At 38.9% G+C, this 288,358-nt stretch overlaps 1 protein-coding gene across 1 annotated transcript; it reads left to right on the top strand.

Moving 5' to 3' along the window:
- The first annotated feature begins 91,967 nt into the window (after positions 1-91,967).
- SUCLG2 (succinate-CoA ligase GDP-forming subunit beta) lies at positions 91,968-230,704 on the top strand. Its single transcript, XM_074836051.1, has 11 exons — positions 91,968-92,078; positions 117,872-118,013; positions 154,727-154,826; positions 154,955-155,045; positions 161,234-161,386; positions 162,369-162,458; positions 164,843-164,939; positions 170,647-170,808; positions 172,309-172,451; positions 218,985-219,105; positions 228,729-230,704. Exons 1-11 carry the CDS (start codon positions 91,995-91,997, stop codon positions 228,842-228,844), a joined length of 1,299 nt encoding a protein of 432 aa, XP_074692152.1. The 5' UTR covers positions 91,968-91,994; the 3' UTR covers positions 228,845-230,704.
- Positions 230,705-288,358: the final 57,654 nt, after the last annotated feature.

The raw sequence follows: 288,358 nt of genomic DNA, 5'->3' as shown, positions 1-288,358 counted from the left end.
CTCCAACTTAACTCGTAGAAATGACATCCTTGTAACACTGGCTACTTCTACCACTAAACATTAATTTTATTGTAAATCACATGACATTTTAGTCAGATCCTGATAAACTCAGTGTGGTGGGTTGACCTTGGCTGGACGCCAGGTGCCCACCAAAGCCGCTCCATCACTCCCCCTCCTCAACTGGACAGGGGAGAGGCAATGAAAGGTTCATGGGTGGAGATAAGGACAGGGAGATCACTCACCAGTTACTGTCATGGGCAAAAAAGAATTGACTTGGAGAAATTAGTTTAATTTATTACCAATCAAATCAGAGTTGGGTAATGAGAAATAAAACCAAATCTTAAAAACGCCTTCCCCCCACCCCTCCCTTCTTTCCAAGCTTAACTTCACTCCCGATTTTCTCTACCTCCTCCCTGCCCAGCAGTGCAGGGGGACAAGGAATGGAAGTTGCAGTCAGTTCATCACCCGTTGTCTCTGCCACTCCTTCCTCCTCAGAGGAGGACTCCTCACACTCTTCCCCTGTTCCAGGGTGGGGTTCCTCCCATGGGATACAGTCCTCCATGAACTTCTCCAACGTGAGTCCTTCCCACGGGCTGCAGTTCTTCCTGAACTGCTCCAGTGTGGGTCCCCCCCGGGGTCACAAGTCCTGCCAGTAAACCTGCTCCAGAGTGGGCTCCTCTCTCCAGGAGGCCACAGGTTCTGCCAGGAGCCTGCTCCAGCGAGGGCTTCCCACGGGGTCACAGCCTCCTTCGGGCACCCCCCTGCTCTGGCGTGGGGTCCTCTCTGGGCTGCAGGTGGACTCTGCTCCTCCATGACCCTCCCTGGGTGCAGGGCACGGCTGCCTCACCATGGGCTGCACTGAGGGCTGCAGGGGAACCTCTGCTCTGATGCTGGAGCACCTCCTGCCCCTCCTTCTGCACTGACCTGGGTGTCTGTAGAGTTGTTGCTCCCACATATTCTTGCTCCTCTCTTCAGCTGCTGCTGCCCATGGTTTTTTTTCCCCTTCTTACATATGTTATCACAGAGACGCTGCCACCATCATTGATGGGCTCAGCCTTGACCAGTGGTGGGTCCATCTTGGAGCCGGCTGGTATTGGCTTTGTCGGACATGGGGGAAGCTTCTGGCAGCTTCTCATAGAAGCTGCCCCTGTAGCCCCCCCGCTACCAAAACCTTACCACAGAAACCCAGTACACTCAGTAAGGACTGGTTGCAGCAGTGTAAGATCCTGCATTTAACAATGAAGTTAGTTGGGATTACTCATAGGAAATAAAGCTGAGTAGAAGAGTACAAGAGTAGGCTTGTATTAGGGGGTGTATTATTTTCAGAAGATAAGGTGTACTATACATGCTCCTAATATAGTCTTCCATCAATGCCCAGTCTGCTAAAACAGTGAATGGAAGTGACTGATCTACAATTTGCATTCTCTTTTCAGTCCATCAACAGAACATTATTAAAACCGTTGAGCCAAACCCCATTAGAACAGCACTCACCTATGAAACAATGCACAGGTCTGCTTGTTCCCATTTTTATGCACTGCTATAGGACTATAAATATTCATCGTAATGTAACTGAAAATTATTGAAGTGAGAAAAAAGAGAAACAGGGAAGCCATTTGCTTCAATTCATAAACAGCATCTGTTGGGAAGTTATTCATAGATTGCTTCAGGGCCTGCTGAGCAGTAAGCCCATGGAAAAGGATGCCATTGCAAGCAAATTGGCCAAAACTGCAATGGAGATGCTATTAAACATGATTCACTGACAGCCAGGGAGAATGATCAGGCACTGGGTTGTTTTATGTCTTCTTTTATCACTGGGACACAGAAGTAGCCTCCAGCCAAAGTCTCACACAGTTCAAATTAGAAGAGCAACCTTGTAAGTATATTAAGGCCTAACTAGTGGCAAGAGAAAGTTGCATGAAGTGATATTATAGCGAATACAGTTGTTTATTTGTCCCTACCTGAGGCGCATGCAAAATCCCCTTGTGAATCAGGGTGGCTGTAACCTTTCCTACTGTATATTTTTGGCCAAAAGGTGTTTAAATATCTTCTTGTAAAAAGGTGAAAATGCAGTCTAATGGATAAGTGAAAAGTAATTAATAACTTAATAAGCATCCTTTAGCTTCTCATTAAATTTCGAAATACATTTTGGCTGAAAAGTGACATGATGCCAAAAAAAGTGTATCTGTGCAAATCCACAGAAGAGAGTAAGTACAAACATTTTCAAGTATAGTTTATTATTGAGAATAAAATACTGAGCTGCCATATTTTGTTTGCTGATTTACAGAGCAGAGCTACAGTAAGGCAAAACTGTTCAGCACTTCTGAATTCAATGCAAATGGTGCTGAGTTTTCAGCAAATGATCTGGCCCAAATTTTTTTACCACCTGTGGGATTTATCATATCGTGAGGAATTTGAAAAATGCACTTGCAATCAATATGTGGGCAAATACTTTTCCCAGCCCCATTCGTCCTCTTTTTGCAAATCATTTATACTTTTAATTAAACTTGGCAATTCACTGACTCTAAAAAACTGAAAGTGCAGTGCCCTTCATAACCAACATGGGCCCACAGTTCATGAGGTGAAGTGTTTTCTTATGTGTTTGTTCTATTTTCCTGCGTTGGAACTGAGACAAACAGCATGAGATATGAAGCTATTTGAATGATCTTTATTTTGCTTGTCTGTACCTGTTACTTTTGAGTTTTTTTCTCTTTTCACAAAAATCTGGGGAAAGAGGTATTTCTTCAGCTGCCTGACCTGCATGAGGTGGGAGACTTTCAGGTTAGTGATAGGCTTTAAATCAAGCCATAAAATTGCCTGAATTTGCAAGCAAACAATGATATTTTCTCCTAAGCAAACATTAATCATTTGTCATTTGGTATTTACTTTTTGTTGTTGAAGTACAAACTTGCCTGTGACTCAAGTGAGGAAGGCCTTTTGCACATAACAAATATTATTTTGTTTGCATGCATTTTTTGAAGGATATTTGTGACTAGCAAATGCATTTCCACCAATTAGGAATGTTTCATGCTAGGGGGAAAGAAAGATAATTTAATCACCAAGTACCCTGGAATGTGATAACTAGTGGGTATCAGTTACATCTATTCATTAGACTGCTTCTCAGGAAAGTTAAGTTAGTTTTAAATTATTCATTTACAGGTTGACACACTCTCCAGGAACAGTGGGAGATGTGGTAGGTGTGATACATTTAAGGGATAACAAATGCTCAAGCACAGAGAAACCTCCACTCAACATTTAAATGAAAGAAAAAACATTTCAAGAAGTTTCATCCAAATTTTCTTTATATTACCTTTTGCCATAATATTCCTCTTTGGTATTCATTTGCATTAAACTATTTGCTAGAACAACTGAGATCTTACCAATTAGAAATATTACTGAGAAAATATTTGCTGCCAATAAATTACATATCTGAACACCTACAAGATGTGATGCACAGCTTCAGCACTGTCCTATTCAACAGGAAGAACTATGCCACATGATTAATGACACATAATTGAACAACATACCTGAAAGTTACAGATCAGGCAAAACTATTCAAATACGTGTGATATTATCAAATCCTAGTAAGGCTAAATGAGAAAATCAATGTCTGACAAGCAAAACCAGATCTTAACTTCATAGATTAATTATTCATTGCATATAATTTGCTTGCCCTTTCATCTCTCCACACCCAAATTGTGTAATCCTGTTAATTCCTTGGACACTTTGATTTTAAACATGTGAGGATGTGGTCTGGCAGCTCCATGTGGAATCTAAGTGTGGATTTTCTAACTCAGGGGCATTCTAGCCTGGGAGCCACTTTGGGATTCACAGGTAGGCTACCAGAACAGCCTTCAGCCCGGTTCTGCCACACTGAGTAAATCCTGTTACTGTCCCTTGTCTGTTAACTCAAGTAATAAAATTAAGCACTCAAGTTCTTACACATTTATGTTCCATATTCTCCAAGGAATGGCATTTTTGGGTGTATTTATGCCTGTCCTCTTACACTTCAACACAAAACAGCAGAAAGCATTTGAACAAAACACTTGTACAGATCTCTGTATTCATAACTTTCCTACTCCCCAAGTGAAGCTTCAGGGACAGTTCAACTGGAATTGGCATAAATTTAGACAAATTGAAGTCATTTTAAGCATGATCAGAAAAAAACATTCTTGTTTATGGAGGAAGATAATTAATTTTTCAAAAATGCTACTGCATGTATTAGAGCTGTTAGGAACAGCTGTAATTTGTGCTGAGACCATTTATGGAGATTTCCATTCCTTTATTTATTCCTTTATTAAATAAGGGAGATACCATAGCAACCCCTGTCACACGCTTCCGTTCATGTATTGATTCTGCATTATTCAATCTATGTAGGTTTTATTGTGGCCATTGTCTCACATTATGCTGTAGACTCTCCAAATCAAAACCATTCATTGTAATCCACCTGTATTTTGGGGCTTCAGATAACTTGGGACAGAAAATCAACCACCCTCAGGAGCTGGCTTGGGTCTAAGAAAACTTTACCTATGAAGACTTTCCCCAAATCTTTTCCTCTCAACTTCCATTTTATATCATGTCCACCTAAACCACCAACCAGCCCAAATCCCAGTCATTCATCTGAATGCACTGAATTTATAGTGAGAGGGAAACCAAACCAATGTCAGTCATCTTCGAAACTGTCTTGCTTTGGGTCATTTCCAGCAAAATTCTATGCCTCTCATAGGAGGCTAGTCTTCTAAACACAAATTATTTTAGAAAAGCTATGTTTCTCAGTGTAATTACAATATTTTACCATTGTAAACATTTTCAGCCATTCACCAAAATGGGTTCAGTCCCTTATGTGATACAGTTCATACCCTAAAATGATAAAAACTGGATCATCTCAGCTTTCTTGTTAAGGCCACAAGTGACTAGTGGTATGACAAAAATTTTTCCTCACGAATATCAAAAAGAACCTGTACAACAGTCCATCAAACCACTTTAAGCCACACAATGCCACAGCATCACTCATAGGTCCATAACCAAGCGTGAGCCTAAAACACAGGAGTGGTTCAGTACCTCTATACTCATGGAGCATGGCCTGGAAGTGTCCAACCTAACCTAGATATCTAACCAGCACATAAATTATGTGTATAGCTCTTCTTCAGCCATCGTGCAACTTTCTACTCCTTCCTGTAATGAAGCTGGAGTTCAGCTATACATCCAAGCTTATTTCTACAAGCCCTGCCTCTGTTCTGTGGAGATGGGAGCTTGTTCCCCATGTACACCAAGTCATTCCAGATGCCCTGTGACCACGTCAGCCTGGCTTCAAGCCTGCCTTAGGAAAAGCAAAGTAAATTAGGTCAGCCTTCGACACGTGTTAGTGTAATCCCAGGACTGTGAGTCCGAGAAGATACCTCCCACAGCTGGGAATATGGGCACAGCAAACTCTCAGGTAGAGAGACCCTTGAAAGGCACACAACTGTTCAGCACTGAGAAACTCTGGAAAACGCCTGGGAAATCCTTTGAATTACTTACCTCCCCTAGGAACTAACACTTTTTTTTGCCTGTTGAGGCTTTGATGCAAAAGAGAAGAGCTGTTCACCCACAATGTGAGAGGAAGTTGGATAACCAGTTTTAATGGCATATGGCATGTCCATCTGTTAAGGATATGGCACATCACACATCTGTTTTCTGGCACTGGCCTGGGAGCAAAGCTGCTCCGAGCTGCTATCAACAGTATCAACTCCTTTCCTAAATAACAAACGATGGCTTTCCCAGGAAGGGAGCATCGAGCAGTAAGCTCAGATCAGCATCCTGAGCCACACCAGTATGAATGATACAAGTGCTTGTTGCCTTGTGCACACAAATTTGATGGGGTGTCAGCAAACCGCAAAGAGAGCAGATTTTGCCCACACAGACACCCGGTCCCTATACATGTAGGAAACAGAATAAAAGAGAATGAAAGAAAAAGAGAACAATTCTGTTGTAAAAGCTTTGCTCACATCAAACTTTCTTGACAAGCCTGACCCAAACTCTTCTCCCCAAACAAGTTGTAAGTGAAAGCAGTGGTGACATCGTCCATACCACTTTGGTTTTCTGGTCATGCTCTGAATCTTAACAGATCTGAATCTCAAAATCCCAGACCTGTGTCTGCATCATGAGGTGCCTCAGCAGGCAGCTGCATCCATAGTTTTACTGAAGACTCAAAAAACCTAAAGGTTCCTTTCCTTAATATTGATTATCCTTCCAGGAGGGAGACTTGAAAGGCACAGGACCAGGCAGTGATTAATTCTTAGGAAAATCCAATGAGGCCACACCCAAATTTAACTAATCTCATTAGTTTTCTCCTTTGGGGGCAACTCTTTCTCATGTGTGATGTCAGCTGAGAAAAACTATGAAACCAGAAGTCTTCCCACCAAGAATTATTTACCAGGTTTAAAGGCTCTTTAAGATAATAATTCTACTCATTTAATTATATTTCTAGTCCAAACAATTACATAAATAGGAACAAAAGTGAGAGTTTCATGTAGGCTGTTTGAAATACTGTTCACTCACAAAAAAATATAATCAATATCTCTGAGGTAGTTCAGAGATTGAACATATAATCATAAAATACAGGAACAGAGTGTGTTAGCAGGGACAGAAAAAAATCAGAACAAATGATACGGCTTCAGCATGTAACCCAGGAAACAAAAATATCTCATTCAGCTGGCATTTTTCAAAGTGATATATGTCAATACTGTTGTTCCCTTGTAGGCTAACTAAATCTATCAAAAATGGATACAGACTAAGACTTAGTAAAACAGTCTCTTTTTACAGCTTTCTTTCTTGAGAAAGTTCAATTTCTATTATAGGAGGCCAGCAGTTAAAGAGAGTCACATATCTCTAGCCTGCTATTCTCTGTCTGCGTTTGATTTTTATAAATTTGTGCCATAGTATAATCAGAGCTTTCAGCACTGAAAACATACAGTCCCTTTTGTTAACACTTTAAAATTTGAAAACTCAGCAGCAGGAGGTTAAATCAAAAATTGCTTGCTCTTATTCTCTCATTCAATGGAGGAAAAAATAATAATAAAAAGAAGCGTTTTGTTAGTCAGAGAGAGCAAGCTCTTTAGGCACCCCGAACAGAACCAGTACAAGGGATTTTTAAACAATGGGCTGACAATTGCTGATCCTGAAAGGTGAAAAAAGGCATGAGTCCGAACAAAAAGGATTCAACTGGTTCTTCACTTCTGCTTGCAAAGAATACAGAGCATCATGCAGCTTTCTAGCACTGTTATTATACATAAAGATGAAACAGATCATCATATGCCTTTCTATTACTATTATTATGCATAGTTAAAGCTGGACATACAGCACAAGTTAGTGACTGTACAGAAGGCATGAGTGGAGGGTTTCCCAAGGCATATGGATGACAGTGTTTCCACTCCTACATGTGGAAATCTCTGTGTTTGCAGAAAGATTATTCATGCAGTCTAAAAGACTGTATGAAAGACTATTCATACAGTTCATCCATGTGGTAGGCGAAGATGAGTACACTGCACATTAATAGTGCTTATATTCTGCAGCTCTCTGAGCCCTCATGATCTAAGTGAGAAAAGGATATTTTGAATATTAAATAATAGTCACAATACAATGTACTCAAGAGAACACTGTACCTGTCTCAATAAATTTCCTCTTTCACTTAGCTACAACTCAAGGATACTCAACTTTTTCATGGAGGTATAAACTACCTCATAGACTGCTTGGACTCTTTCCCTATTTGATGTTGTGCCAATTCACTGCCATCCCTTTGTCCTCTAAGAACATTAAGTGCAATCGGTAGTTCAATGAGCTGTCTGTATAACTAAAGTAACTTTTTAAAAAAAAAACAAAACACCAAACAGCAGAGGGAAGAGATTGTGAAGGACAGAGCAGTACTGGCCTTTACAGCTGAGAGCAGTTGCAGCTGCCAGCTCTGTAGCACTCGCAAACTCTCTGTTGGCTCCAACACCCAGCAAGCTGGGTAAGACTCCAGGCGAAAAGCCACCACTAAGCTTTGTGCTGTCAGGCTAACAAATCCAAGGCTTGTTAGTTTAATGCTGCCTTTGGTGTGTCTCCACTCTATAACATTCACAGCAGCAACTGCAGCGTAGACTTACCCAGGGAGAGGCCAACAGATGTGGTGAGTTGTGCTCACAGCTAGAAGTGCAAAGTGTTTGATCAGCTGCATGTAGATAATTAGTTCTATAATTTAAAAAGTTTCTGTTATTCCTTAACATCTATGCTAAGCTGCAACTAGAGAAATGCTTCTCTAAGCACCAACAGTCAGAGGAAATTTCCATTTACAGGAACTTTATTTTTAATTCAAGGAAGAACTGAAAACAGAAGAAATTTATAAAAATGCTCAGAAAACTCATAGGTCAACCTTACCCTATTTCTGTAAACTTTAATTTAAAAAAAACAATAGGTTGATTCCCAAATGTTGTTCAGCTGATCCGGTAAGAAATAAATAGACAAATGTTAAGCTAGGTAATCTTCCAAAACAAGTATCTACATCTTTTTGTTGGAAAATTATTTAGACTACTATTTAGATTCTGAACTTTGACAGTAGTGAGCATGTCTATATGCAATATTGTTTGGTCAAAGGGATGGAAATCACACTTACCTAATTCTTGCATACCAGAGTGCATTTTAAGGATGAATACTAGCCAGACCTTTCACTGGTCAGCTGCTGGCAGACTACAGCTACTTCCTATTCTTCTAGGTGCAACCAGACATTAATATCCAGAGGTAACTTGATCACAGCTCCCTTATACCACGTCAGTGAGAATTTTCTGTATGGGAAAAAAAGGGTATCCACTACAAGTCAAACTGTGGTTCCAGTTGGAAAAGAACATGTAAGAACACCATCTTTTCTGTGCCCTATGTCCTTTACATACACTCATCACCTTATCCTGATGATTATTATAACAGAAATTATTTTCGTCATTCTCAGCTCCTGAGAACCAGATCAGAGGTAAGAGTGGAATAGAAGTTACCTCCTTTGCACCATCATATGAACTGTTTAATAAGTTTTAGTCTTGTGCAGAGGCATTAAAGAAACTGAAGTTATTGAGGCATTAATTTGGGTCTAATTTGGCTTAGAGCCTTCATCTTTATTGTCAATGCCCATGATAGAAAGTTTGCACCTTGACTTCCAGAGTACAGGCTGGAATTTGGAAAAGGGAACAGAATATATTTCTAATTATAAACTTAATAGGTTTTATATTGGATCCTTGTGTGACAAACACAAAGCTTTATAAATATCGTATTTATGGCCATTCACTGGAGCAGAACAACAATGTTAAAAGCTTACATTTCTGATATTATGTTTTTCTAAGCCCTGCATTGCTTTGCCATACAAAAGCTTGAATATGTTTGAATGAGACTTCTGGTATTTCTCTACATCCTACTGATGAGAGCACTACTTTCTTTTTTTTTTTTTTTTCCCCCCGAGCTTTTAATTCAAAGTATGCATCTCTTTTTGGAATATATAGAAACAACTGATTAAAGCACTGCCCAGTGTAGTGTATCTGACATTTAATCAACATTTACCCATTGTACTGGATCTCAATGCCAGCAGGAAGATAAGGACTTCTGCTATTTCCAATTCATGCATATCTATGCATGGCTTTAAAAAAGAGGCACTACTGAATTTCTTCTGAATTGCACCATTTCGTGTCCAGCATAAAGCATGGTGATACAAATCTGCTACTTTTGTGCATTTATGTGGAAGAGAACTTAAAAAAGTCAGCTTATCAACCCATTTATGCAAATGAGAATTTTGTTATTCAAGACAACAGCAATCAAGTGTTATATAGCAGAGTTCAGACTACAGATGAGAAGCGGCAAGGAAGGACTCCTGGGTTATATGCTTACACTCCCTCCCTCTCTCTAATTTTATGAATGTACCTGGTCATTGCCAAAAGTATGACAAATCTCAGTCATGTAAAATGAGGTCCAGGAAGGTTTGCTCAAATATAAAGGGGTGAGATTTGATCAATCATCATTGCTGCTGTTCTTTCATTCATTATTCTTACTTCAGATAAAAGGATCCTGAGGCCAAAGGAACTATAACACCTCCTAGATGTCAGTGAAACTCCTTATTACAGGAACATCAGTAGGTTTTGGGCCAATTTAAGGTATGAACAGGACTATGAACACCAGTGGAACAGTAGCAGTATCTTTCCGTTTTGGAGAGAGTGGTGGCTGCAGGTATGTAAAGACTTTCAGTCTCTTGTAAAAATTATTTTGGAAATCAAGGGGAGAAAAAAATTACGGGATGATTTCCTCTCAATCAGGGAAATGATGCTCCATGGAGCATGTGATTGCCTTATGCTGCTAAGTAACCTACAGATACACTTAAGAAGCAGGAGGATTAAGCATGCTGTTTGTTTTGCAGTTCTTGATATATTAACTATGATAAAGACCTTGAGATTCAGATTTGGAATGCTTACTTTAAAAGTTTCCTTTGTATATACAGTGTCCTATGTGTATAAAGCAAAAAATACATTCAACCTCTATACCCTTGTTTAATAATGTAGAATGTTCCTGTTAGTTCTGTATCAGTTTCTCGTAATTAAGACATTAGATGTCTTTGTTACAGAAATATAATAAATGAACTTCTGCCTTCAAACTACCCTTATACAGTGCAGCTTTTTGCTGTAAGGGAGATGCATTGAAGTGGCTGCTGTGTCAGCGACACTCCTTCATCATACTGTGCTGTGCCCACTACAGAGATTTCTTTCCCATTCTTCCATAAGGTACTATTACAATCTATGAGGGGAGGGAGAGTCCAAAAGAGCACAAAGAAAATGACTTCTAGAGCAAATGCACAAATTTTTTTTCTGAATATTGAGTAGAAAAATTAGAAATAGCAAATCCTTTTCTTATCAGCATTCTTGAATTGCATTCTGGCAAGTTTTTCTCTACAACACTTGGCAGTAGGGACCAGTCTGCAGCAATTGGTATGCAGTTAAATTGTCTTCTTTGCATCTGTATAACACATATGAAAGTTTAATAAACATATCAGATGATGGAGTTTTTAAGGCCTTAACCTGGCTGCCAAGTAATAGTAGTTCTCTTATGTAATGGTCACGAGTGCTTAGAAAGACTATTGTTTTTAAAACATTAATGACATCCCAAGGCTACTGCAGCAGCCACCCTATATATTAATATAAATGTTTCAAGGAACCTAAGCACAGTCAAGCCCTCTTAAAACCAAGTAGATTGACTTCATTTGAACTTAAATATATGCTTAGAGCTATGCATACATTTAAGTGTTCTGCTGAATGGCATTTTTCTTCAAAGAACAGCCCTGTTAACTTCAGTAAGACTATTTATATGATCATGTTCTTCTAGTCTTAAAGTATAAATTTACAATCCATTAATCGCAAGCCCAAACCTATGAAATACAATTATAATGAACTTATTTAATAAAGTTCACCTTTACTCAGTTCTAAGCCTGATCATATATCTGTAAGGAATCTCAAGAATATAGGACTGCAATACTTAAAGGGCACTGACTATGGAATTTTAGAATCCTCACCCATAAATTGGATTTTTTCTCCTTTTATTTTCCAGGGTATTTAAAGGAGGTCTTGATGCCATTTCAAATATGGCTTTACATCCAAACAAAGGTACTTGGGAACAACACATCACTGTTCACTGCTACTAAAACAATAGAAGGAAACAGTCTAGAAATGCAGAAGCACTTTTCAGCCTTTTTATAAAACACATAAGGCAAGTTGTGCATCAAAGCTCTCTCTGAATCATGCTTAAAAATCAATTTTATTAATATTAAATAGGCCATACAACACCTTTTGATTAAGCAAAGGCTTTCAGTTTTTCTGTGAGTGATAGCATCTCTTTATTCTCAGTCTGCGCAGTAAGGTCCTTCGAAAGGGCATTGCCCTTGTCAGGTGGCCGTTTTGGGAAGGGAAACATTGTTCCTGATAGAGGGAGCAACTAAACCTGACCAGAAAGAGGTTTCAGGGAATGTGATGAGCAGGAAGGAACTCTGCACAGCAGGGCACTGGGAGTCTGCAGCTCACACAGAGACCAAGATCACTGGGAGCACCCAGCCAGACCTTGGGAATTACAGCAGGGGCTTATGAGGGACCAGAAGGGAAGAGGCAGCATCTGCTGCAGCTCAGAAAGTCGCTTAGCTGGTTTGCCTGGATGCAAAGACTCACCAAAGATATGGTAGAAGTGGGAAAGAGGAGTTTTTGTTAATATTTTGTCTGGTGTAGTCACCTTCAGATTTATTTATATACCAAGCTAACACGTCTCCTGAAATGAAACAGCAAAAAAATATGTACATCAAGTTTCAGCTCAGAACTTATATGACGTATATTGTACCAAAGGCTAAGGGATACATGCTGGAGTGGGGGAGAGAGGGGAAGGTGTAGAGACTCTCATCCCTGGGGATCCTGTGTGTCCACTGGAGAAGGGGTGGGTTCCCCTGCAGAGCAGATCTGAAATGAGACATACATTCATCATGATGTTTTTTCTGTTGCATAAAAAATAAAGGAAATGACAAGGTGAAGCCAATGAGAAATCCACCTTTCATGTTAGATTTCAGTCTGAAAAAAATACATCTCATCTTTTCCACTTACTTCCCTTGATTAGAAAGGGAAAATATTGTTTGTCCCTTTCAGTGAAAGAATTCCTCATTTGTGACCCAGCCTTCAGTGGCTATTACTAATAGCAGCGAGATTTGGACAGGCAGCTGGAAGATTTGGAGGATACCAGCTGACTCACGCAAACTAAAGAGGGAGCAAGAGGAAGAAGAGACAGATGGATGTGGGATGGGGGCATAACCTCTTTAAGCAGCACAGATGCTCCAGAAGAGAATGTGTGTCTGCAGCCTTACACCCAGTTGTGGGGAGTCAGATAATATTTGTAGCAGGAGTGGAAGGAGTAATCATGGATACAGGCATCTGAGTCTCTTAAGCTCTTTCAGCAGTCCTTTGATAAATTCTGCTCTCACTGCCGTGGGTTACTTTACAGTGTAATTCCGGATTTACAATGAGGTAACAGACCCAAAACCATCTGTATGTTGAGATGACATTGCCTGTGAGTGATTTTGAGATTTTCAAAGGGATTTGGGCACTTAATTTGTTTGAAAATCTAGGTATTGGAACTCTAGGAAGTTCTGCCATTGATTTCCAAGGCGCTAAAATTTTATCTATGGCTTCACAACTATTGTAACGCAGAATCGCTTTTATGTGTCTGGGAAAACGAAACTGTTTTCTTGGTCTATAACTAAATAATAGCAACACCTGTTAAATTCATTGTTAAGAATGTTAACTGTTAAGGTATTAATCCTTTTAGAATAATACATTATTTACTCTAGAATTTAACCTCTAGTGAGATTAAAATAAATAAAGACATACTGGTTAAGTAGCTAGAACATTGGCAGTTTGTCATATACTTTTCTCCTACTAAAAGCAATTTTGCTACTCATCCTCTCAAGTTTTAGGAAGTTAAAAGGTAGAATGGAGAAAAGAGAGGAAGTTGTTAGGTCAAAATATTACACAAAGTAGCTAAGCACATAAAAGAAGAGAAAAAGTGGTCTCCTAAGAAAAGTCAGAACACGGAACAAAAGTCTAATAATTTACAAGCCTGCTTCTAAAGACAGACAGTGCAAAGTGTTTTCATTGTACTTTAGGCAACATTCCCTACTTTTCATTGAAAAACTAGGAGAAGAAAAGAATACTTTGCCATTGCATCTATCAGCAATGTGTGCAATATTTATCTATGTGACCTGGCACTGGGAGGGAGAGAAATGAATTAAAGTACTGGTGGAAAAGGAGGGGTTGGAATATCTGAGTGGGTATTGCACTTTGCTAGAAGCGGTGAGCTGTTCATATTGCATTTTGGTTTTGTAGATTGAAATAATTGGCAGGGTGCTCAGAGCAGGTGGATGGTTATTTCTAGTCTAGTCTATTCTGGTCTAGATCAAAACTAATAAATAAAGTAGAAAATGCGCTCAGCCTCTGGGTCCTTAGATTGGCTTTGGTTTTATTACTTATGTACTACCTGCAGCCTCAACTATTTGCTTAGTTTTGGTGTGTAATGAATTGCTATTTTCATTTATGGCTGTAAGCATGACAGAAATCATTACATCATGCCTTATATGAAGAAACCTTTTTTAATTTCACCCTACTTCAGTGACTATATTCAGGCTATTGTGCAGCATAATCGTCTCTTATTACCACACATTGCACTTAAGAACTGGCAAAGCAGAAGTGCCCTTTAAATTGAAATCAAGTTCTTCCCCAACTGTTTTCAACATCTGAGGCAAGTCTGCTTTTCATCTGATTTTCTTTCTCAAGACCTGTCCCCCTTGCTATGAGTATCGCTCAGTTGAACAGCTTTATCATTAGACTTTACAGAAAGGCGTGCAAGAGCATCTGGGCAGGACTTAGCACCGGGTGCCTCTGAGACAAGGAGTGAAAAATGTCACCGGCTGGATCCCAGACTGCTGACAAAGCAGGCAGTGGCTGGGGGAGGCAAACAGAAGCAATTCAGTAAATGATACACAGTCCCTGAAGTGATGCATTCTGAAGTTAGAAAGAAAGGAAAAGGCAATCAGGAAATGCATTTGCCATGGCTGCTAACACTATTCCAACTCATCATGAAAAAGGGAAAAAACTCTCATTTAATATATAGCAGTGAAAAGTGTCATCCCCATTCGGCTGTCAGAAGAAGTCTATTAATAATACTTTCTACTAAATAGCTTATCTAAATTGCTCTAGCTGCTTTTTAAAGCTGATATTATTGGCCCTATTAAAAGGACTGCTGAAGTGAGGTCCAGAGATGCAGCCTTTCTAAGACTGCAGTCCCTGGTTCCTGAACAATCAGCTTCAGGTAATTCTATTGTGTCTGTGCTGCAAGATGAATTCTGGATTTGGGAATGGATTTGAGCAAACTCATGCATGGGATTGTTATGCCTTCCGGCACAGGTAAGTTGAATATGTCTGTATTCATCTCAGGAAGATATGGGTTTGAAACCTGAAGGGGACTGGACTTGACTTCACTGGTGCTTCTTCCAGGCAGACCATGGGAATGAACAAATGCTTAGATCCCCTCCAGATCTGTCCCTCTCTATAGAGCTCCACACTTAGCATGGCCATCGATGATAGAGAGGTCTTGAGAGTGGGGTTGAACCTAGTGTAGACAGATAATATAAGACCTCAAAAAATATTGCATTAGGAGGAAAAAAAAAGCCCTTGTCATTAGATTTATCTTATATAAAACACACCTGCCCTTCAAAGGCACAGAATTTCTTGGACAGAAGGAAGAGTGACCAAGGAAGTTGACATTTCCATTAGATGGAGAAATAGCACATTATGATGCTTTTGTCTAGTTTACAGGTCCTGAATTTTCTCTCTTTAAATGGTCATATAAATCTAGTGGCAAAAGCAGGCAGTTTGTCAATGAATGAATAACCACCAGAGCAGTGCACCATCTCACCATCCTTCGGCAGCTATTACACATGAGAAGTATTTTTTGGAAGGGACTGGCAAATATATGTAGGCTGAAGCTTCCAAAATAAACTAAGGGAAGCTTTACCCCGTCATTTCTAAATTAACAAACTAATGTTCCAACACAGCTTTTCCAAAGGTTAAAGATTTCCCATAAAAAATTCTCTATATTGTAACTCTGTGTTAAATCATGCAGGCCAAAAAAAGTTGCTCTGAATTCCTAGCACACATTGTTGCTCCTCACTCACCGAGAACCTCTGAAAGTATCATATGTACATGCCCAGCCAAAACAGCACAATATTGTACTCTACTTACATGATCCAAAAGTCATCACTATGTGACTACCTTGAAGTAAGTCTTCTTGCCATTTAAAATGCTAAAACCTAAAAAAGGAAAAAAGAAACACATTGAGCTTTCATTTTATACACTTCACACCTTCACAGACCACATGAGGAAGACAACCTCTCCCATCACAGAAGGTCGTGATCTCCTCTCTGGAAACCAAACCAAACCAAACCAAACCAAACCAAACCAGAAAGTCCAGAAATCATTTTTATTTCTAAATAAGCTTAAATCACAAACATATCTTTCAAGCCACAGCTCTGGTTTACTCAAGTTGGAAATCCAGGTAACCTAGTGAGAAGAAAAGAAAATCTACTTTTCTTTAAGCCTGGCCTTCTGGGTCACGGCAAGTTTAAATTATGCTTCAGAGATTGAGCACTAAAAAGCATTTTTGATGGCTGAAAGATTTGGCAGGAGCTGAACATGAAATGTGTGCATGTGGAAGATTTAGAGAGTTAAGAGGTTTTTAACCCACTCAATGTCAGGTATCTAACTTCGGTGTCATGAACTAGAAGCCCTTAACTTTTTTTCACTAACTGTAGAGGAAGGTTGGGCTTCCAAATCTGGGGGTCCTAAGTAGAGTTTTGCTGAGATGCCCAAGGCAGCCTCAGGTGAGGGGGGTGTGAACGACCCTTTGCTACAAAGCCCAGAAGTAGCATTTCGTAATAGAACTGGAGGGAATCTTGGCACAAATTGCTTTGCACCCGTTGTCCTGAGTTTTCAAAGAATTCTGACACCAGCAGGTTGATTCTCAGCAGCACAGACATCAGTGCCACACTGCCCAGGGTAAATGACACAAGCTGTACTTGCAAGCACTTTGAGGAGCCACAGTTTTACCTGTGCTCACCCCAGTGGCAATCTGTGTGGTCAGTCATACATCGCATGTGAACGCAACAGAATGGTGAGACAGCCACCAGTCTCAGTCCTGATGGAGACATATACAGATGCAGACCCTGCCTACCTATATATACAAACCTACCTATATATACAAACCTACCTATATATACAAACATGACCTGGCACTGTTGTTAAACATAATTTAAATATGCCAATTCATGCCAGGCAAGCTGGGCATTGAATAGAGTACTCTTTAAAGACTTGGCACTTTAGCAAAATGACAGACATCTGAAAACAATATCAGCTTAATTTCCCTTTCTGCCCCATGCAAAAAAGCTGTAAAGTGTTAGGTTTTTTTCCAGTAAATTGCTTAATTGCTTAATTTGATTGATATAGATGACTGAACAAAGGGTAAGGCAATGAAAAACAGGCAATTATCTTTATTTGTTAGCATATTTTTATTTTGTGTAAATATTTGGTTTTGATTTTATTCAGGTTCTTACATTAGAGAACATTTTTCAAAAGCAAACAATTTTTACTAACAAAAGACTTGTCATCAGAAATTTCACTCCCCAAAGGTAAAGAGGAACTGATTTAACCAGCTAAATATTACAGGAATCTAAGTGAAATCACAAGTAGGAGACTGACTGTGAAATGAGCAATGTGTTGGAGAGTGCTACTCCTCCTGGTCCCAGCAGCTGAGAAGCCACTGCTCTCATTTTGGTTTGACACTTTTTCCAGCATGTCAAATAGCAAATTAATGCTTTATTTGCTGAGCTGATCCTCAGTGGCTAAATTTTACTGAACTACAAGATTCACTTTGTCAAGCAGTTGTTCTTTTGGTAATTGTGCTGTGCTTCATTTAGGAAAAATATAGAGCACAGTGAATTATGCCTATGGTGATAACAGGCATTTGGCTTTCAGATTTTGATTGTGCCATTAAAAAAATGAGGAAAGACTGTTACTCAGAAAGAAGGTCTTGATAAACATTATGCTGGAAAAGTTAGAAGCAGTGTGGGTAAAAGGACATTCATACAAATTGGCTTAATTATTGATTAACGAAAAATGCTTTTGTCCTAGGAATATCAGTATCGTAGGATGATGGTTCTAAAGTAAATGCATGTTCTTTCCTGTTCACTGTGGCATTGTTTTAATTTCACAACTCAGTAGCCCAGGCATCACCTGAGTTCCTAAAGAATTGAATAATTGATCCATAATTAATGGATGCACAAAGGAGGAAAACAATAGCAGGATACTAGTTAATACAACAGTCAACTATATGGAATGAGGCTGTGTGCCTGTCTAACTTTGTGAAATTGTTTTATTAACTTCTATTAGATCTACATGATCATCTGCTGAAAGGCACTTTTAAGAGCAAAAGTAATTTGAAAAAAATGTTGTATACATATGCCAAATTACTTTCTATGAAGCATAACCTAAGAAGTTCAGTAAATGTACATGGAGTTGTGTGCATGATGATTCAAATTCAGTCCATGGCCACAGTAATCATGAGCTTTTCTTTGTACAGGTGGAATCAACTGAACAGGTGACACTTTCACATTGAAGCACACACAAGATATATCAAAGTTTACATGAAAAAGAAAATTCTACCCTCATCCTTTCCCCAAAGTTTGATTTACACTGTCAAAAGAGCAGAGCCCTTGTTACCTGGCCTGTGAGCATGTCATGGTATTGTGGTGTTACAAGTAACCTTCCTTCCTTCCTGGACTTGTGGAGGAGGGGACCTCGCTTCCAACCAGACCACTGTGGCAGGCAAGATCCATTCAAAGGCTTCCCATATTCTGGATTTTCCCTGTTACCATCCTCATGCCAGCATTATGCACCCACATGCATATGTGCTCCATGAGTATGGGCATGTACTCTGCAATTAGCGCAAGTTTAAAAGACTCAGGTTACCATAACACCCAGCTCTCAGATATGAACAGATGGCATTTATAAATGCAGAGAAACTAGAAGGTAATCCTCTAAAGTAAGTTTATTTCTGTAAGCCTTTCAGAGTCATATGAAAGTGATAGAGAGTATTAATCCATTGATCTGCTGAACAAGAGAAACAGAGCAATCTGGCTTGTCCGAGTATTTTTGGCTCTTAATGTGACTTCTAGCAAATGAAAACGTGTATAGAAACCCATATAGTTAGGTTATCAGTTAAGTCTGCAGTACTTGTTTTGCAACACTGGTTACTCACCTGATGGATATCATTCAGCCTCAAGCTGGTCTTCTCTCTTATTTCTTTGAGCATGATTGAAATGTTCCCAAGAAGAGGGTCCTCAGAGAACTGCATGGGGATCTCCCCATCCTGCAAGGCACCAAACATCTCCTGCATGATTGCTATATACTTTGGAAATCAGACAGCAGTTTGCAATTGGAGAACACAAATGAAATGAGGCATGCACTTTAGAGAACAGACTGAAAACAAGGGTCCCATCCAGCTTTAAGCACTGTGAATCTCTGAAAGCCTCAAGCTGACAGCAGTTTGCAGAACTGGATTCTAAAATAAAGACTCCATTTCCCATGTACGGCAGATGGAACTAAATGACAGAATGTGGATAAATATAGAGGACTAAAAAATATAATATCTATTTGAAGAAAATAAATCACCATGCTCATAACCATCCAAGGAAAGGTACCCACCAGAAGAGGCTGACAGGCAGTAGCAAATTCCTTCTGAGTCCATGCTGTGTCCCCTCAGAAAAACAGGCAAGTTGTTAGGCACTTGCCAAGCACCTGTGTAAGGAATACTCCTAAGACACCTGGTCTGTGGCCATGAGTGTTAGGATGACATACATGAAAAGTAGAGAACTTGAGACAGGCAGCTCTTCTGTTCGTTGACTGCTGATGGATCACACATCTGTGTAACATGAGAGCTATTCTGAAATGGGTTGGTGAGCATGTCAGCTAGAACACGTTAGGACTAGCGTTAGTGCACTTGTCCAGGATTTACAGTGGTGCGGTTCCTAACAGATCTGTGAGGAAAAGTACCCCCACAACAGGGGCACTCTGCCTTTTCTTAGTCTAAAACCCTACATCACATTTCATCTCCAGGCTTCTTGGAAACTGGTGGGTTAAGATTGGATTTTTTTTGCTTCATGCTTTTTGTTGATGCTAAAATTCAACAGTAGATAGAATCTAAATGCAGTCTGAATTCAGAATGAATCCTCCTTATTTAAAAGAATGTGCCAGCACTTGTCCATTCAACTGAAGCATAAAGATGCAAAGTAATTAACATAAACACAAGTATCATCTACGTTATGGAGATGGATTCCTGTCAGGTGGGTGTACACTGTTTCAGTGTGGATAGCCAGATGCTCTAGTCATTCTTTTAAAGGACCTAGTACATTTATAATGATTAATCACATTTCTAAAGCAGTAATGTATGCTACCATCTGTTTAATTAAATCTCATACTTCCAGACATACGCCAGTCAGCTCACAGGGGTCAGACAATAATTCCCCAGTTTTTACATCAGGGAACAATTGGCTTACACCATTATATTTTTTATTCAGTCCTTCTGGTTTTAGGTACCAACCACTAATAGAGATATGACTGACAGCATGACAGGAGACAAAACTATTTTAAAATGTAGAGATCTGACCTCAGATCTTTTCTTCTTTATAATTATTCTACAGTTTTTAAGTACCCATTACTTTGTACTTGAGACAGCTGTAGGTATCCTACCCTAAAGTGAACTACAAGAACAAACTCAACAGGTTATGAAAAAACTAAACTGCTCTAAAAACATTTGCTCACTTCTTCACATGCTTGAGTTCACACGCCCAAAGGCTTCTGTTTCATTCGGTGTAAAAAAGGATTTTGACAGGGTTATATGTATCATCCAATCCTGTCCATTGCATGAGATTTGTCACTATGAGTTTTGGGTTGTCTTATATATGCCTAAATCCTTTTTCACCCATTTCCTTGTACTGATTAAGCTCTTGGTTAAAAATGCTCAAAAAAAAAGTAGCCTTAGTGATTTGAAAGATTGTCATCTCCTACTCTCATTTTGTAGAGATACTAAAGTATCTGTATTTGAAGTATTCCATTTAATGTAAACTACTGAAGCATGCTTTATATTTCAGATTGAACTTTAAATACCACATCTCATACAGATTTGCACTTTAGTAACATTGCTACCATGGCGTTTTTTTCTTTGTTTGTTTTAATAGAGGAGTTGCTGAACTGACAAAATCTTCCATGATGCAGTATCTCAGGAGCATTCCTGCCCTCCAAACCGTACAAGCTGGTTGAATCCCACCTGCTGCCTTTCACAAGGAATGTGGTAACCCTATTGTCCAGCTGGAAAGAATGATCCTTTCAGTTGCACGGATTCTTCTCCAAAGTGAGACAGATTGTTCTAAAACATAACTATTTCTTAAAATAATGTCTGATCCTAGAGTACCTGTCAGGTTTCTTACACAGAGTAGCTGCTGAATCTGCTATGTACACAAAAAGAGGAACTATTTCAATACTGTGTACTTGCTGTCAAGGTATATCCATTTCTTACCAAGATAGCATTCTCACAAATTGGCCTGGTTGCCTGAAGGAAAATTACTGCATTTACTTGCATTTATGAACTTGATGGCTGGTTTATGTTATAGTGAAATTAAGTAAATTTAATACCTAGCTATTTTAGTCAAATCTTCATACAATTCAGTGCTTGGCCATTTTGTTAAACCTTTCCTGAATTTAAACCTTAAATTCAAATTCTTTGTTGAAGGAGAATAACAACATATAACAACTTCTAGTGAGGTGCTTATGGGTAAATATTTTGCTTATCTTCATTAGATGTGGGAGCCTATTTCTTTTCTGTGTCTTTTCAATTTCTGTTTGGTTATGTCAGTATTTAGGAGAACAGCCTTTCCTATAGTAGGTCTGATTCTTCTGTCCAACAATGGCTAGATTCAGTAGACAAGATAAGAAAACACTTCTGGGGAAGAGTCTTGGAATAATCTGAACACTAACCTTTTCACTGGCTGTCATCATTAGGTACTCAGTACAGGCATTGCTTATAACTTCTGCAACATTAGTCTTGAGAAATATTCCTCTGCACACAGAAGTGAACTATTATGTAAATCTCCTTAAAAGTATTTCTAAAAGTCACACTAAGTGAGATGTTCAGCCATCTAAAAATATCTGCAAGGCTGAACAGTTCCTCAGTCAGACCTTCACGCCCTGTTCTGATGTCTACAATTACTTCTGAACTTGCAGTATCTGCAGTAGCTCCATGCTGGCAGGAGAATGTATTTAACATCACAGTGTGCAGGCTGAAACTCTATTTGGGGCAGAATAGGAAAGATCCTAATAAGGTTTTGAAGCCAGAGGTCCTTGAGAACCTCCCAAGAAGCACAGAGATGACAGCACTCTTTATTGATGCAAGTATCACCATTACCACAGTTTCATTCTTTTACGTCGTTTGAAATTTAACATTGTGACAAACTCTGGAGCCTTGGCAAAGAAATGCATTCAGCTAATCCTCACTGTCAGAGGAGAGGATTCTTCACAGCAGAAGAAATCTCATATGTGCTTTGGACACTGAATGAGAAGAAGAGTTTAGAAACTATCAGATTATATAGATTAATGGATCTGAATGCCAGAAGAGGATCCTGTCAAAATGTAGTTGGATTTGATCCCCCCCATAGGTTCCAGTTTTGTTTGATTGTTTCCAAAGGGGACATCCAGTCCTGTTGGATATTTTTACAGAAACAAGCAGCTTGCATATAGATCTTGTAATCATTGCTTCCTGTGCAATCTGTTTGGCAAATATCCCTTTACATAAAGGGACCTCTTTAAATAATTCCCCTTATAAATATTTTAATAATGGAAACAGTTATTGCAGAAAAAAATTGTCTATGACTAATTTCTCAAAGAGGTCAGCCCCCACCCGAAAGTTACTAGATAAAACAAGTATGCACAATTAATTGTTTAGTAACAAAACCTGGGCTTGAGAATGGCATGTGCCAAGGTGTAAGACCTCACATCTAGTATAATCCCATCTCTGACAGAGATAAATAGAAGCATCGCTCTTACTGAAGCATCAAAGGTTGATGATTACTGCAGCTGAAATGCAGGACTAGACCGAACACAACTTGATCTGCTAAGGCAATGTCTGTTCTGAACTGAAGTGTTTTATTAAGCAGGCCAAAGATAAACAGGTAATTTTTAGAGCTAACTTCAGAAACATTGCAAACTGAAGTCAGAAAAAAACCCACTCTCAACTTCTCTGGAGCCAAGATTTCACCCCAAGTATCCAGTCAGTCTTGAGCTTCTCACATATTACTCTTACAGTTGGGCATTCTGACTATAAACAATAACCGGTATAGACATATATTAAAAGAAACCAAATAGATTCATCTTAATATGAAATTTTGGAACATTACAGGGCTTTAATCTCTCTGACACATCTGAGCTGGCACCTTATTTTGTTTCTTCTTGAACAGATGGTGACATTACAGTCACCACAAACACTGAAGAAAAATTGCAAGAAAAAATAAATACTTCTACACACAAAATTTAGAGTTTGTGTGATGGAAAACATTGTTGATGTAGTCTAACGCTCCATTTTGAAGCCTGTCCATATTTAGAACCTAAATCCCAGGCAGAGTACACAGCTTCAAGTACCAATGAGTTATTGAAAGCAGGTGAAAGTAAAATTCCCTAAAAAGTTATGCTAACAGAATTAAGTTTTCATCATTTCCTTTCCTAACATTTAGTGATTTTTAGAGTCCTCCTATAAGGAGAGATTAAAATAGCATCTGGATGAAACTAGAGCCAGATCATCTTATTGTCCTGAAGTTTCTGCCACAAAAGGCACCGGAGCAAGAAAACCTCTCCACAATCTCATGTAGATCCACAGAGATAAAATCCTTTAGAAGGAAGCCAATCATAACTCATGATCTGAAAAAGATCCCTTATGGATTATAAATTTGGAAGTTTGTCTACATGGATGATCAAGCCCCTAAACTGTCAATGTAAACCATGGGACTGTGCCCCACACAACAGGATGGGTTGTGTTCTGCCTGACCAAGAGGTCACTGTCCCCACTTGTTCACTTGTCACACTGATGGTAGATGTCACCATTGTGGGGATAACTGGATAGCTTGTGAGGAACTACCAGACTCAGCCATTTTCTGGTTGGTCTATTAGATAACCTGAGATGGGTTCACTTCCTGCACTGACTTGGAAGTTGAATAGCTTTAGGAGTCTTTCATAAAATGTTCTGATGTCCCTGCAAATAGAACGAAAAAACATGTCAACCAGGATCAGGCAGAGAGCTGGACGGTCTGGGTGCACTTGCAATCCAATTTTAATCCCCCAGATGACTGTTGAAGCTGACTGTTTTGGACTTACACACATACAAAGCTGCAACTGCCTAGGTTGCCCCATCCAGTGAGAAAAACCTCAGATTGGTAGCTACAGCTTAGCTGAGCTCTGAAGCTGAACAGATATTTGCTCTTGGAATTCCCAACAGATAGCCCAATTGGATTTAGCTGTCAGAGTTGATATTACTATCCCCAGCTATGCCTTGGCTGGGCAGGTGGACTTGTTTAGTTGTTACAACTAGTCAGTTATGTTCCCACAGCCAAATATTTTTACAGCTATTTGTATTGATTGCTCTATGGTACAGGTCAAAGGGAAGGATTTAATATATAAAGCCTACTATTACACAAAATAGCAATCTGCTCTGTACCCCATCAAGGCTGAAACTCATGTAGGCAAAATAATTGCAGTATCTTTCAGATCAAGAACCATTCAAAACAATAGTGATCCTCATAATAGGAAATACATAATAGGGAAGTATTAGGGAGTATAAGTAAATGAAATAAACCACCTCTGGGCTGAAAAGTAGTAAGAGAAAAACTGAGGTAAACTATTACATCATTGGATTAAAATACACAGTTGATCAAGTGATGGACATAATAAAATTTTTTAAAGAGTGCTGTGTACAAAAAAGCCCCATTTATTACTGTTCAACAGCTAAAGCAGTGTTTTCATCCCCCAATAACAGTTTAAAACAATTCCTAGCAGCGTTCTCTGCAGCTGGAAGGGTTATCTGACTCTTAAACAATTCCTGTTACTCAGGTTCATTTCTGAGAGATGTGGTTCATAAACTCACAGTGATCGGTAGTATTTTTGGGATTGCTTTAATGCAAAATTCACTGCTAACATGATTACATTCTGATCATCTGCTAAAGGAAAGTCTGAGTTACCCAACAAAAGTACAGTGTGCTTATGGTTCGAGGCTCCAAGGGAGGTTGTAGTAGCTATTGGACCTGGAGGGAATTAGATGCATTTACCAGCTTTGGAAAGTTTCCAGTCTTTATCACTGAAGGCTGTTGGAAACACTCCTAAGAGCATCTGGAACTTATAACAATATTTTCCAGACGTTTGTTGTAGTTCATGATCCTTGGGCAATTTCCAAAGAACCTGGGCAATTTTACAGTTATTAGAAAGCAATGCAAAAGCCAGTGGCTGAAATTCATTTCCCTTAAATTGCAGGATTAAAAATCTCAATAAAGAGTCAAAGGAGTATGAACTTGGCATGCAACAAAATTGAGAGGTTCACCTGTGAACTGCTATGGCTGTGTTTCACACAAACCTGGTTCCATTAGAATAAAGTGGACAACATCACTGTTATAGTGACTCAAGTCATACTCATGTTCCTTCTTACCTGTCCTTCCACTGCAACTTTCTGTGGGGTGTTTCACATTCTACTTATAACAAATAATAGGAGAAAATCCTATTTAATAACACGTTTTAAGAACTTGTATGCAATATCTTGAAATCAATAGAACTGCAGTGGCTCAGTAGCCCTCAGGACACACTATGAAGCTATTATCACAAACTGTGGGATCTTATTTCAGTTCCAGTTGGCCAGATAGCAATCATTCCTATTTCATGGTATAAAAATATACTGTTTAACAGTGATCTTTAAGTCAGGGATGATTTAGATTGGGGGGGGGGAGGATAATTTGTCATAAATAACATGGTAGCTCATCTGACAGAAAAACTAGCCAGTAACCTCTGCTTAACACCTCTTTTGAATGTAGAAGAGGTTGAAGAGTAAAATGAAAAAACCTGAATATCAGACAGACTTTCCTCTTACCAAATACCCTGGATGAACAGTGATGGAAACTGAGATGGCAGGTAGCACTGTACTTAAGAGTCAGTTTTTCAAATACTCACATGCTTTGAGACTATATCCCTGAATTCCTCATATCTGACATAATCTAGTAGTAGAGTCTCACCTATATCTTAGTATCTATACAGTACACATTCATTGCTACACTGCAGAGTATTGATGCAAAGTGCTGCCCTAAATAACTATCCTCTTGGCAGCACTTGTAGGTAAGAGTTGTACAAGGGTTAATCAGATGGGTAGATGCAAAGTTACCTACAAAGCACCCAGAAAATTTTGTAGATATAAAATTAAATACCAGGAAATGCACCTAAGCTAGATACATGCTTCCTCCCTCAAATCCATGGTTCTGATATTTCCCTATGTGGGCAAGACTGAGAATTTCTGTTTTATCCAATCTGAAGCGTGTCTACATGTGATAAAAATCCTCCTCCAGATTAACATCTTAGATATTTCATTCATACTGCCCCTTTCTTTCTTAAAAAAGTAAGCTTAGAACTGAAAGAAACACTGCCCTCTTCCTACAATTAGGAAAGCAGGCTCTCTGATCCTTTGTAAGCTGCAGGGACTGCATTATAACATCTATTACTTACCTAGGAGAATGGACTACACAAGGACATAAGGTCTTTGAAGCATGATTAATTTACAGAGGGCTTCCCACTACAATATAAGATGCTATCCAGAAACATAAGCATGAATTTTGATTTATTTTTCATACAAGAACAACTGCAGCAGTAGGAACAGTGCTTATTTGAGCTACTATATCTGTATCAGTCTTTCCAAGTAGAAACATCATAACACTGTACCTCTTCAAACCATTTGGCAGTAATAGGGCACGTTTTTGCAGTACCAGATGATTTTGACCATGTAAGTTCCTTTGTGCAGAGAGACTGGGAGGTGACACTTTTGCAGTGCAGTTGCCTGGACTCTGTTCAAATTCAGCTCACATGATGTCCTCCCTTTCTGTATTCAGTCCTAACACCCCAACCTGTCATAGTCTTGTCTTCCATTTTTCTTCACTGTCCCTGTGAGCTACAGTTGACAACTTGCTTATTCAAGCTTTGAGTAATATGGGAAAGCAATGAATTCACTAGAAATTGTAACCTTTTTTGCTCTACAATGTCTGGCTCAGATACCTGGTTGGTAGGTCTGAAAAAAATCTGCTTAACAATTCCCCTCCCTGCTCTCCAGTTCCAGAAAGATTTTAGAAATGTTCATCATGAAATCATAGAATACCAGGTTGGAAAGGACCTCAAGGATCACCTGGTCCAACCTTTCTTGGCAAAAGCATGGTTAGACAAGATGGCTCAGCCCCCTGTCCAGCTGAGTCTTAAAAATGCCCAATGTTGGGGAATCCACCACTTCCCTGGGGAGATTATTCCAGTGGCTGATTGTTCTCATTGTGAAAAATTTTCCTCTTGTGTCCAATCAGAATCTCCCCAGGAGTAACTTGCACCCATTACCCTTGTCTTTTCCCTGTGACTCATTGTAAAAAGGGAGTCTCCCTCTTCTTTGTAGCCACCCTTTAAATACTGGAAGATGGGGATAAGGTCTCCCCTAAGCCTTCTCTTCTGAAGGCTGAACAAACGCAATTCTCTCAGCCTTTCCTCACATGGCAGGCTTCCCAGGCCCTTGATCATCTTTGTGGCCCTTCTCCGGACCCTCTCCAGCCTAGCCTCATCTTTTTTGTATACATCTTTTTTTTTATGTTGTACCAAATAATCTAATTTCTACTCTGTTTTACCTGACACATCTCCACTCTACACAAAACACTGAAGATGTTGCTGCTATAGAACTTCACTTTACTTTTCAGAGGCATCTCTCTGCTAGATTTCTGATAGCTGTCAGAATGTATTGCTTTCTTGCCTGACATTTGCATGGGTCTTCCATCAAATATTGCTTTCTACAGCAATCCAGCTGTCCAGATAAGTGAAATTCTCCTTTTTTCAGCTCTTTTCCTACAAACATTACTCTCCCATCTTTCTATATTCCTCCCACCTTCATCAGCTTTGATTTGGAACTACATACACACAGACTGTATACACAAATACAAAGATGCTATAGAAACAACTGAAGAAATCTAGGTGCCTCCTGAAGCATAATCACTCAGAGTTAGACTAGGAAATGTAATGTCTACTTTATCACTGCTGTTTTATGCGTCATCATTGTTAAAGTCACTACTGGATGTGCCTCTTCTAGAAGATGGAAATGCTGAGTTGCTTGCATGCAGGATTGTCCCAGAAATGCCATCACTTAAGCTTCACAAGTAATACAAGACTGCAGCAAACTGGTGAACATGCAAAAACATTCAGTAGTTTTCTTTTTAAGGATGAGTGACATTTTAACACAACTTTAACGGAAGATAGTGCATCTGGCTCTATTCTCTACCAAATTAATTGAATGGTCTCTGTAAGGCTGGATAATAAATACAGTGATATCAGTATAAATTGATGAACTGTAAGCGATAGCCTCGATTCCCGTTTATTTAGGAAAATTTGCCTTGTAGTTATAAACATCCAGTAATAAATTAAGGACTTCAGAGATACTCATCCTAGCCTTCTCCCACCTTTAACTCTATGTTAGTTTAACTGTTTATGATATCAGTTCATATGTAAAGTTTCACAAGAATGAAGAATTTGAGAATTCAGATATTTGTCCAGATACAGAGAGTCTCCACTTCCCTGGATGAAATAATATTGCCATGTCCAAACTTTATAAGCCATTCTCAAGGACAGATAACCAGACTAATTAAACAGAAACATCAAAACATTCAGCGGAATATCAGAAAAAGTATTTCCCATCGATCACAAAAAGGACAATTCTTTCATACAGAATAGACCTGATTTCATTTTTGGTTTTGATATTAGATTCTGTTAAACCTGTTGATGAATACCTGAACTTTCCTTCCCTCTCCATTCCCTGTGGAATCCAAACTATGAAAGACCTTAGGGATGCCAGCTGAGTCAGGAAAGATCAGTCAGAGCAGTACCAGGCTCCTTCCATTGGGTCACTGAAGAGGAAACACCTACTTTGCAGACAGAGGTGTGAAACAAGATAGGCTTGCTGCCTTTTAGACACTTCCTGACTGCTTTTCTCTTCTACTCAAGTGACCATGAAAAATAACTTCACCGGAAATTTTAAGGTTCTCTATGTTACAGTGAGCATCATGACTTTGTTGTTGGTTATATTTTGTGTGAGAGTTCGTCTTCTAGTTTGTATTTTTCATAACACCTAGGAATCCAAAGAACTCACTGAGTGTTAAGTGTAAAATGAAAGTTCACATCTATACCTTTCCTCTAGTGGCTTTGATGATATGATTTCTGTGATGCTAAGGGCTTTCATATATACTTTTATGCTTTCTCTTTTCAGGCAGTCAACTCCCCAATTCTGGTTTCTCTCCCCTTTCCTAAACATACTGTGGATGCCTTTGCAGCTTCTGTGTGCTCTCCTGAGAGCTAACTGCTCCTCTAGCCCTTTTGACAGCTAAATACTTGCAGACTTTAGCCTACAGAACTAAATAATTAAAGAAATCCTTGGGGTTCAGAGTGTCCATAGATTAATAACCAAGGATAGGCCCTTTAGATGGAGAGAGGAATGTAGGAAGTTGGTAACACCAGATGAATTATTCTAGAGTAGCTCATCAGTATTTAGAAAGATGTACAACAGCAAAATATGCCACTGTGGCCTTGTAAGTGTCACAAAGTATTGTGTGTGCCCACAGTATCAATGTCAGACATACTATTGGAGTCAGCTGGTAAAGCATTAGACCTGAGTAATTGGACGGAAATGACCCGTAGCCTAGTTCAGCTCCTAAACTAGGATGCTATTTCCAAGGCTTTAGTTAAAGCTGAAATATTTTTGCATTTAACTTTGCATCTGAGCCTGGAATATTTTATTACTGCTGAGTCATTCCAATTTATTTTTCTGAAATGCCTCAGGATAGTCTTTGAATGGCTGATAAGAAGTTAATTCCTATGCATTCAGTGGCAGAAAAAAAAAAAATGGCATGGAACAAGTTGATCTTATTTGTCATGTAGTGAAAGGACAACCTCCAAAGACATAGGCTTTACATTCCTTACTTAAATACCTATGTCCTGTTAGAGCTAAAGGAGAAGAACCACCTAAGCAAGATACACTTTTGAAGATCATATGTTCATAGGCTGTTGGTTACTAATTCCATGTAGAATAACTGGAGGAGGCTGGAGTTGAGAAGGTGAGAGCAGTACAAAGAGCTAGAAAGCATCAGAAAGGGGAAAGAAGGAAAAATGTATTAGAAATGCTATAAACTGTTTTCAAAATAGGAAAAAAAAAGGGAAATAGCAAATTCTGAGCGAGGCTTAGAACAAAGCTAAATGGTATTTTCTGCAACAGACATGTGGTCTGTGAAACCTTTTGTCAAAGAGTATTGTGGATGCTACTGTAGGGTGGTTTGAGGGAAGACAGGAAAGTTCATGGAATCAAGCTCCATTGAAGTTTACTAAAAACTTAGTACGCATACTGAGAACAGCTGGAGTCTGGCAAGACTTTAGAGAGGACAATCATATATATGCCCCTACTTCTACTCCTCCCCAGGTATCAGTTTTTGAAAACTGTCAGAGACAACATAGTAGCCTCGATGGACCTTTAGTTTGATTCACAATTCATTCTTATGGCAAGAGGTAGGGGATAGAACTCTGAAGCAAAGTGGTAAACGTCAACAAGAAATACCTGGACAGGAAAAAGTCATTCTTCTGCTTTCCTTCTGTTTAAAGAGGGTATAGGCAGGTAGGTTAGAGTGAGTGCACATATATGGTAAATGCATGTAGGAAATGGGTGTCAGCAATTCACACACCTACCTTACTCAACAGAACTTGCAGTGGAGACTGAGGCCGCTGCTCCTGAGAGAAGTGATATTTTAGAAGCTGCAAAGTGTTTCCACTAACAAATGGCAAGCTGTCTCAGTGAAACACATCTGTGGCTTACTCCTGGTGAAATTTCACTGTGCTCATATAGAAAAATTGTCTTTGCTCGCAATAGGAGCAGAGATTTCTTGTAGAATAAATTCATGGATTCTTTGCAAATATCTCTAGCTTTGCATGAAAATACTAACAAAAGCAAAAGTGGGTCATTTTGCTTAATTCAAATCCAATAAGAGAGGGAGCAATGTTAGAAACCAGCAAGACAGAAACTGAGGACTGAAAAAACAAAAGGAGAATTTTTGCAAACAGCATAAGAAACCCTGTTTGAAAATATCCATAGAGCGTAGAGCATAACAAACTAAATATGAGCTATAAATACATAATAATATAAATACATAAATACAAGCATATTTGATTTTGAGATGTTCAGATACAAATCTTGAACTTCCTCTCCTTAGTCTATTGCAGTTTGTTTGTTTTGCATAATGAAATTATTTTTGTTTGTCCCTTAAAACATACTGCAATTTCTTTCCTCAAAAAAGCCCACATTTCAGTGCAATGACTTTAGCTCTGTAAGACACATGGCTTATTTCAGCTGAGAAGTGTTCTGATCTACAGGAACTAATTAGAGCATTTTCTTGACCGCGTTCCTTTCTTCTCATTACTGGTGACCAAAGACAACTGCTGAGACATGATTATTGCAGAACTGTCTGCTAGTGCATGCATTATCTTTACAGAAATAAATCAGCAAATACTACCAGAGAAAGGGGTAGGAAACGCTTAGGAAAACAGCCACTGGCAGAAAACAGCACCCACAAGAGTCATCCTAAGGCCACACAAACTGCTCTCTGCCAGAAACAGCTTCAGAAAGAAATGCTGATGGGGAAAAAGAACATAGAAGAAATTAAGTCTGTGCAGGGTGGTGTGAGTGTTTATTCATGAAGGCATTCATAAAATGATCAGAGAGATGGAACACCTCTCCTGTCAGGAAAGGCTGAGAGAATTGGGCTTGTTTAGCCTGGAGAAGGCTCCCAGGAAGACCTTATTGCAGCCATCCAGGATTTAAAGGAAGCTTATAAGAAAGATGGGGACAGACTTTTTAATAGGCCCTGTTGCAATAGGACAAGGGGTAATTGTTTTAAACTAAAAGAGGGTAGATTCAGACTAGGTATAAGGAACAATTTATTTATGATGAGGGTGGCGAAACACTGGAACAGATTTGCCAGAGAGGTTAGAGGCCCTATCCCTGGTAACATTCAAGGCCAGACTGGACAGGGCTCTGAGCATCATGATCTAGCTGAAGATGTCCCTGTTCATTGCAGGGGGTTGGACCAGTTGATCTTTAAAGGTCCCTTCCACCCCAATCTGTTCTGTGATTCTATGATTTCTCAGTGTGGTCTGCAGGCTGTTGCAACTGTTGGGTATTTCAACCAGTGGTTTGGGGCATGTGCTACCTTTTGGAAGGCTGAACAGCTTCGTATAGAGAGTTCCTGAGTTCAATAAACTGATGTTATTTACAAAATTAATTAATTTGTTTAGGGCCATTCCTTAGCACCATACTCCACGAGCAATATATTTGACCTCAAAGTGACAGCTTGCTTCATCTGCAAGTCCTTAATTGCCATGCAAAGAACCAGCAATAATTACATAAGAAGCAAGGAAAAGGAAGGCATGAGCTGTTCACCCTGTTTCAATGTTGCCATCCACAGTAATGGTATAGCATTTCTGCATTTGTGGTGCTTTTTTACATTTCTTCATGTTATGCCTTTTTTAATTGGCTGCATGAACTTCTAGAAACCTGAATTAAGGTGTCATAACATCATGCTCTTACGGGACTGAATGTCCCATAGAGTCAGCTGGTATGTCAGCACATTATAAAGACAGAATAACATTAATGTGAGGGAAGTGCAGAGAACTGCTCACAATATTGGCACCATTATGCCCCTAAGAAGTGCAAAGGTTGCTCCAGCTGTTCAAACAGTCTTTCCTGACTATATGTTTCAGACAAAGAGTGGGTTGCTTTGCTGAAGAGTGTTAATAAGACATGCCAGATCTTAACAGAGTCAGACAATATGACAAATTCTGTAGTCTGAAAAAAATGGTCAGGGCAGAATTTAGCTTCAAAGATCAACCCCACCACCAGGAACAGGCTCAAGTAATTATAAAATCTATTGTGCTGCACAAACACCTTCAACAAAGAGTATTTTAACTTCCCCAGTCCTTCAAAACCCCACTTGTTTCTACTTCCATAGAGCAGTGGGGCTTAAAAAGCATAAGTTTTCAAAAGTGACAGATTTAAATCCAAACCAAAATAATAACAACAGGTAAAAAGGAAAACATCACACCGGGTTTATGAGGGAGAAAATCAGATGGCATTTTTACATGCAAATGATGAATATCTGTGGGAAAGAATTCAATATGATGAATGTGCTCTGTTTCCTCTCAGGTATTAAATGAGCTCCTGTGATGCATTTGCCTACCCTAGCCTTACATTTCCATAGGAAATTGCACAAGCTTTCCCATGCAAATTTGCAGCAGCTGTATAGGGGACACAGCACAAGGCCATGACTTGTTGACCTATCAATTGCAAGTAACTGATGGATCTTTCTCCTATCAAGGAAGGCAGCTGAAAAGAAGAAAGACTCTTCTAGGGTTTTTTGTGGGTTTCATTTGTTTGTTTGGTTGGTTTTTTTTTTTTCACTTTTAACTTAATATTTCATTACTGTTACCAGTACTTTTTATTTTTTAGGAAGAACAGAGTCTATCACAGTCACAGACTGAGTTCATGACTCAGCAGTAGTTTGCCACCAGCCAAGACTACACTGAAAAGTTTAGCTTGGTCCCACTGTCTCTTTCAGGCACGAAAAAAATTCACATACTTCAAGAATCCCCCCCAAAGAGTTGAGTTTATATCATCAGTAGCTCTGCCAGCAGGGAAAACTATTTTCAGCAGTATACACTATCCCTTCACCAGGGGTTTCCACAACAGTTCTATAGCACAGACACCTTCGTAGCTGCACCTTGTGACCTGTCCTTGTTTAAATATCTTATTTAAAAGATTGAATAAAGATGGAAAACCAACTAATTTTCTCACTTTCACATGCAACTGATTACTTTCTGTTTTTTAACACTTGGAAGCTAACATCTACAGTCATTGTCTTGCAGTCCACAAACACGGAATTTTCACTACAGCCAATGAAGATTTTACCAGGATTTACCAGGAACTGTAATAGTAAACCAAACACATTGAACCTTAGCTTCAGGACACACAAAATTAAAATAAAATGAGTTAATCATAAATAATTCTTCTTGAAAGGACACTAAAACTTTAAGACAATGCTAGAAACAAAGGATTAGATTTCTGATGGAGAGATGTTACAGTTGTGGTGTGTCTGTATGACTTAATTTGAAGACAAGGAAAACTTTTCCCACCACTGTGGTAGCCTTCTTGATTAGGAAAAAAAAAAAAAAGGAAGAAACAAATAACGACAGCCAATTTCCAGTGCTTTTAGGCTATTCCATATCAAACAGTGTGATGAATGTAGCAATATCACTTTTGGCTATAGCACAAAAAATATTATTCTCTATAGACGCTGCAGCATAAAACAAAAATGCTTTTATTACCAGTAGCAATGATGTGACATGCCTGATAAATGCCACTTTAAGACTCCTTTGGGTCCCAGCATCCCCTCACACTTATTATCAAGTTACTAATAGATTCTGTAGGTTTGACTGGCCATCATTTAGGAGTGTCATTTACTCTAAAATGACAGAAAAGTAAAATGTTCTAAAACGTTCAATTTTTCTCTTTTCCCTGACTGAGTGACTAATGAGTAAGAATAATAACTTTTATTCATGTTGTCTAGGTGATGAAATGGCCATTGTAGAATGATGAATATCAAGTAAAGATGTTTTCATTTAACATAGGCAGGGGAAAAAAACCCATGAACCTTTAAGTCTTAAAAATACGAAAGAGCAGGCAGCTATTTAAGTATTCACATCTCTTGTATGACAACTGAGTGTTTCCCTTTGTTATTAGTTTTTCCTTGGATGCATAGAAGCATTGAGAACAACAGGGTCAGACATGTTACAGATTAAATTCTTATTTGCAAGATGATACTGTCCAAAGCCCCCCCCCGAGATTAACACCCCTTTATTCTAGGTACTGTATAGACATACCCTAAAGGTTAATTCTTGCAGCAGAGTGTAGAAATTACATAAACCAGACAGGCAGAAGATCAGAGCAGAGAGAGATGCACAAAAAGAGAAAACATTTGTACAGCAGATCCATGGCAGACCTCACAATATATTATATTTAGTGATGATACTTAGGCTGCAAACACCTTAGAAGGGTCCCTGCCATTGAAAATCATAACCATAATACCACCCAGCAGAAGACAATCTTCACTCACAGATGGTTTCTACAGTATACTACACTACCAACAGAAATAAGAATATAAACCACATCTTTCTGCAAATGTAATTAATCGGAGCTAAAGGCTCAATTCTTTTAAGCTATTTTAAAAAATAGCATAAAGTCGTGTCTGTATTGGAAGATTTGATCTCACCATGAGAAAGATAAAATAAGTAATTCTATATTAACTAACTCAATGTAAATGAGCATGTTGATCATGCTCAGGCCTTGTGGTTCAGTCTGGTCAGCAATGGGGGCTACTGGGAGTTGATCTCTTCTGGAAAGAACAAAACAATAAATAGTAATCTTTCCTTTCAAGGGAATAGAATTTGACTTTCTTCTTATCTGGGAAAAACCAAAAACATCATTTCAATCTAACTGTGTGTTGATCAAGTACAGTTTTTTTAAGATTTTTCTTAAAAATTTATCTTTACCTAAGATAGCTTGGCTTGTCCAGTCCGGTGAGTTCATTTGTGGATCAAAGGCACAAAGCAACATGTGATTAATATTGTGTCTGTATAAACGTGGTAGCAAGTAAGCATATTCTAATGTTATTTAAAGTAAAGGGTTACTTTAGATTTGACATGGCATCAATTCCAATAACTTCAGAGGAGATACTACTGATTTGCACAAATTATGTCCTGATTCACTTTCATTGACTTCACTACTGATTTTCATCTGAATGAGTCCAGACACCCCAGATCTTTAGCTTTTCAATTCTGCAGGGAGATTGAAATGTCACTGGAGAGCCTAGTTCTGCCAAAAAGGGATTAAGTGAGCTAGATCTGAGCAAGCATCTTTAGTTGCTCTCCTTGAGATGAAGAAATTTCATCACAAAAAGGTCCTGAAGGACAAAGGGCTTTATGGTGTAGGGGATGAATGGCCACCACCCCGATTGACTCACCAGGCAGAGCAAACTAGAGAGGGTGGGAGATGAAAGCATCCGCTGCCACAGCCTGAGTAAAGGAGTCAACTCTGCAGCTTCTTCAGTAATAGTGCCACAGCCTCTGATCCACTCTGAGAGCACTCCCATTGCTACTGTGCTTCTTATTCATTAGACAGACTTTGAAACATCAGCTCTGGTCACTCAATGGTCATTTTTGATCATAACAAGTCCCTTAGCAAAGAGGAGAAAAAAATGAACTATATGATCAGAAAGATCACAAAATGCTGCTCTGGCTGTATTGCAGGCTGTGTAATGTAAACTCTATCAAACAAACACTCCCAGATATTTTCCTACTCTCTGATTACCACACTAGAGATGCTCAATAATGTTCAACAAATGTACAAAAACAGCATATGTCAATCCAGCATTTACTTCAAAGTGATCTATTTTCAGTTCCTATTTTGTTCAATTAACACTGCTATAACTGACTCACTCTCATTACATCTGATCTGCTTGGGAAGAACAGAAGGAGTTTTCGTTAGCACTGAAAATCTATAGTTAAGCAACTTTATAGCAGTGACACACAGGTGAAAGTCAGAAAGATCTAAGGTCTGATGCTCAAATGTCCTGCTCAGAATGGTGGCAAAAGGTATGTCCCTAGGACTAGTATTAAGGCTAAGCAAAGTCTGTGATTCTCTTCCTCCAGCCAGAAAAGAACAGAGGCAAAAAGCACCTTTGTATCAGATGTCATTAGTGATCACTGTTGCCTGTTAACACTGGTAAGAGCAAAAAAGTAATCCTTTTTTCCTTTTTTCTTAAGTTTTTTTGTGGGCGATTCTTCCAACATGCTTTCTTTTTCCTTTGTGTATTAACAGGAATTTAACTGTTTAACAGAAGAGGACAGCAGAACATACTTTTGGCTTAGCCAAAAAATCAGACTAAAGCACAGCATGGAATGTTTAGGGAGAAAGGGCTTTACTGTAGCTAGGAGAGGTCATCCCACACAGGCAAACATCTATATAATTTACCTCTTTCAAAACCCCAAATCTCTTCACACCAAATAAGCCACTAGTGATTACAATTAGTGTTATTCTACTGTGATGGTGATCATGCTAAGTACCACCCTGCACAGCTGTGGGCCCTGTGTAGAGGACTGTCTGATCTAATTTCACACACAGCACTCTGAAATAAAAAAACTAGGTGGGAAGGAGAAAGGAGCACTTCCAGCACTCCCATGGTTATTGAGCAAAGCTGACTCTTTGAGCACTGGCAGGAAAAAAGCTAATGGTGGTGACTGGTAAAAACGCTGAAGCAGAATGTGAGAGGGTCAGGGCCCAGCATGTGGGTGTTTGCCATCTGGTGGGCAGCAGAGAAGACAGAAGTGTTGCCAGAAGGATGCTCCGGAGGGACTGTGGATGTCCCTTGTATGCAAGAGGTTGGGTGGTCCTGGACTGCCACTTCTCAGCTGGAGCTGCGGCTTGTGAGCCAGCTGGGAGAGAATGCGTGCGGGCTGAGAGATGAAGAATAAATGGTAGGAAATAGGTCAGGGATGGAAAAATGAGTGATGTGAGCCAGCCAGTCAGAGCAGGTAGCTAAAGCCACATGGGGGATGAGATTTGAAGGCCATGCACTGGCATAACTATTTTCCTACTGGAATCTAAAGAAAAGTTAAAGGTCCAGGACTCTGATGTCTTCAGCGAGAACAGGACCCAGTGGTACACTTATTTAAAAACTTATTTAAGCATCTAATTGTGGTTTCTATCTTAAATGAAAATACTTATGAGCTTGGCTGAATCAGAATCCAACAAAGTGGGAGAAATGCAACCAGACTTCAAATACAGTTCAGATAAACTCTGAGAATCAACAAACAGCACATTCATCCCAGACTCCCTGGTGAACTGTGCGTTAGAAATCATTTGGAAAATTATTTTTTTAGTCCTAAAGACAAATTCATTTTACACAAGCCTAGAAGACTCTGTTGCTATTAAATCATCATCAAAAACATCAACAAAAGGTCATTTTGTCAGTGTTCTCATTTTATATTGCGAGACCCAAATTTCCCTGTGCCTGCCTGGATCTCTCTGCCTGAGGCGCTCTCTTCCCTTGTTGCTCAGGTGAAGGCAGCTGCTATGTGGATACACTTTACAATGTGTTTTGAAATTATTCTCTAAATAAAAATTGGGTTCTGTAGGCTGCAATAGGCAAGTATAAATAAGGAATGTGTCTCTGGTTTAAATACAGTATGTAAAACACACATCCCTAACGGGGAGTAAGAAACATTTCTGGATAGAGGCAGAAAGGTAAGACATTATGTTTTAAATAAAAGCTAACACTGATGAGCATTTCTAAGATGGATTTGTATTAAAATTACCTTGAAAAGATTTTAGAAACAGGTGTATTAAAATGTTCATTTGAAATTGTTATGAATTTTTGTCTGAGGAGCAAGTTGTCTTAAAGGTTCCATTTTCTAACACAGAACTGTTTTCACTTTATGAAATATTTTGCATTATATTTTAATTAAAGTTATAATTACAGAACTAAATATAATTAGCTTCTTTCTTCAAAAGAAATTGGAAGTGAACTTACTTTATTAAATTTTCAATTTGTTTCCTGCAGTGTTACATAGTTTATTCTAATTAATTGAATGAGATCTCATAAATATTTTATCAACATAGGGATGTGATTAACAGCTCGCGTTTTTTGTGGTTTTCTTTTTTCTTTCCAGCTTTCTTCTTGTTCTCTGCATTACCATTCCCCCAGTTTTCATGTGTACTCTCCTGCCTTCAGTGACAACTTAAATACGGGAGCCCTACCAGTGCCCCCCTCTTCCACAGAAAAATGTTGTATTTTAGCAGTCTTGGCCATAGGAAACCATTTTTAACTTTTCTTTGGGAATGTTTGCTATCTAAGGGAGCCCTTATATAACACAAACCATGGAAGTGACACTCATTTCTTGTGTGATTTATGACTTCCACACTGAATACCTTCCTGCAGAATCTTTTCTGCTTTCAGTGTGTGTGTGTGCAGCATATTTGTTTATTCTCAGAGCAGATAAAGCAGAAAGGAGTAAAAAAGGACTGTAACCCCCCCATTAGCACGCTCTACCCTAGAGATTACAAAGTGGAGCAGAAGTTACATGTCACACAGCTCCCTAGTCCCCACTGGGTTGCAAAGGGCTCAATTTTTATGTGGCATCAGTGAGATTAACTTGTGGGTGCTGAATGGAGCCATTGTGGTCTGAGCCTCTGGCTTGACCTGTTCAGCCTCCCATTTGCCATGTGGACATTCAGCACAGCAGAAACATCAGCACAGTGCCCTCAGGTCCCTCTTACAAGATCAAGAGCTAGCATCAGGGGGAAAACACACCAGGGGCTTCACAGACTCACAGGGAAAGAGGCAAATCCTGCTTCAAAGCATTTCAAAGCCAATAAAAAAGGAAGGAGAACATGGAGGTGAAGTGACCTGCCTGTAGTTACACACTGTATCAGGACAAACAGGAGAATTTGCTCTCCTAATCCCCAGTCCAATGTTGCCTCTCTCCCCACTGCTACTGAAATAGGATGATTACAGTTTATGTTGGAAAAGCTGCTCGGCAGCCACAGCACCTAGTAGATACACTTATCAGTATGGATAGATAAGCAAATAAACAGCATGTTGATCGTATCAAACAGAAAAAAATGTAAGTACAACTGTATGTAAACGGAATAGTCAGAAAGTAAGAAGATAATCATTATGGCTCTGTATCAGATTGAATCTCTGTCAGTCCCTCGTTTCAAGGGGAAGGGATGGGTGTCAGAGAGTAACATTGTGTTCTTTTAATATATATTTCAGATTAATTTAATTAAGCACTGCTTTAATAATATCAAAGGAAAGATTCAGCCTTCACCATGACTTTTACCATCCAACAATATCAAAGGTATTGGATGAATTGAACAAAAATTAAATCTGTATATATTTTATCTATCCATTTAGCTCAGGCAGGCATTGTGTCACTGGCCCATCTTGTATTGTTGACAGCAACAGGCTGAGTATGTTTTAATATCAAGAGAACAAATTGTTTTCTTGCAAGCATACTTCAAAAGTCCCAGTGATGCTATCTGGAAGTGTACACATTTCTCCCCGGGAAAAAATTTCCCCTAATTATTTTTCCTGTCCATACATTCCTTTACTACTTATTCTTTAATTTAGGGCAAATTGTGGAAGTAGAAAAGTGAATCAGATTTGTTTCACATTCTATCTGTTATACAAAATTGGGTAGGCTCCATCTGCATGCACAGTAATGCTTCTTTCGAGTTGTGAAATAAATCAGTGGAAATCATGTTGACAAGAACCTTGCACTGATGATTCAGTGATCTTGTTGAACTGTTAATGTTTTCCGAAGTCTAAAACTATTTTCTGATCACTCCAAATTTTGATTGATAGATGAAGTTAACCCTGATATTTAACGGGTATTGCTTGTAGAGGCTGGAGCTGTGACTATTGATGCCAGACCTGGATTTGACCTAAGAGTTGCTCTGTATTTATGTCTTGTAATGACTCCAAAGCAGCTTTATTGTGCTTGGGTCTTCATCCTCTCTTAATTTACTTTACTTGTCTGAAATCAAGTAGACTGTTACTTGCACAGCTGCAAAGGCAATAATAACAGTAAATGCAATTTTTATGTGGAGAAGGTCCACATTTCTCAGCTCCTAATACACCAAAAAAGATGAAAAGGCCAGAAAATTTGTTCTGCTGTTAAAATGACAAGATTATGGATATTTTCTAAAATTATTACAAGAGAGGCCTGGGATTCACATGTAATATTTAAAGCACATCCAACATACTTTAGGCACTGCATTATTAATGCCAAATGAAGTATATTCTCCAAGTATTTATTTACAACTCTCCAGTGTTAAAGCTCCAAGTGGGGATTCCTTCCCGTGGCTGTATATCCCACTGTGGCACACATCTTGCTCCTTCTCAGGGTAATGCAATCTCTCATTTTCCTAATTCAGACTTTCTGACCTTTGATTCTCTGGGTTGTCCCCTGGTCAGAGCTACATTTTATATGGCTAGTCGAGAGGGAACTTTGTGTAATATCAGCATCAGCAAAGTCATCTGGGCCAGCTCCCAAATGCTTAAAATTTCTTCACCACCATGCTTCAACAAACTATGGCATCACGTTACTACCACTTTATCTAGTAAAGGGTATTTATCTCCTTCTCTTGTTTTAGCTTGTTTTCACAGCCACAGTCTTGTCTTTTACCTTGCAACATAACTTTAGATACTTTTCCTGTTACCAGAGTCTTTACTGCCTGCTGCAGATTTTTTCTCAACATATGGGAAAACAGTCTTCACACTTTTCTTTCCATTCCACATCTTTGACATAACGGGTGGTTTAAACAGTTTGCATATGTATACACAATGGAAAGGGGAATCTGTGCTGACAGAGAGAAGGATGCTCTAAGCATTTTGTTGAAACAAATTTTAGAGAAGGTTCTATGTGGTTTTTTGAAAGTTTGGAGCTGGTTTGAAACCCAGATAGTATTAACTTATTTGTAAAGTTAACTCACAATCACTAGCAACACTACAATTGTTCTGTTCCCGCACTTCATCTACTAATGAGGGAAAAAACAACTGAGATCACTGTGCTAGGCGTGGGACAGCCAGATGCTCAGATCCCTCCATGGCAGAGGCTCACAGCTTTCTGGGCTCAGACGATCCTTTTACACAGTCATGGCAGAGGGACACAGAAGCTCTACGGACTTACAGAGCCATACTGAAAAGAGAAGTACTGGTGCACATGTTCAGGGAGCTGGCACAGAGCACACTACATCAACTCTGCTGAGTCCTAAAAAGATGTTGAATTATGAGATGGAGAATAACTCATGTCATACTTCTTGTTACCCATTTGTCCAGAATAGTTTCTATTTCATATCACCTTTTCCTTCACAGCAAATTCCTTGATGATAGAAATATTATGAGCTGGGTTATGCCAAGTTGGCATATTCTAATAACCAAGAGTCCTTGGAACAACTGCAAGGGCTTTGAAGAAAGATGTACTAAAACCAGCTCTGAATGTCTTCAGTTTGTGACCACTTCTGTAAGGGAGGACAGGTGAATAGATATTTTGATGCTGGAACTTAAATCAATATCATTTTTTTACCCTAGCTGTAACAAAACCACAATCTGGATTATTCAGCCTCTGTGGTTTTGTCACAGCATTCATGTGGCATATGTACCACAGTATCCTGATCAGCAGGTAGCATCTGTCTTGAGTTTTGTTCTATTTAATTTGATAAAAGTGGAGCTCATGCAAAGACAACTAATTGGGGAGCTGAATACACAACCTACCACCCACCATGTGTCATTACTGGAAATATCTCCACAAAGAAACCACATTTGGAGCTGAAAACCTAAGACAGCTTTAATTTCTATTAGTATTCTCTGTTTCATTATCTCAGTGACTTGGGATGCTTTTTATGACACACACACACACACACACACCTGCTGTGGAGAAGAAATTGGACCTAAAGGTATTCTGAGCAAGGGAACTTTGAAATACCATAGCTGCCATAGTGTGGGCTTTAGACTGACTTCAGGAGTGGGACAGCTTGGCAGGAAGACCTGGCCAGAGCATAGATACTCTCCGTCTGTATCATTTGGTGCTATGACACCAAGATGATTATTGGACCAAAAATTTAGTAAAACAGTTGCCACGTGGCCTGATAATACACAAGGCACAAACCTTGTTTAATGTGCACAGCAATTCCCTTGCTAGGAGTTCACTTCATGGGACAAAAGAGAGACATGACACTGGGACAGGGGCAGATAAATAAAGACATAAAGGACCTGGTGGCTACAGTGTCACCTCTCTTTAGCTTCCTGGAGAATGATAGAGGAAGAGCCTTATGGTTATCAGGAAAACTCACTATCCCAAGCCAACTTTCTTTGAATGTGTTGGGGAAAGTGTTGGCCGCCCTTGTTCTCTCTCCTTGGCAATGACAGACACTCGTCTCAGACATCTGCAGGCACTGCATAACCAGGTGGGTTTCACTACAAAAAAACCCCAGGTCTTTACAGCACTTCCGGGAGAAGCAAAGGAAAACAGAATTTCATACCTGGATTTTCCAAAAATCCTCTGCACAGGAGCATATCTACATACATCCTCATCGCCTTCAATGTGATGCTCATCACGCTCGTTCAGGGCACAGCAGTTCAGATGGACAGAGTATCAGGGGCATTCATCCTACCACAGTCAGCGTGTCAATACACCTGTGGCTTTCAACTAGCTGCCAGCACCAGCCACTGCTCTGTGCATCCATCCCGACTTTGAGAGCATCACTCACCCAGGCACCCCTGAAGTTCCCCTTACTTTGTAGCTGTAATTCAGGTCACATTCCAGTTCATTCTCTTTTGCCCAGATCAACTCATCTCAACAGTTCTGTCTCCACAAAGAAACTCTCAATGTGGTATTTCCCTTTGCTTGTGTTTTTAAATGGGATCGGTGTGGCAGTTTCAGATAGTTGATTTTTTTTCTTGTCACCTAGAGAATGCGACAGCACTTGTCCCCCTCCTGATTTACATATGACAATATGGGATAAGTGGAAACATGACGTTTTTATTTTAGAGGCACCATCACTAAAATTCTTTAAAAGCCTACAGAAGAATAAGATGTCACCTCTTCTTTTGCCCTTACCATTTCACAATTACAGAGCTACATGTTATGGCTGAAGCCACTGCAAAAGGATATTCTTTTCTCTGCAGAGACTTGGTTCACTGAGGACCAACCCCCACGGTCTTCCAACCTTGAATCACCATTGGTATATTGCTGAAGGTCTGGACCCCAAAAAATAACTCGAGTCACTCAAAAAAGGGCATTCAATCTTTAGTGAATTATGTCCTTGACTTTATTGCCCACTGAAAACCTTTAATTTTGTGTTTAGACACTACTTAGAGGTCATATCAACTTTAATAAAGAACTTCTTAAAAATTCAAAAGGTCTACTTCTTTTTCCACTGTTACCAGTGAAATCCTTGAATGACCTGCTATCAAAAGAAGCTAGTTAAGGAGGACTTTCTATTCTTCACATTACTTAGATACTTGCTCCCATTATTTTGTCTCTCAGTAGTTTCCATAACTCTTAACATATCTTGCTCATTTAATGCAATTAGAATTCAACATGAATCTTATAAATCAAGACAATAAAATCACATCTCACTGCAACTTTTAAGCTGTCACATAAGTTCAAATTCTTTCCCCAAATCTTTCTTTTTCTCCAATTAACTATGATATATTTAGTGCTTATTTTCAAACATTAAATGCTTCAGTTCAAAAGTGCACTAAGCAAATAAGTAATGTGCAAGGCTTTTTAACATCACTCAAAGGAAATCCTAAGAACCTGTGACACGCTGTTTTTCAGTAGGAAGAAAAACAGACAATTGTGGATAATTTAAATCAAACTACTTTGTAGATTTTGAACACCACAATTCTAATTTTGTAGCCATAATTTTCACTTTAATGTACTTTCCAGAAGCCAAAATGAAAATTTTAAGAGTTTTGAATACATGTGGGCGTGAAAATGTTATCAAGGGAAACATGATTTTTTTACTGATTTCTAGATGATATACTCACATTTCAAAGAGCTGGATTTTTCCATCACCTTGCTTTCACCAAGCAGCTGAAAGCATGAAATAAAAAGAAATGGGACAGTGTAGCTCTGTGATGAAGTAAATGATGTGGAAATATGCAAGTTCATAAATGAACATGGTTATTTTGCAATTAGTTGGAGTTAGGCACAGAGTAAAACAGGCATTCATCACGTTGACCATTGTGAAAATCCAGTGTGACCAATGGCCTTTAATGTTGTGTGGGAAAGTGTTTGCAGTAGCTTCTAATGCCTTTTCTTTTGGTTATGTTCAGAAACTTTCTGATGTAACATTTTTTTATTGGCAAATGTCAGTTATGCAACCTGAAACAGTTCACAAGAAGGGGTTAGTTTCAATATATTTCCCTCCACACATTTCTGACTCACACAAAATACCAAAATTAGCAAACATCTTGTTTGCCAAGAAGTTTCATTTCCTGGTCTAATAGACTGTCAGTATTTTCAAAATGATTGAAACGAGGTTCTTAAGTGATACAGCATGAGATGCTCAGTCACTTTGGATTTTTCCTTTTCCAATTTCATCCTACTTCAAAATTATTATTTCTAAAATTTTACAAACCACCGCAGACTAGGAAAACCTTTTCCCACCCAGGTGCAGTATCAGGTACACCTGCTTCCAGCCAGGTGTTCCTGCAGAGAGAGATGTGTCTGCTTCTGCAATGTGCTCTTATTCAGAACTGATTACAAATTACTTGATCCTTTTTTTCTCCCACATTGGAACATGATGTTATTTAGCACTGGACATTCAGGTTCTTCTGTGCAATTCTTACCTATGTAGTACCTATATAGTTCAGGGCTCAGGCATCACAGAAGAGACTAGATGAGAAATGTTATATTCTGCCCAGGGTTTAATGGAGATGACTATGATGGACCTGGATATAACTTTGATGTGAAAAAGGGAAGGGATGAATAGCAAGTGACTGTACAAACTTTAGGCAAAGTTTATAGCCACTTTAACATCCCTGATAAATCTGTGCCTGTGCTATACTTGCTCACTTGCATCTCTCTTGGCAGTGTTAACTCTGACCTCCTAGAAACAGTCTTGTATGTATTGTGTACCTGTGAGCCAAAAGCATTTTACAACAGCACAAAGTGAATGTTTGTAGCAGTAACATGGTAGCAGTATTTTTGTTGAGAGGACTAGAGGCAGAACAAGAGATACCACATATCTACAAACACCGTGAAGGGACCTCTCACACTGGTATCATTTCATAATCCCTTAAGCTGCTCTCGGTGAAAAAGGGATAACTTCTAGCAAATTCCAGAGACTCTGATGACCATTAGCATCTCTATAAAAGGGGAATAAGTTCAGCTAGCAGCTTTTTACCAAAACTAAACAACAGATATTGTAAGTGATCTGAAATTCCATCTTGGCTTTATGAGGACAAAGCCACAGAACCATGCCTATCCTTTCTTCTGCCCACCTACAACCTCTCCTGGGACTTTGAAATCAAAGGAAGCAGGGATGGACTTTCCCCTACTACGAGCAAAATTGGAAAAGGTTGCACTTCACAGAGCATATTTTCTGTTCAGTTTGTTCCTTACATGCAGGCTGGACTCCTCTTTGGTGATGACTGAGAGTGGCATCTCACTAGATATGCTCACCAGAACAGATGTTGGTTTTGGGCTGGAGGAGAGAGCAGGGAGTTGGAGACTCCTGCTAACAGATGTTAAAGCAACCCCAAGCCTGCTCTAACCTATGCCCAGGAAATGGTACCCATGCTCTCAGCCCCATATTGACTTTAGGGGGGGGCTTTACATGGCAGTAAAGAAGCACATGGCTTAGGAGCTTGCACAGGGGAAATTGGAGGACACAGCTTGGCTGAGTCCAAATGGAGCACTCTGGTAGCATTATTCAAATATTAATAACAGCTGCTGGAAATTTGAAAGAGCCAGCCAAGCTGAAAAATGCCCTGTGCATCTGCCCTTTTGTAACCACGTGCCCAACACATATTCTGTCTATGTGTGGAGCAATATTCCCTCTCTGCAAGGCATTACAGTTGGCACGAATGCCTACCTGGATCACTGCCGGTACCTGGCAAGCATGCTGCAGAGAGCAGTTGTTCTCCAGTCCCTAACCTCACCACAGTCACTGAAACCCCTCCAACATGGCCAGCGCACAGGCAGCGCCTCGGGGAAGAGGCAAAGTGGTTTATTATTCCCTCTTCTCTGCACTGAATAACACAAGGAACTGAGGATTTCTTACCAATTTGATAGCACTCGGGCTATAGATGGGAATATACAAGTATAAGTAAAATGTTTCTGAGAAATAGCCCCTCATTGGCTACTGCATTTCTCTCCTGCAGCTTGTTGCCATGATAAAGTTAGCTAAGTAGTGGCCATCAGCTCTTTGGATGGATTAGCCCACGGCTGCCACACCAAAGGCATATGTACATGTGCTCCTTTCAGTTCAGTCAATACATTCAAACTACTGTCAAACTAGCTGTCCCAGGGAGCAAAAATGTGGTAGTCACAAAGTTATGCATCTCACCTCATGCTAGGCGCCTCAGCAGATCTGCTGCTGGCCTTGTCAAATGAATCCTATTGTTACAGGCTGCAATAATCTCAACACTCAGGCTCGGTGGTTTAAAGCTTCCTTAGATATGTTTATAAGCTCTGTATTCATGGCAGTGTAGACATACTCTGAAATTACACACAGATTACTGCCAGAAGGAGAGAGAGAAGCATACCATAGCAATAGAAACATACCATCATCTAGTGTGTTTTGCCTATCTACCATCCATTATCATTGTATTAACCTATTTTATTGCAGTCATGTCAACAGTTCTGAAGGGATTTCTCAATTTCAGCTCCACCCTAACCGGCATCCTACAGTCACAGAAGAGGAGACCTCCACTGCCTCAGAAAGTTTGTAAGTGGGGCATGTCAGACAGACAAAAAGAGGGCAGCAGGAACTGTTGGACATTGACAACTGGTGGTGGAGGACAGAAAGTGCCAAAGAAGTAGGAATTAATGTAGACCTTCTGAATCTTAGCCATAAAATCATTCTTCCTATCAGCACCTTATCTGTGAACACTGCACATTGCGTTAATGACCCTACATATTAGACTACAGCAGCAGACTCAGAACTGAAAGCTCCTGGATTATCTTCTTTCACTGATATTTCTTTTCTTGATGCATAATTATAAGTACGTCCATATGCATTTATCACGTGTACCACAACTTCTGTTAAATGACGAGGTTTTTTTCAAAGAGAAAGCAGTACAGCAAGGAACTTTTCCACTTAGAAGTATTCTGCTCCAATGAATCATGGCTGTCATTTCAAAGCTATTTATCGTGTTAACAATATTTTTCCAGAAGACTCATTTAGTGATTTGGAATGTAAGGACAATTGCGGGAAATAAATAACCATGCAAGCCATAAGATAGAAAATCCACAAAGATTTCAAAAACATATGAAAATAAATGTATTTTTAAAAAACCCAGACATGCAAAATAAAAGATTCAGATTAAATTCTCATAGCTGTAGGGCTTTTGCTTGCTATTCATGAGAGCTATGGAATTCGCATCTACTTGACATCAGAAATGCAGATTCAGTGAATTCATTTAAGACAAAATTGAAATCTTATCTTTTTAGGCTGGCTTTTCCAGCCTTAAATACAGCTCAGTTTTAAAGCTCCTAGATACTATTTTATTTAAAGCTATTTGAGATCCTTTGTATTTTCTGCACTATATGCATTTAGTTTTATTGTATTTAGTTCATGTGCATTACAAAATACAAAGAAAAATAGTTGGAAGATGACAAACTGGATAATGGGAAAGGCAAACTAGTCATTTGCAAAAGCAAAAATATAAATACAACAGAAATGGAAGGAGACCTCTAAACCATGTTCTTAAATATGAAGAAATATTTAGTGAATGAAAATACCATGGGGATTTCTACATCCTATTTCTTTAGCTGCCACACATAGCTGTGTGAGTATGGGGACCAATTACGAATTGTTCTGCTCAACCATACCATCATTTCTAACCACCCACACCACAGCACTTCCCAAGGTTCCTCTTTCTTCTTCCTTAAATGTGAAATCTCCATCTATTCTGTCTTCATATTCAGTCCATACCACCTGCTTATGGAATACTGCACAAGTAGCCTGCCAACTGGGCAGAACAAGTGGGCCTGCTCCAGAATCACAGAATCATCAAGGTTGGAAAAGACCTTGAAGATCATCTAGTCCAACCATTAACCTAACACTGACAGTTCTCAACTACACCAGATCCCTCAGCGCTATGTCAACCTGACTCTTAAACACCTCTAGGGATGGGGACTCCACCACTGCCCTGGGCAGCCCATTCCAATGCCTAACAACCCCTTCTGTAAAGAAATAGTTCCTAACATCCAGCCTAAACCTTTCCTGGTGCAACTTGAGGCCATTCCCTCTTGTCCTATCGCTTGTTACTTGGTTAAAGAGACTCATCCCCATCTCTCTGCAACCTCTTTTCAGGGAGTTGTAGAGGGCGATGAGGTCTCCCCTCAACCTCCTCTTCTCTAGACTAGAGACCTAGTAAGGCAGGGAATATATGTGTGTCCCCTTAGCCAGCAAGTCAGGAGGATGGAATAGCAAATGTCTTTTCTTCGTTGCCAAAAGGCTAAAGAATCACTGAACCCTGATGTATAGCTTTGTCATACTGAACCAAAATCAACTTATTGTCAACAGAGGCAAATTTTAACCTAGCAACCTTTTCTGAAGTTTCAGTAACTCCTTCATAAACCCATAGGCAACCAGTCCCCTTTTGCTTCTTTTAAAGGTGAATTTTGTTGACTCACAAACTGCTGCTTTAAATGTTATGATCAAGTATTGACTTCCCTAATGTTTAGCATTGCACATACACATGACCCTGACAAGATTTATTATGTCATCTCTTGGGAAAAGTCTGGGAGTGAATAAGGACAAAATAGGGAGAAATCTTTTTCTAATTTGACTCAGGTGATCACATATTTTTAAGTATCAAAGGTGCTTTCAGTGAAATCTGTTACAAGAACTCAAATGTTCTTGCTTACTCCAAACACCAAGGCCTTCTGTCATTGCTTCTTACAGTTACCCTCTCACCCATTCAGGAGATACAGCTAAGTATTTCTGCATTCCTAAGTGACAAAAGGTTTAGTTCAATTCCTGCCTTTAGTTCACTAACGAGAGTGGCTGCTGCTGCCCAAAGTCTATGGTCACTCACTTGCTGTTTATCCCTTGCTCCAGCCCTAGGTACACCATCATGCTGTAGTGCAAATCCAGCTATGGAGCTCAGTTCAGAGTGCCCCTTTGGTGTATTAGGAGCAGAGAGCAAACAGCAAACTAAAGGACTGACATATGTACCTGCCTCCGTAAGAAGGATTTGTGCTGTCAAGCTTTGTGTTCTGACTGGTTGAATGAGCAGAACTCACTTTCTAAGGAAAACTTGGATTTCAACTAAGTATTTTTCAGCTTTCTGGGAGAAATTTTCCTTACTAAAAATAGTTTTGCCCCAATCTTACAGATGCAGGCTGAAACAAGTGTGTCATTTGTCCTGCCTTCACCATTCTTCTCCACAGGCAAAAGGACTGAGGCTGTGTTTCCCAGGAGGCATACATGCATCACTGACTGCTGTGGTGCACAGAAAAGGACCAGGTTCACCCTTCTTCTATCCATTATGTTTCCAGGATCAGCTATCTATATCATGTCTTTACCATCAAGGAGTAAGCAGACATGCACCATGCAGCGTAGCCAGAAAAACCTACTGGAGGCCCATCTGCCCTCATTGCCCATTTCTCCCCCTCCTAATTTCAGGGAAAACTTCTGCAGAAGAAACAAAATTCAGATGAGCTGTTTTCGTGATGCTACACCCCGTAATTAAAGATTTCTGAACTATAAATGGCACCTACACTTCCGTGCAACGTACAGGGTGGTCGAGGTGCACGCTTTCATGTCAGCTATACGTATAGGTAGCATGCTGTGTGACATTGGATGGATCATTACCCTTTCACTAAAATAAAAAGTGATAATAGCTTCTGACAAATTATTTACATTACACTCCATGTTTTCTCTTTTGTAAAAACATTTCCTCTGTGTCTGCATTTGCAACAGTCCATCAGTTCCTATCAGTTCCCTTTAAGGGTTCAGGACTACTCAACAGGCTGCTCTGCCACTAAGAAATAAAAGCACTGGGAGTCTTAAATTGTAAAAAAAGGCATGTTTTCTACATGAAGACTTTGAAATTGTGGAAATGAAGTCTGAAGATGATAGTGACGCTAGTAATAATCAGGAAACTGAAGTCTTTGCTAGGATAAGTAGACGTTGTTCTAGTTACTTATTTTAATCAGTCTATTCTAGCAAGGAATTTGGCTTATAATTTGTATTTTAAAAACCCAACATCTTCTGATATTTATAACTGATTTGGGTACAGAATCATCAAAGGAAAGCAGAAGAAAAATGGAACAACTTCCTTAAAAAACATTAGCAGAGATAAATTATATCGTGAATATGAAAAAAAGCACAGCACACAGGCAGCAGAAAATGAAAGGCAGCTGGGTACAGTAAGAAGAGAGATCAAGGTGCAAAAATATCAATTCAAATATTCTAAACATGACTTAAATATTCATCAACTTGTTCTTCTGTATTTTACAGTTCATTCATCTGTGACTTAAGGGTCACATGATAGCAGGCATGGATAGAATTAGGAAACCCATCTTTTCCAGCTTTAGACTCAGCTTTGCATGTGAATAGGTAAACAGTAGTTCCTCTTTCCCTGGGTTTCCCAAGCTATGCAATAGAAATAACAATAATTATCTTCCTTTTTAAGATTCTTTCAGATCTGTGATGAAAAAGTGCTCTGTCAGAGATTAGATAAGGTGATGTTGCAGGCAACTTTCTTCTTGTTTGAGTCCATTTTTCTTTTTACAGACACGGTGTCAATCTACGTTAGGTGCCCTTTTAAAACTCATGTTTCTTTTAAATGACCCCAGGTCTCTTTAGGGTCTGTGTCCTTTCGTTCAGCCCCTCTGTGAGCAGCCCTTCCACTAGAAACCCCTGGGCATGTTCCCATGCACTCACATTATCCCTGGCTGCCACTGAACCGATCAGGCTCTTTATGATGTGCCTCTTCACACACTTGCTTGAGGGCAAGCCTTACATTTAGATCTGTGCTAATGACCTGAGTTGTGCCATCAGACTGGGAAATGTATTTGATTTGTGATTCAGATTTAGTTTTGGAGTAGCTGAAAGAAAGACTCTGCCAGGGCTGAAACCAGACTGTTTTTAGAGAAATCCAGTTCTGACAATATATTCTTTTTAAGCTGGGTAAACATCCTTCAGATTTGCTGGACTCTGTGTACAGCCTTCTCACATTTGCCTGGGTCTGAAACATAGTAAAACTCATTCCCACTAGCATGCACCAGTCTAGACCACCTTCTGTTCTTGGCACACATAATAACTATTTTCACTGCATCCATATCAGCTTGTTCTTTCAGGAAATGCATTCTATTTTCCATTAAGTCCTTTTTGCATAAAGTAATTCTTACAGCAAGTAGTCTGCCAGGCTTTCTTTATCCTTGACTGACCTTTGCTAGGTTAGCTTGGCTAATGACTTGCCCATCAGTTCCATTACTCACAGACTTGTGCTATTCTTACTGAGAGCCGTGTTTTCCAGGAAGTACACATACAGAACTACAAGCAGCCACTTCACTCAGCTAATATCGTGATGAGATCTATGCAGTGCCAAAAATCTTTGGGTTTGATCTTAATAAGAAACAGCTTGCATATTTCTGTCCAGGTGCAACACTTCAGTTTTTAAGTCAGATTCTCAGCCCTGACGGTGGATGGGAATGGTAGGATCCAGTGCTCGGGCACGGGTCTGTGGCAGAGTGAGGACCTGCACACCTCACTATACCAAAATGCCTTCATTCACAGAGGGCTGTGAAGGTTCTAGGGTACTATTCAGTACAAGAAAAGTCACCTGAATCCAGCCCTTAGGAAGGCATGCCAAATTTAAAAGCTCTGTTGCTTTGATGAATTAACTGGAACCCTGGCTGCTCCAAATGAAGATCACACAGACTTTTTCTTTCTGCCAGGAAGCAGCAGTAAGTTCATAGCACTGTAGGATCTAAAAGATCTTTTTGTCTAGCACTTTGTGTCATGTAGCCTTGTGAATTTTATCCAGCTATTCATGTACTGAGCCCATTACTATAACTATGACGAAGGGTTAATGTCTCAAGCTAGCAATAGGCACTTCCAGGGTGTGTGTATTGTTTTGAAATAAAAACAATGGAGACATCTAAAAGAATGTAAATGATATCACTGCTGAGAATCCAAAAGGCAAAGTGATGATTCCTTGTCTTTGATCCACCTTGTTGTGTATTATTATATTTCTGAACTGACAGAAAAGATGTTCATTTTAAGGCACCAAAATGTCTGAACTATTTAGGAATTGTCGCCTTGAATCAATTCTGGTTTCATATACTGCGTCTTCGCAGGCATTATTTCTTCCAAATCAATTCCATCTCTAAACTAATTGTTTAAAAGCCATGACTTCACTCCCATGTTAAAGGAATATCTGTGGCACTACCAATTAAAACAAAAATATTTACAGTAGGGTACACAATTTACACAGTGGTATTGACAACAGTAAAAGTTTCCAGATGCAGATCCTTCACCTTTGCACATACACAAAGCAGCTTTTTAAAGGTTGAAGAGCCTATGTTAGAAAAACAAACAGTACCTACTTCAACAAGAGAATCAGACATCATTTATAATTCATGTAAGTATATTGAAGTTTTCCACTGCCATCCGAGAAAGATGGTTTCAAATCTATGGAGTGCAATAAGCCAATATTCAGTGTAGCAACTTCTATATATCTCACATAGATTTTACTCAGGAGATCACTCCTGTACTGAGGTCTCCACATCTACAATGTGATACATTCAAAACCATCTCTTTCTCTGCATATCTATCAGCGTTAATTTGTCAGTTTGTACCCCACGTTATTTTCATAAATACTTTAGAGACACGGATTTGTTGAACAGATAGAAGATAGAGTTAAATGTAACTTGAGAGTAATCAGAAGCAAGAGGAATACTTATCGCAATATTACAACTTTTTTTTTTTCACATCCAATATAAAAACCAAAGAGAAATGAATGATAGTTCTGGTCAGTTCCTGCATTGATGGGCTGATGCAAAACTGCTGCATATAATTCAGCTATTTCCTACAACCACACAATTTAAAAGCCCAACAAGTGAGCTGCTGAGCTAAGGGAAGTTCATTACAGTTCAACCACAAACAGTTCAGTTCTACTTAAAGACGGACTTAGATTCTATTTGCCAGTATGAGAAATTTGCACTATGACTGCCTGCAAGGCATCTAACCTATCCAAGACATCTTTGGATCACAAGAGCAATTCCATTTTCAGCTCTTTCTCTGAATTCTCCAAAGCATGTAGTCTCTTAAATAATCCTCTGAAATGTTAGGATTTATAGTAAATTATCATGTCTAATGTATAAAATCCAGTTTTACACTTTCATAAAAACTCCCAGAGAACTTGATTTCTAATAAAATTTTCCTCCATCTCTGCAGCTGGCGATAGTATTTAGCACAGAGCAGGAAAGGCTAGAGACTGTATAATGCATCACAACCGACTTTATTGGCTGTCATATACTTAAACCGGCTTTGTTCTGCACTTGATTAATTTGTGAAGCAGTTTATTTCAGATATTGAAGCTGCTCGTGGTGCATGATTATTAAAACTAAACAGAAGCAAGCATCCATTCCATTATTACCTAAAAATGATGAATGCAGAAGAGGCAGACACTTGGGACCCAAGGAGGTGACATTAATGTTCAACATCTCGAAAACAGCAGCATATCAAATTATTGATGCAAAGCATTTGACGACTGTCTTTAAGAGGCAGGGACATAGGCTGTCTAGACGTGATCAGATATCAAAGTCTACGAGTTTTGCAATCTGATCATTTTGTTTCCCTTTTACTAAGGTAAAGAGGCGCCTGTCAGTATTTGACAGGCTGCAGACACAATGATTATAACAACAATAAGAAGAACTGCTCTCTGTAGTACTATTATCCTCTGAATAACTTTATTGGAGAAACTCTGTTGCAGTTTGTTTATTTGTTTGTTTGGTGGTTTGGTTTTTATCTCTGATGGAGAGTAATGTCTGTATATTCTGTGACCCTTTGTTACAGCTCCCATTAGACAGGGATTTAGATAGAGATCCCAAATTGATCTCGAACCACAGTGGAGAGACTAAGTGGCAACATCTGTAGAAGCTGAATTGGAATATATTCCAGATCAGGCAAGCTGTTCTTTTTTGAATTGGACTTAGTGGGTAAAATCTGACTTATCCCTTCTCATGCACTAGAAAATTTCTGCAAGCTTCTCATCACATGATTGTTTAACAGGCTGCAAGCACAATGACTATAACAATAATTACTCTTTTTAGCAGCAGCCTATGATAATAGATTTTCAAAAAGTACACTATATATTCAACATATGCCAACTACAACTTTAGGAATTCCTGTGTGCTTGTTTTATAATTCTAAATCAATATATCTGTCAGTGTTGCCTTTTTCCCACCAGACTTCATGATTGTGCTTTTGTCAAAAGAAAATGGCAATATTTTCCTCCAAAGGAAAATTCAGGGTCAAATGAAAGTTGAGATAGCTAGAAAGCATGTGGTAGCAGAAACTATGATTAGGGCATTTGGTTTAGTCTTTTCTTTGTACCAGATTGTGTGGGCAGCCTCTGCTACAGAATATGTAAGAACAAATTCCCAACTCAGTATTAGGGTTTGATTTGATTTAAACAATGATGCTGATGTCATTTGGGTGAATACCTATGAGAAAAATAGGATAAGACAGCTACTTAATGGGAGATTAAGTGATTCGATGTGAAACGTCACAATTGTAGTTCAAAGAGTTAGAACATGTTCTGATTCCTGAAACTGAAACTGTCAAAACTGTACTCTATAATTTTATTTTATGTTGTCGTCTCCAAGCTTTCAAATGTTTCTTAAGTAATAACATCATATGATACTGCATTATGACATTTAAGCTTCTGGGTTAAAATACCAAGTCTGAATCAAGTCATGCTGTCTCATACCCTGATGTTAAGTCACATGCAGAGATTTTCAAAGGCTTTAAAACCAGACTGTGCTATTTATCAGCACTACAAACCGGATTTCTAACTTGCACTTGTATGAAGGCTGATCATCATACTAGTGAATCAGTTTCCACATTGCAAAAATAATACTGTTGCCTGTTATCAAGAGTACTTTAGACAACTGGTCAGTAACAATTTTTCATAGCAGCCGCTGCAAACTTCTAGTAGAAAATCATAAAACTAACAGGAATAGTCTTGTCATAGCTGACCTATAAAAAGTGTTTCCCATTTCTTGGCTTCGGAATACTTTGGGGGTTAACAAGACAGTTTGTTCTTTGGTTTGTAAAATCACTACCCTGTTGTGTTGAGCATTAGATGCACACACAGTAGGAAAATGTTCTTGTCCTTACAAAGTTAACTACATAGATCACAAAACATCTTATTGTCCCATTTCAGAGCAAGAAAATCAAGGCTATTGTCTGAAAACTGCAGCACAAGCAGGAAGTAAATCTACTTGTCCTAAATGTGCACAAATCATCTTTCTTCTGCATGAAGCCAGTGAAGGAAAGACAGGGAAAAGCTGTGAAGACTGCAATTATTTATGTAACTGGGGTAGCATTGAGGATAAGGAGCAGGTGCCCCATAAGTAATTTTAGCATTCAGGCCAAAGGCCGGCTGCTCCAAGGGCTGCATCCCCTAAACCCCATGGATGGTTCCTTGGGTCAGAGCTGAAGCTTGTTGCTTACAGTCTGAAATACGATGTGGTCAGCACTCCTGTGCTGCCGGTGAACAAATTCTTAAAACTTCATGTTTGTCAATTCTCCTATACAGAGAATTCATACAGATATTTAGGTGCCCCACAGCTCGACTCCCACTGTGCCAAATAACCCCCTCTAATGTAGACATGATTATAGACACCCACACAGCCTGTCAAAATGTTTAAACCAGTGAGGGATGAAAGGCAAACTCTTGTGAATCTTGGTGTGTTTGTACACTTTATTAAGCTTTTGTCTGCACATCTAAACTCTCAAATGCTTTTGAATTCTGCCCCTCAAAGTGCAGTGCTGTTTGACCAGCCTTAGGGTAGCTTGGATGCCTGCTTAACCAAAGGTCAGACATGTCAGTGCCCGATCTACTTCTCCCCTTCTCACACCAGTCTCAATTCACTTTCTGATATCTCCTGAACTCTTGATCTGTATTATGAATAACGACAGATAAGCAGATAATATTACCAGGCTGCCCTACATCCATCTCCAGAATCTGGTGAACTTTTGCTTTTGTCAGTAGCAACACTTAATGGAAAAAGGGCCTTTGTCCCTGCAGAAGTCTTCATCTATTAACGCATTTTTACTAAAAAATGCATGTCTAACCCCAAATGGGAGAGTTTATCATAGAATCATAGAATGGTTTGGGTTGGAAGCAACCTTAAACATCATCCAGTTCCAAGCCCCCCGCCATGGGCAAGGACACCTTCCACTAGACCAGGTTGCTCAAAGCCCCGTCCAACTTGGCCTTAAACACTTCCAGGAATGGGGCATCCACAACTTCTCTGGGCAACCTGTGCCAGTGTCCCATCACGCTCAAAGTGAAGAATTTCTTCCTTATATCTAATCTAAATCTCCCCTCTTTCAGTTTAAAACTATTACCCCTTGTTCTATCCCTACACTCCTGATAAAGAGTCCCTTCCCAGCTTTCCTGTAGCCCCTTTAAGTACTGTAATGTCTCCCTGGAGCCTCCTCTTCTCCAGGCTGAACACCCCCAACTCTCTCAGCCTGTCCTCACAGGGGAGGTGCTCCAGATCCCTGGTCATCTTTGTGGCCTCCTCTGGACCCGCTCAAGCAGGTCTGTGTCCTTCTGATGTTGGTGCCTCCAGAGCTGGACACAGCACTGCAGGGGGGTCTCACAAGAGCAGAGTAGAGGGGGAAAATCCCCTCCCTCGACCTGCTGGCCACACTTCTCTTGATGCAGCCCAGAACACAGGTGGCTTTCTGGGCTGCGAGCGCACACTGCTGGCTCATGGTCAGTTTTCTATCCACTGATACCCCCAGTCCTTCTCCTTGGGGCTGCTCTCAATCCACTCATGGCCCAGCCTGTGTTTGTGCTTGGGATTGCCCCGACCCATGTGCAGGACCTTGCCCTTGTTGAACCTCATGAGGTTTGCATGTCCCACCTCCCCAGCCTGTCCAGGTCCCTCTAGATGGCATATCCCCTCCCTCCAGCGTGTCGACCACACCACACAGCTTGGTGTCATCGGGGAACTTGCTGAGCGTGCACTCAATCCTACTGTCCATCATACAAAGTTTACAAGACAGAGGAGTCATTACTTAAAAAGTTAGTTAATAACATTGCACACAACTGACCAGAAATGTCAGTTACTAGGGAGAAGGGGCACAGGATACTTTATGTAATCGCAACCATTGCTCAGGGGCACTTATGGTTGAGCCTTTCTGACAACATCTACAACACTCTAATTGAACTGCCTGGGCATAGAGGAATTGCTCCTTGCTACTGCAAAATAGCTAGCAGAATTACAAAAATGGCGTATCAGAAAAATGTAGCGTATTTTCAAGCTTTTGAAATGTCACACTCCTGGGCACCAATTTATCTGAGTTACATTGCAACATTACAAATAGCCAGCAAGTGTTACAGGGCCATTTTTCACAATAAAAATACTTTCCTAACTGCTATTTTAGTTCAGTAATGATTGTATAGATCTGTTTATTATGCATTTATATTTTTCCCTAAATAATACCTTACTGTTGGCAACGTACTGAAACAGAGGAAAGTGTGTAATATTAATGAGGCCAACCACTTGCTTCAGTGCAAAAATATTTTTGACTTCAGGGAAAAAAAAGAGAGAGAAAAAAGAAAAAACTCATAAGAATCCATAAAGAAAACAAAGAAATCCTTCAGCTATTTTTCTAATTTAATATCGCTTCCACTTCTATCTGTTGTCTTCAGGATAATGGCCGTTATGATCATAGTGAAAAGATTACATTGATTGCAGAGTGCCAGGGAAGCTATATTAAAGGTCAATAAGGAAAAGTGGTATATCTCTCTGCTGGAGCTATGATTCAGCCTCTTGAGACCACTTCTTAAGATATTTCCATTGTTTTCTGTTGTATGTAGAAGCAGAGATAAGTTGCCACTTTCAGAAAAGCACAGCCAAAAACACAGGGAATTCAGCTTCTAAATGCTTTAATGCACCTGTGTTGTACAAGTTATACAGCATCAAAGAAACTATTAAGCATGGAAGTCCCCATTCTTGTAGGCTTCCGTTATTAGCCCTAAGATAGCTGTTCTCGTTGATATATGTCCTGCACCTGGCTAGGTTAGCTGGCTGTAAGGGCTGAACTTGGGGCTCCTAGCCCAAATGCATATGCTATAGTGCTAGAGGAAAAAATATGTTGCTATATATCTGGCCAGTCCTCAGCTCTCTGTGGCTTATGCATCTCTTGGCATGCAGCAGCATGTCTCATGAAATGCACACATCTGAATTTGACCCTGCGGTACCAGAGATTGCAGCAGTGAGTTAAATCCAGTCAAGAATGATATTGAATCATTTACACCCATGCATCTAGAGCACCATTTCTTCTTGCGTTTGTCCTGGAGGTATTGAATAACAATTATTAACAGTAAATTAGCATGCATTTGGCAATAACTAGCTAATTAATTGTCTTAACAAACTGTCTGCATGCCCCTCTTACCACTGAGAAAACTGCAATTCTGGAAGGTCAGTATTTTATTTCAATGGAACCTCTACTGTTCCAACTTCATCCTTTAATATATGTGCACATCTCACCCAGGTACTTTCCTGATGCCAGGACTTAGAGATGGATTTAACTGATTCTAATACACTTGAAGCAGCACATCTATCTACAAATGGGTTTAAAGTTATATTTTCCTTGGTACTCACTGACACAAGAAGGCAATTCCTATTCCTTGCTTAGAGTAGTTCCAACCCAATCAAGGAATGGGATAAATTTAGTCTATTACTTTCCTCAGACACACAATGGAGCCTGCTTTTGTCCCAGCTCAGCTCAGCATAAGCATCTACCTGAGGTGCCTGTGGTATAAGTACAGTAATCCTATGTACCTTCTACAGTCCCTATAAAAAATTCTGTATCTCCAGATGGTGGCTTAGTCTATTTCTGATCTGAATCCTATGTGAAGAAGTTAGCATCTCTTCATCAGCTACAGAAGGAATCTAAAGGGAAGCAACAGGTTAAACTCCACTTAAAATTAGAGGGTATGAATACCCACCCACTATGTCTACAAGCCAAATTTCTCTTACAAAGGGAGGTTTGGGAAATCTCTCCATTATAGTTCTAAGTGCCAGTAACTTTCTAACAGAAGGAGTTGTTAAAGGAACAGCTCTGTTTCTTGAAAAAAATGGTTGTTTTTCAAAGAATTAATTGCCACCAGCTTGCTTGGCAGTGAGAGCAATGGAAAATAGTTGGTGTGTTTCATATAACAGCAAATGGAAATGTTTTAGGACTCCTCAGCCTCCCCCTCTGATGTCATGCAGAGGTGAGCAGAGACTAAAGATAAGTATTTTTTACACTGTAATAAAAAAAGTTTAAGTACTAATAACTATTGTTCATTGTGTTGGCAGGATTTTAGTACGGAACCCTTTGTCTTTGATTTTTAGAAGCATGATACTACAACCTGGAGAAAACAACATTTATACTTTATATAGACATAAAGCAATTCCATGCATATATTCTAAACATATGCCTTAGCACAGACTCGTCCGCTGGGTGCGCATGTCTATAAACTGGACTCTTTAAAATAAACTCTGGGAAGCTTCTAGATTAATTAGCAAATAAAACACATGAAAGTAGTTCAGCCCGCAGTTTCGTATGTGAATAACGTTCTCATAATAGTTTAATTTTATTTGTGCTTTTAAACTATATTTTAAGAATGGTTTGAGGAATTAGAGTTGTTGCTACAGTGAAACAGTGGGCACAAGAGGAATGTTGGGATGAGCAAAAGGAGGCTAGAAACCACAAAAACAGAATACTGCTTATTTTGAAGGGAAATACATATGCCTGTGGCTTCTACCACATATGGAGAGGTTACCAGCAGTTATTAGTTTTCTAACATATCTTTCTAAACTAACTTCTCTGTATTTGTGACTTCCCCCTCCTGTTTTGCAAAGGGGGAATTTCTCTGGGTAGCACAAGGGAAGCAGCTGAAGTCAGGATTAGGCAAGGAACATGCAGAGAAGCACTGATCTGCAAGATTGTCTCATGGCTTTGAGTTTCAGAGCAGAAAGCTTAGATTATTCAGAGGGATGCTGAGGCTGGCATTCAGCAGACACCAGCCTATTCCCACTTGGGAAGCTGACACTTGGGGACAGTCATCAGGTCTTGGTTTTTTTTTGCTCATCTCTAGGGACGAAGGCTCTCCCTGCACGGCAGTACCATGACTTTGATTAAGTAATTATCTGACCCACAGGATAAGCTGTTCAAACAACTATGTGCTACTGAAAAAGCCCAAAAGGAATTGCTTACACTTTCTTGCTCTTTTACCTACCAGCACTGAGGGTTAGTATATGTCTATGAGCACCAGCATGCTAATCCAACCAGGAGAACTGATGCTTAACACCCAGTGATTTTTATCATTTTGATCACAGAAGACAGGTAAAAAGATCCTATCCTAAACCAAAATCTCAGCCTACAAAAGTAGATTCCTAAAGAACGATATGCAGCATAATGACACCTTGAAAAAAATCTTTGTGATAAACAGACCAAGTTTAAACAGTCCAATTGCCTGTGCCAGTTAAATCAGTGCCAACCAAACATCCAACTCACCTTCTACAAAGCATTCTTCCAAGTAAGAATGTTACAGGTTAGAGGCTTCCTTTGGTTCTTTTTTCTTTTCACCACAAATTTGAACTTCTGCATTTTCATTCAACTCACAAAATCTAGAGGATGAGCTAAGAAAATAAGTCATGATAGAGACTGCATACTTTACCTATCATTTGATGGGAAAGACATTGTTATTTGTTTTATTAAACAGTGCATAATTAAAAGTCAATATGCAAGAACGTAACTGAATCTGTGTAGTCAATTTTTTGTCAATGACAATATCTAATTTATAGGAAATCAGTAATGAAATGTTTGTTTTCAGCATTATCTGCAAAATGATTTGTATATTATGAAAATAAATCCATATGGCTTTGGGTCAGCAGATAAACATCCACAGGCAAAGTTCATGGGAAGGTGATCCAACTTAGGCGCTGAACTGAGAAGTGCTATTCAGGGAAGACAAATTATAGTTTACTTCTTCAGGTCTCTAGCACATTGTGCAGAAATGAGTTTAGTTCCTTTGAGAATATCTGTCATATCCAAGCAGGGAAGAATACCTTAATAGGCTGTGCCCATTTCATAATGCATACAAGATAGATGTCTCCAGAGGAGGGAGAGGAGGATTCTTATGTTTAAAAGTTTCTGAGCACAAACTTGTTATGAAAGTTGGCAGTCAATTATAGAAACTAATCCACTCAATGAATTACTAGTGTTTGTTAGTAAAGCACCACTGGTGTGAAATAATTTCATTAATTCTAACAATGTATATGCTATACCACGCCCTAGTCTTCATTTGCTCTAGCAAGTATAGCAGCCGTTTTTTTTAAAGTCTGACATGAATCAATGAGTGGCAACTACCCAAATCAAAGGAAGTAAAACCAGCAAACCTAAGGATTTTACTTCCAAAGGGATTTAAAAGGAAATGGTACCTGTTAGTGGTAGTGCTTGACAGGAGCATGTATGAGAATAACAAAGGGAATCTGTAGATTGAAATGGGATGCTTCCAAACAGTTCTCTGAAATGCCTGAAAACATTTCCAAAAGGATTCGTTTACACCAAGAAAAGCAGGTTCTTTTCCATTGTTGCTCAAGGTGCCAGGCATGGTACAAGCTCACAGAGACAGGGCATGAAGCCAGACCCAACCAGCTCCTGTGTGGATTAGAAACAAGCTAAAAAGCCAAGTTTGATTTACAGAGCTCAGGCTGAGATCTTGATCTGTACCTTTTGCACTGCCTGGGTCAGTCTGAAATCAGACTCCTTTCTCTGGACCTCTCCTGAGCTTGTCTTGGCTGAATGAAATTATTTTTTTTGTTGTTCTTCCAAGCAGAAATGAGGGGGTGGTTTGACATGCAAACAGCACAGCTCTGCAGCAGCAAGAATATGAGAGATAAGAGACATACTGCTGTAAAGCAAGCACTAGAATTTGTTTGCATGTTGAGCAAGGACATAGCTACTGAGTGTGCAGTGTTACAGCACTGGGCTAACGGACCATGTCCATGGCAGGGAACTAGGTGATATTTAAGGTCCTTTCCAACCCAAACCATTCTATGACCAGATCTCCTGTGAAGGGGCTACAGTGATGGGAGAAACCATAGGGACTGAGTAGGCAGACAGCCCCCCTCTGATTCTGTGATTCCTTCCACATTCCTATTTACTAGGCTGTGGGGCTGATGTCTGATACTACAGCAGTGTTAACCTGCCATAACAATACTTTCCAGACCTGCCCCAGTTGTCCCCAAGTGACACAGTGAAATGTAAGTGTGCCAGTGCATTCAGGACAGGCAGCGTTTAAATCACAAACATCCTGAACCTACTCTAGAACAACAGTTTCCCTCTGTGACCATAGGCGGCCAGAATTCATTTCAGAGACATGTTGAATCCACACGTATCTGAACTTTGAAAACTTGCCGCCTGGGGCTGAGGCATGAGGCAGTGGGGATGCGTCATTGCCTACGTGTAGAAAAACACTGGCTTCAACATTTGTCCTCCCTTTTTAGCCTTCTGTATACCCTACAGAAGTTTACACTGAGCTGAAGCAAATTGCTCAGATCCTCCCCTTTCCCACCTCCCCCCGCCCCTCACTGGCTGCAATTACACCATCCCTTGCAAAGACTTTGAAAATCTTCCAGTCATAATAAGAGAGGAAGCAGATTATTACTTCCCCAGCACATGAGCAGAGGAAGCACGCTGGTTTGCTCTGTGGGCCATGCATATCTGTGCTCTCATTAAAGTTACAGTAGAAGTTTCACCCTGCTGAAGTCATCAGGAGTTTGGCATTGGATTTCATCCTCTGCAAATGACTGTGCTACACTCTTTGAAAGCACTGGCTAATATCTCAGCATCCCCAAACTAGTAGAACCAGGAATTTCTAGTTTGGAAGAGATTATCTCACAGATGGATTAAGAGATTTTAGTACACCACCCCCCCCCCCCCACACACACACACACACCCAGTTACTTCAGCTAGGATGGCTTAGCAAAGTAGGTTCCACGTTATATGAACAAGAGCCCCTCTCCACACGCACAGTGACTGCCTGTAGCCTATCGCCCACAAAGCGTCTTCACAAGACCTGCAAAAGCCCAGAGACAAAACGCTTCACCCCCTCTGCATCAGCAGGTAGTCTGCTGCTGCGTTTGGCACATCCCCTGCTCACACAGCACGTCTGCCCATGCACGCTGGCTTTGGGCACACGTCCCAGGAAAGGCCGCACAACCTTGCACCAGCCTCTGCCTGCAAGGTCTCTCAGCTGCACTGCGGACTGCGCAGCCCCACCATGTGTGTGATAGCCCTGAGAGAAGGTGTGTCTGAACACCATGATCTATAGAGACTGTTATTATTTTCCCATTGTATACAGCTGTGCGTACAGCTGTATGGAGAAAAATTCTTTCAAATAATTCTTTCAAAATTTCTTTCAAATAAATTTTACTCTCTGAGCTTCTTTCAAAGTTGAATTTCTGTCTTACAGGTCCCTAGTCCTGTAAGCTGACCATTTTCTTACCCCATGTGTTTTGGAGACACATTTTAAAACACTGGGAAACATGGTAAATTTTTATGGAACATTTTTCTTATCTGCAAGCACTCAACTACTTAAAAGAAAATGTATTTTTCAAATGTGTGCAGCAGTGATTTGGCATCTTTATGTTAAAATTAACTAATTTTATGGTGGTACCTTCTGGCTGCTGCTCATGACAATTTAGAGTTTGCAGTTACAGCCCATTATAAAAGGGAAGGGCTGCAAGAGGGTGTTAACAGCCTATTTAGGATATAAAGCATAGTGTAGTACACAGATTTAAATTCAGGTGCAGTATAAGGTCAGCCTTGAATTGTATGTATAATATGTTTGTCAGGCACCCCATGTGTAAAACTGACAGCTCTAACCTAGTTGCCACAGGCTGTTTTATACAGTTGGGTATATTATGTCTCTTTGACTTTGGTGATGTACACTTGAAAAGAAAACTGCTTAATTTTGAGGAAACTTGGAAACCCAGAGACTATTGCAGTAATGAAATACAACATAAACTCTCTAGTTAAAAAGGCTATTTGGAATTAATTAACATCAGCTTATGCCACAATTACATGCAATACATACCCATTAATAATAATAATAAAAGAATAATGAAGCTCACATAAACTAGTTTTCTTTTTGTATAAATTTGACACATTTTAAGTCTTGCTTTGCTGTGTTACATTGGAAATGTGAGCTGACTGCTTTGAGCGCTCCAGATTCCAGTGGGCACTTGTGCATGGTTGTGAGAGCAGTGCACAGTGCCAGCAGCGCCCACAGCTCTGGGCCTCCTGCAGGACTTGAAGCTCGTGTTTTCTGCATGATCCTGAAGCGCACAGTGCACCAGGATACAGGGGCTAAGCTCCCACTGGTAACTTTAAGATACAAGTTGTTCCTCCCCACACACCATCTCATGGAGCTGCAAAGCTGTGGCCCTGCATACTCCCAGCTGATTTGGTAGTAAGTAAGTCTTGTTGTCCCAGTTTTACATTTAGTCTGCTCTAACGTGGACAGAATAATTCAGTCATTGAGTGAAACATGAGCAGTCCATGGCAAAGGCAATGCTTCAGTACAAATCATTAAAACACCAGATCACTTCTCACCTATAGCAATCCTGCCTTTCATAAAGAAAAGGATAGTGGAAAGAGAAAGGGTGGCTTAGAAGGAGCATGTTGATGAAGAAATTGAGGCGCACAGTAGCACTGTAGCTTGCCAAGTCATATAATGGATCTGGGACAGAACTGTTTCTCAATCTACCACCTCAGCAGAAAGACCACTCTCTTACACCACATGCAACTACCAGACTGAAATGGAGGAGGGAACATTTTACAACAATTGCAGAAATGACAAAGGTGTAGGCTCTGAAAAGATGTGAACTGACCAGTATTAGGATACCGTCTCTTCATTATGCCCTGCAGCTTTCTTCCAGAGAATAACAGTGCTGTTTCCAATCATTTCTCCCTCACTCTCAGAAGAAATGGACGATGATTTATCAGGCCATTGCACACTGATGTAAAAAGTCCAGCTCTTTGCAGAGTGGTTTGAAGATACCAAAGTTTTTTATGAGCACTCTTGGGAGTTAGATTCTCAACTGGTGTAAAACAACACTCAGTAATGTCAAATGGAAATATGCCAATTTACATCTCCTGTGGATTTTGCAGCTTTATTTCTTATATAAGTGTTCTCAATATCTCTCAGTCACCTCCCTAAAAGGTACAATTCAGATCGAATATTTATCATCCTTCTATATTTCTTATCTTCACTTTAGATTGGAAAAGAAAATAACAACCTGTCTGCAGAGTAATCAATTGATATAGTAAACATTACTTTAGCATACAATGCAGTACTTATCTCTGTTCTCTTTAATTAAACCTGTGGTGTACACTGTCATTTGTCTACTCAGAGTAAGTGTTCTCACCAACCAGAAACTTAACTCCACTAATTAACTCTTTGGTTTTAGAACAAATTAGGATAGAGGTTAAATTAGCCTGATTTTCCTCAGGCAGTTTTCTTGCTTCCCATGTTACTGCAGACCAGTCGTTTTTGTCCCTCAGCACCTCTGATGTGCTGAATCTGCATTGCTGCTCTGAACCAGCAAACTTCAGCACCCAATTGTAATGATGGGAAAATACTTATACTATGTAAGAAAAGCCACTTTTACAGGCCTTATTTATCTTCTACTGATAATGAGTATTCCAAATCTAATGTTTAACTGAATATATGAATTTTTAAGTTGGGAGGATCACATGCAGGCACTATGTACCACTAGTGAAGGGCAAAAGTACGAAGAAGATGCTTGTGAAATAGATGTGAGACTGATGATTTCAGACATTTAGATGAACGAATATTTGGATCTGAATTGCTAATGTATACAGATATATAAAACAGCTATTGGTGTTAAAGTTATAGGTCATTTGTTCAGCTGCTCCAAATCACTGAAAGATCCTTCTACATCAGAGAAAATGGTCAGGCTTATGTCAGCAAAGTGTCTTGTCCTACAGTCTGAAGAGAAAGGCAGTATGCTGTCTTGGGAATGTCTCCAGGAAAATGTACTCAAAGGCAAGTTTTCCTACCATTGAGAAAGCAGCCAGAAAGGAATTTTAACTGAAGGCTCCAGCTATTAAACCCAAGCATTGCTCAGAAGTGAGAAGCCCAGACAGCAGTACATAACTCTCTTCAGTGAAGTCTTTCTGCTCCAGTTCAGAGAAGCAGCCCAAATAGTGCAACTCTGTGCTCAGCTACACAGCCCAGAAGCTGCACTGAAATCCGTGTAAATGAAAGATGCCTCCTGCTATTATTCATATAGGTTTAGGACCCCACTCTGCCCCCAGATATGTGCAGACCTTGGCTTAATATTATACTTGAAGCACAGTTCGTTTCTGAGCTCATGGCTTCCAATGCTGTGCTAGACCCTGAATAATCCAAAAGTGGACTATTAAAAGCAGTAACAACACAGCACTAGTTGTAAAATATTGCCTGAATTTTTGTCAATGCACTTTGCAGATATGATGTTTTCCTCCTGTGTAACGCTTATAACAGTTCAGTCACTCTACAGAGTTAGAGTATATTCTTGGTACAGAGACATGGAAAACATTGTGCTGTTTCACAGTTCTGTGGTAGGGCCCATGGGCACTGATCTAATTTCACAGCATCACAACAAGGCATCTGTAATATTACAGCACAACCTACAACTGAGCTGGAGTTAGCACAGCTACCACACTACTAGTACAACCCTGTCATTTCAATTCTTTACGCTTTTTTCACCAGCAAAGCCTCATCTCCCTAGTCTAATAGTGTCAGCTAATAACCATCTCAACAATGGAAAATCTATGGAAAGTGAAAGGAACAAACTGGAATGATGAAACAGAAGCTCATATTCACAACCCTAAGTTGAGGGAGTGGGACAAGAAGAGTATAAAAGGGTCTTTTGATTTGTAATATAAAGGAAAATGAGGAAGTCATATGGTTCAGTCTTCATAGTGATGTTGCTTAAAAATTACATCAGTGTGACACAAAGTTTTAAGATGATACTGAAATGAACCAAAGACTGAAAATCTCTTTGGTTCAAAAGGACACAGCTCAAGTGAATTGACATTTGGATGTGCATTTTTTGGTTTCCATGAAAATAGTGTTTTTCATAAAGAACAGTAAATTTCAAGAAAAAAAACCACAACCAGCGAATCATCAGAAATACAAGTTTTGACAGGAAATTTTCAATTTACTTAAACATAAATGGATTATAATGTGCTTAAGAATTAGCTCAAATGGGTTTGCTGGGATATTACAGAAAAGCAAAGCCACCCAGCACACCAGGCGTCTCTGCACATCTATTTTCCATATCAAATTCTACTGGTACCTTTATTTGTTCAAACCCATCATCTATTCCTGGAGTAGTGCCCATTAGAAAAAAGATACCATAAGTGATCAGCACAATGGACAATACAGTGGAATCTCCTTGGACGGGTTTCATGTATTGAAGATCTCTTTCATTAAGCATCTCTCTGACCTGCCTTCTCCTTTTCTCCCCTTACTCAGAAGTTTTAAAGGAGAAAGGAGGAGATCAACTCCGTGGAAACCACACAGATGAAGGAGCTTGCAGAAGGTTGTGCCACCTGTGTGCACCAAATCGCATTTCCAAGCAATCTGCTTAGCCAGTAATAGAATGAAGCAGGGAATACAAGCCTGTACTATCTTTTCTTCAAGGACCTCAATGTGCTATAAATTAAGCATAAATTAATTAAACCTCATAACACCTGGAGGAGGCAGGTAAAAGATCTGGGACTACTTTACCTGTCCTAGAGCAGGAGCCAGTGCAGCTGTTTAACAGTAGATTGCAACAGAACACATCTGTGAAGGGAAGAGGAGGGAAAGAACTAATATGCTCAACAAAATATTGAAGGGAATTTAATTCAGTCCCATCCTCTATTCTTACAAAAATGGCCCCAAAGCCTCTATTATTCACAGGTACTCAGGGCCTCTATTTTATCTCTCATCAGCTCCTCCAGAAGGCAATGCTGACTGCACTACTGAGGCATAGCTTCTGCACCAGCTCACAGGCAGGAACTGCTGATTCTAAAATCATTTAGGCCTTCACTTGGAAGTGTGTACTGCACCTGGTTACTTTTTTAGCTATCTTACTCTGTAAATTACAAAACAGATTCTCATCTCAGCTACAACACTTCTTTTTCAGTGCAAAAACACTAGCTTTGCACAGAGGAAACGGTGGTTGGTATCTGCCTGTTCAGACTATCACTTGATTATTGTCCAAATAACCCTTACACAGAGTTTACAATAATCTGGAAAAAATGTAAACAAAATGAGGCTTCTTTATGAAGTTTTAGACTATCTTCACACTATTCATTTTTTGCTACATAAGGTGAAAAACTATAGGATCTCTTTCATAAAAACATATTTAATTGTAAACGGTATCGCATACATAAAAACCTGTTCTCCGGATGCCAAAATTATTCTCCAATGATGCTAAATAATATTCCTTGTCATTTTTACTTAGACAGTATATTAAACTAATAAATTTGTTGATGAAATATTGCATAATGGAAAAGGAAATATGTTTATTTTTCTAATAACTTCCATGGTTTTTAATCAGTTCAATGTGAATTCAATACAGCCAATCTTCTCTTGGTACTGCTTTCCTTATTAAAATCCATTCTTCAAAAGGGAAGGCAATAAAAAAAAAAAGAGAATGTAAATGTCTGAGTTACAATCAATGGAAATAATTCCATAGTCCACTTCCATTTCTGGGAAACAAACTGAGTGGGGGCTCTGCCTTCACACTCGTGTAAAGGTAGAAGTTCTCTCCCAAACAAGGAATTCAGAAGTGACACATCTTTGGTGCCCAAGTGTGCAATTCAGAGTCTGGCCAGTTATCAAATCTGTGTCTTCTGCTTTCAGCATAATGAACTTCCACAACTTTCCTCTGGGTGTGACAACTGGTACACAGTGGCTGCCTAAAGCAATTCTGATGATTTCTTTGTCCCTCATGGTAGTCTCATAAATAAATGTAAAATTCTTACCTAAGCAATCAAAAGACTCCGAATTCTAGGACTTCTGTCTGTGATTTAATAAGAAACTATATAAAACAGTGTCACACAATATACAGAAGAACAGCTTTCGCAGTTCCCTATTGTCAAAAAAAACCAGTCAGTTGTTGGTAATTTGGTATGATGATGATGATGCACTACAATTTTCAATCACCAAATAGTAACAGATCCACTCAGCTAAATACAGGACTCAGTGTAATGACTGTTGAATCACAAGTGATGAGAGAAGGTGTGCTGCCAAACTTCATGCTTGTCCAGTTACATCCCCTTTATTTTTACGGAATGACTTACACAGAGCCACAACTATTATAAGGATAACACCATACCATGGCAAAGAAATTAAAATGTCAATTCTCTGTGGGATGGTACCAAACACTGTGACTGACACTTTAAACATGCAATGGCAAGAAATTTTCTGGGACATAGGACTAATTCTGGGAGCTTTTGACATCGTCCATGTAGATAGCCTGTTTCATACCGTACCACTTAATTCAAGACCTGAGAACAGTAGAGAGAATTTGTATTCAATCTATGGGCCAAATAATTCATGCAATTTCAGTAAATTGGGATATTACAATAAATTAACACAATTTCAGACTCAGGATCTTGTCCTTTTAATTCAGATTTTTGTGTTTTGGAAATATTCTGTTTGATGGTTTATTTTTAAACTGTCCTCAAAACGAAAATAATTGCACGTGTAGCAATTTAAAAAGCAAGGGTTATCTAAAGAAAGTGTCTTACCTCGTGATTAACTATTCTGTCAACACTTTAGCTGAACTTCATAATTCTTCATTCCTGTGAAGAATATAATATTCTGGATCTCTCTCAGACAGGATTTTTTTCTCTTTTATTTTATGAGCAGAGCAGAGTTAGCATTTGCTTTTCTACAGAAGAAATCTGCCTCCTCATCCTCTCTCAGTGCCTGGATCTCAAACAGCATTTGGTAGTTTATATCATCAGTTTGCCCTATGCCATTTCTACCAGGAAAAGGACATTAGCTCTTCCTTGCACTGAAGAAAATGTGTCTGTTCTTTACAATAATTAAGAAAAACAGAAGTATCAAATGGACTAGATGTATCACGACATTCATGGTTCAGATACAGTCATCAGAAAAGTAATGTGAGTAGGATCTGCATGGGTCTGGAGCTGTAGGATACTAAGTGTAAACCAATGTGCTTTTGTCTGCTTATTTTGCTAATTGAGGATGGAGCATAGCAGAATAGTATTGATTCTCCTTGGACTCTTCCTTCATCCCGTATTGTCTGAGCCATTCCAAATCATTCAGAAAATGTAGCTCCAGCAGCAGCAGCTTCACAGATGTCAGGTCCAAAGCAAGAGATAACAGAATTAGCTGCATCAACTTTACATAGATGAAGATTCCCTCTAGCACAAGGTATATTCTCCAGGTGTCAATCTGGCCAGTTAAGTTAATTTTGTACTGACTGAATTTAATGGACTGTAAAATCTATTTCACTATAAGCAATTCTTACTCAAACCTAGAAGGCAAAAATAATTTCTTCTCCCTTTTTGAAGCCAACACCAAAAGTTCCATGAGTTTCTTTGCAAACTGGCCACACTCTTTTCTTTCCAAGTGTGATGCCACCTTCTCCACTTGAGAGAATGATATATAGACAATTTCTGAAAAATAGTGTAAAAGTATTACAAACAAACCCATCCTGCTTCTTCTCCAGTATACCAATACAGTTGGGAAAGGGCATTTATGAACTTTCTTCTCCTTCCTTCAGGAAGTCCTGCATCTCTTCTCTTCTTGTTTTATTCAAATCCAAGAGTCAGACATGATGGTATGTTCATCTATGATTTCCTACTTGAAAGCATACGAAGCCCAGAATAAAAGCCCTGGATCAAAGATGCTTGTCTGAAGTAATTTGGCTACAGACCAAGCCATCTTCCTTGGGAAAGATTTTCCATCGTAATGGGAAAGATAAAGTGAACAAAAACTTGATATCTAGCAGCAGTCACTATCAGGAAAGAATGAAAACCACCATGAAGATAGGAAAAAACTTCCATGCACTGAATGTACTGGCCCAGAAACATTCAGCTGCTGCAATGTTTAGCTGCTGTTTTCAACACCCTTTGGCAGGCGGGCTGCAGTAAGCAGTGCAAAACAGTTGCCAGGGGTGGGGATACAAAAAAATCCACGCAGAAACACAAGTACCTGTGCTGTACTGGGTTCATGGGATTAGCACTGATACTTGCCTGAAATGCTGAAATACCACCTTTAATAAAGATAGTATCCAGGAAAGAGTTTGACTTCAGAATCCTTGCTTACTGATTAACATTCTTTTTTTTTTTTTATGCGTTGCAGGCATTTTTGACATTTGTACCATCTGAAAGTTACAGCTGCACTCACAATCTTGACTTGAAGGCATCCTCACCACTGAGAGTTTTTCTGAGAAATGGCAACCTTTCCCCTCAGCTGGAAGTGTGGCTTTTGAATGGAGTGCAGTTAGATGATTTCAGCTGAACGGGTGTCTTTTAGAGGTAGACTGTTACGTCTTTTGCACTGAGTTCTTAATTTCTTTTTGTGATAGCAAAAGCCTGAGTCTATTTATTCAATTACCATGTGTTTGAGCCTACAGGCTTTGGATGCTTCTGCCTAGCTAAAATAACTCGCTCCATTGCTGAAATCTAATTGAAAGAGTTCTGTGCAGTCCCATTATGAATTACTCTGTGTTATGCTAGGAAGGCTAGAGGTTGTGAAACTAGTTATATCAGCAAAGCTGGCATCTGATTTCATTAGCTTACACTGTAATTGCTTTACATATGATGGGCCTGATACTACCACTCCTGCTCAGAGAAAATTTCCGCTGTCTTTGTTTCAGAGCTGTCAGTTCCACTTTGGGAGCTTATGGCTCTGTGATCCTGCACTTCATACTACTATGAGTATCTGGCTGCCAAAAATATCTGACCAGTCAGGGTGGGATAAGGAACATGGAGATGCCATATGTATGTCTTATAGGAAAACATTTCTACTAGTCTAAGCAACTCTAGAATTAGTCCAGTCCATTTTAGACCACTCTTAACTGTTAGTCCTTTCATTATTATTAGTCCATCATACAGTCCTTTCATTTCTTTAGAAGGGCTCCCATGAAGAGAAGTTAGGTATTCAATGCAGCCATGGTTAGAACGAGGAGAGGCCAGTTTGCCCAGTAGAAACAATGTCATTACAAGACCCAGCTGCATTGTGTATCAGTTTCTCTTCTAGAAACCTTGACCAATGTGGAGTTTTCCAGTAGGATTTTGAGAAGCGATAAGGCCAGTATTAGCATTTTTTTGAGTATTGATATTAATCACTGTAGTACCCCAATAGTTGATCAACATGTTTTGTCTCTCCTCCAGTGGGAAAGCAGAGTGGAAATGGGATCCTCTGTCTCTGCCATTCACAGGAAGAAGGATGCCAGATACCAGTTATTAAGCTTCACCTAGATTTATGGCATGTGTTTTCCATGCAAAATGAAGACATTATCCACAAAGATTCTATGATTTATTACCTGGAGAGGTGATGCATCATTGAAGAAAAGGAAACTGTGAAAGAATAATAAAAGAGATAAGCACAGGCAGCAGCAAGGTGGCCAAGGTGTTCTTCCTCTGCCTACCAGAATTATGCTTCCTAATCCATGCACCTCTGTTAGCTCGAGGAAAGGAATGGGAATTCACAAGGATTTCTACAGCCAACCTCAAATTGCAGCTGAAAGGCACATTCTTCTATCAGTTTCTTATCAATGCTCTCCAGTTCAGTGCAATATTTGCAACTGTCTTTTTCTCCTTTTAAATTCCCTGAGCCTCTGTAGCAACTATATAATGAAAAATAATATATCCACCATTTCCGGAAAAGTTGTGAACTTTAGTCCACCATTTTTTTCCACAGTTATGGAGATCACAGCATTCCTTCTTCCGGAGCTTCAGAAGATGTGCACTTGGGCTCTTCATGTGCCATTGACTGAGCTGAAGCAGGCAGAGCTCCTGGGGATCTAGACCACTAGACCGTAGCACCACTACTAAGAATCACAGTGAGAATCACTATCAAACATCTCCCAACAAATCAAATTCAATCCTCTCAAACTTCTGAGTTAAGAATAGTACAATTGTCCAAAATACATCACATCCTGTATGAGCTCTCCAGCTCCTTTTAATTTTTTCTTTGAAAGTATACATGAAAGTATAAAGTTACTGGCACCTTTGGTAGAATGTCACTCAGTTTCCTCTGTCTGCTATTGAATGCTTATGAACTATTTTGATGTAGTAAAAATACAATGGTTTCAGTTAAAAAAAAAAAAATAATTGTAAATCATGAATGGTTTTTAGACAAAAGCTGTAAACCAGTTTGTCATAAGCCAGCTACCTTGCTGCAGAACACAGGCTGCTTACAATATGTGCTCTACAAAAAGGTTAAATGGATGAAACATCAGAATAGTTTAATACAGTATTTGAGAATTTTTCTATTGTAGGGGTAGAAGATACCAATATAACTAGGGTACATTTTACTTGATGATATGTACTGTTGGAATACTACTTTAATTTATATAAAGTCTCCAGCTATCCTTGGATTATTCAGCTTTTTTTTAGTGCTTTACTACGCAGTTTTATGATAGCAAATTCTTCTGGAACACATAGTATAATTGAGCTGGTCAAGCAACCATGATTTCCTATAGAAACACATTCTAATGGGGTATAAATTATTGAGTGATCTTGAGGAAGAAGGTGTAATTACATACACAATGCAATATTTCCAATGAAATCTCAGACGAGGCTTGAGAAAATGAATTTTCAAGGCATTTGACCATGAAGTCCAGAATGTGGAAGAATGAACCTGAAAAAAATAAATCAAAACAGCTTCACAGCAAAAAAAAAAAAAAAAAAAAATTCAGCATTCACTTCTGTACAGATGGAACATCACAAAAAAATAAGTGCATGTTCTCAGGTCAGGTGGAAAACAGCTGAAAATAAACAGGCTGGGGTACAGCTCAGAAGTACAGCCACTCAGCTCAGTCACAACTGGAAGGCTGACAAAAGTACTTCTTTAAGACAATAAGATATGTCTTTACTACAGAGTCCCTTGCAAGGAAAATGGATCAGAAACATTCTCCCCACACTGTGTGGACAAGGGAGTGAGAAACGATGCTGAGCAATCTATTAAAGAGTCTGTGATGGAGCTGTAAGTCACATCATAAGGTGAAAGGAAACTGAAGCAGGGTCTGTGACAAACCTAAGTAACTGGCAACATTTGTTAGATAAATGGAAGCAAGCGACAATAGACAACAAGCCAGGCTGCCTGGGCAAAGACTTTGTAGCTCTGAACTTTCAGGTGACAGAAAAAACCACCAATATTTTTAAAGGCTTTTTTCCCAGGACCATTGACATGGCACTAGGGAATGTCAGCAAATATAAAGAGATAATAAAATTTTTATTGTAAAAAGATATATTATGCAAAAGAGGGTTGCTATGAATATTCAGTCATTGTTTTAACTAACTTTTCTGAGGCATTTGCAATTGACCATTTCTATATTGTTTTAGTACACAAAATGCATTTTGGGCACAGAACTGTGGGAGGCAGATTTTCCGAAGAATTATTATGAATGCCAGAAAGACTGTTGGTCTGAGACAACTTCTTGTGACTTTGCTTGAGCAGTGACACTGCGGTAACATGTTTAAGATGTAGAGTACTTCTCACAATTTCATTGAATCTGGAAATGCTGAAAAGCTATTCTTGAATAACAACTATGAGGAAGGAAATGATGGAAGTTCACAGGCATCTCCTGAGCAGAAAATACCAATTAAATACTGTGTTTATTTAGTGCTCACCAGAAGTTATCTGCTTGGCTCCAATCAAATCAGATATATGCTCTATATTGGTTGTAAGCTATATTTAACTAAAAGGGTCTAACAGAGGTGGAAGGGGTGTACTTTTCTTCATATTTTTGTGGACTTCACAAGTATCATCTATGGCTATTTACTCTAGCTAGGGTAGATCTAGCCTGTTGCTTCTGACATGAAACTCTATACCTTTCCCTCCTCCAGGGAAGAAAAAAAAAACCTCTGTGAAATTCAAATCTTGATCCTAGATCATAAAATCAGACCCAGTGAGACAAGTACCAGCAATGCCCTATCAACTGATGTCAATGGCTGGAAAAGAACTTGAATGTACTCTGAGTAAGGACCACACGCTTGAATCCAGAGACTTCTTGCTCTATAGCAAGGCATTGATGGCAGTACCATCAGCTACACTAAAATCAGAATCTGGCAGAATATTGATCTTAATAAAGATTACTCACTCTTAAGAAAGTTGGCCATCTAAATATCAAGCAGTAATAAACTACAAAATATATTAATGGCTTCTTAGTACACCTTGCTATCAAATTTTTCTACATCCCAGAAAACTTTTAGTGAGCTTATGTAGCTTATTGTGCGAGTAATAGAATGAGTGAATAAAATAAAAGTACTCTATCTTCTGTGCCATTCAAATGCAATCAGATTTGCTCAAAGAAAGAGTACTGTACCAGTCTCCATCCCCAGTGTTCGCATTCAGGACTTCCTCCCAGGTTTGCTTATCTGATAAAAAGCCTCTCCATCTGGATTCTGATATTAATGCATAAACCCCAGAAATGTGTCTAGAGAAGTTCACACTATTCAACTAAAAAACATTAAACAGAACATGAAGGAAGGATAAAACCCTTGTGGGATAAAATATGATTTTTATGTTTCCTTTGGAAAGAGTAACAACAGACAACGATCTCAAGGGAAATTGTAAATTCTCCAAAGAACAAACAAAATAGCTGAAAACTTTAGAGATTAACTATATTTGAATAAAAAGTTTTTAACAAATTAAATATTCACAACAACTCTGCTGTTTATTTAGGCCTCAATATTGTAACGATGTTAGACTGCAGCACAGAGATAAACAAGCAATGAACTGGAGACCTCTGGACCTAAATATATCAGCTATTTCTACTTGAGTTTAATGACCAACCCTGGAGCTAAAAGCGGTAACAGCATATCATATGTGGATTGGGACCTGAGAGGATAAGGAAAAGGTACTAACTGCTGGCCAATAAACACTTAATCATGTCTATCCATCTCTCTTAGGGTTTTATACTGCCGTCCATCACTGTACCATCTGAGTGCCTTCATGTAAAATCAATAGCAATAGTGAAGTCCCTGGAGGATGTCACAGAATCTCTAGCATACCTCCTCTTCTGGGTCAAACTCTGTGTTTGCATAGCTGTATAGTCATGCTCTTTGATTTTAATGAGACTATTCATGAGTACTATGTTAAGGAAACTTCCCATAATGATACAAACATTAAATTATTCCTCCAAATATTGTTGCTAACAAGAAGGACCAGGTTCAGATACTATGATATTTTCTTCAAATTTTCAAATACTAGCTCAAGGAAGCATACCAGGAAGTATGTATTCTTTCTGAATAGTTTTGTCTGATTTTGAAACTAGCAAATGAAGATTTCAGCACTGATTTGCACCAACTGCTTAGCAGTGTTTCCACAAAATGTTGATATTTAAAGTATTTTTATTGCACCTATGAAGAAAGACACACATCTTTGCATACACTCTATAACTCAGTTTGAACATTTGATGAAGAAATGATTTTGTAGTTTACCCATCAGCTGCATCCTGTTCATCATTTACTGTCAAAAAAGGGAATATACAAATCCACAAATACTCTCAAGAAGGGCTGCCTCATTTCCTAGTGGAAGCAACTTACTGTCTCCCCCATTTACACCCTTTGTCAGTGCTAATCCTGTATCATTGACCTAAATGATGCTACCATCATCTACTGTCATGCTGGTGTCTTCACTCCATTTTTCAGCACACTCAACACATCAGATCAGTTAGGAATAGATGTCCTTCTGCACTGGGGTTCCACCTTCTACAATGGTTGGTGCATAAAGGAAGAGCAACTAATGTCATCTACCTGGACTTGTGCAAAGCACTTGATGCTGTCCTGCACAACATCCTTGTCTCTAAATTGGAGAGACATGGATTTGATGGATGGACCACTCAGTGGATAAGGAGTTGTCTGGATGGTCACACTCAAAGAGTTGCAGTCAACAGCTCGATGTCCAAGTGGAGAGCAGTGACGAGCGGCGTTCCTCAGGGGTCGGTGTTGGGACTGGAGCTGTTTAACATCTTTTTTGGTGACATGGACAGTGGGATTGAGTGCACCCACAGCAAGTTTGTTGACAACACCGAGCTGTGTGGTGCGGTCAACATGCTGGAGGGAAGGGATGTGCCATCCAGAGGGACCTGGACAGGCTGGAGAGGTGGGATCATGTGAACCTCATGAAGTTCAACAAGGCCAAGGGCAAGGTCCTGCACATGGGTCGGGGCAATCCCAAGCACAAACACAGGCTGGGCCATGAGTGGATTGAGAGCAGCCCTGCGGAGAAGGACTTGGGGGTATCAGTGGATGGAAAACTGACCATGAGCCAGCAATGTGCGCTCGCAGCCCAGAAAGCCAACTGTGTCCTGGGCTGCATCAAGAGAAGTGTGGCCAGCAGGTCGAGGGAGGGGATTCTCCCCCTCTGCTCTGCTCTAGTGAGACCCCCCCTGCAGTGCTGTGTCCAGCTCTGGGGGCACCAACATCAGAAGGACACGGACCTGCTTGAGCGGGTCCAGAGGAGGCCACAAAGATGACCAGGGGTCTGGAGCACCTCCCCTGTGAGGACAGGCTGAGAGAGTTGGGGGTGTTCAGCCTGGAGAACAGAAGGCTCCAAGGAGACCTTAGAGCAGCCTTCTAGTACTTAAAGGGGCTACAGAAAAGGTGTGGAGGGACTCTTTATCAGGGGTGTAGGGATAGGAGAAGTGTAACAGTTTTAAACTGAAAGAGGACAGATATAAGGAAGAAATTCTTCCCTGTGAGGGTGGTGAGACACTGGCACAGGTTGCTCAGAGAAGTTGTGGCTGCCCCCTCCCTGGAAGGGTTCAAGGCCAAGTTGGATGGAGCTTTGAGCAACCTGGTCCAGTGGAAGGTGTCCCTGACCACAGCAGGAGGGATGGAACTAGACAATCTTTAAGGTCCCTTCCAACCCAAACCATTCTATGATTCATTCTACTTACATATTCATATGGACTCAGCTTCATTTCCTACCCTGTGCAACACTGAAGGTCAGTTATCATAACTCCTAAACAGAATATATATCTGATTTTTTTCACCATATAACAAGTATAACATTATTTCATTTCTCTTATTTACCAAATGTTAATGATTCCTTAGAAATCAGTAAAATTCCCCCTCAGGAAGAGAATGGGCAAATAAATATGCCAAGTTTGTACATACATCTCCCTTTCTTCTCACTTCACTGAGAGATGGCAGCAAAGAGCTCCTTTCCTAAATTTCAGAGCTGCCAGTTTCATACAAGTATTTTGTGAATACCTGAGCTAGATATCTTTTCAGATGGATGACTGAAAGCTTCATTAACAACTGAGAGTTTTCTTCAAGAGACAGGGTTTGTCTCTTGCTGTTGCTACATTCAAGCAGCAGATAAATATGATCATTGATATATCAGAAAACCCCACCATGAGCTGCCTAAGCCTATGTGGCCTGTTGGAGTGGTGTGCTGAGGGCAGGCCAGTGTCAGAGGTAATGGTACCCGAAGGAGAATTGTGGTAGCATCACAGGGAGCTGCCTTTGACACTCAAAGTATAATGTACGGGTGCGTCAGCGAAATGAGTCACCCCAGATCTTAGAAGAACAGTCACAAACCCAACATTACACTGAATATTCTCTATACCAAACACTGGATATTTATATAGGAGAACTCCAGTTTCAGAGATAACAAACAAAAAGGCTGAGACAAGAAATTGGCAAGAGTATAAGAAATCCAAGCTTCCTACTGCCCACTTTGAAAACATGCCAGCCCAGAAGGTTGAACAAAATTAATTTCTCCAATTCCACCTGATTGTACAGTTCAGAATTGAAGTAACAGTTGCTTGAGTACAGAAGTGTTTTCTTAATATGTTCCTTTTTTATTTTCTTTTTTGTAATATAGACTATTTGATTGCTGTTTTCTTGCCATTGAATGTCCAGACTAAAAATAAACTGGACTTAATTGCCAATTACATCAGGAAGAAAAAAAGTAATGGAATCTCAGTGTATTGCCATGAATCTTAGATTTTCATTAACAATACAGTTAGAATGTAATATGTATGTCACTAAGGCAGTAGAAAGCTCATAGCTGGAAGAACCAGGAGTGTATACTGTGAACAGCTACAGTTATATACGTTATTTCAAGAACAATTTAATAAAGCCTATAAGTTGAATAGTGTTAGAAGATTGAACAGAAACTACTTTAAACTCATTGTCTCCAAGCATAAAGTCCATGTTCTTAATAAAGCTGAGAACAAAAGCTCCCAGATACGGCTTTGGAGCTGCCAGGCTATTGCATCAAACCTGCCCAATAGCAACGACCTCCCTCCTTCATACATCAGCTATTAGCAGAGAGCTAGTCCTATTATGCTCTCTGTTACCCTGCTGAAGTCATAGGGTACTGGGAAAAAAAAAAAAAAGAAGAAACCTTGAGGTTACTCCCATGGCAGTGTCTGCAAAGGCCAATGGGACTTACACACAGGCTGAGTTTAGACAGCCTACAAAGATGTAGGTATGGATGTAAAGTATCTTATCTGAGCATCTGTCATTCCTGGGGCCAGTCAGTTAAGTTACCCAGCAGATATGAACAATATTCTTGCATTGCTGCGCTGAAGCAGAGAGAAGCTTTTCCTTAGCATTCATTTCATTCATTAAAATAAATCCTGCTAGTAAGTTATTGGATGGGAATTGAGTTCTTAAATCACACGGACTTAGTTTTGCTAGTTTTATGTATGTACAATTGTTTGGGTATTGTTTCTCTAATCACATATTTTATAGGTTTGTATTACAGGTATTTTTTGGATGCTTGCAAGGGAAACTGGCATGTTACATTTTAATTTCCTAGGCATACAGGAATGCTGGATATGGATGGAGGAATCTTTACTGGGTTTGTCTCTTAAAACTGCCACTAACATATAGCAGTATTTTCTCACCCTCCTCTTCCCTCCCTTTGGGGAAAATGGTACCTTAAAAGCTCCTCCTTTTATGCAGTGCTCTCGAAGCCACGTCTCCCCCAACTCCACACTCCCAAAATAGAGCATTATGTCTGCCCCTGTTTTTGTCTCTGCTAACCACCAAATTTCTTCCTAAAAAGTTTTTAGCAAATTTGTCTTTACAGTATGTTTCAAAACAGCAGAAGGAATGATAGAAAACAATAAAAACATTACAGCATATCCCCTTCTCCCCCACCCCCCACTCTATAACCTCTGTAATTAGAAAGCGATTGTATTGCTTTTTGTTTTTCTCAGACTTTCCAGAATAATTGAACTTTCAGCAAAGAACATATCTGGAAATATATTTATGTTCTAAACATAGAAATAAAAACGTTCTAATGAAAGTTAAGTTGCACTCTTACCTACAGCATTCCCTACTGTAAAGGTTACTGTTCAAAAAGTCTGTTTATAATGCACCATCTGTTTGGCTTCTTTACACTTGCTTTATTCTTTATTGTGTGCTCTAATTAATGAGGCTTTCTGTATTATTACCATAATAGCTGATGTTTTTCTTTATAAATGAGAAGAATAGCTCCCTGATGAAAATTTCAGCTTACTTCAACAAATGAGGGAAATTGTCTTATGATTGGACTGTTGTTTAGATGTCATTGGTGTATCTGAGCAGAAGTCTTAGCAATACTACAGACCACTCGCCTTGAGACACTATCAGCATTAAGTTATAGATGAGCAGGATGAAGTTAGGATGGCAACCTTGTCTGCAAAGGAGAGTTGTTATATGTGACTACTGTACTCTTTAGCAGATAACAAAAAGAATGAGACAAATTTAAGTTAACACCAAATCTCTCTGCAAGCTTTTGCTTCATCTTTGTTTGGTGGCTCCGAAATACATCACAAAGATAAGGACATGCCGCTAATGCCTTTTTGACTAGGAGGACAGTTTCTGTATGCTCTTGCTGCCTCCTTTTTTTCTTGGTTTTTTTTAAGTTGCAGATCATCTTAGCTTCCTAGGGAACAACTGAGTATTTTAGATATAAAAACCCAGCACTCTTTGCAAAAAGAGCAGAAATTGCATAACAAACACTCTGGTTTGGCTTCACAGAGAAGAGGGAGAAAAAGTGTCACACACCCTGAAACTGGCTTTCAGTTCACCGATAAGCGTGCTGTCCTAAAAGGAAGGTCTCCCCTTTTTCTGGACTTTGACTTTATCTCTTTTCTTTAACTTTTGTCTATGATAAACACCCTGCATTCTGCAGACCACAGCTGTACATACGAGACTTTTTCAGTCTTAGCTAAAGCCCAAGAGATAATCAACCGAGGCTGAAATAGCCTCTGATAGTTGCCTTTCAAAAACTTAACAGCTTACCTTCAAAAACACATTTCTCCATCTGCCCATCAAGAAAAATGATTTCTAATGGTCTGTACTCACTGTTCATCAAGGACTGATTTTCTCATTTGGGTGGAGTTCTGTGGAGCTGATTCTCACTCAGCCTGTTGGGTTATTAAGACAGACCTGTTCAGTCTGACAGCACAGATGCAACAGGGCAGGACTGGGCTACATTACAATTCTATGCAATTTGATCTGTTATATGCAGTTAATCTGTACATGCTTGCTAGCAGTCTTTGGAATATCAGGTGTATGGAAACTTTCTCACAATTTTGAATAAGCAGGAAGAAACTGGAAGAATTAGGAAGGATAATACTGCAGATTTCCTAATGTCACAAAAAACAGTAGGAGAAATATCTTATATAATATTTTAGCATATATTTTAATATTAATCTTCTATCAGTAAAGGTGTCCATTATATATATATGTATCCCCACACACACATATATATACACATATCTTCTGTGCTTTATATGGTGCCAGCATTCTTTGACTTATTACTCCCACTGTCCTGAAAAGAATGAGAGACTTCTGCAGGATACACTGGTGACAAGTTTGTATAAGGCACAATGCCACTGTTTAAGTCTGTGCTTCTGATCTAAGACAGCATGAACCTAACTGCTCCTTACATTGAGAGGTGAGGGTTAAATAAAGACTCATTGCTATTCTCCAGGAACTCTGGACAAAAGATGAATCTCCTCTCAAGCCTGTTCATTGTCTGATTATTGACTGGAGATCATATTTATATGCTGTATCACAAGATCATACTTAGCATTAAAGCTGAGTAATTAATTCATAACAGTTATTGTCTAACAAATTCTCTTCTTCACAGAACACTGATGTATTTTGCAAATTACTCAGTTATTTTTTGTTCTGAAGTAATGAATTAATTGTAATAATTTTCAGTTTTATAGGGTGGTAATAGTTGTGTTTTCAGTTGAAATACATCAGGTATTTGCATGTGTCATACAAGTCATACAGTATTGTTTTTCCTTCCTGGCTGGCAATATTATATGCAATTATTGAAGGAAACACTCATAAACTCTTACATACATATAAATTCCATTAGAATTTGGGGAAGTATTCATTGGAAATACTAAAATTCTTTAAAATTCTTTTAATTATAAATAACACTTAATGACTTGGGTATTCCTACATTATGCACTTGAATTAATATCTGCAGGTTGATTAGTATTAGTAAGTTCAGTATTTTGTATAGAACTGAACCATGGGCCATAGACACTGTAATAACTATGTTGCCAGAAACCAGCAGATATAAGAAAGTTTACTCCTGGCATTTATCCCTTCAAACTCTGTTATTTGTTGGGAATACTACTCTGAATGCCATCAAGTAAGCCACATGTAGCCTTGAGTAACAAACTGATTCATTTCACTATATAGCTCAACGCTCATTAAAAATACGTTAAAAGTCTAAAGAAGCTAAATCTAGAGTGAATAAAAGAGTGATTTTCTCAGAATACTACACGTTAGATGCATATTACCTTAATTTTAAACATAAAATCACCCCAGCCTTTAAATGAGTTGTCCGTGTAGATTTTCTATTGTTTCCCTGAATTTTTATTACAGTACGCATTTTGAGTTTAAATGACTCTCAAAACAAATCACATACCTCCTATGGCAGTTGCTTTTAATGAATTGGTCTTCATTGGTTTTCTACTTAAGATAAAATTCAGCATTTTCTGAAGCACAGACTGATAGTACAAAAATACCCACTGGGGTAGAATTTTGATTGTTGACTTGCTTGTATGCACTAAAACATTCCCAACTTTCCTAGAGAAACAAAACCATCAAAACAATTTGTTAAGGACAAACAATATACATAGCAGAAGCTATACCTGTTAGTGTTAAATTTAACAGCTAAGCTTGCAAATGCTACTTTACTAAATCAGATGGATACTAGAACTACCAGTTGCTTGGAGAAATTTTATTCCAATTTCCTTTTTGACGCAGAATGCAAAAGAGGAATTTTTTAGGCTCTGCTACAGCCAAGCTGATGGCTAAAGCATTCCCATTTTGATCTGTTTAACAAATGCATATTAATTAAAAATATGGTAATTGCTACATATTTTTGTAGACGCTATTAAAAAGATAGGCCATGGGGAAGTTCTTTTTGATTCCTCCTAGCTCTACTAGTAGAAAGCTTGCTATTATTATTTCCTGAAGCATGAAAGACCTCTAGTGTATATGTGTACATGCATCTGAGATTTGAAGGTGTGATTGTGTATGTCCATATCCATGCGTTTATAAAATTAGTTGAATGCATATTTTTTATTACAGATTGTAACAATCTTCATAAGCAAAACATTTTGGAGTTATTCTGCTTACAGGCTAAAAAAAGTTTTACCAAAATGAAGTTGTTCCTTAGTCTGTAAATGATAGGGCTTCTTTTACTGAAGAAAACACACCTATGTAGAAAGCAACCATGAGTCTGTACCCTCCATACCGATCTGTTCACATAAATACTGTCCCATGAGAATACAGCCTTTGCTTTCTGCCAGGCTTCCCATTTTCTCTTTGAATTTCCACAGAATTTGCAAACACCATTCAAACAGCAAATACTAAAGCAGCTTATTTACAATCCTCATCTTCTCTGTGTAGGGGAGGTGACGCTTGTAAATGTAGTAGGAACTCTAGTCAACTATTTAGGCTATATGGTCAGGAAAATATTTACAGTCCACCATGGGCATGGTCAGTTCTTATTCAATTATATTTTATGTTCTCATCAGGCTCCTAAAGGCTTCCTGCATGTAATTTGAAGGGACATCCAGAAACATTTACAGGCTGCTTTTTCCACTCCAGAAACCTACATTTTCACTACACTTTTGTTTTTGAACAATTGATACATTAGCTGGTAATTGATACATTAGCTAGCAAAAGAGACACCTGGAAGTGCCCCTTACCAGTACTATGTGTAGAAAGATTGCTATTCACTGGCAGTTTCTATTTCAAAGGGACCAGATTAAAAAATAAATCACCACAACCTTGTCTGTATGGCTGCATTTGTAGGTATTCTCCTCCACACAGCTGGTCTCAAAGCTAAGCCCAGACAACATATCAAAAGTGAAAAAAAAAAATTTAAAATTTTGCCCTTTTTATATAGAAGCATTTTGGGAGAATTCACATTTGACATTTACATTCTCTCACTGCAAGCCATTCAGGGCTTGATGATGACACTGTCCACCAATTAATGACATGAGGTCAGTGCAGGAAAAAGTAAAAATCAAATGACTTAATGTCTAAAATACAAAGAGTAAGAAATACTGAAATACTGTCTGAAGAAAAGGAAGGAGGTGTAAACTGGAAGGGAATAAACAGTACAGAGAGACAGCGAGATGGTAAATTGTTGAACGGCAAATTGACGCAGGACACTCAGTAACCCAGAATAGTCTACTGGGTCTGACACCAGCATATCTAATGTCCCCTATATAGTACAGTACAGCATACAGTACATACCAGATCTCTGCCTGGTATGAGGTACAAGCCCAAGAATTATGTTTTGTAAACAAGTGCTATTCCAAGATCTCATTAAGGCACTGAGATAATTTCAAACCACCAGTGATGCAGTCTACCTCCAGTTGTGACTGCAGACAGCACCGCGCCATTAAATGGAACTACTCTTGTCACCAGCTAAGGTGAAAAATCCTTCTTTATGTTACATACTTGTAAGTGTCCAAATATGCAGTCTAGACAACAAAACAGTGAGCATATGCACCAAATACCATAGTAACTGTTGTTACCCTGCTTTATGTTTAGGCAGTTCAGTTTTCTCTAGTGGTGCATTCAGGGTTTGCTATAAGATTTGTTACACAGTGCTGCACTTCTTTGTCAGGCTGTTCAGAAAGGTTATGGTTTTCATGAACTTCCGTGATCACTGAACCACTTGCTGGTGTCCAACCAATTGTAATGAAAGTGAAAACTGCATCCATGCCAAAAGATTTTATTGAAAAAGGAAAACACAGCAAGCAATCTACAAAATCCACTGAAATAGTACCCCATGACCCCAAACTAGGTAGCATAAAAAGCTACTTTTAAATCAATACTTAATTCGGCAGAAAAATCAATTTCCCTCCCTCTACAATCCATAAAATTCATCAGGAAAAGATTACTCCTCACATATTAGTAGCCCTTTCACCCTACAGGTTTAGAAATTAATTACAATAGACAATTTCAAGCCCTGTAACAGGTTGGGATGACATGCTATAAAGTATTTTGCAACCTGTGAATTAAACCATGGATTACATGTGATGTGAACAACTATAGCTTTCCTAATTTGCCTAGCCTCCCTCTGGTAAAGGCAAACACTGCTTTTTTAGCTACAGCTGTCTACAGTCTCAAGCAGTATCCAGGTTTCATTCCTGGAAATCTCTCACCTCTTTGCAGATACTGTGCAGGACACAAACAATCCTACATAACAAAGCTTGTTCTGTCAGCATCCCAATAATTTCTCTTAAGGCAGCGACATCTTGCCTTTATTCTTCCATGTGGGTATTCCAGCCCTGTTGTGAGATAGTTAAAGAGCTTCACTGCATGGCACACACAAAGTTCACAGATTCCTATCAGTAAGCATGTGCCCTTGGGTATGGATGTTCCACATTTGACTGTCTGGGCAATCTCTTCATCTGTGAACTTTCCTTTACACTCTAGATAGCTTGCTGTTAAATATGTTTTTTAATATAATGGCTTGCTGTTAAGTATGTTTTTAAATACAATGTACAGAATATTATTGATCTAGCCAAGATTCAGCTTCATATCTGATAGATCACTGTTTCTTTTTGGAATGTTTTCCTGCATAATAGACTGAATTGCTTAGCACACACAAGACAGAACCTGCCTTTTCATTACATCACTATTTTGCTGCTATTCTAACCTCCATTTCTTTCCCTAAAGTAACTATTTACTTTTTTTTTTTTTCAGTGTTAGACATTTATTTCCTGATTTTAGATTGTCTATACTTTTTAAAGGCTTCAAAGTCTTTGTGGGGATATAGTCACATCTTATCAAAGAGGTCCAGCCTCTAAGAGGTTGTTTTCTTCCACTGTATCCCACAGCTCAGATCTTTACACTTTTTGTAGTCACAGTCCTATATTGTCTCTGACAGAAGTTCAATAAAATTGTCTTTCTACCCACAATATCAGGGTTCTCAGTGTTGTTGGAACTGAGTATTATAGACCTACAGTCTATCTCTGCTGAGAAACCTGAAGTACCCTGTCTGCTGGATTATACAGTAGGCCGCTGGCAAAAGGCAGCAGTGCATCTCTTGTAAATTGATACATCACTTCTACTGCTTTCAGCCAATTAATTTATGTCATAATTCCTGAATGTTTCCTTTTTACACAGAGTCAAATGGTTAGACATCAAAAACGTGGTAACTATTGCTCCCCTTGGTATTGACTCTCTTGCTATAAACCTTTTTAAAGTAGGTTGCTTCGTTACTTTTTCTCTTTATTTCTATATGTTATTATTTAAAGTCTTCTCTGTTTTAGGCACTTCTTTTCAGTTTTTAGCTTTAACAATATGTCAAAGAGGTTAAATGTTAAAATGCGGCACCCCGACTTCCCACAGCATCAAGCAGAAGATGCAAAGACTGTTTTAAAGCTTCACTTTATTCCTTTGCTCCTAGCCACATACAAGTTGCACTACATACAGCAGAGGTGCATAAAATTTGAAAATGAAAGGGACAAATTGATATTTACATACATAGTTTGATGATGCAGCAGTAGTTAGAGCCATGTATTTGCTGAAGACAGTGCAACGAGAACATTTGATCCTACCTAGCCAAAAAACACCCCATCCTGCTTGCTTCCAGGATCCCTCCCATTACACTCAAATAATTTTTTGGTGAATGGAAATTTTGTGGCTGTATGCAATGACTGAACTCAGTGGCCTAGGAGGTTATTTACAATTCTAATATGCTATTTTTCATGCTTTATTTTCATCCTTCTTTTGTCTTCTAAATGTGAACATTGTTATTTTAATCTTCTGTTACCCTTCCTCCACTTATATTTACCCTTCCTCCTCTGCTATATTTACCACTTACAATAATTTCTTCTTTTTGGTTTCACATTTGGAGACAAGCAGACATGACCAGAGAAAAGGAATGAGGAACAGTGAAGGACTAGGACAGCATTATAGACTAAGAGGGACTGGCGCATCAGGACTCATACTCTGTAGTGACACTGTAAGACAGTCTATGATCTTGTGTCCTGTTCTTCAGTCACCTACAGTGGGACTATTTCAGTGAATATGTTGCAATTTTACTACCCACTTGCATTATTCTTGGGGGTACTCTGTGTGGTGTATTTTTCACATACAAAGTTATTCTCTAGGAAATTTATGTGGATATGAAGCTCAAGTTCTATAGTTAACACAAGAATTATTAAAAAATAATATGCATGATGAAATGTCTTTCAGTCCACTGTTTACAGTTTTCTGAAAAAGAGGCTATGACCCACCAAAACCAGACTAGAGCAACCATATTATCAGTGAGCAAAAGTGAGAGTGTTCACCTGACTCACAGGTACTCTACTGAAGTTGTAAGACTAATTGTGTCAATTAGAAAAGAGGTATTTGGCCCAATTCTATTTCAGTCTAAGTTAGAAGAGTATCATCCATGGAAACATAAATGCTGCCTGCTGTAATAGTGGTGTTATTCCTGACATGTACCAGCATGAGCTCAGATATGTTACTCAGGAAGAATTATTAAGAAAAGAAACTCTATTCAGCTCTGCTAGCTATAATGAGTTTATATTTGTCAAATGGTTTTATGGTTAAATGAAAAGTTAAACAACCTTTCTGAACGGCTGGATACACCATCCATGTGCTGGGTGTGACATCCATCTTCAGCAAATAATGGTTTGGGAGGTAATCTGTGTGGATGAGAAAATGTATATACTATTTCATTGTTAACAAGTACTGCTGCAACGAAGAGGAAATGCAAAACAACACTTAAAATTATGCTTTACTTGTGAAAAGGTAACTTTTTGTTTTTTAAATGTTTTCACTTGAATGCTATCAACTATTTAGGTTTAAGGATAAGTTCTTAAGAGCTATGCCTTATGCGATGTTTTTTTAAACTTAATAGCAAAGACACTGCTGGTTGTTTTGCATTAAGTAGACCACTGCTAAAAAGCTTAGCTACAATCTAGCTTTTTATGCATCCTGAAGAAGATATGAGAAAGGCAGCACCCTCAAATGCTGCATACCCATGAGATACACAGAGGAATGTTTGGAAACCTGGAAGGAATGTCCTTTGAAATCAGCCTCTCTCCCTCTACCCTTTTTTATTTTGCAGTTCATTCTCCTCCCCTCCTTATTTGTGAGGATAGTGTGTTGGGACTACGCCTTAGCTGTTCCCAAATTCCTGCATCCCAAGGGAGTTTTCTAAAAATAATTCATAATGTGTACCTCTTCTTTTACACAGCCCCACACATACCCTTGTACCCCGTACTCCAAGAAAGCTGGCTCTTGCTTGCTCTGCTAATTGCTTCATAGACCTGATTGATCTAAATTTTCATTGGTCTACACATATGTAGAAGGAAACTGAATGTGCAAACAATGAATCTCTATACCTTTTCTCCTCATACTTTAAAGATCAGGTATCTTCTACCCTAGAGATACAAAAAAATAATGTCTTGGTGACTAACCGAGACTACGTTTGCACAGTGTTTTTCCATTTACTAAATCTAAACAATAAAAAAATATAGCAAAGAAGGTTCTCCACTATTTATATTATTCATTGAAAGTGCTCCTCATAGCATTAAATGATAGTGTTGCATGCAATCCACACACATTATCTGAAAGCTTATATACCTGTTATATATATAAACCTAATGCAGACAGCCATAATAGTTTGTATGAATAGGAAACACTGTGCTTACTGAACCACAGTCATGAAACTAAAAATGAAATTATATTTCCTCCATCATAATACCAAAGTCAGTATATAATATTTTGAAAGAATAAGCACACAGTAATACCTAGGTTAATACTGGGTACCATACATTATTGCTCAACGCTATCAAAGAGCTGCATCTTCAGATTCTTTATTGAAACATATTACATTACCTAAATTGTCATGACAAAGACAAAACTGTTCAATTTCAGAATTTTCTAGCACCTCAGTTTTTATGAAATTGGAGATTTTTTTCTAATAGAAGTATAATTTATTTGTGGATTAAATTCCAATAAAGGAGTTGTTCAGTCCTGTTTTTTTCTGAAAAACATGTTTAGGAGTTAAGTTCTATGCACTGACAGGAGCATCCTCCTTTGTTCCCACTCACATCCTGGACTAGAAGATGGGGATTTGGCTGTTTTGTTTATCCATTTCATCATAAACAACTGAATAAATAATGTTCAGCATAACTAATGCCTGCATAAAATGCTAAACCCTGCATGCTTCAATATAGGCGAATTTAATATGAACTGTTGTAAAACTGCAAGGGTATCTCATCTGCTGCTCTATTCTCACAAATTTTTTTCCAAACCATCATTGTTAATTAGTAATTTGTGTCAACTCTCCATTACTCATACATGGATTATCCAGAGTGTGCGTTAACCAGAAACAGATACAGAAATGCTCAGTAACCGTGAAGATCGGGGCATTTGACTCCTGAGCTTGCTTCAGATTGTAAACACACTACACCTGTGTCCACACCAGCCCCTAAATCATTCCTGATGGATGGAATGAGGTATTTTCACAAATCTGGTTTCTGGGACTCACTTTCATGAACCACAGCTCAGACTGGGAGCTCATATGTTAGATTTTATATCCACGTGATGAATCATGAGCTATCAGGGCTCTGGTCTTAAGCACTGTCCCCCAGGTGGGCCTGAATACAGCAGCTCAGTTTTGGCGTTAACTAACAGGTTTTACCTGTGGATAAAGAACAAACAGGCATTTTATGGAGTTCAGATTAAAGTGCCTAAGAGCAGCCAGCTGGATCCCAGCAGGGCTTATTAGGGTTTATTAACTTGGGTTAATTTACTATTTCTTTTTGAAAAAAACTAAAAAAACCCGTGCTTTTTAGCCATGAAAAAAAAAAAAAAAGCCAGAGCAGTACCTCTGCACACCGTTACCCACGCTTTCTCCACAGAGCCCCTCCTGCTCCAGCCACCCGCACTGGCCCCACACGCGGTCACCCCCTCCCGCGCCCGCCCCTCGCACCGGCCTCACTCATGCACCCTGCCCTAAGATGCCCCCCCCCCCCCCCCCGCCACGGACCCCCACCCCCGCGGCGGAGGCCACCCCGGCCGTCCCTTCTCCTCTCCTCCCCGCCGCGGGGGTGGGCGCCGCGGGGCCGCGCCGAGCTTCCGCCCGGGGAGCGGGGCAGGGCGGAGACAGCGCCGGGGCAGGCGGCGCGGCTAAGATGGCGGCTCCCCTGGCTGGGCAGGCGGGGGCTGTGCTGCGGGACCTGGCCCTGAGATCCGCTCGCCGGCGGGGCAGCTTCCCGGTGAGTGAGCACGGCCCCGGCCGCCGCATCCCGCCGGCCCTGCCCGTGGCCCAGGCGCCGAGGGAGGGCTGGCGGGCCGCGCACCTGGCGCTCCGGGGAGCCTCTCCTCAGGAGCCGCCCTGCTCCCCGTCCCTCAGTCGCCGCTTTCCACCCCCCGGAGCCGCCGTTCCCCCGCGGCCAGCGGGGCCTCCCCCCTGTGCGGGCCCGTTGCTCGCAGCTGGAGGGAGACCTTTGGCTTTCCGCCTTGGCGGAGCTCGGGCTGCTGCTCCGGTTTTGTCGCCCGGAGGATGCGTTAAGCCCCACTCCGGGCTCAGCGGTGGAGATAAACCGCCCCGGCGGCCTCGCTCGATCGTGCCCGGCGCTTCGCGGGGTCGGGGCAAAGGTCGGGAAGCGGCCGGGTCAGGGCTGAATCGGCCCGAGCGTGGCCCGAAGAGCCAGCTCTGCAGGCCTCCCTGCCCCTAAAACGGGAAGTACTTCCAATTATTTCAGTAGCAGAAATAGGTGACACTGTGCACGAAGTCGTATCATTTATTTAAACACGTTTCAGGTGGCAGCATCGGGTTGGTTTGGGCTTTGTGCTGGTGGCTAAAGGTCCGGCTGGAGGGAGGACGCCCAGTTGTGCTCACCTGGAAAGACCGGTCATAGCTCTGACTTCCCGGTGGTCTTGGATCCCAGAAGTGTGATGGGAACGAGTAAATGGGCCTCCTTGAAGGGCTGGTGCTCAGGAGCTCTCCTGAGGTGTAGCGGGAGTTCTTTACTCACCCCGACAGCAGACATGCTAAGGTAAAATGAGATATGAACATTTTAGACAGCTCTGGTGCCTTTGGCAACCAGCCTCTTTATTTTGTCTTTTTATCAGATCAGCAGCTGCATGGGAATCTACTTTGGTCCACGCTTCCGAGCATAAGTATTTTCCCAGAAGCAAAAGCCTCCGGAGCGAACAAAGTGTGTTTCTGGCCGGTTGTGCTCCGCAGGTGCCACTCCTGGGGGGGTGCTGGTGGCTGCCGGTGTACGGCTGCGTGGGACGGCTGTCGGATAAAGCCTGTGGTGGTGGTGCTGAACGTTACTTGCGTTGTGCATCTACTTTTGTGTGGTTTACCTTTTAACCTGAAAGAAGTTAGCTAGCTTGGTTTTAAATCTGAAATCTTTTGTGCCCAACTTTCCTTTTTTAATGGTGGGTATAGTATTTGGCAATTCGGTGCAACTGGTTAATCAGTTTAGTGTGTGTCCATTTCATATATACATATATATATACACACAGAGAGGGAGAGAGTGTATATGTGTTCGTATGTATACATACACATAAATGTGTATATACATATGTTTATCTGTATACATAAATATTGAAATCTATTTGTGTTGAGCAATCCTGTCAGTCCCAACAGTGTTACATGGTTGAAGATGCGTTCCTGGCATCATGACTTGTGTGATCTGATCCTATAATAAGGAACTCAGAGGTAACCTCCCCGTTTTTGTGTGTGTCCCTACTGTTCTTGGAGGGCTGTTATAGAGGGTTTTTGTAAGGCTTGAGTACGGAGCGATGTCTGGACAGAGTCATCTCAGAGTGAAGTGTAGAAGGTGCTTTGGTTGAGTTTGGTTTCAAGCCCTGTCTTTATCTGGCGCTGCAGTGGGGATTTGAGGTGCGGGTGGAAATCAGGAGTTCATGCTCTATTCTGTCATCTCTCAAAGTGTGGAGTGAGCCTGTAAGTTTCCTCACTGAAGTCACTGGATAGCTCAGATTCTCAAGAGTGTTGTTGGCATGTTAATGTGGCCAACTTTTTTAAAAAAAATTATCTTTTTTGTGTATTACTTGTGAAATAGAGATATTAAACTTGTATTATAAATCAAATTTTATTATTCTCTTTCTGAACTCTTGACAGATACTAAGAGCATCTCACAAGTTCTGTGCTTTCCAAGTAGACTATTTTCAAGAACCACATCAGAACTGTATAGCAACAAATCAAGTTCTTAATTTCAAAGTAAAATGCTTTCCTGTAGAAAGGTCTTCATTTTTGCAGTGTTACATTACAGAATTTCCATCTAAATAATCTGATCTTTCACTGTCTCAGACTTTAAACTACAAATAAATTCATCAGCCAGAGTCTTCATTTCTGTGCTAAAAAGTAGGATAAAGTATCTGAGAGTAAGAGTTTTTCTCATTTGTATCATTCACTACTTAGCTCTGACCAGGAGTTACACTGTTACTTTTATTTGTTTATGTACCATAAACCAGCAAAACCTGCCCTCTTCTCAAAGCCTGTCACATTGTTCTTTTCAGATACAGGTCTTCCCTATGTTAAGGACATAATCAAGACCTATCAGTCTCAAACTTTGTTGTTTTGGTAACCCTGTGTGAGTAGATACTTGGTGAGATTTAAGATCTTTCCTCATAACCTTCATGACTTACTACTGGAGTGGTGTTTGTGCGCTTTGTATGTGTTGCAAAATTTCTTATTATTTCAAAACCGTTGTTCATGGCTGTGTTGAAACAAGGTTTTTGAGGAGTTTGGCTGTATACTGTCGTAATCTACACACAAACATTTTTCTGTGTAACTTCATTTTGGGGGTGGAATAAATGGTACTTGATCCTATCACATGAAAATATTTTATTGTCCTTCTGCTTTCCCTTTGGCTCTTTACCTTTTTATAACTGTTAGACATTTTTTACTCTTTTTACTTTTTATATTCTTGATAGATTCGGTTCTTTGTGCTTTTGGAGTTTAAATCTGACCAAGTGTTTCAAGAAGATAAAAGATAGATTTCAGTTGTCTGCAGTGCATGTGGACAAGCATATTTAGACCTGCTCTTACTGGAGCAATATTTGTAAAGAGCTGTGACAAACGCTCCAGGGACCACTCTGCAGCAGAATTCAATCTTGTTGGCTAGCAACAAATAGGCTCCATTGAAGGCTGTTTATTTGAATGGGAGTTGGATTGGGCCCTTTGGGAGAATGCTGTGTTTTCAAAATAGCTTCAGATGCAGTGGATTTCAGCGATGAATATAAATGAGGAACAATTAAATCAGAATCATAAAAAAAAATATGCTTAAGGTAACTCTCCAGTTTTCTAATACAGTGAGCAGATTGGCTGGTGCATTATGCAACCCTATTCTAGCCTTCAAAATGGTCCTCAGTCCTGCTCAGTCCTGCCGTAACATTTCCAAATTTCATGCATGTTGAAAATATTGAAAAAAAGGGAGATGGGGAAGATGGAATTAAACAATATTCCTGTTATAAAGTCTGCTGAATGCTATGTATGTTTAAAATGGGGAACTGTACAAGGTTGCTCACTGCAGATGCCTTCAATTCCTAGACTTGAATTACCTATAAAGCCTGGTTAATGCTGAACAGAGAAAGTTCTGTCTTTGTTAAGAAGCTATCAGCTGTGAGTTTAATGATCTTCCATGCAACAGAAAACATTACTGAAAATAACTTTAAATTCATGACTTCAGAAGCTATTTCAATGCCAAATTCTTACTTTTTTTTCTTAGCTTTATGTTAAGTTCTTAAAAGTTTCTTGAAGGTTCGGACTGTTTCCCTATTTGGCTTTTCCTGGTTGACAGTTCTGCTATAATTTTTAAGGTTTTATATTTAGAGGCAGGAAATACATGAGCCTACAGACTTTCACAAACAGTTTTTTCTATAGGTACTTAAACCAAATGACTGGAAAGCCCTCTTCAAACTAGACAAAACTGAAATGCCAAAGTGGAGCAGATGTTTGGCCCACTCCTCCCTGGCAGTTCCATTAAGCACATGGTTATCGAATCCTTTTTTGAGAAGAAAGAAGGAAATGAAAACATAAATATAACCTTAGACTGTGATTTTTTTTTTTTTTTTAAATTATTTTTTCAGTTAGTTTTATACTGGTGGAACTCCTGCCTTGGGAGCAATCTGGCTCTGGCACAGATATTCACAGCTTTGTCTTGAAGTAGAAAAGGTGCACCTCACTGCATTTATTTACCTTTCTTTGTACCTCATGTAAGTATAATCAGGGGATAGGGCTAATTAGGTAAGAAGAGACAGCCTTCATGAATATGACATTAAGTTGAGATTAGCTGGGACACCTGCTGTCTTAAACCTGGCTGTGGATAAGTAAAGCCTTCCTCCTGGCCCTCAATCTGAACTCCCAACCAGTTTACCAAAAGAGACTTCTTACCTTGCTTGGGTATATTTAGGATTCATTAAAGTTTTTGCTGTAAAAACAAGTGTTTTTTCATTGATCTGCCTCCTGAGGCACTAGATAAAGTGTCGATAGACAAACTCTGTGTTTTCTTTACAGGTATCTGAGTGATTGTTTCCTTCTGTTTTTCTCTGGAATATTGTCAGTGCATATGGCATTTTTTAATTTTTTTTTTTTTTAAAAACTTCCATTTGGTCTTTCTGGCTAATGATGGCCAACAAGGATGCTATGAGGCATGTGTGAAGAGACTGAGATTCTTTTGGGAATACTGAAAAGTGAGATGAGGGTTAGAAACACCTGAGGTTTGGTTGTTTCTTAGAAGTAGATAATTTCTCAACTATATTTTCCACTTTCTTGTTTGGAAGGTTCATTTTCAGCAAAAATTGGAAATGTATTCATTTAGTGCTTAGAGCTATGATTCTCCCACTCTCTGTTTTGGAGACTCACACGTACAGTTCCAGGATGGCTTAACCCGAGTGTTGTATTTTTTTTGTTGCTGTTGACCACATCTGTAGCAAGTAGTTCAGCTCATTATTGCCTTGGCCAGTCCAATCTTTCTGTGCATGTTTGAGACTATAATCTGCAGCTTTGAGCATATACCCTAAGGATTTTCTCCAGAAAATTTCCTTTAATACTCACTGCTGAGAAAGCCAATTTCTAGACATCTGTGAATCAGTTAGCTGTATACTCATCTCTTCCCCACTCCATAGCATTTTAATAAAACACTGCACATAGAAATCATGTTATCTGTGCAACTGATTATGATGATAACTTTGGAACTGGTAATTAAACATTGATCCATAATTAATAGCTGCCTATTGATCTTATTTTAACTAGATAACACAGCAGGAGTAGGCATGAAACTAGGAGAAGTTAAGATTCACTATTATGAAAAATTCCTTAATAGTGGAGGTATGCTGTGCTGTTGAATAGATGCTGTTGAAGTCTCTGTTGCATGAATATTACTGAAAACGGATTCTAAGCTGTGAACTGAAGCCTTCATTTAATATGGTAATGGAAATAAGAAAATAAGAACTCAAGATTTTTTTTTTTGTGGTAGGTTTTTTTTGTTTGTGACGTTATGCTGATGGTGATGTTCTTGTAGCATTAGTGGCTAAATGTTGGCTGTGAAGGCATTGAAAAATAGCAAGTGTTTACACTTATTTGTTGGAACACTTTTTTAAATCTTGAGTTAAAATTTTATGCTGATAGCACAAAACATACTCAGTAAATAAAAGTTCTTGAGTTTCATTTTTTTGTTTGTTTGTTTAAAAGGTGCTGGTTTGTTGAGCAGATTTACCCATGAGCTTTGTTCTTCCTGGTCTCTTTCTGCTTGCTCATAGGTTTCCTAAACTACAAGACTGTATCCCAAAATTGAATTTCATTTTGTTTTATTTCTGTGATGATCTGATAGTGTAGAAGCTTAGAATCCAAAATCATAAAGCTCTAGGCACTATCCCCATTGGGCATGAATGTGGGTTGGGCTATTACACTCAAGGACTGTTTAATTTAAGAAAAGCACTTTTTAAATATTTTGTGAGCGATACATTATTATTCATTTGGATTTATTTACCTTGCATATTGGTAGTGCTTGGTGACAGATCAATTTCAGTCCACCCTGTTTGTCTTTAATTTGTGCAGTAGTGCTTTATTGATTGGCCCTAGAGAGCAAAGTAGTTTAAATTGGTCTCTATCATTTGTATCTTTGTATAATTAATGATTTGGATTTTAGTTTTCTGCTTTTCATAATAAAAAGGTATAGATCTGTGTTGTTTACAAATGAAGGACCAAAGGTTACGGATAAGTCCTTATCAGCTAAATTAGTTTGTTCAAGAGGCATTATAAATGTTGCAACTTTGCAGTGTGCTTTCCACATTTTTAAAGATGTGATTTTTTTACACAGTGCCCAGGCATTTTAAGTTAATAAATTTGGCAGTTTGTCTAAAGTAAGGTGGAGCAGGCAAAATACTGACCTTCAGGATTCAGTGGGCAGTAATTCAGTTTGGAACAATAGTGTTATTTTATTCTTTTTTCAAGGATTAAACTGTAAGTGGAAGAGCTTTATTTGTCTGAAAATGGGTAGATACTTTGAGAGCATCAGTAGCAGCAACTTTAAACACCCATTTGTACACTGTGTTTGGAATACTTCTGGAGGAATAAGCAAGCTCATGGGAACAATAACTGGGAAAGATGAAAAACGGCAAGGAGTACAGGAGTAGATAGACCCTGAGGAATGTAAGCAATGAGCAATAGTCTCAATTTGTGTCAGGAGGAGAGAGAATCACTCCTACTGTGTTACTTTACCTTTGGTGTCTAACTCTTGTCCACTTAAATTCTTTGTGCGATGCAAAAGTTTTGTAGGAATTGTCAGGAATGGACAATTAAGGGAGATTTTTGATCATGTTTGGTAGGTTTGTCTGCTTGTCCAAGACTTTTGACTAAAAAATATGAAGCTGCAAATTAACAACCAGACACAGATTACTAGTGGAACACTTCACTCTTTTGAGATCTTCCTCTGAGGGATCCATGGACAAAAGAACAGTTTAATTTGACATCTGCTAATTTAGTGGCAGCCAAGAAAACAGTTACTGCCTTGTGCAAAAAAAAGTTACTCATACACAAGATTGGTATAAAAATGTCAGGGAAATTCCAGTTATGAGAAAAGTTGTATGTGCAAATTATAGATAACAGTGACGGGTATAGGAAAAATATATAAATATTTATGATAATTATAGATGAAAGGGCTATTAAAAACAACTGAATATTTTTTTTTATTGTCAACATATTACTTGCTTAAGGTCTGAAGATGGCATGAGAAATTTATTTTCCCTTAAATTTTCTAACTTCTTCAACTCTGCCACCGCAAACACATTGGAAACAGTGAATCTATTTAATTGAATTCTTTCATGCAGAGTTTCAGTCTGGGTTTGTTTTTCAGTTAAATGACAGAATGGTTTGGGTTGGATTTATGAAAGGGAGATGCTTGGACAGCCTGATAGCTTTCTCTGGTGAGATGACTGGCTTTGTAGCTGAAGGAAGAGCAATGGATGTTGTTTGTTTTGGTGGATACTGCATGGGCTGTAATAAGCACTAGGAATGAGGCTGTGAATATTTCCAGTTCCCTTAACCAGTGAAGTAGTGACATCCTTTGGGCATGGAAGTTCTGTGCCATAACATTAAACTCCTTTTCCTTCCCCTCCCTCCATATAGTTAGGCCATATGTTTTAAGAAGTTTATCAGTGCCATTCAGAACTATGCATACTCTGGGGTTTTTTTTAAGGCTATATTTAATTTATTTCTGATCTATGTTATGATTATTATACATTTGGGTTTTAGGTGCTGCATATGGCTTTTTATATGAGGCATCAACCACAGGTAGAAAAACACTGGTGCATAACCTGTCTATTTGGGACTTCTTCCATGTCTTCTCAGTTACTTCCCTGTGTAATGGAGACGTTATTTTGGTCAGTCCATTTCCAGAATCTTGTAACTGCCTGAAAGTCTAGCCAAGGTGACAAAAACATGGCAGAGGTGTCAGTCTGTCAGATGGGCAAGTGAGGAGTTTTGAGTTCTCTGCGGTCTTGCAACCTGTAACAGATTATGGATTGTAACATCTGGTCATTTTTCAGTATTTCCTTCCACTGGTGCAGAGATGTCTCATCCCACACCACGCTGGTAGCATCTGTTAAGAGTGAAATAAAATGAGATTTTATAATTAAAAAGCAAAGTGTGTGTTTAAGTCCCTGACCTCAGTATAATACATCTTATTCCCTTGAAGATCTAGTAACAGAGATATTCAGAAAAACCACCCATCATAGCCAGTTGTCTAGGATATTTTTTTAGACCATTCCTATAGCAGTGGGAGATTTGAGGTGGAGATGGGATGTCTCGCTTGGTGCTTGTCACAGAGGAGCCCAGGGCCGGGAGGAGCACTTGGGAGTTTCTGACTCTGCAGAGCTGTCACTTCCCACCTCGCGCGGGAGGTGGGCTTGGGGGGTTTCTGGCTGGTGACAGGTTTTGGATTTCTGCCAGCGGCTGAACGCTTTGTTCATTACTTTGTTCTCTCTTATGAGCAGCCATTTTGGGTTGTCATTGGCTTAGCTGGTGACCTCTGCCACATTGTGCCTGATTCATGTTATCAACTGGCAAGTAGGCAGTGTTTTTAAAGAGCTACTTGACGAACATGTTTCTGATGAAGAATTGCTCTCCCCTACTCCCTTTGCTGGCTGATTAGCTTTTACTCTACACCCAGCTTCCACGTGTCTGCAAGCCTCAGTCATTCCAAATGGCCAAGCACAGGTGATGAACCCGCCTGCATTTCCAGGAAGCAAGAAATCAGAGATTGCTTTCTTTTAGAGATGACTTGAAATAGACTTTTTGCCTGGAATGTTTGATCAGTGGTGGTAGAAATGTAGAAATCCACTTGAAGGTCATTTGATGATGAAGAGATGCTGCTGCTCGTAGTGTCCTAGGCCTGCTTTGAGATTTGAGAATGGCAGCAGGGTGAATTTCCAGGGTAAATAATAGAGAAGTATTAATAAATAAATGATCTGCAAAGCAAGAAAAAATATTTACAACATTTGGTTTCCTATTAAAGGCATACTTTCATCAATTATTCTGTGGCAGTTTCTGGTTCCTCCCCAACTCTGCCCAAGCAGCCAGAAGGCTGTCTTTCTCTTGTATGTTTGTTCCTTTGAGTTTGCTTCACGTTGCTCTAGGTCTAATTAAAAACAAGATTTACTAACAGTAAAAGTGTGAAGCATTCCGATTTAAACAAAAATTGTGTACCAGTCATTTTTTTTTGCGCTTCCAGGATAGAAACTCTTACAGTCTATTCTGCACTAGTTTGGTAAACCAGCTATGACTTAGGCGTGCAGTAGAACTGTTTCTGTTGATATTTTTCTATATTTCTTTATTCTACTGCTGTGGGTATTTGCATCTTTATTGCTTGGGAGTGCTATGCTGCTTACTGCTCAAAGTTGTAATCTTCTGTGATGACACAATTAGGTAGCATGGAAATTATGATTTGACTTCAAGTATTAAAGAACTGGAACAACAAACTGGGATTATGTTTCATATTTGCTTCTTTCTGATGAGAAATAGGACTCAAACTGTCTAAATTGGCATTTTATTGGTGTTTTTCTGAATATATCAGTGACTCCTAACACTTGAAAAAGTATTCTTCCAGGGTATGGTAGGTATGAAACGCTTCTTTGATAGGTATGATTACTTGAAACAGGAGTTCAGAAACATTTCTGATCAACCCATTGACCGTGCTTTGAATTTCCTAACAGCTCAGGACGATTAATTAGGATGAAGTGGACAAAAAATTGATAGTGGGGATATGCTGAAAAGCCTACTCTTTATATCTCATGGTTGGTGGTAAAATAGTTTTAGAATTAGTTTTTCCTGGTTATATTTAATATTTAAAGCATTTCTTCATAGTTGCATAAAAGTGTAATTTTAATCTTGTAAAAAATTAGGAAGTTAAACACTTCATAAGATGAGAACAAAATATTAAACTTTCCCTCAAGATATTTAAAATAAAAGAATATTTCTGGTTTATGTGGAGAAGATAGCTCATTTCACTTTTAGAATATGTGGTGCATATCACCAACAATCTTTCATTTGCAAAGTCAGGGAATGTATTACGGTATTTTCTGCATTATGACTGATTATGGCTAATTATGCACTTGTGTATGGTAGTGAGTTTATTTTCATCAGATACTTCAAAGCCCTTACTTTTTAGGTCAGGAAACTATGCTTTTCCTAAAGCTTTGAAGTTTTAAATAAGCAAAATGAACATAATTTGACTAAAATTAATTACTAATGCAAAGCAGAGCTACTGATGGCTAGCACATGACAAAAGCAGAAATTGAATTTGTGAATTCATATTCTTGTTTCCTTTACCCAAGAAAAGGCTCTGAAAATTGATTCCAGAAGTATAAAGCTTCTGTAGACACCCTTGCTTCTTGGGCACATGTGGATGTACAATAAGTATTTTTAGTACTGTTTTATTCTGCTGAAGTTTGATTAAAGAATGCAAGAAAAAAATGTTTTTTAAATGTTTTCTGAAGTAAGTGGGGAGAACATTGTTTGCCCCTTTGAGTGGACTAGCAGCTTTGTGTTTGGGCAGGCTGCTTTGTTTTCTTGACATCCTGTTTGTTATGTGACCTTAGGCACGTTGTTCAAACCAGAAACATTTCCCATAACCTCATAGAATAAGGAGCCTGCCATGTTTCGGCTGGGTTTTCAGAAGTTGTTAATGATTCACTGCTCAGGTGAACGTGAGTGGGATTGGAGTGTACTCAGCTCTGCTCTGTCAGCCTTTAAATGCTAAGCAGAATCCTTCAGAGAAATTCTCAGTGTCAAAAGTGTGCTGTCACTTAATTTGCAGCAATTTCTATTTTGGTGTTTGCATGTAAATAGAGGCCTCAATACTCCCCTGGGTGGAGGGCAGGATGCAGGTTGTCAGGGATTTGGCTGTGTCCTCCTTAATTTGGAGGTCAATCTGTAGCAGCCTGACTGAAACAACTGCTGAACAATAGCCTGGCAAGGTATGAGAAATGGAGTAGTGAGGTCAGGCCCTTACAGTTCAAGAGGACGTTCTTTCCACCGTCTCCCCTTTTACTTTTGAGGACTGCAGTCCTCACAAAACCATATCCGCAGACACCCAGAAAGATCATTCAGGTGGTAGCTGCTAGGATCTGCCTTGTAATGCATGAGGATGTGGGCTCAGATTCTGGTTTTCTGAGATAAGGAGAATAAGGATGACAGAAGGAGCTCAGGTCTGACCCTGTGCATGTTCCTGGTGGTTTACAATGGAGCTTAGTGGGTAGGAGAGTGTATTTACAGAATAGCTGTCAAAATCCCTGTGTGTAAGCAAGCTGTAAATAAGTCTATAAAGTATAATCATTACTGGAGACTTTAAATCTGCAATGAGTGAAGGACTTGCTTCAAGTTCATTCTTGTCTCTGCTTCCTTGCATGGGAAGTAAACAGAAGGATAAATCAGAAAGCTGAGTTTATAAATGTGATTTAAAGGCACATTGGAACAGAATTGTGTAGTTTCAGGTTTTTTTCTTTTCTTGAGCTAATGACCCAAATGAGTTCTACAGTGTAGAAACATCACACCATGCTGCATCATTTCCAGGGGAGTGCAGAGGTTAAGCTTAGGATCAATCAGTTTGCAATCAGACTGATTACAAAAGGACAAGGAGGAGTACAAGATAAAATCAAAAGAACAGAGTAAGACGGAAAGGCATAGAGAGAGAGATGTTTGAGAACCCTTGAAGTAAGGGTTTCTTGCAGTAGACAGCTAGCAGGAACATTCAGAACTGTTAAGGGAGGCATTACAGTTTTGTTAAAATAGCAGTTCAGGATTTTCAGCCCCACTTCCACCCTGAGTACACTTACTAAGAGACTGGCGAAGCTTAAATAATCCTTACCGGTTTATCTGCAACACTGTGAAATATTCAAGACATAACAGAGATGCTTCTAAAACTTTGTGTTTTTCATGTGCATATCACTATGGCTTAGGTAAAAAGGAAAGGTTCCTGAATAGATACTGTTCTGTTTTTTTAATCCAATCTATATGGCTTTGTAAATCTAAGTTCCAGAATTGTGAATAATATGTGAATGAGTTTGGTGCTGTCTTCTGGTTTTGTGGCATATGTTAAAGCACTGCAAAATATAGTGTTTCACGTTGGAGCCACTGTGGAAAGGTTTAGAAGGTGGGTGTTAATGAAAGAGATAAATAAAGAAAAGAAAGCCTTGACAGCATCCAGCCACTTCAGAACTGATGGACGCACTCCTGACGTTCCTCTTTCCCAGCCAAGGGATTCCACCATTGAGAGAGGAAAGAAAATGCTGAATCAAAAATAGAGGGATGTTGAAGTATCATTATGTGTTTCCAAACAGAATATTGATTAATATGTCATTACAGTTAAATATATTTTTTAGTGGCAGGGAATGTTCGTTTAGAGGTGGAAGAGGTAAATCTTCATGAATCTTTTACATATTTATTCATGAATTAATTTTGTGGTAGTGGGTAGTGAATGAAATGTTCAGACCCCCCAGTCATGATGGCATTTGAGTTTTAATCTTAAAAAGCTCGAAAAGAGCCACATATTTTTTAGATTCAATTGCCTTGCAAAGTTGAGAGTTCAACTAGTGAACAAGTTTTTGGAAGGTTCACCCACTTCAGTGAGGAAATTGGGGGAGTTTGATTCCTGACTTTACTTTGGGGTCAAATCCAGTAGGCTTATTTCTTTAGTTAAATCATTCACTCTCTTGGGTTAATTTTAACATTCAGGGTACACTGTTCAGGTTGAGGCTGAAACTGTTCTTTTTCTAATGGTTTCTGCAGGATCTTGCTACTTTGAACTGTCCTGTATTACACATAAATGTCAGATCTTCTTACTCTGACTAAAAGTGCACCCTGCTGCAGTCTCTTGTGTCTGACTTTGTATTATCTCCTTAAAAAGCAGAAGCATGGCTTATATGGCCATGTAGAGAGTATTTTATAGGTGTTTATTTGATATCAATTGCTATTCATTTCTACAATATTATTGAAATAAAACTCCTTTGGCAAGACCTGAAATTTGAAGGAGAAAGTAATATTGTTTCTCATTTAAATTGTGTATGAATAAATGATTACAAATTGACAGATATTGCTTGTAGTGATTCCTTTCTTGAGTGAAAAACCAATTTCTATTTCCTCCTTAATTTAGGAACTTAAAATTCATAAGAGATAAAAAGAGAAACTAGATGCAGCCCCAACACAAGCAAAGAGAAATTACAAGTTGAAAGTTTAATAGCTGCTTTTGTTTTCAGGGCCACATTGCACTGCACTAAATCTGCACATGGACAATCTTTTACTACTCTATTCCTGTAGACAGCTTAGAATTTATTAGTAACAACAACAAGGTACAGTAGGTGGTTGTGTGGAAAATGCAAGGTACCAGGTTCTTCACTGTCCCTAATCAGAGTCCTTCAACCTCTGCCCTGGTGAGCTCAGCAGAGCTGGTGTATCATCTCAGTTTCTCAAACAGACTCTACCTGTTAGAGCAGACGTGTGTTAACACATGTCCAGTCCAGCATGTGCCTCTGCAAGGGTTTATGAAGCGCTGACACTTGTATGCCAGATGGGCACATTCTCCCACCTCTGTTCAGAGGGTCACAATCCCTGGGTGTAAGTTCCCGTGCACGTAAATGTGCCGTTTTCTGCTGCAGCAGTAGGTTTTTAGGTCTGTACACTTCTGCAAACCTGTTCCTCTCTCAGAGAGCTCATCCTGAGGATTCACTCACTACCAGGCTTTTGTTATTCCTTTAAATAGTGACAATATGTTCTGGTTTCATTTGTTTTGAAACAATTCAGCCATACTTTTTATAATGCCTTATGGAACCCATCAATACTGCCTGTATATCTGTCTAATAAGAGTTCAGTAAATTAGCATAATCATTAAACAAACAAATTCTCATTTTGTTAGTAATTGGTGACTGCCTGTTTCTCAATAGACAAGCGATGTCAACTGGCATTTATTAGTTGTATGCTTTATTGTCTACAGGTAGGTAATCTGCAGTTTATATCCTTGCCTTATTACGCTGCATTAGAATAATCACTGCAGCCTGGTGATGGAAGAAAACTAGTTTCTCTTAACTAAAAAGGTTGAGATGACTAAATATATCTTCTTCAGCTTTTCAGTTAAAATAGGTTCCTTTTCTAAAATGTTACTGGTTCAAGAAAGCTCTTCTCTTTATTTCTTTGATGTTTGATTTCTTCATGTTCCCTGCTGTGATGCACTGTGATTCCTGCCTTCCTATCTCTGTTTGCAGTGGCTCCTAGAAAAAGAACTTTGCAACATGACAAGAGAAAATGGCTTTTCCTTGAACTACGTGAAAGTCTTCAGGGGAAGATTTAACTAAGTGTTTGTTTTGATTGCATGAACTAGAATTAAAATGGTGACGCAAACACCTAATATAGTAATAAAAATAATAATTTGATTGTTTTAAACTGTAGACTTCTGAACTATAGCTCTTCTGGAGTGTTACTGTTCTCTCCAATGAATTGCAGTGAATTTGAGTAGTTGCTCCAGAAGGCAATGTGCAGCTGAGTCCTTAGCATGTAGCTTCATCTTGTCTTCCCCAGGCTTGGTTTGCCAGCAGCGATGCAGTCAAGTCTCTGCTGCCCCGGGGTGAGGGCAGGCTGTTGTCAGAAGGGGTGGTCCTGCCCTCACCACTGCCTTGCTGCTGTGTCTCTTGCGCTGGCGCTCCTCTTCACCTGGTTGGGTCCCCGAGTTAAGTGGGCAGCAAAAGAAGCTTTCTGCTGGGTTAGCTCCACTTGGGAGGGCGTAGGAGCGAGCAGCCATGGTGGCAGGTTACCCCTGCGTCATCTGAGCAGAAATGGGAAACTGCAGCCCTGTAGTAATGACTTCTGCCAGTACCTTGGCTTCTTGGTTTCAAGTAATACGGAGCACTTGGCTGTTAGAGGAGCCACAGAGGTGCCTGAAGGTACGTCAGCAATATATGGGAGAGTGGCAGTGAAGTCTGAACTGGTGTCAGCTTTGGTTGAGAGGCTGCATAAGACAGACAGGTGTAACACAACACTAGTTTTCCTGGATTGCAGAGGCACATGGGGAGCAATTGGTTGATTGCTCCAGTGTGCTGCTGTTTAAATGTCACCAAACTGCCTATGGATTGAGCTGATACACTTCTCCTTCAGTCTAAGCATGACTTAAGGGTGGATTAGTGTTTTCAGAGACTACAGAATGCTCAGTTTTGAATAAGCTCATTTGGGAAATTGAAAAACAATATTAAGGCAATGCCGGGCAAAGATTTTTCAAATTAGGATTTATCTTTGGGCTTTGCTATCAAGATTTGCTTGCTCCACACGACGGCTAGATTTTCAGTAATGTGGACTTCTGAGCAGTAATGATTGTCTGTTTCACTCTTTTGAAGTTTTTGAAGTTTTCATTCTTTCCAAGCTCCTGGCCATCCTCTCAACTGTTTGTCTGAGTCTAATTTCTGTAAACAATTTAACAGTAGGAATCCCAATAATAACATTATTATTATTATTATGATTTTGTGTGCTCCTTTTATAACCAAGCCACCAATTTTTCACTGTTTTTTTGCACATATGAAGAGAATTATTTAGTTATTTAACATAGACATATTGTTTCAAAGTGTTGTATAGCCATTAGGAATGGTAATAATTATTCACCAGAACGGGATGTCTAGCTTTAGTAAACAACAATGTAGTGGTATATTTCATGGTTTTTTGGTGGTGGTTTTTTTTTTTTTGTTGCTGTTGTTTGAAGCTGAGAGTTATGTAAACTTTAACAATTGCAGTGACAGATCTCACTCATTCTGAAAAGTGTGTTTACAGTTCAGTAGTATAAAATGGTAAATTGCCCCTACAGTTTATTGATCAAAATGTCATAGCCTTTAAAGAACTGGGAAGTATGGTAATTTTTTTTTTTCTCTGAAACATACAGCATTTTACTGCTCAATATATTTCGTGTAGTGTATTTTAAGTAATAAATTTGGAACTAAAAGGCCTATAACTGTTAACTAGAGTTTGTGTGTTACCTTTGTTTTAATTCAGTTAAAATGAACTCCCATTTGTAGGAATAAATAATGGAATTTAACTCTTAAAAGGTCTTCAGCTGTACCTGAGGAAGATTTTAAAATCAAAATCTGATGTTTGAGGTTAAGATTGCTTGCAGTGTTTTGATACAAACTATAAGAAATAAGCAATTCCTAACTGTGGTGGACAGAAGTATGGAAACTCTGTTTTTGTCAGGAAAATATTCAAGATTTGTTCCTAAATTAGCTCACAGTGTCAGTTTTATCCTTTATAAATATATCACAGAAGTCTAAATTGATAATTTGATCAAAACGTTCAGTGTTAGATGAAGCTGATGAGTGAAGGGACCTCACTGGCCTATTGTATCCAATCTGAAGTGAGCAGTTTGGGATGTTGGTGGAAGATGGTTTCTTCTGTGGCTTTTAAATGGGATGGTCTGGATGCTAACTTCTGCTTTGGGAGATTAAAATTATTGATTTGTGGTAGCCAACAGGACATTACTTGGGAAGGACATTTGCTGTCCTGTTTTTCATAATATACCCATAGGTGTGTGGCATTAATCATCTTTGGAGAGAAGGGGATGTGTGGTTTGACTTAACGTGGCAGGCCTTATAGCTGATCGGTCTTACAATGAGTCTTTCCATTTTCTTTTGTGCTTGAAATACTTGCTTTTGTACAGAACAAAGTGTAGTAATCTCTGTATGTTTGCTTTTTATGACTTGCATTTATGATAAACTTTTTCTATTTAGTGTAGTGCCTTTTTTCTAAGTTTTTGTTTCTTGTCAGACTAACTCTGTGGATACTTATTCTTTACGTCAGCACTGCCAGCAAACTGAAATAAGTGTTTTAGTTTATTTTCAGTGGCTTATGTGGTATATTTCAAGTATATGACCTAATAAAATGTACCTGTACCCACAGTGGTTTATATGAAGGTAGGCCATTTAGTTGTATATCTGATGGTTCCTTTTTGATAGGAATTTCTCCTACAACTTTGTCAGTTACAGTAGCTATATGTCAATAACTACAATAAAAGTTTATTTCCTATATTGATGAATGGTATGCTGTTTCATTACTGTCATCTTTGTGTATCTGTTTTCTTTCATATGCACTTGGAATTGTATTACAGGTCAGAGTGCACAAATTGAATAAACTGGAATGCTGTAGAATATGTTGGATAAGCAAATAGATTTTTTTTTTTGTTAGATGCTTTTATTTTAGATAAGATATGCTAAACACACTTCCTTTTTATTTCAGATACAGAATCCATCTAAAAGACCTCCCCATAGACACCACAGTTCTTCTCAGGAAATGACTTATTTCCAGTACAACCATTACAATGTAACCCATATTTATAAAACTTGATACTATATATATTTGACATATAATTTGTATTCATGCAGAGATAATTTGAATTGGTAGAGCTGTTTTATACTGGCACAGGATCTATTAGCATAGTTACAGCTGCATTACTTCACTGGAACAGCAGAGTGGGAAGAAAGTAGTATGCATTTATTTGACCAGCTTTACTGTCAGGTGCTTTTAAGAGATCCATCTTTGTTTCACAATGTTAATACTGGCTTCCATTCACACTATGAATGAAGAGGGAATGTTGGATGTCACTAAAGTGTGTCTTCCTTTTAACAGTCATGCAATAAAATGCATTAAGCTAGGTTAATGTAAACAGTAGAGCTGCTCAAATTATATAGCTGTGTCAAGGGATGTTCAATTATCCCAGAAATTTGCTTAGTAGTGGTTTTGTTGTTGTTGGTTTTGTTTTCTTTAAAAGTGCTGATTATCACTGGATTCTCTTCCTCTAGCTAGAATTATTTGGCATTTTCCAAAAGTACAGATTTGACCTGAAGAGACTTGCTAAGAGAAAATAAGTATTTAAGGTTAGGGATTTTTTTAGTGAAATTGTCTAAACATGATCACTGAACTCAATGTGGTGAAATACTTAGTTGTGGATGTTTAGCGAAGGTAGTTCCGTGTTGAATTAGGCATGAAATGGCACAAAATTTTCTTGAAATTAATTTTCTTAAGACCAAAAGGTCTCGGTTGTAATAGAGTTTATAATTTAAATCTTCAGTTGTTTGTCAGGCTTGACCTTTCAGTTCTTCTTTTCAACAGTTTCTTCATACACTTGTCACAGAAGAGAGTTAAGAGCTTCATTCACGTTTAAAAAAATTACGTGGTGCTTTAGAGTTAGAATTCTACAGCTAGGTAGTGGGGTCTGCTGCTCTCCAGCGCTTGTTGCTATTTTAAAAAACGATTTTACTTTTAGTTTGCTTTTCAGAAGAATGCTATCTTGTAGTAGTAACTTACTGAGTTGAAGGGTACGTGCAAAGTTATAGCAGTTGGTAATATTGCAGGCTAAAAATGTTACAGTCGTAAGCTTCAGTTCTACTGATGCAACTACTGGTAAGTCTCTGCTAGGAGCTGATTCGGCTTCAAAAAGCCACTGTTTTTTACATGTGTGCATGTCATCATGGTGTTTTCTGCTTGTTTGTTTATTAACATTTTTCTGCTTATCTTGTCTGCTTATCTTACCTGCTCCAGTGTGACACTATTTACTACCTTCTGCATACATGCTATAGAGCAGTATTTATGGGAATTCATTAGTCTCGGAGTCAACCTTAGAGGTTTTACCAGGGAGGCCAAAGAGTGAAAAAAATGTTATACTGAGCATATAGGTTCAGATAAGAAATAATCAGTAGTCTAGTTTGATGAAGCTTGCATTTACTGATGCTGCTTTTGTTTTGTGGTTATGTGGAACATTTATTTCTGAGCAGAGTTTTGCCGAGGTAGTTAACATGCAATTAGCAAACTTCTTGGTGAATACCTTAAGAGAGTTTATCCTGTTTTTATGTGTGTGTGTTTTCTTTTTTCAAAAGCAAGCACTCAAAAGATACCTCCTGGGTCATCAGAAAGACGTTGCACATCAGAATAGTTAATGCTGCATATATATAAGAGGACAAAGAAGTTGCAATGTCTTCTAAATCTTTTTTTATGTACATTGAAGTTGATTCCTGCTATAAAATGTACTTCTGGTTCTACTCCTGTTAAACTATATTGTTATTATTTAGCCCATGTTATTCAAATAATGCAAATTATTTTTTGTTGCCATGGGACAGTTCAAGAACTGGCAAACCGAGTAGTGGAAGAATCTAATGCAGCTACTCTCCAAATACATTATGCGTTCAGAGCTATTAGCATTTTATATAAAAACAAAGGAATGAAAAAGGTGGGAAATAAGAGATAACGCAGGTTATGTGAACAATCAATTTTCTTCTCTAGCAGTAGTCAATAAACCACTGATACAGTTATGCAACACCTGGCCTTGTTAAGATGATCAAGAGGAGATGTTTGATTTCTTGATGTGTATGCCACTCATTTTAATGATACTGTACAAACGTAATTGGACCAAACATGGTACCTAGGTATATAAAGAAGTAACTTTGAACATAAGTCTTGTTGAGAGTAACATATGCAATTACTAGTAACAGTACTTTTCTGAAATCCTTGCCTCTCTATAGACCTTTGGTCCATATTAGTGTGATTCTGGCTGGTAACGAAATGCTTAGGGTGTGGAGAGGGGAAGGAAGATTAGAGGTAAACCCCAACCATATTAATTTTTTGTGTTTTTGGAATATACCAAATAATTCTAGCCAGCAGGAGAGAATCCAGTACGAAACTTGTACTTAATTAGATAATTCTGCCTTCATCTCACTTCATGTTACTGTTCAGTTGAGGCCTTTTGCTCCACTTACTTGAGTTTGGGGATTTTTGATGCTGTTGTAAGGCTCTAAGGGAACATAATCAGTTGTAATAGAGTCCTATTCAAGTGTATTAATCTCTTTGATAAGCACTTATGTTAGAAATTTAATCTTAAGAAATATCTTATTAGGAAGAATTTAATTCCTCCTTAAAACTTTATTATTTTACATAATTATATAAAAACACGGATATATGCTACTAGTGATGTTTTTCTTAGTTTTATGAATTGATTTATTCTTAAAGCTTATTTGTGATTTAAAATAAAGAAAAAAAACCCTTTCAATTTATCTGGCATATCTGAATCTCAAATAAGAGTTATTCTCCATCTACAATATGTATATCAATACACAACACATAAAGAGCTCATATGAAAGCTATTTTTTTCTTGTAGTAATATAAGGTCTGCTGGAAGTCTTCAGCAGAGCCGTGAATGTTATTTATTTTAGCCTTTTAATAAGAACTTGCTTTCAAAAGACTAAATCCTTTAGTTTGAGTTTTTCTTTACTCTATTCCATGAAAACATATTGTCTGGATTTTCATTTAGGCTCACTGGAGTGATTTTAAGTTTTTCTTTGTTATAGAAACTAGCTAACATGCTAAGAAGTATAATACCACTAAAAAAAGCTTTAGAAAGATGTCTTTAAACCTACAGTCTTTCTTTGGGCTTTTCAGATCTCGACAGAAGTTAATATTCGAGGTTGAGGTGTATTTACAGTAATGAGAATGTGTGTAAGTTTAGTAAGATGTTTTAAAACTTCTTTTGTTGATAGAAAAAATGTCTTAAGGATAACAGAAAAATGCCACCAATGGAAAATTTTCTAGTTCTTGCCTGTCATCTTATGAAGATGAAACATGAGATGTCACATAGAGAGTCAGGTTTTACTAAAGTCTGCGTACTATTTCCAGTCTCTCTTCACAGGCTGGCATGACAGAATGTACTCCTTGTACTCCAGTGCAACCTTGCAATAAAGAAACAGATGAAACACAGATATATCTTAAACTGTTGGAACATACTGTGTTTCAACCGTAGACAAAGCTGCATGGAAAGATCTGAGAGATGTATGGTATTTTCTACTATGGTTTTCTGACTAGTATGTGGGGAAAGAAGGTAAAAGTATTCAAGCAGGGAGTAAGCTTGGAATAGAAGGTGGTGAGAATCAATAAAGAACAGAAATCCTTAAGTCAGCCTCTGCTTTCCTGTGCTTTAGTTGCCCTTTTACTTGCTTCTGCACCACGCCCCCCCCCCCCCCCCCCCCCGCCTCCCTCCCTTCAGATTGAAATTATTTTTCTGATGGTAATTTACAACCTAATTCCTCAGTCTGTCTTTGGTGAGCGACAGGACCACATGGGTGAATCTAGCAGTGCTGTTTAATGCTGCTGAGAGCAATTAATTTGTTGACAAGAGCAGAGCTGCAGAATGGGAAAATAAATAATACAAAGACGTGTGATGCTGGAGTTGTATTCTGTGCCATGTTAAAGTGTCCTCCTAATAAGTTTCAGGGGGAGGAGATGTATTATGACTGCCTATGGAAGACTAGGTATGGGAAATAGCTTGCTTTCAAAACTTTGTAGACTCTTGTCTAGGCTGTCTTAAAGCTGTACTTTTGTGCAGTAGCACCGTTCCGGTCAGTCTCAGGTGTATAATATTTATCTGTAGGATGCGTGGAAATTTATGATGCCCAAGAAACTTATGCTGATTGAAGCCTATCTCAAATCCTTGTGAATGCTTGGTATAAATGTATTTGGGAGGGTTAGGAACGTCATCTGGCAAAGATTTTTCAAGATTCTTGTACTAATTATTTCTTTTTATTGCTGTCCTATTTATTTAGTTCAGATATATATTTATTGCAACTAAAACATCTTTGAGCTGGGAATTAGTTCAGGGAATCATCTATTTACTCACATTTCTAACATCTCATGGTCACTTTTCTTGTGCCTTAAGCCTAAAACATATGTTTGCAACTGTTTGGATTTTTCAAGATGATCTTGAAAGAGTAGTCATCTTTACAGATTCAAAGCTTTTGCTTTATTTCATCTCTTGTAACTGCTTTATTTTGCCTGCTCTTCTTAAGACATATGGTGTGTATACTGCAAGTGCTTTAAAGCAAGTTTTTCATGTTCCTTGCTCTTCAGAGCTTCTAATACAGACTTTGCCACAGTTGGTTTCTTAAATATATTGTACTCCTGTATACAGTGGTAGGCTGTACTAATTCATTTTATTGAGTAGTTCATTCACAACCAGGAGTTTGTCTTTTGTGGAAAGTCTTGATTGAAAGTCTTCAGTTGGCACTCAGTAAGATGGTCTCTCTTAGAATCATATAATATGGGAGAGGAAAAAAAAAAAACAGCACATGCTTACTAACCTTAAGTCTGTAGGCTTTCCTCTTCTGTGCCAACTGTTCTTGGCCAGATCTTTGTTTTGTCACCCTTAGGATTGCTTTGATAGTTCTTCCAAATGAATTATTCTCTTGTTTCCTTTCTGTGTCTGATCTGACAGGTCTGATCAGACCTGTCTGATTCATAATTTGTGAAGGAAATATTCCTATAATCTCTATATTAATTGTGTCAGTTTTATAAGAGAACAGACCTATGTCCATATGCTTATGTATATATGCGCTGTATGTATATGTAATAATGATTTTTAACATCTCGGCAATGATTTGGAGCATCCCTCTGGAACGTTTTGAGTTATATTTTCAAGTTGTAAAACTGACATATACTAAAAGCTTTTGTAACATGCCAAGGGGGTGGTTGGGAACAGAGCTCATTGCAGGTTCCCAGTGGAGCTGTTAGGCTTGCTTTATTCATTAACTAGGCTGGAGCTGAGTTAACGTTGGAGTGAGGCACACCAGATGGGTGGCACTGGAGATGACCTTTCTTCATAAAACAAACAGACCTTCAGCTGCTTTTCTGGCTATCATCTCTGTTCTGTGTCTGTCATGTGTTGTGAGTTATCACTGGTGGCCTTTATTAGGTGGTGACCCTTTGCAGTCCATGTTATTTAAGAGAGTCCTTAAAAGATTTTATTACTTAAGCCTTGCTGCTTTGAACTCAAAGTGGAGGTGTCATTTGACACATTGTTCTGCCTTGCAAATTCCTTAACTACTTAATTCCTACCTGAACAGAAAATTTGGAAACAAGTTGTGTTGAGACTTTCATCAAGCAACAGCAACAAAAGTCTGCCCCAGAATAAGATAGTTTGAATATTTTCCTTTTTATTTATTTGATTTAGATCAGCTTAGTAATACATACATGTGAAACTGATTTGTTGTTCTAAATGATGAATAAAAGCTGTTGGGAAGACTTGTTCTTAAATGACAAACACAGTGACCAAAATTTTATCAGCTGTATTACTGAGCTGTAGAAATCTTTATATAAACCAGTTAATTGCAAACAAAAACACTTAAGCATAAAAGACAAATAAATTATAAGTAAACCTACTTTTATATATAAGAGAAATCCTTAGTAAAGCTTCAAACTCAGCTTTTCATTTAGTACAGCTACTTCAACATTGTTCTGTATTTATTTAATGCTATCCAAGATCAGCTTGACGTGGGTCTCAAAGATCTTTTGGATCCTAGTAAATACAAGATTGCATAACATAAAAATAAAGAACTGTATCTATAAGATCTATAAATATATAACAGATGGGCAAAAAGTGCTGTCAAACTTAGCGTAGACTTATCCTTTGTTTCAAATCAACTTCCAGCTAAGGAGAATTAACCTTTCTTCTGGAAAGTACAAGTACAGGATTTGAGTATAATTGATTGTTTAAAATCAAGGTTTCTTCCTTTCAGATTTAAATTAGAATTGATGGTTTTGTTTATTTTGGTATAAGTCAATATGCTTTAACTCAGGGTGCGAGTTTATTTTTCTGAACCCTGAAAGTCAGATTGGAAAATTCCATGTTGCTCAAGAGAAATGGATTGAGAAATGTCTTTGTAGATGTTCTCCTGCTGTAGCTCCAGGCCTTGAGGAGGGGAGTGTGCACATCAGATAGAGCTTTTAACTAGAGCAGAACGGCTGAAAGCCAGTTAGATGGAGATGAGTATTGGTTTTTCCTCCTTTGCCTCCTTCCCTCTGCAAATGCGATCGGCTTCTGATGGCAGTTGGGATGCTCTTTCTTTTGCTGCTGCTTACAGATGAAATGGGGGAGCTTTGGAAATGTATTTTAGTCTTACTGTAGTGGTCAAATAACATATTAGTAGACTCCTGGCAGCCTGTGCAGATTCAGGTGATGGTTCTCTTCAGTGTGTGTGTATGTATGGATTATATGCATTCTGAAGCCATCATTATTATAATATCATTATTATAAGGTAGTCTTTAGAGAAACAATGGAAAACAGAAAGTTAATGATTGTCAGGGATAAAACTGGTATTTTCCTCAGTCACGCTAAAAGCTCTCTGTAGCTTGATAGAGCCTGAGGGCATGTGGCATCATCTTTTGGTTGAAATTTTCTGGTTTTTCTTTATATGAGGCTAGAACTGACCTTCAGGGTCCCTCTTGACTCCTAGTGTTAATCTCTGTGGAAATGATAATGAAGTAATAGCTGGTAGAGCCTAGCAGAGAACTTACAATAGGAAAACGAATTCAATGTCAACAATTATGCTAGTGGCTTTAAATTTTGACCCTCCATTTGAAGTCATTGCCTAAATGTAATAACATACTGTCTGTGAATAACATGGAGGAACATAAAACACACTGAGGTGCCTGTGTGATGCCTAGAATTAGAGATAGCCATAGAGCATACTGACAATATGTCATTTTATTCTTCAAAAATATGTTAACCAGATTATGGTTAAAAGAATTTAAAATGTGCCATCCTGAGCTATTTGTAACTGTTTAAGTTCTGTGGGAGTCACTTTTACAGAAAACATGTGGTTATATACTGTAAAAGATGGGGCTTGTATTTTCTTTAGGCATCAATCTTTTGTGCTATGTTTCAAAGCAAATAGAAACAGAGATTTGCTTTTGATACAACACAGCATTTAAAACTCTAGTATTGTGAAAAGAGTATGCATTATTGAAAGACTTTATCATGGAGGTTTTTTGTTTTCAGTATAAAGTTGCATTAGGATAATATTTTTTTATCATGCTGTTAGAGATCAAAGTATTAGTATAGTAAATAATCCTCTCTGTCTAACATATCTAAACATATAGTGCTAGCTTGCATACTGTGCTCCTACTTCAGAAGAAACCAAGAATTGATTGTGGGCTGTCTGCCAGTAGGACAACAGTTTGTTTCTCCATGTGGGAAGAGCATCTTTTGCTGGCACAAAATGGGATTATACCATTGCCAGGAGTCAGCTCCACCTTTGCCATTATGCTATTGCCAGGAGTCAGTGACAGCTCCTTAATTATTGCTTTTGTCTGTAACAGTTTATCCTATATGGAGAATGTGTCCTTTCTTAAAATCATTCTGTTATGATCCTGTGGCTTTTATAGTGTCTATACTCAATGTTTACCTCCAAGACAAGTAAATGTGATGTCTTTATGTTTGTGTATGTGTGTAAAGTTGCCATATCTTTGTGTCCATTATATATATATATTATATATATATTGCGTGCACACACAAGCATCTAAACTGTCCTGTTGAGAATGGAAGGTAAATTCTTCTCCCAGCTGTTGTTGGCATTGCATGGCTGACATGGTTGTGCTAGTGTCCTCAAAAAAATATACTTAGAAGTGCAACCAACTAAGCAGAGATAACAGACCACTGAAAATACATATATTAGTATATAGTTTCCTACGAGATGATGCTAATTCTATGTCAGTTGTTTTTCTCAGATATGCTGCAATATATACATAGAATCAGTCGAAATAATTTTATAGGGAAGAATTATGTAAAATTTAGTGTAAATAAGGATATTTAATATGAAACAATGAATTTGTTCTAAGGTAACAGTCTGTTAATATTTTTATAGCATGGGATAACATAAAAACATAAATAGACTTTGTAGTTCAAGCCAAGTTTGCCAATCTGCGTTGATATTAAATGCGAGACATTTTGTCTAGCCAAGATCACCCATGAGCCTTCTGTAGCTTTTAAAAAATATCTGTAGCTTTCAGAATACTTTGGATGCACAAATGTTAAGAAAAGGCACTTAAGTAAATCAATACATATTTTGCCTTTTCTCTGAAACAGTGTTGTTTAACTGCTGGTTTGAGATAACCATAAGGCAGAAGAGCTCAGTTGGTTGTCTCATGAACTGTTCTTAATGAGCATTATGTTATTTTCCCCTCTTGTTTTTCTAGGCTGTTCAATTAACCCCTAGACGATGGCTGAACCTGCAGGAGTACCAAAGCAAAAAAATAATGGCAGACCATGGGGTTACAGTTCAGAGATTCTTCGTAGCTGATTCTGCAAATGATGCCCTGGAGGCTGCTCAGAGACTAAGTAAGTTGACTGGTAATGGGAGGAACCTGCTTCACCAGATAGCAATCTGGAAAATAAATTGCTTTGTAATAAGTTGTACACAATCTTCAAATTGGTGTTTATTAAAAAGGTTTGATACATTATCCAGACCACAAGTATATGCTTAATTTCATATGTGAACAACAGTTTATAACAGTAACATTTGTTTAGAACTTTATTTCTAAAATGTTTTGTATGCAGCATGTAACACGAAATCTTTAATTCATATTATTTATGTAATTTTGAGTAATTCAGAGTTCAGAATAACATCATGAATGGTTGCTGAGGAAGATTATTTGTTGTTGTATACTTCATATAATTTAAAGAACTGAAGTAAATGAACTTGTGTAAAAAGTTGTTTTCAGACAAAAATTTGCTCTATTAAAAAGCAAAGGAAGAAAAAGGTTGTGGACTCTCCATTTTAAAAGATATTCAGAACCCAGTTGCACACAGTCAGCTTTAGCTGACCCTGCTTTGAGCTGGTGGGTAGGACTGGATGATCTCCAGAAGTTCTTGCAACCTCAACTGTTCTGTCATTCTGTTGCTGAGGAGAGGGGCTCCGAAGAGGAGGATGGCAGCAGGGGACCCTTCTGAAAGCATCAAAAACCCCGCAGCAAAACCACAAGCCGAGAAGGCAGAAGCCCAGGGAAGAGGGAGAGCCTCAAGCCACCTCCCCCCTGAGCAGGAAGAGTGAGCTGGGAACGAGGGCAGCAGGAACTCTGGGCAGAGCCTGGAGTGACGAAGCCCAACGGCCCTACGGCCCTCACGTACAAGAGCAGCCCCCAGGGAGCACGAGCAAGCAGGAGAGTGGCAACAGGGCAGGCAAACAGGGCGTGGAGCCTCAGAAGGGCGTGGGGCGGCAGATGATCTCCAGAAGCTCCCAGAGGGGTAGAAGAGTCTTGGGGCAGGAGTTAGCTGGGCTCATTGAGAGAGCTTTAAACTAGATTTGAAGGGGACAAAACTGGAACTCCCAGACATAAGCCCCAGGGTAGATTACCACAGTCTGTGGGCTGTTGTGCCAGCAACGACCCTCACCCTGCTATCCCAGCGGAGGCAAGGGATGGAGACATGCAGCACAACAAAGATGCAAGGGATATTGATGGATCAGTAACTGTGGTAACACCTGCAAAAGGTCAGGCCAGACTTAAGACCTCTTAAGACTGCAAAAAGGCGCTGGGGACATCAGCCCATCTGAAGTGCGTGTATACCAGTGCACACAGCATGGGTAGCAAACAGGAGGAGCTCGAAGCCATGATGCAATAGGAAAATTATGATGTAGTGACTATTACAGAAACATGGTGGGATGTGTCCCATGATTGGAGTGCGCCAGTTGATGGCTGCAAGCTTTTTAGGAGGGATAGACAAGGAAGGAGAGGCGGTGGGGTGGCGCTGTATGTTAGGGACTGCTACGATTGCTTCGAGCACAAATATAGTGAAGACAGGGTGGAGTGTCTTTGCGTTGTCTTTGAGTCGCGCTGACATAGCGCTGAGGGATATGGTGGAGTTGAGGACTGTCAGTGTTAGGTTAATGGTTGGACTAGATCTTCAAGGTCTTTTCCAACCTTGATGATTCTGTGATTCTATGAAGAAACAAAATATGTACAAGAGAATTATATACATGTATATTTGTTCAGATGTATGTTTGTTCATATGGAGAGAAAAGAAAAGGTGAGTTGAGTTACCTAGTATCACAAAAGGACTGGAGAGTGGCTGGGAGAGAAAACCATGCTTCTGGAGCTTCATTTTTGTTCTCTGACAGCATCCTCATTTTAGGTGGGGTGAACATAAGGATAACGTGGGTCAGAAATGAATTTATTTAATAACTTTTGTATCAAAAGGAAATGTGTTGAAGTATGTTTGTCACCCAGTTGTAACTCTGAAAGAAGTTTTCTACTCCTTAAAGTTAATAGTAGTTTGCATAGTTTTCTTTCCTCTTTTCATTTAACTTTTGCTAATATTAATATATTGCCAAAAAAAAAAATTGTAAAAATTGCCAGAGGCCAGACATTATTATAGTCTAATTGTGTAGTAACAGGAAGGTTTTTGGTTCTATGCTTTACATAACGCATAAGCCACTTAGTTAAATGCATTTTGTTTTTGCACGCTGGAAAGTAAATTAACACAACTTACTCATATCAAAGATCTCATCAGACCTCAAGTAGCTGAATAGGATTAGCATAATGGCTTTCTAAATCTCTGTGATTTTATTAAGGTGATACATTTTTCAGTAATCAAAATCTCTTCTTATGACAACCAGTATATTTAAAATATATTTGAAACAAAAACTTTAAATGCAACTGTTATGGTCATTTGGCAAAATGGAAAATGCTGACACAAAGCAAAAAGCTCATAAAATTTGAGAGTTTCCTCATGACTGTATGTCTGAGAAAATCAAATGCTAACTGAAGTTGTGGCAGGTTTTTCACAAATCTTACAGCACTTAAACTCTCCTCTTCATGATTGAACTCATAAATGGATTGGTCTATCCAATAACTATCACTATTCTCGATCTCTATTACTATTTGGAGAAATAAATTACTCCATTAAGGGCAGTGAACCTCTTCTGTTTTATGATGCCAGATTTATTTTAAATAACCTCTGTAGCTTCCTTACTTTGAAAATCACAGAAATATTGGGTCTATAAAAAACCCCAGCTGTGTTGAAATTTAAATAATCAAAAGTAAAATCTAAGAAAAAAATTATTTGCTAATCAAACTTTATCAGGTAAATTGTATTTTAACTGGGTTGGCTTGTTAAGACTTCAAAAAGTAGAAGTCAGTGGTACCTGTCTCCAATTCATGTGATTGCATTCAACCATGCTGCATTACTGAGCAGTAAAGAATCGTGGTTTATAGTGTGGAAGCTATTTCACGTTGAAATGATTGACACTCCATTGATCCACTAAATAATTAACAACATCCTCGTAATCATTCTGATAGTGTGCTGTCGTTGTACTTCTCACATGCACTTTGAAAACTAAGCATCAAGAACACAAGTTTTGCTACCATGGTCATTGTTGTTCCACGATTTCATCAGATTTATCCTTACGATCCTTCAGACTAGTAGTATCTCTGTCACTCAGGTTTATCTGCACAATTTGATAAGGGCTGCCATCTTCTAAATATATGCAACCATATAAAGTAAAAAGTTATGGGCAAAACAAAAAACTTCAGCCTACAGGAGGCACAGAATATTCCAAAATAAAATAACCAATGGAGGCGTCTTAGGGATGTTTTTGCTAGGCAGGCATTCTGCAGCAAAAGATGGTGAAAGTAGAGGCCAGTCACCCCTGCCAAGTCCTGCTCAAAAATCTGGTGTTTTAGATACTGTATACCACATTGCAGCTGTCCTTAACTTTAGCTTCTGCAAACAAGAAAGGATGCTTGCCAACATATTTTTAAGATAAAAATAGAATAAAGTTATCAAAACTCGGAAGTCAAAGGTTCAGTATTTTTCTTGTGAAAGGAGGTTCTTTCTATAGACCTGTCATCATGAATACAGGAGAAACAATTTTCCTTGATAATCTTAGAGCGTTACATCACTTACATGGGTCTGTGTGTGTGATAAAGGGGTGCAGTTAAAGGGATAGAAATTCCTGACATGGAAGTCTTTACAAAGTCTGGTATTCACAAATTAATTTCACAATTTCACCAACTACTACATGCTTGACAGAGCTGTCTACTGCTGCAGTGCCTGTGGTCATCAATTTTGCTATTGCTGGATTTCCTGTTGATGCAATGGAAAGAGATAGGATTAGATCGTTTTTGCTGCTGTCTTCACTTGTCAGGAAGGTGTTAATGCATGTGTTCTTGAAAGGGTTTGCCTTTATCCAGAATCAGCAGTTTTGTTATAGTTTGCTCATTTCCTCTGTTGCGCTCTCTATTTTTATTAATATGTACACTGAATACACAGAATGTTCATTTTCTCAAAGATTTTCAAAACTTACCAACAGCACAAAAGGCAGTCTACAAGGAATTTTTAATGGAATTAAAGGATTGGGGGTTTTTTTCTTCTAAGATAAGAATGGCAGATGTGAGGAAAATTAAAATGACATCACTAATACTGACTTCAAAAGAACTTGTACACAATAAGGAATACAGAATTAGGCTCCAAGGAATTCATTGCCTTCTATGTGCTAAGCAATTTTGAGGTGTAACTCTTGTAGAGAAGATGGTATTTACAGAATACCAAGAAATGCAGTCACAAACGGTTTTGTGTTTCATGTTAAAATTCCTAGGTTTTCAAGAGAGGAAAGCAAAAGACGTTGGGCTGTTTTGCTGTAACAGTATGGCATTGCTTGATCTGCCATCTGAAGAAACACAACCTGTAAACACGTTACAGTTCTCGTGCAGCTATTTAACAGAACAAAGTGAAATATTTGGGAGCTGAGTTTTTGCCTGAAACGTAAGATCATCTGACGGTTCCTGCATTAACTCTCAAGTCTTCTGACCTGATTCTCACCTAATGCAGTGGTATGCTGAGGGCTTGTTTAGCCAGAGAATGCATTTCCTTTCTTGCTATTCGTTTTCCTTGTACTGCAGTGTTGATATAAGGAAAAAATCGTTATATATGCATATGTATACCCACGCTATCAGGCAGTGCACATTTCCATTGCTTGTAGTGGGCAGATGCACTGTGCATCGTTTCGGGGTCCATCATTTTCTCTCGCCTTCTCCACTAGAGGCCCTTAAGTCTGCTTCAGCTCCTGCTCTGTTCTTTATGTTCTGCCTGATGGAGAAGTTATTAAGGGAACCATCATTTTAAACTAGTAGGTGGACAAAGCTGAGAGGGATTATAATTCTGCTGGAGGGTGTTACTATGTACTGTCAATTGGCTCTTTGAATCAGTAGAGAACTTACAGAGGTGGTTGAAAATGCTGACAATCCTAAATGGATGCTGGAAGCTTGGCATGCGTTGCTTTTTCTGATTTTTAACAAAAGCAATAGAGTGCTGCCCGTTGCCACTTAGAGTGTTTCATTACGTTTAGGAATCAGTCAGGTGCAGTGTTCACACTCTATCACAGAGAAATGCAATTGAATTGAGTGCAAGGCTTTTATTCACTCTTCTTTAAAAAAATGTATAACAAAATATAGTCTCTGCATGTCCTATTTCTATTGCCTTATGCATGAGGGAACTCATAAAATTCGGCTTTGGACTGAAGGCATGCTTTTTATATCAGGCTGGAGAGGTAAACATGTATTTTATAAAGAACAGAAGAGGTTTATTGAAGCCTCTTTCCATGAGTTCATTTACCTGTCACCTATTATTCACTATTTTTTAGAATATTGAAAGAGTTCTCAGTCATGTGATTACCAGTCTCCTTCCTATCTAAGCCTACTGTTTTTTTTCCCCTTGGCTATATTTAATTTAGATGGAAGACTGCATTTTTAGACGTTTAGATCCCTTATCTGAAAGTTCATCTCTCCAATACAAGTTGGGAAAACCACTTGAAATCAATTTGTTTAGAAGGAATCAAAAATTGATCTTTAGTTTGGTAATGTCCTTTTTGTATAGAATATGAAGAAATTGTTGGTGATAATGCCGTCTGCATTTAATCTATGCTTTTATGTTAGGAAAAATGAAAAAGATCCTTGAACCTCACCTTTCCGAGGATAATAGAAACATGAATTTAGCTTTTTTGTTATACCAGGAAGAGCTTTGCTATAAGTACCCCATACAGTCCAGCCCTCTGTTGTTAAAGTTGTATTTAAGTAACTTAATTTGCTCCTCAATCTTTGAGTTTGTTGTCTACTTAGCTGATTCTTTTTACTGTTATCATGTGCTTTGCTTATATGATTTAATTCCCTTTCTTCTCTCCATCAGGATAGGTAGGAGAGGAATTGCCTCCTTCAGCCTTTCTGTGATTTCTGTATTTCTTTCCATTGTATGGTTCACTGAGTAGTAATAGTTTTTCACCTGTGCGTAATGAGTTATTTCTCAAAAAACCCTATGTACTTGGTGGTTATAACTAGTTATTTTTTAGAGCACCTTGGATTATGCTTCTCTGCATATGTTGAAAAATCACACATTGCTGAAATAGCGTTCCATGGAGCTGTACACAAAGAACTTGCTCGCTGTTAAGGAACAGCTCTCCCATAAGTCCTCTTATTTTCTCTGACAGCTTTTATTAAAGTTCCTTATACTTAAATTATGGCTTTCTGAAACTATCCTTTCAGGCAAAATAATGCTATAAGTTATTGACTAATATGATTCTATTCTCAAATGGGTAAGTATTTGGAAAACAACCTTTTAAATTTAATAGAAAACTAGCAGTGGATGAGCTGCCTTTGGACCACATTCAGCATTACTGAGCATGAGTAATTCTCAGTTCCGTTTAGCAGGTTTTCAGTTAATGGATTTTGCCTTGTCTGAGTGGTGAAATCTAAGACTTAGAGGGATTCTGCATTTTCCTGCAACTTCTCAATATTAAGAAATATCTGTTAATACTCTGTTACTCCCAGTCTTCATAGGCACCTCTTGAATGCATCTATTTGAAAGCTTCACAAAATTTGCCATTGTCTGTGGTTTTACCCTGTTTCTGTCCTTTGTTCAATTTCCTAGTGTTTCTTCGAGCCCCTTCCCTTATTGTATCCATTTTCTCTTGTTTCTTATGAGTTCTGGTTGAGAAAAGCCTCTTCCTTTTTTGTGCTAAACAGTCAGTTGTATCTTACCCAACTTAAATATTTAGCAGTTGTATACTGCTAAAAGCCACTGTATGTTTGTGCATTCTTTTTTTTTTTTGCTTGCTGAAGTGCTTTGCTTAGACCGCCATTTACTTCACATAGCGGTCATAGAAATTAATGTTTCTGTGTATGATCAGAAAACAAATAATGATTGCTAACAGTTCAAATAATATTTTTTCTATATTTGTCCACTTTGAAATGGTTTTATTTTTGGAAAAGTTTTCCAAATTTAATTGTCGTGCCAACAATTTTAAAAATCTAATTTTTGTCTGAAAGTGATGAATATAATAAATTAGAGTAAAAGTTATGAAGGCAATGTTTGTTGCAGTTATTTAAAGTATTTTTTTGTAGGAGGCTTAATAATCAATATGTTGGTGATCCAATTTTTTTATCCCATCTACTGGATGAAAAAATCAGTCATGGGAAATCAGAGGAGTTAGGAAAGGTGTGAAAGAGTTGTCTTCACTGAAACCTGCTTTACTAAGGATGTTGTTATAAGGTCGTGGCAAATTTGCTGTGATATAGCTGTAGTGCAAAGCTGGAGTATAGTACCTATTCCATAGTAGCTCTTTTTATGGATGTTCTTCTTTTGCTCTCAGATTGCTTTTGGGTGCTTTAACTTAATCTGTCCTGGAAGGTAAACCACACAAAGGCACAATTAAGGTGGAACTAGGGTTTCCATTTAAGGATTTCATATGCAATGGCTGTTTGCACTGCTGTGTAGCAGGACCTTTCTCCCTGGACACGAGCCCTAAAATACTATTGCTTTCTCCTCCTTGTGTACATGTTTTGTTTGGTTGGTTTTGAATCTTGTAATTCCTGCTTGTTCTCCCTCCCCCTTCCTTCCCTCCTTTCTCAGTGTTTCATGCTAAGAAACTTTATTTCACAGAGGCTGCTGAGAAGTGGCAAGATTTTAAGCGCAGCAGTATTTAAGCAGAGCATTATTGTTGGTAAACCCTGCAAGGGGTCTCTGGCTTAGCTTTACTGTGTGCCTCATTCCCCCTCTTCAGCTTAGTAGTGTTTTTCCACATAACCCCTTGGCACCTGTGTGAAAAACAGGCAGCTGTCTAACAACACACACATTTGTTGGTAATGGCCACATGTGTTGCATCCTGCATGCCAGAAGAACAGGCAGAAAAACTTCCAGCTTCCCTAACTGTGATTTTGAGTTTTATTCTTTTTGAAACAAAATTAATAAAAGATTTGTCAAAGCTTACCCCTGGGTATTGTGTTGTTTCAAGCAGAACCTTTCCGTTTCAAGTTAAATTACAAATTGTTGCTTTTTTAATATTTTAGATATGGAAATTCTTTGAAGGACCCTCCATCTCCTGAGGAATTACAGAAATAGTTAATTTCAAATTCACTGTTATGAAAAACAAATCTGTATTTTTTTCTTATCTGTTGCCTTTGTTAGAAAATTACATGCCGAGTGTGAGTCAGTAAATGCAAGCTTGAGACTGCTTACAGTAGTTGGGTATTTTATAACCATTCTTTGTCACTGAATGTCTTCATATTCAATAGATTTATAGTAATATGAGTAATGGCTAGGGGGCTAACAAATCAAAATCTCATTTCAGATGTTTGACACTAATGTGCTGAGTTATTGTTCTCTGTGTTGGATTTCTGATCAAATTACAAAAATAGCTACTTGGAAGTAACAACAGAAAGTAAAAAATACTCTAGAAATGAGGTACTGAGTTTTATATTTAATGTGTGCCATAGAAAGCGGTCATTTACAAATTCCAGTTCTGTTAAATATATTAGTGGATTTTTGTTTATAAAAGAAGGAGGTGACAGAAGCCATAGCTCTTGATTCAGGAATTTTAACAGGTGGTAAAAAATGGAAAATTTCACAAGGAAGGTACAAGATGACTGCTGGTATTATTCCAGACTTGTCACACCATATTTTATAGTTCTTCAAGGTAGTTTTGCAGCTGCAAAACAATAACCAGATGCATAATTGAGAAGCAGCTGCATGAAATTTTCATTTTTTTATGCATAAAATCAGAACCATTAGACACGCTTTATGTATAAGGTATGAAACACCAAACAACATTGTTTTCTCTGCAGTACTAGCAGCTGTGTAAAGGAGAGAAATCACACCTTCTACACTCTCTAGATGCCCATCTGCTTCTAAATATTTGGGGGCCAATTACTGAAACCAAATTTCTTTCTTTTGTTTTTCCTTGTTTGTTACTCTGGCTTATGTTGGAATGTATGTGGTAAAGCATTTGCTTTGGTTTTAATTTGTAAAATCCTGTTGTAAAAATCCATCTGTGACACTAAATAGTAATGTTTTTTTTCAAATCACCTGTACTTATAGCTGCTGCTTTTATCCGAATGCCACAGTGTATCCCCTTCTGGGAATGCCCATTCCTGAGGAAGATAAATGAGTGATGCTGTTTGTTTAGGATTCTGCCATCACTGACTGCATGGGTTTCAAAGCAGAACTGAATAAAAATTTTTCATTTGTTATAAACTACAGTACTGTTGAAAGAACTACCAGCTTGTTTGAACAATCATTTAGTTGGCACTTGTATTTTAACAAACTATATGGGACAAGGTATAAAATATTGGTTATTGTCCAGAAGCCATGTGTCACTTTCACGTGAGAATTCTTCTCTTACTTTCTGTGAAGCCTGATGTGTGTATGTATTTGAAAGAAATCTATGTGTTGATAGTTTTGGTAACAAATACTGCAAAAATAAAGGGTGTAACCTGTGATGAAAAGACCAGATTGTCAGCTGGTCTAGTTTTTCCTTCCTGGGCCTCATTCCTATGGTGGTGAGATCTTTGGGGTGACTCTGATCAGAAGAATCGTCCTTTTCTTTATGTGGTATAAACCCTCAGCGGGACACATGTTTTAGGTATTAATTTTGAAATAGTGTTTATTAGAAACTCAAAATGAGGTGACAAAGCTTCTGAGATTGATAAGTCTGCACTATGTAGTGCTGCATCTTCTATGTGATCAGTCTCATTATGTAATCCCTGGTGTAAGGGTCTCAGATACATAATTGACGCTTATGTCTGTAAAATGTGGGGTCTGGGGTTTTTACTTTAAACTTTTTCATGGCAGTACTAGTAGCTAAATCGTGTTTAATTGAATTAGTATAAAATCTAAGAGTGGAAGATAGAAGTCTAGAGACGAGGATAATTTACAATTAGCCACTTTTTGTAGTGTCTGTTAGGTCCTTGCTAGGCAAAATTCTTTCATGTGGTCAGCAGTTTGGTGGTAATTTCTTCAAAGAAATATATAATCTCTTCCCTCCTCCATACAATGAACATTTTTATCCTTGAAACTGATTTTATTTGAGGCTGCGGTTTCATCTGCAAAGGGGGCAAATACGGCGTTAGCTCTGGTTACCCCCTCATTGCTCCTAGATGTATGGCGAGATCTTTCATTTTGTAGTTGGGCCTCCGATAACTGGCACCATAAAGAACAGGAAGAACTGGGCTAGATTTTTAGAGAGTAAAACTGGGAAACTTTACAGTGAGGTTTTGAGTACTGATATGTTCCTTCAAATTAATAGTTAAACTTATACTCAAAAAACAGCTCTTACTTAGATGCTTGTCTTTAACTGAATTCAGATTTATTGCTCCATCTTTTAGCATTTCTTTTGTTCAGTGTTTAAAACAATAGTTCTGGTTATTGCCCTACTTTGATACTGTTGTAATTTCCCTGATCTCCAGGTGACACAGCGTGCAGCAGGAAGGTACTATTGTTAGATAACCACTTTCCGTATATAATTCAGTTGGGGAAGTTGCATTTTTTTAATCTGTCAATTGTTTCTGTTAAATTTGTTATACCTTTTGTCTTTATGGAATAGGTGGTGGTTTAGGATGGGCTGTGATTGATGTGTAAGGATATTAGCTTGTACGTTTGTTATAAAAGCACATGGGTTTGTACCAAGCCAGAAATCTTCTCTCACAGCTGGCCTTTCAACTTATATAAAGCTCAGAGAACACACAGTATACAGCCTCCATACTGTGATTCCCTTCCCCTCTTTTCTTCCCTCAGCCTCCTTCAGTCTATGAAATAATCTTGACTGGTATTTTGCAGAGGTTAGTATGACTTGCAAGAGCTTGTTTTATCTTTAAAGTTGGGAGCAATTTACAAGCTGATATTCTGAATAAATCAGCAGTTGAGAAGTATGATCATAAGAGGCTGTGATTTTTTTTATTTTTTTTTTTTGGGGGGGGGTAGATAATCTCTACCTAAAATGGTAGAGCAGTTTTTGAAGCTGAGGATGTTCTGACATTTCGTTAATCTGCTACTTCATATTTGAGAAAGTGCTGTGAATTTAAAATATGTTTATCTACATTTCTTCAAATATTTGCAGTTTAAGAAAAGTAAAATATTTCACCACACTTATGAATATGAAATGTGTCTTTGTAGCCCTGCTGGATTCAATTGGGAGATATTATCTGACTCCCTGCATCACAGTATATTTTAAATGAGGCTCTAACCCTTGAGAATGTCATGACAAAAAACATTTAGTGAGAATCATGTTCCAGAAGTTCCAGAAGTTAGTTATGCTCTTATTTTAAGTGATTTTTGTTTTATTAAGAAAAATCTGAAGTTGACAGTTTTACCTATATGTGGTATACTCTACCCTGTCCTACAGTTAAAGTCAGCTATTGTTTCTTGCGTCATTATGAAGGAGAACATTTTTCTTGCACCTCCCCTGGGCTTGGTTGGACTGCTCACCTGAGTAAGATAAATAGGGCCAAACTTCAGGCTATAAATCTTAAATATATTTATTGTTCTAAATGCTTAAGAACAGCCCCAGGATTTCTGCAGAAAGAGAAAAGAAAGGCAGCCATGAAAAGTTTACTGTATAAATAGTTAACAGTATAAAGTCACTGGGAAGATTCACCATTACTGCAGTGGGCTTCTCTCTACTCCCTGCCAAGTCTCATTCTTCTATTCCTCCAGTTATTAACGTGTGCATTTTAGTAGTGGCTTTCCTAATCTTAGTGTGTGTGAGTATTTTGCTCCACTGAAGATTATTGTCATAATACTCCTGATACTGTGTCTGCATGTTGCAACACCCCCTCTTGTTTTTGATCCCACAGATAATCTTTTACACAGGTTTTTGTTTTATTATTATGTTTATATCATTAAATGTTCAGTGTGGTTGATTTTCTTATTGGCCTTTCCACATCTTCAGTATAATAAAGCTTTTGGTTTGGATATGTTGGAATAAAAGTGGAACAAGAGAGACTTGAAGCTGATTACTGCAAATTTAACTATCTTAGAAAAAACTATTCTTACAAAATTTCCCCCCCCTGTAAATACAGGCTTATGTCTCATGCCTTGAAGTAATCTGCCATTTAAATATGTTGATTAACGCATGCTATAAATAACTTGCTTATTTTTATCTTTTGAGTGACATTCCTATTTGAAGTGCATATGCAGATAGTATTTACTTAGTTGTTTCTTTGATCCGTAAGAAGCTAAGTTAAATGCTTAAAGATGCCTTAGTACTGAAAAGTTATTTTACAATTTTGAGATGAAGAAATTTCATGTATTGTCATATTTTATGTTGTTTGTTTCCAAAATGAGACTCCTGTGTCTTTTGAGTTTATTCAGCTTTGTGTCTGTTTTCACAATTTTAATGTTATGGGTTCCAATTTATGGCTGGTTTTTACATTGAGTTTTTGACATTTAGTATCCTGTAAATAGTGGTATGTACGCCCTTCCATAGGCTGGAGTAAGCATTCCTTCAGAAAACTCTAGGCTGATGAAGAAATGAAATAAACTAGTCAAATATTAGAGAGAGATTTTTAAGGGCTAAGGTTCAGAGGTAATTCAACAGGAGCTGCATATCGCTGAAGTCGTCTATGTTGTGATACTTGTCAGTTGTGCAGAAAGGAATGCAATTAGTGCAGTTAACAGCAGGTAGGGCAATGTTAATTATGTGTTCTCTTGTCTCTCTGTGAATTGTTTTAGCTGTTTAGATCCCTCTTCTTTTGCATCTTATTAGGTAAATTATATCACAAGAGACTTTCTGAGAGTTAACAGTGACCATTATTTACACAGATGTAATTTATATTGCCTCAAATATAAGTTCTGAACTTGACCTTAAAGTGAGAACGTTGGAATGGAAGTGAGGGCAGAAGCATGAACAAAACATCATGCAAAAATTTTGCCCTTTAAAGAAAAATTGCCCTTTTCTATACCTGACACTTCAATAAAATCTGGAACTATTTTCTGCAGCATAGAGAAAAGTAATGATCTACTGTAGCATTCTTTTCAGTAGTTACCTCTTCTAATTTGTACACCAGGCAGACACGATTAAGTGACTCTGTGCTGGAGCTGGGAAGTGGGTTTTCCAGTGTGGTAGAGCAACTTGCTGACCTTAAGTTAATGAAATACTAACCAGTTCTTGACAGTTGTCTGGATGTCAGAGAGAGCATCTGGTTTTGAGCATTCCTAGGAGGGGCCATTGGGATTGTGTTTAGGTCACATATTTGTCATTTAAATAGCAGACTAGCTGAAACCTACAAACTCTCACCTGGACCGTGGTTACAAAGCTGGGGTGCAGATATGATCATCTGCTACTGACAAGTTCAACACAGATTTGATTCACAGTCCTACCCATCTGAAGCTGAGCAGTTGCTGAACGGCGCTGTGCATAAGGAATGTGAACATTTGAGATGTACTTGTGCACCTGTTATCTCAGTCCCTTTAGGGTTCAACGTAGGTTCAGAACACTTCGATCACCTGCACGTTCTCTTTCTTTTTGCAAACACAGTTGCTGCTTATTTCAATTTTACATTTTTACCCAGAAAAATTCCCTTTATGGGTGAGTAATGGAGAAAGCTCCAGATTCCACAGTTTGATATGACTGCTCACTCATTATGATGTTTAGACTGTGCAATTTCATTAAAATATGTAGAATTCAAGTTCCAAACATAATACCTACCTGCAAAGTCCCCACAGAGCTCATCTTGCCATAAGCCTAAATGAAACAGCTTTGCTGATTTCAACATCATATTGAGATGCATCTCTTCCTGTAAATGCTGAGTGCCAAACCAAAAGCTTATGCCTCTCTATTGCTTTTACATTCATTCTTCTAGGCTAATTTAATGTTACAAAACCCGAAAAACATGAAGTCTAACTGTAATGTATGTAGTTGCGTCTTTGCTGCTGAGGTAGTGATTAGAGCTTGAGTTATAAATGCTAAGCTGTTAGAACTGGTGAGTAAGGATTGTATTCCCTCAAAGGACTGGGAAAGGTCTACACGGGAGAGGCTGTTGTATGAGGAAGGCACGTAGACTTCTAAATAACCAGTTCAGCACTACTAATGATTGAGACTTGTGGCATGTGCCTTGTGTGTGTGTAAGTGTATGGAGTTGCTCTCTATCTTTTAACCAACCGAAAAGTGCCTCACTAGAATTTGGTTGTCTTATGTATCCTCCCTCCTTTTTGCAATTTCTAAAAAGTTGATCTTATATCTTAAGGAGAATCACAGCTTGTCTTCCTTGGATTTAAACTTACCAGTCGTTGGCCTAACTACAGACTCTTTGGTCATAATTATACAGAATTTGGTATGCTATCCAGCAAACTGTTCTGAACAAAATCCTGTGTGACAAATCAAATGCTGAACTGATTCAAATGAAATGCTTGGGCAAAGCTATGTAAGCCTTTCCAAGTTCACAGAAAAAGAGGGATTAGAAAGGCTGGAGCAGTCAAGGGAAGCACTGGAAAGCCTGCAATGTGCAGGAGGTTCTTGTGCTTCTAAGTATTTGTGAGGGTGTATCATCAGCTTTCCCATGGGGTTCAAGAGCAGATCAGCAGTTTGTAAACTCAGCTTTCTTCAAAGACTTAATAAGAATTTATGCAGATAACATAGAAAATTTGTAGTCCACAAGTACCAATAATACCTGTAGGTGTAAGGGAACTTTTTTGTTTTCTGCCAATATCAACGCTTTATTCTGAAATGGAAGTTGTGACCACAATCGAATAAATTATTAAATTCAACAATTTTGGTCACACAGTGAGTTAAAATGTGTATTTAAATATAATTAGGCTATTAGAGTATGCTATTTCTCATTTGATGATTAACTATTCAAATAAGATTATAGATGGCATTGTCACATGATGAAAGATGTCTAAGGGGCTCGCTGGACGATGAGCATGGGGAAGCTTCAAAACATCTAAGTTACAAGGTTTATCTTGGAGAATTATGTGAAAGCATGAAATGGAATATAATGTATTTTGTCCTTGAAGTCATGGTTTTCTCTGGTGACTCGAGATTGTTCTTAAAGTATTATGTCTTTAGGTAGTTTTCAGTGAGACATGGACAAATCTCAAAGCATCTGAGATTCACACAGCTCTTCTATTGGTTTTACTTACATTTTATTAGTACCATGTAACAGTGAGTAAAATCAGGAGTTTTTCTACTATCTAGTGCTTCTCGGTGTAACCGTGTAGCCCTGTAATATGGTACTACTATTGCTAGCAATAGGTCATAAGCTTTGTACAGTTTGCAGAGCCTCAGGATTGAGGCTTGTGAGACTTCCTCTGAACATTTCTTGACCTGCTCACAACTTTGATTTACTTGGTTTAGCTGTAACAGCATTTTTTCTAATTGGCCAGGTATTAGTGGCTAATTTGGTTTACTTTTGTTTATCTTTGTACCATGCCACTGTGGTTTTTACAACTAATGTAATGATGCAGTATAGAGAAATACAGACCTGGTATAATAAGAGGTTTTGAGAAGTGGAGACCCAGGGTGTGGTGTAGCAGAGTACACATATGGGGTGATGAGAGACGGAGCACAGGCTGGATGCTGGAGATCCCACAGCTATAAATAACTCACCGATGGTCAGTTAAAGAAATGCAGACCGTGAGCAGGATAGGACAGTTCTAGCATTAACAGGGAGAACAAAGAACTGGTATCTAATGTCCATAAGAGGCACCATATATAGTAAATTCAGGTGACCATGGACCAGTGAAAAAACCAGCAGATTTTAAAAGTATGTGGATCTTAGAGTGAGGAAGAAGAAACCATCAAAATGAACATCATATTCCTCCCAACAAATGACTCTAGATGGTGATGACTTGCTCTAACAGCCCTAGAGCAGAATGAAACTGTCAAAGTTAGGACCCAGAAGAGCACTAGAAGAATGAGCATAGCACCAGGAAAAGGGGTAGAAGTTGAGAAATAGTTGTATGACAATTATAACTGCATTATTATTGAAACTTTTTCACATATAGGTGTTCTTTCTTGTTCTATAACAAGTAAATCTAGAATAAAAATTATTTTTTATTAGATTGTTAAGATCATGGTTATACTTACAATATATTCTTTGCTTTATATGTATGTAAATATGAGCTGTGGTTTCTCTTTGTCCATAAACAAGATTTTGAGTGTAACGTTGCTAGTAGCATAGTTTTATGCAAACACCTAACAAGTATAACTGCTGCTTCCCTGAAGCTCAGTTTCTGTAACTCTAGAGGGTTTGTGAGATGTGTGTACTTCTCTGCAGGAGGCCAATATTTTGGATTTTTAAACACATCGCCCCCTTTTTTTGTTATGAAACCATAGTCAGTACACTGAGAGCATTCCCCGCTTGAAAATATTTTTTTACAAGAACAAAAAGACAGTTTCTTTTGTATATAAAGAAAGAAATAGCTTTATGTGTGGGAGTGAAGGATCTTAAATAAAACATTGTCCTTTTTCTACTTTAGTTCAACTGGGAAAATCAATTTTTGGTTCTTCAACTGCAAAGAAAGATCAAAAGGAAAAACTGACAATCTAAACAAAGGGCAAGGTGATATGGGCTGCTTGCACTCCTGTTCCCTGGTGTGCTTCATACAAGCACTTTTCCAAGCAGAATACATTTACAGAAGAATCAAGGGTATTTTTTTTTCCTCTGAATCAACGATGTTGGGAGTAAAAGTGACCTGAATATAAAAGCAAAGAAATACTCCTTTATATTAATTTTGTGGAATTCATTGGTGCTAATATAGTCAACAGTTCTCAGATGTGTTGGGTTCCTCATTGCAGAGTACTTATGTTTTAAAGAATTGTCACTGATTTTACTTCAGTAGAACTGGCCAAAGCTATCACTTTTTTTTTTTTTTTTTTTTTAAAGCATGCTGTGTAATGCAAGTGAAAAAATACTTAGTCCCATGTACAGTTAGAGTACTTTTCTTGCTTAAATGTCTTGCTGGTTGCATATTTGAGTCTTCATATAAAAACTAATTTCAGTCACTGTGGAGGGAAGCTTTATGGAGATTGGCTTTTTTGCTTTGTATTGAATCATATTTTTACCTTTAATAAATAAAATGTGATTTATTCTTATAGGCTCATATTTACAAGAGGAGGAGATTAAAGTGTCAGCAGGAAAAACAGAAGGGAGGAGTGTGAAAACTTTCTTTAAAACACACAAACAAAAAACCACCCCAAACTGAAAAACAACTTAGAAGACATTTTATGAAGTCTGTTCATTATCTTCTGCATAAATGTAAAAAGTTGAAAATTATTACAAAAGTATTTGACTTCAATGTATTTCTACTTTTTGGAGACAATTATTGTATAGGCATCACTTCTGTAACCATACTAAATGTTAATTCAGTGGATGCTATAAGTATAAAAAATAAACAGGCTGTGTCTGACTTGAGGTGCATCTTTGCAGGAAAATATTTTTATATGTATGTTTTATATCAGTATGTTTAGGTCTTTACCCATGCAGGCAGAATGCATTTACATTTGGGACTGTGTACTTTGGTGTGTTTTGGCATGGTAGAGATGCAAATAACTATCTACAGAATGCTCATTTCAAATACAGATGGTCTGAAGTTTCAAAAGCAGCAACTGTAGCTGGCAGCTCTGGGATATTTTGGAGAGACTGGCTTTTTCAGGGAAGGGTACTCTGCACCATAGCATTTGAAAAACAGAACCTTTAGAAAAATGCTTCCAAATGATTGTCACAAATGACTAGTGATTTATAAAGTTTATGCTTGTGATTTTTGATCAAGATTTCTTGAAGCACTGAGAAGCTCCATGACCACCTCCTTCAAGTCAGGTGTGTCCAATGAAAGCTTTGAAAGCAGATCCACTGATTTTAGACCTTAAATTTGGGTGCCTGTGTAATAGCTTTGCAGGGCTCATGTCAATATTACATAGGCAATAAAAACCTAGATATGTGTTTGACCTATGTAGATTTCGAGCCACTTCAAACTACTTGCAGCTTGTTTATTGTGGAGTTAAATCTTAACTTCTGATGAGAAAATAGTGTTCTGAAGTAGATGAGTGGTAAGAAGCCACGTAGAAAAAAGATGATAGTAGTAATGAAATGAGCCTAATTTTCTAACTGTGCTCATTTGTGAATTTTTTCTTTGTTCACTTAATTGATTGTGTAACAGGATAGTTCCTGGGAGATGTCAACAGAAAACTGCCGACTCTACCCACTCAGTCTGCAGTGTCACAGAAGTGGCATTGTGGTAATTTATCTGTTCACTTCTTAGCCAGGAGAGCAGAAGTTTGCTGTAGCTCTCTGCTGAAAGTAATCCGCTTTTAATTTTCAGTTTTATTTGTCGTCCTGTTTCTTCTTTCATTAGGCTAGGACAGTTGAGAGCTTTATGTAAAGTTTATTGCATGGAGCACACATGACTAATACGGGTGGCCAAGGTCAGAGCCTCAGATGTCTTGTTCTCTCTATCAACACCTTTTCTGCACTGCTGGCTGACGCTTTTCTCTAGAGCTGCACTGTACAGAGCTATGAAACAACCCACTCCAAGGGGAAATTACTTTGTCGCAAGATGGTTCTGGTTCATCACTGATGTTCTTCTCTTGCTGCCAGGTCCCTTGTCCCTCTGTAGTTTTCCTAGGTTGCAAGCACATTGACAGGGCTTTGCCCCGGGACAGTGGACCTTTATGCTTTGTTCTGTTTTCTGGTGTAGCTTTTTGGGATACCATACAGGCTGCCTTGAAGGGTGGAGCATTTGTTTTACACAGGCCATTGTTCTGTGACATACTAGGGTTTTGTTTAAATCTGTTTGCCTTCTAATAATGTTGCCTGTGCTGAAAATCCAGGAAATTGTTGGTATTTCAGCTTTGCAAGTGAGTAGGACCTAACCTCAATTTAGTTGTCAGTGCTTAAAAATTTCTCTAGCAAATGCAGACTTTCTTCTGCAAGTCAGCTGAGGTAATGTCAGAAAAGGAGTTTGGTGTTAGTCAATTGAAAGAAAAGACATGTTTGTAGATGTTCACTTTCAGATCAGTGGTAATAAAGTAAAAGAAAATTACTGTGTATGTTATCTGATTTCATTTCTCATGTATCCAATATGTTTGACTTTAAAACTAGTCCAGAGGCTGTGCGTCCGATTTACTTTGAAGAAAAATCTGTTGATATCAGAACAGCTGTTTCTGACAAATTTGAAAAACAGTCTTCCCTTCTGAAACAATAGGAAATTGTATACACAAAGAAGAAAATAAATGGATTGTGTTAAAAAAGAAAGTGACAAAAATGAAAATAAGAAACGGTTTACATTCATGAGGATTTGTCTAGGATACATGCTAGAGATAATGTTTCTTGTGGGGAAGAAATTGGAAAGCAATAAGTGTGGTTGATAATTACTTTTATATCCTTAGTTTAAATTAAATCAATGATTGCTCTTAAAAAATGTCACTTCAGGATAAATGAGACTACACCAAGACACATGATTTTAGTGGCAGTGTTTTGTCAGTAATTTAGCAGGTAAAATGCTCTTTTTCAGTATTTGTTGGGAGTTAAAACACTGATGATGTTTATAGTGTCACTAATGTACAAAGAATAACCTTTATCCTCCTCTTAGTTCTAACATTTGGGTTTTTTAAGGTATAACCATTTTTTATTTCTACTGTGGAATTGTTAAAAGTCAACCACTGGGATTGTATTACTCTTTTATGCTTGGGACTGTATTAACAACCAAAAAGAGTGTTACTAATTCCAACTTTGCATTGTAAGCAGACAACACAGGATTTGAATTATTTTCCCTCTATCCTGAACCAGATAATTCATTACAGTATGACTCTTCTGAGAAAAGTGCAAATCCAGGGCACATCAGATCACAAATTCAAGTCTTACTATCTTGTAGGATGCACACTTTCCCATGGTTTTGTTGGATAGGTAAAACTTGAAGTATGAAACACAGTTTTTTCTTTGTATAGTCTTAATCAGCTAATTAGATACAGGCCTCTTAACAGAAGATCTTCAGGAAATACTTAAATCTATCCCCTGTTAGTTGCTGAAAATGTGTACCTATGTGGGGTTGCTTAGCAAATTGTCTTCTTTCAGACTTCATCTGTTTTCTCTAGTAAAACATGGTATTTTAGTTTAAATACCCAGAGAAACTTTTAAAAGCAATTCTGAAAGGAAAAATGGACAAATGGATACAACTATCTTTGAGATGGAGTATCCCTCTAAATGGTTGGAGCTCTGTTGTGAGGAAGCATCTATGGAGACCTGTTTTGCACCCAGATTGCTGCCGTATATTTTCTTCTATTGTGTGTCTGTGTCGTGTCATCACCTAGCTTAGATTGTATCATGTAGACCAGGCTGCAGATTCTTGAAAATCTAAAGCAAATACCAGCATGAAATGCCTAATGGAATGCCAAGGAAAGAAAATCAAGCAGTGGACTGTGTGAGCGGACTCACCCTCTAATGCAGAGGTACCCTTCGATTGCACCAACTGGGAGATATATATATATCTCCTATCTTTCCAGGAAGAAGGATCCCAGTGCCAGGGCTCACTTTCCTGTGTCTCCAGCAATGTACCTACAAGATTAGCAATTTAAACCAGACTGACTTTAATACAGAATTTCAGCTATTCATAGTAACAGGAAGATTCACGCATCGCTCAATAACAGGGAAGCTTTTTACAACAGGAACACTCCGTTTCTTATACTATGACGTACTGTCTAGATGTCTGTATGGATTTGACATTGCCCCTTCGTGACTGAGCAGTAAGATATAGCAGTAACTATGTCTGGCTTGATGCAGGTTGGTGAGATACATTAGAACTACTTATAATTTGTTGTGGAAGTGCAGATTTTGGGAGGAGATAGTTACACTGGGAAGTAACATTGTTAAGCATTCTGTTCTCTTTTAATAGCTAAGTTTATAAGGTGTGTGTACATATACATATGTACATATAAAATTTTGTACTATGTCTCTTAATAGTCAGACCCATGTAGTTCTTGGGTGTCCTTGCTTTTAGGTTATATTGGCACTCACTGAGGTGACAGGCCTGACACTGATTGACTATTTCTGTATTTATTGATGCAAACAGCAGTCAAATTGAGCTCTTTGTTTAATAAACACAAAATAGATCAATTTTTTCATCTCTTCTGACCCTTCACTCACTGTAATTTTTATATTCTGTAATTTAAAGCATGCATATTCCATTTTAAGTTTTTAGATTAATGAAATCTTTATGCTGGTAGATCTGCATATATGTGTGTATATATAGAAGAAGTACATAGATGTTAGGGGAAAAAATATTTCTGTGAATATGAATTTGAAAGAATGTTAGATTTTCTTCTCTTTGGCTTATCTTCAGTGTAGCCTCAAAATGTCTTCCCACAAAAGATGGATTTGACAAAATTGCACTCTTGAGAATTGACAGAGATCATAGTATTTTGAATGCAAAAATTCTGCAGATTTAAAGATAGGTATATTTTGAAAGGGATACAGTCCCCATGACTATAAAATAGTCCATTGATGCCTAAGTTTATAATATATTTTCTTCCTAATACTTTTTGTTTAGCAAAATCTCTTGTTAATATTATCCTCAGGCAATGTGCAGATGATAAGAATCATTTATAAGTCAACATGGTGACATCTGACTGACATTCACGTCTGGATTCTCATGCCAGACAATAAAATACCTCTGCCCATCAGTTTGACTTTCAGTAGTGGGCAGTAGTAAAAGCACTTACTGAGGTGCTTCTAAGGAAACCCTTATGTGTGTTTTATTCCCAAAAAAGTCCGATGTGGCAGGTAGCCTTCTTATTTCCATTTTACAGTAAGAGACTTTAAGAGTTTATCTAACTTCAAGCACTCCGGCAAGACTCCCAGATCGAATTGCTCCACAATCAGTGCATACACAAGGCATAATAAAGGGCAGGAAGGAAGAAGGTGGCTGTTAGGGGATCATTCAGAGCAGCAGCTTACGTTTCATTCATTTGGAGTAGACTAGTTTCTCAGTTGCAGTTGCATGCCTGTGTTGGTGTGAATTCTTGCTCGCTGAAAACATGACAAGGTCCTATAGTGAGCTGACAGGCTCCTAGATCCCACTCTAGTCTCTGACACATGGACGTGATTTCTCTGACTGGCGGGGCTCTGCAGATACTTACGGCTGGGTAGGAACAAACTTGTTAACAAATCCATGCAGTAGGTAAAGGTGAAGAGTATCAGAATCACGACACAAACTGTGGTACACAGATCTTCATACAAGCTGTCGTTAGGAAGTTCCAGTTTCAGATGAAGGGTCTTAATTATGCTATTTGAGGCATACACTGTGATTAATTGTAACATGCAGGGGCTAGCATGGACTAGAAATGTGTGAATGGGGAAAAGGCTGAGGAAGTGTTTGGAGCTTCCTGGATGTCTGCATACGTTCCAGAGCTTAATTTCCTTCATGTCATTGCAACCATATGTATTTTTATGAGGTTTTTTTAGTGCCTAAAGATTAGAAAATAACTTTTAATTGTTATTTATGAAGCACCATATGGCTCACTGTAATTTTGGCTTCTCATGGAATGAGGAAAATTAAATTAATTGGAAATCACACTCAAATCTATTCTTAAGTTAATAGAGCTAACAGCTTGTCCAGTGTCCTCATACAGAGCATGTTGTAGCTGCATATAATAACAAGCAACCGCTTACAAATCCACAAAGAAAACTAAGGGGCAGAGACAAGAAGAGAAGTTGTGTACATTGGTAGAGTGCATGGTCATGAATGGTTCAGCTAACAACTGGTTAAAATAAAGAATACAACATGTGTTTTGACAACTGCTTTACAGTGTGATCTGGATCGTTAATATTTTCTTCTAGGTTCATATTTTCTTACAGGCTCAGCTCGGGATAAAAGGCTTTTGTCCCATTTTTTACTTTGATCTTCCTTCATAATGCTAAGCAAGCAGCAACTTGTTTGGCCCACCCAACTAAGTTGTTGTAGGCTTGTGTCTCTTTTGTGTCTTATGTTCAATGGGTAGTGGTAACAAATTAAAACCTTAAGGTTTTTCTCTTAACCTCTCCTAGTAGGCAGTGAGTCTTAAGAGCTGAATCTGTAAAGTCTGCATTATCTTGCTTCCACCAGTCGAAACTGAAGACTTTTAATACAATGGTGTTAAAAAGAAGAAATCACCAAGTTGAAAGAGTGTAAAAATTACCAAGCTATGAAAAGCACAGTGGGACTTTTTTTTTTTTTCCTTATCAGGAACATTCCCTAAATTGCCTTTCTCCAATGTTTTTGAAAAGTGTCTGCAGATGGTGTGATATTAAGAAAAATACCAAAGAACAAAAAAGAAATCTAGAAAAAATACCTAAAAAGTTATTTTTCTTAGAAGACTAATTAATATTGGCAGGGATACATTGTTAAGGATGCGTTCTGAGTGGTTTTATGTTGAATGTCTTGGCATACTGCATGTATGTGAAGGAATCATATAGGTTGGTTAACTAAAGTCATGAAGCTATGAAAAGAACGTGGTTCTGGTAATAGAGATTTGACACTTGATGTTCTAAACAAAGTTTTTTTGGCTTTGAATCTAAATTCACCAGTGTATCATTGATCAATGAGATGTCCTTTTCATGGAATAATTAAATATGAAATATTAAATTAAATATTAACAGATTCTTATAATGGGTCTCCTCTTAACCTTTTTCAAATATTAGATTATTTGGCAAATGCTTTTATTTCACATGTGATGAGTAAGCAAAAATAAGAGGAGGATGATAGTATATCCTCTCCCTTGTTAGTTGTGCTTAGTGTATTACTGGTATTATGTGACAATAAGTTATAAACAGTAGTGCTTACCACAGATGAAACTTCATCTGCCCTACCGAAGTTAATATTTACCAGTTGCCAGAGGGCTAAAATATTTCTTTTTGTACTGATTAATGCAGTAGGGGTTTTTTATGAAATGAAAGGCTAGATACCATGAAAACTAACATCTGTAATCCTTAGACAGATTTTAAGCAAACTGTACAGGAAAATATATCTAGGAATAAATATGCTTATTATTCTGGTTGCAGTGTTTCTATGTTTTAAACAGGTATTTCTTCAGTTATTTTTGTATTCCATTCTCTCTTGTCCATTGTCTCTTCAAACCTGTATGTGGTGTTTCAGACTTGGATAACTCTATTTTCTAGATCTGGAGCGCTGGAAACGAATAAGCCTTTTGCCCAGAAGTCTCCATTTAGTTAACTCCACTTGACAGGAACGAAATGTCAGAACCAATTTGGATAATTTTCTTCTTCTTGTTTTTTCTTTTCACTCTGGGTGAAATTCATTGCCACTCCAGATGGCCAGAACCATACCTGTTCATCACTTAAGTCCCATTTATCTCTGCGAAAGAACTTAAATGTCACATAACCTTGTGCAAGCCTGCTGCCCAGCATCTCTGTTACTAGATTTTACTTCTCCATCTGGATTTTACACCTGCTATCAGATATCTGTTAAAAGCCATGCTGGGAAAAGATTATTTCTTTAAAATGAGATAGTGTTTATTTTAATTGTGGAGTCTGATATTCTTTTTTTCTTCAAATGGAAAATACCTCAGTAATTGAGGCTACATTTGAGTGGTAAATACTGTGGTCTTAAAAATGTCCTTTTTCAAGTATGTAATTCCTATCTGTAAGTAGTTCTTTTGAATGTGCAGAAGGTAAGGTGGTTGTGGTTTTTTTGTTGGTGGTTATTGTTTTTTTGGTTGTGTGGGGGTTTTTTTGGGGGGGAGACTTGTTTTTTTGGGGTTTTGGGGTTTTTTTTGACAGGGGGTAGCAAATCAGTGTAATTTTTTACTCTTGCTTCAAAATTAGGGCCAGGAATCAAGTGCATAAGTAGAATAGCAGCTCCAGAGTAATACTTTCCAACTTTCTGTCTTTAGCACTACTGAGACAGTCATAAATTCTTGTATGTAATAATTTTCCCATCCAGATGTTTCCCAGATAATGACCATTCTAGCACGATTTTCTTCAAAGGCTCAATGAATTATCTCAGCAATACAGTGAAAACTTTGCATTTAATTCCATCACATAAGATGGATAATAAATTGGACTGCTGGAGGACTTTTTGATACTACTGGGCTCAGATCTAAATACTGCCAGATTTGCTATTCTTTTGCATGTTTCTAGTTTTGTTGTGGATTGATTTGTTTATGGTCTGAACAGCAAAATGTGTCATACTAATGCAGCCCTACACAATGAAACAAAAAATAAGGGATGTAAGGCGAAGAGGTAGAGCAGAATTGTTTAAGGGGAACTGTCTCTGGGAGAGAAATGATAATTTTACTAAAAATTTAAATCTTCAGCGAAGAGCTGTTCAGTATTTTCATCACTTTGGGTAAAAAATGCAAACTACAGAAGAGCTTTAGGTTTAGAGCTTCATTAAGAAATTCTTCATGAAACATGTCAAAGCCCCACTCAGTGAGATACTTACGCATGCACTCAAATACCAAGCTGGCATTAGTGTATGCTTAAAATTAAGCAGATAACTACCTGTTCGATGAAAGCATCAGTATTGTGTCACTGTAAATTGTAAAGAGGAGAAATGACCACTGCTGATGTGATCTCCAGTACCGTGGAAGCAGGGAGATCCCCTGAGACTGGGTGGTGCATGCACGTGTTAAGCTATCAGGTCAGTTTGTCCTGGTATTTAGAAAGCAGTAAGAGATGATGAAACTCTTTGAAGGAACATAGTCCTGCCTTGGTATTGGCAAACTTGCAGAAATTGGATCTAAAACTGCTCCACCTTCAGATGCCTCCCTTTTAGCACGTGACCTGTTTCTTGGTTTTGTGGTTTGAGCCCAGAGGGCAACTGAGCACCACGCAGCCACTCACTCACCCCTTCCCCCTCAGGAATGGGAAGGAGAAAATAAAGTAAAAGACTCAGGAATTGAGATAAGGACAGGGAGAGATCATAGAATCATTCAGGTTGGAAAAGACCCTTGGGATCATCGAGTCCAACCATCAGCCCTACTCTGCAAAGTTCTCCCCTACACCATATCCTCCAGCATCTCATCTAAATGATCCTTAATGGTGATTCACCCATTATGGTCACAGGCAAAAGACAGACTCGGTAGGGGAAAAAAAAAGAACATCAATTTAATTCAAACCCTAACAACAACAATGCTTAGCAGACAGAGTAGGACAGTGACAAGCATTATCACACCTTAAAAACGCCTTCCCCCACCCCTCCCTTCTTCTGGGGCTCAGCTTTGCTCCCAATTTCTCTACCTCCTCCACCCCAGGGGCACAGGGGGGGCAGGGAACAGGGCTGTGGTCACTCCACAGTTCCTTCCTCAGGGGCTGAACTCCTCACATTCTTCCCCTGCTCTAGCGTGAGGTCCCTCTCACAGGAGACAGTCCTCCATGAAGTTTCTCTGACATGAGTCCTTTCCACGGGAGGCAGCTTCCCTGAGATGCCCCAGCATGGATCACCCCCACATGTTGCAGTCCTGCCAGCACTGAACTGCAGCAGCGGGGGCTTCTTCCCACAGAGTCTCAGCCTTCGGGTGCAGTCACCTGCTCCACTGTGGATCTCTGTGGCTGGCAGGGAGGGTGGCCCTGCCCTCTCACCACGGGATACAGCGGGGTGTCTGCTGCGGCGCGCCTCCCGCCCTTCCTCTCCTTCCTCTCGCTGACCTCGGTGTTCGCAGAGGTGTCCTTCTCGCAGCTCCTCCTCCTCCTCCCACGTTCCCCTTCTTAAATACGTTATCCAGAGTCGCAGCCACCATTGCCAGTTGGCTCAGCCTTGGCTAGAGGTGGGTCCGACTTGGAGTCAGGGGAGCTTTGAGAAGCTTCTCATGGGCCACTGCTGTAGTCCCCTCCCCTGCTACCAAAAACCCCCCACCACACACACAAACCCAGCACACTCGTGCTTTTGGAGGCCGTTGATTGTGTGCCCAGCCATCCCTCTGTGATGTGCTCCAAATTTGTTTTAGCTTTGCCCTCTATTTTAATGCTTATTTTTAAAGGAGCTTGCTGGGCATAGCAGGCCTGTATGTAAAGACTGTGCTTAGCAAAGGACTAATTTTCAATTCTGTACTTGAACGGGTTTCATCTGCCACATGTATTGTTAACACTTCTTAAGTACTAGTGGTAATGTTGCCGTTGTCTTTGCTCTCTGCATATTTACTTGCTTCTTTTACCATGTGAATTCCCTGGTTTCTTGCTTAGATTTCTTATTTTGTACTCCATTGTTGAAAATATCTTCTACTACAACAACTCTTTTATGCTTAAAAGTGAATTATGAAAAAACTAAAGTATGTTCCTCAGTTTTTATATTTTCTACACTATGTACAAATTCTTCAAAATCATCTCTGCAGTTCAATAAGGGATAAAAGAATTAGAATCAGTCAGAGAAGACTTTTTGTCTTTTGTGCCTTACACATAATCACAAAGAATGAAATTTTGAAAGCATTCCAGGAAAACAGGTGTGTGTATTGTTGCAGCTAGGGGCGAGAACAGTCTTTGTTCGTAATGACTGCTTGACTTCAACACTACAGATTGCATAAAGCCTGTTCTCTGAATTACATTAAAACAAATGGTGTTATGGTATTCAATCAAGAATTTAGGACACAGTTGAACTGCCTAAGTCTGCTAACTTTAAAATATGTTTTACTTTAAAAAAAAAAGTTTGCAGGATATTTTGTCAAAAACTTGAAATCCCTGTAAGCTTTAAAAGGTAAAGATGCAAAGAAAACTGTCAGTATATTCCTTTCACTTTACTTTTTTTTTGGTAGTTTAGGGAAAAGGGAAGGATGGAGAGAAATGACTTGCTAAAAATCCAGTAAAATGACAAATTTTTGAGTGACAGTGGTTTTAGAAAGCAAGTTTTGTGATGTATCTATGTATTTTATATTTATAAGGAAAACAGGTCTACTAAACCACATGATTTTGCATGCCTAAATTTCTCAGTGCATAATTGATTATCCTGAGAAGCTTCCATAGTGGTGTCAGGTAATAGGGATCACAACTAATACACAAGGAAGAGTATTCTTTGCATGCTTTTACGGTCTCTTAAAGTGAAATCATCAGAAAAGGAGAAAAATAGTATTGACTTGGGCATAATATAAAGAATATTATGAAGTCTAAAAGCTGTAAGAATGAAACTGGTGGGTATCATGACAGCAGAACACTTTATCAGTTTGCTTTAATTTTTCCATTTGTTCAGTATTTACTGTGCAACATAGTGCAGGATGGCAGGGTGACATTGCAGGTTACAGAAAGTGGCCTTCTCTGTTTTACCCATAGAGTGGGCTTTTGCTCGCTTGTCAGTAGACTTCAGTGCTCTTCCACCAAATTAAGAACTTGTTCATTTCCTGGTTGAATTTTAAAACCATGTCTTCTCTTGAGTTTTGTAAGCAAATGTGACAAATAGTAGTTTTTCTAAACCCTGTGTCTATTGCAGAGGAAATCTGTGTAAAAAATAATGAGAACTTAGGTTGAAAAAAGAAACTGTTAAAGCCTGGAAAATATCAGAAATAAGATATCCTATGGAGTTTTAAACAAGCATATACAATGAACAATTTTAATGTGAGAACTATTTTTTAGGATCCTTACCTTAACGTGCATATTTTTCCGTGCATTATAGTGGTGCTGCTGGATCTAGTGAGTCTCCGTTTGCTGTATAAGTAATTTATCAGGTTTAACTTAAATGTAGGACATGTGAATACTTGATTACTTTTACTCTGAGAAGGCTTAAGAGTGCAATATTAAGAGTGAGCTTTACCTTAGCTTTAAAATTTTTATCACCTCTGAAGTGTGTAGTAATGGTTATGAAAGCAATTAATAATAGTAGTGACAGAATCAAGAGACTGACTAATTTATCATTATAGATTTTAATGAGGCTTATAATCTAGCAATAAATATACAATATATTCAAAAGTATGGAGTTATAAAAAGGATGATTTATTTAACTTTAATTCTAAACTAGTCTGAAAACCAAAGGTTGTAGAAACCAGGCATTTAAGAACATAATTCTTTTTGATGTTACAGAGCAGAAGAATGAAAATAATAAAGAGCATTTAAATTAAAATGAAAAGGGGGAAAAAATCAGTTGTTTAACTTCATTCAGAAGACCTTTAAGCACACCAATAGTTTTGTTGATGTGGGAGGTATCTTCTTGTGGACAGCTTCTTTTTCTCATCTCAATCTGTTTACTTGGCAGAGCGTGGGAACTCTCAGACACTGCATCCCTGGAGCTCTCAGAAGATGGGAAGCAGTGGAAGTGGTAGCAATACTTGTTCCTTGGGAAGAGCTGTCTCAGATTTCGGAGCAAGTACATATAAAGAGACCCAAATGTGAAAAGTTATTACAGCAACTTTAAGATTCAGTGTTCAATTCAGGAATTAGGCTTTACTACCATTTTTTATTATTGTATTATGTTTATTATGATCTTTCTTATAGCTTTTATTTATCTCCCTTCTTTCTTTTGCTGAAGTGTACTAGAGTGTCTCTGGACAGAAGTATTGTTAAAAGGTAATAAGCACCTGACAGGATCTTGCCTGAGCAGTATAACACCATGGCTGAAATTTGGAAAATTAATTATAGCCAGTCTTTCCCAAAGGGAAGCTAGAAACTCGGGTGGTAGTGGTGTCATTAAAACAAGGAAGAAGTAAGTAACAATAGAACAGGATGGATGAGACCCCCAAAAGTAGGTTTCCTTACTGTTGGATCAGCTAGAGGTAGGTTAAAAAAAACCCAAAACAACCCAAACTTCACCCTTTCAGGGCTTTTAAGGGGAACCCCATGTTTTTGGAAGATAAGCTCTGAGCTGCAGAGATGCAGTTTGGGAGAGGTTATCTAGAACCCTGTTGTGGATGGGAGTGTTTCAGATTGCTTAAAGAATCACCAGTCAAAGGTATTAGCAAAAGTGATTTTATAATGATGATGTAAAGGTAGGACTTAAACTTTGATGGCAAGGTTCACTCTATTACTACATGGAAGAAAGTTATAATAGGAAAATCAAGTTAGAATTGATTTAGAGTGATTTGCACAGAGCTCAGAGAGGCAAAAAGGCAAGGGAGACTGTCGCAATGTTCAGAGTGGACCCCCTTGCTTTCTAAACCCCTGATGGAGCTTAGGTGCAGCTAGATGCAATCTTAGTATGTCTTGGTCAATGGTTTATGGCTAATGAGAGAGGTATAAAGGGTAAAGAAAACCTCCCGTTGAGTCACGAGGTTCAGAACGGACCCCCTTGCTTTCTAAACTCCTCCTCAGAGAGGAGTCTAGGTGCGGCTGGATCCAGACTTAGTCCCAGACTTGGTCAACGGTTTATGTCTAATGGAATTAATATAGAGGGTAAGGAGAACCTCCCGTTGAGTCACGAGGTTCAGAATGGACCCCCTTGCTTTCTAAACTCCTCCCCAGAGAGGAGTCTAGGTGCGGCTGGATCCAGACTTAGTCCCAGACTTGGTCAACGGTTTATGGCTAATGAGAGAGGTGCAAAGGGTAAGGAAGACCTCCCGTTGAGTCACGAGGTTCAGAATGGACCCCCTTGCTTTCTAAACTCCTCCTCAGAGAGGAGTCTAGGTGCGGCTGGATCCAGACTTAGTCCCAGACTTGGTCAATGGTTTATGTCTAATGGAATTAATACAGAGGGTAAGGAAAACCTCCCATTGAGTCATGAGGTTCAGAATGGACCCCCTTGCTTTCTAAACTCCTCCTTGGAGAGGAGTCTAGGTGCGGCTGGATCCAGACTTAGTCCCAGACTTGGTCAACGGTTTATGGCTAATGAGAGAGGTGCAAAGGGTAAGGAAGACCTCCCGTTGAGTCACGAGGTTCAGGATGGACCCCCTTGCTTTCTAAACTCCTCCTTGGAGAGGAGTCTAGGTGCGGCTGGATCCAGACTTAGTCCCAGACTTGGTCAATGGTTTATGCCTAATGAGAGAGGTACAAAGGGTAAGGAGAACCTCCCGTTGAGTCACGAGGTTCAGAATGGACCCCCTTGCTTTCTAAACTCCTCCCCAGAGAGGAGTCTAGGTGCGGCTGGATCCAGACTTAGTCCCAGACTTGGTCAACGGTTTATGTCTAATGGAATTAATACAGAGGGTAAGGAAAACCTCCCGTTGAGTCACGAGGTTCAGAATGGACCCCCTTGCTTTCTAAACTCCTCCTTGGAGAGGAGTCTAGGTGCGGCTGGATCCAGACTTAGTCCCAGACTTGGTCAACGGTTTATGGCTAATGGAATTAGCTACATGGATTTCATTAGTATTGATTTAACGTGCTATTAGTCACTTACTGAGGATCTGTTGCAAATAAGGTGTCTCTCTGCCTTGGTGAGGAAGGTTTTCTTAGTCTCAGATAAGGAATGTCAAACCTTGAGAGGCGTCCCTGCTCAAGGGGAGAGTCACCTGGCGTGCAGTCCGCTTGCAATTCAAGGAGCGCTCGAACTGGGCTCATCCAAGGATCTGTCACTGGTAGAAGATCTCACTGCCTCGAGGAGCGACCTTGAGAGGCGTCCCAGCTCAAGGGGAGATCACCGCCATGCAGCCACGCTGCCTAGCAGGGAGAGCTCAGAGAAGGCTCCCTTAGGCTCTCGTATTTATGGGATAAAGTGGTTGGCTCGTAGTCAAATTGCATACAATGGGAGAGGTATGCACGAGACTCCTTGTACCACAACTTACTTTGTTCCTTGATAAATGAGTCCTGGAAGAAACACCTGCTTTTCATGTGTTAATCGCGTGATCAGTGATCCAAGCTCATATGCCTCGATGCTCACTGGGTCACTCTGCTCCTTTGTGGGTTTTCTTGAGGCGTTCTTGGCCTGGCTACGGCTCAGGCCTTTACCTCCTTCAGAGCCTGTACGAAACTACTGCAAGTTTGGGTAAGGGTGAGTCACAGCCCTTACAGGACACCTGAGCATTTGCAGCTTTGCATCAACACTGGTGAAGAAACTGAAGTAGCAACAGCATGTAGGCGTACTGGGTTTTGTTGATATCTTTATAGTTCTTGTGCTATCCAGAATGAAGTATAATTGCTGTCAGAAAGTGTCTGCAATGTCTGCCTTGTTTTCCTCAACTCCCATGTTATGAAAGCTCAATTATAAAGCAGAGTAGGGGAAAAAAAAACTTGCTTCGGGAAGAGAAGCACTGAATTTAGTGCTCTGTTTTAGGAAATCAGTGTCCAGCATAGGTGGTTGGGAGGTGGAATTGGTCATCCAGTGGGAGTCCCAGCCAGTCCTTGGTGGAGTAATATTCCAGACAATCATGAAAAAGGTTGTGAGTAAAGCGTGGCTGGCCAAAGGGTACCTTAAAGTTGCACATGTCCAAGCATAAGTGATTTGTGCCCCTCAGAGGAGTCTTACCAGGTAAATACATCATTAGATTGGCCTCTGTCTCTTTGTAGAAGTGGAGAGTTTGGAGGTGGTTGCAGATTCATGTACTCCATCTAGCTCATTCGGGACTTTGGGAAGGAGGATGTGCTTGAAGAGTTCTGCTCATCAAGCACAGCTTAATGACTTTAGATAAAGAAGAGTGACTAGCAGAGTTCTTGAAACTAGTTAGTATCTGCCTAGCCCAACTGGACTGGGGTCCTCCGGTGTGTACGTACTGAAGGACAGAGGAGCCTTGTTAACCCCAGCTGCCTTTGTGGAAACAGCTCTCCAGTGTTTATAAACTCAGTGTTTATGCTCACGTTTGGGTCAGTAAGGAGACAGTGCTTCTGTAAGACGTTGATTTGGTATGTCCTCAGTTTGTCTTTGTTGCACTGCTCCCATGGCACTGGGTTGCTTCCATCTATCTTGCAGTGTGTACTAAGCTCATTACAAGAGACATCAGTGCATTTTCCAGAGATGCTTTGCTATTGCTGCAGTACTTACGGTGCTGCTGGAGTTTGGAGTCAGCCCTTCTGTGATCAGTTACCTTACGCTGGGGTAAAAATACACTAAAGAAATACTGAATCAGGTTCTGCATTTTTAAAAGAGGTACAGACGCTAATTAATTTTCACAGAGCCCCTGCAGGTACAGAAGCTGAACTGGTGAAAGTTGCATGGTGAGATAGAAATGTGATTAGGATTTCATGTGAGACCTCCTCCCTTTCAGTCCCATGCTCTAATTCTGTAGTGTAGGATGCCTTGCCAAAGTAGTCCTGAGTACTCTCTGATAGAAAATCCTTTGTTCATAAACAGGCAAGAGTGAGTCCTGTTACCATGCAGTCTTACATTGTGTGTTCTTTACAGTAGTTTATTTTTGATAAGCTACAGCACATTTTAATGTAATTTTTAACACGCCTAATTTGCAATCACACAGTCGTATCAATAATAATGGAAAGTTGTTCACAGGTAATAAATTAGCATACCATATAACTAGCAGTACTATGGTTCTCAGTATATTGTTTCATGATCAAGAATTCAGTAGTTAAATATACACAGCAGTGGGCTGAGAACAAGCTGTTCATTTTTGCTGCAAGCAGTACCAGTGGACCAGAGTAATCATAGCTCCCAAAAGCAGGACTGATTTTATTGATTTTTAAATAGGCTTTCATTATACAACTGAGCCTATTACAATTGCGAGGAGTATCACTTCCATTTGTATTCACAGCGCTGACTGAAGGGAAGGGGATGTATGGTTGAATGCAATGTAGAGGATGCTCGTCCCTTAGAGTCTTATATTCTGTTCTGCTGAAACATCTGAATTTATTTAAAAGAAAAGTACTTCAGGCTTTTTCCTATGTGGTTAGATCTAATTTTTTTAGAAATGTGATTAGACCCATCTATAGTTGTGAAGTTTTAAACTCTGAGGACTTTTCTGAGGAGTAAGGGTCTTGCTTATTTATTGGCATCTGACTTAGGGACAAGCTGTATTTTGCTCCATTTTTTTAAAGGACCCTTTGGAAATCTTCTTATGTCTCTTTTTCTGTAGATTAATGTAAAAAAGTCAACTATAAGATCCAGTGAATAAACTGTTAAGTCTGAGATATTAATGTATTCAAGTTATAATTAGTTAAGAACACATGCTGTTACCAGAAATTCGTCATTAATCTGCATGGAGCAGTTTGCAGCTATTTGCTGCTGAATTAGTGACACTTAAAAGCAGTCTTTTTTTGTATTGTTTTGAACGATAAAGAAAATTTTAAATCTGTGACAAAAAAAATCTATGCACACTTAAGCAGTCTGTTTTGTTGTTTGGGTTTTGGTTGTTTGTTGTTTTTTTTTTTTTTAATTTACATAAAGGCTTGTCAGTCAGTGGACACAAACAGTTCATTGAAGCCTTAATTACCAAATGCAGTGCTGTTGAAAATGTTATACTATACTTCATGGTGATGTAAAGACATGTTGCTTGTGCTAGGTTCTCTTCAAATCCATTACTTATAACTACACAGCCCTGCTTAAACATTTTTTCCAGTGTTACTACAGCAATTTGGAAGGGTGCTAATGGAAATTAATTCAGCTTTTTGTTTTTAATTACTGACTGCGTACTGCTTTTTAGATGATTTATTTATTTTTATTAGAGCCTACAAGTGGAGGTGAATAACTTCATATATTCCAGCTAAAACTGCATTATTCTTTTGGGATAGTCTTTCATAACATAATTTGGGATTTCAGGCAGGAGATAGCATAAAAACTTTGTGTGAGCATTTCTAGAAATCAGCTCTTCAAATAAAATGGTGATGTTAAGTAGTGAATCAACTTGTTAAGTACTAAATGATCAAGCCTAGTTACTGTAAAGTAAGATCTGACTGGTTTACTTCATTTTACAGAGCTTGGGCAAATAACTATTGAATTAAATTGCTTCCTGTTGGTTTCCCCCAGGGCAAGAAGAACCCGCTCTATCGTGCTCTGCTGAGCTGCTATATTGATTAGTTCTTCAGGTCTAATCTTTACAAGGTTATACTACTTTCTAGTATGTTTATTTATGTTTTGATAGTTGTTTCTCTGAAGTTATTGTACTGCCTTGATAGTCCTCTAGTGGATTATCAAAATGTACACATTAATTCATTTCTCTAACTTAATTTGTTGTAGCCAAATGAAGATGATCAGCAGTTATGCAGTGTGTCGGTTAGGAGTGAGGGTAATGATCAATCACTAATTGATACCACGTATCACTTGACAGTCAAAACTCACCTTGCTGGGATGGTTGCCACCTAAAACTGATCTAATTAAATGCTTGCAGCATCTATAAACAATACTATATTAGATTCTTTATGACAGTAGCTGTTGTGATTTTAGAGTTTGCTGCTGCAGGTTGGAATGTGATTTAGAGTTTTAATTCATCTTAATAATTTGTGTGCTTAGGAAACACGTGATATAAAACTTTTTGTTGCATTTAAATTTCCTTGTTATCTGCCTTGCAGTGGCATGAATAATAGGGAGCCCAGAATATGAATATATTGGAATGCATGAAGTATTTTCAAGGAGAGTGCTTTTAAGGTTCAGAATGATACATGTCAGATGTTACTAAATGGATAAACATGTGGAGGGATTTTGCCTTGAGAAGCTTGGAAATCAGGCATCTCTTAGTACAGTACCTCCAACAGCTGTGTTAAAGATGCATTTCTTAATACAAGAAATAGAATATGTATTTCACAATATTTATTCTATCCTAAGATCCAGTGTTTTTTCTAGTTGCTGAAATTTATTATAATGGAACTTTGAAATAAGGCTGTGTCAGAGCTGGTCTGCACCAAAAGTTGCCATGCCTCCAAAGTTATATTTAATCATCTGTAAAATGTTTTTATGTAATACAAACCTAGATAGAAAGCCTGTGTTTGTTTGAATGAAAGTATCCGTATCCTCTGTGCCACTTAAACAGTAAATTTGTCAATTTAGCAACAAATTCTCATGTTTTCTTGCATACTTGCATAGAATATTGTGATTCAAGGTGTGACCTAATCCAAACATCACTGAAACCAGAGGTCTCCACAGACTTCAGAAAAGGGTAACAGTATTAGCCTTTTCTAGGCACGCTTAATGAGATCTTAATATTAGGATCTCAGACTTTGCAAAATACCTGGCAGTATTATGATAAATGTGCAAAGTGACAGTACTCAGTAAACATCTTGCAGGCACCTGGCAGGTCTTTATGGTTCAAGAAGCTGCTGTGGTCTATGGAGCTGCAGAGATCATGAGTTATGTTTTTGTTTGGGTTTGGTTTTTTTTTTTCTGTTCCCATTTTCTCCCCTGTTTTACTCCGTAAGGATGTCAGGACTGCCTGCTGTTTGGAACACAGGTCTTGGTGCAATTGCTTTTGTCACTGTCTTGCTGCACTTCCTTCTTACTAAGATACTGTTGCACTCCCTTTGCCAAAGATTCAGCTGATGCCTCAGAAACAAATAAATATGTTTTCACACTACTGCCCTTGCTGTACACTTACCTGCCCTTTGGAGGTAGGGATTTATTCTTTTAGGACATTTTAGGACACGCTTACATGTGTTCAGAGCAAGGAATGGAATTTATTTTCCTTCATGACCATTTCTTTGTTGTGCATTCAAGACAAAACATGATGTGATTCATGTTTTAAAAACCATGCCAGAGTGTAAGCTGTCATACTGTATGCTGGCTATATGGTTTATTGTGCAGGCCATGTAGCATTAATGGCATGGGTTTGGTCTAAATAACGACATAATATCCAACTAATGAGTAATGTATATTTATTCTTTAACTTCCTCGAACAATTCTTTTTTGCAAGATTGTTTTATAAAAATGCTGAATTGACTCTTGTTTCATTGCTCACTAGCTATGGACAGCTTCTCATTGTTTTTAAAGAGTCTAACCTGGAAATGCTTTCTATACTTACACTAAGAAGCTCAATAAATGACACACAATAGAATATCAATGTGTTTTTTCTTTTATAGAGGCAAAGGAAATTGTTCTGAAGGCACAGATTCTGGCTGGAGGGAGAGGAAAAGGTATTTTCAATAGTGGATTGAAAGGAGGAGTTCATCTAACTAAAGAGTAAGTCTTTAAAATTGAAAAACTATAAATAAATTACTTCTGTTGTAATATTTAAGCTGTTTACAATAGCGATGTGACTGTTTCTTTTAATACCCTTCAAAAAACTAACCTTTTTCCTTTGTTTATAGCCCTAAGATTGTTGAACAGCTTGCTAAACAGATGATTGGGTACAATCTGTCAACAAAGCAGACTCCAAAGGATGGTGTGACAGTTAAAAAGGTAAGATTTTTGCCTCTTCAAAGTTGAGAACTGTGTTCAGCTGCAATTTTGCATTAATATGCTGGGATATATCACATAGATTTATTTTTTTCATTCCTTCTCCAATGCCTGATTGATTTCATCTAGTTGATGGGAGAAAAAAAATGTTACTTTTTCTTTGTTTGTGTGTATGTATTTTGTCTATCAATTTCAGCATACCTAGTGGTGGAAAAATAAATTCATTTCTGCTACCTGTGTTGAAGGGAATCCTTTGTCATCAGTTCATCCTTCATCAAATACATACTAAATGCTAGCAAAACTGTATATAGCATTAACTGTACATGTTTATGGACGTTTTGCTTAGAGAAGTAATATATATTTGATCACCTGTAGTAATAACATTATCCATATTTCATTCACCCTCAGCTTTGGGAAACTGTTATTAAAGATGGTGACAGATGAATTTCATAGAATCATAGGATGGTTTGGGCTGGAAGGGGCCTTTAAAAATCACCTAGTCCAAGCCTCTTGCAATGAGCAGAGACATCTTCAAGGAGATCAGGTTGCTCAGAGCCCCGTCCAATCTGGCCTTGAATATTTTTGGGGATGGGACATCTACCACCTCTCTGGGCAACCTGTTCCAGTGTTTCACCACCCTCATCATAAAAAGTTTCTTCCTTATATGTAGTCTGATTCTACCCTCTTTTAGTTTAAAACCATTACGCCTTGTCCTACCGCAACAGGCCCCATTAAAAAGTTTGTCCTCATCTTTTTTATAAGCCCCCTTTAAGTATTGAAAGGTTTGCATAAGAATGATCTCAATTTAAAAAAGGTGTCTAAAAGTAGATTCTTCCTAACTTGTTGTGGATACAGAGTAAAATGAGGTCATGGTAGTGGTTCAGCTAATACGTGGTCATTCACTTACCTATGATGGTGCATGCTGCAAGGTGCCAAGATTCACTTCAGCATAAATGTATTGCTCTAAATAATTGGCCTAAATGAGAGAAGCATAGATAGCCCTTCAGCAAGATTCTCCTTTACATTAGCAAAATTCTCTAAGTCAGGAAATCCTTGCCTATCTATTATATATATTCTTATCTCTTGCTTTGTGTTACTGAGCAAGGATCTTCATACAGGTATGTAGTCAAGAGCCATACTCTGTTTGATGCCAGGAGATAATTTGGCATGAGCTGAAAAGAGCTGCAGTTCACTTTTAATATATTGTGAACAGCTTGGTATATTAGCATAGAAGGGGAACACCTGTTTGGAAAGATACTGTTTAATGAGGGCTGGAGGAAGGTGCTCAGGTGGTTCTTCTCTTGGGGAGCAAGGAGAGCAGATTAGCATCACTCCTCATAGTTGTTTTGTAGAAAGAAATACTAGATATTAAAAAGAAGGAACAGTATTACCATTAAGGCATGTCTGTCAGAGATCATGATAATACTAAGAATATTAAAAAAGGATATACATTTCCCCTATTAAGGCACTCTGCTTTGAAAAATTTGTATTGTAAAAGCAGCTTTCTTTTGTAAATTCTTTGGTTTTATTCTTTTGCCCTAGTTGCCCTATTTTGAATACATCAATACAGGAAATTTCACTCTTTTGTCTGAGTGCAAGTCCGTTCGTTGATTTAGATACTCAGTTCTGAAAAAGAAACTTCTGATTTTCTTTGAAATTGATATAAATGAAAGAAAGGTATGGGTGTTGGAGTTTTCGAAGTGGATTATTCAAAGGATTTATATTAAGATGACTTTTGTACCATGTATAGAATAGCTATAGAAGACTTAACTTGTAATTGCTTTCCTCCTCGTCCACACCTTGCTTGTATGAATAAACAATGTGCAAGAGTAAGCAGCTAGGGCATATGTGAAGTTTAAGGTGAAGTTTGCACTACTGAACTTTGGATATTTGTTTTGGTGGTACAGAAAAGTATATAGCTTGATAGACTCTGCATTTTTCCTTTGCTATAGAGTTACACGGAAGCTTTTCAGGACACAGCTTGCAGGTATTTTAATATTAATGTATGATAAACCAGTGTGATGCTTTTCACTGGGAGAAGCTGATCATCTATTGTCACAGACTTCCATTCTGATTATAGAGTTGGCTTTTAAAAGCCCTAGGCCAATTTATATCTTCATCACGCACATACGTAACACTGTAATAGTATGTTTTATATTTTTGGTGTTGAGATCTTGATTCTTGCTAATTTATGGTAAGAGCATACATCCTGTTTTAAATTAATTATGTAACAGTTTGGCCAATGGTACGCTAATGTTTTCGCCATTGCTTATTAGATAGTGAAGAAAGCATGTTTAAAATTATGCATCTAGGTCAGTAAAAGACCATTTCCCAGAAAAATTAATGTCTTTTAAAAGTGTTTATGTTTTCCAAACTTAGCTCACTCAGAGATCTTCAAAGTAGTTAAAGGAGTTGAAGCATTCAGGTTTGTAATATAAGGACTGCAATGTCAAATACTGACATTTTCATCAAGGGGCAAACTACAGTAACATGATGAAAAGTTAAGTCTAGGATGTAATTTAATACAGTGCACAGAAAATGCCAGGCAGACTCTTCGAGCTTGCTAAGAGCAGTGGGAAGTTGAGACTTAATAGCTGGCATTTTTGTTCTATTTCAAGGCATATGCTTTCCCTGTATGTGTACATAAGAATATGTGTGTGTACATGTACTTAAAGAAAATCACAGTTCAGGAATTAAAAAAAAGGCATGTTTATAGGTTTTTGTTTTTTTAAACTTCTTGGTGTTTTGGGAAGTTTGAGTGAACTCATGTTTTAAAAAATTTTGGTAATTTTTTTTCAGAAGGAAAATAGTTATTAAGTCACTTTATGTGAGGCTATCAATGAGCTAGTGTCAAGTCAAAGAGTGGAAGTCTTTTACGTGTATTTGTAAGGAAGGAATAAAAGATAGACATTTTCTAGAATTAGAATAATTATGGAACAGAAAATGGAGTTTTCAGCTTTCTTTCTCAGCTTGTGCACCTACTACAGAATTTAAAGCATGATTTAAATGTTATTCTTAGATAAATAGCAGTCTCCTCAGTTCCTTTGTAACTTGGAAGCTATTTTGTGAGTTTACATAGAATCCTCTTATGGCAGCTTGGAATTTGGAGAGCCTGGTTATCTGAGAAGACATTCTTCTCTTATCATGACAACCTGAGAATTTGCTACCTGTGTTTTCTCTCCAAGCAATAACAGAATTAACATTTTGAATATTTGATTCCGTATAAAAGAGCTGTTATAGTTACCCTCATGAAATCAGATGTGTGAGTTAAACTTCAGGTTATGATTTGTTTTTAAGAAGGAAAACTTCAAGTTGTCAGGAAGTTTTAAAGAAAACTGTTTTTTCCTCAGGACATTTTAAATATAAACTTGATGTGGTAAACAGATAATGATGCTTCACGTTCTTTATCATAAGCAAAACAGACAAAATGTGAGAAGAGTCAACAGTCTGTAGATTCAATTTCACTACTCTTAACTGTTCATTAATGTGTTTGCGTTAGATTTGTCAGGTGAATGATAGGTAGAATTTAACATAAAATACTTAAAGACCTTGAACACCAATTTCCCTGGCTTTGCTCTGCATCATACAGGGAGGATGGTGAAGGAAAGTAACTGGTTTTTGTTGGGAGAAATGAGAGATGTTGCACAGTCTGACAATTTTTACTCTACAGTAAGCTTGCCTACCACAAAGTAGCTGGACTCTCAATAGTTTTTGTGAATTAAGACAGAGACGTATTTGACAATGTTGACATGGTTAATTAGCAATAGTGAGGACAATCACCTGGGTTGGAAATAGCAGTTAAAGATACCTGATTTAATAATGTAAGTTCCACCTGCTGTGCTCATAAATATATTTCTCAAGAGTCGTTGAGTGGATTCCCATCCTAAGTCTGACCCTGATCCTGAGCACTGTGGAAACTGTGAGAAAGCTCACACAAGGTCCAGTAGGACCAGTTGGTTTTATTTGACCTATGTCTAAAGCAATTAACTCACATTTTTCAGATACGTTGATGCAGGATATGTAAGAAGGTGAAAACATGCGTGCAGGTAAAAAGACTTAATAGTAGCAAATGAGTGATGCTTTCCATATCTTTGCTTGTTAATTTGACAAGCCTTGGCAGGTAGCTGAGCTATGTTTCTGAAGTTGGCTTTTAGCATCCCTTTATAGTAGCCTAAAATGGGCAGATGCTTTGAAGTAGTACAGTAGTTTTCTACATTCTTAGTTGTCTCCTTCACCCTAGCTTTCTGTAGCTTTTGAGCAGTTGCTTATTTGAACTATTCCTTTACATTGCCCCATGTTCTATGAATAAAGCAAGATAAAAGTAGAAGGAAACAAAATTACTATACAGCAAATTTCTTCCAAGTCAAAAAACCCCATAAAGAAATAGCATCTTTCCTTCCATTCTGAGCACAGAGGGCTTTATTTAATTGCTTGTCTCTTACTTTTTTTTCTGTTCTGTTAAGATGTGCAGCCAGGCAGAAGGTACATACCTTCTTTGTTACGTACTCCGGAATAGAATGTCAAAAAAGTGACTTGGGTGAAAGTATAGTGCATCTTTCTTGTTCATAGTCCTTGAACTATGAAAACCCCAGGAATACTTATTTGATGGAATACATCTTGCCAGGTAGGCAGAGTTTTAAGACCGCACGTGTATACACACCTCTCGCATCTGAAGAGTTTGAACTGGTGACTGATAGAATGAATTTCACCTTATGTTTCATTCAGAGTGATGATCTTTGTCTACAATCATTGTTCCAGACTGTCACTTTGTAAACAGACCGTGTTCAAAAGACATTGCTACGGAATCCTTCTTAATTATATTAATTTTAGGGAAGTGATTTTCTTATTTCTACTGCTTCCATTGAAAGACAGGAAATAGTAGCTCTGCTGAGGAAGAATATAATTGTTGTAAGGAGAAGCTATAGTGCTAATTAAATTGCAGAGGAGGCTGCTCAACTTCCAGGTTGAAAAGCAAAACTGTAGTGCAGAGCAGAACTACAGTCTTTGCACCTGAGATTATGGCACCTGTTATGATCATAAGGAACAATTAGTAATGATCATATGCAGATTTTTTCCTTCTTAAAATGAAGAACATTTGGGGGAATTTAGTATTCTTGCATCAAAACATAGTTCTGTGAGTCCTTTGTCAAGTGTAAAACTACTTAATCTCTGAAATTGCTTCAATAGCTATTGTTGAACTATTGCAAAAATTGACAGTTCAAATGAAGAGGAAGGTGCAGTTATTGTAATACTGAAATGGAAAGAACTTTGGCATGTTTTTGGGAGGAGAGAAAAAAATGTAACAAAGAATTTGTATGGGCCATTTCCCCCCCAATTTTATTGTGAGTACTTGTAGATTCTGGACATGTAGTATTTGAATAATCTTTTTTGTTCTGTGCTGAAGTATCCATAAGATACTGGTAAGAAAGGGCTCTGTAGTTTATAGTAATAAATAGAAATTAGTAGCTCTTTGGAAAAATAAATTTCCGTGTTTCTAGGTTGTGCTAGTATTTGAAGGTCACACATATGCGTGTCTCTCCAAACTGGAAGTAAAAAACTGGATGGCAGAATTATCTGCAAACCTATTTCCTTAGGAAATACTTCAGCAGGACAAGAATTCAACACTGAGATTATAAGTGTAGGATGGTCTTCTGTCAGAATGAGGGAGATAAACCTGAGGCTTTACTGGTGAGGAACAGCACTACTGACAAGATGCATCTGAAAGGCAACGTACCCTCTCTTACATCAGTGTGATTTGCAAACTGTAGTCCCTTGTGACTCATCTTTTTCTGGGGGTAGCATGTTAAAGTGCTTGTTGGGAATAAAAAGGTAATACGGAGGTTCCCTTTATGGACACAGCAGCAGCTCTGATTCTCTTCTTGGAAAAACTCCAAGAATTAGATGTTCCTGGTTTATACTGGTTGTTACATGCCCCAGTGAGAACAGCAGCATCAGAGGAGTCTCTTACTTAGGGAGAGAGGATTTCTTGGGAAAAGATCACTGGGTTGTGGTATCTTGAAAAAGCAGTGAAACAAACGTTTCTTTTCAGGCTAGCAAGTATCAAGCTGCTGCATTTTAAGGCAATGCTGAAAACATGAGCCACAATGTTCTCTGCTTCACCAGCTAGATGTACCAGTCAGAACTATTTCTGTTTTTTTTTTTTTTTTTTCTTTCCCTATATTCATTTTTAGGTGATGGTTGCAGAAGCACTGAATATTTCCAGGGAAACATACTTCGCAATTTTGATGGACCGAGCCTGCAATGGACCTGTTATGGTTGGCAGTCCACAGGGTGGTGTTGACATAGAAGAAGTTGCAGTTACTAGCCCAGAACTTATCTTTAAGGTATTAAAATAATATTTTACACTAAAGTTTTCCTTGTTAGGTATCCAAAATAATATAATTTCCACCCCACCCCCCCACTCTCCTTTCTCTTTCCATTTTTCCTTCTTCCATGTATGGAAAGAAGACAATACAAACCACAAAAATGTGTTTCACCAGATAGGGGATCAGACCTGTCATCTAGTAGATGAATGAAGCATGTTTAACATCTGATTATGTTAGTGTTTGTGTCTCCAGCTTGATTAGAAAAAGAACTTACATCTGGCTGTTACATGTTAAACTTAACTGAAATGTTTTATAGTGATTTTCACTTTCTGGAAGGTACGCAGTCTTTTCACAAGTGGGTCGGTACCAATACAGTCATTGTTTCTGTGGTTGTTTTTTTCTAATTGACAGAGTTGTTAATTATTTCTTTGTACCTGGATGACTTTTACATCTGAAATACAACTGTTGTAATTGCTTTCTTAACAATGACTGCATTTAAATATTTTTTATGTTACTGTGGCGTGATAAGGAGTAGACAAGCTATTCATCTGGGAAAAAATGGGTACAATCAAGTATAATTATTTAAAAAATTGTAAAAATATTTTATGTGCATTTTTAAATTATATAAACTTCACAGTGTTACTGGGCAGTGACACCCATTGACTTGAAAATATTCCAGAAGATGTCATAAGAATTAACAGACTAAATATTCGTCAACGCCATCTGTACAGTAATTAAAAGTGAAAACTGGTGTCACATTGTCTTGTCAGCATGCCACCCTGAAGAATTATATATTTTTTGGAAGGACTGTTTCATAGTTGTGTGGTAATTATAACATACCCTATAGGCAGCTGCTATAGCCTCAGTCTCAGAGAGCTTTGGCAAACAGCCATGCTTTAATTACTAATTTGCAAATGTATACTAAGTGTTTTCCTTTTGAAGCTATAAATCTCCATTCAGATTGAATATTTAGTTATGTGTATGCATGTTATTGTTACAGGAGGAAATAGATATTTTTGAAGGCATAAAGGATCATCAGGCATTGCAGATGGCAAAAAATTTGGGATTCAAAGGACCTTTGCAACAGCAGGTAACTTGACTCTACACCCTCATTTTTTACTAAAGACTTTTTAGCCCAGCTATACGATAAATGCTTTCCAAATAAGCATGAAAAGCTAAGTGTCCATTAGATCAGGACCATTTTGACATTTTAAATACTAAATTGCACCTACATAATTGTCATCAGGCTTTAGCAATTTGAATAAGGTCCTTACTGTTCCAAAGTGAAAGCTCCTGGTCTTTGAAGCAATTGATGACAGCATTCTGTTACACTAGGTGGGATTCTTTTGATTTGATTGGGATTCCATTGGAGCTCAGTGAATTACTTGGGTAGACCTTTTTTTTTGAAAATTTGGCCCTGAATATGGGAAGAAGTAAAAGTGTATCTCTCTGTGTAATTGGAGCCTTTTTTTTTTCCTCTATCTTCAACTCAAAACCAAAAGGCTGCCAGCTTGTGTATCTCTTTTCTCTATATATTGGAATTCCATATTATACACAAATATGCAAGATATTTTGCTTTTATGAATCATTTTGCAGAGCAGTGAAAGCTTGTTTAAGCTACTTTTGCCTGGTTTTTTTTTCCATAGTATCAAACTGTCATTTTTGTAGAGTTCCTTTCTTTTTAATTCAGCAGTTTTAATTATTTTCTATCCCAACTGTGCAATTAACAAAAGCATAATCATTAAGTTGATTAACACACATTTGAAGATTTAGCTGTATATCTAATGAGGAGGAATGATTATGTAGAACCTTTCAACCCTTGAAGAGTTCTGGTACTTAATAATTAACAGCAGTATATGGACTTTTCAACAATACATTTAAATAATGCTGCAGTGAATGCTTTTCCTTCCATGTGCTATCAACTCAAAGGAATTTACTGAAGCATAGGGACATAGTTTTTATTCAGACAAACCTAGTATTTACTTATACATTCACTGTTTCTAGATTAGGATTTTATGCTTTGCCTTGAACAGGCTCACTACTTGTAGACCTTGAGAAAGAGAAATGTTGACATTAATCTGCCTTATTCAGAGAGGTGCTGAAAGAGCAGCCCTTAATAAAAGTTAAGCAATTCTGATGATCTATTAAAATTACAACAGTGTGCTAGGACAACAACAGCTTTTCAGTTTGCCCAGAATCAATGTGGGGTTACACGGTGGGACTTCCTCCCTAGCATCACTGTTGATAGCCTTACCCATGTAGTATTAGGATAGTTTGTCAACCAGAGTGTTCATGTGGAGCAAACTGCTGCCTTGCTGGGTGCAGATTTGTAACCGATAATTTTTTTAAAGTCAAAACCACTGAGAATGCTTCAGCTGATGGCTTCTGAGCAGGGAAGACTCCATAAGCAATTTGTATGTTGCTTCCGAGCTGTAACTCTTTAAAGAGTCTTGATGTGTTGGTCCCAAAGCCGGACACAGCATTCCAGGTGCAGCTGTGTCAGCTCTGAGTGGAGGGTGGTAGGAACATCCCTCACCATGTTCTTCCTGATGAAGTGCAGGTTGAGTCTTTCCACTTGTCATGTTTTCTTTCTTATGAATGGCCTTGTGGGAGAAAGCTGACTTCTGGTTTTTTTTTATTCTCATTCACTTTGCTTATTAGGAGAGATCCCAAATATTTTTAGTTTATGTACTTCAGTTAACTGATCGGTAATGAAGGAACAGATTTGAATGGTTCTTTATTAGCGCACTTCTTCATCTGCAAACTTATTTCAGCTAATAGGTTGTCGGTGTGTAATGAACCAAAGGGATTTTTTTAATGCACGTTCATGTTGCTGCTGTTTAAGTTGTTCTATTAATGGAAGAATGATATAAGAACAAAAGACTTGGAAGTCAGTAATCAGTCACAATACTTTTGGCCGCAGAAGCAGTCACAGAGATAGATGGTGAGGAACAACAAGGAACAAGTAAGAGTATCTTGTAAAGAGTAAACAAGCATGCTTCTGACATAATTTCTTCAAGAAAACATTTCAGACTGATGTAGGAAGGAGAAATGTATTTTTTTCTAAAGTCACTTATGTGCACATACTGCTTTATGGGTTCTGAATTTAGACTGATTAATATGAATGCAACTTTGATCTCTGCATACCAGAGAATATGTCATTATGAACTGTTAGTCACTTTTCAAATTAAAATTGTCATAGTAATCATGCTGTTTACTTTGTAGAAAATTTCCAGTTCGTGTAGTCTTTAAATGCACATTTACTGAATGTTATGCAGTATCATAATGCTACATTATAGCTGTTTTAGATACTATGTAAATATGATTAAGAAAGCAGAAATAAAAGCAGTAATTATCTAGAGCTAGTGTGCGATTTAATACATTAAAAATAATCAATAGTGTTTTACCTTTGCCTTGAAAACATTAACTTTTATTTTTCTGTGTGGTAATTGTAAATCGCTTGATCAAATTTAGGCAGCAGATCAAATTAAGAAGCTGTATAATCTTTTCTTGAAAATTGATGCCACTCAAGTTGAAGTGAATCCCTTTGGTGAAACTCCAGAAGGGCAAGGTAAGAAATTGAAGGAAACAAATGAATGTATTATAATTCTTTATTTATGCAAACTATAAATTAAATTGCATAGAAGGCTGTAGCAGCAGCTTTGCATTAATTTCATTTTGTAATGTAATTTCAGCAACATTCATAAATATTCCCATGGCAGATTTTACATTTCAATACCTTTTGTTATTTCATCCAAATACTGGAAGTATTGGCTTCTACATGTTATGCTTGATGAGAAACAGCAACATTTTCTGCTCTTCTGCTCTTTGTATGAAGTTGGGTTTTTCTTGGTTTTGGTTTGAAGTTTTTTTTGGTTGGGGTGGTTTTTTTTCTGTTAATGCTGCTAGAATTACTAAGATTGTGCAGAAAGAAACTTATTATTTTACATTTGTAAACATATGGGTAAGTTAAAATGATAAGTAGGTGTCTCTGCAACCTACTAGAGCACAGGAAAAATTCCGTCTGGAACTGACACTTAGCTACATCCTTTGGGAAGAAGAAGGGTAATCGATCTGCTTCCACCATGAATACAGGGCTAAGAAGGTACAGGGTAAAAATAAGTAGCTTTCACATAATTCTAGTAGTTGGTTTTCCAGCTGAAAACTTTCCTTCCATTTGTCATTTTTGTCCAACTAATTTGGACAAAGGCGAAGGGAGGAGGAACTGAAGATGCCTGTGGTATATTGAAATAGAGTAGTGCTGATCCAGGTGGTTCATAGTTATCACCTCGCTGTTTCATCTGCTGACAGAGCATTTTTACCCATGCATTCATTCCTAATGCCAATATTTTATGGTATTCATGCCCCCTCCCTTTTTACTTCTTGTCTTTGATTTAAATGGATAAATATGAGAAGTTATGGAGCTCAAGGGGAGCTGGCTGAGACTTCAGTGTCAAAGGCAGTGTCAAAGCGTTCACAAGCATTAGTGACTTCCTAGTAGAGGCCCTACCTTACAGTATCATTTTGTGATTTGAGAGAGGTCTTTGACATTGGGAAGTGCTGGTGAGTGTGTTTTGAGTATTCTTTATCAATGTTTGTCAAGAAAGACAACTCCAGCTTTTTACCAGCTTCGTAAGATATGCCTACAGGTTAAAGTGGAAATTAGAAAATGGAAAGAGAAAGCTTTTACCCATTTCAACAGACATTAAGAATGTGGATGCTTAGTTGGTGTTCTGGAAACTTTTGGAAAGAGATCACTGCCTATGTCAGTTAAGAACATGAGTTCCTTATAGAGTCAGTACCAATTGAAAGAAATAGCATTTTAAAAATACTTTTTATGTGCCCACAGCTAGTTTGTAAAATAAACAGCTTTTCACTAAAAATCCATATTTTTGGCTCAGTTGATTAGGAATTCAGAAGCTGAACTGGGACTAGAAACTATGCAGTCTCTTCCAATTGTCCAACCTTGTTTTCCCTTTTTATTAAAAATCAAATTATTTTTTGATAATTGTCCACAACTTAAAGGGAAAGTTCTGCTGGTAATGAACTCTGAAAAGCTCTAAAAGATGTAAAATAAATCCTGCCCCACCCTGTTTTGTTAACACATCTTAAAAGATGGTGCTCTTTGTTATAAAATAGGCCCTGGGACAGTAAAATGCCCCATTGTAAACTGACATTTTAAAAACAAATACAAAAAGGAATATCTTGTCTATTAAATTCAGAGACAATGATAAAAATGATCAAATAGGTCATCTTTTTTTTTTTTTTTTCAAAATGAACTGTTTTCAGGTTAAACCAAGCTAGAAAAACATATTTATGACTTAAATGTATGAATTCTGCTTTGAGAGCAGACCTTTTTTTCCAATTCCTGCTTGGTTGGGGTTGTTTTGGTGTTTTTGCCACCAGAATCCTTTAGCACTCTGGATAGTTTACCCCATGAAAATAATTTCCACCCAATGCTTTAACTCTTTTTATTTGAGAATCTTTCACAGCATTGTGTGCTCAGATTTCCAGCTCATTTGAAGTACCATAATAACGTGTACATTGAATCAATATTTTCTGCATTGTAAACCTCATTCAGCTTAATAAATGTAAGTCAAATTCTTAGCAACTACTTTAGCTCCATTGGTTCTTATGGAATTTGTGAAATGTGTACTGGGGGAGAGAAACAAGAAGCCCTGCTGTTGACCAGTGTAGTTCTATTATAGGCTGTATTTTAAATGGAAATGGAAAATTTGCCTTCAGAACCCTATAGACTGTTGTTTTTCCCCGCCATCTAAGTAGATCCATTGGCCTCATTATAACCAGTTGGGAATGAGGTGAGAAGGACAGTTCCATCGTGTGCTGCACAGTGAAGTTAAAGCAGAACAATGAAATAGGGCCTTGTAAAATGAATGGCCTGGATTTTTTCAAGTTCTAGCAATGTGCAACAGATGACACTTCTGAAGATGAATGGGAACTTTAAAATAGGTGCAACAAAAACTGCTGGAACTTTCCTGTGGATTACGATGTTCACTTCAAAACAAATTCATTGGTATGTTTGTCTGCTGTGACTGATGTACTTACCAGGTTTATTTTGTGAGTTCAAGACCACCGATACTGTAAACCCAAAATTTCCTTCCTCAAAAGTTGAAATAATTTTTTTCGTAGAATAATTGACCAAGATACCTTAACACTACAAGGCAGTGTGAAAGGTACCCAGTAGTCCTTTTGCTCAGTCAGATGTCAGAAATTGGGACATCCGTGACACTTGCCGTCTATCAGGCAGAGAAATGAGCTTGAGGTGAGCTATTTGTGCCAGGACTAGGATGTTCTAGTATTCACACTTGTTGGGTCAAAACTAATTCAGATGACTAGTATTGAAGCACTTTATTATTCTGTTATTTTGGCAAAGCAAAGGACAAAATCTCCAGTTCAGTACTACATCATCTCAGCCATGTTATCCTGCAGGGAAGACCTTTAAGTACATCTTGGGTGTTAGTGAGCGGACGCTGTAGATGTGTGTGTAGACAAAGAAGGGCAGAGACAGCACTGTTGGGTAACAGAATAGGGACATCATGGCGGTGCTCAAGACATATTTGGCTGGGTACCAACAGAGGAGAAATTGGCAGACAAGCAGGGCCAAGTGAAGGAGAGGACAGTTGGAAATGAGAGGAAACAAAACTGGTGGTCCTAAAAGGTCCATGGTGGTACTAACTTTGCATCCTTGCTGGAGTTCTATGAGATGGCACTGTGGAGAAAATGAACAGATTTGACTAAGTTACTAACTCAGCTTTTCTGGAATGGCTGTGTGTATTTAGTGAGGAGGGCTTAATTTGAGGAATGGTAGGAGTTTTAATGCTGTTTTCTCCAAGGTTTTTCCCCATGTGTTTCACATCCAGGAAGCTGAGGAGCAGAAACAGAGTGGGTTTCAAGCTGTGAAAGCCATCTTACTAGCAGACATACACAGAAGTCTTCCTGTGCTTATTTCTTTTTTACTAGCAGTTTCTCCATCTGAAATGTCTTAAAGAAGAATAAAGACAAAACAAATGGAAGAACATTTGAGTAGCTTAATGGAGTTATTTCTAATAATAAAGTATAAGTCTCTGTAAGAAGACTGTTACTCCTGTCAAAGTAACAGTTAAGATGGATTTATTTCTTGCTGTGTTTTGTGTTTTTCACTTGTGTTAATTTCCATTAGAAAATACTTTGTCGTACGTATTTCCTTTTGTTTAATTTTGTAGCAAATTCTTTGTTAGCACTATTGGGTCAGAAGCCTGTAACTGCCAATTTCTTTGGGGTTTTTTGTTTTGTTTGGTCTCAGTGTAAGCTGTTGAATTGGCAGATGACAAAAATCCTACACTGCTAGCAAAAACAACAGAAGTACTCCATGAATATAAGTGTTGGGTCTTTCTTTGATATTTGTTTAGAAGAAAAATTCATTTGTATAATCTATCATGCATGTAACAATGTGCTTTTGATGGTGAAAATGGTTTGATAAATATTAATAGGTGTTTTTCCTGCTACTTTGTACAGCATGTCCTTTGTTAAAGATGAATGTTCTGTAGAAATGAGATTCTATTAATGTGACATTGAGCATGTTCATGTCTAAGGTAAACAGAGCTCTGAAACTGTAGTTTTACTCTAGCTTTGAGTTGTTTTAGCAATTTAAGAAGCTAAAGGCTTGAAGAAGAAAAATAGTGCAGGTCTTAGTTCATTGTTAAAAATTAAATCAGTTCTAGTGCAGTAGAAGCATATTATGAACTTCAGACATTTCTCCTTTTGGCGGATTCCCACGTGATGGTTGACCGGGTAAGAGCTAGGCTCTTCCAAGAGAGATTTATTATACACAAACACTCATGAATAGTTTTCTGAAACTGCAGAAATAGTTTTCTGAAATGAAATTTGATCCTGTTTTAATTTAATCTAGTATTGGTTGCAAATCAAATGTATTAAAAAACAAAACAAAACAAACCAACAAAAAACCCCAGCAACATCAAAAAACCAAACCACCAAAATCCAATGCAAATCAAGACATACAATTGAGATGCTCCTGTTTCTATAAATGTTTTGTTTGCTGTTTGCTTAGATATTTTCTCCTAGGTTAAACAATTACATATTTTGATAAGAGAGAGAGAGAGAGGTACTTGTCCACCAAAAAAGATTGTGTGATAAGTTATTTTAATTGATGGGTATCTATATCAAAGACTAAAAATTGTCTTTTTAATTGTAATTGACCTCTAATTGCAGAGGTGTGCACAATGCTAATGAGCATGTGTGCACATACCATGCGTGTGTTTCAATGGCAATATGAATCAAAACACAGCTGAAAGAAAAACTATTAGATTCTTCTCGATGCAGCATTTAAAGGCACTTAAATCTGACTGGTTTGCATGGAGAAGTCAATTATACTTGTCAGTAATTATAATCTGGATATAGTACAACTCAAATTGCTTAAATAGTGAAATGGTAAGTATGTAGTCTTACATTTACTTAGAACATTTTAATCTAATGAGGTATTTGCCTGTGCAAACCCATAGAAATAATGAGTCAGTCAATAGGCAAACAACCAGTTCGCTCTACATGCATTTCTGTTACTAGTAGTTTTATGTGAATATTATGTCTACTAGCTATTCTTTTGTATCTATTATTTAATATAGTCAGGTTTAGCTACTTCTTAGCAGATGTTGACATTGATGAGAAGTTTTGTATTTATTTTTTAAATTTTCTTTATTTTAAAGTCATCTTTTGATCATTTTTAACCTACATTGGCTTAAAGTTGTTTTAATTCAGGTATTTAAGGAAATAATGTGTGTATAGCTAATAACATTATAAATTAAAAATATGATTAAGAAAAGCATTTTGTGTTGGTCAACTATAAATGAATGCATATTACCAAACATTGTTTTGGATTGCTAATCTGTTACCTGTTATATCTGTCATACTTTCAAAATATTACAAAATTACTCCAGACCTCCTGTCCAGATCATAAAAACTGCTTTCATAACTTACGCGAATTTTGTTTAAAGCAAACACAGGAGATCATCCTGTGACAAGCGCATGTGACTGTGTAGTATGGAGATGCTTGCTGTACCTTTTCTCAATGCAGGATTTAAGGAAGACTTGCCCTCTCTACTGGACTCAATGGTAGAACTTCAGCTGATCATATGTTGGAAGCGGCATCAGTCCCTAAGCAACCTTCTCCCCCTCCCTGCTGTAGAAGTTGTAATATTTCAGAAGCTCTAACTAAGTGTAATCTCTCTAAACACCTATATGTTGTGGTTTTTTTTTTTTTTTAGTTGTTTGTTTTGATGCCAAGATAAACTTTGATGACAATGCAGAATTTAGGCAAAAAGAAATATTTGCCATGGATGACAAGTCTGAAAATGAGCCTATAGAGAACGAAGCTGCCAAATATGACTTAAAATACATAGGACTGGATGGAAATATTGCTTGCTTTGGTAAGAACAAATAAATCCACAAGACATTTGAAGACAAATTCATACTTGTTCAGTGTATAGACTTTGTTTACATTCTGACATTCAATCCACCCTTGACAGTATTTCAGTTTATTTTGCTGAGGTTGTCTGTCCTTCCACAAGTTCTTGCAGGAATGAAACTAAAATTGTGTTGAAACTGTGATGAAAGGCACAGCAGACAGGCAGGGCACATGTGGTGTCAGAGAGAAGGCAGGCTAAGGGAGAAGCCTGTGGGGTTTCTACATTCTGAATTTTTAAGTTGATGCAATTGGTCTTTCCAGTAATTAAAACAAAACAAGAAATGTCATCAAAATTCTATCATTAACTTTCAAAAATGAGACTGTGTTACTTAAAAGACACTGCAAAAGTATGTGTGTAAAAACATGATATTCCCACTTACAATTGAATATTGAACTCCATTTCCCTTTAAGGAAAGCTGCTAAAGAAGCTGCTTGGTTGTTGAAAGGAAAATACCAGTGTTTTCTTTTCCTGAAGTTTCTGGAGAACAGAAATTACTCTTGTGCTTAGAAGAGATAAGTAAAAAAGTCAGCTATGCTCGAAAGAATTTTCATTTTGTACAAATTCTTTTAGCCAGTACAACATTTTATTATGAATCTAATTGAATTAGTCATTTTGTCTCAGCTTGGTGAGAAAATGTCCAACATTTACATTGCTTAGATGTGTAGTCTAACCACAAATCTAGAAGATACTGATAGTGTGTTGCAGTTGATTTAGTAAGTGACAGTGAGACTTTAATCTCAATTTAAAGAAACAAACAAACAAACCCCAAAACCCCCCAAAACCCAAACAATGATTGTCAATGCTACAGTATTTTTTTAGTCATAGATATCACTGTTGAATTACAGGTGACACAGAACCCTTACTTTGTCCAGCAGGAGCAACTTACGGGGGACAAATAATTCTCATTTACTTTTCCTAGTTTAAAGGATGTTCATGCCCATGGGAATGCTTCTAGACTGGTGCAAACACAAAATAAAAGGCAGTTGCAGGAGCATCTGATATCTGTCCCCAAAATTTAGTTGTCTGTTTTACAGTAACACAAGGCATCATCTACTGCTATCAGAATGATGGGAGGGGAGCTGAAGGAGTCAGTTTGTCCTTCACATCCTGTGATGTGATCGCTATTCCCAGAAGTTTTTGTGTGTCTCTTTTTTTTTAAATCAGAAGTTTTTGCATTTCCACAATTACCATTCCAGTGCTCATACAAGCTTAAGGAAAGGTGCACTTCTAAGTCCTAAAATTGATACAGTTATAAAGAAACCTAAATGTTGGTGCGTATGCACCAGATTTTGAATTATTTTTGCAGTGGATAGCCTTGAATAGGTACTGACCTATTTAGAAATAGATATTTATGTAACATTTTGAGCTGTGTTATGTGGTTGTGCTGGTACGTTTTGAGACTTTTCACAAATCTTACATACTTTTATGTGAAATATAAGCACTTGATGTTTACAATTACAGTCAATGGAGCTGGACTTGCAATGGCAACATGTGATATAATATCCTTAAATGGTGGAAAGCCAGCCAACTTCTTGGATCTCGGTGGAGGTGTGAAAGAAGCACAAGTATATCAAGCATTCAAGCTGCTGACTGCTGATCCAAAGGTAAAAAAAGTTAGGTTTGGAGCAGAAGCTTCCCAGTGCAGCAATACAGCTGTGTTACAGGACTATGAATAGGATGCTTAAAAATACAGATAATGGTGTGAACACTGAGGATGAGTTACTAAAGGGGTGGTCTGGGGGCAGGAAATTATTTTGCTGTGAGCCCCTGGACTGACTTTTCAGTTCCTGGTCCACACTCAGGTTTGCTGGTCAGTCTTGAATGGGTACTTTCTCAAGGCAGTTCAGCACAGAAATACAGATGTGGTAATGCTGGGCATTGCAGTGCTGAACTTTGAACATCTGGCTCCTCCAGTGGAATTTGTGAGGTGATTTAGTTACTTAAAATATCATTCCTAACAGTATAGTGCCACAGTGGAGTGAGAAGGAAAATGGGAATTAAGCAAATAGCTAATTCTAAAGGCTGATTTGTACTCTTTTAAGCTTGAGGTTTCTAAAATAACTGATTCTGCACTGCAGGATAGTCTGTGTTTAATTAACATTCACAGGCTGGAATCGTAGCCTAGTACGTTCTAACACTTCCTTTTGCAGATGGAGGTGCAGTTGCTCTTTTCTTTTTGAACAACAGGAGAAGATATTAGTCTGTGTGTATTGAGTAGAAGTTATTTCTAGAGATGCATGTTAGCATGCTGAGGTCATTGGTCCCCTTTGCAGACAGAAGTAGAATATCTACTGAGAGAATATTGATCAGGCGTAGGTATTGGAGCAGTGCCAGCTGGCCATCCCTGCCAATGCAGTTATGCTTTTGTGTGTAGCCAGAACTTAAGTTGCTGTAGACGTTTTTACAAATGAAAATCTGTCAAAGGGCTTTGATCATCTTTTCCATCTCCTGCACCTAAGCATCTCTGCTGAAGTGCCGATTTCAACATTTTCCTTCTTTTTGTGGATCTGGCTTTATCTTCTTTATCTCTCTTTTTCTGCGTTTTCATCCATTTTCCTCACGTTCATTGTGTCCGTGATATTAGCTCCTCTAAATACCACCTTCCTGTGAAAATTGTATCGCTGTAATTGTATACCCTGTGCAGCAGTAAATGATGAAATGTTGTGACTTTTCAAATAGATGTGGATATTGTTCGCAGCAAAATTTCAAGGCAAAATCCGGAAGAAAATTTACAGTACAAAATAAGCAAAGGTCAACTTCATACTGTAAGATCTTTGCAGTTGTAACTCTCCTTGCATGTTTTTAAGGCATGTAGTACCTTGACAGCTCAACTGTACCTGGAGAGAGTCATCTGCAATATTTAAAACATTCTTCCTGGATCTTTTTGCACTCCCATAGACCTGCATCCTGCTGACCTTTTGTTTGTAGAAGTCTAGGTTTATGTTCTTCCCAAGACCCACAGGAAGAGAACTGATTGTCATCTTCTACTTAAGCGATCTTACAAGCTTCAAGTCCATTAACATGCCTAAAGAGCACAGACCTGGAGAAGTAGAGAAGCAAGATATCTTGCCTGGGGCAGAAGGAAGAAGGATGGGACTTGAGATTTGTGCTAGAAAATCTGATCGTTTCCTTCATTTCTGATGCTAGTAGACATTGTTATGTTTGTCTTCATTTCTGTGAGTTTTAGCTATTCTCAGGACATTACAGGAAGATTTGTTTGTGCATGTTTGAGTTGTTCTGCAGTGTGTGCTTTGTATGATGATCAAGGTTTGGCTGAGATGTAATTTAGTTCTGAAACTTGTGTTAGTGGTGGAGAAGCAGGTGCAGTAAAGTCTTAGATACACAATTTAGCTGATGATTATCACTAGGCTAAATAGGTTCTTCTGTCTGCTACAGCACAAACAGCAGGTATTATTTTGGTGATGAAACTTACTGAGTTTAAACAATTTTAAAACAAAAAAGGCATTTCAGTAGCTCTCAGCTATATAACACCTGCATGCGCAACATTTGACTTGTAAATGCATTCTTCTGTTATATATTCTGCTTATATATTACTGCTTAACACTAGCTGCTTACACCAGGGCTAGTGAAGCTATGCTAATTGAGACAGCGGGGCAAAGTAGAAGGTAGTGTGGAAAGGACCTGAAATAGTCATTTATGCTTGTGTCTATGCACAGCTATGGCCGTGCCATTCATGACTTTGGCTGAAGATGCAGAAGGCTTTAGCCTAAATGCAGCACAACTCATTCTTCATTAATTTGTTGCCTCCTCTCTTCCTTTTGAATGGCTTTTCTGATGTTTTCTTCATTCACAGGAAGAATCACAGAACAGGTCCATTGCATTTCTCTTTTGCCTGTTCTCTTTATTGCACTCCAGGAAAAAAAGGGAGGATGGCTGCTTACAGTCCCACTATGCTCTGTTATTTTGTGGTGCAGGGAGAAGAGGGTGCTTCTGAAAGCTCTCTGCTCCAAGGAGTGTCGTCCATAGCAAACTTGGATGCACATACATAAGTGACAGCATTGTTGGCCACTGACATTGTGTTTTTATTGAGATTTAATGCTGTCACCCATTTTTAAGTTATTTTGAGCCTAGCCCTGCACATTGCCAGTCATACCACACAGTTCTTATCCCTGAGAGGCTTGCCAAGTTTGAGTCACTTCAGAACTGTTTCTTGTCAACCCTTTCAATTTGACTGATTTTGCTTAGAATGTCACTGTGACCATCAGCAATACTGTCTCAGTTCCACGTGACATCAGGTGAAAAATTTCTCTTAAGGGTAACTGATGAAGAATATGTATGAGATTAAATTAGGATTAGGGAAAATATGCTGATATCCCAGTACATAATAGGAGACTGTGGCAGCCCTGGCAGTTATATCAGCCTAACATCAAAGCACTTGTTTTTCTTACTGCTCTGCAGTTGAATATTAATATAATTTAATAGCTATTAAAAAATAAGTATTTAATGTTTTATTTCATTCTGTTCAGAAAAGATAGTAAATGTCTGTTATTTCCTCTCCTCATACACCGTGTCCATTAGCTCACTAATACAGAGTAAGGTAATTGAATGAATCCTCTCTTTTCTTAACTAATAGTAGGCTTTCAGTCCCAAGAGTCTGTGGCTAATGCAGCATTCAGAGTTTGTATCTGGTCAGTCATTTCTCTGTAACCTTTAACCTGTTTCCTACCTTGTTTGAGAAGATAAAAATTTGCTTCTGAGAACTTGAGGGATAGTTAATTGTTGTAAATGTCTCCAAACAGCATTGAGCCTCTGAGGAAGACTACACAAACAAGCAAACAAAAAAAAAGTCTGGAGGCCTGTAATCTGGAGCAGCACTTTTACTTATACTGAAATGTGACACTGGTAGTGTTAAGGACATTGCAAGAGAAGAAATCTTCCGGAAGGAAACTTTGAAATAGATGTCTTTCTCTCTCTTTAGTTGTCTTTAAAATGTCTATTTTGTATTAAAGCAAAAAAATACAGGTATGCCATGATTTGATTTAGTGAAGCAGGGGATATTGTTTTTGAGAAAAATGAAGATCTTGACTGGTTTGCCGCTGGCTTAATCTGGCTGTTGTCAGTGTCTATAATTCTTAAAAAAAAAAAAAAAAATATTTTTTGTTGCAAAAGGTTACCCACTGACTTTTGGATGGAAATGCTGTCTCTGGAGTCAGTGACCCTTTCATACTCTGCTGGTCTTGTTTGCAGTCTGCCATATCCAATACTTCCTAGGTCAGATGGGTCATTGCAATGGTTCTGAGTTCCTTTCTTTTCACTATCTAAATTCCAGACTTTCCCCCCTGCCCCCTCCTTCCTACCTGTCTTGTTTCTATGAGTTTGTGCTGTGCGTCTGCTTTGGCAGAAAATGAACCATCTTCCCTCTTTTCAGGTCATAACAGGAAAGGGGAATATGGCTTGATTCTGGGTGTTCAAGCTGCTGGGAGGCACTGCAGGAGCTTCATTGCTCCTCTTTGTCCCACAGTCAAGTAGAAGAGGTTGTTTCCTTCAATATTTCAGAGGTTCTGAGTGATGCCTGCCTCTTCCCTGCATGAAGTGCTGTTTCAGCCATCCTCACTGAAGTCCTCATCTTTGAGTACTCTCACATCCTTACCAAGCTCAACAGGTGCTCGTTTTTATTCACACTGAAGTCCTGGACCGTTATATTTAGTGTCTGATGACTGTTTGTAGGATTCAACAAGGTTTTGAAAAGGCTAAAGCTGAGTAAAACAGTCTTGTCAATAAATCTGCTGTTCGAGGCACTGAAGCTTGGTTGCCATCTCTGCCCTCTCCTTTGGCCTAGAGTTGTCACACGTATCTGACACTCCTAAATTCCTGCGGGTTTTTCTCTCAGCTTTTTTGTACACATTGCAGAGAGAGTCAACATAAAGTTTCAGATGTTGGGCGGGCTGAATCATGTTTTTGAAGACCCTAGTGAATACAAGAGCCCATAATGACTAGGCTCTTGGTGAGATGTATTTAGTGACTACAATTAGGCAAAGGCCAGAAGCATCTTACGTACAACCTGAAGTAAGTCACATCCTCTACCTTTTTCTCCCATGCCATCCTGATAAAATAAAGGTAATACTGTATAGGTTACTGGTGTAGGGGAGTTGCCCATTAACGCTGACATAAATGGTATGTGTACTTGAGATGTGACCCAGACGAAGTACTACAAAGACTTTCCTCAGGCTTTTGGTTATACATGATCCCTTTCCTTTGTTGTTCTTTCTCCTGAACAGAAGCTAAACTACAGAAGTATGAGTAAAACAAACTAAGCTCTAAGCAGGTTTGTTTTACCATTGACTGGCTCTAGTCCTGAACTTAACAGTTGACTCCTATTAGAAAGTCTCACTGCGGGCAGTTAAAGGCCAAAACTGTTTGTTGATCTTGTTCTCCTTTTCCCCCTAAAGCTCCTTTGACAACCTTTTTTTAAATCTGTCATTGATGATACGACTAAAGACTTATCAAATCAATTGATGTTAACAAGTGTTTGCTTGTCATTTAAGCAAAATACTATTGACAGATTGACAAACATCTCTCTGGAAAAATATTCCATATTGACATCTGTTAACTCATATCCAAGGAATAAGTAATATCAAACACACACAAAACTTCATTTGTTTTTTTTCCTTTAGCTATTCTTTAGTCCAAATTCAAATTATTGTTTTACTAATATGGAATAGGCATTCTTATTCCTGTCACTTTGCTTCGCCTGTTTGCTTATGTCAGATGCATCTCTCTGTCCACCTCAGTGATGGGAAAAGTAATGGCACTGATGTGTCTCACCATTAAGTTGCACGTGAAACAGAGGTCTTGAGGCTTTTATTTTCCAAGCATCTGAGAGAGTGAACAGAATTCTGAAAGAGGGTATCATAATCATAATTTTGCAATTCACTTATATTCCAGCTCTGCTTCGTGTGAAAGTAATACAGTTTATCCATCCTTATTATAGAAGACATTTTTATTGCCGTTTTATCCTTGTGGCTTGAGGGTTTTTTAGTGTTACGTTTTCCTAACATTGCAGTCCATTATGTGGCAACAGAAGGGATAACGTTATACCAAGAGGAAAAATTTCTCAGATACCAGAAATAAAAGAAAGGTTGCCTTGTATAATTTATTTGGTCTTTATTTTGGGTGAATTAATTCAGAATTGGGTGAGCTAGTTCAGTTAAGACAGTTCAGAAAGTCTGCAAACATTCAGTCAGTTTGAAGTGTAGTGACGATATCGGTGTGTTACTGGACTGTTTGCTCTCACTGTGCAACTTCAAACAAGGACCTGCTCCCAGTTTTAGGGGGAAAAGGCTCTTTTGTTTAGGGTTTCTAACTAGGCTTGACTATATAGTTGAGGGTTTTGTCCTGGAAGTTCTGCAAAAGTCTATCTTATCCAATGAGTCTGTACCTAGTGTCTGACTGTTGTGTTACAAGCCTAAGCTGAAAAGGGGGGTTGGAAGATAAGCTTCTTAGGAGTTGCCAGGTGCCTGTTCTGTTCCCAACCAATTATTCCCTGTGTCCTGCCCACTGAGGCATTGTTTCAAACAGTCTGGGAGAAAAGAGAGTGGAAGAAGAAGAGGGAGATGTTGGCACATGGCATTTCTGATCCAGGACTGGGCACTGAGACATTAATCACATCAAATAAAAATAAAAATAATGTTGGCAGCCAAGTCGTGAGTGCAGGCAGTTTGCACAGCTATTTAATGGGATCTGCAGAATGTCTGTTGCAGTATTAGACATGCCAATCAGTCAAGGCTATCAAGTCTGCCTTGACTAAGGGAAAGAGAACTTCAAAGGCAACATCCAGAAACAAGAACCAACTCGTTTGGTTTTCTTCTGGGGCTGTCTTTGCCCATTGATGAGAATGGTTATTATTGCTGCTAGTCCTGGAAGTTTTGTGTAGAGTGAGAGAAGGGTGCTTTGGAGAGTGGGAAGGGAACTATTAATTTTTAAAAGTCATAAATAAAAAATAGTGTGTAGAGGTTTCAAAAATATAAAAACTAAAATGGCCGCAATTGCTGTGATAGTCAGCCTTACCTTAGTTAGAGCATAGGCTGGTTGCAAATAGTTTGTCATGGATTTTCTGCATTTAATGGACTCTTTGTCAGTAGCGGATTTCTCAGTGTTACAATAACGATAATTCAGTAAGACTAGATAACCTATGCAGCCTGTGTCAGTGTGTGTGTAATGTTGAAGAAAAAAACTAAATGTAAATAGCATTCAGTTATGGACATATAATACGAGTGTTAGCACTGGATTTGTTTGAATTGTCAGATTGTATGTCATTTCAGATAATGTAGAGGAACCCTATTCTTACATAGTCATTAAAAATCTTTTTGCTTTCTCATTCAAATATCATGCACCCTTTACACACTTCATTGCCCAGCTGTTCTTCACACAGCATGAAAAGTCTTTGTGTGTTTTTTCTGATTCACACAAGAGGGTCAAGCATCATATTCTGTTTTGAGTACTCTAAAAGCTGTAACTGAAGTTACTGTAGTGACAAATATCTGTGTGTTATGGTATACTGTTCCACGAGTGCTAACTGGTAGTCCAGTGTTCACACCTCTGCATAGCCCTTTATAGCTCCAGCTGGGTATCTGAAAACAGTGGCACTTGAATTTAGTGGATGCTTTTGGAAGTTCAGGCTTTGACTGCTCTGTCTTTCCCCCTCTGTGTGAACTGTGGGTTATAATACTCATCTACCATAGATGACTGCTCTCAACACTGATCAAAAATTATATAGTCCGTTAAAGAAATTAAGTGCTATGGAAATGATAAAAGTTATCACTGTTCCTTTCCTGCTTATTACAGAGCCCTATCCTACTGGCAGTTTTGTCCTCAGCATTGGTTTTGTAGAAGTGAAATACTAAATTTTAAAAAAGAAAGTCATAATCAATAAACCTGTTGGTGTTTTGCTGCAATTTTTACGTTTGTGTAAGATGATGTCTAATCAATCATTAAAGTATACCACATAGATTTTTGGAAGCTGGATTTTACTAAGTCATTGTAATATTATCTCCTCATACCACGTAGAGAGCCCCTTTTGCCTTGGGGGTGTGTAAACACATAGGGAGAGACCATCCTTTTCTCTTATTTAAAATAGACAAAAGATTCAAGGGTTGAAAGAGGAACCAGACACAAAAAAAAGGTGAAGGAAACCTTCAGTTAACTTGGGTAATCTGCCCAGTGGTTGCACGTCAATGTCTGCCTCAGTAAGGCAAGAAGTAATAAGGTTTAAATGCAGCAGAGAAATTCAGGTTAGCTGTTGTGAAAATTGTCCAGCAGAAAGGGTAGTTGAGTCCTACAGCAATTTATTTTAGGAACTTAGAGGCTATCCAGCACCTCAAGTTTTTAAGAACTGGGAAAACAAAAATTTATCCAGGGTGTTTCAGGAACAGTTGATCCTGCCTTGGGGCCAATGAATGGACTGGACGTTTCTTTTCCTCTTTCAGAGAACAACTGTAAACCTAAAGCTGTGATTAGTAATTTTATATGGGCAATAATGCCTTGACTTTCAAAGCTTTTCAAAGTTTAAGATTACTGTTGTGGGATCACAGTTTGTAGAGGTAGAAACGACCTATTAGAGCACAGAAACATCTTGTAAAGATGGGAGAAGTTGACAAAGGCATGTTGTATTTTCTGCCCCAGAGATATGTACAAATACTTTGCCTTTAACCAAGGGTATTTGAGCAGCTCATAGTTCTTTTATAGATACTGTAGGATTTGCGTTTATAGGAGTAATTTAGGAGTTTCCCCACATTTTTATTAGCACTGAATTGGTGAGAAAATACAGACTAATAGAACCTTAACAAGGATTTCTTCTAATGTGTCTTTGCAGTTTTGCAGGAATTAATGTGAAATGACTAGTCATCTTTTAGAGCACTTAAAGTATTGAAAAGGCATTCTTTCATTTCATTGAAGCATTTTTTGAGACTGATAGCATATTGCCAATATTTATGAAAATGTGAGGACAGTTATGCATTTAAAATGCATAATTGAATTGTCTTGATTTGCAATCAAAAGTAATGTATTTTTCAAGAGCATGTGTAGTATTGAGTCCTAAGTAATTGATATGTAAATATACTTTAACATGAATCTGCCATTATTTATAGGCACTGACAAGTTGAATGCCTTTTGGCATTTTAAAGTTGACTATAATGAATCTTAAAAAATGGATATGAAAATAAACTTACTAAGCAAGAGGAAAACTTGCAGAGATTTTGTAATCACCTCCTTTGTGGCAGAATAAGGAAAAATCACAAAGGTTTCCTTAGAAGGTAAATGCTGAAAAATCTGTGGAAGAACCACAACAAAAATTGAGCTGTTAGGTTTGGATGGCATTTGAAATGTGTGCCAATTACCCTCTCTGTAGTGCTATCCCTTCTAAAATAGGGACAGAAGAGCAGACGTTTCCATTTCCTCAGAAGACAGCCTGCCTCGCCCTCTTGAGATAGCTGCTGTGTGGTCAAAGCTTGTTGCATTTTCCTGCTTGTTTGGAGGTACATTTGATTAATGATCAAAGTGATAAAGGATTTTTTAAATTGGCTTCTTTGTTCATTAATGCTTGGGACTGGAGAATACAGACTTTCCTGAGGCATCCACTGATGAGCCAGTGTGGCTGAGCCTGTGGTGGGAAGGGTTTAAAAGAAGTATATGGTAATGGTTACGGGACGGTGTATGTCTCTTGTAACGTCATAGTACAGTATCACTGTCTCGCTCCAAACCAGGGCCTAAAACAAAGGGAGACGGATACAGGCAGTAAATCTCCATCTTGAAGACTTTGCCAGCATCACCTCTAACTGCCAAATGCCCGCTGCCATATCCAGCGCGTGCAATATAATGTGCAGTTATGTTTGTGTGTCAGTATTGCCTAGTTAAAGGAAATGCCATGCATAATACATCAGAAAAGTGTTTAATCCTTTACCGTACTTTACAAATTGATTAAATTTTGAAAATTTATATTTCACTATTTCACTGTTAGTGAGGATAAAAAGGGAAGATATTTTAGGAATCTCAATTTGGTAATTAATCTCAGTGAGATGAGTAATTTATTATGAATCTATTTATAGATCATCTATCTAGCATACTTACAGAAGAATGAAAGACTAAATTTCATTTTAATACTCATTATTTTTAAGTGTTTTGAGGTGTTATGGCTGTCTAGGAAAGTGTTTGTTCTTTCCATCAAAATGAAGAAATTTAATCACCTTACCTCCATCTGTTCCTGATAGAAACAGGCCTAGATGATGAACCATATATTTCAGGTAGGTGCTTTTAGCCATTTGTACTGGGTAAGACACGCTCTTCTGAAGTGAAATGAATATCAACTATTTTTACTTATAATTTCAGAAGCAACCTTGATGAATGGAGCACAGCTAAATAGAGCACAGGTTAGTTGAAGAATAAGACAACTTTTGGAAAAAAACCTCATGAAATATGACAAAGTTAATGAGCATTTTTCCCATCATAAAATTATCTTTTAAAGACAGAAGAACAGAGACCTTGATCTTGCTAAGGTTTTTAGTGTAAGGATATGTCTATACTTTAAAAAAAAAAAAAAAGTGGAGGGAGGTTTGAAGCAGTTTTTTTTTTTTAAATGATCTTTTTGTCTCTAAGCTAAAAAAGTGCAGTGTCAGGTTCAGTAATGTGGTTATTGGGGAAGAGGAGAGAATTGCATGAAAAAATACAGATGTTGCACTTGTCTCTGATGAGACACTTGTGCTCTGGTTTGCATCCTAATATAAGAAATAGATTATGATAGGTGATCTTGTTCTAACCTATTATTGTTAATCCCATATGCCATCTGAAATGACTGGCACAGTGATGTGATCAGGAATAATGTGTGGGTCTGACAAATATGTAGCTTCTAAATTCATTGGCATCTTTTTAAGAAAAAGATGTTAGAACATCCACCCATTTCTATGGAAATGTCATTTTGAGGTGCTGTGTATCTTCTGATATTTTCTGTATTCCACTGTAGATGCCTTTTTTTTTTTCTTTCCATTTTTTTTTAGTGTTGAGGTAGGGAATGTATTTTTCTAAAGTATGTGAACTTTGGTTTTGGAGCAGGATACACTCTGTCTTTCCAGTCTCAGGAATGTATTTAATTTATATTTGAATAAGAAAAATATTCCTTGGCCTGTGCTCATCCATTCATTTGCATAGCTGAGCATAGGATGATGAAAAAGCTTTGGAAAAGACAAAAATTATTTGAAATATGGCTTAATGAAAGAGAGAGAAGCTATTTCTTTCCCTTGAATCTCTGTTTTGTTTCAGGTAGGACTGAATTATTTCACAACTTCATTATTCATGCTCCAATTCAACAAGATATTCAAACCTGTTTCAAATTTTAATATTTTATAATCTATTATTCTGAGTGGATGGGTAAAGCTGAAATAAATGAGCCTATTCACTTTTAAAGCTTGTCGTGTGCTTAAGTACTTGGCAAATCAAGTCCACATCTACCACAAATGAGTAGTTGTTACTCTTGTTGCTAGAGGTTTAGTTTCATCTTCTAATAAAAAAACTGTCTTCTCATAGGAAGATGAAAATTAGTCCAGTTTCTCAAAAGATGTTGACTGTGTTGTACCTTTCAATTTTGTCATATTAGGCAGTCTCTAAAATCAGGTGTTTTCTTTAGAGTAGTGTGGAAAGTGGAGAGCTTATCTCTTTCAGTGCTCATACTTTGACAGCAATCTGCAGAAAACACGAGTTATTCCATCTCACAGTGCCCAATTCTTCTATGTATGTAGTCTGGGGTGGGGTGGAGGAATAGCAGGAATATTCCAAACAGACTCTGTGGGTGTCTCACCGTGGTTCCTTCAGTTGCAGAGGAGTTCAACTAATTTAGATAGCTCCAATATTCTTGTTAGCCAATGTGAGTGGGGAATAGTGGGGCATACAGTCTGTGTAAAGCAGCATGAGGTTGTAAAGAATGAGGTCTACAGAAATAATCACTTCATTCAAAAGCTGGGCAAAACTTGGGAACTGTCTGTGTGAATGTATTGGATTTTGTGGTTATCACACTGTTATCTTCATACATCAAACTTGAACTATCCTTGAGAAAAAACACATTTTGTGCTGTTTATATCGGATAGTGAATACATTTTATTCACTTGATCTTTCAGTGACTTTGACTTGAATTAAATGTGTTGCCCTGAGCTTAACTTTTTGAATTTTCTTTAGGGTTCTAGCTAATACCTTTTGGGAAGGGAAATAGTTTCCCTGTGGTTTTGTTTGTTTGTTTGTTAAACTTTTCTCTCCATTTTAAAAATCCCCATTTGTTTGTTTTGCACTCCCAAGCACTGTAACGGGTTCTGGCTTAACTCTGGTGAATAGAAAGCAGGAAATTTTCTCTCCCCAGTATTTCACCTCCTTTTCAGCTCAGAGGGTTTTACTTCTCTGTCCCCTTATTGAACGGAATCCAGCCGCCTTTTGCTATGTGGGTACCTTCTAAAGCACTAAAAGGGAAAGTAATCTTAAATGCCTGTATTTAAAAAATGCATTCCCTCTCCATTATTAAAATGACAATATGGATTCCTTTCTAAAATGTGGACAGAAAGTCTAGTGAATACTGAAATGAGTAATTCAACCTTCTACCAATGTGGTTTGATTCATTCCTACAAATCTATAAGCAAAATTAGATATTCTTTTTTTTAATTGGCTGAAGTGTACTTACAAATTGGCTGGATATGGTTATATACCTCATTCTGGTGCTGGTACTTCTCAGTGGGTTGCAGGGGAGTTGCCTCTGGTGCTGAATGCCCAAGGAAGGGATTACATATGGCAGAAGGCAGCAGGTAGCCATGGGGGCTAGAAGCTACAAACTGGCCTACTCTAGGTTACAAAGCTGGGATCCTATACAGGCTCTGCTTGTCAAGGGAAAAGTGAGTCCCAATTCCCAAGTATTTTCCTATGTTTCTGTTGTAAGGCAGAATAGAAATGGTAAGCTATTTCTTTGCAGTGGTAGCACCTAAATGATAACAGAAACTGTCACTTTAACTGAAGGGTTTTCATTGAAAATCTGAGATTCTTTTAATGGAAGCTGTTGATTTTTCTTTCGGTTGGTGGAAGACCACACATTTCTTCAAAGGAAGAGGAGTGACTCAATGAAAAAAGCTTAGTTTTTAATCTTTTTTTTTTTTTTTTAATGGAAAAATTTTCAACCATTTTGAGCCAAATGTCTTTGAAAATGCCTATTAAAAGAAAATAAGTGCCTCTGTGTGAAAAGACAGATGGACAATGTCTGGCCAAATAGATTTTCCTGAAATTTCAAAAATTATTCAGAGGTTTTCAGCAGAAAAAAGCAAAAATTTTGAAGACTTTTTTCAAGCAATTAGAGGATTTGATCAAGAATAAGGTAGCCTTACTTGTGAAGTGTTATGTAATTTGTTCTCTTTGGTGGAGTGCAGCAGGTATTGTACTATTTCAGATATTCCTAATGAATAATAAAAAATATTTCACTGCTTATACAACACCATTTTCACCTTGAATGTTCTGCTATGGCTTAAAAATACCTTATTGTATTCTTTTTCACTTACATACATATTATACTCGTCAAACAAGTAGGGGGAAAAGAGAACTAGATTTTTTTTCTTAATTTTATACATGCAGTTCGCTACAGTGAAGTGTAAATGGCAATGTGTATGAGGATCTGCATATGTATATATGATTGCTGCTCTTACGCAAGTTGTGTTCACGTTTGCACAACCTTTTTTATATGCAGTGCTGGGTGTTGCTGTACTTTAGAAACCGTTTCTAATTATTTAAGGGTAAGCTTGAACGACCAAAAGAGCTGCAGAGCACCAGATGTGCATTCCCCCCGAGCGTGGGGGAGATGGAGCGCGCTGTGGCTGCTGGCAGGCTGCTCGGTGCAGAGGAGCAGGCAGCTGGAGTTGTCGTGGCAGAGCACTGCCTGCCTCCGACCAAGACCCTCGGAAGTACCTCAGTGTAAGCAACACAGCAATCCTGCCACCAGTGCCATAAAATTGCATTTCTGAGTGGATGGCATTTGGGCTGACCATGTAAGCCAGTATTCACTTTACCAGAAAAGGGAATGAAATCTCTGTTGAGCCAGCTCGGCCAGATTGAGCTGTATTTACAGACAAGCTCCAGCTGAGAAAGGTCTTTAAGCAAAAGTTAATATAAAGCTCGGTCCTTTGACAGAGTAATGCCGACTTTGGTGATTAAAGCAGAAGCCTTTGTGTAAACTATGGGTGGCTCTCATGCATGGTAGATTTGGAATTAATAGTGATAATAGGGGAAAAGAGTAAAAGCATCTCATTAAGAAAATAGATTACATACATTCCTATGTGGTGTAGACAAGATTAAAACTTGAAAATGCTGAGGCTCTCTTTTTTTCTGAACTAAATCTTGATTAAGTCAACCTCCCAGAATACTGTTACAGGCCTGTAACTGGGGGGGAAAAAAAAAAAAAAAAAGAAGAATCAATTATTGGGTGGAAATGAATGAATGTGCAGAGTCAATATTTTATAGTAGGTGGTGAAAGTTGTATGCCTGATGCCCAGCAAATCATTTGATTTAAAGGTTTGGGACTGCAGTGCTTGACTTCTCATAGAAAAAATATAAAAGAGCAAATTAGTATTTGCTGGAAAGTCACAGAAACCTTATCAGAATTGTTTAGTTCCTGCTGCTCCCTGGAGCTTTTCCTCTTCAACCATTGATTGAGTATGTGCTCTCTGAATTGTGAAGGATTTGCCTTTAATCAAAACTTCCATGGGGCCCTATACAGTTGGTTTGAGTTTTTTGTGTGTATTACTTAGAGAGAATCTCAAATACATTTTTGTTTTCACTTAATCATACAAGCCATGGAAGTAATTGAACTGAAAAGATAAAATAAAAGCAATTTAAGCAAAGATGGTGCCTACATTTCAGCAACATTTGCCTAACTCCCTTAATAATGCTAAAAGTTTGTTGATCTTCAGTAAGAAAAGCAGGTGGGTTCATCCTTCCCTCCTGCCAGTGGAACAGGTTCCACCTGACTGACCACTGCAGTTTTAGGCTTTTTATTGAAGAACTTCCTTCCTCCACTTGTAGAATCAGTGGTCAGCTCTGTCATTCCCTTCTGTCAAGGAGTCAGATCTGTGGCAGTTTTAGTGTATCAAAGATAGTACTCCATGGCTGCACCCTCCTTCTCTCCATTTGGACCCGCGCTCATCTGACACCGTAGTCAGTGAGCTACATTGGCAGAAGACTAAACTTGTAGAAACAGAAATAGATTGGTTGCCTGAACTGGCTCATTACTAGGTCACATGAGTAGCTCCTGGAGGACAGTGCTTGTCTAGATAAGCTGCAGTCCTTCACCCCTACTGTTGGTCCTTGCTCACACCAGCCTCTCGCGTTCTTTCTTGCACTGCATAATGCTTCCATCTTCGAGTGCTCCTACTGAATTCAGTGAAACTACTTTCTAGTCGTATGTTGTTCGGCATAATCTTCTCCAAAAGGAATCTGGTCCATTAATGAAAAGTAATCATTTGATATTGTTGATGAGGGTGATGATTTATATATAAAAATCATCTAGTGTTAAACTGCCCAGCCAAGACAAAAAAAAACCAAACAAAAAAACATCCCAAAATTATGCAGCCATTGCTGGCCTATGACTAGATTTGAGCTCTGATTAGAACAGGCTTCCTTTCTTCATTTCATAAATCACAGGTAGTCTGTGTACTGGGAGTTTTGACTCAGATCCAAGAAAAAAATGAGTTTTGTGTGTGTGAATATATTTACATATTTAATGTCCTCAAAAAAAAAAAGAATTAAGCATTAAATCTAGGGAGAGATTTTCTGCAGTTCATCGCAATTAGTGATCAAATGTGCTGTACTCTTCCACCCTTTGTTTGACACCTGACTTGATATTTCATTTGTTAGTCTCGCTGAGATTGGTGTGTTTTACCACAGAGCACTCTGTAGTGCTCATGATCAAGAGCTAGCCACCAAACTTGCATTTTCATAGTTTACATTTTAAAACTGAAGGAGCAACTTTGGCACAAATTCGATTGCAATAGAAACTAGTATTAGCGGCATGCTGGTATTGGGGCTGCTGTTCTGTACAGTGAGAAGTCTCCTCTTTGTATTAAGTTGAACAATGCCAATATGAGATTATCCCAGCAAGCCAAGAAGAGCAACTCCACTATTGAATTCTCAGGTACAGCATCTTGGCATATAAATCAACCCTTGTCTGACTGTAGTGCCAACTTATTGGTCAAACTTTTAGCCCTGGTGTTGAATTTAATTACACAGTAGATATAGAGCATGAAGTACTTTCACATTATGTAGGAAATGATGGTCGTGACTACTAAACAGCTTGTGTTATTCCCTGAACTTGGTACGGGGCTAATTGTTTATCACTCACAAAGTCCCTCATTTTCCCACTTCTTACAGTCAGTGGTGCTGTAAGACCCCAAGAGAAGTCATAATACCACCCTCAGTAGAAGAACATGATATCCATCAGAAATAAGGGGAACTCGGAATTGAACTGAAAGTGCTGTGAAGTTGGGGTTTTTTCTTCTCCTAAGAGAAGGAAAATTTCTTAGTGAAAATGATTGTATTATCTCAGTTCCTTCTCTGTTTTTGATGTACTTTTATCAGCTGATTTGCTCCAAAATAAAATGCCTGAAATGAATTACTGTAATATAAAAGAAAATACTGTTTTGATCTGTTCTTTACCCAACTGTGTTATATGTACTAATGCAATTTTTTGGTTACTTTGGGGAGCTGTATTTGTGGAAAGTGGGGAGTTATTTTGGAAGTCAACTATTCCACTCCCTTTGAACACTGGGGAGGAGGGGTTGGTTGGGTTTTTTTTTAAAAAGCATTTGACAGGACAGAACAGCTCTAGAGGCTTTAAGTAAAGCACTGATTGCCCTGTCAGTCAGGGTGCTGAGGAACTGGGAACTTCACAGATTGATGCTTGACAGAATAATTAGAAAACTGTCACTTGAAGTAACCACTCTGGTGTTCCCTAAAGAAATGTGCCCATGCCAAATGTGTGCTGTCCAAATCTAGAGGTTAAATGTTCAGTAAGACAAAACATAGCATGTCACCAGAGAAAATTACTTCCAACATGGTGTGGAAGTGATGTTCCTCAAGCCCCTAAACAGTGACTACACAGTTTATTGAGCTTACCTGCTTTGATCTTGCTCGTGTATTCAAGAGCTTTTCAGCCCTGAACTAGGGGTTTTAACTTAGTAATGCACTGAGGCATTATCTAACATTTTAGATAACAGAGGGTCTTGAAGGGTTTGAGGCAAAAGCGCTTAGAGCTGTAACAATGTTTTCCAATTCTGGAAAGGTTTTACAGCAATTCTCCACTGTCTCTGAATACCTTTCACTAAAGCAAACGGAGGCAGGTAGAATCACATGCTTTTTTCTTAATCCTTAGCCCATAAGGAAACCAGGATGTATTTTTCTGGTTTGAGCTGGTTTGGAGACTGCTCTGAGGAGTGCAGGAAAGGGGCTGTGACATTTGTACTTTGGTTTTCATTTGTGTTAGTGCTATGTTGTCTGCGTGGAGGCTGGCATATCAAAGAAATGAGATTTTTTCTGGAAAAGGTTGTTCTTAGTTTGTCTGAGTCAATTTTGGAATCTCAAGCTGGAAAGATCCAAGGAAGGTTTCTCCAGGGAGGAGGTTTTGTGGTAGGAAGCTGTGTTCATTCCTGGTAGTGGAGCTGCTGGTCCCAGCTCTGCTCCTATGGAGTTAGAAAAATCTGATGTGAAAGCAGTTTCTACAGCTTGAATCTACGTACCTGTTGCTTCATTGTAGTGGGCCAGGAGCTGAAAAGTGTTCAAGTACAATGTTTGTTTTCAGCTAAATAGATCAACATGAAGACGTCAGGTACAGTTTCTATATGGGACAGTTCTCCTGAAGGAACATAATAGGTTTATCTTACACCAACCAGACTTGCATAGTCATTGTGTTGAGCTTTGTCTGATTAGCAGCTTGGAATTTATTTGAAGGTATAATGGGCTTTTTCAGAATTAGTATTTTACCTATACACTTACCGATTCTCAAAGTAGTAAATACAAAAGATAATTTGAGATTTGGAGACATGCATTTTCGTATTGATTTGAAATATTGTAGCAACACGTGCTTTATTTTGTCACTGATGCTTAAGATCACTTCGTACATGAGAGTGGTTTCCTGATTGCTTGTTATCTGTAGGGCTGAATCTTGAATTGTGCAATTCTCTTGACAGAGGAAGAACTGCTTGAATAAGGTAGAAAAAATGAGTTATGGACACTCAGGTTGCATTTCTCAATGCTCGCTCTGGAGCTGCTGAGACTGTATTCACAATGGATCTGTCAATCAGAAGTGGAAGTGTCTTTTCTTTGAACATTATATATACTGAAGGTCAGTGCTTCTATGGATTTAACTGAGAATAATTTTCAAATTTCTTTTTTCAGACTTATAGATGAAATTTCAAAACTGTCATAGGAAGAGAAAAGATTTATTTCCATGAGCAGTCAAGGTCTGATTTTCCTCTCAGTGAGATATTTCTATTAGTTATAAATCTCCTGGCACTGGAGTGTTAGTGCTGTTAGTGCTGGTTTGCATTAATCTAACTAAAATCAGATTGTGGCCTGAATACCTGTTCAGTTTTTGAACTAAATGATTTTTTTTTCCCAGGTAATACATGTAGGCAGTTAGGTACTTGCACATATACAGAGTCTTAAGCAGTGTTCACATGACTCTGTGCACTTTGAAGCCAAATATTGCTTGCTGGCATTGTGACAGTTTGGGAATGTGGGGTTTGTTTTCATAAACTGTAGATGCCTCTTCAGGTGTATTTTCCAAATAACATTTGTGACTGTAATTTTATAGTGCTTTTACAGCTTCAGTTTTCCAGGAGGAAACAGACTGCAGCAGGGACAATAAAGTAGGGCCACAAAGAAGTTACTAGAACTGCCTTGCTACCTCAGTGGAAGACTGGGTCTCCAGTCACGTTGCTAACACAACAGGGTTCTTATGGTCATAACCGCTCTGTAGCATCACTTCTTGGAAAATCTTAACAGGAGGACATGAGGAGGTGTCTCGTACCTTTCAAGAGCAACTGGAGTAATTTCATTCAGATCAGAAAAACCGTCCATGAATAGATGAGACAGGGATGATGTGGTTCTTGAGACTTAGGATCAAAGGCAGGTAACTTGTTGAATGCAGGGCTCCTCTCTTGCATAAGATGGGATGATGCTAAGACAGAATCCATCCTTTGGGAGTGTGTCCGAGAGGTCCAAATTCTACTGGAGTTGGAAATTTTTGAGATACTGTTCTTTCTCAGTAACTGACTGCCTGCAGAGTGAAGGGAAAAGGTTTCTCCATAGGTTGGGTACAGCACAGTGAAGCACTGACCATCCAGTTGGTGCAGCCACAGATGTAACAGACATTTCAGTGTAGTTTGTTTTGTGGTTTTTTTACCCAAACCACCCTTCAGATTTCAAAATAGCATGTAAACTAACTTTTCACTGACACTGATGCAGCCCCTGAAAAGTTGTGACAGAATTGTTTCTATAGAAACTTGTTTTCCTCAAAAGACCAACATCAAAAAGCCGAAACCGAATAAATGTCATGAAATAAAATGTGATGGTGCAGATGCTATATCTTTATGATTATTGTCACTCATAGGGGGAAATCCATGTAGGACATTCCTATCTCTGGCACCCATAAAAGTCATTGTCACTCCAAGCTCGCAGTAGTGAAACCTTTAGAGGTTCCCACACCATCTCCTATTAATTTTTATTCTATTTTTTTCTGTCACTCATACCAGTTTCCCATGCATGCTCCATACACATTTTTATCATGACAGTTTCAAGTAAACTTCCCTAATCTTGCTGCTATTCACCAGTACAGAGCTTTTTAAGCTCTATTGTACCTTTCCTACCCTGAGGTACAGTAAAAGTGTTCACTCTTTGTTTTTCTTGTTAATATTTTTTTAAAGGAGGTGGTGAATTTTGATTGCATTTTGTAAATATGCGAATAGGGAAAACTTTTATTTCCTACCCTTTGAAATCATTGCCACGTAGGTTTTGATAGATTGGACCTGGCATGAATGCCTTCCTTTTCTCCCTCTGTAAAAGTTCTGTGTCTGAATAAATCAAAGAGAGCATCAAAAATAGTGGAGGCAGGGGGTGAAAGGGTTATAAGGAAGTGTTAAAAATTTATACTCCCTGGGAAGAGGGACATGCTGAGCATTTTGAAGTGTATAAAAGGTGTAAACATGAAGGTGGAAGTATAGTTATTTAATGTTAGTAAAACTGGAACTAAACATTTTTAAAAAACAAAGAGCAGTGAATATCATCAAAAAAATTCCTAACAACAAGAGCTATAGTGTAAGACTTTGATCCTGAAATTACCTTGGTATGTGCCCTTCCTAACGTAGGCAAGGAGCCTGCTGAGTAGGTTCTTCACTTACACAAGTCTTCATTTCTGTTCGCAAAATCCTGCCAAAGGGCACTTAATATCTAAAGTAAAATGGAAGCTGTCTATCTGGAAAACTTTAAAAGGAAGTAGACTGCAAAAGGAAAGACATTTCATGGTCTGTCAAGAGTATAACTGGAACTCCTTACAGGTATTTTTTTGTTTTTTAATCAGTGATGCTGTTGCATGCACAGAAGATGGCAGGTGGTAAGTGCTGTTTTTAGAGGCTGTGGCATAATTCCAGATTTACATCTGGTTATGGGATCTGGCTTCAAATGTGTTCTCTCAGTAAGTCTAAACTTTTACAGGAATTACCTCTACAGTTCCTCCCTCTTCCTCTGCGTTTTCATCCTTTCCTATATGGGAACCTGTATTCCTAACATCTTTTCATTCCTCCTGTATCAATTCTCCTTTCAGCCAGCTTGCACTGGCACTTCCAAGTATGGAGCTTTATCCACCTCCCTGGTAGGAAGTGGTGACAGAGTACATCTCCACGGTTCAGTACCTCGCTGATGAAGGAAATACATATTACTCTGAAAGATTAGTAAGGAAACAGGAATGGTGTCATTTAATGCCAAGATGTGTCTGGGTGGGGGTTGACTGGTGTTCCAGACTTGGGTTGTGGGACTTATGTTGTTTTGTCTTCAGAGTTGTTAAAAAAACCAAACCAGCTTTGCTTGAAATTGAAAACCAAATTTTTTCAATACTTGGGTAAAAAGTCAGTGTCAAAGGCTGAAGGGTCCCAAGATCAGGGTCCCAAAGTGGCTTCTAGGTCACAGACCTTGTCAGTCCCTGGGGCAGAACCATGACGTAGACTTGCCCATGCTCTTTTCCTTTGACTCATTTTGGATATTACCTTTTTTAGAGTTAATATTTGGAGTTAATCTCTTTGTTTGTAGCTTTTACTGCAGAAAGGAAGAGATAAATTTCTGTCTATGCTTATTAATTTTCTATCATTTTTTTCCCGGTCAACACACACCACATTTCTGCCTTATCTTAAAAGCAAGCTTTTTCAGTGCTGGAGTAAATTTTCTAATTGAATACATCCAGTTGGCATTCTAATAGCTTGTCAATTTGTGCATGTTTGACAGCTAGCCCTGTTCCCTTCACAACTAATGGTAGTTGAGTGCCAATATAAACGCGTATGATAATAGTCTGATATTATGTCTAGTCTTTTTCTAAATGTAACGTCAACATTTTTCTGAATCTGTTGTGGTATTTTCCTCAAAGAAAATGAATGAGAAATAATGAAATCTTGCTTTGCTTGTCATATCTGCAGACACTGAACCCTACAAAGAATTTTTCTTTTTCTTTTGAACGTCAGAGAATTCAAGTTGTGAACACTTTGTAAAACAGGTCATATTAGCCAGAGTATAAAAAAAGAATGTATAACTTGATGTCCATTTAAAAGAATAAGAGAAAGGGAAAGAAAAAGGCAAAGAAAGGCTGCCCTTTAAGTGATTGATGGGCTGCCTAGATCAGGTACAGTCTAAATTAGACACATTTGGATGATTGACCTTCTGAATGGATATAGATTAAATTTGATTGATGATGTCACTATTTGAATAAAGACTTTCTTTTTTGCCATTTTTGCTGGTTTATTCTGTTGGCATCCAGAGACAATTAAACAAGTACTGTACCATGTATCATAAATTTCCAAAAGATTAATAAATGGTTTGGAGGAAAGGTAATTTTCACATGCTGTACCCCTTTGCTGAACAAAATTACATCTAGGTGAAAGTTGAGTTTAACAGGGCCTTGGAAGAGCTTTGTTGTAATTGTTTATGTTGGAGTACGGAATAAAAACCTGGGCTGAAATCAAGGTCTCTTAGCATCCTACAGTAGAGCACTTCCTTTCCTTAAGCAGTTTAATCTAAACAGGTAAAGCATGAAAAGAAAAAGGTCTGTGGAAGCATCAAGGCTTTCCCACGGTTGCCCAACAGTCAGTGGCAGAGCCTGTGTTAGACCCCAGATTTTGTGGCCTTGAGTTGTGCAATGACACATCCTCTAGTGTGGTCTCCTGCTGCAGATGTCACAGTTGCTAAGATGGGGGGAGAGAATATATGTATGTATAGGTATCATAGATCAATGACATATTCAGCAGAAGTGTGGAGTACTGGTAGTTTCTCCATGTTGTTCTTCCTGCATCAGAAAGAAACTAATAAAAACTGTTCCCGTTAAGATTTTTTTCCTGCTGACATGCTGGCTGAAGAAGGTTTGATATCAGCATTTTGTCAGGAAATTTACCAAATTGACAAGAAAGGAGATGTTATTTATTAGTGTTCAAGGCAATAAATGCAAATAAACACAAATAAATGCTATTGTTTTGTAAAGCTGAGGTGAATCCCTATAAAATGAAGTCACTTTCATTTCTTCTCATCTGTCTGCTTTGTTGAAATAGTGGCCTATGAAGAGAAAAAGGTTACTTTTTGAGATTTAATGCCGTGAAAATTTACAGGCTTGATGCTTAAGCAGTAATAAGTGAAGCATTAAGGCATTTCTTGGGGATTAATGACTGGCTGGGAGGAGTTGATGGCTTGAAGAATAGCTGAGGACCATTAACCTCCACTGGTCATTAATCTTTGAAGGCTGCCTTGAATACTGAGGTCGTTATTGCTATTAGAAAATAAATATTTGAGGAGGAGGAGAGAGGAAGAATCATACAGACTTCTAAAATACATGGTTTGAATGGCTTAGTAGCCACCCTGTCTGTCATACGTCATGCTAGGTGAACAGTCACTAATATTATTAATCTACAGTATTAATAATAGTTTTAGATTGCCGCTGCTGAGGTTGCTTTTATTTTATTCACTAATTCAGGCTGTAAAGTCCATTGACATCAGGATAACTACAGTTTTAGAAATGTGAATGTTAGGTGTGTGCAGCTGTGTGGTTAGAGAACAGGCCATGTAATGGTGCTTCTAACATTGCTTACATGTTTAAATGAGACACCATGACTGCCATTAAATATCCTTTGTTCTGCAGCTCCATTCCCTGTTAAGGCACGTGGTAGGTACATGCTTGTCTCATTTCCCTGTCAAGGAACATACCTTTCCTTGTCTTTGGTGTTCAGCAGTCGTGTTCTCTACGATTCTTTGCAGAGTAGCATGGTGTAGTGTTTTATTTCCTGCTAATCAGATTCGCTTTGTGTATGAAAAGGTTTAGAAGTGGTCTTCTGTGTGCCTCAAATACAAGTGAAAATCAAGTGGCCTTCAGCTGCAAGACAGAGAACAGTGTCACCTGGAATAGCAGACGCATGGTGTTAACTGGAAACATGTGTTTCCAGCAACCTCCAAAAAGCACTGCATTTTTATGCTGTTTCTACAGCGTTTACCCCATGAGGAGTATTTTGATTCTTTACCACACTTTGTGCTATTAAAGGGGTAATATCAGATGAAAATTATCTCATCTTTATCCTTGTGAGGGTTACAAAACTGAGCAAATGCATGAACAAAACATTTGGGTTTTTTTGTTCATCTTTTTGCTCCATTCAGCATAGCTTTCTGTATATGCTTAGTTTGTTTTCTGGGTTGAACTCCCCTGCTCTCATCTCATGTCCTGCCATCACAATCAGCTGTCAAGGGAGCAGCTGATGGATATACTGATTTATCAGTCATCTGTTTTTTGTGTCTGTAGGTTGCTGCAGCTTTTAGTGTTCATTAGAATGATGCTATGTCACTCTTACTCTCAGTACCTTAAATTACTCTTGACTTCTTAACTACTACATTTTGCAAAGATGATCAGTCAAAATGTGTGTTCTTTTATAGTAGGTGCCACCTATGGATAATGTCTCCAGCTTTCTAGGACTACTGAAGGCCAGCAGAAGAATTTGAAGGGACGTCTTTTGCTATTAGGCATAGTTATGCTGCCAGAAAATGGGTTAGCCTTTGCTCACATCCAGCTCTCATTTAAGTCAACAGAAGATTCTCTGTGGATTTTGGGAAGCTCCAGAGGAGGTTTTGGAGTGACATGTAGAAGCTACATAGCTCATTTTCTCCTAGTCTCAGTCCAGGAAGCACCTGTTATGTGCTCCAGTCCATAGATATCACTCTCTAGGAATGTTCAGGGAAAGCAGGGCAGGATACTCAAGGCATGTAGGAAAAAGGATCACTGAGATATAACTTCTAGGGCACTGTCTTTATGTTTTGCAGAAGATTGTACTTATGTAACTTAGTGTCTGCATTTCTAGAGCATACAGACACAAATACTTGGGATTTTTATTTTTTTTTAACTTTACATTATTCATAATACTCACTTTAGGAGCTTGAAATTAAAGCTTCTTTTCTTAGTGATTTTGCCCTTTCTCTATTTGACAAACACTGATTTCTTCCCCACCCTCTGTGTTTCTAATGAACCCTGAAATTACTGTAGCCTCTTCCGTTTCCTTCTTGATACACCATCAGCATCAGTATTGCAGAAAATACCCTGGTTGTTTCTGTTTATATGACTTTGAATGTATATCCAGGGAAATGCTAGCTCTGATTTACTTTACTTGCTTGAGAATCTCTTTCAATTATTGTTTTTGTTATTAAGGTACATGTTCTTTTTGCATCATGTCAATTATCTGCCATTCCAGTACAGTGTTTTTTGAACTCGGTTGTATACCTTGTATATCTGCAGTACTTCAGCGAGACAAACTTGTTTCAAAAACTGTGGTCAACTGTTCGTGTGGTACGGCCTTACCAAAATGGATGCAGGTGAGCAGGCTTGCATCTGCTGGTTCTACACCAATAACTGGTTATGCAGGGGAAGGCTAAGCAAAAGCTACCCTTTTACTCTAGGGTAAAAACAAACATATATCTGTAATATGCTCAATATGTTAAGGTACATGGAGGTTATACAAAACCAAATCTGTATGTGCTCCTTGAGATAGATTTGAAGATTAGGAAAGACCTTTAAGATCATCTAGACTGACTTCATGCAAACTCTTGACTAAAAATTCCTGCCTTGAGATCAAAGTCCAGTGATTGAATTAGCATGTGTCTTTTTTAGAAGAAATTCTCATTCTTCGTATACATACTTCATTAGTTTAGGCACATACCATGCATACCCCTGTAAGCTCTTCCATAGTTCATCTGTTCTTATGCTTGAGATTCCTTTTTATCCATTTGAATTTTCAGAGTTTGTGCTTCCTATTGTAGTATGTTGTTACCTTCTAAAGTATTAGATATCTCCTGTCAAAAGTTATTCTGTAATCTTCCCTTCAGTAGTGTAATAGATTGAGTTTAAGTCAAGTGAATTTTTGAGTTTCTGAGTAACTCTTATTGTTGCTCTGACTCCATTTTCTTGCCAAAAATCTGAGAATGTGAGAATGAAACTGAACTCTAAGAGGAGGAATGACTGAGGCAGCATTGCTTCATAATCCTCGTATTTTGCACAGGAAGGAGTATCTGAAAACCAGAAACTTAATGCAGATAGCAACACCAAAATTAAGTTAAAGACTTCCTTAACAGCTGTGCATAATACCAAGTTTGAAAGTGTGACAAAGATGCTCAAAGTCCTCTTTCTGGTTCAGTTTGTAAAATCTGCCTCTTCCTACTAAAACATTTTAAATGGAAGACTTTACCACATGTGAAAGATAAATTAATCAATTTAAGCCTAAGGCAAGACAAGGTATATGTCAAGTTACAAGCTTTTGGTGAAAAGCTGTCTGCTGCTGTGGTTGATATGTGCAAGTTGCGTAGCAAGCTATGCAATGAAATTGAAAACTTAGGAATAAATGCGTGTCTGGTGTTGAAAAGTGAATGAAACAGACTTGTACAGCCACTGAGTGCTCCCAGAAAAGACTTTTTCTTGTAGAAATGAAAAATTAATGAGAAACAGGCGACAACTTCAGCACCATCTTATACCGAAGGAAACTGCTACCTGTAGCTTTTTCATAATTGGAAAACCAAAAGCACTATCCAAAATCAATAAAACGGTTCTTGTTTCTTTGGGGGTTTTTATGTGAGTCTTAACATTCGCAACTGTGTGCAGTGTTCAACTGTGTCCATCCATATTTTTTGACATATGGATGGACCAACATGCTTTTAGAAGAATGCTTACAAATGCATGTCATGCAAGCAAAGGCCTGAAATCAACCAGTAAGTGAACATCCTGGTGTCATCCATATCCAGCAATATATGAGCTGAACTGTTGCAGACTTCTGTGTTTTAAAAGAGTTTGTCTTGCCTGTGCTACAGCCAATGGTTGTAGCTAAATGTAGATCCTGACCAAGGCAGTTGTCTGATTTTGTGAGTTGACAGTAAGAAGGTTCTTAGTTATTCAGCTTTAAAATGTTTGAAAGAATTTCGGTGCCTCCTTCACGTGAACTGTTATTAACTGGGAGCATTCACAGCTCTGCCATTAGATGGGTGTATGGAATTCATTCATCAAACAATAAATGTGGGGTATAAAGGAGGGTTGTAATTCCATGGTGTTAGGTATGGTAGAAGAGTTCAGACAGATACAAGTAGGACTCGGAAGGGCTTGCGGGTTTTGATTTCAAAGCCTAAAGAATAAAAAATTATTTCAAAAGTAGCTTCGTAACTCATGCATGAGTTTTATAGCAAAGAGAAAGCAGCAAGCTCTCAGTGTCGAACTACTTCGGCATTTTCTGCCAGTTCCAGTGTTTTCTAGAAGCCATCATCACAGCTGCAGCCATAAGAGGAAATCAGTGATATTGGATTTGCTGAGGTTCTGGTAATCAAAGCCTAGCAGGTAATAATAGAGGCAGGCTATGATGGTGATTAACTGGACCACAGTTGTTTTGCAGGAAGGGAAATTTTATAGGAACTCAAAATCCAGGCCAGTGAATAACTGAGATCATGAACTGAGTGCTCATTGTAAACAAGTGCAAAAAACAATGGCCAGTTTGAGGCATAACTGTTTAGACTTAAGAATCTAAACATCCTTGTGACAGTGATATGTCACGTCCTTGGTCTTGTCTTGGCAATTTGTGTTAAATGATGATGTTGAATAAGTAAGCCTCCTTTGAAGCACCAATACAGTGAGCTTTCTGTGCTCCAAGTAGCCTTCCTTCAAGGAAAATAATACAGAATTAGTAAACACAGGACACAAGCAAAAGCATTATCAGTTTGGATTAGAGTTGTCATCTCTGCTAGTCGTTATATCTCTGACTGTAACCTTTAACAGATGGCTACTTAAAAGAGAAGGGTTAAAGAAACCATATAAGAGGTAGTTACAGACCAAAAATAAAAAAATCTTACTCAAGTTTCCTGAAATATTTTTTTTTTAATTTACTAAAACTTTGTATTGACTTTTCAACGATAAAATCCATATGCTTGAAGTGGTTAAACATATTTGTAAAGGTCATTCTGAGAATATAATTTCGATAGCAATGACTTATTTTAAATCATTTTATATATTCTCTGTACATCTGATAGTGGTGACTATAAAAGAATGTTCTCTTTATGTGAACGAGTAAATATATTCATTGCACAGGATTAATGAAATACAAGTGTAGCTATGTTGGTTGGTCTGTGAAGTACCACACCTGTTTATATTTGAATCCATTGCAAAACAGTTCTGCATGAGATTTTTCCTACACTCCGGTTTGTTGAATATTTGAGAACATATATAAAAATGAAGACTTTTAAACATGTATTTAGGTGCTTTGTTGTTTGAACTTGATTATTTGGGGATGAGTCTCTTTAACGAAGTAACAAGTGATAGGACAAGAGGTAATGGCCTCAAGTTGCGCCAGGGAAGGTTTAGACTGGATATTAGGAAGCATTTCTTTACAGAACAGGTTGTTAGGCGTTGGAATGGGCTGCCCAGGGCAGTGGTGGAGTCCCCATCCCTAGAGGTGTTTAAGAGTCGGGTTGACATAGCGCTGAGGGATCTGGTGTAGTTGGGAACTGTCAGTGTTAGGTTAATGGTTGGACTAGACAATCGTCAAGGTCTTTTCCAACCTTGATGATTCTGTGATTTGGATTTCGAGCAGGTATTGGGGGTTTTTTGATAGTATGAATAAACCACTACCATGTACAATAATCTTACTGCTCTATTTGAGCGGAGGAATGTATTAATAGATGAAAGCGTGCAGGAACTGGTAAATTGGATCATTTCAATATTGCTGTATTATTGTTTCTTCTGATTTTCATTGACTCTAACCAGTTAATTTGCTTTCTTTGGACCACTGGCTGTATGACTCCTCCCCTTTCTAGAGAACTTGTACGTATTTTAAATGAAACCCTAAGACATTCATTGCTAGAAATCTGCCACAATGAACACTGACCCTTTCATTCTGCTTTTTGCTTTCTGAATCTGACCTTTTTCTTAATCCATTACAATGCTTTTTCTTCCATATCAAGTTACTGCTTTGATAGTCTCTTGCAAAGGAATCTTTACAAATGCTTGCGTATTTTAATTATAATGCATGAGTAGCCATAACTTGCTGACACAGTACATTCTTTCTTTAATTCTGAATTCCAAAGCCTCTTGATATATATTGTTAATCAAATATTTGGGCTTTGTCATCCAGCTAGTTGAAAAATCAAGAAATGGTGACTGTAAAGTATTTCAGTATTTATGAGAGAAATACTGATTGTTTCAACAAGAACCTATCACACTTTTCCAGTGCTTCTTATTTCTGATTTGCATCAGTTTTGTCTGCAGCAATGTGTTGCCTGGAGTTGCGATTAGTAATCATCGCATCTCTGGGATAGCTTTGATCATGTGCTCATAGAGGATTTTGTGAACAATCTATCTAATTCCATATGATCAGAATAATCCCAAATCAAAGGATGATACAGTAATCACTGTACCATTTACTTTGGCTTTAATTTGTTGAATTTTTTTAAAAGTATATATTCTCCTTTATGCAGTTTCAATAGTGTTTCACTCTTGGTTTTGGAACAAAGAAGAGTTTGTAACTAAAAAGGAGAATATTTTTCTTCATTGATATGAACAGCAATTTTCACTCTTTCAGGCATTTATGGTGAGAAGAAATTATAGGCAGTGGAACAGATTTAAAAACGAAGCTTTTTTTTTTTTTTTTTTAACTCAGTGAAAGTCCTTGGAGATTTAGATATGCTTCTAATTTGGATCAAAATTGGAACTCTTCAGAAGTTTGTAGGGCAAAGAGATTTTCTTGATACTTTACTTTTGATACTTCTTAAGTTTTTCATCCAGGTTGTGTTTAATTCTGAAGAGAATCAGCATTCTATCAAACACCAGGGAACAGCCTGTTGGTTTTTCTGTTAGGTACAATATAGTACTTTTTGGGTGTCTTGAAGCAAAGTTTTGAAACATTGCCCAGTTGTTTGTGGAAAGAATTAAATTCATAGGCTTAAGTCAAGGGACTAATTCAAAAGAGTTTGCCAGTCTGCAACTGGCAAAGGATTATAAATGAGTATATCTGTCAGCTGCAGACACTGAAGACAAACGACAAAGTGAAACTTTGATAATGAGTGTATTATTATCTGTTGTTATTCAAGAATCATTCAGTTGACTTCATGGATTATAAAGTTAAATTGTTTCCCCTCCTTTCCCACTCCTCTTTCTGTCACACCACCGAAAACTGGTTTGCAATCCTATACGTGCGTTACAGGCATCTAAACAAAGTTGTTGATTTTTAAGTGCCTATATTAGACTTCTGGAACAATCTTGTATTAAGTCTCTAAGAAATTGGTGGTTTATTAGTTCAAAGGTTAACTATAATGAAAAAGAGCATTTAGAAAGAAGTGTCATCATGCTATTCTAGTCTAGGTCTTGGCACATCTCTTGTGTCCTTAATTGTTTGTGTTATAGTTTTTTGTTTGTTTATTTTACCAGCAGAAGTTTTTTGTCTGTCAAAGATGTCACTTGTACAATATGCCTGCATCTTATTTTTATTCTATTCGAATGTAATGAGCTTGCAAAGATCTTGTAAATTTACTTTTCTCATTTAAGTGGAGAAAAAAGCATACAAATGCTGCCATTATATTCAAAACCACATTCAAGCAGCGGATTACATTTCTGGTCTATTTTGGATTAATATAACATTCCTACAAAGAATTTAATCTTTTAACATAAGCAACATAGTTTGCTCTGTCTTTGTATTGACTCTTAATTGTTGCATTTCAGAAGATGAAAATAAGGTTTACAGGAATTACAATCATACACTCTTTCAGATCTAAACATCTGTTGATATGGAAAGCAAACTATTCTTGCAAATTATTTAAACTTGTGAAATTAAATAATCTCTAATGAATATTTTTTTATATCTGAAACTTGGCCGTTATGTTTTCAAAATAAGATGGATTTCAAGCAGTTAATTCCAATGACAACTTTTCACAGCTTAAGTTACCTTGTTTTCACAGAATTAGTCTTAACCCATGGCCTTTAACATTTTACCCACTCATGCAGGTATTTTTCAATTAATAAGAGGGCTGGCATCTTAGCGCTGCATATAGATAGGGAAGCCTGCAATTAATAGATAACCTGAAACAATAGTTTTAATAGCCCATGATTGAGCTTATTTAATAAGTAAGGAGATTTTCTCACTTAAAACAAAGAATAAGTGAATGTGTGCGAGATTACCAGCATGCATTAGGAGTATGCCATTGTCTGGACTGAAAAGAGCCACGCATCTGTAGATAGTTGATAATTCAGATAATTATTCATTTATGTGTAACTGACTATTTCATAATAAGAGAGGGGTGCAAGTTTGGGGTTTTATTTTGTCTGAGTTAGATAGGGAAATGATTAATTAGAGAGCTGTGTTTCGTGTCAAGTTGTGAATAAATATGTTTAGCATTCGTATGGTTGTTTACAAACAGGAAACCCACACCGCTTGCCAAGAGTTTGATTAAAAAAAAAATCATTCAGTTCATCACTAATTCTCTGTAGGAAAGATCTTTACATTTGTATAGTTTGGCATATTATAATTAAATTCTTTTAAAATGTTTTAATTAGGCAGAAGTAAACCAGAGTCCTTTCGTTTGCTCTTTGTAAACACTCTAAGGTGTCACGGAGGTGAGAGCTGTTGGGAGTGCTGCAGAATATCTTGGCTTTTGAAAAGTACTCAGCTTGGGTTTTTTTGTGTATGTCCACACTTAATTGATAGATGGCCTTATCAAAACAAATAATAAATTAAAGAAACAATTCTTCAGGTAAATTTCTTCAACTATCTGTAGGTGCCCTAAAGACCAAATGTGGTGGAGTACTTTGGACTGATGTCTCACAGAAATGTGATGTTTTCCACCCGAAAAATAAGGGCCTTCTAGAACAGGGACTTGTTGCAAAGGTATTCAGTTTGTCTATTGTCTTTTTTGCAAGAGCCACTGAGTCCCCATCCCTTTCAAAGGACGTGGATAAGGTGGTCAGAGCGTACCTCCACGTGTCATCTGCTTGCTTCCCAGAGCTATAACCTGTCTGTGTTTAGGGCCAGCACTGGTGAGAATACAGCCACACATCGCTGTGGTGGGTGGCTGCAAGTGCCTGCACTCATTTAAAGTGCTTTCCTGTGGAGGTGAATTGTAGCACTACAATGGCAACTACAGTGAATTAAAAGGCAATAGCTTGAAGCACATGTGGATTTGCTTTCAGGGCCAGTATATTAGTTCGCAGTGGAACCACTGTCATTTTGCAGCTGCTGGATTAGGTTAATTGCTGTTATGGTGTCGTTACTGTTGTTGTTACTCGTAGTTTTTTTCCTTTTGTATTGGCTCTTGATGGGCCAGGACTTCATTGTGCTGGACAGTATATCAACACAGCATAAAAACCAAGTCTCTTAATTCAGGGAGCTCTCAGCCCTAAGACATGACTGCATTACAGCTAAGTCATATTAGGTGGAAAGGCAACGTCTTACTCCTCTCCTTCCATTCATGCTTTAATTGAATTAAAGCCATTACAGGAACCTGTACCCTGAGGTTCCAGTAGGGTCCAAGATGGAAAATGGAGATGGAGAGCTACAATCACAATGGTTGCAGGTTGCTAAGAGTCTTACCTTTGTCAGCCCGTGAGGTTTTTGGAAGGTTGTAGATGTCATGACTAAAAGGTGTCAGTGGAGTGTCACGGGGGAATCTTAATGGAAAGCTTCTTTCAGACATGAGAAAGTGCATTAAGATGACAGTTTCAGTTTAGCTGGTGGCTGCCATCAACTGGCAGGACAGAATCTAGGCAGGAACCTGCCCTGTTGATGCTTGAAAAGAGAGGGTGGGAATGAGATTATGGTGGGCCATTAAGGGCCTTGAAAGTGAAGGCAAGGTTTCCTGATTAATCAACACTGCTATGGCAGACTGTGGCTCAGCATGAAACACCCACTTGGAAACGTTTTTATGTAATCTCTCTTCCAAATTCTCTTTAGCTACTACTGTGCTTAAGTACTTAAAAAGTAATTAACAAAAACTACACACAATACATGCATTAAACTGTTTCTGCCTGCATTAATTTCCTTGCTTATAACCATTTGTATTGTTTTCTTTTGAAATATAGACTTTGAATTCACTTTTACAGCTTAGCCCAGATCATGATTGGTTCTTTGTATCACGTGTATCGGAGAGCAAGGTGTGTTTCTCGGGGATGAAATAGATTCTGACCACAAGAAATTTTTCCTTTCTGTGGATCATCCAGCAATGAAATAAAAAAAAAAAAAAAAAAAAAAAAAGGTGCCATAAGAAGATATTCTACAATTTGGTGGCATAAAAGTGAAGTTACAGATTTATAAGTAATCTGCTTTGGATGTACTTGCTTATCTGATTTTGAACTCAAAATGTATGAGACACTGCTGGACTCATCTGTTTGCTTAGCATTAGATATTTGAGTTTTGCACTATAGTAAGGTTCTGAAACAGTTTTTGTTTGGGAGTTGGCTCTTTATTTGTATCTTTGGATTCCCACACCAAGGAACTACTGTTAAATTGCCAATATAATACAGTATTGATCACTGCAGAAAACCTGAATTTAGAAAAAGTCTGCTACTGAAGCCAAATGAGAGCTTTTGACTGTGTAATAGATGGTTGGTTTTATAACTGAATATTTGCTGGCTATTTGTTTGTTTTCATCATGCTTAGTTTCAGGTGTTATGACTGCATACATTTTGAGGCTCATTCTGCCATTTTTTGCAGTTTAATGTAGGAGTTTTAAATCCTCATAAGATTTTTCTAATTCTCATTGAAGTTAACAGGTATCTAGGAGAGCCATTTTTTTATATATATATATATATATATCTCTATATATATAGATATATATATTTTCTTGACCATACTGCAAAATCAATTGTGAAGCAAGAGAATATGGTTAACAGAAAGACCTACAATTCCACATGTTGTTCTGTACAGAACTGGGTTGAGATGTAAGAAGGAGGCTGTGATTTACAAGCATCTGCTGTTAATTTTAATGTGTATGACTCCCTATGGCTGCCTTGAGCATCTCAACCTTGATTAATCTGAAGTTAAATTCCTTTATGCTGGCTTATCTGTGATTGTTTTATGCTCACTCCATCTGTTTCTTAATGTAGCTCTATAACTTCTTTCACAGTTCAGATTTGCTGATTGTATCACTTTGGGGTTGTGGTAATACATTCAGCTCTGTTTTTATTATAAGATGCTTCGATAAATTTGTGAAAAGTGGCTAGTAGATCATTATCGAATAATTATTTCTCTGCAGGTGATTCCCTTTTTTAATGCAGAAAATAGGTGAAAAAAGTTTACTCAAAATGAGGATGATAGGTTAAATTATTAGGAGGAGTAAAGTGACATCACTAATCTGTACTTGTCAAAGAGACAGGCCAATTTTTTTTCCCCCTTGTTATAAGGGAAAATGTTAAGTTGGTTGCATTTTATGATTTTGCAAGTAGCAAGACAGTGCAAAAAGTATGTAGAACCACTTTGTCAACTCCTGAGTCATCCCATTTTGCAATAATACAGTTCTTAGCTTAGCATCCTATTTGTGGGGATGTTATTACTGGTCATTAATTTTTAAACTGTCACTTTTTTTTAGTTTAAAATACTTTATATAAACCTTGCGGAAGATAAAGATCATTATCTCTCTTTCAACAGTCCTGTTCTGAGCTGAATGTCTTTAATACATAATGCCAGAGCAGCCAGTCTTTGGAAGAGACATTTCTGGAACAAAAGTTCTCACGAATGTTTAGGTGGTAGGAAGTCCTTCTGCTGGTGCAGACTGGGAAAGAGTCTGAGGTGATGGGTAGTAATCTGCCTCACATCTCCTTCTGCTGGTCAGGAAATGTTGCAGGCTGAGCTTAGCAAGGTGGGAGGGGAATGTCCCAATTCTGTGTACGCTGTCTTTCATCTAGGGATTGGTACATCCCAGGGTACTAGCTCTTCTCCCTCTACTTGAGCATCAGTTCCTTAATGAGTAGGCTTAATGAAGGAAGAGGAAGAAGGGATACATAAGCTATTCTTTAACTTGTTCCCCATGTGCACAAAATCATAAGTATGAATTTCTGTTCCCATCTTCTGATTGGACTCCTATCCTTGAAAGGATAGGAAAGAGCAAGAAATTAATTGTATTAAAATGAAAAAAGAAGTAATCAAAGTCACTCATTCCGATCACTTGTCCAGTGCCACATACCTGGATGATATTAAGTGGTAACTGCTGAGATTGGACAGTATTGTAGTCATTGAAACTGATAAAGGAACATATGACTCAAGCATATTTTGTGATTTAATTTGGATGGGGGAGGGCGGTGCATAGGTGTAAAAAAGAAATTATGGATATACGTTTTGTTTTAATGGAGGAATGTAACTGCATTGAGTAAGACTTGGATCTGTCTTGATAACATCTTTTTTCTCTAGTAGTAGCCAAAAGCAGTTTCCTAGAAAAGAACGCTAGAAGACAACAAGTGTGTAAGGGTACTTGCCTGATATATTCCACCTGCTTTCTAGTGATCTTTGATATCCTTGTATTTACAAATCTTTGGTGGCTTTCCTTCCATGAATTTGTTACTGTATATTTTCAACTTGTGTAAGCTTTTGACATAAACATATCCTGTGGCAATGAGTTTCACACAATAACTATATGCTGTATTTAAAAATAACAGTAAAAGGACCCCTTCTGTATTTTCACCATCTCTGGCATTAGTTCTCTGCATTAGTTTCACCTTAGAACTAAGGACTAAGAAAGTGCCTGGAGGCAGGTACAAAATGGTTGCACCTTGTTCCTATTTTTCTCTTGCTACTTGCTGTTTTGCTTCAGCTTTCCTTTTCTGCGATGGAAAGTCCTCGTTTATTTACTCTTTCTGTATACAAAGCTTGTTCAGTATCTTTGTCACTCTTCGTACCTTTCTCAGTTCTACTATTTCTATTTTGATTTACTTACATGTTAATAGTTAGCTGATTTTTATGTGGTAGTAATTCAGAACCTAATGAGCACAGTAATTCATGTTTTTGATGACTACAATGTTACCAGAAAAGAACGGATTTTAATTATTTGGAGATTTCAGACGTGTATATGCAGTTCAGTACCCATGACAATGCATTTTTATACTTTAATTAAGCTTCTTGAAGTACAGAATTCCTTTTTAAAAGTTTCCATTGTCTCAATAAGAAAAGCAGCATGACCTAGATAGGAGCTTCTTGTAGCATTTCATTCTCTTCTGCATGGGGAATACGTCAGAGATGTTTCTCAGGTGACAAAATAGGAAGATCCCAAGTCTCTCTAGAGCACAAGAATAACTGTTCTTTACCTCTTTTCTCCCTTGTGATGTCTACGATCACTTAGTGTTTTGATACTCTAGATAAATATAGTCTTTATATTTCTAAGGCTATTTCTAAAGAGAAAATAACGATAGGTTTTGGTGACTGTTCGTCTCAGGAAATAAATCCCTTGCCATGATGGCTTGAAAAGTGGTAGTTGGGCCTGTCCCATACCCAAAACAAGGTGTAGAGCTGGACACATAATAATGGGAAAAAGATACGACAGATGACTGTGGTGCTGTGAAGTCTTACAGTGTCAATCTTTCAACATGTGGGGTCTCTTAAAATGCCAGCTCCTAGATCCCTGTGCCTTCTATAAACAGAAGATGAAATCTTCATGTAAAGTGAGTTTCCAGCTTTCAATATGGGGAGAGAAATCAAAGTCTTTTTTAAAGATAAAGAATTTTTTTTTCATATTCTCCTGAGCAGAACTGCAAAGTCATGGTGATTGACTTGCTCTTTTTTTTTTTTTTTTTTTTTTGGTCTTCCTGGGAATTAGCAATATTCATCAGACTCTTTAGATGCTAACTTTGTATACGTGGCCATTCCTTTAGGACCTTATTTTTCTGTCTGTGGAAACTGTTTCTGATGCTTCATTTGCAAATAATTTTCAAGGGTATGTTACTTTTTTTGACTCCTGTTTTTGTCTTGGGGCTTTTTTTGTTCATATTGTAAGAACAGTATAAGCATCAAGCACGCTCACAAAAAGACCTTTTAATTTTGTACTTGAGATTTTTCTGGGCACAATTCTTACTGTGCAGACTCAGAGGTCTAAAAATTGCCAGACCTAGAACAGACCCAACAAAACTTGTTTTACATTAGTCATTGCTTTGAAAGTAGCCATTGCCAAATACTTTAGAGAAAGGTTCAGTAATGTTGCCATGAACAAACATAATTTCAGTATCTTGCAGGAGAAATTATTTTTTACTGTTTCCAGATAGTGGATGACAGTTGTTTGAGAGCACAAGCATGAGGTGTTGATGCCTAGTAGACCTGTGGGTATTCTCGTCAGCCATAGATGTGCCTTCTTTCAGAGAGTGGCTGTATTCACACAAATCTTGCTGTCTCCCAAGATCACTTCAGTTAGATAGGTTGCTTTGATAGGATCCCATGTGCCTTTTGAAGGCTACATAAAGTATGGAGGGACTCCAGAAACAAATACAAAAAATTAATGTTTTAAATTAAAGTGACATGTTGAAATGTTGTGCTTTGTTTGGAAATTTCACTAGTGATCCTCAAACATTATTCACATCAAGATTTCAGATCCTAGTGTGGTTTTGTTTTTTGTTAGGTTTTTGTTTGTTTCTTCCCCGAATTATGAAGTAACTCTCTGTTTACAGTAAGGCACATTCTGGCTGGATTTATATCAGTCAAACCAATGGCCAACAGGTAGAGAGAAGGCACACCTTAAGATGTTTCCAAATTTGTAATACATACATTTTTAAATGGCTGTTAAAATAAACACGAAGACTTGAACTAGTCATCAAATCAACAGTTCTATTTAGTCAAGCCCTTTTGTGGGTATTTGTGATTGTATCATTTAATTGTATCGGTTTGGGTAATTTGCCCAGTGTCTGTAACACCACAATGCACTGACTAGTGTAACTTACTATTGGAATAATTCATCTGACAGCAATCCATGCTATAGATTGTGTACTGCACCAGTTCCCTTTTGATCATGTATCTGTGTTCTCCAGGTACTTCCTCTTTTGAGGAATATTGCATTTTTTGAGTTCAAATGTTTTAAAGTTTGGCCTTTTGCCTTTTAACACATCATAAAGTATGATGAAACTGTACACAGATGCACCCCAGAGCATAGCATGTTGCTGAAATAACAGGAACACATGCTACCTGTTCTATCACATTGCTTCAATGATGACCCCATTGCTACATTATTTTTCAGAAAGCTGATTATTGTTTAGCAAAAATCTAATTTGAACTTCAGATACTAAGAATGTTAGAGAAACTGTACTATGTGCCTTTGAGAAATTAATTTGAAGTGGTGCAGAGGCAAAATTCAGCAAATATTGGATCAATTTTTACAGATTTGGCTGTTGAGGAAGAACTACTTGTAGTCATGCTAATGTATAAACTACCTTGGATGAGTGGATCTGGAGGGTATGTATAACTTATCATCCTAATATGGTACAGTCAAATAACACAAATTCCCTAAGTACTAAGAACTTACTGCATATGCCTACAGGAGGGGTGGCGTGCGTGCACCTTGATTTTGCTAGAATAAAATCCCCCAAATCAGACCTAAACATGCAACTACCCTTAGTTCTGAGTGCACAAAGGTGAAATTAAAAGAAAAATGAAGTATTGCAAACTCATCTGACACACAAGAACTGATCATGTGTGTGTTTTCTGTCTTGCAATATGTTGTCATGTAGGTAGTCATGATCTCTTTTCTATTGGTCTGCATTCTGATCTGTTCATCCAGGGTCTTAATCTCCTGGAAGCTTCAATATTTAAATGATAGCCAGAACAAATTTATGTACTTTTATTCCTTGTACCCATGATCTGATAGAAGAGTTGTCCTCCCATATTGGCACCAAAAATGCAGCTGTTCTAGGAACTACCAGCTGCATTTTGTCCCCCAAACAATACTGAAAGCTGTTGACCTGATTCTCAGATATACTTCAGAATAGTGCTTTGTGGTGTCAACATTTTTCTTCCCCTCTCTTCCTTATTCTTGTCCCTTATTATCATCAATAAGGATTACATTAGGAGGTAGTTGTGCTTCCTGTCAGTGAAGGAACACTCACTTGCCTGCTCTGCCTGTATTCCGAAGTGGGGTTAATTAGCTCACGCTCTGGACTGTATTAACATGGTGTATACGGTTTCTGGACAGGACCTGACTGATATCTTGCCAGGCATAGAAAGCACATGACAGTTTGCATCTTCATAAACACATCTGAAGTGTGATCACATACTCAGGGCTGCATTTTTGTGATGAATGTGTTTGTGCCAGGGCCCGGGGTGTGCAGAGCGTGTGTACTGCAGATGAGGAGGAAACGTTCCCCAAACTGGCTCAATGTGAGACTTGTCTCACTGAAAAGTAATAGTGAACTGAAGGTTCCTGAGGTCATGTTGCTGCCTGCCATGATGTTTTGGAATTTGAAGGAGACTGTGTCTGTTCTCAAAACATGGGCTCCTTGAAGCTGGGCAAAGGAAGGCCTCCAGGGACTCTTTCCAATACCATACTGTGGTGTGTAACCTGCCAGTCCTAATTTCATTTCATACCATTAATTTAATGAGCTCTGAACCCTTAATTTTTTTCAGTGCTACAGAGGAGTAAGACAAAATCCCAGGAGAGAGATGTTCCTGGTGGTCCATTCGAGGGGAGCTGTCTTGGGTGTTGGAGGGCACCAGAGCTCTGTGCTGCAGAACCCTCCTTACCTGCATGTGTCTCTTACCCCATTGAAGGGCCACAACCTGGATCTGGTCAATGAGTGGGGGATTGTTGCTGAATCATTTTCAAATCAGCAAAAGCTGAGAAAATTGTATCTTGTTCTAGATCCTGCATTTGCTATATAAGCAGGAAAGACTGAAGACTGTAGGCTGCCTGTTTTAGCACATCAGAAACGGGAGCCACAAAGTTTTGATTCTGAAAAAATGTGGCATCTGGGACTCAGTGTGGCACCAAAGGAGTCACATTTCTGAAAGGCCTTCCTCCAGTGCTGCGCTGGTACGCAGGCCAGATACCGCCATCTCACCAGCCATTCTGGAAAAGCGCTTAACATCCAACAGCTGGATGTAACAGAAACAGCACATTCACTCTGAGACTTGTGTTCCTCAAGAACCTCTTGAATACAGGCCAAAAAATAGCATTGCAGAAAATCCTTAATCTGCTTTTCCTGTCAGCCAGTCCCCCCAGACAGAAAAATATCAATTTTGTTTTGGAGATTCATCAGCATTCCTTTCCTGCTATGACATAAGGGTGCATTACTAGTGAATTTTAAACCTTGACCTATTTTAGAATAGTATAAAACATTCAAAACTGCATTGTATCACTATTTCTTCACCTGACTGCAAGCTTTCTTGCTTTGCTTTTTGTTGATTCAACCTCCTTAAATTTATCACCTTCAGACTTCCAAAATTCCATCCCAAAGAGGCAAAATAATATTTTGCATCATTTTTATAAAGTAAAATGAGATAGTTAGACTTTAAGTAGAAAAAATAACCCTGCTCTTCTCTCCAAGGGGATTTTTATATTCCTTTTCCACATTGAATTGCACTGTCCTCTAGTGGATATTTTAAGCAATTGTTTTTGTGTTTGTAAATCTTTCATACTGCTCTGATACAGTAGGTTTAATCTTTATTTTCAAGTGAACCATAAGTGTTGTCTGATATAAAAAGCTAGAGGATTAGAGTAATATTTCAAAACTGGATAAGAAAAAGTTACATTTGACCTGCAGTCCAAGTTATAATAATATAGAGACATTTTAAAATGTTTGTATCTGATTTATCAGTTGGAGCAGAAAGATACAGAGTGAAGATGCAAGTGTATGGCATGTGTGTTTTATTACATTTTATTACATTGTATTGAGAGTTGGAGATAATCTGCTACTTTCACATTGAAACAAATTTTGTAAGCTGTGAGTGAATGAATAGTAAAGACCAATGGAATAATAGGAAGGATTGAATACACCCTGTTAGATTCAAAGTGAAGGACTATGCATCCCATTTTACCCAGTGGTTTGGGGGTTTTTCTTAGTATTGCTACCTGCCTCTTAAAAAGGGTAGTGATCTTTGGCACACAAGAACATTTGATTTATAATCTGGGTAAACTCCACCATCTCCAAAGGGTTTGGAGAATGTCCCCACGTCTCTGCTTCAGTGTCTGTGTCTCCAGGGGACTCACTGTCTCCTTGTCATGCTGAAGATTTCTTACGTAATTAAAGCAGTATGTAGCCTCTAAGAAGCTGAATGAGGGAAAGTTCCTTGCTTACCTGCAGCTAATTAAATATATGTTCCTGGGATTCTTTAATCCTGGCAAAGTTGTGTTCGTGTAAGTGTATCTTGCCTTGCACGTCTCTAAACTGCAGCAGTTCTTGATGCTTTGCTGTTGGTAAAGGTTCCCACAATCTTCCAGCTCTGTCAGAAAGAAGCTCTTGCATGTCATTGTTATGAAGGCCAACAGATCTTTGCAAGGCCAAACTGCAACCTGGATATCTGGTTTTAGAAGTGGTGAACACCCTTCTTAATGGGGATTCCCTGGGACTTGAGCTGCTAAGCATCTCTGAAGATCAGAATGGGAAGATAAAATCTTAAGTGACGGTCCTTTTCAGGCTTGTGTATGTTTGCAGTACTGGATGTCTGGGTCCAGCTGTAGGTTACAGCCCCTTTACTTTCCCCTCCATGAGCTGGGAATACATTTGCATCTTCAGCGCTTGTGTCCCAGCATCCTGCAATGTGAGCTTCCCCACATTCTTTGGTATGTTTGAGCAATTTGAGACACCATCCTTTCTCTGGTGTTTGTTATGTTGAAGGAGGGAGAGAAGAAACAGATGCCTGGCAGTATGCTGCTGGCTTGCTTTTCTTATTTAATTTCTGGCAATTTCATGTTTTAGTTTGGTAAAAGAATGTTTTTGCAGACACAAAATCAGGCTCCGATGACCAGAAGGACTGGGAGACATGGTACATGTTTTAACCTCTAAAAATACTAGAAGCCTCTAGGCAGGAACATGTTTGCCAGCTGTATCACGCAAAGCCGCTGTCTTCCATGTAGATGTGACCTGTGGCATCCTGGAGAAGAAACCTTGACAAATATAGTCTGCTTCATACTGTCTGGAGTACACTTTTAGCTGATGAAAGAGTTAGGAGTGGTCAATAAATTAATTCAGTTAGCTTGAAATGTAAAGGTGTTTTTTTCAGATTTCAATCAAAGCAAACTGTAAGCAAGTTCTTTGCCAGTGTAGCTTTTAATTTGCTGCAGATGTAGTTTTACTGACAGTTGCTGAATAGCTTGTTCTCGACTAAAGTAAGTGGATTGAGCTTCAGAGCAACAATTTACAGCAAGGTCAGAGATTATATTGGTGATTTTATAGTAATATTTATAGTTTGCTGCGTGAGTGTTCATGCATCTGTGTGTGCATATAAGGGAACGATGCATACAAAGTCACAGGGCACGCTTCTGACACTGCTAATAGTTGGAGAACTGTCGCAAGTCTTTCCTGCTGTCATCACATGAGATAATGTGGGGGTTTTTTTGAAAGAGTTTCTCATTAAAAATACATTAGCAGAAACTTTGATTAAAGGGATCTGAATGTTGGAATAATTATGTTTTTGAGCCATCTTGAAATATTTTGTTAAAACGTGTTTTAAAACACATATTTTAAAAAACCCGCACACTTATCTTCCAGTATACATTTTCAGTACAGGAGAGTACAGCACAGAAGAGTACAGCTTGTACAGTTATGGTCTTGGTGATTTGGGGAAATTTCTCTAGTTGTATTTATGGCCTCACATCTTTGTACATAACTAATATTCATTCTGATCCTGAAAGGCAACAGCTAAGAAAATGGTTTCACAATTGGCTTACACATTCCCACCTCATCCCGGGACCTAACAGCATGTTAAGGCTTATTCCTGGCTTCAGGGCCAGTGGTGGTGTGTCTGCAGGGTCAGTCAGATCCAGGAGCTGCTTCGGCATTGCACGGCTCCAGTGCTGGTACAAGCACAGGAGTGGGGTGTTTATGGGCAGGGGGAGGGAGGGGGAAGACGAAACAGCTTCTTTGGTGGCTGCCCATACTTCAAATGATTACGAAACCTCAGCCGAAGTTAATTTGCATTTGTGTTTGGATTTCTGTTTTGTGTAAGATTCAGAGCTTTACCTTGTATTGAGGTATCTGCCATTGTTCAGTGCTACAGTGCATTGTTATCCTTAGCCTGTGATAATTGTTCAGTGGTATTAACAAAGGTGGGAAATGAAAGAGAAATAACAACTTGCAAGTGTCAAGTTTTTGTCCTCTCTCTTTTTGTGTACAGAATTTGTGGTGTTCAGACTCTGAAGGTCAGCAGACTGGAAAGCAGGGGCTGCAGACAGTGAGACGTCCTTTCTATAGATTTATAAATGGGCTGTAGGAAAGGTGGAATGCTTTATAGGTGCTGCCAGTATTAATCCTTAAGTGTATGATGATCAGATGTCAGTGTGCATTTTGTTAAGGCTAAGAAGATTTTAGAGAAAAAAAAAAAAAGGAAAAAATAGAATAAATGCACATACACTATATCTGTTTATTTTAGAGTGCAGACAGGTATGCTAAAGCTGCTTCTGCTGAACATAGAATGCACTTAGTTGTGTGGAACCTGGCAGCCTTGTGGATTATGTTGGTGATCCAATACAATTCCAACAGTAATCTCCTGGCACCATTGCTGCAGGTAGTATATAATTACATTTATTTGGGGTGGGGTTTTTTTGGTACCAAACATTCAAAGCAGAATTGCAGGCTTTGTCAAGGCTCACTTTAACAAAAGGTCACTGTAAATTAAAACTGTTAGTTTTATTAATAAAGCAATATAGATTTTATATGGATATAGCAATACATAAATACATCTAATTTCATATATAAAGAGAAAATAGGCTGTGTGTCTGCATATATGTTCATATAGTATTTAGGAGCTGTGGGATTAATGGGTATTTGCAAAGATTCAATACCATATCTGTCATGAGGACAGTGATAATGCAGCACTCGCCTGGTTTCTATCACTTTTGCTGCCCAGCATTGGTGCTTAGACCTGACAGACTGCAGGTTGTTCCTGCCATTGATGGTGATGTCTTCATGCTGCTGTGGGTTCCCTTATTTCTCCAGAGGAGTCCATAATCAGCTGAGGAGTACATTTGATGATGATTTCACATTTATCAGTTGTTTTGGTGGATGGAAAAAAACCTAACCTGTGGATATACTGTTGTCTTTAGTTTTCTTAATAATGTGGCTGAAATACAGAATAATTTTATAAGGCATGCTGTGGGTAAAAAATTATTATTAGAATAATAATGCTGTCAAGTAACCTGTAGACAGTTTGCCCTCCTTGATATGTCTAATAGTCCATATGCACCAGATACAGAGCATGTTAATATGTAACGGTTCTACTATACAATGGGAGGTTTATTTTTCTTATAGACTTAAATAATACAGAGATTGTGCATTCCCTGTGCACATGAAATACTGAAAACCTTTTCATCCATCTACTGGGTCTGAATGTTCAAGTTCTTTCAGCTGGAAATGCAAGATCTAGTCAGGCTACAGAAGCATATATAAACAATGTTCACAAATTTCAGCGGAGTTAAAGTGAATCTCAGCATCATTTGGACTGATCTTTTGGCTTATTTGGAAGATTACAATAAAACCCAAGATTGAATTCTCTACCCGATTCAGTTTCTTATTGATTGAACCCTTTTAGACTTCTCTCTAATTTAACAGTGTATTTTTATTAAAGCCAAGCATACAAACATCAATTATCCAAGCTGCATCTAATTTCCTTTAACATTTTTTTTTTCCTTTTGCTGCCAATGGATTAGAAGACCTGATTAGAATTCAGCTTGAAAGCTGAAAAGCGAATCCTTAAATGAGAATGTCTGCATTAGGAATTAAAATATCTGTACTGGGCATAAAATCCTCCTCCTTATCTCTAATAATGTAAACACACTTGGTTAAGTTGATCTGTCACATGCCTGGTGCAATGTCCCTGAGTTAGGAACATGTATTAGAAAGGGCAGAATGGTGTCTGTGACTTCTCCCACTGTTAGAATCCATCACTAGTGTATTTTAACATCAAAGTGCTTTGCATAGATATCTCTCTACCGTAAGGGTTAGCGTGATAAGGCTCGATTTTTTTTCATTATGTGTTTTTACCTAACACCAAGAATGTTTGGATGTGCACAAGCAGGAGGAGAAGGCAGAGAAGGGGCCTTCTAAGGTTTCACTGTTGGTAGCTTCTACAGAGTTAAGGATTTCGTAACAATGCAAAGGTGAAGTAAATAATTGCCATGACATCACCAACTGAATATGTAGAAAACCCTAAACTGGTAAATTCATGCATTTAACATGATGTTAAAGTGTTGGCCCATGTCTAAACTATAAGGAGTTATAAAGTCAATTAAATTGTATGTTCTGATTTGACTGGATTATTAATTTTCTTCTGATACCTAGTGTGCTCTGCCTGTGAGGCAGAAGCTGTGTCTTGAGCCACATGCAGGCTGTTACTATGCGGGCTTTACGAACCAAAGCTGTTGGTGTCATGTACCGAATCATCATACCTAATTTCAGTGGGAGAAATTTGGATATCAGGATTTTTAAGGGAGTTTATTATTAATTATTACTCTATTTATATAGCGTTAAAGATGCTTCGTGCTTTGAAAAGGCACGTGAGAATTCTGTTTGTAGTATCAGGATGCCTGGAAGAGTGAGCAAATCTTAACTGGAGGACTCTGCTGCAAATAGTAAAAGGAGACAAGTAGCAGGGGCAGGCAGCATCCTAGCACATCAGCACTGGAAAACTAGATGAAAGAGTTGGTGTCTAATAAGCTTGAGAGAAGAAAATGGGGCTGTGTCCCATATGGTTAGATGGGAACTGTTCTGACCACTTTTGGGTAGCATCATGAAAAGTCTTGGAGGCAGAAGTCTTGGAGCTAGCAGGTGATGAGAGAGATGCCGGTGAGGTGATCCCATTGCCATCTTTGTTTTACAGCTGTTGTGCTAGCACTGGAGTGTGGTAGTGCGATGTAAGCACTGCTTATGCTTCTAGCAAGTGATGTTTTTGCAGTCTAGGGTACTGCTTAAGGAGTGAGATGATTTCTTGTGGAAAGTAAAGTGTTGAGTGTTTTTTTTCCCTTTTTTTATTGCTGTGTTATGCATGGTTGTATTACTAACAGTGGTGAGCTTTCAATCTGTGTGTGTGACTGCACATCACAGGAGTTAATTGTCACGTTTTGTCTGCAGAGAAATGTTAAACCTGATTGTGCAGAGCTATAAATGTGCATGACTGCAGGGAATTTTCTTGGTACTGGTATGAGTCTGGCTACCTGGAGGTGGGCAAAGTGGATCTGTTCATCGTGTGCAATGAGTTAAGCATAATTGTGGTTGACATCACGCACAAGCGAAATACAGTGATATTTCATTCCTTCAAACCTAATCCCCTCTTTTTCTTGTTGTTTTTTGAGTCAACATGATTCTGGCAAAGCCTGTTTGTGACACCCAGTGAAGCTTATTGTAGAGTACCCCAAATGTTGTGGATTAGCCCCACTGTGGAATGAGAAACAGCGTAGCTGCATCTATATTGTGTCCCCCTTGACTTAATAGGCCATGGTGGGAAGCCTGGTATATGAACTTGGGTTCAATATTATACTGCCTTACCAAGTGGAAAGAAACCATATCTTGTATATATTAATGTCTTGCATGTTGTGAAGGGTAACTTAATTGTGAATTGGGTGCAGGAGTTTCAGCTTCCAGAAACTGATGAATAGCAGTTTTTTGAGGTTATTAGTTAATCTGTTGTAATGAATGCTCTTCATTACATGCCTCTCCTTGTTTATTAGAAGGGATTTTTACTCCTCTTTATTAAGTCAGGGCAAGTATATTACCTTTTCCTCCCTACTGCTTATGATAAAGTGCGTATCCAGATTGTTTTCTGAAGTGTCCACATGAATATTTCATTGCATGTGCATCCGCATGTTCATACACTGTTTTTTCTGAGCTCCAACCTCTGATTATTCAATGCATTGGAAAAAGTCCAAAATATAGATTGTTTAATCTCTTTTTATTTTTACTTATCAGTAGAAATTCCCTTTTTTTGTGTAATAATGTGTTTATGACATTAATTACCATGCCAGTTTAGACCAAGGCAATTAATCACTGCTACAGGCCACAGAAACAATAGACTCAGAATCAACTTCTGTGAGTACAGAGTTGAAGCTTGTACCTTCTATAAATGAGAATCTGCCTGACAAAGGGGAATTTGTATCCTGCTTTGGATCTCTTACCTGTGTTTATTTAAAAAAAAAAAAAAGCCAAAACAACACACAAACAAAACCCCCCACGTAGTTCCTACTCTGTTTCTTTCCTACAGGTTGAAGCAATACTTGTAAACATATTTGGTGGGATCGTGAACTGTGCCATTATAGCCAATGGTATTACCAAAGCCTGCCGAGAGCTTGAGCTGAAAGTACCTCTGGTGGTCAGACTGGAAGGTGAGTGCTAATGGTTTCAGACAAAAATTGTCCCTCAGGTGCACAGTAATCCACTTTGGCTTTCTTCGATCTCTAAGCTTTAAACAGATTAGTCTCACACAATAAGAATATGTCCAATTGTTCATCTGTAGCATGACCTGAAGTCAATAAACTTTCCTTACGTATTTCTGTATTCCTGATCCCTGGTGGTACTTGAAGCAATGAATTTTGCAATGAAAGTGTTATGATTTTGTTTGTAAGATTTGCAATGCAAATAGAAATTATTTTGATACAAGTTTCTGTTTACTGGAAGGTATTTCTTTTTCAAATGATTTTTTTACTCAGTGCAATTCCATTATTGCTAAACCTGCAGCAACATATAGCTTCTTAAATTTGCTCCAATACCTTAATTAAAAGAAAGATGTTAGAAACAGTATTTGTGAGAGAGAGATCACTGTAACGTGTTCTTCTGCCCAGATATCCAATCCAGCTAAAATCCATTAAAAACCAGAAGATTTGGTAATGGTAAGGAATTTTGGTTTTGTAGTACATCCAGCATTGTTAAACTGGAAACAAAAAAGATTATAATAGAGAGGTAAGGAAGAGCGCTCCTTGGCAGTTACTGGCTTTAATATAATGGCAGTGGATATGGAGTTCTGTCTCTAATTTCTGAGAAATACCCTGAAAGAGGAAGGGAGATTATTCTTCTGCCACTGAATGAAAAAGTGCTTTGATTGAAATCAGCACACAAGTCTGGTGAGCTTAAAACATTTCCTTTTTGCTAAGTAGGTTTGGAAAATAGAGGTTGTTCTGTTTGGGGTTTTTTTAAGGCCTGTTCCTCAAAAACATCAATATTCATGTTTTGGGTGTGTGTAAAGAACATAAAATGTCCCGTTGCTCAGTATTGGTGATGGAAGGAGGAAATGCATCCCTTTATGTACCTGAGATACAAAACAAAGGTGTTTTTTAACAGTGTGATAGACGGGAGGAGAAAGAAAAGTTCAGAATACACCAGACTTTTTCCTTTTCAAAAAAATAAAGTCACCAGGACTCATGAAGATGCAGATTACCCATTACGCCCTTTAGTTACGGGGGGTACTTGTTTTGCCTTTCATGAGAAAGCAGGGTTTTCCCATCCCTCATTCTCATGCTACATTACCCATATATCGTAGTTCACATCAGGGGAGACCACAGCCTGTGACACACAATTTTGTCCTGTAAAAGTTCTGTTGTGCATTTCACTGCAGGGTTTGAATTCTTTCCAGAGTGCCTTCTTCGTTTAACATGGGTAGACTTTTGTTGTGGTAAGTGCAGGAAAATTCAAATACACTAAAATGGATTTTAGAAACAAATTGTGAACTTTTTCTTTGGATGATGCAGCACCACTAAACACCTTAAGATAGTAAGTAGGTAGTTTAATGTGGATGAAGGAGAGACTGATGGATGTTGGTTAGAAGCAGGAAAGTTTCATAATATAAAATCTCATTGTTATCAGCTCTAGGCAATGTTGTTTAGCTTTTTGTCATAGCAAAAAACTTTTCCTGTCTGTCATGGCTGGGAGAAGGTTTATCTGTCAGATCTGCAAGACTTCTCATCTATTGTAGCTGTTATTTTTTTAAGTGGAGATATTGGAGAAGCCATTAGTTTTCCTTATGAACAAGGTAGTTGTGAGTTGTTTCTGTTGCAGACTTGGAAACCGGTATAAGAGAAACAAGAAAATCAACTTGCTCATTTTAAACTGTAGTCTGCTAGGTCAGCCACTGGGTTTTCTTGACCTTTCTCTAGTACTTTTGATACTTCCATGATTGTACACAAATAAAGGTGATTTTTTTTTTTTTTTTAATGCAACTTCTGGGAGATTGCAAGAGGCAAAGCAGTCCCTGGGCTGAATAAAGAGAGTCCCAGTGCTACTGCACTGTGGAGTTTTCTGGAAGAGAAGGTGTGGAGCAGGAGTGCTTCTGCCTGGGGTTGCAGAAAGCCCTGCAGAGGTGACTGCATGGTGCCAGTTACTCTTGTGCCTGCAACCTTTGAGTCGTGTGCTGCTTCATCCACAGAGATCAAAGCTGAATCTTCAGAATGTCGAAGACATGTTTTAATGCAATTTTGTGGACCATCTTCCCATGGCTGCTTACTCTTTACTAGGTTTGTAAAAATGCTTCTCCTAGACTAGCAGCTGGCTCTGGAGACAGCAATACCACGTTGTCTGTAGGAAACTCTGTCCCAGAATAATACATCAAACTCCCACTTTTGCATAATATTTATCACAAAAGTTTTTTAATTCCTTCTATCATTCCTCACGTTACCCATCAGTTCATCCTAAATGAAGAGCTATGATGTTTACAACCTTCAGATGTTGTACTTCGAAACTGTTAGTTTGTAACTCCTACTTTCTCTGCCTCCTTAATCACCCAACCAAGCAATAAATATATATTTAGTTCTTTTAATCTTTCCTCAGAATTCAATCCCTCTGGATCTTTAATCGTCTTTGTTGTTGTTCTTTGAACTCACACTGGGTTATCTAAACATATAAGGATTTTTTAATTAATAATGAGTACTGTGGAAGTAATAAGGCCACCCAAGACTTTTTAGAACATTACTGATAACAGTTTACACTTCAAAAGGAGAAAAAAGGACAAGCACTTTTTTGGATTTCTATTTTGAACATTTTTCCAACAGAAGGTTCATGATTATTCCCATAAATCTAACAGATTTGTGACCTGCACTTTAAGGACTCTTTGCCCGCATGCACTGCACAAATGTCTTGATGACTAGTGCTTTAATCAGTCAAATCTGTCTTGATTTAGCAGGATTCTGTGGACAAATCTTTGTTCTCAGTTGTATAATAATTACAAGCTGTTTTACCAGTGGATAAAGAAAGGATTACTCTCCTCTTTGAAAATGGTAACTTTATAATTACATGTATTTACTTGCCTTATCAGTAAAGAACTCACCAGCTGAGACGCAGGATTATTGTTGTTTAAAAGACTCGTGGACAAATGGAGAAACCACATATTCCAAATTTTATCTTTTACAGATGTAGAAAACTAACTTCTGCTGGTTTTATGGAGGATTTTTTCCACTTTACAGTGTAATGTACTCCTATTAAGTTTTGTGAAAACTAACTAGGAGTGCTCAATGGAAGCCAAACCTTTTTTCTCGTTTATGTAGCTCAGAGTTAGATGGAAAGAGGAAAGAATAAAAAAGAATTGTGAAGTAGATGTCTTCTTCCTATGCTGGAGATTTTACATTCTCACTTTTTCAACAAATGAATTCTCTGCTTCTTTGGTCATAGGACAAGAAGAATTGGGAGGAATTAGAATTACTTAATATGTTGAAATGCAGCTAGAATCAAATTGGCTACTATTCACAGAATCATAGAACAATTTGGGTTGGAAGGGACCTTAAAGATCACCTCGTTCCACCCCCCCTACCATGGGCAGGGACACCTTCCACTGGACCAGGTTGCTCAAAGCCCTGGCCAACCTGGCCTTGAACCCTTCCAGGGAGGGAACAGCCACAGCTTCTCTGGGCAACCTGTGCCAGGGCCTTGCCACCCTGGCAGGGAAGAATTTCTTCCTTACATCTAATCTAAATCTGCCCTCTTTAAGTTTAAAACCGTTACCCCTTGTCCTATCCCTACACCCCTGATAAAGAGTCCCTCCCCCCTTTCCTGTAGCCCCTTTAAGTACTGGGAGGCCGCTCTAAGGTCTCCCCAGAGCCTTCTCCAGGCTGAACACCCCCAACTCTCTCAGCCTGTCCTCACAGGGGAGGTGCTTCAGCCCCCTGATCATCTTTGTGGCCTCCTCTGGACCCGCTCAAGCAGGTCCACGTCCTTCTGATGTTGATGCCCCCAGAGCTGAACACAGCACTGCAGGGGGAGGTCTCACAAGAGCGGAGTAGACGGGGAGAATCCCCTCCCTCGACCTGCTGGCCACACTTCTCTTGATGCAGCCCAGCACACGGTTGGCTATCTGGGCTGCGAGCACACACTGCTGGCTCAGGGTCAGTTTTCCATCCACTGATACCCTCACGTCCTTCTCCGCAGGGCTGCTCTCAATCCACTCATGGCCCAGCCTGTGTTTGTGCTTGGGATTGCCCCGACCCATGTGCAGGACCTTGCCCTTGGCCTTGTTGAAGTTCATGAGGTTCACACGGTCCCACCTCTCCAGCCTGTCCAGGTCCCTCTGGATGGCACATCCCTTCCCTCCAGCATGTCGACCGCACCACACAGCTTGGTGTTGTCAGGGAACTTGCTGTGGGTGCACTCAATCCCACTGTCCATGTCATCAACAAAGATGTTAAACAGCTCCAGTCCCAACACCGATCCCTGAGGAATGCTGCTTGTCACTGTTCTCCACTTGGACATCGAGCCATTGACCACAACTCTTGAGTGTGACCATCCAGACAATTCCTTATCCACTGAGTGGTCCATTCATCAAATCCATGTCTCTCCAATTTAGAGACAAGGATGTTGTGCAGGGCAGTGTCAAATGCTTTGCACAAGTCCAGGTAGATGACATTATTTGCTCTTCCCTTATCTACAAACTCTGTAACCCCGTCGTGGAAGGCCACCAAATTCATCAGGCACAGTTTGCCCTTACTGAAGCCATGTTGTCTGTCACTAGTCACTTCCTTATTTTCCATGTGCTGTGGCATAGTTTCCTGGAGAATCCACTCCATATGCTTGCTGGACACAGAGGGGAGACTGACTGGCCTGTAGTTCTCTGGATCTTCTTTTATTCGCTTTTCATAAATGGGGGTTATGTTTCCCCTTTCCAGTCCACCGGAACTTCACCACCTTGCTATGACTTCTCAAATGTGATGGATAGATTGGCTTAGCCACTTCATCTGCCAGTTTCCTCAGGACCCACAGATGCATCTCATCAGGTCCCATGGACTTGTGCACCTTTGGGTTCCTTAGATGGTCTCAAACCTGACCTTCTCCTACAGTGGGTGGTTCTTCATTCTCCCAGCCCCCGCCTTTGACTTCCTTGTCTTGGGTGGTGTGGCTGGAACCCTTACTGGTGAAGATGGATTCAAATATCTGAATCAAAATTTTTCTGTTATATTTTTCAGCCATATGATTCGTGACCGTCTGTGTTCTTCAGAATCTAATATTTTTTTAGTATATTCAGAAATCTTATACACAAGTGAAATTTTGCTTCAGCTTGTATATCTTACAAATATGGATAAGTATGTATGTCTGTGAGTTTTAGTATCCCAAAGTGCCTACCGAGAGAGAAGAATGGTGTCTTGCAAAGTCACACTTAGAACTTTATCATATCAACCTTTTCAGACATACTGGGTTTAAACATTCAGCACATTTAAATGTGTCTTTCCCAGTTAGGATGTAAACATGAGGTGGAGGAAAAGATTAAAATATTCTTTCGGAAAAGTTTTGAGATTAAAAAGGGCAAATGGGGTGGATAGAATAGAAAGGCTTTCATTTTCTCTTACAAGTACGCAGTGAAAGTTGATTTTTTCTTGACTGCAGAGCCAACAGCTAAGAGTTGTGTAAGCCACCAAAACTTCATAGATTCCCTAGCTGAAGATCATTAAAGATCATTATGTCTAGCCAAACCTCAAATCAGATGTTGTTGACTGAAGGTTAGCTAGTGATGAACTTCAGACCTTGTCCCTTATTCTCCAGTACCTCTGTCTTTTAGACCTGAGAGGCAATGAGTTCCCAGCTTCTGGGCTAGCAGAACTGATGTAACCTGGATCCATGCTGGGGCGGCTGCATGTGGAAATTGGCTCTTTCTACGCTCATCAGTGTAGCATATCAAAGCTGAAACTGCTGTTGATAATGTAACATGGTCACAATGCATTTACATCAACAATTTTCAGACATGCTGCATATTGTGAAATACTTTGTCATAGCAGAATGTTTTGGGTAGATCAGATTAATTCTTTATGTTAGCCTTCTAATTGTTAGGATATACTAAATGTGTCTTCTCCCCTTATATTTTATTTACCTGAAAATCTAGAAATGACATTGCAGATTCTTACATCCTCTCCAGCCATCAGCATTAAACAGTGGCAATTTATCCTGTTCCTAATGGGTTTATGACAGTGTAAGTGAGCAAATGAACATTATCAAAATCCTGTTGGAGCACGATTGGCTTTGTTTTCATTCAACCTACGTAGTCCTCTTGACTCATTTGTGACAATGTGTGCCAGTAGAATCTTACAATTTATAGAAGCACGCTTAGATATAATATTTATTGTTAGGATTTTTAGGTAATGAGTTGAATAGATCCGCTTTGCTAATGATAGCAGAGATTTCAAGGCGACAAAAGTGTAAATGTGAGAGATTGCTTGTACACAGACAGAGAGGTTGTTTTAGAACCCAGGTTTCAGAAGGAGGATATTTAGATTTAAAAGCCTGAGGTATATGCTGATAAAATTACATGTTTTTCCATGGAGTGTAATTGACAGTAATACATGTCAGAAGGAAAAAACTTATTTTTCTTGTTAGAAGGCCATTCCCTTAATAGAGTCCAGTTTAAAAAAAAAAAAAAAAAAAAAAAAAAAAAAAAAAAAACAACAAAACAAAACCTAAAACAAATTAACAAAAAAATCCCACCCAGCAACAACAACAAAACCCTTATAGCCTTCAGTCCTGTGAATTTTCACCGTTTCTCAGTTGGCTGCAGTGTAGGTGAAGGGCAGGTTATTTTGATAGCCTGTGTATGGGATTCTGTTTACAGTTCTCTGACACCATCCAGTGGCAGGAGGTTAATGTTAGAATAGTGGGATTATTTATTTGTTTATTTTAACATCTACTACAATAAGATGATACCCCTTGTAGATTCTTAAATGTTTCCAGTGTTTTCTGAATGTTTAATTTTAAAACTCTTACATCTGCTTTCGGCAGGATCTCATTATAATTTCCATATTCTCCATATACCTAAAATACTTATCACAATGGGATAAAAAGCTATCATAAAAAAAAAAAAAAAAGAAAATTACAGAAAAGGAAATGCTTGCTGAAAAATACATTTAGTTGTATGGCCTGCCTATAAAATAGTATTTTATTTAATAAATATAAAGTGTACCCTTACTCTTTTGATTTTTTTTCAGCTTTCATATTTTCATTTGCCTGCATAAATACCCCCTTCCCTTCTCAGCGGACTGTGTTTTGTATTGATTTTGTGGTGCATGTTAGACAAGTAGTGTGTAGAGCAATCACTGCAGTGCAGAATAGATCCAATGTATTGTTCCCACTCTGGCCTGTTAGTAAATTAATATTGGCCACTTAGAGAAGAGCAGAAGTTGGGTTTAAATACATGGCTATTGCAAGCAGCACAATATTTTTCTCTGTGGGAAAATTTCCAGGAAAATATCACTCTTTCCATTTTTTTTCTGCTCACAACACTTTCTCTTAGAATCCTATTTGAGAGATCCACACTTGTATCTAAATAATATATAGAACCTTCAAGACTTGATGGGAATTGCTACACAAATGTGAGGAACTTAATAGAGAAGGGAACTTTCGTATTGCCTTCCGACTTCCCTGTACAGTTCTGTACTGGCAATTAGCAGCTTCCAAATTACATTATATAGGATGGTTGGAAAAAAAATCAAATACTATACTTTTTTTGCCCATAATACTTTTTTTTTTTTCTGTCGGAGAAGTCCTGTACAGTTCTGGATGTTACTATGCAACCAAATCCCCCTTCTGTCAGAGATTTCAGATGTCTTTGACCTTCCTACACAAGTCCCACAGTGTGTCCTCTGCATATCGATGGGAAGCATGACCTCTTCTGCCAGTGCTTTTAAACAGCTAGCAGATGGGGTCCCACATTCCTCTTCCAGACACCTGCCTCTCCTATCACAAAGTGCTGGGGCCTGCTGCGACAGAGATGTCTTTGGTCTCTTTCAGTGCTGGGAGTAGGAATCCTGACTTCAGCATGCTGATGAAACAGACTTTTGAATTTCTCTACTTCTGCTATACAATTTCAGACGTTTTATAGTCTGCCAAAAAAAGAAAATTGCCCTTTAAAATGAGCATTCTGGAAGCTGCACAGTAAAGGGCATGCTCCTTGCTTGGTTAATAATTAAGCATGTAATTAGTGTATAGCTCCAAATATAATTAAACATCATTTTCCTATGTTGGGATGGGGGAAAGAAGCGAAAGAGTAAAAGTAAGAAAACTCGTGGGTTGAGATAAAGACAGTCTAATAGGTAAAGCAAAAGCTGCGCACACAAGCAAAGCAAAACAAGGAATTCATTCACCCCTTCCCACGGGCAGGCAGGTGTTCAGCCGTCCCCGGGAAAGCCGGGCTCCATCACACGTAGTGGTGACTTGGGCAGACAAACGCCATCACTCTGAACGTCCCCCCTTTCCTCCCTCTTCCCCCAGCTCTATATGCTGAGCGTCACGCCACATGGTCTGGGGTACCCCTTGGTCAGTTGGGGTCAGCTGTCCCGGCTCCTTGTGCCCCCCCAGTCTCCTCCCTGGTGGGGTGGGGTGAGGAGCAGAAAAGGCCTCGGCGCTGTGTAAGCACTGCCCAGAGTAACTAAAACATCCCTGTCTTATCTTTTCCACCACAAATTCAAACCATAGCCCCATACTAGCTACCCTATCCCAGCCAAAACCAGTAGAAGGAATTACAAAGTAATTAATGATTTTGACAAAGTAAATGAACTTGACGTGGGGGGGGGGGCTGTCCTAAAGAGGATCAGCTCAAGGTCTTGTGCTTGTGACCAGTGTGTGATCCCCAAGTGTGGATTCCTCAGCAGGATATCTGATGCCGTGTTCTTCTGTGGTGCACAGCACATCAGTGATCAAAACTGTCACTTGGCTTTGCTGGAGAAAGCTCTGGAGAATTCAGATTTTCTGTTTGTCTTTGTTTTCCAAAAAGAATGAGCAAGAGTAAATGGGAAGGCAATGCACTTGTCTTTTATACAAGTGTGAACAGTGGGGAAATACCTTTTTTAATTTTGGATTTCTTTCCTTTACTATGCATGTAGTCTATTGACTAAATTTGAGCTTTTTATATACAAAATGGAGCACTTGTACTGTATAGCTGTACAGTCTCCTTCAATGTGGGATAATTAAGTGCAGCAGCAGAGGAGGGAACAGTGTCATGCTGAATGCTTCGGAGATCTCTTATATTCCCCCTTTTTAGCAGAGATGCAAGAAAGCATATTGAAGAGCAGCTCAAAACCAGCTAAATTTGCAGGATTACCCAAATCTGTGTCTTTCAATAGCCCATTTTGCAGCTTTCAGTTAACATGGGTGAATTTTAGTTATTGTTGATTTGCTGACTGCTGATTAGCCGTAGCTGATTGTTGCTAATTGTGTTAAATCTTCAGAGTGTCTTAAAGGCCTGATATGTGGTCCATTATCCACTGCTCTTGCTGGATGTCCCTACTGACTCTGGTGAATGTTAGATTGACCCTCTAATCTCCACAAAGCCCCTCTTGTGGAATCAAGTGCTATTATCAGATTGCATTGTCTGTCAATTGTCATTGAAATTAAGAGTTCCTTCTTCTTAGTATAAACCACTCCTTGATTCTGTTGTTAAACTGAAGTGATGTGTAGTTTGAAGCATTAGCTACTTTTATAGAGATTTAATAGAAGATGCTCATTTACTCATTAATATTAATTACTAATTATAGTCAATGTTCTTTTTTAGGAACAAATGTTCATGAAGCCCAGCGTATTCTGAATGAAAGTGGACTCCCCATCACGTCTGCAAATGACCTTGAGGATGCAGCAAAGAAGGCAGTGGCTAGTGTGGCCAAAAAATAACAACTTGAAGAGTATTCTCATGGAATGTGTGTGTGTGTTTCATAAGACGTCATTCCTGTTGGTGTTTTGGAGAGGATTAGTGGAGTCTTTTTAAGCAGTCATCAGTGTTGGTGGACTTAATTTGTGATACGTGGCAAACTCAGGCCATAGGCTTGCAAGTTAGGCTTCAGAAATTTTGCAGCTACGTTCTTGAGAAGTTTGTATGTCTTCATCTGATTTTGGTAATTTTGTTACTCCGAATTGTAATAAGTAATAACTTCATAAAGCTCTTTTTCTGCTTTTCTTCCAAAATTGTCACTGATAAACTCATGATAAAATACAATAATTAATAATTGACTTCTATCAACAGGATTGTTCTTCAATCAAACATACGGAGTTCACCTATTTCACCGTATTTTCATTCATTTTTTTATATTGTAAAGAGTCATCAAACTAATAATGGGTTTATATTTTTTATGGAGTTTTACAAAAATGTAAAAAAGTGTGCTTACAATATCTATTTTTATTCAAATGAATAATGTTTATTTTCTTTTTTAGAAATCACACATTTTGCCTTAAGGTTATTTTCTTTTGTAGATGCCAAAGTATACCTCACAACAGGAAAAGGGATTGAATAGTTGGTAGTGAAAACACCTTCCATTCTTATACTGTGCCTATAAACTGGCGAAATGTGATTCATTTTATTTTCTAGTTTTTGGAAATGAGGTGCAGTATTTCTAGGTGTAACAGTGCCATACAGAGAGCTCTAGGAGGATGTGTCTGCCAGTAAGAAAATGGCTGCTAACTTTTTAAAATAACCTCTTTCATAAGTATGTCACTTCTGTGAGGTTTTAAAATAAGATGAGAACCTAAAGCAGTTTTCTGTCAGGAGCATGGAGTATTCTTCTATTGATTTAACTTCCAAAACCCATTTCTGATTTATTTGGAATAAAACGCAAATGAACTTCTCAGTTTTTAAAGTATTTAATTTCTCAGGCATCAGTAAAAATATGTACAAGAGGAAAAAAAAAAAGTAAGTTTCAGTACTCAGATATTGACTGAGATTTATTTTTATTATGTATTCTTTTGTAACAGTCGAAATTCAAGCTGTTAGTTACACAGATCATTCATTCAGGGAACAGAAGGCAATACCAAATGGCTTGTGTAACTAAAGAATTCGGTGCAAATCTCACTCAGCCCAGGAATTACATGCTGAAAATCATCAATAAATTTGAACAATGAGCAAATGAGTGCATATTATGATCTGGTCTTGTAAATGGGGAGAGAGGTAAAAATTTGTCTAATAAATTCTTAATTGTGATTTTTGAGCGGCTCTAATCAATACCGTGTTCTGCTTAGAAAAATGTAAATAAATTTTTCTTGACATTTCCATTAAAACTGTTACATTCAAAATAAATTATCTGCACTAATCTCTGGCTCTTGACACAAATAGTATAGATAGGTTGCTATCATCAATTACTGTAGGTTTTTTCTTCTCCATTCCTTTCTCTACATATTGCTCAAGGAGAAAATGTATGACCATTAGAATAGCAATAAATACACCACTAGGTATGTACTTATTGACTGAATGAAGGAGAAAGGTATCGTTAGCAGTTCTCGTAAAGGTGCATAGAAGCACACTGCTTTGAAGGAAAAAATGTTTACCTCACTGCAACAAATAAAAAAGTCACACTCGATTTTATATATTTTAATACTGGAAATAGAAGCATTCTGTGGAAGAACTGTTTATTCAATGTTGTCGCACACTGTGTATCGAACTTCTGGTCTCAAAACCATTCATTGTCTGTGTACATGATTATTACTCTGCGAAGATTAATGCTATGTACACCACTTCATCAAATAAATGTAAAAATGAACCCATTTAATGAATTTGTCCTTTCTATAAAATAGAGAATTGTTTAATTTGTCTATTGTATTCTCGGTTCTTCTATTCAGCAGTTTATTACAGGTGAGTGAAATCAAACGCATAGGAATTTAGTTTCAGTTGGGTAATACTGGTATTCTGTTATATATGTGCTTTTTATCTAAAAAAGTAGATCTTTTTATTTCTAGACATATCTTTTCTTATACGTAGGCTAATGACAGTACATACAAGTTTTATTCCTCTTAATCCGTGTACAGAATAGAACAGTATAACTTCTAATTTTCAGATGTCATATGGAAAATTTCATAAGCTCTGGATCTGTATTTTCTGAACATTTGGTGTTTCACTTGCGCCAGGGCACTGTTCGCTCTCTGTAACCAGAGGCTCTCTGTGTTCAGCTTGCTTGGTGTGGCGATGTGGACTGGTTTCTTTTACTTGCATGGATCATTTCTCTGTGTATGGAAACGTGTAAAGTTAGTTTTGGTCTCCCTTGGAAAGGCATTTAATTACATTTCCTATGATTTTTAGCTGTTAAAAACTGCAAGTAAACACAGTGCCTGGAAGGGGTGCTTTTGTCTTTGCTCAAGCATGCAGAGTCACAACCTGGCAAGAGTGCAGTTTTCTGTCCTCGGCAGCTGTCTACCTGATTGCGCCTCCCCCACCTCAGCAGGGCTGGGTGCAGGCTCCGCTCCAGCCAGCTTTTATAGCTTAAACCACATACATGAGAATCGCCCCTCCTGCACAAAGCAACCAGCAGTGTAACCAGTGGGTAAGTTCCGGTTAATTCCCTTTGTGAAAGTTTTAAGTAGGATTTAATTAGCCTTTAAATCTTGACATTTCAGCCTGTATTAATCATAGAATCATAGAACAGTTTGGGTTGGAAGGGACCTTAAAAATCGTCTAGTCCCAACCCCCCCGCCATGGGCAGGGACACCTTCCACTAGACCAGGTTGCTCAAAGCCCCGTCCAACCTGGCCTTGAACCCTTCCAGGGAGGGGGCAGCCACAGCTTCTCCGGGCAACCTGTGCCAGGGCCTCACCACCCTCACAGTGAAAAATTTCTTCCTTACATCTAATCTAAATCTACCCTCTTTAAGTTTAAAACTATTACCCCTTGTCCCATCCCTACACCCCTGATAAAGAGTCCCTCCCCCCTTTCCTGTAGCCCCTTTAAGTACTGGAAGGCCACTCTAAGGTCTCCCCGGAGCCTTCTCTTCTCCAGGCTGAACACCCCCAACTCTCTCAGCCTGTCCTCACAGGGGAGGTGCTTCAGCCCCCTGATCATCTTTGTGGCCTCCTCTGGACCCGCTCAAGCAGGTCCGTGTCCTTCTGATGTTGGTGCCCCCAGAGCTGGACACAGCACTGCAGGGGGGGTCTCACAAGAGCGGAGTAGAGGGGGAGAATCCCCTCCCTCGACCTGCTGGCCACACTTCTCTTGATGCAGCCCAGGACACGGTTGGCTTTCTGGGCTGCGAGCGCACATTGCTGGCTCATGGTCAGTTTTCCATCCACTGATACCCCAAAGTCCTTCTCCGTGGGGTTGCTCTCAATCCACTCATGGCCCAGCCTGGAATTGTGCTTGGGATTGCCCCGACCCATGTGCAGGACCTTGCCCTTGGCCTTGTTGAACCTCATGAGGTTCACTCCAGCCTGTCCAGGTCCCTCTGGATGGCACATCCCTTCCCTCCAGCATGTCGACTGCACCACACAGCTTGGTGTCATCGGGGAACTTGCTGTGGGTGCACTCAATCCCACTGTCCATGTCATCAACAAAGATGTTAAACAGCTCCAGTCCCAACGCTGATCCCTGAGGAATGCCGCTCGTCACTGCTCTCCACTTGGACATCGAGCCATTGACCACAACTCTTTGAGTGTGACCATCCAGACAATTCCTTATGCACTGAGTGGTCCATCCATCAAATCCATGTCTCTCCAATTTAGAGACAAGGATGTTGTGCAGGGCAGTGTCAAAAGGTTTGCACAAGTCCAGGTAGATAGTAATAAACCTCTGTAGGATGAGACACCTAGAAGGCAAGACAGGAGGAAACTTAATGTTGACATTGTGTTCCATCTTTAACAAGATACCTTTAAATTCTCACAGTGAAAGTATAGCAGCTGGGAGCTCTGGAGTAATGTCCTTAATGTGCATTTATATCCTATTTGTCAGGCCTGTTCTTCCCTACATCCAGAAAAGCAGCTGGTATAATGCAAAATTGCTGTGATTGGAACAGCATGTCGGTGCAAATCAACCACCAGATGAGATCCCGAGCAGGGCCATCCCTTCGCAGCAGAGTCTGCTTCCCCAGTCGAGAGCAGTGCTGTGCCGCTTGCTTTGCCCTCCAAGGTGAGCCTTGCCTGGCCGCCCTGGGGTTTTTCAGACCCAGGCACCTACAATAACCTGTGGGTATTGCATGTTGGGCTGTCCTGGATGGTTCCCTTGTGCTGAGAGCTGAGCACAGTGCGAGCTGAGTGCGGCAAGAGTGGCCCAAAACACAGGTCTGAGCAGCCTCGCTGGGCTGGAAGAGCGGGGAGGGAAGTCTGCACAAGGCTAGGTGCTGGCAAAACCACCTTCTACAATAAAAGCTGTCAACTTAGTTACAGAAATCCAAAAACTGCCTAGGCTTAGTGCTTTATTATATGACATGTAAAATGCTGGTACTAGATGCTGCTGTAAGCCTCTGAACTGATTGCAAGATTTCATGACTCGTTTTTCTGTTTGCTGCCTTTCAGGGAACTGGAGTTTCTTTTGAAGTCAAGGTCAGCTCTAGCAACGGTCAAGTGGCAGAAAGCAGGTCATTGCACGTTTTGATTTATCATCTCAGATTCTTTCCCCTTCCTCTACTAAACTTTCTGTTTCTTCTCCCACTTTTCCACCCACATAGCTCACTCCCTTCCTCACTACTTATGGTGTCATCCTCAGAACTGGCAGAGTCCACTCTGCAGGGTTTTGCTAGGTTTGTGTGGTTGGGCTGGCAGGTCCGGAGCTGGATGTGTTGTGTGAGCACCCAGCTGCCTGCCTGGGACCTGGGTGTGCTCTGATCAGCCCATCTGCTAGCCCCAGCCTAACACCGTGCTACCAGCAGGCATCAGTGACCAGGTGCAGCTGGTGTACACCAGCCTCAAAGCCATCCTAGAGTTCTCTCGATGCCTCTTCCCTACCTGTCCATTGCTCTCCTGGGAGGCTAAAACCTCAACCTCCTGCGTTCTCCACTCACTTCTATACAACGGGAATAAACACAGGAGCAGAAATGGACTGAGGAGCAGTTTGACTTGTCTGTTGAAGATGCTGGGCTCTGGAATGGGGCTGTGTTTCAAAAAAGTTGTAGACAGGTATGTTCATAAGAGATAAGAGGATTGAAAAGCATGGGAAAGCTGGACACACATGTAAAGGAGGGCTGCTTCAAAGACACAAGAAATACTCTCCTTCAAGGAGCAATAGTCTTCCTCAACTCCAGTGTGGACAGGGGAAGCAGTGAGGAGCTTTGATGGTGGTAAGGGACATTTAGGTCAGACTTGTAGCCATGAGGTAAGCCAAGGAACGGGCTGTGAAATCATCAATGGATGTTTTTTAGAGTTAGATGAACATCTCTCAGGGAAGGCTTAAGAAGAGTTGATTTTTGCCTCAGGGCAGAGGGATGGACGAGGTGACCTTCCAACCTGATCTGATAGGATTTAATGTTTGCTGGTAAGGTTTTGTTTTCTCATTTTCTTCCTAGCTTTTAGGTTCAGGGAGGAAAAAGGAGGACAGATCTGGTGGATTCTTAAAAGAAACTGTTTTTAATTTCATCACCAAGAATGATCTGCAGCTGCCAGGGAAATGAAAAGCAGATTATGCAAACTCAAGACTTTCCCTAACAATGGGAGCAGTGTTACTGCAATGCATAAAAGGCTGAGCAGAGAATTAGGGTATCTATCAACTTTAATATGTTTAATTTAAAAAGGAACAGGTTGCACCAACAATTTTTTTTTCTACTTAATGAGGCCCATTCATAAGTAGACTAACAGGATTTGTCTGTCACCCAGAGGAAATCATTGTATATGTATTTGTACTTTGGTGCAAAACTTGTGTTGATCACAGTGATTTAAAACTTTTTCTAGCCCAGCTGCAGTCAGTTTGATGTCAGGATCCTCTCATCTGGAGACAGATGTACCCTTCGTAGAATCCTAAACATGTCTGTGTCTTTGTTCAGCCTCAAAAGGTACCAGTTAAAGATTAAAAATAAAAGTATACATGGATTATTGCATGTTATTCCTCAGAGGTCATAGAATCATAGAATGGCTTAGGTTGGAAGGGACCTTAAAGGTCCTCTAGTCCCAACCGCCCTGCCCCAGGCAGGGACACCTTCCACTAGCCCAGGTTGCTCAAAGCCCCGTCCAACCTGGCCTTGAACCCTTCCAGGGAGGGAACAGCCACAGCTTCTCTGGGCCACCTGTGCCAGTGCCTCACCTGAGTGGTCCATCCATCAAATCCATGTCTCTCCAATTTAGAGACAAGGATGTCGTGCAGGGCAGTGTCAAATGCTTCACACAAATCCAAGTAGATGACATTAGTTGCTCTACCCTTATCCACGAAATCTCTAAACCTGTTGTACAAGGCCACCACATTTGTCAGGCATGATTTGGCCTTAGTGAAGCCATGTTGACTGTTACCAGTCACTTCCTTATTTTCCATGTGCTCTAGCATAGTTTCCTGGATGATCTGCTCCATGATTTTGCAGGCACAGAGGTGAGACTGACTGGCCTGTAGTTCCCCATGTCTTCCTTCTTTCCCTTTTTAAAAATGGATGTTATGTTTCCCCTTTTCTAGTCTGCAGGAACCTCACTAGACTGCCCCAACTTCTCAAATATGATGGATAGAGTGGCTCAGTCACTTCCTCTGCCAGTTCCCTCAGGACCTGTGAATGCACCTCATCGGGTCCCATGGACTCGTGCACCTTCAATGTCCTCAGATGGTCTCAAACCTGACCTTCTCCTACAATAGCCAGGTCTTCATTCTCCCAGTCCCTGCCTTCTGTGATTTGGGCAGTGTGGCTGAAGCCCTTTCCAGTGAAGACTGAGGCAAAAAAGTCGTTGAGTACCTCATCCTTCTCCGTATCCCAGGTAACCAGGTCTCCCTTTTCCTTCTGTAGAGGACCAGCATTTCTCCTAGGGCCTCAGGGAAGGCTCTGCTCCACGTCTTCTGTATCTCACTCTGCAAGGAAGAAACTCCACACTAGAGTTGTGATGGTTTCCCACATCTGCCCTCCTTGTGTCCTTGGAGTGCTCCCACACCATCAAGAAGGAGGAAGCAAAAGCAATGCCATGAGGACAATATTCCCTTCTCCCATTATCCTGGGACAGAAGATGCCTCATTCTGACCTCCCTGTGTTTGCAAAGCTGGGGGAATAGCCTGGCCCTCCATTCCCCGTTAAATCCAGTCTAATTTGAAATGAAATCTAACAGGGATAGCCAAGCCTGAAGAGAAGGAAGCAACTGACAGAAATAGGTTACACCATAAATGAAGTGCTGTTGGGATGTGCAGCAAGATGGGATTTGGAAACTGGGTCCTTTGTATTTACCAGAGCAGCTCTTCTGAACGCGCGCATGCATACAAGCAGGCCATCGTCAAAGAGGTGACAGTGACAAAGTGTTGGTAAGTGAATCTGGGAAAGGAGGGCTTGGAGAGATCAAGTGTAAGGGGTTTTGCATTTCTCTAGATACAGAGATGAGAAAATGAGAAATTTGATCTTTCTATTATAATCAACATAAAGAATTACAGGGCAGCAAAAGGCCACACAGCTAAACAAAGCTGTTCCCTTTAAGTTTATTTCAAATGTCTCTCTGCTTCGGCACTGTGTCCTTCAAGACTTTTTCTCTGTAATTGCATGTGGCAGCCTCTTTACAGCTAGATGCCAATTGCTGCTCTCCAGCCGCTCCAAAACAGAAATAAATAAATAAAAAAAAGTCAGAAAGGGCATTGCAGCAAGTACTTAGAAGAGACATTCCTCCTTTGTTTCACAGACGGGTCAGTAAAGGGGTTTAGAAAATGCCATTTTGTTCAGGAGCGCTGCTTGCTTTGGCTCCATGACTGAGCACTGGCCAATATTCAGCAGCTCAGCCCCGTAACAACTCTCCTTCCTTGTGTTTCCATTAAAGGACTTTACCCTGCAAGGCAGCACAGTTCAGGAAATAAATGGTATTTGGTGCCCTGCCTTACCTGGGCTGCTAGCTTAGCAAAACCGACCTTTGCCCCAGCTACATGGGACCAGAGGCTTCATTCAAAGGATATTGGCAGCAGCGTGGTGTTAATCTCCTACAGCTGTAATATCCTGGTCTGTAGGGGAGCCAGGTTTGTGAAAACAGACAGCCTGCAGCTTTGGAGGGATTCATGCTGCGTTTCAATAGGAGAGCAGCAGCACTGCCATTGAACATCAGAGGACTCATCCTCCCTCTGCCACCAGGCAATGGGTGAGATGGGGCTTGCATAGCAAACGCAGACCAACATGGGTCCTGCCCTTACACACCTCTCTGACATGTACAGACAGGCTCAAACTTTACTATGAAGGTGTAAATCCTTTCTTTATCATTAGAAGATATCAGGCCTAAAATCCTCTGCTCTTGCATCGGTCATTAGGATGTGCTTGACTCGCCTCTGAGAAGGGTGCCAGGGAAGCCAGTCGGTGTTGGCAGCTCTGTGCAGGGAGCTTATGGAGATCTTTGGGCAAGCCAAGTTGTGAACTCACCCTCTTTTTTTTCCTCACACTGAGGCTGACGGGGTGCTTTTCTCATTGTCTCTTTTAGTTTTCCATTTTCTGAGGGAAATATGAGAAGAAGGGCTTTTTAGGAATTCTGACTGTAGCATTCCTAGGAGTGTTCCTGAGTGATGTTGATAGAAATTGCTAGGGCTGGCCCAAAGAAAACAGTACTAATAGGAAGTCAGGCAAATTCCCAAGATTCTTCTTGGACCTTTTTAACCTGCCCTTTCACTGAAGTGCAGCTTCATTGATTAGCACTGCTCAGCCTAAACCCTCAGTTCCTGAGGCGCTGGAAAGCCCTTAGTGCCAGGGGCTTTTTCTACTGTTTTCCCAAGTGCTTTTCTCATATTGTACAGCAGGAGGAATAACACTTCAGATGTGAAGATGTTAATCCTCTCTGAGTTGTGCTCTAAACATGAATGTGCAAAACACATGAAAAATGAAGCGACACATTATTTTGCATTTAATTTTCCATAACTATTGTCTTGTAGCCCTGGTGGAATGTTTGACATAACACACCTCCACAGCTTGTCTGCTGAAAATCTGGTAATCAGTCCTTAAATTCACTTCAGAGAATAGTCAGAGCAGAAAGTAAATTTTCTCAGACATGCAGACTGTCACTTGTAAGAGAATGAATCTTTTTTCCATTATCACCATGATGGGTGCAGAATACTGCTGCTCTCATGCCGATGTCCAGAATGCTGAGTGCTTCCTCATCAAGACAAAAGTTTTGAGGACAGCAGACTAGTGTCAGTGTCAGTTCTCCATGTGTACAACTCAGCCTTAGAGCTTCAATCCTATTGATTTCCTTAACATTATACATCTATTGATTTTTCCACTGGATTATACCCATTGTAGAAATTGCTGCTCGCAAGCCTGAAGAATTCTTGCTGTCATGCTCCATCTGCTGAAGCCAGCCTGTTCTTGCATGACAGCTGCATTGGCTTTTCTAGTTGGGAAATTCCCATCTCCATCCTCATGAGGCTGCCCTTTGAAAACATCTTGCTTTCAAAAGACACGGAGGGGTCTGCCAGAGCTGTGCCTCCTTCTAACGATTGATTTCCAGGTTTCATCATTAAGCTTGAGCTTTTTCATATCACGGCTCGAGTTCTTCCCCAGTTGTTTCCAGATCTTGCAAAGATCTGAAAATGGAGAAACAGCAGCAGAAGCAAAGCCCATGTTTGCAGCCTGTACAGCAGGGCTTTTATGAACGGTCCCTTTTGTTCTGCTGTCTGTTGCTGGTGTAGCAGAACCACCCACACACTGTGTTCGAGTCTCTTCTAAGATGGGTATTAAAAGTGGGTAATTCAGAAAGTGCCTGTGTCACTGCGAGCCTTCAGGGCCAGCTGTGCAGTGTCTCTACAGACATCCCAGGCTCCCCCATCCCTAACTCGGTGTATGTGGTTCACAATGAAACATTAATTTGACAGCTCAAGAGTAGGTGCTATTTAATAGTTTGCAGTAACTCCCTTTCCTCTCCTAGCGGAGCAGTACCATGTCTGCTCTAACACTAGGGAGAAGTGGCTGAGATCCACCATGTCTGTAAATGCCTCCTATTTCAGTGAAGCTGAGGTGCCTCTAAACTGGAAATGTGCTTGCCGGGTCTTTCTGCCTGATATTTTTACAGGGTTGGTGACGGAGACTGTGGAAAGATGCTTTTTGAATATGTCCTAGGGTTGCAGATCTCAAACTGGGGAATATCTCTGCTGTAATGTAAAAAAAACAGTGTTTAAATTGCTGTGCGTTATTGAATGGACATAACAGGCCTTTCAGCTATGGAGGTCAGACAGCAGAGTTTACTCTGAATCACTGTTAATATACCAAAGGCATTTGGGGTAAATATTAGCTATGTCCTGATATGTTTGCAGCACTCGATCAGGGGTAGCAATGGAGTTGTTAATGGGACTGCTTGAAGGATTTTGTGACCCACGCAGTCAGGTGTAACAAAATTTGGTGGATTTGCTGGTTGGAAATGTTTGTCTGAAAGATTTTACCAGAAGTTTTGATTCTTGGTAAAATGAAAATGTTGAAGTGGGAGAATTTGGCCAACTTTTAGATTTGTTCATGTCAGAACTGATTTTTAGAGACATAAGATCCCAGAAGATTTCTGCTTTTCTTTGTAGGATACATAAATGCAATATTGTGATGAAAACTTCAATGGGTAGGATTTTTCCACAGACTTCACCCCTTCAATTTTCAATAAGTTCTGTCTTTCCCCAGAAAGTACAGAAGAAACCAGATTGGTAAAACCAACATTTTGATAAAATTCTACTTATTAATTAGGTGCAGTAAATACATCTGTAACAGTGTAATGTTACATTTCTCAGGTCTCAGCTATGAGCTGGAGCAGCCCTGGTGTTTCTGATCTGCCAGCCGTGCGAGGACTCTGCAGTGGGAGCAGCTGCTGTGGCCCCTCGGCTCCCATCCCTCCCCTGCCTCTCCAGACTGGCTGGATGCCAGCAATTAGAAACTAATTGAGAAGCTTTAAAAATGCATCTCTTCCCCATTCCTTCTGCTCTGTTTAATCCTCTAATAATCCCCAGCAGAATTCTTCACAAGGGATTTTGCACCGCTTTACTGTTTGCTTAGTGTTTGGAGTTAAAGCAGGTGTCTCAGCAGAGCAGGGCTGTTTGGGGACCCAGGAAGGACTCACTTTTCTGCTGCTCTGTCCTCTTGGGCTCTCCCTGGTTTTGTAGAAACTGGGATGTCACCTGGTTGCACAGGCATGTCCACGTCCCAGAGCTGGTGCAGCTTACTGAAACCAGTGAGATGCCTGCAGTGATTTTGGTGGTGTGGAGATCAGGTCATGGCTATGTGAGAGCAGGTAACGCTGGCAGGTATTTCTGTGCTTTTCCCTTATATCAGTTTAAAAATAAAATCTGTCACTATTGATAGCCTGAGAATTCCCCAGAAACAGGAAGAAAGCGTCTTCATCTCCTTCTCACTGCCTTCTGGCCATTTCAGCATGCATGAAAAATGGATTATTGCATCCTTTGCCTGGCAGTGAGGAGCCCCAACCAGTGACCAAGGGCCCGTTATACCCAGCATTACCCAAAGAGGCAACACTGAAGTCAGGCAGTGCCTTGAAGAGCCAGTGAATCTCTTTTGGTTTGTAAGTCTTCCCCTGACTTGTAAGCCATTCCTTCTCCCTGTTAGTCCTCAGTGATAGATGTTTATTTCCCATGTAGAACAGGGAGCGAAGACAGTTATCCACCCCCTTCCTATAGCTTCTCCCCTGGCTCACCTCCTTTCTGCTCACTCTGTCTCCTGGCATCCTCCTGCTGTTTGTTTTCTAGTCACCAGGCAATCCAGAACACCAATGGGGGGTCAGGAGTGTGTTAGACCTTTGTTTTCATCCTTAGACTATGCTGACTCCATGCAGCGTGGATCAGACCCCATGTTAGTGCTGTCACAACTCATCGGTTTAGTGAGAGTGTTGCCCGAGGAAGGACTTTGAGCACAAGCACTTTAAATGCCCAGTAAATAGAGAATTAGAAGCTGCTTTGCCACTTAGACCAAGCTGTTCACTAGCAGGGGGAAAATGTTTGGAGTGTGTCTTGAATGAGCAGAATGAGCATGGCCACCCTCATCCTGCCTTGGATGTCTGCACAGAAGCACCTGGGGTCGTGGCAGAACACCTTTCTGTCACTTTGCTTTTTCCCCTATTTGTTCCAGTTCCCCAGCCCATTTACCAGAGGAGGACCTATTTCCATGGGTTTAGGGCTCAACCCTGATAAAGCTCATCAAGACATTTATGAAGTAACGTATTAAGATCATGGTCTGTCAAATGTCAATAAGCAGAATAAAGAGCTCAGCACTGCAGTTAAAGAGATCCAGCAAGTAAAGCATTTGATGAAAGTATTTTATTGGAGTATATATTACCATTTGGTCCAATTATTCTGCCATTAAACATTAAGAATAATTGAACCAAACGGTGCCCAATAGAAGGAATACATCTGCTCTGATGAATTCCTGCCAAAAGGCACTGGGAATCTTAGTACAAGCATTTTGTCAACCAAGATAACAGTATTTTTCTCTCCAGCTGATAAAGCAGGGCTTTTGAATCTTATTTATGACGTATAAATTGGCTAATTTGTTACCAATATCAAACAGCCCATAAGAATCAGGCAGTGTAATAGCTAACAAAATACTGACAGCTTCATCACTTGCTGACTGCATGAAGTACAATATATGCTCAATTAATAGAGAGTGCAATTATCATAGAAACTGTGAGCAGGAACTAATTACACAGAAGCCAATCAAAACCAGCCCAAAGCAAGGCGGGATGTATTTCAAGAAACTTAAGAGTGATTTTTTTTTTCATTTTTAATTTCTTTTTTCTTTTTTTTTTTTCTTATCTCCATGTTTGCCTTACCTCCATGAGAGGGAGGGGGATGTGGCATCAACAGGAAGAACAAGTCATCCAAGAGCCTGGCCGTAATGCTATGGGTGAGCTCTAGCACAGGTTCCAATTTCTGTATGAAACAGAAAATCACAGTGTTTTTCTGTTTAAACACATTGCGATGATGGTGTAACTAGGGATAACCAAAACACAGCTATATCATTTCCCTAAGGTATAAGAGACTTGCAGACAGTGACAGATGGGAACACTTTTAAAGGAAATTTAAGGAGAAAATAACATCTTGATATGTATTTTGAAAAAAATGGTGCGCTCAAGGAAGAATCTTTTAAAAAGGGAAGCTTTTAATTTTGGGATAAATACAGCACTGGCTTGTTAAATTCCTGATGGTCTCTTAAATACTCAGTAGTTACTAAAGTAAGAGGTCATTCTGCTTTTTTCACTCGAGTTGAATTTAAAAAAAAATCTCTATATGAAAAATATTGATTTAAGTTATTTTCCTTGGCTTTGATTTCCTGTAACTCTCACACATTGGGTAATGTTGGTCAGTCTTGGAAATATGTCTAAAAATATAGAAATCTGGAGAAAAAGAAAAAAGAAAAAAGAAAAATCTCACTAGAGGCAAATCATGTGAACGGCCAAGAAATTTCCAGTGTTTCAGATACTGAAAACATTTTGAATGATCCTGGTTATCTTCAGAAAATAAATAAACAAACATTCCTGACCCTGGAATTGTTTAAATTTCTATCAGTGGGGGTTTCAATTAGAAATGCCAATATCTTCTACATACCACCATATTTAGAGGCCACAAAAATAAATATAGTGCAAAGCAAAAAAAACCCCAACCCTAAAGCACCTCCAATCCATAATCTGGCAGTCACAGATAACCTTCTGCTCAGAAGAGTCCTACCTAGAATTAGGAAACAAAGTGTTTTACTCACAGGTGACTGGAAAAGGGAATTATTTTTGTCTATGAGAACAATAATCTTCATTTGAAGTGCTGTGGTTGAAGACTTGTTTTTGCACTAGAAGACAAATGGCCATTTGGAATGGATGTTTTTCACTGAAAGTTAGGAAATAACAGTTTATACTGAAACTAAAGGAATGTTGTGCTGGTTTTGATTGATTCACATGACAAAACCTGAGCTTTCCCATGGCAGAGTTAACATCTATTTTTTCCCTGGATGTTTTTTGGTTTTGATAAGAAAATTTTGGATGCATGGATCGTACTCTACCTGTGATGTTACATTTTGGAAGCTGTTCTGTGTACTTTCTTGGAAAAGAAGCTGTTGGTCTCCAAGTGATGTCGGAGGGAGGGGGAGTCCAAACTTTTCTTTCCTTTTTTCTTTTAAAATTTTAGGCCAGAGTTATTCCCTGAGATTCTGGGCTTTCTGCAAAACCTTTTAGCCCACAGCCTGCATTTTTGCATCCATGTATTCTCTGCTTGGTGAAAAACAAGGTTGTTTACCAGTGGAAATGATCAATGGCTCCTGCAGGCCTTGGTTCAGCAAAGACATCCCGCTGCAGGAAACCACTTAAGCATGTGCTTTGCTATAAGCAAAGATGGAATACAGAACTTGTGTTCCCTGACAAACGATGGATGGATCCTGATGGTTTTGTGAGTTTGTTTTGTCCTCTGAGGGGTTTATTAGACTTTCACCTACTTCCAGCTGTATTGCAACCGAGACCTGCAGAGGAGTTTATTGCTTGCATCCCCTCAGAAGACTGCCTTGTCCCCCTGCATCCAGTTCTAAGCGTTGTCACCCAACACTGCTGCTTTAGGATTAAGCCCTGGGGCTATTTTTGCTGGAGGACAGATTCTGGTAAACTACACCCATGACTTAATACTTGGTAACCTCACCTGGTGGGGAGTCCCCTTCATGATATAGGGTCCTCCGTTGAGCAGCACTCTACATATTCTGGCACCCCTCAGAGCACATCCACAGGGCTAAGTGATTCTCCCAGTGAGCTGAAAAATCTGGTGCAGGTCCTGAGACAACTGGGATTTGGAAGATAAAATTAATGCTGCCCTGTGGCTGAGAATTAGCAATTGTCAGCACTTGAATGGTTTAACCTTCATGCTTTCTCCAAAGAGAGAGGAGCGCCAGCTGGCATGAAACCAGGACTCACAGGCTGGCCCCACTGTGATGGCAGTGAAGGAGCTCAGCACCTTGCAGAACCGAGCTCTGCTGTCTTGGTTAGTGTCATCAGTAGTAGATACAAAGCTGTGTGGATGGGCAGTGTTGCTTAGTAAGAAAAACACTGAAATGCTGTGCAGGAGACCTGCCTTTTGTTCATGACTCCCAGCCAGTCTCCTGGGGGATCAGGAGAAAGAAACTTTTTATTTCTTTGTACTTCAGTTTGCTATCTGCCAAAGGACAGTACTTTCTTTTGTAAAACCTAGGGTTGAAGAGTGATATTCCTATTTACTGCTGTATGAAATTCACCATTGTTAGCTTATTCAATGTCATTTGTCCATGATTTAAAAAATACTCTGAGTGGTTGCATTTATTTTCTTCAAACCTTTGGAGTTGTGAAGACTTTTCAGATTTTGTGACAGCTATTTGAATCCTGCTTTTTTTTGGTTTCTGGTATAAAATTCCAACACAGAGAAATATTGGCATGATAGGTTAAATAGTTACTTGATGCTCAAATCTTTGCACTTGCAATTTCTCCAAGAGCAACCAACAGCACTCTCCTAAACTCCAAAATTAGTTTTCCTCAGCCCATTTATGACTAATCACATTAATCTTCTTCTCTGGATCTGATACTGATAATACACCATACCTGTGCTCTTCATGAGAAGCAGCTCTGCAGAGAATGTAATGTATACTAATGCTCCAAAGCATTTAGCCCCCTGCTCTACCTCTGCAAACAGAAATTCCAGGGTTGCTACAATTTGCATGGACTGTGAGACTTGCAGAGTTGAGAGGGTTGGGAAACCATAGTTAAACCTTCAGCAAAATCAAAAAGAGCTTTTCATAAACATTTCTTATTTTGCCTGGCTCCTGAACACAGCTGTCCACGCTGCATTCAGCATGCAGAGTCCCCAGGGCTGGCTCAAGGCTCCTCTGCAGACAAAACCAAAGGGGACGTGAGACTACAGCTGCCTTGCTTGGGCATAGGAGGGGAGAAGTGCACAGAGGAGAGCTGTGATCAGGGAGGAGAAGGCAATGAGTGTTGCAGGGGGATGCTATAATTGCTCTTTTATTCCCAGTGCAGCTCAGAGCTGGTCTCTGCAGAGTTGTTCACAGCTCGGAATTTGCAAAGCAGGGACTGGACTCTATTTCCTGATTTGAAAATAGTATTTCACTGGCATGTTTACTGGGTGTTTGCTCTGCCAGCTGGGAAGAGCCAGGCAGGGCATTTTCCTGCTCAAAACCCACTTCATTTATCTACCTGCATGTGAGTGCTGCCATCACAGTCAGTGCGCCTCGCTATAAACAGGTGTTAATGCTTTACTGGGTCAGAGCTAATGTAAATCCGTAAGTGCTTTCAATCAAAAAGGGAATATAATAATTTAGTCCAGATGCTCATTAGCACTGCCGCCATTTGTCAAGAACATATTGCAGTTCTCTCTGTTTCACAATAGGCTCCGTTCATATTTGATATTCATGTTTCCACATATGTGTCATTTGTCCTGTGGACAAACCTCTCCCAAGGTTCAGGGCCTTGACTATGGGCAGCTAATTCTTCGGGTTGTCTTCTTCTATCTGGACATGAAGATATATGCTTGATCTATTCAAGTACTAATCAAGGCTTGAATGACTCCCAGTACCACTCCTGTTCGTTTTGAGCTGGGAATATATCAACCGCAGAGCAAAACGGTGTTTCTCAGCAATGTGTCACAATGATTGGTTATACAGGTGTCACAATTCTGCAAGAAATACAGTAAGTTCAGTTCTATTGTCAGGAGTCCTGCCTCACGGGGAGGCATTTGTAACTAAAACTGTTGTTCATTTGCAGAATCTGTAAGAAGAAAGAAGCCTTGACTGGAAATATGCTGAAAACCTGCCGTAATAAATTTGACATAATATGCATGACGTGGATGGATAGATCATTGTTTGCTAGACCTGGCAAATAAAACTAGTGTTGTGGAGCCAGAATTACAGGGAGAGAGAAACATTGTTCTACAAGGCATGCTTCAGATAGGAACCAAATTTGAAACAGCTATATATTTTAGTTGTGCTTAAATTGAATAATAAAGAAGGCTTGCTCAGAAATCTTATTGTACCTTGGAACACACATTGATTTTTTGTTCCTGTGAACTTCTAAGAAAGTTTCTTACTCATAAATAGAAGCACCTGCATATTTTTTATTCCTTTTAAATGTTATTAAAAGATACTTAAGAAGCAGGTATGAGATACCCAAGAAAGAAAGCAGTGAAAAAGATGTGTAGTGTTGTAACAGGGAGAATTTTAGGACTAGCATTTTGAATTTCACTTGGGAGATCTTCCTCCTGTTCTCGGTGCTCTTGCAGATTCCCTGTATGTCTTTGGCAAATTACTCATTCTCTTTGGCCTGTCTTTGCAAAAGTGATTTCCAGGTCTGATGTTTGGATTCCCCACTGGGTAGCTGCTGTAGGACCTATATGAAGTATATAAACTGTATGCAACAGTTCCACTTTGGAGTTTTGTAACCTACCATTTATCTGTCTGCATCTTTCAAATTAGTACTATGTCTTTTTATGTTCACATACAGTTCCTAACCCAAAGGGAATTTGAACAGTTATATGATATACAGTATTTAGAAGCATACAAGTTCTCAGTAAAATACTGCAGCAATAGATAAAAGGCATGAATTTGAATAGATGGAAATTGCAGCTTGCAAAAAGAGGCTAGAAATAGGCAGATAGAATTTAGAATTTTATGGTAGAAATTAGAAATTTTCTGTTCTGAAGATTTTAGCAAGATATCCCTGGGAATGCAATACTAGGTATACTAGTATGTACAGGGCTTGATTCTGAAGTGTGTTGTGGTATGTTACACTCTGCTTTAAAAAGCAGTTGTGGGGCTCTCTCAGCTGTGTCCTGCCTCTATCCATGACTTCTAGCTATGAAATTCAGGGTGGCAGTTTTTAAAAGTTTTAAAGTCAACTAGGCTTCAAAGATTTCTTTACACTGTCTTTGTCTTTACTGGGAACAACTGCATCTTACATGGGTGTGAGGGCTTTCAGCAGACAGCTCTATCTGAACAGGGGCAGCTGGAAGACAGAAAGAATTCTTCCCAAAGAAAGGACAGATTAATTTTGGCCCCAAAAGTAGAAGATACAAAATCTAAGCAAGCATGGAAATTGGTCTCATTAAACAGCAGAGCAATTTGCTGAGAACCAACTACAACCAACGACATTTGGGGAGGGGTAAGTCACCCTTGGACATCTGAAAGGAGGAATGCGTCTATGAAAACGCTCAGTGAGCAAATGCAGGCACAAACCCATTTCCTCTCCCCTCCTGGTGTTTGATGCACGTGTTGATAAGGGGCTCTGGGGCCATGCAGCGCTGCCCAGCCCAGACGGAACATCATTAATATTCCCGACTTGTGGCTCTGTGCTGCTTTGACACGGAGGAAAATGAATCAGTAAAAGAGAAGCTTGTTTTTCCTGTTTATTTCTACATTTGGGAGCGCGGTGTGAAAAACAGTTTTCTACCTTGGAGCGAAATTTCATGGAAATGTCCAGACAACAAGATTCTGTGTGATTTCCTCTATATATTACTGCTATTCATTTACCCGAGTCTGGGCGGGCAGCTCATACTGTCCCAGGGGGGCCCTCAGCCATCCCTCACCCTCATTGCACGGAGTGATCTCATTTATCCTGCCATGGGTTTCTCTGCTAAAATTGCCACAGAAGAAGGGTATTCAGGGGGTGCTGGGCAGTGGCATCTCCTGCCGAGCGTGGGGTTAAGCCTGTCCCGGCACACGTACAGCAGGAGGGGCTGCACAGAAAAGGCAACTGGGGACTTAGAAGTAGAAATTCAGCAGCGTGTGACTGGGACAGTGAAATAGCAAATGCCGCGTTTGTTGGGGGATGTGCACCTCCCCTGGGTTTCTCTCTCTGCTGCAGAACCCTCTGCACGGTCGTGAGGAGCTCACATCCACCTCAGGCTCCCTGGAGGCTTCTCCCCATGGCAGAGTGCCGGGCCAAGATGGTGGGAGCCCCACAGTTGCACTAGTGATGACAGAGTCTGGCATGGCGGCTGAGGCCCTGCCGACTGACCAGGAGGCTGGAGCCATGCAGGTAGGAGAAAGCTGGGGGCCCTTCCTTCCCATCTACAGACATGACAACGGTTTCAGTAGCCATGTGGGTTGTCGGCTCTGCCTTGAGCCACTCTGGCGCTGCCCAGGGCCGTTGGAAGGGTGAGCGGTGCTGACACAGGGCTGGCAGGAAGGATGTCTTCCCCTGAGCATTACACCCACAGCCAAATATCATCGTGAAAATGGGTAGACCCGTTTTCCCCTTCTGTGCCATGCCCCAGCGTGTTTCCTCAGCCTTGTGCAGGTGCCCAGGGAGAGGTGGTGAGTGCCATGCTGCAGGATGGTGCTGGGAAATGGAGCCCTTCATGTCGATGCCACTGTTTGTCTCTGTATGATTGCCAGGGGGAAGACTGAGCCTCCAGCTCAGCGTGCAGGCATTGAGTGTTTTTGTATTATTAATGTCCTGCCTCACCTCTAATTTAATTATAATCAGTTAATGGCCCAGTCCAGGACTCGCTTAATTGCAGTAAATCATACCTTTGAAGGGGATGCAGACATGAACCAGACTCTCCAGGAAGCGAGGGATGGGGCAAAGCTGTGCAGGATTCTACCCCTGAAAGCCTCATCTCCTGCTTTTTGAGGAAAAAGGAGAAGTGTTGGCCCTCAGCACCTATTTCTCTGTTCCCACATGCCCAGACACGAGCCCAGGAGAAGGAGGAGGATGACAGGAGAGGTAGGTTTACACCTTTGGAAGGTTTAATGCTGCAGGACTGTTTCTGCTAACAAACCAAATTTTTTTGTCTTACCAAGGGGACTAAAAAGCATCACAGACAGTAACTGGGAAGTCTGAGGACAGCTACCCTTGTGCTTGTATAAAAGCTACCATCTAACCTACCTGTGCAGCAGACACAGGGTCATCGATGTTTTCTCAGCAGCATTGACTGCCTCTTATGTGCCCGTGGAAAATGGGGAGAAATAAATGTTTTTGCACTCTCACCAATGAGCTGTCTGTGTGGGGATGAAGGTCACCTTGCAACAACTCAGAGCAATTATCTGAAGGAGGTTAGATCTCTGTCCTCTGTCTTTATATTATTCTCATAAGCTGCATTTTTGGCATCACTTAGAAGCCAGGAACATATCAAACCCGCATATGTCAAATGCTATTGACATCAAATACCTTTCATCGAGCCCCAAGCCTCTTGGCGTCTTTTGAGCTCTGCACCCAGGAAAGTGGCTTGTCAGAGATGATTTTTCCAACTGAGGAAGCAAGTAGCATAATGAGACAGTGTAGCTTCAGCATACACCTTCCAACTAGTTTCCCAACTGCTCAGAATCCAAACATGAGCCTGCATAGTAATTAGCCCATAAAGAAAGCTGGGGATACAAGGAATGTACAAACTCTTTATGGCCCCTCATTACCATTCTCCAAATGCATTTCTGTTTGCATTTCACATTTTCAACAGCCAAGATCATCTAGAAAAACAAAACAAAAATCAGACTGTGTCAAGCAGCACAAGCATGGTTGCTGCAGGAAATAGACTACCCAGATGTGCCAGGTGCTGTACAGATGTGCTCAGCACTCAGGAAAGCTCTTGAGCTGCCTACAGATCCATTGCTTCTGAACTTCACAGCAATCAGAAAGTGTTTTGTTCCATGCAGAATGTTACCCTTCACAGGCTTCCCCCCACAAGGGGAAATTCCCATTAGTTCCAGCACAATCTGGATTTGCTCCTAAATAACTTTGGTGGGGTTATTTTATTTCCTCTCTAGAGCAATAGAGGGTGAGCACTGACCTGGGAAGATGCTGCCACCAAATACCTCTGTCAGCAAAGGACCTTGTAATGAGGCCCCTTTTCTCATGCTGGCTGCTAGTTCCCCAGGTGATGGGAACTGCTCAGCTGAACTGATTTTTCAAGTGTTTTCTGAGCAGGTGAGATAATGTTATAAGCTCACACAGAGACACAGTCTGAAGAGCTGGATGTATGCTGTAAGAGGCACCATGGGTTAACTGAAATAAGCGAAACTTCTTGCTCTAGACAGGCATAGGTCTTACAACACCTGAACAGCATATCTCATGGGTCTTTTCTTTTTTTCTTTTTTTTTTTTTTTCTGAATTCACAATTTTAGTTATTCTGCACTTTAGTTTTATTCCTTCTCTTCACAGGTGCTCAAACTAAAATGTCAGAGGAAGAGTCTTCACTTTTCTTTCATGGTCAGTTTTGAGGCTCCTTTACTTTGGGTTTTTTTTCTTACTTAAGCCACGACCCAATTCTACAAGAAGGAAAAAATACTTTTCAGGACTTATCTTGCCCTCCTTGTCTCATCTATGTGATGCTGTGTTTCACAATCATTGTGTTATTTTCTCCACCAATACATAGTTTTTAATAAGCTTTTCTTTTCTATGCTAAAAGTATGTATATTCACAAAAGCTGTTGACAATGGTGGAGGATAAAGTTGGGAAAGGGAATGAAAATTGACACATTTTTCTGGAAATATTTTCACAGTCATTCCTGAAGGCATTCATTTATTCAAGCAGCCAGAAGAGCTTGGCTTGAAAGAGTCTTTGGGTAAGTGACAAATATCAGCAAAAGTTTTTATTAAAGTAGTGGCATGGAAATGAGTATGAAAACAACTTGTCAAGTAATCCAATTCACTAGCTACTTGTCTGCACCTTGTGAAGAGCTGTCATAGATATTTTGAAGTGACCTGGGTAAAGCCTAGGTGATGTAAGGTTTCACTGTGAACACTCCTGCTCTCAGATTTAGAAGTAGGGCAGGTTGCAATGGAAATATTATCTGTCTGAAGGTTTTGCCGATTGGTTTATAAGCGCATTCTCTGGCAGAGGTGGGCTTGTGTGTTGTGCTGAGTGTGGTGATCTACTGGACACCCTCATGATGTCCTTGAAGAATATGTTGGGTGTGGAAGGCCTGGGAGGATGTGTACTTTGGTGTATGAATAATGAGTGTCCAAGTGTTGCTGGAGGGGATGACATGGGGTGTAAGTGCTCAGCTGTCCTTTCCTTGGCAGTACATGTCCCATGCATACTCTTCATCCCTCTACATCCTTTCACTCAAAGCCCCTCCCATGGCTCTTTCCCCTCCAGGGTGCACCTTCCACATCCCTTCTTCTCCCTTGCTTGTACTTGAGCTGGGAAACCAACCTGGCTGCAAAGCCCCCAGCAACAAAAGTCCTGTTGAACCTTTCCCCAAAGCCAATTATTTTTATCACGCTCCCAGACCTTCTTAAATGCCACAGCTATAAAATTGTCCCCATATTTCTCTTGTTTAATAGCAGAGTGCAGTTTCTTTTAAGTCCATGTCTTTACTTTGCTATTTGGTATAAACTGGAGAGGGATTAATGGACAAAGGTTTTGAAAAGATTCCTCAGTTCTGAGAAAAGAGAGACAACAACATCAGGTTCAAATCTAGAGGCAGATGAATCTTTGCTAGCAGAAAAGCATGCACATCAGCAACTCTACCCATTTCCAAACCCTGCAGATAAACAGCGTGATGTCTGTGGGATGAAAAGAAGGAAGTTGGGAGAGTCCTTTAGCTTCATCTAATGAGCTGTGTGTCTACCAGCTCTTCTTACTGAAAGTTATGACAAGCAGTAATCAGGAATAGAGCAGTTTTATATGATGCTGAATTCCAAGTACACTCCAAAAATAGAAGAACACTTGCAGATGAGGAAGCACAGGCGTAAGGGATATCTACCCTTGCCTCCTACCTCTCCTTCCATTACTGTAGCACCTGCCACTTCACAGCACCTCTGTGAGTTATTACTGATATTACTCAATGGCTACTATTCTTATATTTGCAAGCAGGACTGTACAGCATGGAGAGCGTAAGCAGCATGCCTTACGTTTCACAGGAGATCATGAAGGAGCAAAGACTGGAAGCTGGGTTTCCTAAAAAGCAGATTTAGCAATTAGCACAGAAGTTTGTGGATAGATTGTCTTTTGAACTGCCCAAGCCTTAGGCAAAGTCCAAAATGGCTCTGGCCTGCTCCAACCTCTTCAATTGCTCACAGAAACACCCTTTTCATCAGCTAAAACAGAAACCCTCGCTTCCCCTCTGCTGCTGTGACCTGTTCATTCATCAAGCTACTAGAAGACACTTTGCCCTTGCCTTTCCCCTGCCATCAAAGGTTCTTTCTTCTCTGCCCTCCTCAAAGCCTAAAACAATAAAGAAATTATATATTCTCACTAATTAATGTGGTGACTTTTTCAGAAATAATTTATAGCTCCATGTCCTTTATTGCTGTGAGTCTTGTGTGCTCATTACATTACTCCTTCCCTGTCTGAAGCAGTTTGACTGCTGGTTCCAGGGGTAGCCAGCACTCCCCTTAGCAGAAAAGTGCTATTAACGCCCAATGGTGGAATGCTGAAGAGATGCTGAATATCACTGTGGGGTTTTGGGTCTCTGCTGGAGCTCGTGTGCAGTGCTGGCTGAAGAAGAACAGGTAAGCAAAAACCAGCCCTAATGAGTGCCCAGGGTCACTCAACACCCTGAACACCAACAGCAGTGACTAGGGTGCCTCCCAGAAAAGATTAGTTTTGTATAAAAAAACCCCTGAAATGTCTAACTTCAAGGTAGGAGTTACTAATAACATGTAGAAAGAGCAGTAGTTTAATGGTCTGACACATTAGAAATAACTGCTGTCCCTACTCCATGCTGTTAAACAGTGATTCATCAAGGTGTGAGGCGGCTGAGATGCAGACGTGCTCAGAGCACCTTTTCTGTGGGGATGTGAGGTTTGTACCCTGAGCCAATACAAAATCTTCATCTGCCATAAATTTCCTGTATCAGCCATTAAATGAGCAACAGTATTTAAAAAGTAGTTGTGTTCTGAAACCCTCCTTCAAGGACCTGTTGGATCAGTTATTATTAAAATTGTAGAACAATAGTTCTCTGTAATAGACTTGTGCTGGGAGAGTAAGTTGCCCTACTTAATGTATTCATAGAAAGCTACAGTTGTAGGTTTCTCTTTTATACAGGTCAAGCAGGGGGAATCACTGCTGAATCAATGTATCTAACTCCTTCAACGCCTAAATTTACAAAGAATACGTTCCTGCTAAGATTTCCATCTGCTTTTTTTGATTGTGTCTCATCAAAGCAAATTCACATAAGGTGAGCCTTTGAAAGGGGTGATTTTCTGCTCCTCTTGACTACATGAGACATTCAAAAATTAATGAAAAAAGTGACACCCGTCTGGCTTCCAGGGCATCACATTTATTTCTGCATAAATTCTCCCAGGTCAACTCAAAAACAGTTCAGGGTCAAAATCTCATCTAGTCACCTAGATTAAAAACTAATTTCTCTAAAGTATAGCCTATATTGAAGCCTTTTCATGCAAATAAATAGCCAAGGGCCTCATTCTCTCCTTCTCTATTAGTTGTGCATGTCATGAATTTGAACAGAACATTTTGTCCTGTACTCTAATTACATGCATTATAAAGAAAAATCTATTCCTTGCATACATATTATTAGCAGCAGTTCGGAAGCGCCATTCCATCAGGGCAGCCGTCATGGTGGCTCATCCTAATATTGACAGTTTAATCTTTTTGTTTCATATGAGATTAAAAGTCATATGATGGCCGTTCCTCTGTGGAGCAGGCGGCAAAGCCAATTGGAGTCAATCCGTGTCTAAGTGCCATTTCTGTTCTGAAAATGGACTTGCAGTTTACAAAATATATTAGGTAATTATCAGTGGTTATGGAAGAATGATAAAAAAATACTGGGTTGATGACAGAGTAAATAGGGCTACTGTTAAAAAAAAAAAACACCTCATTTTACTCACAGCTGTGCTGCAGTACATGTGCATGAGAGCTAACTTAGTTGCTGTCTAATGTATTCATGTGCATGATCATTAACAGTTTCAATTCCCTTTGCTTTATCTCACTGGAGGAGAGAGCAACTGATACACCAGGTGGCCACCTACACCCATTGCAATTAAAGTTGTCTTTTATCAAAGGAGTCTATAGCCTCCTTGAAAAGATGCTGAGAGTTTTAATAAATGTAGCAAAATATTACACCTCTACCCTTGTTTACTTTTGTTTAAAACATTCTGAATTAACTTTCAGAAGCAATATCTGGTTCAGCCTCTGTTTTTCAAAAGGTAGACCAGGAATAAGCAGCGTTTCAGCTGTATCCATTTTTGGCTGCTCGGTGTGAGACATGAAACAAAGGTATGATTTTTTTGAGGACTGGATAATGTTCTCTAAAGATCAGTCCCCTCCAAACCATCACACATGGGGCACCCTAGACCACCTGTCACCTGCACAAATGTTGACTAGAATAAATTCCCAATGGATCCTTCACCTCATGGAGGCCAGGACTGTATCTAGCATCCTAAGAAGTCAGCAGCTGAAATTCAGTGTGGGTCTCAGGTGAATATAGCTCTAGTAGGAATGTGAATGCCTACAGCATGTAATATGGAAGTGCTGCCAATGTGCGTGCATATCTATCTATCTAAACGACTGTTGATTCAACTTATTTCTAGTCTGGGATAGCACAAGAGCTTAGGAATTGTATTTTGTTTTAAATCATTCAATTTAGTCTTTTTATCTAGTATGTATCAGACATGATAAATACCTTGCAACTTCTAGTGATGTTCTTAAGAGTTTAGAAAGATCAATGACTGTCCATTGAGAAATTTGGAACTTCACTCGCTTGAGTGCTTTCCTTTGGATGGAACATCTTGAAGAGCTTAAGCTAGTATGCAGTAACTGCCTTGTTATTGTGAGAGTCCTGTGTTTGAGGTCACAGCTAAAAAAAAGCAGTAATTGATAAAATGTCTTGTCTCCGGCTGCAATTCCTCTTGGAGTGGATAAAACATAATTATTTTTATCTTAAATCCCTTTTGGTGGAGTGCCAGAGAGGGTACAGTTCACCACAACAAGAGGATTGAGAACTGGTGAGGATTTTCACCATGCATAAGCTTTTTTGTTGAGCAATGTCAAATATGCATGATACAAGCAAGTTAATGGCCCTGTGCTTCAGCACTTGCTTACTCTTTGAAGCCATGTGTAGCAAAGACCTGGCACAATGGCTTAACAGTAGCCAGGGAGAAGGTTTTATTGCCCACTGAAAGCCTTCCTGCTGGAAGAAATATTCTGGCTGCAGTTACCCAGCATTAACCTTTCACTTGGCTAAATCAGCCAGAATTGCCTGTGTGCTGTCAATGTTTGCACATAGCAGTAGTAATTATGAAAGCAGGATCATTCCTACTCTCTAGCAGAGTGCAGCCCTTGAGTAAATGAATTGTGATTGGGAAACAATTGGATGGTGGAGATGTTTCTAAGGAGAGCACCTTATTGACATGATTTTGAAACTAACAGGACACATCCTTGCAGTGCAAATATTGCTTTCCTTTGCAAATGTGAAAGAGTTATTACTTACGGCTCTGTAAGAGGACAGACCTGCCATCGAGATAATAGCGACTTAGTATTTTATTGTGAATCTTTCCACACAGTTTCTGTGATGTTTATCATAGCAATTGCTTAGACAACCCATTCTTCATTTCGAGTCTAACTAGATTACAAGTGACAGCAATATAAAGCATGATATTTAATTGCCTCAATGAACATTGACTTCCTTGAGCACATATTATATACTCTGGCTGACACTCTCCAGAGGTATGTGTCATTCTGAGGATCTGCATTTTGGGGTTCCCAGGTTGAGTCACTTCAAAGAGTTTTGACCTTCCAAAAATATCTATAGTGAAAGACTTGGTAAATAGCGTTAAAATGAAGACTTTTTCAGGTTCTCTGCTAAGGTTATGGCCCAAGCTGAGAAGTTTTTGGATGCTACTGTGGATTCACATCTCCCAGGCTATCTGTAATCAGTGTAACCTTGACAGATACTAATAAAGGGAAAGAGGCAGCCTCTTTCAAACAAGTGAACTGTATTACTTTTGTGAGAGTTCTTCTCCCGCTCAGTGATGCACATCCATGTACGTGTATGTGGTGACATCTCAGGGTAGCCTGCAAATATGTAATAAGGGTAAAACAAAGCAAAGCAAACCCAACCCAAAACAAACCAAAAGAACGTTCTTTGTGCTGTTGTAATAAGAAGCCTTGGTTTATCAGTGCCAGGCAAGTTGGTATTAGGAAAAGCCACCTTCTCACAAAGATAGGGTGAACATCACACTTGATTGCTTAGGGAAGATGGGACTCTCTGTTGTTGGAGGTTTTCAAGAGCAAATTAGCCAAGCATCTGCCACTGAGTCTGTGACAGGATAATAGGTTCCCTTCCGAGAGCCTGGGCTGTATAAAAGACCACACTGCTTAAGGATCCTTCAAGGATTCCCTTCTCTGACAGCAATTCCAAGTAGCCAAAAGCATGCATAAGTGGTAAGAAATACATTTAGAAATTGGCTCAAACCCTTTTTAACCTGAAGGCCTGGGGATGCCTCTGAGAATAACAATGTATCTGCCCGACATATCTGCAATCAGTGCAGTTGCTTGTGCCTGGGTAGCCATTCTGGGTCTCTGACTGGTTATTACTGCTCCTAACGACCATGCTCCTGCTTCCCCATTATGCACACTCATTTCCAAACTCTGTGGTAATAATGTACTCCTTTTTTTTTTTTTTTTTCCCTTTTTTTATATAGGAGAGATCAATGATGAAGGTGATGGAGGCCTCTTCCTCTGTCTGCGTTTGGATTTAAACAGTATTACTTTTTTTTACTCTATCTCCCAAGCTGTCCAATCATATCTTAAGATTCATGGAATGGTTGTCAAACGCAAACTCCATTTACAAATGCCCCTGTAAGTCAATAAATCAAACATATCTCTTATCCATCCCAGACCCTTTAAGTCCTTCTGCTAGGAGAAATTCTATATATTTGGGAGCCTAAAGTGTAATAAAGCTTTCAACTATTTTTTTATGAATTAGAAATTACTGGAGTTGTAACTTTTAAGAGAGCACAGAAGTTTAAACTGATGTCCTAAATTATTTAAAATCATATAAAGTGTAGTACCAGTAATTAGTTTCAAATTAAAAATAACATTTTTAAAGAATGTTTTGATGACGTTTTATGTTCAGGCTGTGCATGGCATATACATAACACTGTGCAGTTATAAAACTTCTAATGGGATTATTTAATAAATTCTGGGGTGTGTGTTTCTCTCTCTATATACATATGTCTGATATAGATATCTGATATCTATATATCTATATCTGTTATAGATACACATAAATATTTTAACTGGAATTTTACCTTGTCTACTAAGGCCTCATTAACTCCAGATACATGGTAGCCCATTTTAGAATGTGGATATACAAGGTGATTTTTATTTCAAGAGCAGAGAGTTTTGTAAATGTCCTCTAAGATCTATCTGCCCTAGATACTGAGTTAGTTTTTGATTGGTTTCTAGAATTCCTGAATTAAAGGTGCTTTAAACTGATAAACCCATTTTGCACAAACACTTGGAGATTATGAGATCCTATTAGACACAGAAGTAAAACGCAAATAATTTTAAACTGACTATTTTGGTTTTATTGTTTACAGATTTCTGCATGGAAGGGATTTGCCCTTCTCTGCTGCATATGTGCTTGTTTCAGAGCAAACAATTTATTTCTGAGAAAATTGCTATAACCCTTTTGGTTATGTTACTAGTATGAAATCCAATCTGAGAACAGGTTAAGTGCCCAGTACTCATTATTCTAGTTATATGGTTTATCAGTGGATTGAAATAATAGTGCATGATGTTACGATTGCACATTTTTTTGTCATGAGAATGAGGCATCAAAGATCTCATGTGTCGCACACAATGATGCCTTGCAGTTTTCTGACTTATTTCACTATTTTGTAGTTCAATTGCCTGGCTACTGTGTTCTTTTCTTGGCTTGAAACAGAAAAGGTTAGAAAGCAGGTGGCAATTGTAAGCAGTCTGTGGGAAGAAAAATGCAGAACTTCTTTCTCAGTTGGATGTCGATCCATTGATTTGTTGGATTCCTTTGGTTTAGTCAAGGTTGGACATATCTTCTGAGGACATATTGCGAGAATGAAAAACAAATTCCCACTACAGAGATTAGTATGTAAATAGATGTAGGCTGAGTGTGTCTGTGACAAATGTTGTCATGGGGAGGAGAAACAGAAGGAATTTCACTGTGCCTGAATTCCATGAGTCTTTAACTAATTTTCTGACCCTAATGCTGTTTTCTTCTGCTCTTTTTGCTTGAGAGGTCTTCATGTTTCTGCGAGAAGGAATAATCCTTGAGAGATGGATGGGTCCAACCTCCTACTGAGTTTGCCATCATTAGGTTCTCCAGAGCAAACATAATGCCCAACTGCTGCTCGGGGATGTTTCCCAGATGTAAAAGCTAGGTTGCTAAACCTGTACTTGATACACTGTGGTAGGGTTTCATCTGCAGCATTTCCCCTGTGCTTAGAGTGGGGCTGCCTTAGTCTGTAGAATTAACCATCTTTTGCCAGCTGTGTGCTTCATGCTTCATTTGACTCAGATGTAATATGTATGTCAGAGAGCGTGGTGCAGGGTAATGCCTGGTAGAGAGATATTGGTGGATTCATTCTTCCTTCAAATCGATCAGGGTGATAAAAGGTCCAGATTTTTTATCACTGGTGTGAAACTTCACATCAATAACACATTAATATTGGAGATAAGTCATGCACTATGGACCAGAGGTCCAGCCAGATTATTTTGCACAGCAAAGCAACCTTAACCCTGGTTAACTGACTGTCTGAGCTGGGTTCGAGCATCCTTAGGATGGTACAGAGCAGCAGTGTTTGCTGGCAGACTCTGAATCTGTGTATTCAGAGCCTTGATTTCAGAAAGTCTCAACCCTAGCTGTTCCCAGCAAATCTGAATCTGGGAAACGTCTCCCATTTTATTTCAAGATACCAGTAACTTCAAGCAGAGCAATGTACTCAGATTGAAAAGTGCTGCTCAGGGAAGGAACCTGCACTGTATGTTGTTTTCTTATTTAGGAGAAAAGCCTATATTTTCGTGCTGGCTAAAGCTGCTTTAAATGAACAGCAAAGGTTTCTCTTGTCATGGAGGGACATTTAATTGGTGCAGAACCACATTTGCAGGCTTGCTGTGTGCTGTAAGGGATACGCTGGGGAAATTCTGGAGGAGAGAGAATCTTCGCTTTCCCTGACCGGTGTAATGGATCTCAGTGTAATAAAAGTTGCCCACAGAGATGGGTCCCACTGCTGATCTCAGTGGTTCTTGTCCAGTGGCTGAGTTACAAACTGACAATGAAGAATTTTATTGTCATTGTAATAGTTCTGCTCGCCATGGCTCATTTCCTTCAAGTTTTATAAAAGCTTTGCTCTAGACAGACACTCAACCCTGGCTCTAGCTAGAATGACTGCTGTCATTTGGCATTTATTTCTCAACATCTTAGTCTGGTTGAGGACTCAAAACACTAAAATGACTTGCTCTTTGGATGTTTGAAGCATTGACAGACTTGGTCATGAAATCATGGCACACACCATAAATTCACTCTGCATGCCATTGTCGGTACAGTCTATTCTGCAGGTAATGTTCTGTAAGGTGCATCTTGGGAATGTGTTAATACCATCATCAGAACTAGTTCATATTCAGGTTTCTTGGGGCGCTTTTTTTTTTTTTTTTTGGTAGTTTTTATAGTTTTTATAACCCTGTGCCAAGGCTGGTGTTCCATTGTGGTGGTGCCACATATGAAGACTTATTGCCTGCAGTCTCCTATCTAAAAAGCCAAACAGGAGAACAGAGCACGGGTACAAGGAGCCTCATGGGTCTTTAGCAGATGAAAGCAGTAGGACAAGAGCAGAGGTGCAAGAAAATCCCTCTCTTCCAGTCCACTGTATTACCCACTGAGTGACACATCTCATGACTGTACTGCCCAACCCAGCCTTCATTTCTCTGTTTTTTTCCACCCAAACAGCATGTGGAAAGCTCTTTTGATATATCAACCAAAAGAAAACTTCCTCTTATTCACCCCGCTTCTCTGTTAGCCTCAGTGAAAAATCACACCTCACTGTTATTCCTTTTGTTCATAACCATGTTTCATGTGTAGAAGAGCTAGTTTTCCATCCTTAATGGAATTCATATTTCTGCTGACGTCTTTTGGATCAAGAGCCCTGACAAAACTCATTTCGTTGTGTAGCCTGTGAGTGTAAACTTTATGTTCTATGTGCACTGTAGGATGTAGCAATAGGTTTGATTCTTAGAATTTTGCAATGTTAGTGTCCAATTATATCTCTTCTCCTTCTGAAGAAAGAGAAGTAATGGATCCACAGTTAAAATGAAGTCCAGTTCAGAGACTGCAACTGTTACAGCAGTTCTCATACCAGGTCCTTGGGACAGACATCTTGATTCTTCGTGTTGATCTCTCCTAAAGCTGGCAGGTCTGGGTATTGAAGCTGGAGGTGTGGAGGCACCAGTGCAAAGACTGGAAAGAGAAGGGGAAGCTTATAAGAAAAAGGGAACTGGTATGACTTGAAACCGTGGGGATTAAGAACAATGGCAGCATACTTGTTTCATTGGACAAGATGCTAGAAATGAAAAGACTAAAAATTCTTACATTTTTTTTTTTCTGTTTGTTTGTTTTACTGGAGGGAACTTAGTTAAGCCAGTGGGAACTGTTCTAAGTAAGACCCAGCAGCCCTAGTCTTACTGCTGTCTCCTTTGCACTGCATCATTGTCTTTGCTCTGGGGGCTCTCAGAGGAGACAGATTTTGCTGGCCACTCGGTCATTTTGATATGTTACACCTCAGCTGGGATCTCAGTTTCAGCTCACAGAAGTGAGAAAGAAATTTTTAAAGGTGGTGTGTGAGCAAATTTTTTTGTCCTTTAAATATGCATGTAATTTCTACAGGGCTTTGGCAAATTCTACTGTAGCTTAAAAATGTTATAGCTCTAAAATGCCAACTTGATTGTAATTATAATGCCCCTTTCTCATGTAAGCTGCAGGGGAAAATAATTCAATTTAATAAAATCACTCACTGTTTAAACAAATGGGGGAGTAATTAAATGTAATGGATACTGTGGTTTCTGTACAAGTATATGCAGTCTCTAACGAAATCTACAACTCCATCATGAAAAAATGAGAGGTTAAAAATAAAAGGAAAAAGAAAAGAACAATAGTCATTACTTTTGTGATCTTCAATAAGGATGTGCTCTGCTCCATCTGCTAGTTCTGCAGCTGTGGTTAACTAATAAACAGTATTCCCAGTCCTGTACTAACTGCATTTGATGTGACTGGTACACAAACAAAGATGTCTTGGCAGAGTAAGGTGCTATATGAGTTGTTAAAGAAGAACAGCCTTGTCAATTTTAGATCTGATGGAAGCAAAGGGGAAAGCTTTGCCTTTGCCATATGGAAAAACAGACAAGCCAAAAACATTTTACCCACAATTTTCTGAAATTATAAAACAGATAGTGTAGAGTAATAATAAGAATGTGCTGGAGGATATGGAGGACTAACACTGCCTTTAAAAGCACTCACAAGCTGTGGTTTTCTTTTCCCTCTCTGTTTCTAGTGACTCCACCAGGTACAACCAGAGAAAAGACCCTTCTGAAGTGCTTTAGCAAGTTTCTCAGTTTGCTTAAAAGCCTTAATCTTGGATTTCTCATTGCTCTGGATAGAAAGCAGCTTACGCAGGAGACTTCTGCGATCTGAATGAAGCAGGGCTGCCTTTGGCCTCTTCCCTGCTAGCTGAACACTCAGAGCCTCAATGGAGCTCCCAACAGTGTGAAGCTTGTGTCCGAGAGCCTTGCTGAAAGGTAGTCTGGACACATGTGAAGCCCACTCAAAGCAAGACTTCAAAAGGTAGGACCTCTGCTATGGTGCTTCTCACAATGTCAAGATTTCTAAGCAAGTTTATTATTTTTCAGAGCTTTTCCCTCCCACAGACTTAAAGAGGAATTGCAAGTAACATACTACTGGAAAGCAGAATCTCTTCCATTTGCTCAGCTGTGGATTCTGTAGTTTAACTTCAATTCACAAAGTTTAAAGCAATTTGGCCTGGATGTCTTGATTCAGGGACATACCAGACCTGCAGGTGGAAGGTTTCTCTTACTCTTGTTATGCATGAATTGAAATGGTCAGCTTCAAATGTTAATTACTCTATTGTTGTCACAGAGTTCTGCCTGAAGCATCATTGAGATTTTCTCTTCTAGTCAATGGCAAATACTGTTACACCAAAGTAGCTATGAGTCATGCTGGCAGTATTGGTTCAAAACTGGCACAAAGCTTTGATATGCTGCTCTTTGAAATGAAAGAGAAAATGCTTCTCGTAGAAAACTGCTCTGTAGGAAATATTGCCACCTTGGCAATAGGAAAACAAGGAGATGTAATTCTGTTGTCCCTTGCATCTGTTCTGCAACCATACAAACCCAGAGACATTATACATAATACACATACACATAAGAATATACATAAGACCTTGCCTAAATGGAGATGTTATTATTTCTTTTGGGGAAGAATGATCATTACCATCATTAGAAACCAAAGCATTTACACTGACATAGCTACAAAATGAGCCTTCAATAAGTGTTTCTTAGTACTCAATACAAGTGAGGTAAGGGGTCTTTACTACTTTTACTGCTCTGAGTGTGTATAGAAGAGGCTAAATGAAAGCAAGAGGCAGTGAGTGAACCAGCTAAAGGAGGACAAGGTTGCAGTCAGGTTCCTGTACTTGCTGCCACTGTTGACAATGGCAATAGCAGCTTGAGGGTATTTGTGCCTCTACTCAGTTCTCCAGGGCAGGACTGCCTCAAAAACATTCTGCTGCTTTCCCTCCCTAATGCTTCATTAATCCCCTAGCCTTCAGCTGCCCACACCTGATTTTCTTTGCCTTTATGAATAGCTTCATTCAGCTCAGTGAGCCAAGACATATTTAGGACCCAGACCTCAGGTTTTGGGCTCTCTCTGGATGCACAGTGTGCAGAGTCCCCCACCGAGCAACACCCTGCCTGAGGCTGGGACCTGGCATATACATTATAAGGGACAACAGGGCCTTAACAAACACAGATGGCATCTAAATTCTGAAATTAGGAGCCAACTGGAGAGAGCTGTGTCTATAGAAAATATAGGCAAGCTGAGACACATATATGTGTATATATATATATGCAGCACATACCCACACGTACAGCCATGTCAGGCCTCAGTTACTTTCTAAATTGTGAGCGAACCTTGGGAGGACCCAGGTCTTGGTGATGTAAATCCAGCAAATTTACATCAGCTGAACACACAGCCCTGGGCCTTTCCTGGGACACAAAATGGAAAGGCAGAGAAAAGGGATTGGTCTTGCTTCCCATATGAGTTTCTCTTATTTGGTCTCTCAGATGTAAAATTACAGCTCCTCCAATACTCTAAAACCTACCACACAGATGAGGCCACATTTTTGGTCCATGTGTATCTGCATAGCGTCTCTGCAGCCACCGCCTGTGCCACACCAGTTTACACCACAGAGGGTCTGGTCTTGTGTTTGTAAACAACAAAATGATATAGCTAATCTAGAAGAATGCACAAATGAACCGTATTCTGTATAGCCAGTAGCTTGCTAATAACTTTCTAAAATTGTTCTCCAGCATTAATTGAAATCATAAATCCTAATCCCATTCAAAGCATAACTACTGTATGCCATTGGCTCGCTTCAGTTCTTAATCATAGTCTTCCAGGGAATTTTCTTGCTGCTTCTTTCTTCCCTCAGGAGCAGCCATATTTATTATTGCAGTTCAAATACCTGGAGATATTTCAGTTGAAAAGCCATATAACATCTCTCTAAGCATGTCAATACGTGTTCAACTTAATATGAATGTCTGTGCCATTCCCACTGGAGAAAAGTAAAAAATGTCAAGGAAATATATTTAACTTGTTTCTGCACAGATGCCTGCAGATATCTTGTATCTAAAGAATATTTAAATTCTGTTTTGTTAAGACAGGATACTTACATTATACAGTGGAGCAGCCAGGAGGTTATAGTCTCCACTAGACAATTTGCCAGACAAGAAAGATGGCTTAGTTGCAATGTTGACAGCTTTATTCTTGTGGCTTTGGCAGAAAAATAGGCAAAAAGATTGCAGAGGCGGCAGGATAGAATACAACATGAAAGTTCAGAAAAATATTAACTGGTTGTAAAATGAGTGGGTGGATGCACTAAAGAAGATGGCATTTCAGTTATATAACAACACTTATTGCAACATTTTTATGGCCAAATTATGCTCTTTTTCTGTGCTGTATTTTAGCATCTGCTGCCCAGCTCCAATGGTGAGGGACAAAATGTTTATTTGGCAGGAGAAAAGGGCAGTAGCCATTCATCATATTCAGCTGAATCATCCCATTGGTCTCAGTGAAGATTCCCCTGAGAATTTTATTCCATTTCTAATATATTATACACTGTGATTTTACAGATATGCTTTTATTTTCTTCACCAGCCACTTGCATAACACCCCTGCAAACATCCCTGATCTGAATGTGGGTTTAGAAGGTATAGTGTGCATGCTGAACATAGGGTACAGCGGGGGAGTGGGCATGCCAACGTAGTCTTCATAGGGAAAAAACTCCACTTTTGCTATTAATATCTCTCTGCCTGAGGAAGACCAGGAACCTGATGCATCTCCACAGTCATGTCCTTGGGCCATCCAGAGCGATGTGCTGCTGAGCATGACAGAGCCAATTCCTCCCCAATAGGCTTGTTAGCCAGAGCAAATTCAAAGGTGCTTCCAGGGGTGTGTAGTGACAGTTGCACTGAAGGTTGTTTGGACTCACATTCTACGTAATAACTCTAAAACGGCTTTTCCTAGCAATCACTACATACTCCTTGTGCATATCAGGAGGGACCTCACTGGCCATACAGTCTCTATTCTAAAGAGCATTAGGGGCGAATAAGGGGAAAGAAAATAAATACAAAAGAAAATAAATATGATAAATATGATTATATGATTGAAATGGAAACTAAGACAGTGAGGCACACTTTCTTCTCCTTTTCACAAGTGTGGAGGCTTTTAGTGGAAGACCCTTGGAGCAGTTGTAAAACTTTTTTGGGAAAATTGGTTTGTCTGTGCTTCAGATGGGGCCTCACGAGGTAAGTTTTATATGCTGAATAAACAGAAGGAGGAGTTTAGAGTGCTCCATAGCCCAGTGTGTTGCATCATGCAATATCCAGAAGAATAATCTCTGCAGCCTTGGAACTAGTCTAAGTTGCTAATGCAAGTCCAGGGTTTCTAAAACCACCAGTTCAGTCTCCTCTGTCTCCCTTGGTCCCCTTGAACTTCATTTTTAATTTCCCAGTGCTACATAGTACATCCATTCTGATTCTCTCAAGATCTGCCCTGCTTTTCTGGGCTAAGTTAAAAAGGAAAGGCTTTCAAAACAAGAAAAAGTATTTACATGATTTGGAGGGGGATAATGAAAAACCCTACCCAGTGAGATTGGTCAGAGTTTTGTAACTTAATGTTAAGGATTCCTTTAAAATTGGGGCATAGGGGTAAGGGTGGCAAACCTGAAGACCATAGAAAAGAGCAAGGAATTGCTTACACACATGCCTAAACCCAAAAGGTGACAACCTAGACAATCTTCTCGAAGATGCTGTGTTTTTCTGTCTCAAGGATTCAAAGGTTATATGGGAATTTACTAGAGTAGCCGTAGATAAGAAATAATGGAAGAGCCAAGGTTCAGTGACCAACAGAGAGAAAACCAAGATAACAACCACCCTGGGAAAAAGTGAACAAACTATAAACTAAAAGACCAGGGACAATTTATACTAAAGAGAACTGAAGGTTGCTGAAGAAAGAAACTCAAATAGCAGTTAGAAAATTTGCAACAGAATGAGAGAAGATACCAAAACCAGTTCCTGCAATTAGAGGGAAGGTTCTGTCTGCTTTAATGACTTCCCTGTGGCCCAGCTGTCAGAAAGGTGGGGAGGCCTGATGAAGAGACAACTGATAGGAAGAACTGTCTAGAAAATGGGTTTGGTTTTTTTTTTTCCTGTGGAAAACATTGCGCTTTTCCTCTAAAACCGAAACATTTTTACATTTCAAAGAGACAATCAAATTATTTCCCAGTTACTTTCAGTGGCAGTAGTTTGGTGAGTTAAAGCTTAATTTTTAGTAAGAAAAGTCATGCAAAAATATTGTCCCAAAAGTACCAACACAGGTTCTCTGGATGCTGAGCTACTGACAGTAAATAGTGAGAAGGGAGCACAGCTTTCAAGGAGAAAATGCACCAAAGATCCCTTTCCTGGTGCCAATCTCTCTGATATCATTCTAGCCAACCACCTGAACCAGGCATTTTTGATTACCACTAGCTTTTTATAGCCCGGATCAAACTTATTTACTGAGCTCTTCTCTATGTTTTCTACAATAGTGTTTACCGGTTCAGACATATTTTCATTGCATGAACATTTTATTTCACATTTTTACAGGTACGCTGTGTGCAGTTTGGCTTAGAGAAACTTGTTTTTTCAATAGAACATCTATAGAATGTTATTACCAGACATTTAATGGAACATTTTTTACAGTGATGGATTTTTGTCAGAAAAGCAGCAATTGATTGTGTCTGTGTGTAAAACTGATGTGTGTGAATACTTCTGCCCTGGCACAAAATAAAAAGAGCATTTGAAGTTCTGAAAGAGGTAAACTAACCCCAACACTAGATATTTTAACAGATACACTGCTTAAATTCCTCCATAAAAACCTCTGAAAACTTTCAGGGAATGTTAGACATTTTTTTCCTCTTCATTCATCTTCATGTAGCTCAAGTGTTTGTTGTGCAGTTGGTGTAATTTTTTAGAAGTATGGAAGACCAGTTCCCATAGGAGCATTTTTTCCTCAATTATTCTGTAGGTTTCCAAAAGCAAAGTTAAAAAAAGGATTCTAGAACTAGTGAAGGAAGCTGTGACCTCTTCAGGTGTGACTGGTCTACCTTTCCTTCAGAGGCTATTGTGTAAGAATAGTGATTTGATTTTTTTTACTTATGTGCCTTACAAAGACTTGTTTCTTTTCTTGTACCTGGGACAGATGTACATTACACCTCCCATAGTTAAAGTAATAGGACAAGATCAAGTGAAATGATAAAGTTTGCTTGTGGAAGTAATTTACCTACCTATGCTTTAATATAAAGGAGGTTAACTGGATCTTTAATGACTTTACAGCTATTCTGAAATTGTAAATTCTGAAGAGTTTGGAAATGCTGAGATGTTCAGGAAAGAGAATAAATCAAACTGAAAATCTCTAGAGACCTCCATGGGGGTCAGAAGCTTAGAGTGGCTTCCCATTCATGAAATAATTTGGTATTTAGTTTCCATATTGTAAAACTATGTGAAATAAGCAGATGAATTACACTGTAGTCCTTGCTGAGTATTTCTCTACATACAGTGATACAGCACATCAGTGGAAACTGTGCCTTCATGGCTTGTTCTGTAGGATGTTCAGTTCCTTTCACATGACACTGCAGTGGTTTTAAAGCCTAGATGACTTGGTTTCAGGAAACCTTCAATTCAACCTCTTGCAGAGAAGCCTGTGTTCTACGTGCCTCCCACCCACTGAAAATGCTGTGCTCAGAATGTCTCTGGGTTCATGTATCTCTCTCCTGCTTTTATCTGTCCTTCTATCATGTTGTCAGCCATTCCTGACATGGGTAAAACTGGGGTTATCATGAAAAGAGAACACTGGGTAAAGAGTATTGTGAACAAAGTAGAAAGCAATGCAGGAGAGCAAAAAAAAAGGGATAAAAATCTTTTCTGTGCAATTCTGTCAAGGGTTGTTCACTTGGAATCCCAGGGTACTGTTGCACTGTTTGTTGCATTTTTATAGACAAAAGGGATATTTTCTCTGTGAGTGCTACAGCACTGGGAGGATGAAGAGCTTTGGTTACCGGCCTGTTTGTGATCTCGGTTCATGACTCAGAGAATACATTTTTGCTCCAGTGACCTCTAAGCTACCTTTAGTTTATTGATTGGCTAATAGGGAAAATTGATTTTGAACTAACTTAACCAGTTTTGAGACCTGACCACAGTTGTCACTTCCAGTAAGTGTACTTTTACTCAATCATATAAGTTGTCTCAGTCATCAATTTATTCTGGATGCTGCAAAAGGTAAAGATGTGCCAAAAGGTTTGGCAAGGAGCCCAGGTGACATAGTCCAGGACAATCCATAGATAAAATGTGTTTAACATTATGTTATGGCTATCATACATGCTCTGGTCTTGACAGAAAACAGCTGGCTATGCCTAAAGGGCAGTGGGCTGAAAATAAGGCAAATTCAGGGAATATCAGGGAATACCCGAAGAATAATACCAGAGAGAGACTTGTGAAGTGAGGTGTCTCATTTGTAGGTCAGTCTTTCTTGCCCTGAGACCTTTAAAGCTAAAGTATAGAAGTAGCTGAAGATATAATGTATGGGAATACTGGCCTGAACTGGCTCAGTAAGAAATGGGAGCTCCCAAGTGGCCTTTTCTAATTCTAATATCCATAATCTGAACTGAAAGATTGCACAGGTTGAACTGGTGCATCATATTTCATGTGTCCTCCTGCAAGATCTGCGTTCAGGGGTTCCACATCTCATGCCCTCTCTTGTTTTCAGCTCACCTGTATCCTTGCAAAGCGCCAGCCAAGCTGAAAACCAGGGTGGGGGGATGTAAGCTGAGGGTGACTGAACAAGAAGAGGCTGTGTTTTCACTGTTACTTTGTTTTTTATGAACAACAAAAAAAGGAAATCTAAAAGAAATGTAATTTTTGGTTCATCTGAAATATTCAGTTTCCCCAAAGCAGTGTATTTTTATTTTCAGGCTGTTTAATCAAAAAAAAAAATCACAAAATTTTGCAGGAAAAAAAAGTCTTATCAAAATAGAAAATAAAGGAACATCAGTTAGAAATGGCAAAATGAGAAGAGCAAAGTGAAATACATTCCAGTTTTAAGAAGAAAACACTGGAACTAAAGGTTTCATAATTTTCAGAAACATCTTTTTTTGTGAAATTGAAAATATTTCTCATGTCAAACCAAACTGGTGAGTAGGTCTGTGCCCCTCCTTTCAAATTCTTATTTTCTGAGTGAATTTAATGTATGTAATTCTTTAGCTGGTTCTGGGTTCAGTGTGTAAACATTAATGTATATTAATTAATGTAATCACATGAATAGCTTCACTGACTTGATTGGAGTTGTTAATGATAATGGCAGGTTTTGCTGGGAAGGCTGTTACTAGTCTGGTAAGCTAAGTCCATGAATCTGGAGAATTCGTGCACGCAGCAGCTGTGCAAACAAGCTATTTGGCATCATAAATATCTGAGTTTGCAGGATCCCATCTCATATATGGGGATAACAATTTTGCATTCTATAGGTGACCTGTAATATACAGTTCCATCACCAGATGCAGGTATGGAAATATAGGCTAAATTCTGCAAACAGTTCCTTGAAATGAACAGTAAAACTTGTGTGGAGACACCAGGGCCAGGATCTAAAAGAACAACTACTAATTTGGGACATCCGTATCATGAAAGTTTTATTTATCTGGTGTGGCACAACACAAAATTAATCCTCATAAAAAACCCTAGCCCCTCCATCTTGGTTCAGATATTTTTGTTCCAAGCACAGACACTTCCTGACAAATTTCTTTGGACAAATTTTTTCCTCAGTACATCTGAGCTGCGTTTCCTCGCATGACAAACAAGACTGTGAACTGATAAAAGCCAATCTGATGCAGTGCAACCTGGTGTCACAGATGAAAAACAGCAGATGAAAACATCTGAATTTGATAAAAATCTTTCAGCAGGATAACTAGGTGTGGTGCAAACATGCTGCTGGGAAAGATGGAGTGTTTGAGTCTTGGTTCACAGTGGCAAGAAAAGAGGGTTACAAAGATCATGGTCCAGAGAAAGGGTCATGATACCTTTTCATTTATATATAAACACATACTGAAATTTTCATTCTTATGTCTTTTTTCCTCTTTCTTGGTCTGTCAGCTACACAGAATTCAAATTACACATCTTTTTGAGCTCACAGCTAGACTAGTGTTCTTCAAGAGATGGGAAGTAAAGAAAGTAGCAAAGCTCTGAAGTACTTTCCTGGCTTTGAACCACATCTTAGCCTATAATTTACGAACATGGGGACTTGTAAACAAGGTAAAATCATATTGCAAATGTCTACGGGCGGGATGTGGTTCTATATTTACTAATAGCTATTCTAAAATGTACATGCCGGTCTCCATGTAAAGTATGTAGCTAAGTGTAGCTGGCAGCATGGCAAATTTTAAAGGATACTTTTAATTGAATGCTGCAGATTTTGATTATATATCTTAAGTTTTACTGTTATGTACTCCACGATATTCTCTGGAGGGTGAGTGGGACTGCAAATGTGTTACAAGAACATTAAAAAGTAATGTCTTAAAATTGTGTCACACAAAGGAAAACTCCAACACATTTGTTGATTTTTTTCTGAGGAAATGTTACCTCTGAAATTGGACATAAATGCACCTGCAACCTGCACGCATTGAGTGCTCCCTTACTCTGCAGTAATCTCACTAATTTCTGTGGGACTATTTGAGAATGACAATACTGATCCTTGGGTAAGGAAAAGAGTCTGCTTTTTACTGTTAAATACAAATCTTGGCCTCATCACTCCTAGACTATGCTGTAGATAGGTGCTAGCTTACTAGAAAAGCAGAAGCAAACATCCAGCCCAAGATGTTCTTTTTAATCTCTTATCTGCATTTCTTTCTTGCATTTCACTGCTGTTTATGGGTGTTTTAGGCTCTTTATGTCTGTGCTGAAGTGTTGCCCTCTGTCAGAAGCAATCAGACATGTAACAGACTGTGGGCAGCTTAGATTAGGCTAGAGAAGCTCATTTCTCAAACCTCCAAAAGGCATCAGAAGCTTGCTTTTTAAAAGACATGCTGTTTACATGCTGGTTTAGTTTGTTCTCAATAATTTATTACTTACTAATGTTTTTTTTTCCAGTCTTGCTTATTCTCAGTGGAGGCAGTTGAATTTTATCTGAAAGCATGGTTATTGTGAGGATGTGGAGTAAAGAACCCTTAATGGTTTATCCATTAAGGCCTAGATTTTCACAGACTTGGGGTTTCACAGAATATTTTCTTCTCTTCAGTGAGGAATATATCTATTAAATCCATTTAAATAGGCAAATGTGGAAATAACTGGGTTTTTTTAAAAAACATTCATGTGTTAGACAAATATAATTGATTTCTGATGTTGACTTTGAAATTGCAACTTCATTTAGAGGAGCTAAATGCTAGGACTGCCTGAGGCACTATCTGTGCTGTTTCTGTTGGAGAATCACCACTGTTTATTATATCATGTTACACAAAAACAGTTTAAAATTGCATTTTACGAAAGTCAATTGAACAATTTTAAGCAGGATCACTGATTAACTGGATGATCTGCTCTTCTGAGCCCTTGTTAGTACTGACTTGAAGTTTATACAGTTTCACTCACTCATTCAGTATCCATAAGTCAAACAGATTTATAACTTATTCACCTCATCGTGTTTATATTACACTAGCCTACAGAAGTCCAACCCAGGTTACACTCCTACTGAGAGCACTGCCTTTCTCCATGGCCAGCCCTGGCTGAGTGTATCAGAGACACATTATTAGAATCGTTCATGTTATTTTTGATCTCACCCATTTGATAAATTACATATTGCAATGTCTAATGTGAAGCATAGCTGAGTTAACAGCAGATGCTGTCCTCATATTATATTGCGTGTGTGTGTGTGTGTGTACACATGTAGGTTTTATCTTTTTTTTAATGTTCTATTTATATTTTCTGGTTTTCTCATATTTTGCTTGTCCCTTTTTGATAATTATATGGCTGCTGCATTACACTGAACTTGTGTTTTGGCATCTTTTACAAGGACATCTTTTCTTACTGTGCAGTCATTTGTCCAAAGGTTAGAACTCCTAGATCTTATTTTTTGTATCCAGTGTTCTGAATTCAGATGTACAGAAAAATACATCTCTGTTGGAGAAACCCTTTAGCTGTGATTTTTCAGCTTCCACCTTTCTGTTATTTGTATGTTTTCATTGACACTCGGAGACACGGCTGGAATAGCTGGCATATACTCAGCAGTAGCACCCCTCAAGTCTTTATCTCTGTTGTCTCCTCCTACCCTCAGCATTTTGATCAAGCCAGTTTATGCATCTTGAAGCCAGAAATCCCTTACGGAAACATTTCAATTCAGCTCATCCATAATATGTATTGATAAAACCTCTCTTTCCCTCTCAGGATACAAAAAAACCCTGCCATTACCCTGACAGCATCTGCATTAGTTCCCCTATCCACCCACATCTGGTGAGAGTGATGAGGATCATGCATAATGCAAAAGTCGAACTGTGCTTGGGACGTGGCTTTCAAGGCAGTGTTTGTGCAGAGATCTCGCTGGTGCACATGCTGGCCTGGGAATCCATTAGGCAGCTGTTTGGGTTATCGCTTTAGAAACATTTTAGAAAGTTTTAATATCCTGAAATTAAACCTGTGTTGCTGCTTGCTGCATTCTGGCTCCCCAAGAAACTCACCCTCAGTGGAAAATCCAAGGGAGTCCACGTTGCAGGAATCTCCTTTCCCTAGAGCAGAGGTCCTGTATATCTCTGGAGAGCTTTATGGGCTCAGTTTTACTGGTGCTACATCAGCAGTCCACCCCCTCTGTGTTTCAGCTGTTCCAGTCCGGTATTCAAGTGCTTCCTCCAGCAGATTAATTACACAGGAAATATCAAAGAGATTGCTCCAAATCCAAAGTATATACTGTAACCTAAAGTGAATACATAATATGCCTGCTGTGTTACTTTCTGTACACATGTGTGCTTCTCACTCAGAAGAATTTTAATAGGTATACTTGATATTTATCCAGTCAGTGCAAAGTTTTGATTTGGCAATGTATATTTAGACCTCCAAGCCCAAGTTCTTTGTTGAGCTAAGCAGAGGATGTATTAATATCAAAGCAGCTTACACCAGAAGGAGTTCATTGGACTTCTGTCTGGAGGATAGAGAACGTCAGGAAGAGGTTTCAGTCTGATTTAGTGAAAGGTCATACTTGCTCATTTCTGACAAATAGAGATGTGAACCCGAGAGACAGAAAATTAGCTCCACTGGTAACATTAAAAAACCCTTGTGTCTGGAGATGTCTTGAAATCTGAATAAAAACACAGTCCACCAAAGACCAGAGCTGCAAATGGAAACATCTGCTAGAACTGAAGAACTGTTCCCACCACTATGTCTGCAAAGCCCCCTTCATTCTATTCTCTCCTTTATTTCTAAGGAGTTATAGAGGTACCTCAAAACTAAGTCTCCCACAATTCCATCCAAAGTGAAGGTGTCTCTATTTGAAGGCTGGCAAATTTTGGCCATATAAAAACAATGGGAGTGAACTCACAGACCCCCATTCTAACTTCTTTCTCTTACCATGCTCCTGCAAACTATGGCCCCTGTTCAAAGCACTGTGGATTTTGGTTTGATTCGACACAGACTTAAGGAGAAGCCAGAACAGATCAGACAATACCATCAGGACTGTAATAGCTTCATAATTAAGTAAATCCCAGCTGTGTGCCAGTTCTGGCTAAATCTACTTATCCCCTTACTGAGTCATTATTATCAGCTGGAGTGTGTCTGGGGCTCACAAGAACACAGTCCTCATGCCAAATGCTTTCTGCCTCACATAGCACTTTCTGCGATACTTTTTTCTTGTAGCATATGAATGCAGCTTCTCATTAGTAAAACAGCTGTATTGTTGGTGAAGGGAATGATTTCTCTGACACCATCTCTACACTGCTGAAGTTCCAGTGATATAACTAGATGTCTTCTTGATTTACCATGCTGCACATAAGAACAAAACCTGGAGGAACTAGGGTTTTGTTTCTGGCATGCATAAGCCACATTCTTAAAATAATAAAAATGATTCTTGCCAAACAACCTCTAGATGGCTCTTGAGGCTTGCTTTGTCAATTAGCAGGCACCTGAAATAAGTTTGTATCAGGCTGTATCAAGATTTTCCTATTACTCTCTTACTTCTCCGTATGAGAGATGAAACCTTGGAGAGTTTAGCATGCAGTGGGAAAGCCTCCGTTGTTTTTGTAAAAAGCATGGAGAACCCTTCAGCTGAAGGGAGGAAAAATGTTTGTCTTCTTTCTACCCAGAAAGTCCTGACTGTGGATTTCACCTGTGCATATTTTGCTGTAGTTACTACACATTTATTCACTCAGGTGTGGAAATGACCACTCTTGATGATAGCTTCTCAAAAAAAAAGCACAGTCGCCCATTCCCCTAAATAAGCAGAACTGCTTGCAAGCATCTGATTTACCTGGTGAAATCCCAAGGCTTGGTGCCTTCAAAAATTCTGCTTTCAGAACTACATCCCTTTTTCATATTGCAAAGGGCATCTGCGGTTTAATCCTGATTCACAGAGAAGCAGGAAAGTAGCAGGAGAAGGGAAGGAACAAAAACATATTCATAGTTTTAAGGTGAATCACATCATATCAATCCATGCCTCATCCTAAACAGATCCTGTGAATTACTTGCTGCTCAAACTATTACTGAGCAAATCATATTGGAGATGATACTTGTAATCCAAAAGGACACAAAGGAAACTGACAATTAAGAGGGTAAAATCTGTTAAGAACTTTAATCTGTCAAAGTATGTATTCCAGTAAGTGCACTGCATTGCCCTGTTCTCAATGAAGAGCTCATATGCCTCCTGTGGCGTTCCTCCAGCACAGTAACTAGATCTTTCTATGACTAAGCCAGGCATTATATGAGCTAGATACTTCACTACTAACTGCTTGAAACAATTTTTTTTTCTGGATGAAAATGTCATCATTACAATTCTAGGGCAGAGAAAATATTCCTTCCTCCCTTAACCAGATAAATGGTCAAAATATTAAAAAAATATTCTTGCACAAATTTGTAACATTTAATTGGAAAACCTAGTAATGTTTCCAAGATAAAGAAAAGTTTAAAGATGCTGCCTGCAACCAAAATATATGTGTACTTCTTCCCTTATGTAGTAAGAAATTATACACTCTTTAATAGCACACTGAGGTCATCCACAATTAAAAAACTATGAGCTGATTTAACATTAATCAAGTACCATGGCGCAAAGAAGAATTCAATGCATTCTTTGTTGCAAAGGTTAATATCTTTGTGGATTGTACACTAAGAAAACCTGTAAAATATTTATGCAGTTAAATGCAATACAGAACTGGACATCAGCAACAGTTACAGTAACTTCCTATACTTTTTTGAAAAAATGAATGTGAGGAAACATCACAAAAGATATTGATAAAAGAAATCAAACTCATGATCTGAAGGTATCTTTTGAGATAAGCCTGTTCTTGGGAATACTACCCAAACTGAACCGGGAGCAACTATCTGTACTTAAAACTGAAATTCACATTGGCAACAATATGAATTCTTTCTTAAATACATGCCCTGGTCCCATGAGTTTAATATAAACTAATCAACTCTAGTATCTGTTTTGGCTTTATATAAAAATCATTGTGCCTTGGTAAGACATTAGTAGGTGTTTCATTCTTAAAACAGCATATAGATTTAGCCAGCAGATGCTCACTGAGAGCAGAATCTCATTTTTTCAGACACTGAAAGAACTGTATACCTGGGACCAATTTAGAAAAATCCATTCCAATGTCACTTTCTTTTATAGGCTATATAAATAGGTATGAAAAAAAAATCATGTAACCACAAAGTAATAACACGACCTGCAGATTACAAGGTAATTAAACTTGAAGCTACCAAGTACAGTGCTCCAGGAATAATTTACCTCGTGGTGTGGAGAGCTGAGATGTTCTGATGTTTCTTGCTAATGCAAAATGAATAAGCATTGGGAGCTCCAACCTGCCACAGCTAAGGAATTAACAGGTTCCCTACCTGTATCTTTCACTTCTTAACACTCATGATGACAATCTAATTTGGAAAGCAGCAATAACCATGTGGTAACTGTCTTTAAAAGGCACTTACAGTGTAATTTTATGGTCAGTGTTTGAAAAGATAGTGTATCTCGCTGAGAAACACACCGCCTTCATTAGCTGACGGTCACCTCGATAGAGACCTGAGCATATTTTGCTGACACATTGGTACAGTTGGTTCCTGGCTTGAGCCAGGTGTAAAGGAAATGTGAAGAGCTATTTGATAAAGGATTTAGACAAGCTTTAGGATGTGCTGTTAATTTCTAGGTGAGTAATCCAATCTCCTCCTCTCCTTGCCCTAGGAAAAATAGTACTAGAAGCGAGCTTTTTGGAACGTGAGGATGTGCTCCCCCCAAAAGGAGGGCAACGTAGATACATAACTCCAATTGGTAAAATATACTTCTTGTTTTTCACTTCTAACTTGCATCTGGTCAGGGGCAGAATTGAGAGATGAGTCCAGTTAAATTTAAATGAAGATTAAGGTGATTACACTGATTTGCTGTGATGTACTGCTAACACAAATAGATCTAATTGATTAACTGACAATTTAAATAAACGTCAGTGAAGGCAGATGGCATTTAAATAGGAAGGGGTTTTTTAAACTTAAAATGTAGAGTCTTTTTTTTTTTTTTTGCTTGTAAATTACTGATAGGATGTGTTTGCTCAGCCGGCAGTACTTGGTGTTGAAGTCATTGCTTTATGTCCACAACATGCGAGCACAAACATAGCAATGTTGTCTTTTACACCTTGATTCAAGAACAGACAGTGGACATGTTTTTAACTCTCACTGAACTCAATGAGACTTAAATGAGTTTTAAGTGCTCTGCTGGCTGCAGGTGTTTTCTGTAACTGGGGCAATGGATATTTTTAGCTTTTTTCATTGTTTGTGTCTTTGTCAATGTGTCCCTGAGAACAGATGATAGCATTCAGTCTAGTGCTTCCCTCTATGCAATTCTAAGGATACATTTAAGGCAGTGCCCATGAACTCCTCCCCAAAGATGTAGTGGGGCCTCTGTACATTACAATTATTAATCTTCCACAGCTGGATGATTTCTGCTCTTTCAGCCCTGCCCTAGCTTTGAACTATCACTCAGCTGTGCTGGTGGAGGCTGAGTGCCTTTCTGTAAACCTTGCTGCTGTAAATGTCAGGAATGTATAAAAGCAGACTGCAGTCTGCAGTTACTCAACAACTCTTACATTAAAACACAAAGTAATTTTGACACAGGTGTATCAGAAGGTCTTAACCTGAATGAGACTACTCATATTAGTAAAATCAGGCAGTATGCCTAGTGAAACATGTTACCAGACTCTAATTATAAACATTGGCTCTTCTACTCCTATCAACTCAAGTTCAATGGTATCTGGACACGAGCATGTGCGAGTTCCTCTTCTCATGACACACAGTATAGAGAATTCAGCAAGATAAAGCTGAGCCTCATTTAACTGTGTGTAAAATACACAGAAGCACTGAAAACTTCAAAATACTCAGTGAATTGTTGCAATGATGGGGCTCTTCTAGTTTCTTTAAATCAAGAACAAAGTGAACACTGCTGCAAGAAAAAAAGCAATATTTCAAGAGGCACTAAGCTGTTCCTCTGTGCCCAATGACATAAATTTGATACTTACTTCAATAAATCATATATTTTTATAGAACTGTTCAAAATTTAAAAGACTTTCTTTTGTAGTGCTGCTAGAAAAATCCAGAAGTTGGCCAGCTGTCTCTCTTCAATGTGCTAAAGACCCCCAGCTGCTAATGGCAAGGTGGGAGAAAGGGAAGATAGAGCAACGTGAAATTCAGCATTGCATCTCACTGTTCCCTGCTGATTTCTGTTTGAGGCCAGGTATTGAAGGAAAACACTGCTGTCTTCCTTTCCTGAAATGGGTAATCTTTTTGTTTATTTCTGATTTACAGCTCATGGCCAGAGGTGAGTGCTGGAGCAAACCTCCTGATTAGAGGAGTCCCACTGATGAGCCTGGGAAGCTGGTACCAGAACAGAGATAATTCCAGCAAGGGGGACAGATTCTGCACTAACCAGAGCTATTAGCTTAATTTCATTAGACTTGTGGGTAAGTGAAAGTGAATTTGGTCCACTGGACAAGCAAAGGCAATGTTATTGTAAGGGAAGAAATACTAATTTCCTTCCCAATAACACCAGATCTCAACATAATGGCAAGGTTCAGCAAGGACAACAGAGGACTGCAATGGGCCGTAGCAGGAGACAAAGGTAAGAGGGAAGTTCTCTTGGGTAGGATGAACTGGAAAATTTCTCTCTGCTGCAGATCTGCTCTGTGGGCTGAAATTTCCACCTCTACTTTCTTTTCCTACCAACATCCTCCAATACAGCTGGCAGGCACTGGCAGCATGCCAGAGGACTGTTTTTTCTCTCATTGAGGTCAGCAGAAAATGCTTCCTCAACACAAACAAGGGCAGGTCCAACCGCCCAAATGTAGCCTGCTCCCTGCAGCTGGCATTGCAAACAGCTCCCTGCAGAGCTGATCTCCTGTCGAAACTGTGTGTGTCATGCAAAGGCAATGCTACCATACACATCTCCCTTCCCTCCCTTTTTTTTTTTTTTTAAAAAATGACAATGAATGCAGATGAAGCTTCAATTACAAAAGATTATGGGCTTCAATTTAGTGTGTGCTGTAAAGTTGTATTAAACGATCAAATGCTAATGAGGAGAAAGGCTCTTCTAGAGAAATAAGGAATTAGCATAAATTAATAGAGTTCCATATGTGCAAGTTTTACAGGGTAACAAAGTATCTCATCACAAAAGTATAAATATTTAATTTAATTCTTGCTGGGGCCAGTACACAGCATTACAGTCAGCACAGAAATATGAATTAAAGTGTGGGAGGGAGCAAAGCACTACCCAATTCAGGTTCACAGAGAGGTCACTGTGATGGCTCTGCTGTTCTTTCTCTCTGTTTTCCAGCTCACACAGTTTGAAGCTAGGTCCAAATGGCAAAGCAATATATGCATGGCCTCATCTGCAGTCTGGGGAGTCTTCCTGTTGGCTTCACTCAGTGCGTTATCAAGTTCCTTAGCTCTGCCCAAGAGTATATTTGCTTGTTAGCGTAGGATCTTCCTGCATTTACGGCAGAGAGAAAAGGCTTCAGAGGCATTTTAGTGATGCTTTTACAGCACTTTCCTTAACCATGTGGAAAAGAGCTGCTGCAGGTATAAATTGAGTTGAATTTGTAATTTACATTCAGCATTAAAGCGTATTTCACATTAATGTTCTGAATGAGTTGCTATAATTAAGATTAATTTCACTGAGGCAAAAAGCAAGCTCAGTCCTATATGTTACTTTCCTGAACAGCTGTGGCACTGATCAGCGTGGTCTGCTCCAAACAGTGCTCTGCACACATAGGGAAGAGTCTTTGTGCCACTGTCATAAACATATGGGATGCTTGGGCTGGCTTTTTCTTGTATGACCCAGTTTATGGGACTTGGGAGAAAAGCATGTACCAGTACTGCTGTACTTCTCATGTTCTATTGTTGCATTGCTAGAAGCAGCTGTCTTCAAGGGTACATGTGTGTTCACATATGCATGGTGTGAGTTTTGTGTATTTACTTTCTCTGATGCAATTATGTAAATATGTAGGTGTGTGAAGGAGTAAGTTCATTTTTACCTCTAAATAAGTATAGCTGTTGGATGTACTTTGCTGTGTTCTGTAATTACAAGAAACTATAATTCTAATCTGAAATTGTACATGTGAGTACCTGCATGCTTGACACTTAGGATCTGTAATTGTTTTTGAGAGGATTTTCATCTGATTAGTCTTGCGTTTTGCAGCAGAAATATGCAGCAAACTCTCTAAATCCATGACCATAGAGAAATATGTCACCTTCGAAGTCCTTTCGGTCATTATATATAGTCATTTTGTTAATAGACTTTTTACTAGTTTCCTGTGTGTTGGGCTTCAGGAAATAAGGCTTTTTACTAGTAGTTCCATTTTCAATTCACCATCTTCATTAGTGTGATAAACAGCTGCTTGAAAACAAGGGAAAATCCTGTAATAACACAAGAAGAGAACAATGCCTAAAAAGTCCATTAGAGAGGAACTGAAACATCAGCATGTTTCTTCTAGTTGAACAAATACCCAGAAGACTGGAGCCATAGTCATAACTTTTCCATTGGTCCCCACTCCATCTCATTCTTTGGCAGAAAATGGGAAAAACAGTTTCACTAGGTACCACATGTTGAATTATCCTTCTCTTGGCTGAAATTCACAAAAAGTATTTCTTTGTGGAAAAGCAAGTTCTGTGTGAAGGCACTAGATTTGTTTGGCAGAGCCTTGAGATCATTTCTCTAGCTCCTGCACAGGCTTCTCCTTTTGACCTTGGCCAATTCCGTTCATGACCCATGTCTCTGCTCGCCATCAATAAAGCTTTTCTTTCCCTTTCTTCCCCTTTTCATCTTGTCTATTTAAACTGTCATCTCCCTGAGACATGGACTACTACTCACTCTGGATTTTCTCTGCACATAGCTCAGTGGAGCCCAGAATTTTCTATTAAAACAGAAATAACATTGATGGTGTAGGGGAGAACTTTGTAGAGTAGGGCTGATGGTTGGACTCGATGATCCCAAGGGTCTTTTCCAACCTGAATGATTCTGTGGTTCTGTGATAGCAAATGGTTACTGTAATAGTTTTGAAAGGAGTATACACTGTGGTACTCCAAGGCAGGAATGCCATCAGGGTGAAGGCAAGCTGGAGACTGGTCCATCAGGAAGAAAAGGCAATTGCTTGCAGAGCACAGAGCTGCTGTTGTATAACTGGCAGATACAGATCTAAAATTCACACTCAAACCTCTCTGATGTGGTGCATATTACATCAAGGGTAGTTGTTTTTCAGTGGTTTTAGAAAGCAGATCTGATACTTCTGGTAGTTACACAAAGAACACAACTTCTGTCTGATGATACTTTGATTGATCTGAATCGCTCTACTTGGCTTCAAAGGAGGGACTGGTTTTGACTTAGCAGAAAAGAAACCAGGTCTGATACTAATGCCAGTTAGACCATGTGCACCCCGTGACTATCCGGTGGTTTCCTGCTTTGATTTTGCCTTTTTTGAACTGACCCTTGACCAGGAGTGTCAGTGCTGTGTCAGTGATACCACAGTGATCTCATCATGGCCTGAATACACATAGATCTAGGAAAGCACACTTCCCTTTCACAATTTGAGATGAACCTTGCTGCCATCAGACTGTGCATGCTTTGCATCTTTGCTTTGCATCAGCTGAAACTATTTCAGATTAGTCACTTTTAAGAATCATTATGTCAAGAGATCTGCCTTGATCGCAGAGCCTCTGTGGGCATAGAAATCAGTCCTGTTCAGAGCACGCTCCTGACACTTGGTGACTTTCTGCCAGGTTACATGTTTGACAGCTGTTCTGGGGTGTGTGTTCCCAGCCACTGGCCTGACAACCATCATGAAGGCAATTACAGTCACAGGCAATTAATGTTCCCCTCCTCAGGTTCTTATGGAAATGATAGCATAATGCAGAGGATCAGCATGAAATCTGTGACCTTTGGAAATATAAGTTTGAGACAGGAGCTGGGCTTGTGTCTACATCAACTGTGTCCAATTAAGCTCTTAAGGCATGGCAAGGGGAATGGAAAATTACATGTCTCATAAAAGCAATGTAAACAATTTTTTCCTCTCAATTCCAAACACAATAGCTTCTAGTTGACCTGAAAATACCAGCTCTTCCCCCACACTCTCCCTGCATCAGTTACTCAAATCTTGTGATTAGTATCCTCTAGCAACGGCTGTAATTTTATACAGATTTTCTGTATTGCTGTTGCACACAGACCCGACTCCATCATGTTTCTTCTGTTCTGAGCCATGTGCAGGCAAGCCCACAGGGTGAGCTCCTCCACTAATGTAAGCTAATGTAACACCAGTGAAATGAAAAGAGGTATGTTTATCTGCATCCTTTGAGCTCCCTCCCCAACAGACTTCCATCTAACAAGGGAAGAGAAGATCTTTTCCAAGGTGGCATGGCCAATTAACATGTATACAACTATGCCAGGGGTGGTTTTTCTATACACTCTGGAGAGAAACTGCAAACAATGAGTCATTTCAGTTCAATTACTGGGTGACATAAATTTGATTTTAATTTTCCCCGCCTTCTTGGCTACACCAAAGTCAGGGATGTTGTTCTAGTTCAAGCTGAAATACAGGCATCTCTTTCTTAGTGGTCACAGTAGATCATGGTTTTCCTGTTTTGCTACCATATATGTATGTGAGTGGCCCGTTTCTGGCATTTATCGCCCGCCAGCGGAAAGGAGCATATCTATGTGCTATTTCCCACATTGAAAGCTAACAAAGAGAGGTTTGAGCAAATAGTTTGAAATTTATGGAATCCATAGCAAGGAAATTGTGTGGCAGCAATACCTAGATTTCAGATGTTTCATCTGATTTAGTCCAGATTCAGAGAGTTTGTTCATCTGCTTTTAGAAGAGCAGGAAGTTGCTATGAAGCATACTGGGGTTTTAGGCCAGAAAATTTTCAGGATAATTGGTCTAAAATCATGTTGTCTGGGTAAAGCAGCCTGGAGACTAGCCTGTCTAGCTGTTCAGTTTTTTTCCACCACAAGTCACAATAAAATACGCAAACTGAGAAAACAGAAATTTTGACATATTTTTTAAATTACATGGCTTTCAATTCAGCTCCACAATTCTTAAGAATCATGGTTTTAATTTTTTTTTTTTTTGGTTTGGTATTTGCCATTGGAAATATTGGTCTGATTGAGTCTCTTCCTAAATTAACCTCTGGATTTTTAGGACATCATGTCCCAGGATGAGATCTGCAAAATTCATAGTTCTGAATAATTATAATTTGCATTACTGTCTTCTCAGTCATGACAATTTGGTATGCTTTAAAGGGGGGGCTCAGATTCAGAAGTATCTAGTCCTCATTTGAAAGAACTCCATTCCCCCAACCAATGAAATTTGAAATTACTGATCGTATTCTTCAATATCCGGCACACAAACTGAAAATAAATATTCACATTGGAAAACAAGATGAAAAGCATTAGATACTAACACGACCAGCTGTATTTCTTTCACAGACGTGTGTGTGTGTGTCTGAGAGAGAGAAAGTAAGTGTCTGGGAAAGGAAAAGAAAGAAAATATTCATATTAAAATAGGTCATCTTACCTTTTTAAACATGAATGTATGTTTCTAGGGGAAAGTTCTGTAGTTACATTGCCTAGCCCTCCCAAAAGCTTTTGCTGTGGAGTGTAATGCATTGCCTGCCTGGTTCAGGAGTTTTGTAGTACTTCAGGCCTCTGCATGAGTTAATTAGGACCAGTCTGTTTAAGCCAAGTGCAAAGCTGGTTGGCTGCTTCTAGTGCAGCCTCATGCTGAAATATTTTTCCTCTTTAATAATGAAAGTAATTCCATGAGAAAGAGCCTGAACTATAAGAAAGGACTGTACAAATGCCATGCATACAGGGACCAACTGCATAGTGATGCATACCACAAAAGAGACTGTGCAAAGGTTTGTATACACACCACAAAGGAAAACATCCAGCACTTTCTGCACAGAGAAAAGGAGAAATCAACACTGTGCATTTCCACAAATTCAGGGTACAGTAAAACATTTTTGCTTAAAAACAAGTTCGTCCTAATTTGGCAAGACAATTTTGTGTTGGTCTTAACCAAGAAGGGAAGGGGAGTGTGTAGGGAAGGGGCGTTTATGTTTTGTGTGCCCATAAGGTTTTGGTCAGTGAGGCTGCAGAGATTGGAGCATGGATATTCCCACTGGTATGACACTGGTGGCTGCTTGGTGTCCTTGGGCCACAGATGTTTGGTCCTGGTGTTGATGTCCAATATGTCCAGCTATTGAGGCAGATGGTGAGCAGCAAAATATTTCCAAACTTTTGGAAATATACTACCCTGGAGCCCAACGAGGGAGATAGCTGAAATTGGAAAATAATGTAATAGAATATTTTATTTTTCACAAAAGACTTTAAAGCTGGGAAAACTGCCATTTCTGAAAGGGCAGTTTGGCTGACTTCCCCGTATTCTGCACAGCTTTACAATGACCCTCCATTTGCACCCCTTTCCTCTTTTAGAGTGAAACAGAGGTTTGTACTTCATTTTATACACATATACATACACACTCACAAGACAACAAGTGATATTGAATTTGTAGACTCATTTAAAAAAAATTAAAAAGCCACACTTTAGCTCAGTCTTTCTGCAGCAATGAGCAGAAATCACTTTTTGCATTGCATGTGACATAGCGAAATATCTGGCCTCTTTGAAGATGTCAACCATGGATCTATTTGTCCTCTCTCCAACAGCAGAGGAGATGAAAGACAGAGGAAGAATAGTAAGAACCTTGATTCTTCAGAAGACTTGAAAATTGGATTAACTTCATGCAACTACATGGAAATCAACAGGAAGGTTCACTTATTGATAGGACCCTTGTTATCTATGAGTTATTAGTAGACTTAATATTAAATTTGTGCCTGACAATTTATTTCAGGACAAAAATAATGGCATTTCAATATATTTACTTATTTTGTAAGTAACAGCTTTCTGGAAGGATTTAGTTTTTTCTTTGGGGTGTGGGGGGGAGAAGTTGCAATTTTTTTTTCCCCTTAAAGTATCTAATTATAGTGCTACTGGGAGAAACTGAATTGCTTGTAGGCTTTTTCCATAAAAACAACTTTTCCATTTTCATTGTTATAAATTCAGTTTGAGGAAAATTCTTTCTTGAAAGAAGAGGCCAGGTCTTTGTCTTCTGAGGAGTGAATAATGGAGAATTAATCATTGTTCCTATAATTTTTACTTGTTTTGGATTCATGAAATTCTGTAGTCAGGCAGGATGGAAAGGGAGCTCCAAGCAAAACAATTATGATAAACAGACACAATGGGCTTAATACACTTGGCAGGGGCATTTGCTGAGCTTCATCCAGGGAAACCGATAAGGGGAGGTTGAGAATAAGTAGCACCAATGAACTAGCACTAAGTTCATGTGCAAAATATATTTACCAGTACCGCTTCCAAGACAAGTCATGGATAAAGCATTCTAGACAATTTCTATGGTTTGTATTTTCCGAGTTCAATTTGGGCATAGTTTTAAGACTGAATTTTGGTGAATTCTCCAGGAGAGTTTAATTCATCTCAATGTAGGAAAATTCTGCAGTACAGTGAATGGTAACTAAATGCTGTTTGCAACAAGAAGAGTTTAGATTGAGGAAATCAGGAAAATATGTAATTTTATTGGAGTAGTTCTAGAAGCACCCCAATAAAAACACCTAGTTTCTAGAAGACTATGAAACACACTGTTCTGAACAGATGTTTAAATATTTTCTCTCTGGAGTGTTGTTTTATTAATATTCTCTGCAGAATAGACTTCTCTGAGACTGAGAATCATTGCTTGAGGGTGTAGCATGGGTCACACAACTGGTTTTAGGTGGTGGTTTGTAAAGCCATAGACAACAGCAAAAGAAAGCACAGTCAAACCACAGATCCATTTGTGGAGTAAATGGCTGAGTGAACTGGTATCAGTGCAGTAACCAGAGACTGTCTGAAGCATATTTTTCCTATCAGTATGACTACCATAGCTGTAGTAACATCTTATACATGTTACTGAATTTGTCCTCCCAAGAACTCAGTGCAGTATGAAAATAGGAGAATCTCTTCTTAATTAAAATGATGAAGTAAGAATGGCCTAGCTATTCACTCTGTGCAGGATCATGCTTGAGATACCCAGGTATCTCCAGGAGAGATATATGGTTGACTTCAGGGAATGATGCTATGGGTCCAAGAGTTTAGCATAGGTCTCAGAAACTATTTGGCTACTTTAAGTCCCTGCTAATGATAATTGGCCTTACCTCTCAGGAGGGTTACTAGCACTGAGAACTTTCAGTGACACATTTTTGGCATTAGGCTGAGAATCTGTTTTGGTGGGTTTTTGCTAAAGGCAAGTGATAGGGCTTTTTCATCTGGGATGGCAGTGATGTTTTTTAAGTCTTACAGATCTCTTTTGTTTTTTTTAATCCACTATAGTAAATATAAGCATACACATACATGAGATGTTTGTATACGTATGAATTACATTTAAGCAGACCGATGTCTTCTCAGTACATCTTGAACATTAAAATTTTATCTGGGGCTCATTGACATACATGTAATTGGACTTTCCTGCTCTTTGTATCTGTGAAGGTGTCACTGACATGAATGGTGTTGTTTAAATAAAAGATATAATATATAAAATTCTTGTTTTGTGTTCAGGATGCCAGCAGGTCAAATCGATTTTCAGTTTAATTGCAATGATTATTAGCTATTCATGCTACTTATTGTAATGGACATAATGCTTTGCATTAAAGGATATTCTCATTCCAGTACAAAGGGATTTACATGTGTATGGAAACTTTCAGTTACAGCTACTATACAATTGCAGAAATCTTTCTGCATAGGGATGAGACTATACTCTGAGTCTCTACCATCTGGTCTGTCCTCCAATGATGAATCCAGCATCACAATATTCACAATCCACTTTAAAAGGTGAAGTACAAGTCATTCAGATGCAGGTCTATCATCTCTTTTTTGCAGAGAAGCTTGCCTCTGCCTTATTTATTGAGAGAAAGATACCCTGAATAACAGTGAGAGCTGTAATTTTTCCTCAGTGCTCTGATCCCAGAAGGCCCAAGAGCTGATGATGTAACTGAAATTTCCAAATTTAAGCTTAGTGCCCCTCAAAAATAAAGTATGAATATCCACAGAGCTGTGTGTTTAAGAGTGTTATGAGCAGGGCTCTGTTAATGATGTGTATTTTGTTCTGATGCTGTTGGCCTCATTTCCTCACAGGATTATAGAAACTGCTCTGTTTCGTTGTGATTCTGATGATAATATAAGTTTAATGGCCAATATGAAATGGGAAGAAAGAGGAGATTTGTTCAGCTTCTGAAACCTTATAGCCTAATATTACTACCTGACACCATGTAAGAAGCAAGGAACTAAGCGGCATCATTAAAGTGTGTGCAACTCTAACATACAGTGACAGAAATGCTTAAATATGTATGTACGCGTCAGAAAGAACTCATTTCATTTTTACCTCTCGCTCTGGTTTTTATCAAGGGTGGCACAATTGTCAGGAAGGAACAATAGTGAAAAATAGAGCTGAAGCAGACGCAGATGTTTGTAGAGAAGCTCTCCCAGAGGTACGGCCTTCTTTGCTTCTCCACAGTGAGACAGCGCTGCACCAATGTGTGATTGCTCAGAGATGGAAGTATATTTTTAATGTCCTCATAGCTGTCTGGAGGCTGTTATCTGTCATGCTGACAGAGACAGAGTGATCTACCAAAACTGCAGTGAGCACCTTTCGAAGCACATCAGTTCTGTCCTACATAGTGATGTGGCATTTACAATAAGTCTGGTGCTGTTCCTCCCCCCTTGCACTAGGTTGAAGAAATTTAGAGATGAGAAATGGAGAGTAGGTGGCTCTGAGTTGCTTTAAACTTCCCGTTTGCTGGATCCACCGTGGGTCCCCACTGACCATTGCCAAAAGCAAGACCAGCACTGCATGCTCTCAGGAGCACAATTTCAGGCTGGGGCAGTGGGGGTAGAAGAGGTAGATGGTACATTGCATGCAAGGAAGGTGCTATTTCTCCCTTTTAATCTTCTTTCTTTGCCCATCTGTTCATCTTCAGAGTCCAGAGGAAGAAAAACTCCCCCAGTCCTGTCCCTCGTAGGCACGTAGTGATCGATTCCCAGAGACTTCCCACAGGACTACAGGGAACCAAAAGTAATCGGGTGACCGGTAAAGCTGCTCAGGTGAGTGAGAGCTCTTGCACCCAGGTACACCCGTTACTCCTCTTAATTTCTACTGCACTGTCTGCTGGATACAGAGATCACCCTGCCAGTTGCCTAGCTTGGAAATTAAATATTCAAGCTAAGAATTTTCTGAGAGCGCTAAGGGATTTAGATGCACCCTTTGCATTAATTTTAATGGACGATACATCTGAATTACCTGCTGTGCTTGGGAAAGTCTCAGCCTGAGGTTTTATTTATTATTTATTGAATATTCCCTGAGTAAACAGAACTTATTGGCACAAAGATGATCTGGCAGGAAGAATGGTCTTAAAAAGTACCCTATTATTCATGCAATTATACTGCATCACTCATTCTTTTTTATTATTGTTTGTATTACTGTAGCACCTTGAGCCCCACAACAGAGATGAAGGTCTCTCCATTTCAGCTTCTGTTTGAACACACATTAGGAGCCAAACCCCATCTTAAGAGCTTCTGATTTAAATGGATAAGGCAAAACAGTGAGAGAAGCAAGTGTGGAGAGAAAAAGTGTGCTTGCCCAAGGTCGCACAACAGATAGTTGGTAGAAGCAGACCTAAACCCCATGTATCTTGAAGTCTTTGGCCAGTTAGACCCCCCTGCTCCTCTTCTTCCTCAAATAACACAGTACACTGTGCTGATTTCTGCTCTCTGATACTTATCTGC

This window comes from Strix aluco, chromosome 11 (assembly GCF_031877795.1).
Source record: "Strix aluco isolate bStrAlu1 chromosome 11, bStrAlu1.hap1, whole genome shotgun sequence".
Classification (NCBI taxonomy): Eukaryota; Metazoa; Chordata; class Aves; order Strigiformes; family Strigidae; genus Strix; species Strix aluco.
Note: the sequence above shows the minus strand (reverse complement) of the source record. Positions and strands in the feature narration are given on the sequence as shown.

What these genes read in the sequence shown, in the direction of transcription:
- SUCLG2 (XM_074836051.1), top strand. Translation starts at nt 91,995, where the DNA reads ATGGCGGCTCCCCTGGCTGGGCAGGCGGGGGCTGTGCTGCGGGACCTG. An exon ending in GGAGGCTGCTCAGAGACTAA is followed by an intron (nt 118,014 to 154,726) that starts GTAAGTTGACTG and finishes TTTCTTTTATAG; the next exon opens with AGGCAAAGGAAATTGTTCTG. An exon ending in TCTGGTGGTCAGACTGGAAG is followed by an intron (nt 219,106 to 228,728) that starts GTGAGTGCTAAT and finishes GTTCTTTTTTAG; the next exon opens with GAACAAATGTTCATGAAGCC.